The following is a 264,896-nucleotide window of genomic DNA, read 5'->3' on the forward strand; positions in this document are numbered from 1 at the left end:
TGAGGTGAAGAGCTGGGGGACAGCTCGCCCAGGGGGAGTTCAAAAAACAAAGCCCCTTAAAAATAGTATCCAAAGTATGAATGAGAGTGAGAAGGTTAGTGTGTAGTTAGTTAGGGCTGCCCCTGATCTAGTAGACCATTTTTACCTGATGGCAGGTAGGGTGGGGTTGCTCCCAGTTGTTCATAAACCAGAGCATCCAGTGGAACGAGTGAGTGATGGCCTCTTTCCTGCCAGATACAACCCTAATTAAAGTGTGTTCTTACAGTTTAAAGGGAGGGCTGTGGTGTTGCACCAAGAGCCTGGACTTTGAAGCACAAGATTAGGATTTGGTTCCTGCTTCTGCTGTCTTCTTGGTATGAGATTTTGGACAAGTTGGTTTTGTGAATCAATGAGACTATGTGAAAGTGCTTTGTTTAAATGATCAAATGCTATGTTAAGATACCTGGTTTACTTGCATTTTAGTTTTTAACAAATATTGATCATGGGCCAGGAGTTTGGCTAGTGGTAGAGTATTTTCCTAGTATGCACAAAGACTGGGGTTCGATTCCTTGGTACCACATACACAGAAAAAGCCAGAAGTGGTACTGTAGCTCAAATGGTAGAGTACTAGGCCTTGAGAAAGCCCCTAAGGACAGTGTTCAGGCCCTGAGTTCAAGCTCTGAGACTGGCCAAAAAAAAAAAGAAAAGAAAAAAAGAAATATTAATTCTTCCATTAAGTTGCTTAGAATTGTATTGCCAGTAACTTAGTCATCTTCTTCTCCAGGGAAACAGAAGTGTAAATTTTCTCCACTCTCCTCCACAGACTGCCACACTATATCCCTGCCATCCAGACCTCGCCTTCCCCAGGACCCTGACTCTGCTGGGTTTTGACCACTGGAGTTGACTTGGGTTTAGGAAATGTTCTCTTGGTTGGTGGCAAGGGCTTATTTATTTTTTTATCTTATATGTGTCAGTATAATCTCCTTTCCATTCCTTACATGATTAGGATTTTCAAGTATTATTTCTGTGAAGTTTAGGAATTCTTCCTGCCTTTTACACTGCAGAAGAGGCTACCAGTGCCTTTAGAAGGCACCTTTCTCTCTCTGCTTCCTTCTGTTATTGCTTATCATCCCCTTGTCTTATTCAGTCTCCTCTAGTCTCACTTCTCTACTTTGACCTGACAAGTACCCCAAAGTCTTTCTTTTATTTTTATTTTTTATTGTTGGGGATAATATATAGAAGGGTTACAGTTGTATCGTCAGGTGGTAGGTGCATTACATCTCACACATTGATACCCCCTCTCATGTTTTTGTCCCTATTTTCCTCTCCCAACGCCCTGCACCAAAGTCTCTTTAACAGCACTGAAATAACTTGTGAGTTGGAGTCATGCTTTCCCACCTTTTTTTTGTTTTGGTCATTTGGCTTAAACTCTGGCTCTGGCCACTGTCCCTGAGCTCTTCAGCTCAAGGGTATCCCTCTACCACTTGAGCCACAGTGCCACTTCTGGTTTCCTGGTGGTTAATTGAAGATAAGAGTCTCACGGACTTTCATGCCCTGACTGGCTTTGAACTGCAATCCTCAGATCTTAGCCTCCTAAGTAGCTAGGATTGCAGTTGTGAACCACCAGCACCCAGCACCACCAAACTTTCTTTTGTGTTGAAAGACACAAATTATCTTACTTTTGCAATTTCCATTCGTTTCCCAGTCCAGTATGGTTTGTGATCTGACTTCCCTCCCCACTGCTCTAATTTTATAAAATTCCTTAGGGAAGCTTGACACCTGTGGCACACACCTGGAATCCTAGCTACTCAAGAGGCTGACATCTAAATAAGGATTTAAGTTGAAAGCAAGCTATGGTAAAAAGGTCTGTAAGACTCTTACCTCCAATTAACCACAAAAAACTGGAGGTGAAGGTGTGGCCCAAGTGATTGAATGCCAGCCTTGAGCACAAAAGTCGAGTGGCAGTGCCTAGGCTCTGAGTTCAAGCTCCAGATCTGACATCCCCCCAAACAAACAAAAACAGATCCTTAGGAAATTTTCCACTGGCAGATTCCATGTCTTTTCAGCCCTGACCTTCCCTGACTGTTGGGATCACCTTTGGATCAAGGCCTTCTTTCACTTCTATGCTATATAATTCTAGGCATTCTCATTCCATCTTGTACTTTATCTCTCTTGTTCTTTCAACTCCTGCTGCTTATGCTTGGGGGTTAGTCACCCTCTCACTGATTTATCTTCTGCAAATATTTGTGTTAATTATCACCAAGTTTTACTGCTTTTTTCCACCTACATGACCTTTGCCCTGAGCTTGACATTCCTGTTGCTAGTTGGCCTTTAGACCTCCCCGCCTAGTATATGTGCTTCACATTCACATAGAATGCCTCTCTCTCTCTAGCCAGCTTAATTAACCTCAAGGCTACTACCAAACCCCTTGAGCCACAGTGCCACTTCTAGTTTTCTAGTAGTTAATTGGAGATAAGAGTCTCAGGGACTTTAGTGCCTGGGTTGACTTTAAACCGTGACTCTCAGATCTCAGCCCCCTGAGTGGCTAGGATTACAGGCATGAGCAACTGTGCCTGGCCTACTTTTGGCTTTTTGGTGGCTAATTAGTGATGAAAAGTCTCATGGACTTTCCTGAGCAGACTGGCTTTGAGCCATGATTCTAAGATCTGAGGCTCCTGAGTAGCTAGAATTCGAGGTGTAAGCTACTGTACCAAGCTTGCCCAGTTCTTTTTAAAACAATTTTGAGGCAGGTGTTTGCTAGCCTAGAATGGCCTTAAACTTGTGATTCTTCTGCTGCAGCCTCCCAAATGCTGGAATTAGAGCCATTATGCCTGGCTCAAAGTCTAGATCATATTAATTTCAGTATTATCATAGCAGAATACTAGAAATAGTTTTGAAGATTACTTGTGAGATGGGTATATTGGAAATGAAAAATACCTTCATCCTGTACCAAGCTCCAGAGCTCCCATGGTGTGCGTGTGTGTGTATGTGTGTGTACTGCGTCTTGAACCTCTGGCCTTCATGATACTGTTATTAAAAAGATTTTATGTATAGGGACCAGGAGTTTGGCCTAGTGTTTAAGTGCTTGCCTACCATGCACGAAGACCCAGGTTCAATTCCTTGGTACCACATACATGGAAAAAAAAGCCAGAAGTGGTGCTGTGGCCAGGTGGTGGAGCTCTCTAGCCTTGAGGAAAAACCCAAGGACACCCTGAGCTCAAGCCCAGGATTGGCAAAAAAAAAAAAAAAAAATGTGTACAGAGAGGTTATAATGTTACCCATTCCTTTGTACTTGTATCTCAGGATCTTGCTTCACTTTTTGCTAGCTAATTGGAGATGAGAATCTCCCAGGATTTGCCTCTCCAGACTGACTTTAAACAGGAATTCCCAGATCTCAGCTTTCTGAGCAGCTACGATATAGGCATGACATCATGAGGGAGAGCAGCCCATTAGCTGTGTCTGTTTGCTCACTGCTAATGTGTGGTGATGGGTTAACTGTGAGAATTACAGGGATTGTATATCTTAATCTCTGGTACAGTCATTTTATACCTTCTTTTTTTTTTTTTTTTTTGCCAGTCCTGGGGCTTGAACTGGACCTGAGCACTGTTCTTGGGTTTTCTCAAGGCTAACACTTGTCTCTATCACTTGAGCCACAAGGCCACTTCTGGCTTTTTCTGTGTATGTAGTATGGAGGAATCGAACCCAGGGCTTCATGCATGCTAGACAAGCACTCTACCACAAGGCTAAGCTCCTGGCCCATTTTACATTATTAAACGTGGAATTTTGTGGGAGGGGGCGCCAGTTGTGGGGCTTGAACTCAGGACCTGGGCATTGTCCCTAAGCTTTTCTCTTCAAGGCTAGTGCTCTACCACTTTGAGCCACAGCGCCACTTCTGGTTTTTTGGTGGTCCATTGGAGATATGAACCTCATAGACTTTCATACCCAGCCTGGTTTGAACCATAATCCTCAGATCTCAGGCTTTTGCCCACTGCCTATAAATTGGTTCTTTCTTGCCTCAAGCTTTTAAAACTCAACTGGTCACCACCCATTGTTGTTAATCACAAGCCTAATTGTTATATATTCTGCTAAGTGTGTAATTTACTGACAGAATTTTCCTTGTGGTTTTAGAATGACAGTCGAGAACGGCAGGAGCACAGTGACAGGCGGAGACTTGGCAACCCTGAGCCAGTATCTAATGGTCAACCCCAGAGTAACTCACAACAGGTGCTGGAACAAGATGAGGAAGAAGATGAAGAGCTGACGTTGAAATATGGAGCCAAACATGTCATCATGCTCTTTGTCCCTGTGACTCTCTGCATGGTGGTGGTTGTGGCTACTATCAAGTCCGTCAGCTTTTACACCCGGAAAGATGGGCAGCTGTACGTTCCTGTAGTGCTCTTTCTTTTTCTAACTTTGGTAGATTAAATTCTTATCTTTCATTTTGGCTGAACTATTAATTCCTAGAAAATAACTTTTCTTACCTCCTAACATTACTGAATCCTTCCTTGTGTTCTTTTTCCTAGCATTCTATGCTTTTTCATTTGTCACAATTGGAAAATAATGTTTATTTGCATTACTTAGTGTGTGATTTCCTTTCTGATTGTCTTTGGGGTGACACCTATAATCAGCAAAAACAAGTTATTCATTGAGTACAAACTGGTATTCTCTAGAATTAGAAAGCTTTGTGTGGATTTCTTGGTATTATTGTTAGCCCTTGGCTCCCAAGAAAAATGCTCCATTTCACTCGGCCAGAAGGCTGAGGGACCAAAAAATAAAAATAAATATTAAAAAATTGCTCCATTTCAGATGTCATTTAGTTCCATCATTAGGAACTAGAGTTGAGAGGGAGTTTACAAATGAGAAGTTGGAAAATGTTCAAAACACTACCTAGTGTTCTAAAAATTAAGCTATTAGCCTTTTGTTGTTGTTGTTTTGTTGTTCATGGGGCTTGAACTCGGCCGAGATGCTGTCTGTGAGCTCTTTTGCTCAAGACTATTGCTCTGCTATTTGGAGCCACAGTGCCACTTTCAGATTTCTGGTGGTAAAAACTGGAGATAAGAGTCTCACAGACTCCTCAGATCTCCGCTTCCTGAGTAGGTAGGATTACCGCATGAGCCACCAGCACCCAGATGACTTGGTCTGTTTTTTTGTTTTGCCAGTCCTGGGCACTGTCCTTGAACTTTCTCAAGGCTAGCTTTCTACCACTTGAGCCACAGTACCACTTCCAGCTTATTCTATGTATGTGGTGCCCAGGGTTTTGTGCATGCTAGGCAAGCACTCTACTATTAGGCCACACACCCAGCCCTCTATTAGATTTTCTTCTCCAGTTAACCACCAGAAAACTGGAACTACCTCTGTGGCTCAAAGGGGTAGAGCACTAGGGGTAGAGCCTTGAGCCACAGAGCTCAGAGAAAGGGCCCAGGCCCAGAGTTCAAGCCCCACGATGAACAAGGAGGAAAAAAAAAAGTTGTGGGGAACATTACATGAGGTAATCATTTAATTAGAAAGGCTGTAGGGGTTAGGAGTTGGCTTTGTGGTAGAGTGCTTGCCTAGCACTTGCAAAGATTTGTTTCCTCGGTACCACATACATAGAAAATGCCAGATGTGGTGCTGTGGCTCAAGGGTAGAGCTCTAGCCTTTAGAAAACCCAAGTACAGTGCTCAGGCCCTGAGCTCAAACCCAGGACTGGCAAAATTAAAAAAAAAAGCCTCCACTAGATGGAGCCCCTACCACTGCCTGGTTTACATGTAAATTTGTCTCCATAGCTTAGATACTTACTTTTATTCTGAAGCTATTGAAGTGTTCATTAAAGACTACGAATAGTGGTGTTGGAGGGAGTCTGTGGTTTAGGATTCCCATTAACACTTAGCTAGACTTACTTATTTTGTTTTGTAGAATCTACACCCCATTCACAGAAGACACTGAGACGGTGGGCCAGAGAGCCCTGCACTCCATTCTGAATGCCGCCATCATGATCAGTGTCATCGTTGTCATGACCATCCTGCTCGTGGTTCTTTATAAATACAGGTGCTATAAGGTAAGCATGAGACCCAGCTTTGCATTCTGCCTTTTTTCTTTGAGTGGAGGGTCTTGTTCATACCTTACTTGATCTAGTAAAAGAAAAGTCTTATATTTTGACATAAGTTAATTTTTGGTTATCTTCCTCTTCATTTATAGAAGAGTTTTAAAAGGTAATCCTAGCTACTCAGGAGGCTGAGATCTGAGGATCAAGGTTCAAAGCCAGCCCAAGCACTAAAGAAAATGAAACTCTTATCTCCAGTTAATCACTAGAAAACTGGAAATGGGGCTGTGGCTAAGGGATAGGGTGGTAACTTTGAGCTGAAGAGCTCAGGGGGCAGTGCCTAGGCCTAGAGTTCAAGCCCTAGGACTGACCCCCCCCCAAAAAAAAGATGGAAAGTCTTAAATAATAAATATTTTCATGTAATATGATCTAAGTGATCTTAATATTTTATAGTGTACTTAGGACACTAAGAGGGGTATTTACATATTTTATGAATCTCTTCATTTACAAGTAGCACTCTAGGATATAAGTGTCCCCATAAAGCCAATGTCAGATGCTTATGATAAACTCCTTGAAGACTAGCCAGACCTTGCTTTTGAATTGGTCACCATCCATTCACACACCATATCCCCTACCTAGCACTACCAGTCATAAATCTTTAAGGGCATTCTCAAATAATATCAATCATTCATGATAACTTCCCAGATATTAGCATCTAATCTGTTTGCTTCTAGTATTTTTCTGTATGTTTGTGTGTGTGTGTGTGTGTGTGTGTGTGCGCCAGTCCTGGGGCTTGAACTGAGGGCCTGGGCACTGTCCCTGAGTTTATTTTGCTCAGGTTAGCACTCTTACCACTTGAGCCACTACTAGCATTTTTCTATTTATGTGGTACTGAAGATTCAAACCCAGGGATTCATACATGCTAGGCAAGTACTCTACCAGTAAGCCATATTCCCAGCCCTTTTCTACCAGTAGGCCAAACTCCCAGCCCGAACTATGCCAATTTTATAGGTAAATAAAATGTCTTAATTTGCACTTAGCTGGTCATATACCTTTTAGTACTCACAAGTTTTAAAATTTTAAAATTATACTGATTAGTGTTGAACCTTTTTTTGAGGGGAGGGGCTTCATAGGGCTTGTTGTCCCTGAGCTCTTCAGCTCAAGGCTACCACCCTACTCTTGAGCCAAGCCCCACTTCCCGTTTTTCTAAAGGTTAATTGGAAATAAGAGTCTCAAGTCCTTTTATGCCTGGGCTAGCTTTGAACCTTGATCCTCAGATCTCAGCCTCCTGAATAGTTAGGATTACAGGCCTGAACCACCACGCCTGCTTTGTTGAACCTTTGAATGGGTGTCCAGCTAAGAAGCCTTTTTCCTTTCCATAAGGTATGTTTACCTGTCAAGTTTTATTCCTCCCTTTTATTAGACTTACTTAATGGCTTTTGTCTAGATCATAGGCCTCTTTTGTTTCCTTTTTACATTTTATTTGTGAATAGAAGTCTACTTTTTTTTCCCTTATAATTAAAATTTACTTCCAGAGTTCCTAATTTTCTTTTTTTTTAAAATACTTGTATAGCTGGATAGATGGAGTTGTGGACTCAAGGTTACATTACCTAAGATCTTTTTTTATAATCTTAGGAAATTGTTGTTTTTGTATTACTAGCTGTAAAAGAGGAAGTACCATCTATCAGCTACTTCTCAAAGAATTTCTCTGCTTTAATGGTTCTTTCTAGCCTCATACAGGGACATGTAGAGGACATTCTAGTAGCAAACTACCTAAACTGTATCTGCCTTGATTTATAATTTTTTCTAGAATTGGAACTAGAGAAGCACTTTTATCACTCAAACCGCACCACACCTCCCTCACTCTTCCTCTCTCTCCCCCCATATATACACGTGTGTGTGTATGTGTGTGTGTGTGTGTGTTATTAGAATTTGAACTCAAGAGCCTTGTACTTTCTAAGTAGTCTTCCCTGCTGTTGTACCATATATACCCTGGCCCATTTGCCAGTCTTGGGGCTTAAACTCGGGGCCTGGGCACTGTACTTGAGCTTTCTCAAGACTAGTTTTTTACCACTTGCTACAGTATCACTTCCGGGTTTTTCTATGTATGTGGTACTAAGGAATCAAACCCAAGGCTTTGTGCATTCCAAGCACATTCCTGGCCTCTAGCCATTTTTTGTACTTGTTGTTTTCAGACAGGATCTCAATTTTTTTTTGGGGGGGGGCAGTTCTGTGGTTTGAACTTAGGGCCTGGGCACTGTCCTTGTGCTTTTCTCAAAATAAGTGTTCTACCACTTGAGCCACAGCACCACTTCCAGCTTTTTTCTGTGTATGCTGTACCAAGGAATAGAACCCAGGGCCCCATGCATGCTAGGCAAGCACTCTATGCTCCCAGTCCCTTCATCCAGGTTTTGTAGCTGCATTCAGTAGAGAGACAGTGGAATGTGCCTACTCCATCATATCTAGAACCAGTCTTAATATGTTTTGCGTCTATCCCTGTGCACCTTTTAGTTATGGTATGTTTGAGACAGTCTAAAATATATCCAACCAGACTTCCATACCTGTTCATTTAATTGTTCTGTATTTTAATGTTCATGTCTTAACAAGCATAGCCAGTTGTATAGAAAAAGTTGTTGACTTTGACTTGCAATGCAAAGTAAAAGCAGCTTTTGAGCCAGAGATTCAGAAGCTTGCCAGGACCTGCTTGGTAATATAAACCTTGAGGATTTCTCATAGAAGGGTTTGATTGTACACTGTCTACAAGGAGCACAGCAAGCTTAAAACAACAAGGGGAGCCAGGCACCAGAGACTCACTCCTGCAATCCTAGCTACTCAGGAGGCTAAGATCTGAAGATCTCAGTTCAAAGCCAGCCCATGCATGAAAGTCTATGAGACTCTTATCTCCATTAACCACCAGAAAACTGGAAGTGGTGCTGTGGTTCAAGTGGTAGAGTTCAGGGACAGCACCTAGGCCCAGAGTTCAAGCCCCATGACTGACCAGAAAACAAGAAGGGACCAGGAGCGTGGCCTAGTAGTAGAGTACTTACTTGCCAAGGATGCACAAAGCCCTGGGTTTGATTCCTCAGTACCACACACACAGAAAAATCTAGAAGTAGTTCTGTGGCTCAAGTGGCAAAGCACTAGCCTTGAGCAAAAAGTGGTAGAGTGCTTGCTAGCATGCATGAAGACCCCGGTTCAATTCCTTAGTACCACGTACATAGAAAAAAGCCAGAAGTGGTGCTGTGGCTCAAGTGGTAGAGCTTTAGCCTTGAGAAAGCCCAAACGTAGTGCTCAGACTCTGAATTCAAGCCCCAGGGCTAGCAAAAAAAAAAATGTCCAAGGATAGTGTCTAGGCCCTGAGCTCAAGCCCCAGGGATGGCCAAAAAAACAAACCAAAAAAAACCAACAAAACCCCACACAGGTAGAAACTGAAAAGATACTTAATTGTTTCACATCATTTGTTACAAATAAACCTATAACTTATTAAATTCACTTGATTCCTGGCCTAGGTAGTTCAAGGGTAGAGCATTCACTGTGGAGTGCTGAAATAGAGTTTTCTGTTTCACAACTTTAACACAGGGAAGCTAAATTAGGAATTTGCGAGGTAGGAAGAGTCTGTTTATCACCTTATTTCCTAGAAAGGGGAGGGTGTTACTTAATTATCACCAGAAAATGTATTATTAAAGTAATAATATAAAATTCCTTTATTAAAAATAGTGGTATTTTTACATTTAAGTGTCACCTCTATGTTCTCTTAATGTTTTCTGGCCAGGTAAGGTGGCTCACACCGATAATCCTAGGTTCTTAGGAGGCTGAGATCTGAGGATAGAGGTTCAAAGTCAGCCCAGGCACTAAAGTACATGAGACTCTTATCTCCAGTTAATCACTAGAAAATGGGAAGTGGGTCTGAGGCTCTAGGAGTAAGGCGGTAGCCTTGAACTGAAGAGCTAGGGGATAGCACCCAGGCCCAGAGTTCAAGCCCCATGACAGGAAAAAATAAATTGAACTCAAGGCTTCATGCAAGTCAGGCAAGCACTCTACCACTAAGCCACATTTCCAGCCTGTTCTTAGAACTTTGTATTTGTTTATCTTTTCCTTCCTCTATAATATTTAGATCTCAGCCTCTTGAGTAGCTAGGATTATAGGCATTAGCCACCAACACCCAGCACACACCCTTTTTTGTTTTGATAGTCTTGGGGCTTGAACTCAGGGCCCTGTCCCTAAGCTTCTTTTGCCCAAGGCTAGCACACTTACCACTTGAGCCATAGCACCACTTCTGGCGTTTTCTGTTCATGTGGTACTAAGGAATCAAACCCAGGGCTTCATGCATTCTTCATGCATTCCCAGCCCTCTGCCATTCCCCCCCCCCACACACACACACTGTTTTTGAAGAAATTTCTAGTGTTTAAACAGCTATAGGATCTGTGAGTTATATTGAAATGCTTCTTTTTCTAGGTCATCCATGCCTGGCTGATTGTTTCGTCTCTGTTGTTGCTGTTCTTTTTTTCATTTATTTACCTGGGGTAAGTAATAATCACTTTCGTCTTTTTAGACATTAACTCAGCCTCATTACTTTACTAAAAGCTATGTACCTGAGTCACTCTTACGTTATAATTATTTCCATACTTACGTCATACTTGATATAGTAAAAACGAGTTAGTATTCTTGATAGAAATATTCTTTTCTTGTTCCTTGCTGTTAATAAATAGAAGTACAAGAATTTATGACCACAATCAATTTTAAGCCTAATTTTTCATACAAATTAAAATCTGTGAATCAATGCTGAAAAAGGATTTGAAGATTGTATATAAATATGAATTAATTTTTTTTGCTCATCCTGGGCCTTGAACTCAGGGCCTGAGCACTGTCCTTGGCCTTTCTCAAGGCTAGAGCTTGACCACTTGAGCCACAGTACCATATCTGGCTTTTTCTATGTATATGTGGTACCGAGGAATCAAACCCAGTCTTTGTGCATACTAGGCAAGCACTGTACCACTAGGCCAAACTCCTGGCCCATGAATTAATTTTTTAACATTTCTCTTTTTGTTTTGGTCGGTCATGGGCTTGAACTCTGGGCCTGGGCGCTGTCCCTGAGTTCTTCAGCTCAAGGCTAGTGATCTATCAGTTGAGCCATAGCACCACCTCCGATTTTCTAGCAGTTTAATTGGAGATAAGAGTCTCACCGACTTTCATTCCTAGGCTGTCTTTGAACCAAGATCCTCAGATCTCAGTCTCCTGTGTAGCTAGGATTACAGGTATGGGCCATCAGGGCCTGGCTTCTCCCTTTTTTAATTAGTGTTTTCTCTCCCTCCCTCCCCCTCTCTCCCCATCTTTCCCTCCCTCCCTTCCTCCCTCTCTCCCTCTCTCTCCCCTTCCCTCTTTTCCTCCCTCCTTCCCTCCCTCCCCCCTCTCTCCTTCCCTCTCCCTCTTCCTCCCTCTCTCCCTCCCTCCATCCTCCCTCTCCCTCTGAGTGGAAAAGAAAACAAAAATACCAAGTCCAAGAGTTCAAGCTCCAGTACTGGCAGTTAAAAAAAAAAAAAAAAGCTAAACCTTCATCGATTAAAGTAAATGTGTAGGCTGGGGATGCAGCTCCATGGTAGAGCATGTAGTTAAGCATGTGCAAAAGCCCTAGTTCATTCCTCAGGAATGTGCCCCTGCCATGTACATAGATACCTCCTTACATTCCCACACATATACTCTTTCCATCTCTCTTTACCTCTTTCTTACTTTTTGTCTCAATGAATAATCAAATCAATATCATTTTATAAAATTGAAGTTAAGCCTACTTGTTATTCCAAGAATTAATATATCAATCTCTGGCCCCCTTCCTCTTTTTATTTTTATTTTGTTTGTTGTCAGTCCTGGGGCTTAAACTCATTCTGAGCTCTTTTGCTCAAGGCTAGTGCTCTACCAGTTGAGCCAGAGCTCTACTTCCAGCTTTTTGGTGACCAATTAGAGATAAGGAGTCTCATAGGCTGGGCACTAGTGGCTCATGCTTATAATCCTAGCTATTCTGGAGGCTGAGATATGAGAATCTTGATTGGAAGCCAGCCCTGTCAGAAAAGTCTTTGAGACTCTTATCTCCAATAAACTACTCAGAGAAAGTTGGAAGTGATGCTGTGGCTCAAATAAGGACAGGCAAAAAACAAAAAAAAAAAAGTCTTATAAACGTTCCTGCTCAGCACAGCTTTAATCTACAGGTCTCAGTCCTGAGTAACTAGGTTTGCAGATATGAATCACCAGCACCCAGCACTTCCCCCTTGTATTTCCCATAAATAGGATCATGTTTATCAAGCAACATGTTTGGTTGTCTATATGTGTGTGTGTGTGTATAAAATTCTCTAATGGATTACTAAATTGTCTTGTACAAGAATATCACTAATATTCTAGCAGGCAGTGGCTCACACCTATAATCCTAGCTACTCAGGAGGCTGAGATCTGAGGATCATGGTTCAAAGCCAGCCCAGGCACAATAGGACCTGAGACTCTTATCTCCATTTAATCCCTAGAAAATAGGGAATGGGGCTTGGCTCAAGGGTAGGGCTGAAGAGCTCAGGGACTTCGCCCAAGTGGAGTTCAAGCCCCATGCCCCCCCTCTTCCCCCAAAACAGAATATCACTAATATTCTAGCTATAAAATTTTTGGTTTTAGTTTTTTTTCTAACTTTGATATATTTTATACTAGGATTTCCCAAAATATAATGTATTTTAGGTGTAGTGTATAATTTTTTTAAGTTTTTATTTTTTTATTTTTTTTGCCAGTCCTGGGCCTCAGCTCAGGGCCTGAGCACTGTCCTTGGGCTTTCTCAAGGCTAGAGCTCTACCACTTGAGCCACAGCACCACTTCTGGCTTTTTCTGTGTATGTGGTTCCAAGGAACCACAGTACATGCTAGCCCCTTTTTTAAAGTTTTTGTTTTTATTTTTGTAATTCTGGCCTATGATATTAGCTTTTTATCTGCATGAATGATAGTTTCATGTTGAAGCTGCATATGAGGAAAAGAGTGAATTGAAAGAAAAATGTGGTGCTGGGAGTTTGGCCTAGTGATAGAGTGCTTGCCTAGCATGCATGAAAACCTGGGTTCAATTCCTTGGTACCACATACATTAAAAAAAGAAAGAAAAATGTTGGGCAAGTGGTGAAGTCCATGGAGGGCCTGGTATCATGTAAGAAGGTAAAAGCAGCATTGTAATCACTCACACTCATTTTCTCTTCTTTTATTCCTCCTTTTCAGGGAAGTGTTCAAGACCTACAATGTGGCAGTGGACTACATCACAGTTGCGCTTCTGATCTGGAATTTTGGTGTGGTGGGAATGATTTCCATTCACTGGAAAGGTCCGCTTCGACTGCAGCAGGCCTATCTCATCATGATCAGTGCCCTCATGGCCCTGGTGTTCATCAAGTACCTCCCCGAGTGGACTGCGTGGCTCATCTTGGCTGTGATTTCAGTATATGGTAAAACCCAAGACCTCTATCCAGCGTAACTTGCCTCTTCCTCACTTCTCGTCACTTAGGGAAGATCTTCATGTGTATCTGCCCTATAGCCTGAACCCCTTAGGTTGCAGTCTTATAAAATGTCTTATTACTGCTGTGGACTTCTGCCTCAAGACATAGATTCAACACCCCTCTCTTACCTTGCAAGAAGGGTCCTGGGTTTGATCCTAAGCACTACCAAAAAAAAAGTTCTCTGCCATCAATGGTTTGTAAATTTTTGGCTTTCAGGTTCCTCATTTGTGGGATTTTATTTGGTTTTGTTCTTTGATGGTACTAGAGTATGAACTGAGGGCCTTGCACCCACTAGGCATGTGCTCTACTACTAAAACCATGCTTCTAATCCATTTTTGCACTTTTGCCTGAATGGCATGAGATTATAATTCTCCATTCCATGCTTCCTGCGTAGCTTAGGTCACCGGCACACGGCCACAGTAGGCTTATTGTTTAAAATGAAGTCTTAATAACTTTTTTTTTTCTTTTTCTTTTTTGGTACTGGGGATTGAACCCAGGACATTGCGTTTGCTAGGCAAGCGCTTTGCCACTGAACTACATCCCAGCCCTGAAGTCTTAATACCTTTTTGCCCAGGCTGGTCTCCAACCACAAGCCTTCTGATCTCTACCTCCCTAGTAGCTGGAATTACAGGCTTGAGACACTGTATAGTTAGTTTCCTTATTTGTAAATAGGGACCAGAGCAATGGAGTTGTAAAATGCTCAGAGAATTAAGTATGTTGAAAGGCTCCAGTAGAGTTCATGACACAAAATAATACATTCAGTTCTTTGGTCTTTGTGTGCTGATTCTGTGGCTTGAATTCAGGGTCTGGGCACTTGTCCCTGAGCGTTTTTGCTCAAGGTTGGCACTTTCTCATTTAAGCTAAGCTCTACTTCTGGCTTTTTGGTGGTTTACTGGAGATAAGAGTCTCATAAACTTTTCTGTTCAGGCTGGCTTTGAGCCATGGTCCCTAGGTCTCAGCATCCTGAGTAGCTAGGATTTGAGGATTTTTAGACATGAGCCACCAGTGCCTGGCCACAAAATAAGAGGCATGGTTTTGTTTTAATCTGAAATAATGAGATCTTCAACTTGTTTGAAGCTGCCGCATCCTGTAACTATTTTTGTTTTTATGACACACTTCCCCTTATTGAATTTTGAAATGAAAAAATTCAAGTTGTTTTTTTTGTTTTTTTGGTTTTTTTTTTTGTGGTCAGTCATAGGGCTTGAACTCTGGGCCTAGGGACTAGGGCTGTCCCTCAGCTCTTCAGCTCAAGGCTACTGCCCTATCCCTGGGCCTGGGTATTGTCCCTGAGCTCTTAGGCTTTTCAGCTGAAGGCTACCACACTACCCTTTGAGCCACAGCACCACTTCTGGTTTTCAGGCGGTTAATTGGAGATAAGAGTCTCAGAGACTTTAGTGCCCGGGCTGGCTTTGAACTGTGATCCTCAGATTTCAGCCTCTCGAGTATCTAGGATTACAGACGTGAGCCGTTATGTCCTGTGAAAAAAAATTGAAGTTATTTTATTTTGTTTTATTTTTTGTGAGTCAAGGGGCTTGAACTCAGCTCAGACCCTGGGCACTGTCCCTGAGCTCTTCAGTTCAAGGCTACCACCCTACCCTTGAGCTAAGATCCACTTCTCATTTTCTAGAGGTTAATTGGAGATAAGCCTCAGGTCCTGTTGTGCCTGGGCTGGCTTTGAACCTTGATCCTCAGATCTCAGCCCCCTCAGTAGCTAGGATTATAGGTGTGAGCCTCTGTGCGGCTAAAGTTATTTTTAAATCCATTAAAGTGAATAAAAATTAAGAAGGGTTGATATTAGAAATGATATAATACAGTGGAAAGAACATTGGAGAGTATTCAGATTCTATATCAAGCTGTAAATCTGTATATGAAATTTAGCAGGTATGTTAGCAGAAATAAGCAGTAACTACTTTATTTCACAGGATTTTGTATTTTAAAAAATAGCTAATGTTTAAGCTGGAGCCTGTAATCCTAGCTACTCAGGAGGCTGAGATCTGAGGATCATGGTTCAAAGCCATCCCAGGTACTAAAGACCATGAGCCTCTTATCTCCAGTTAACCACTAAAAATTGGGAAGTGGGGCTGTGATACAAGGGGTAGGGCAGTAGCCTTGAGCTGAAGAGCTCAGGAACAGCACCCAGGCCCAGAGTTCAAGTCCCAAGACCGACCAAAAAAGATAGCAAACATTTATAATTTCCTATTTGCAATCACTAGCATTTCAGGTTTAAATAAATTATAGTCACAAAGCAAGTAAAGAGTCTGACCTCTAATCTGGATTTCTTGGTTTTTAATTGGAGATAGGATCTCTCAAACTGTGATTCTCAAATCTCAACCTCCTAAGTAGGATTACAGAGTGAGCACTTGGCTTTTACTTTGTTTTCTGATAAGATCTCATTTTTTGACTGCTAACCTTGGACTACAATCCTACTTCCACCTCCTATGTAGCTGAGATTATAGATGAGTAACACCATAGCCGCCTTCAATTTCCCTTTTTTCATTTAAACAAATATAAGTTGAAATGCTGAGATTAGAGATGTATGTGGTCTTATTACTGCTATTGTTACACTATTGTGACCACTTGTAGTTATGATTTTTTCTACTTATATGTATCTAAATAGGAATATCAGTGTGAGTCTTCATTTACAAATTTAGCTATACCTTTTAAGAGTTTGGAATTATTTTATTTACTTTTTGCCAGTTCTAGGGCTTGCATTTAAGGCCTGGGCACTGTCCTTGGACACTTTTTGCTCAAGGCTAGTACTCTGCCACTTGAGCCATAGCACCAATTTCAGCTTTTTCTGTTTATGTGGTACTAAGGACTCGAACTCAGGGCTTTGTGCATGCTAGGCAACCATTCTACCACTAGGCCACTCTCCCTCCCCATATTTTCTATTTTCATATTTTGAATTTTCAGTACAGTTCCTTCATTGAAGATAATGGTGGTAGAATTAGAAATAATTTATGTATTTTGCTTCTCTGAATCTCTTTAATTTTTTTTTTTTTTTTTTTTTTTTTTGCCCGTCCTGGGCTTGAGCTTAGGGCCTGAGCACTGTCCTTGGACTTTCTCAAGGCTAGAGCTCTACTGCTTGAGCCTCAGCACCATTTCTGGCTTTTATCTATGTATGTGGTACTGAGGAATCGAACCCGGGTCTTCATGCATGCTAGGCAAGCGCTTTAACCACTAGGCCAAACTCCCGGCCCCTCTTTAATTTTTTTTAAGTCAGTCTCTAGCATCTCATGTTCTGAGACCTGAATATTTGTGAAGTACTTTTATTTGACCGGAAAGAAAGAAATACTGATTTTTATTACTCATTTTGTATTGTTCATTTGTTTATTTTACTTCAAGTGCCGTCAAGATGTGCACTTACTTTTCTTGTGGCACAAAGACAGAACCTTGCGCATGTAAGGCAAGGGTTATACCCAGCCCTATGTTGTTTTGAAAAAAAAGGGATGAGCCATGCATGGGTGGCTCACATCTGTAATCCTAGCAGTTCAGGAGGCAGAGAGATCCAAGGATCATTGTTCAAAGCCAGCTCAAACAGAAAATTCTGTGAGTCTTTATCTCTAATTAACTACCAAAAAGCCAGAAGTAGACATGTGATTCAAATGGTAGAGTACTAGCTTTGAGTGGAAAAAGTTAAAGGACAGTGCCCAGACCCTGAGTTTAAGCCCCATTATCAATGAATACATACATACATACATACATACATACATACATACATACATACATACACACACACACACACACGTACACACATACACGCAATAGGTAGAGCTTTTCTGACTGTTCATATTTCAAAAGAAGTTGATGAGCATTTGGGTTTAAGCTTCTGTTACAGCTTTTAGGTAGATTTATTACTTACAGTTTGATGGCCTTTCTATAATATTTTTCATCTCTGCCTCTTTCCTTCAGATTAAGAAGTCATTCTTCCAGCCTACTAAAGATGCACTGTAGGCTTCATAAATAGCAATAACACTACAATTTGCAGAGATCTTCTGTGTGTTTTTTTATATAGCAGTACTCGTTTTGGCTTTGTTTTTTATCTGTCATGGGGCTTGAACTCAGGGTCTGAATTAACATTCTACCACTTTGAGCCACAGCTCCACTTCTAGTTTTTAGGTGATTAATTTGACATAGACTTTCCTGCCTGGACTAGCTTTCAACTGTGATCCTCAGATGTCAAGTTTCCTGAATATCTAGGATTACAGGCATGAGCCACCAGCACCTGGCAATACTGTCTTTTATATATTGTAAATATGTATATGTTTTATTTAGGATGCAAGCTGCTTTTTCTTCTACCACTTCACCTGTTCATTATTTCATATTCATTCATCATTTTTGTGTAAAAGCAAAAATCCTGAATTGCTTTCCTTTAGTTAATCCTTCCATAGGCAACCATTTACCTATTTGGCCAGTATACAGAATTTTATCAGATGTCATTTTTTGTTGTTGTTTGTTTGTTTTCCTCTTTCTAGATTTAGTGGCTGTTTTGTGCCCAAAAGGTCCACTTCGTATGCTGGTTGAAACAGCTCAGGAGAGAAACGAAACACTCTTTCCAGCACTCATTTATTCCTGTAAGTATTTCAGAATAATATTGAATTAGCACATTGTTTTTTCAGAATTAAGTTTTTAGGTTTTTTTTTGTTGTTGTTGTTGTTGTTGTTTTTGCCAGTCCTGGGCTTGAGCTCAGGGCCTGAGCACTATCCTTGGACTTTCTCAAGGCTAGAAACTCTACCACTTGAGCCTCAGCACCATTTCCGGCTTTTTTCTATGCATGTGGTACCAAGGAATTGAACCCGGGTCTTCGTGCATGCTAGGCAAGCACTCTACCACTAGACCAAACTCCCAGCACCTAAGTTTTTAGTTTTTAAAGCCAAAGAGAATCTTGTTGGTTTTGAATATGCATTTATGGTTTGTTATGAATGCTGGATACTGATGGTTCAGGCCTGTAATCCTAGCTACTCAGGAGGCTGAGATCTGAAGGTTGCAGTTCAAAGCCAGCCCAGGAAGCAAAGTCTGAGACTTTTTTTTTTTTTTGCCACTTCTGGGGCTTGAACTTAGGGCTTGGGCTTTCTCCAAGCCAGCACTCTACAACTTGAGCTACAACATATCTGGCTTTTTCTGTGTATGTGATACCAAGGAATCAAACCCAGGGCTTCATGCATGCTAGGCTAGCACTCTATCATTAGGCCACACTCCCGGCCCCTGTGAAACTCTTACCATCAATTAACCACCAGAAAACTGGAAGTGGTAGAGTGGTATCCTTTAGCAAACAAGAGCTCAGGGTCAGGACTCACGCTCTGAGTTCAAGCCCCATGACCTATGGAAAAGAAAAAGAAGAATGCTTAAGGCAGCATTGCAAAGATTGGTGATTTCTGTAGAGAAGTAAAAGCCTACTGTGCACTTGAGTAGTTCCTTCTGTGTTTCTGCTGCTCAACTGGAACTTTGTATTTCACAACAGCTACAATGGTATGGTTGGTGAATATGGCTGAAGGAGACCCAGAAGCCCAAAGAAGGGTGCCCAAAAACTCCAAATACAACACGCAAAGTAGGTAGCTTTTACTTGGGAGGATCTTTCTTTTTCAGGGTCATTGTCAGCTTCTTTCTTTCTTCCCCTGTCCTTCCTTCCTTCCTTGCCAGTCTTGGGGCTTGAACTCAGGAACTGAGTGCTGTCACTGGACTTTCTTAAGGCTAGAGCTCTACTACTTGAGCCATAACACCATTTCCGGCTTTTTCTATGTATGTGGTACTGAGGAATTGAACCTGGCTCTTTGTACATGCTAGGCAAGCACTCTACCACTAGGCCAAACTTGCAGCCTTCATTGTCATCTTATAACTAACCTCTTTTTTTTTTGTCTTAGATGCTTTTGAGAAATCTGAAAGAGATATGATAATCCCCAATAAATACACAGATAAATATTTAAGAATCCCAGAGACTTCAAACCCAACCACACAGAGCACCCTGGGTTAACATTCCTCCATTGGATACATAACAGTTTGTTGAAGCTATGATATAAAAATAAGAAAAATCTAAACTGTGTCTTCAAATATGGAAAGATGAAAACAGTTGAGTGTAGTGTTGAACAGTTGTAATCACAGCACTTAGAAGACTAAGCAGAAGAATTGAGAATTCAAGGCTAACCTGGCAGAAGTAAATTAAGTGTGTGTGTGTACATACACATAGGAGGAACATATAAATTGACATGTTGAATTGAAGCCCTTTAATACAACTCGTTAAAGGTAATTTTTTAAAAAAGCCAGGTGCTAGTGACTATCATCTTAGCTACTCAGTAGGCTGAAATCTGGCTTATCTCCAGTAAACCAGAAAAAAAATCTGAAAATGGAGTTGTGGTTCAAGTGGTTGAGGGCTAGTCTTGAATAAAAAAGCTAAGGAGGAGTATGAGGCGCTGAGTTCAAGCCCAAGTACTAGCACAAAGAAAATAAAAGAGTGAAGCACAGTGGTAGAGCACTTGCCTAGCATTTCTGAGGCTCTGGGTTCTGTCTCTACCCTGGAGAGGAGAGGAAGAATGGTCGGCTTCATTTATGTATTTTGCAAAAAAAATTTTTTTTTTTTTCCCCAGTTCTGGGCTTGAGCTCAGAGCCCGAGCACTGTCCTTGGACTTTCTCAAGGCTGGAGCTCTACCACTTGAGCCACAGTACCACTTCCAGCTTTTTTCTATGTATGTGATACCAAGGAATTGAACCCAGGCCTTCATGCATGCCAGGCAAGCACTCTACCACTAGGCCAAAGTCCTGGCCCTTAATGTATAAAAGTTTCTCAAGGTTTAAACTGTTAATCTTCAGTCAGATTAAGTTACTAAAGCCAGTAAAGATTACCACTCAGCTGCAAAGAATTTACAAACTCAAGTCAGTTGCCAGAAACACAGAAGAAATGTGTTCTTTAGTGGGACAAGTTACCAAAGCTGGACATGGTGACTCATGCCTGTAATCCTAGCTACTCAGGAGGCTGAGATCTGAGGATCACAATTCAAAGCCAACCCAGGCACCAAAAAAGCAAACAAACCCCTTGAGTCTTTTTTTTTTTTTTTTTTTTTTTTGCCAGTCCTGGGCTTGAGCTCAGGGCCTGAGCACTGTCTTTGGACTTTCTCAAGGCTAGAGCTCTACCACTTGAGCTTCAGCACCACTTCCGGCTTTTTTCTATGTATGTGGTACCGAGGAATCGAACCCGGGTCTTCATGCATGCTAGGCAAGCACTTTAACCACTAGGCCAAACTCCCGGCCCCCCCCTTGAGTCTTTTATCTCCAATTAGCCACCAGAAAACGTGAAGTGGTGCTGTGGCTAAAGGGGTGTGGTGGTAGCCTTGAGCTCAGGAACAAGCCCAGGCCCAAAGTTCAAGTCCCACAAAAACTGACCAAAAAAAAGAAAAAAAGATGAAGTCACCCAGAAGGGGAAGGCAATTGTAGGACCAATTAATCCTAAGACTCCCTGCCTCCCAGGTCATGCTGGTGCAGGTACAGGCATCAGGTCTGGAGTAGGTAACATACAGGGCTGAGGCTGATGGTTTCTTCCTTGGAAAATGGAAACAAGAGGAAAAATGTTTCACATTTCAGTAGACTTTGCTCAGCAGTCACTGGCCAGTTCCAGGTGGCAGCCCCTCAGGCATAGCGCTTTCTTTGGGAAGAGAAATGAAGGATACATCATGTTTGACTTGGCTAGAGCAGTGTCATGAGCAAGGGGTGGAAGCCCAAGCAAAGCAGAGATGTGCTGTGAACTTACAGCAGGGCACCTAGGCAGCGGGTATGGGATGGCCCTGCTTTGTGACAAAGGAGCTAGCCACCCTACACACCATGACCTCAGGATATCATTCTCCTCACCTCCCTCCCCCTCTCTCTCTCTCCTCCTCTCCCTCCCTTTCTCCCTCTCTCTTTTCTTCCCCTTTTTTCTCTTTATCTTTTCTTAGTCCTGAGGCTTGAACTCTGGGCCTGGGCACTGTCCTTGGGCTTTCTAAAGGCTAGCATTCTACCACTTTAGCCACAGCACCACACCTCCAGCTTTTTCTGTGTATGTGGTTCAGAAGACTCGAACCCAGGGCTTCGTGCATGCTAGGCAGGCCCTGTACCACTAGGCAATACTCCTAGCCCTTGATTTTCTTAAGATATAAAGAAATTGTTCGAGAGGGCCGGGAGTTTGGCCTAGTGGTGGAGTGCTTGCCTACCATGCACAAAGACCAGGGTTCGATTCCTTGGTACCACATACATAGAAAAAAGCCAGAAATGGTGTTGAGGCTCAAGTGGTAGAGCTCTAGCTTTGAGAAAGTCCCAAGGACAGTGTTCAGGCCCTAGCTCAAGCCTAGGACTGGAAAAAAAAAAAAATTATTCGAGATACTGCAACTATAATATCTCTTTTTGGGGGTGGGGGCAGTCCTGGGGCTTGAACTCAGGGCCTGAGCACTGTCCTTGGGCTTTTCAAGGTTAGAGCTCTAGCACATGAGTTACAGCCCCACTTCTGGCTTTTTCTAAAGAACCCGGGTCTTCATGCATTCCAAGCAAGCACTCTACCACTAGGCCAAACTCCCAGCCTATATTCTTTTTCTCGAAGGCACAGAAAGGGAGGCGCAAGAGGCTAGTTCAGAGAATGATGACGGCGGCTTCAGTGAGGAGTGGGAAGCCCAGAGGGACAGTCATCTAGGGCCCCATCGCTCTACAGCCGAGACACGCGCAGCTGTCCAGGAGCTGTCCAGCAGCATCTTAACCAGTGAAGATCCGGAGGAAAGTATGTACATTTCTCTGTGTTGCAAGGCAGTGGAACCCTTTAGGTGCTTTATCAATTCCATGAGAATAAAACGAATATTGTAATAGATTAATTAGTACAATGCTAAATAATACTATGCAACACTATGGCTTTTTTGGGGGGAGGGGCCGGGGACTTTTAACTCCAGGCCAGGCATTGTCCCTGAGCTCTTCAGCTCAAGGCTACCACCCTGCCCCTTGAGCCACAGTGCCATTTTTGGCTTTTTTCTCTGTATGTGGTACTGAGGAATGGAACCCAGATTTTCAGGCATGTTAGGCAAGCACTCTCCCACTGAGCCACCTTCCCACCCCCTGTTCCTGTTTCTTGAGTTGGGATCTTGCTGTGTGGCCAGTGCTGGTGTTGAGTCTTGGCTCTAGCGCTGGCCCTGCCTGTCTCCTTCGTAGCGTGACTGCAGGCAGAGCCGCCGCACCTGCTCTAGTGAGTTTAGACTCTGGAGGTCCCCGCAAACATTGGCAGACTTTCACATGACTGGTCTTTCCTTCTAGGAGGAGTAAAACTTGGATTAGGAGATTTTATTTTCTACAGTGTTCTGGTTGGCAAAGCCTCAGCAACTGCCAGCGGAGACTGGAACACAACCATAGCCTGTTTTGTAGCCATATTAATTGTAAGTATATACTATCAACAAAAAGGTGTCAGGACATCTGTCTGAATTCTGAGTTCTCTGCATCTTTAAAGTGATTTGCTTTTGACTCCAGGTGGGCCGACAGCTCCAATCACCTGAGAAAGAGATTTTTAAAAAACACATATAACGGGGCTGGGAGTTGGGCCTAGTGGTAGAGTGCTTGCCTAGCATGCACGAAGACCCAGGTTTGATTCCTCGGTACCACATACATAGAAAAAACCAGAATTGGTTCTGAGGCTCAAGTGGTAGAACTCTAGCTCTAGGACAGTGCTCAGGCCCTGAGCTCAAGCCCAAGATTGGCAAAAAAGAAAAAAAACAAACATATAACTAGGCCTTAGGTGAGTGATGGTGCCCTGTGCCACACACTGGTCATGTGGAGCTCTCAAACTGTGCCCTCGGCTGTGAGCTGTCACATTTCATTTGTTTTGTGTAGTGCTTCAGAGTCCTCTAGGAAATTTTGAATTTCTGGTTAGGAACCATTCCTGAAGCCCAGTAGATACCTAGATGCATAGGAAATTTGCAGCCTAGAACTGAGTTTATTATCGTAGAGCCAATATCATAGAGGTTGGAGTTTTTTTTTGTTTTGTTTTGTTTTTGCCAGTCCTGGAGCTTGAACTCAGGGCTTGAGCACTGCCCTTGAACTTTCCTTAAGGCTACCTACCACTTCTGGCTTTTCTATGTATGTGGTACCGAGGACTCAAAGCCGGGTCTTTGTGCATGCTAGACAAACACTCTACCGCTAGGCCACACTCCTGGTCCAAGTTGGGAATTTTGCAGCACACAGAGTTTCTTTGGGCAACAAGCCCATTGAAAGACACTGGCCACGCAGGACCCATGCAGACCCTGCTCACGGTGGTACAGCGTGAGCCCCAGGAATCCACACCCATGACACAAGTAAATAGTTCACAGGCTATTTCATATTGTTCGCTCTAGTTAAGATACGTACTTTTCATGCATATATGTGAGTGAAATTAGATGTGTTTCCGTAAGGGCCTTTGTGTATACATTTATTTGGTATATACATTTATTATAAATAGAGTTCTCATGTACTTTATTTTTCTTTTGAGGTGAGTTTTTTAACTTGGAAAGTATTTATTGGCTATGATCTATATCAATTTTGGGGGGTTGGGGTAAGTGCTGAGGACTTTGACCTGCTCTGCACAGTGTCTACCACTGAGTCAGCTGTTAAATCTGTTAAGATCGCTTTTGTTTCTGAATCTGAAGTAATGGCCAACTTCCAATCTATGTAGCTAGTGTCTCAGTCATTAAGGCACTATCTTTATATACTTTTGTTTATAAGAAAGCAGTATGCAGGCCTGACCATACCAGCTTTTCTTATCACTTCTTTGACGCATTTCTTTGTCCCTACCACACATAGGGATGTTCTCTGCTCCTGGGATTACTTATTTAGTCAGTCATGGGGCTTGAACTCAGGGGCTTTTTGGCTCAAGTCTAGCACTTTTTCACTTGAGCCACAACTCCACTTCCAGTTTTCTGGAAATCTCATGGTCTTTCATGCTCTGGCTGGCTTCAGATCTGAGTAGCTAAAGCCAAATCACTCAGATTTGTTTTTCTACAAACAGCTTCATTTTCTTTCAGATTCTATTCCTGTTCTAGAATTAGAGATTAAAATGTCAGCAGAATGTGTGTGTACAATGAGTTCTGTATTGAAGGAAAATAAACATGCTCTCCTTTTTACCAAGAAGCTAGATTTAAGCCACATATAGTGGTGCATGTCTGTAATCCCAACATGATCCTTGTTTTGTTTTTGTTTTTGTTTTAATCAGTCCTGGACTTGAATTCATGGCCTGAACTTTGTCCTTGGACTTTCTCAAGGCTAGAGCTCTACCACTTGAGCCTCAGCACCACTTCTGGCTTTTTTCTTTGTATGTGGTACTGAGGAATTGAACTCAGGTCTTCGTGCATGGTTGGCAAGCACTCTACCACTAGGCCAAACTCCCAGCCCACCAACAAGATCCTTTTATTTTTCCCTTGAATAAGCTTTCACTACAGCCATATGTAGTAAGACCTGGCTCCAGAAACTACATTTTTTTTTTTTGTCTCCATAGCTTGTTTCTAGATTTAATGGAATGTCAGTGTAACTGCAAAGGATAGCATTCACTTAGCCAGAATTTGTTACTGAGTTGTTTTGCAGGGATTGGTATATGTCTTGTGTGAGCATGTGTCTTTTCCCATCTCTTCTGCAGGGTCTGTGCCTTACATTACTACTCCTCGCCATTTTCAAGAAAGCATTACCAGCTCTTCCCATCTCTATCACCTTTGGGCTCGTTTTCTACTTTGCCACAGATTACCTGGTACAGCCCTTTATGGACCAGTTAGCATTCCATCAATTTTATATCTAGCCTATTTGCAGTTGGAATCCCATGGATGTTTCTGCTTTGACTATAATAAACTCTGGGGAAGACAAAGGTGATTTTTCAGTATACCCATCTTACAAAGTCAAGATTCCCAGCTGGACTTATACATCTTCCTTCCAAGTTTTCCCAGCCACCTGCACAATTGGACATTGGAAGGAGGTGTCACTGGACAACGGTTTTCAACATACTTGATGGTGGTGGACTCTGTCCCTTGGTGCACAACTACCGAATTTGAGGGGCAGAATGGACAGGGAAGCACAATGGGCTTCCCTCAGCAGTGTGACCCTTGTCACCAGGGCTTCTACCAGCCGCACACTCTCAGGACTCCCACTCCTAAGAGGTTAAATGAACAGTTTAAAGCCAACAGGACTCTTCACCTTGATCATCACCTTGGAGATCCAGCGAGGAAATGCATATGCATTGGATTCTGAAGCTCCTCAGGAGATGCAGGGAGCAGGCACCAGCAGCCCAGTGGCAAGGCCGTTCAAGCTTCCACTTCCAGACTTCAGTGCTGCACACTTGACATCTTTCAATAAGACTCCCACCACCCTTCCCCACTCTGAGTTCCATCCGATACATAGGTTGATTCTCAAATACTGAAACTCAGTACCATCTGCGGTAGCTATTTGAACTTATTCGGGGCACTGTATCCTGAAAGTCTTCACCCGAGGTTCCAAATGCAGTAATGTCTAGAAAGAATGGAATTATCACTCAACGACTCCCTATCATCCTTAAGTAAATTCTGGATTTTTCCACCAAATTCCCAATTTGAAGACATTTGTTAAGTTCACTTGCCCCAGATGCCTTCTCCACTCCCGTCTTTCAGCCCCACAGCAGTTGTCTTCAGCATGTTGAGACAGCTCTGTCATGTGGCAGGTGTCACATGACAGGCGGTCCTCATAGTCCAGGGTTGCCCTCTCCTGTGATGCAGTGAACGGCCTCGCTGTCATAACACTTTCCACAAATAAGATGTGTGGCCAAAGACAAAGAAGAGTAAAGTGGCTGCTGAAGTGCTTTCTGTTCTGGTTTTTCTTCCGTTACCACAGCTTAATTGTCTCCAACCATAGGGCAGAATTTGAATTAGGAACTAGGGGTTATAGCTCTTGACACTGCAAAACAAAACAGAAATATAGAGTTTAAATTAATAATCCAATGCTGGTGGTTTGTGTTTATGAACCTGTTTTATCAACACAAATCAAGCATTTGAAGAAAGCCAGTGTTTTTTTATTTTGTTTTGTCTTTATTTCAGTCATGGGCTTGAACTCTGAGCCTGGGTGCTATCTCTGAGCTCTTCAGCTCAAGGCTATTGCTCCACCACTTGAGCCACAGCACTGCTTCCAGTTTTCTGGTGGTTAATTGGAGATAGAAGTCTCACACTTTCATGTCCAGCTGGCTTTGAACCACGATCCTCATATCTCAGCCTCCTGAGTAGCTATACTGGTGCTCAGGCCCTGGGCTCGGTGAGACAACACACACAGATGTTCCAGCAGCCTGGGGTACATGGCACTATGGGGAGCCCTTTGCCCACAGAGCCCCTCAGCCTGCAGATCACTGGGAACAGTGGTGAGGAACTTTCCTCCTGGGTGAAACAGGCCTGACTTCCTCTTTGTGAAAGCCTGCTGATTCTCTCCTGGCCCATCAGATGTAGATGACCCAGTCAGGGATCCTCTAGAGTTCAGAATAATTTGTTGGGGTTTTGTTTTGTAGTGCTTGGGGTGGAAGCTAGGGCCTTGAGCATGCTAGGTAAGCACTGCACCACCCTGCCACACCTTCAGTATGGGCAGCTTTAAGAAGTTATCTTCAGGGGCTGGGAGTCTGGCCTAGTGGTAGAGTGCTTGCCTAGCATGCACAAAGACAGGGGTTCGATTCCTTGGTACCACATACATAGAAAAAAAAGCCAGAAGTGGTGCTGTGGCTCAAGTGGTAGAGCTCTAGCCTTGAGAAAAGAAGTCCCAAGGACAGTGCTCAGGCCCTGAGTTCAAACCCCAGGACTGACACGCACACACAACTTCAGGGGCTGAAGATGCCAATCATGAGGCCCTGGGTTCCATCGCAACACCATCAACAGATGTTCACTTAGGGGGAATGTGCTAGTACTCAGGTGAATATGAGCAGACACTGGCTTGTCTCAGTGGAGAACCGGAAAAAGAAAAGCTGTACAGGGAAGAGTGAGACTTCCGATGGCAGATTCTGTTGTCTTGTTTTCTTTAGCTCTGCTTTTCCCAAGATGCTCTTGTACTGTCACACAGACAGCTGCATGACTGCTATCTTCAGCATGCAGGGCCCTGGGAAAGCCACCTGTACACCAGTGCCCTACCCTGGAGTAGCTTATTTGTGCAAGAGTACAAAACGTGTTAGATCGTCAATGACAAGAGGGTATGTACATATGTCCATCCGATTCTGCCTCTTGTTTGAACCACATTGTGGCCACAAAAGATAGCATGCCGAGAGCATGGGATCTCACACACAGCTCTTCCAGCACGCTTTTCCAGAATTGGGTTAGTCATTCCTACAGGATCAGAATTCTAGTCTTCCACCATGAAAAGCAGGGTGTCCCCAGGGGATGCCATCACACGGGAAAGAGGGACTGTGGCCAGGCAAAAACAGAAATGCAGCTCAGGTCATCAACCAGCTACTTTAAAAAAAAAAAAAAAAAAAGAGGGAAGATAATAGGGAAACAGGACCATGAATGCCTGGGTCATGCCAAGTGTTGCAGCAGTGCCTGCAGGAGACCTGCAAGGTTGACACAGAGGAAGCTCTCCTTCCTGTTTTTCCCTCTGCTGGGCTGTGTGGAAATGTCACAGCTTTGCTTCATAGTGCTTCCTCCATGAGAACTAACGGAAGCTTTCTAAGCCGTCAAAAACAATGTACCGACTTCACCACAGAAACAGCTTTTTTGCTTTTGAACTTTTGGATCTCCATTTCTTGGTGTCTAGATTTTTTTTAACGCACCTTCTTTCATAGTAGATGCTCAAAAAAATCATAGGTTTATTGATCATTCTTTACTTGGCCTCAAATAACTGGGGTGTGTGTGTGTGTGTGTGTGTGTGTGTGTGTGTGTGTGTGTGTGTGTGTGTGTGTGTGTGTGTGTGTGTGTGTGTGTGTGTGTGTGTGTGTGTGTGTGTGTATTGGGGATTGGACCTAGGGTCTGGGTTCTGTTCCTTAGCTTTTTTGCTCAATGATTGCACTGTACCACTTGAGCCACAGCTCCACTTCTGGCTTTTTGGTAATCATTGGAAATAAATCACAAGGCCTTTAAGGTGTTGGGGAAATTTTCCCAGAAGGCAATTTTCTATCAGAAATATATAATTTTTGAAACTAAGCCCTGACAAAATGAGTTGTGGAAGGAGGGGTCCAGGCCTGTGCAAATGTGGCAGGCGGTACTGGGTGAGCATTTCCATAGGTGGTGGAAATAGTCTGTCTACACAATGCACATAGACTACAAATACATCATTGTTTTGTGGCTCAGTCTTTTTTTTTTTTTATAGCCAAGTATTCTATTTATTAACAAAATAAGTCTTACCAAGGGAGAGCTCTATCCACCCAAACAGGCCCGCAGCCCGGCGCTGCTGCTTCTGACCGGGAGGGAGGGAGGGTTTGGGGAGCAGACCCCCGCGAATCTTCAGTCCCAGCCACCGCGGGAGCCACCCAAACCACAGGCAACTTTGGGCCCTGCTGGGTCAGGCCTGGGAGGGGCGAGGAGCCTGCTGCGAGCCGGCGGCTCCCGAGTCCCCACCTGCCCCCGGGGGAGCGGACCCGGCCGCCGGGGGAGGGGCCTCAGCCCCAGCCGGGGAGAGAGGAAGAAAAATAAAGTACTTTGCAAATATAAAGAGTAAAGTTTCGCGCAGCGGGGCCTGGAGGGACCGTGAACCGAGTGAGACGGGCCCGCAGGCTGTGGCTCAGTCTTGAACTAAGGTCCTGCGTACTGTCCCTGAGCTTTAAGCTCAAGGCTAATACTCTACCATTTGACCCCCAGTGCCACTTCCAACTTTTTAATTGGACAAAAGCCTCTCAGGATTCCCTGTCCCTTCTGGCTTCAGATGGTGATCCTCAGATCTCAGCCTCCTGAGTTGTTAGGATTATAGGTTTGAGCCACCAATGTCTGACTCCAATACAGCTTTGTAAACAAACACCTTTCAAGTTTTGTCAGTATGTAATTTAGATAGATTACTGCAGATGTATTTGTCATGAATACAGCTGTGCTAGTTTTCTTCTATGTTGAACTATGATGTGAAACTGCTGTGGTTAGCTGTAAACAGGACCAGGTCCTCTACTCACGTACTAAAAGAGTACCTTCAAAGGGCTCAGTACTAACCCTGTTTATGACAACCACATAGGCATGGGTCCATGTCTGTGTTTTCACCAACAGATAAAAAATCATGAAAAACAATTTGTATCTGTACTGAAATTAATGGAATTTTTTTTGTTTCTGTTGGTTTCACCAACAGGCAGGTGTTTTACCAGTTACATTTTTTACTAGCACAGGATCAGATCACTGTCCCCCCACCTCTGCTTCTCCATCTGTTGCTATTACAGGGGTCTCGCTCTTGTGAAGATGGATGGGATCTTGCTAGTTTGCTTAGGCTGACTTCAAACCACAGTCCTCCCGATCTCTACCTCTCAAGCAGTAGGAATTATAAGCTTGATCCACTATACAGGGCCCCAATTCTTTTTTTTTTTTTCTTTATTTTTGGCCAATCCTAGGGCTTGAACTCAGGGTCCTGGGTGCTATCCCTGAGGTTTTATTTTTTTGCTCAAGGCTAGCACTGTAGTGGTAAAGCCAAGAATTCCATTTCTAGATTCTTTGGTAGTTAATTGGAGATAAGATTGTCACAGACTTTCTTGCCCAGGCTGGCTTTGAACCACAAACCTCAGATCACAGCCTAAGTAGCTAGGATTACAGGTGTGAACCACCTCAATAATAATTCTTTCTTTCTTTCTTTCTTTCTTTCTTTTTTTTTTTTTTTGCCCATCCTGGGGCTTGAACTCAAGGCCTGGTCAATGTCCCTGCACTTCTTTTGCTCAAGGCTAGCCAACTACCACTTGAGCCACAGCAACTCTTCTGGCTTTTTCTGTGTATGTGGTACTGAGGAATTGAACCCAGGGCTTCATGCATGCTAGGCAAGCACTCTACCACTAAGCCACATTCCCAGCCCATGTGACTTTGTTTTCTGACAGCCCGTCTCATCTCACTCTCTCTGAGGACTTCTTTGAGTTGTGTGGGGAAAAGCTTAGGATCTGGATAATTTTGAAATGACAGCATGCCTGAGGACAGCAAGGTAAACTAAAGCACAGAGTAAAGAAAAGAATCCATCAAATGAAAAAATTTCTTATACTCTATGTATCCCAGGCGAGCCTTAGGCTTATAATTCTGTCTCCCAAGTTGTAGGATTAAAGGTGTATGTCATCATGTCTGTCATTAGAAGCATGTGTCTATGTGTGCATGTACTCACGTGTGCCAGTACTGGAATTTGAATTCAGGGCCATGCAGTCCTGCATAGCCTTTTTGCTCAAGGCTTATGCTCTACCGATTGAGCCATACCTCCATCCAATTCCAGTTTTTTGCTGTTTAATTGGAAATGAGTCTTGGGAATTTTCAGCTCGGGCTAGCTTCGAACTGTAATCCTTAGATCTCAGCATTCTGAGGAGCTAGGATTACGGACGTGAGCTACCAGTGCCTGGCTAAAAGTTTAAAAAAAATTTTTTTTAATCAGAATTTTCTCTAGAAACAAAGTTTTGAGCTGAGTTAGAAAGAAAAGAAAAATCTGAACTGGCTAAGAAGACAAAGAATATGGGCTAAAAATAGAATCAAAGAGGAAGAAGTAAATGACAAGCACCCAAGGATAATTGGCCTTAGAGTAAAGATGACGTTTTATCCAGAGAAAATCCAGTTAGCTAACCAAATGTTTCTGTTCCTGTTCTTATACTGTGACCAGGCTTCCTTCCCCGCACTGACAGAAGCCAGGGAGGAGATGACCTCATCTTCCTCAGGGATTTCCAGCCTGCCAGCTTCTAGGCTACAGGATTCATTCTCTTCTGCTCTGGCCCTTCTGTGGCTGCTGGCCCATCTCTGATGAAGCACTGTGGTGGAAAAGCTTGTCTGTAGACTTCGATGGATGAGAGATGCCTAGAAAAGTAGTAAAACACTAGCTACTCAGAAAGCTGATATCTAAGGTTCCTAGTTCAAAACCAGATAATAAAAAAGCTCAGAATACCCATGATTACAATCTGAATAGGCTGTGCTTGCTGCTACATAGCTGTAAGCCCGGAAGTCTGAGGCAGGAGGATGAAGTGCGTTCACAGCCAGACTTGAGTACCTAGGGAGGGGCAAGACAATTGTTTCTTTCTGTGGCTTATAACATTTTATCCTACTAACCAGAATTGTGGCGAATAGCATATCGCATTTCTCAGAACTTCATGTAGCTTTGCAGCATTCCTATCAACATCCTCATAACTACAGGAAGACCTAGAATCACTTATCCTTTGAAAATGTTTCCCACAGAATCCAGTGCATCAAATAAGCCTAATTTCGTTTTCTTTCTTAAGCCCTTGAGAAGTTCTGGGATTCTCATAGAACATTCCCAAGTTAACTCAAGGTTAGAAAGACTCTTCAAGAATTTGGATCTTGAAGACACCTGCCAGAACTGTCAAAGGGTTAAAGCATTTTATTCAAATGGAATCAAGGATAACTACAAAATAATACTCATTTGGGCCAGGAGTGCATCCTAGTGGTAGAGTACTTGCCCAGCACGCACAAAGACCCGGGTTCGATTCCTCAGTATCACATCCATAGAAAAAAGCCAGAATTGGTGCTGAGGCTCAGGTGGTAGCTCTAGCCTTGAGAAAGTCCAAGGACAGTGCTCAAACCCTGAGCTCAATCCCAGGACTGGCCAAAAAAAAAAAAAGCAAGCTCAAGGTCATTGCCCAGGCCCTGAGTTCAAGCCCCAGGACTGGCAATAATAATAATAATAATAATACTTATTTAACCAGAGGGCTATTTAAAAGATTTTGCAAGTATGTGGATGGAAAAACGAAGCTTTTTCTAGGGTCAGTAATTTAAAATGTAATGAAGACAACATGAGCTGAGTACTGATGGCTCATGCCTAGGATCCTAGCAAGTCAGAGGCTGAGATTTGAGGTCCATTTTTTGAAGGTAGTCTGAAAAGAAAAGTCCATGAGACTCTTATCTGCAATACACCAGCAAGAATGCCAGAAGTGGAGCTTTGGTATAACTGGTAGAAAAGCAGCCTTGAGTGAAGAAACTAAGGGACAGTGCCCAGACCCTGGGTTCTAGCTCCAGTCCTGGTACAAAAAGAAAGAGGGAGGGGAAGGAACGAAAGAAAAAAGAAAACAAGTAAGCCGGGTACTGGTCGCTCACACCTGTAATCCTAGCTACTCAGGAAGCTCTTCCATGTGAAGCCAGCCTGGGCAGGAAAGTCCATGAGACTCTTAGCTCCAATTAACCTCCAGAAAACTGGAAGTGGTGCTTTGGCTCAAAGTGGTACAACATTGGCCTTGAGCAAAAATGCTCAGGGACAGTGCCCAGGAAAAAGAAAAAGAATCATGAGAAATTACCTTAATAAACCATGTTCTTATTAGCCATGATAGTTCCCAGAGGTAAAGCAAGACCTGCAGTGTGCTTACTCATCTTTATAGAAAGCCCAGATTGCTGTGGTGGAACCTGACAGATAGATACTTGAATTTAATCAGAAATGGAAGGAGTGATGTGAAGAAGAAGAACAGCAACTTGGGCGGCAGAAATGCAGGACCCTGATATAGTAACACGCATGCGCATGCATCCTGGTTAAATTGAACATTCAGACACAGAAGGGTCAAGAGATCAGAATCACTTTTACTGTAAGACATGACTTCACTAGACCTTCAAGACTGACCTTTCTGCCACGGAACTGTGATGATAGGGTCAGAATTTGACAAGGAGCTGGAGATGGTGATGAATGGCCTGGAGCCTTGTTCAGGGGAAACAGTCAAAGTTGGACTTCTCAGAGATGAATCTGCAAAACTTGAGAAGGAAGATGATACTTTGAGAACTAAAATTACTACTCTCACTGCAGGGGCTAGCATTTTAAACCTGGAATTAAAGAAATTAAATGGGATCTGTAAAGCAGAAAAATTGCTATTACAAAAATGAAAATGCTTGAAAATCGAAAACAGCAGATGTCAGATCTAAAAATCAAAACCTATGAAATTTTCAGTAAGCGCAGCATAATATTCCAAGGAGTGAAGCAGACTCTAGGTTTGAGTGAACTAAAACTGCATTTGAGTCCATATCCCAGTACTCAGTTTGGGGAGAATTTATTGAAAATTTCCAGTCAGGCAGTAGTGGCTCATGCCGATAATCCTAGCAACTCAGGAGGCTGAGATCTGAGTCTTCCAGTTAGCAGCCAGCCCCAGCAGGAAAGTCTGTCAGACTTTTATCTCCAACTAATTACCAAAAAAGCCAAAGTTGGGGCTGGGAGTTTGGCCTAGTGGTTAAAGTGCTTGCCTAGCATGCATGAAGACCCGGGTTCGATTCCTTGGTACCACATACATAGAAAAAAGCTGGAAGTGGTGCTGAGGCTCAAGTGGTAGAGCTCTAACCTTGAGAAAGTCCAAGGACAGTGCTCAGGCCCTGAGCTCAAGCCTAGGACTGGCAAAAAAAAAAAAAAAAAAAAGCCAAAGGAGAGCTATGACTCAAGTGATAGAGCAGTATCTTTGAGCAAAAATAAAGTCAGGAACAGAGCCTAGGCACTGAGTTCAAGCCCCAGGATTGGCACCCAAAAAATTATTTTTCCCTTTCAATGATAGCCTGTTTGATCACATAAATAATTCCTTTGGTAAGATTCATCTTTGAAAGTTATCTTGCTATCAAAATCAAATGAAGTGAGAGGATACTGGTGGTGGGTAGGTATTTGTTGTGTGTAGGTATGTATATTTATATATGTGTATGTGTGTGTTGTACAAATAAAAATAATACATGTTTAAAAAAAAGATTCATCTTTGAAGCGGGGTGTGGTGATTCACATCTGTGATCCTAGCTACTCAGGAGGCTGAGATCTGAGGCTCAAGGTTCAAAGTCAGCCCAGGCACAAAAGGACCTGAGACTCTTATCTCCAGTTAACCTCTAGAAAACAGGAAGTGGGGCTGGGCTCAAGGGTAGTAAGACATAGTAAGACGCTGCCTCAAAGCTTCTACCCCCTAACAAAACAAAGAAAGCAAGATTCATGTTTCATCAACATTCTTTTGATGGGCAACAAGTACTAGGATTTGAGCTCAGAGCTTTGTCCTTGCCACAAGTGTGTTCCACTTGAGTCATACCCACAGCTCCATCTTTCAGAAGGATGGAGCTTTTACAATTTCCTTTCACTCTAAAGCCTTGCTCATACTTTCATACTTCTGTGACTCATTAAGCCTTCAGCTGTGTTATATTTCTTTCTTCTTTAAACAAGCAATTATTCTTCCTTAGGACAAACATTTATTTTCCTTATTTAACTCTTATTGTGGAGACCATATAAAATTCTAGGCAAAGCACTCTACTACTAGGCCAAACTCCTGGCCCAACCATATAAAAATCTTTCACAAATAAAAATTATTTGTTTTCTCTTATTGATATTCCTTAACAAAAAATAAATTCTTGTTATTTTTTTTTTCTGTTTGTGCTTGTCCTGGGGCTTGAATTCAGGGCCTGGCATTGTCCATTAGCTTTTTCACTCAAGACTAGTACTTTACCACTTGAGCCATGAGCCAAAAAGCCAGCTAACAGTGAAGATTTGAGCCAGGAGCATGGCCTGGTGGTAGAGTGCTTGCCTAGCTAGCATGCATGAAGCCCTGGGTTCAATTCCTTGATAGCACATACACAGAAAAAAAAAAAAAAAAAAAAGCTGAAAGTGGTGCTGTGGCTCAAGGAGTAGAGCACTAGCATTGAGAAAGCTTAAGGATAGTGCCTGGGCCCTAAATTCAAGCCTCAGGACTGGCAAAAAAAAAAAAAAAGGTGTGTGTGTGTGTGTGTGTGTGTGTGTGTGTGTGTGTGTAGATTTGAGTTTAAGTCTAGAACACTCACCAAAAAAAGAAAAAAAAAGACCCCTAAAGGACTCTGAATTTTAGTAACAGATACAATCTCTCTTTCTTTGTTAGTTTGCTCACTTAATCCACAAAGATGAGGAAAATACTTTATGAATGGTTTTAAAAGATTATTTGCAGTTTGGGGCTTTTTCTTGTCTGGACAGAGACCCTTCATTATTGTTCTGAGTTCAAGATTCTGACCTGTTCGTTACTTTTGGAAATGCATGTCTGGGCCTTTTCCTCTCAGCCTATCAGTCTTGTAATGAACTGTTCTATTACCTGCTCTGTTGTTAGCTGGCACAACTAAGTTCACCTTTCAAAAGCAACGTTGTCATGGAGACTATAATTTATAAAGCCTTTAATTTGAAAGACTTTTCTTATCTTGACTGGAATGATTGAGAAGCTTTGAAATTGGTAATTGAACAAACACTCATATGGTCTTGTTTTAATTTGTAATAGCATTTTATCTCAATCAATCATCAAGCCCACAGATTCAGACGGGGGGCGGGGAATTAGGTGAGAAGCCTTTACTTGCTCCTTTCTCCTTCTCTTTTTCCTCCTTTGGTCCCAATTCTGAGTTTAAATTATGTTATCCTAAATAATACATGGAGAGGAATTCTCCCAATTGAGGAATTTACTTGAAAATGAACATTGTAACGGAACCACATGCATATTTCCAACTGGGCAAAAAGGTCTTTTTGAGACAGGGTCTTGCTATGTAAAACTCTTTTCTCCCAGTATTCATTCAATCCTACCTAGCTAAAATATATAAGCATCTGAAGAATTAAATCCTAAAATTACTTGAGATTAAAAAATAAATAAAAGGGGACAGAGAGGACGGCCTAGTGGTAGAGTGATTACGTAGCCTGCACAGAACCCTGTGTTCAATTCCTTGATATCACATACACAGAAAAAAAGCCAGAAGTGGTGCTGTGGCTCAAGTGGTAGAGTGCTAGCCTTGAAAAAGCTCAAGTACACCCCCCAGGCCCTGAGTTCAAGCCCCAGGACTGGCATAAATAGATAAAAATAAATAAATAAATGGCCAGGCTGGCCTCAGCTCAAAATGCTCCTGCCTCAGCCTCTCCAAAGTGCTGAAATTAGAGGTATATGCCATCTTGCTTTGCCAAACAAGAATTTCTAAAGATGAAATGAAAAGGGTTATGGAAGGTATTTTGAAACAATTATTCTGGCTTCAAGGATCAGAACAAGGCTGGCACTGGGCCAGGGTTGGACAGGCAGTTGCCAGGCAGTCTCCCTGGAGGAGCATTTTTTTGGATAAGGTTAGGGGGTGGCCTTTTGGCATGGCTGTGTCCTGGTAGAGCCTCTCATGATGGTTACTGTTACCTGCCGTATTTACACAACATCTTTCTTTGTCACCTTCCAGCTTTCCTCTTCGTGTGTGTGTGTGTGTGTGTGTGTGTGTGTGTATGTGTGCTCACACATGCCTGCAGTGAGCAATCCTGGAGCTTGAACTCAGGGCCTAGGCTCTGTCCCTAAGATTTTTGCTTAAGGCTAGAAATTTACCACTTGAGCCACAGCTCCACTTCCAAGTTGGTTTGTTTGTAGGTTATTGGAGATAAGAGTCTTCTAGCCTTTCCTGCCCCAGCGGGCTTCAAAGCAGGATCCTCAGATCTCAACCTTTTGCGTAGCTGGGATTACAGGTGTGAGCCACCAGTGCATGGCCTAAATGCACTTTTGATAAACCCACTTACGAGGCAATGATCTTACCCACACACCCCGCATCTCCCATACCTGGAGTGGCTCGAGGCCAGGCTTGGGGTGACCCAAGTCTGCTTCCCAGACCACTGGAAGTGCTCTCTGGGCTGGGAGGAGGGAGATAGGGTTCCATTACCCCCATCAGGGCCCCCTGAGACTGGAGGCGAGGCTGGCCCCATCTGCCCACTAGGAAGGCAACCGAGCTGCTTCTTACTACCCCTCCCCCTCACTGCAGGCCCATCCCCCGCACCGGTCTCCTTCCTGTCCCGGCTGCTCTGCCCCAGGCGCTACCCGGAGCTGGAAAGAGTCCAAGAAGCAGCTGTGCCTCCATCTCCCTGGCAGTTTCACAGTCCCGCTCCAGCCACCCCCACCTGCCATGTTCTTTTCCCTGGCCTGCACAAGACAGGCTCTCACCACGTGGAAGCTGGTGAAACAACGTGTCTCCTTTACTGTGAAGTCTGACCCCCAGGGTCCTGGCCCTAAGGTGGGAGGGGCCTGTCCCTCTAGGTTGTCTCGTGTAACCAAGTAATGGGCAGAGGCGTCTGCAGGCAGCGGTCCCTGGGACCACTGCAAATGACTGTGAGGTGCCCTGCTATGAGGAAAAACGCATCTGAGAAACGTGTGCCAGCCTCTGCCCTCATTTACAGGGCAAGAAGCCCTGGGTTCAAGCCCCAGTACCAGCACACACACACACACACACACACACACACACACACACACACCAAATGAACAAAACAACAACAACAACAACAACAAAACTGGAGCCAGTAGTTTGGCCTAGTGGTAGCATGCACAAAGACCAGGGTACCACATACATAGAAAAAGCTGGAAGTGGTGCTGTGGCTCAAGTGGTAGAGAGATAGTCTTGAAAAAGCCCAACGACAGTGCTCAGGCCCTGAGTTCAAGCCCCAAGACTGGCAAAACAAAAAACAAAAAACCCAAAACCAAAAAACCACCTCTATACCTGGAATCACAGTTGCTTGGCAGGCTGAGAATTAAAGATTATAATTTGAAGTCAGCCTGGGCAAGGAAAATCCCAGAGCAGAGACTCTTATCTTCAATTAACCAGCAAAAGCCAGAAATGAAGCTGGAGCTCAAGTGGTAGAGACCCAGCCTTGGGGCTAAATGTGTTTCAGGATAAAGAATTTTTCACATTTCAAACGTTACTAGCCTCAAAAGAAAAAAAAAAGTTACTAACCTCATATTACATAACTACCCCTGGCTAGGGATTGAACCAATCTTTTATCCAAACAAACAATAGAATGCACACACATCTGTGCATCCACACATAAACAACTGCCAAAACAGGATTAGTCACAACTCTAATGGCCTACAGCACACTTAGGCTAAGTCTTACTAATAAATAAAGTCTTTCCATTTGCAGAGCAATTGGAATTCCCTAATTGTAAGGAAGGCACTGCAGACTTGCACAACTGGAACACTGACTAGCTGTCATACGAAGGGGACACAGATGGGCGACAGTCACATGCTGGGATGGCATCAGCTGGTGCCATGTGGCCTGTTGCAGGGGTGCAGCTGTCAGGAGGAGGAGGGAGGGGAGACCCCTGTAGTCATTCTGCTCAGGCTGGGGTTTGGATCTCCTCCTCACCGGCTGTTACAGCTCCGGCAGGCTAACCTTCCTGCACTCAATTGCTGGGTTGTTTTTGTTTGTTTAATTTTCTTTGGGTGGTACTGAGGCTACAGGGATTTGAACTCAGGGTTGTGCTTCTTAGCACAAGCTCCGACTTGAGCTCCACCTCCAATCCTGCATAGAAAAATGAGAACGATGAGAACAAGTTAGAATAGTTTGCACAGTATGCTGTTATAAAACAAAAGTGTTAAATGTATTTCTAGAATTTTCTCTGGAAAGAGAAGGCCAGGAATAAGGACTTATCGAGTGTATGACTGGATTATAGAGATAGGCAAGCTGTAAATACAGTAGGTCAGAAGCTAGGCACTGGTGCCTCAAGCCTATAATCCTAATTACTCAGGAGGCTGAGATTGGAGGATCATATTTCAAAGCCAGCCTGGGCAGAAAAGACTGTGAGATTTTTTTTTTTTTTTATGCCAGTCCTGGGCTTGGGCTCAGGGCCTGAGCACTGTCCTTGGATTTTTCTCAAGGCTAGAGCTCTACCACTTGAGCCTTAGCACCACTTCTGGCTTTTTCTAAGTATGTGGTACCGAGGAATCGAACCCGGGTCTTCGTGCATGCTAGGCAAGCACTCTACCACTAGGCCAAACTCCTGGCAAGACTGTGAGATTCTTATCTCCAATGAACTACCAGAAAACTGGAAGTGGATTGTGGCTAGCCTAGAATACAAAACAAGCTCAGGGACAGTGCCCAGACCCTGAGTTCAAGCCCCAGAACAACAACAAAAAAACACAAAATAGCAACAACAAAAACAATTACGTCTGGGGGCCGAGAATTTGGCCTAGTGGTAGAGTGCTTGCCTTGCATGCACGAAGACCCGGGTTCGATTCCTCGGTACCACATACATAGAAAAAAGCCGGAAATGGTGCTGAGGCTCAAGTGGTAGAGCTCTAGCTTTGAGAAAAGTCCAAAGACAGGGCTCAGGCCCTGACCTCAATCCCAGGACTGGCAAAAAAAAAACAAAAAAACAAAAAAAACAATTATGTCTGGTCATCTTATGGTGGCATTAAAATCTAAAATATCTTTCCTGTCATTATTTTCCTTCTTTGTTTAAGCAGTTTTCAACTTATAAAAGAATGATATGCTTGCTGACTGAAGCTTTACATCAAAAGATTTAAATGGCCAGGTGCTGGTGGCTCACGCCTGTAATCCTAGCTACTCAGGAGGCTGAGATCTGAGGAGCACAGTTCCAAACCAGTCCAGGCATGAAATCTCATGAGATTCTGATCTCCAATTCACCACCAGAAAACTGGAAGTGGGCTGTGGCTCAAATGTCCCTGAAGAGCTCAGGGACAGTGCTCACTCCCAGAGTTCAAGCCCCATGACCAACAACCACAGCAACAAAAAGATTGAAATCGTGAAAAATAAAAAATAAAGGCTAGCTGGGAGTGTAGCGCAGTGACAAAGTACTTGCCTAGAATGTTCCAAGCCCAGAATTCAAACTGAAAAAAAAAAAAAAAAGCAGGCTGGGGGAGGCAGGACCCACTGAATTTAGAGAGGCATCACCAGCAGCCATTGTCCTTTCCCTCCTGTGAGCTGGGCTGGGGCTGTGTGGCCGGGGTAGAAGCTTCCCATGCCCTGATTCTGGGATATGTTTCCAGATTGGAAGTCGTCCAATCCACAGGCCCAGGCTGAGCTGGCAGAGATGACAAGACCCAGGGGAAGAGGCTGCAGCTAGGAGGAGGGAAGGATCTAAAGAGTCTTGACTATGGACCACCAAGCCCACAACTGCAGCAGAGGACCAGAGGATGCTCAGCTGGGAACCTAACCCACCCTGCCCTTCCCCTCAACCTCTCTAGATCCAAAGGACCACAGCCCTGGTCCTCACTCAGCCAGGACCCTGGAAGGAGGATGAATGGAAGACCTGCTCTAGTGGAGTGGGAGGGCTCCCTCCTCTTCTCCTCCCCCATTTCTGCTACCCCCCTCCCACAGTTCTGGGTTTTGAACTCAGGTCCTGGATGCTGCGCCTTAGCATTTTTCCTCAAGGCTAGCACTCTACCACTTGAGCCACAGCTCCACTTCTGGCTTTTGTTGGTTAACTGGAGATAAGCGTCTCCGTGACTTTCCTGCCCAAGGTAGCTTTGAAATGCAACCCTCAGCTCTCTGCCTCTTGAGAAGTTGGGATTACAAGTGTGAGCCATTGGCACCTGGCTTCAAATTCATAATCTTTCTGCCTTAGCCTCCTCAGAACTGTGTGGTGCCACCAAGCCCAGCTCTGCCCACTAACTCCTAACCATCATCCCTGGATCTGCAATCTAGGAAGTAAGCAAAAAGTAGCGAATGTGTGCACATGTACTAGTTCTAACTTAGCACACAGTAGAAGCTTTATGGAGACCAATGGTTTCCCTCTTCTGTTCCCTTCTGTTTGAGGCTCTCGTGAAGAGGTTTAGCAGGGTGCAGAGCTGTATCTCACCCAGGTCTGCCCACCTCGCAACGCTGAGCTCCTTCTGCTCCTGCAGGCTGCACAGCCTGGGTATCTCCAGTGAGACACACAGAGCCAGCGCAGGGGAAATCACAATAGCAAGGAGAGATGTCCACGTGTTTCTGAAATCCTGTTTCTAAACCACCCTGGTTTGGGGTATCCATTAATTATCTGCTGGAGATGGTGCTCCCCAACTGTGAGGCAGGCAGAGGGGTCCTTGTATAAGTCAGTGACTGGAGGGGCCTGGCTGGGGTCAGGGCTTTTCCTGACAGCGTCACTTCTGCCTCCCCAGCCTCCAGGGCCTCTTTATAGCTGGGGAGAGGAGGAAGCAGGAGAGCTGGTGTCAGTGGAGATGAAGCTAGGAACACCTGGGGCTGAGCAGGACAGTGAACCTCTGGACCTCAGCTGTCCCCACCCCCAGCCTTTCTAGAAGTATTTTCCTCCCACTTCTCTGGAACCTTTGACCAACTTGATAAACAGCTGATGGGGCCAGCTAGTGGAGGAGTTGGTTTATTTATTTATTTGAATGGAAGAAATGAATTCTCTTTACTAGAGAGGTTTTGGGTAATTCCAGCCTGCTTCCCAAGAATTCACACAGCTCTCCACTGACTCTTCACGGGTTGGTTGGTAGGGAAAGGTCAGTGGGCAGAGGCTGGTGTTGGGATGGGTAATTCGGTGTGAGCCTCTGTGGGCTCAGAACAAGAGCTGCAGAAGCTGGGAGCTAAGTGGGCTGAGCCCAGGTGAGCCCAGGTGAGAAGGGCCTTGTGCCCAGCCAGCAAAGGGTGGCAGGCAGAAGAGGATGGGCATGGGACCAACCTTTGTGACCTTCCCAGGCTCCATCCACTCATGGAAAAGGAGTATCCTGGTTGAGAAAACATGAGACAACCAAGAAAGAAAAGGAAATTGGCCACATTTATTGAGATCTTACCTTGAAGTGTGTGTGTGTGTGTGTGTGTGTGTGTGTGTGTGTGTGTGTGTGTGTGTGTCTTAGTCGTGAACTTAGGGCCTGGGAACTGTTCCTCAGCTCTTTTGGCTCAAGGCTAGCTCTCTACCACTCTGGGCCACAGCTCCATTTCTGATGTTCAAGTTCAAGCCCTACCACTGACAAAACAAAACAAACAAGCAAACAAAACAAAACTCAACCCTCCCCCTCCCCCCGGCGGGCTGGGGCAATGGGATCGAAGAGGTGCCTGGCACATCCCCAAAGCAGGAACGACCCAGAGCCCACGGAGTGGAGGCTGAGCCAAGCCTTGGCCCAGACCCAGGAGGTGGAGGCCCGGTGCGGGCCTCCCCACGGGGCGCAGTCCTTGGCGGGGATTGGAGGTGGGCGTCGGCGGGCAGGGTGGGGGAGAAGGGGCGGGGAGGAGCCCAGCCGGTGCTGGAGGGAAAGTTCTCTCGGCCGCGGCGGGGCTGCGTGCGCTCCTTCTCCTTCCAGACCTCGGGGCTGCAGCGGGGCCGGGGCCAGGGCCGGGCCGGGCCGGTCGGTCACCCAGGGCGCGCGGCGGCGGAGCGCGGGCCCACGGGTAGGAAGGCGCGGAGCCGGCGCCCTGCAGCCTGGGAGGCGCAGGGATTTGCCCCGCCTGGCGCGTGGGGATTGCGGGCTGGGAAAAGTGAGGGCCCGGTGAGTCTCCCACCGAGGCGGGCACAGAGCCGGGTCGCCCGCTCCACACCGGGGAGCGCAGACCGCGGGGACGCCCGCGTCGTCCTGGCTCCCCTTCCGACGTGCGGCACGCGGGGGCCGTGAGCCGGGGAGCGCGGCCGCGCCCCGCACCGCCCACAGCGCATCCCGGGCCTGCGTCGGGAAGGACCTGGCTGCCGGCTCGCGGAGCCGCCCGGGGGCCAGACCCAGGGCTCGCCCGGGGTTGCCTGTCACCATAAGACGCCCCCAAACCAGGGAACATTTGCAACTTCGGGCACCCGGGAGCTGCAGATCCGGGCGATGGCAGCGGCGAGGTGGCTCGGGGGCAGCCGAGAGTGCGGCGCTGCCCTCCCTCCGTCCTGCCTGCAGGGGCCTGGGGGGGCCTCGCAGCCCCTAAAGGCGAGTGTCGCCCGCCACCTGCCGGGGTCCCCAGCTCTAGGTTGAGGCTGTCACCAGAGCCTGGCGATGCAGGGGGGGGGGACCCAGGCAGAGGGCCCAGGCGCCCCAGGAACCTCCGCTTGGACCAGGAAAAGTAATGACTGGAAGAATCAGTATTGGTGCTACATGAATGAGTGCGGGCTTGGTAAATGCACCAGGGTCCATTTTGCTGAAGGTGGCTTTTGTGTGCTCTGTTTGATCCCTGGAAGCTGAAGTCATTTCTGTCCTTTAAAAGAATTTAGAGCCTTGGAATTACAGTCTTAAAATGTTCGGTGTGCAGGGTGGTGCTTGTTTAATGTTTTGTAATGAATCACATGCATTGCTTATGTCCTGCGTATGGTGGCGTGTGTGTGCGTGTATATGCGGACAGCACACTCGTGTACACTGCACGGGCTCGAGCAGATGTGCATACGGCTCCTCATGGAGCTTTCCTAAGCTGGGAAAGGCTGGCTTGAGTTTAATATAGGGCTTTTTTTTTTTAGGGGAGCAGTCCTGGGCCTTGAACTCAGGGCCTGGGCACTCTCCCTGAGCATCTTTTGCTCTAGGTTAGCACTCTACCACGTGAGCCACAGGTGCCACGTTGAGCTTTAATCTGTGGCCCTGAGAAATCAAATCTAGGGCTTCATGCATGCTAGCTAAGCAGTCTATCTCTAAGGCACATTCCCAGCCCTCGGATCCAATTCTTGTTTGTTTTGTGCTGGTACTGGGGCTTGAGCCCAAGGCCTGGGCACTGTCCTTTTTACTCAAGGTGAGCATTCTACCTCTAGAGCCTCAGTTCCACTTCCAGCTTTTGGTGATTTATTGGAGACAAGAGTTTCAAGGGCTTTCTTGCTGGCTTCAAAACACAATCCTGAGGTTGCAGCCTCCTGAGTTGCTAGGATTACAGATGTGAATCCAGCTAGAATGGCATTTTAAAAAGGACTTTCTTGATTGCTTTCAAACAATAAGCCCAAGTACTTTGATTCTGAACTCCCTGTTTTCAGGGAGTTTGTAGCAGTCTTTTTAATCGTCTTCTTTTTTTTTTTTAATTTTCCTCCAGAAACAAGTGGCTCCTGAAATTCTTCCAGGGATGAGCACTTTCTTTTCCCTGCGTGTGAGTTACATAGCTGTAATGTTTTCTGCTGTCTCCCACCACTCTCTGGAATTCTGTGTGGGTCTGTCTCCTGGTCATGGAATCTCTCACTGCTGCTGCCAGAGCACTGGAGCTGGGGGGTGGAGTGGAGGTGTGAGGGTGGGTGGTGTGGTAGGGCCCAGGCCCCACCACCCCTGCTCTAACATGGCCTCTCCATCAGCCGGAGATGCTGCTGCTCCTGTTCTTGCCTCTGCTGCTCACAGAAGCACCGGGGTCAAAGGTGAGTGCAATTCTGCTCAGCCCCAATCCAGAAGGACCCTGGTAGGAGGCGAGGAAGGCCAGGACAAAGATGCTGTGGGAGGCAGACTGGAGTCCATTCCTACTCAAACTCATGGAGGGCAGAGACATTCCCAGGAGAGGAGCAAGGCTGGGCGATGCCATCATTCTTAGAGTTTCCCACCAAACCCTCCTTATGCTGGCTAATGCTGGAGGAAAGGCAGGTGGGGGCAAGGTGCAGGGTGAAATGCCCACATCTGAGATCCATGCTCCCTCCTCAGCCGGGCTGTGTGGGCCTAAATGTTGCTTGCTCATCATTTCCTCTCCCCTGGGTTAGCCACAGGGTTCACCAGCAGAGCCTTCCAACCAGATGGATGGGAAAGTCAGGCGTCTGCTGTCCCGCAGCGGCCTCTAGACCACATGGCTCTTGACTGCTTGAAATGTGACTAACGCAGCTGAGGAAGTTTTAAAGCTGATTTCATTTTAATTTAGTCTAGATGCTAGTGGCTTCCTTACTAGAGCAGAGCATGGCTACAGGAAACCAACTGGTCATCAAATGAAGTGTCATTAAAAGGGGTCCAAGAGTCAAGGTTCCTTGTAAAATGCACCTGGGTGCTCAGGACCTAGGGGGGCTGCCCTTTAGCTCTTTTTGCTCAAGGTCAGCCCTCTATTACTTGAGCCATAGCTTCACTTCCTACTTTTTTGCTGATTAATTTGAGATAAGAGTGTCACCGACTTTCCTGCATGGGTTGTCTTAACAGCGGTCCTCAGCCTTCAGGCTCCTGAGTAGCTCGGTGAAGGTGTGAACTACTGGTGCCAGCATGCAGAGGATATTTTGGAGGAGAGGGTCTGCAACACTGGGCACCTAACATACTAGAGGGCACGGGGGCAGACAGGTCCTGTGTCTGTGTGGCAGGTAGAAGGGAGACAGGGAGAACCTCTGAGGAAGGACCCAGATTATTTACAGCTTTGGGGAGGCCCAAGGTGGTACAGGATGTGTGGAGATGTGAGTGAGGGTAAGAAAAACACTCAGGGTTGAGTGGACGCTGGAAGTCCTCCAAGAGCCCTTAGTCCATCCCCAGCCACAATCTGAGCAGCAGGAGAACTACAGCCATCTTCTTGTCCTTCCACCACTTTCCAGCTCGCATGTCATCTCACCTCTATTAGCCTACGACCATTGCTCCCGAGATGCCACCCTCTGAGGTCTTCCATGTGCCCGTGCCCAGCTGCATGTATGCCAGAAATCCAGGTGGAGGCACGACCGACCTAAAGCTGTCCCATAATGCCCTGTGTCCTGGAGTTAGAAGGTCCTCATGTAGGGAATGAAGACCTAGGACAGGGTTAGGTGCCTTTGCCCTTTAGCACAGCCAAAGTCACCTTCTGCCTCTACTTCTCACAGGGTGAATCTCAGGGGAGCCCCAGCCTGCCTTCCTCCTCCCTTGCCCCTTTCCCTCTCTGGCGGAGTGCATCCATTGCTCCTGTTAGCTGATTCCCCCTTGGGATGCGGAGCATCGTCTTGGGGTCCTTCTGTGACATCTCCTCACAGGGTTTCTTTGAGGGGACGAATGGTGAGAAGTTATTAAAGGTGGTAGCAAGGCCCTCTCCTGGATAACTTCCTCTCACCTGCTCTTTTTCCCACACTTGGTGGGAAGCAGTCTGCCCTGGGACCTCTTAGTGGAGCTGGAGGAGGAATGGGTGGGGTGTGGAGAGCACAGGAGACAGGCAGGGACAGGCCTGGGCCGGGCCAGGCTGCGTACCACACTGCTGCCACAGCAGCTCCTGCCTTAGTAATTACAGGGAACAAAATGTGCTGGCTCTGCTTGTGATCCCATTGTTTCCTATGGAGACGCAGTCTGGAGGCTTCAGGTCACTCAGATGAGCCCAGAGAGGGTTCCTCTATGAGCAGGCAGGTGGCCTGGCATGCATGTGCCCACCTGACAGCTGCCAGGCACAGGGAGCAGAAGGATGTTTGTGAGGGGCTTCACCATAAGCCCGGCCCCTGGACAGGTCTGTGCTCAGGCCATTCTCCCTCTCACCCTGATGGCCGGAGGTGGCGCTGTGGCCAGGGTGCCACTCCTTGCATTCAGAAGGGCATACTGGGAGAGGCAGCATAAGAGGACATTGCATATGAAGACAGCAGTCCATGCGGAGGGAAGGGGGTTCTTGAATTCTTGTCATACACTGATGAGGCTTGGTAGATGGGATGGGGAAGAAGTGAGCAGAATCCCAGTTGAGTTAGCCACCCCAGCATGCTGTACTTTTTTTTTAATTAAAATTTTTAAAATTATTAACATAGGCCAGACATTTGAGGCTTGTGCCTTTAATCCTAACTACTCAGGAGGCTGAGATTTGAGGATGATGGTTCAAAGCCATCTGGGGATGGAAAGCCTATGAGAAATCTCTGGTTAGCCACCAGCAAACTGGAAGTAGTGCTATGGCTTACAGTGGCAGAGTGCTATAACCACATAACTGACCAAAAAAAAGTTGTTATCATAAAGGTGATGTTTAGAGAGGCTACCATTTCATAAATTAGGTATGAGTATCTTTCTTCCTTGCTTGCTTTTTTTTTCTTTCTTTCTTTCTTTTTTTCCCATGAGGCTTGAACTCTGACCCTGAGCACTGTCCTTGAGCTCTTCAGCTCAAGGTTACCACCCTGTCACTTGAGCCATAGCGCCTCTTCCGGTTTTCTGGTGGTGGAGATAAGACTCGCACAGACTTTTGTGCCCCAACTGGCTTTGAACTGCAGTCCTCAGATCTCAGTCTCCTGAGTAGCTAGGATTATAGGTGTGAACCACCGGTGCCCAGCTTATAAGTATATTTCTTTTCGACAATGTCACCTTTTCCTTTGCTCTCTCCCAGTTTTTCCTCCTATCCCCACCCACAAGTTGTGTGGTTCATTTTCAGCCAAGTGTCTAGTGAATATCACTCCAGGATTTGTTAACCCTTTATCCCTCCATTTCTGTACTCTTCTTGTCCCACAAAGATAGATAAACAAACAGAACCAAAAGAAAGGAGGGAAAAAGCCTCTAATTTCCATTTCCTGGTGTTTGTTTTAATAAATATCATATTATATGATGAGAGGCACTGAGGCATTGCGCCTTTGTGTTCTAAGAGTATCCTCTTTCAGTCTCACTGTGTGTGAATGCCTGGATTCTTGTAGGGTTTATCATGTCCATGTGTATTTTAGATCTAGCTTCCATGTATGTGTTGTTTGTCTCTTTGAGCTTGGTTCACCTCACTTAACACGATTTGTCTTAGGTCTATCCATTTCCCCTGCAGATGGCATATCATTGCCTTTTTTTTCTTTTTTTGGCCAGTCCTGGGCTTGGGCTCAGGGCTTGAGCACTGTCCTTGGGCTTTCTCAAGGCTAGAGCTCTACCACTTGAGATACAATACCACTTCTGGCTTTTTCTATGTATGTGATACTGAGGAATCAAACCCAGGTCTTCGTGCATGCTAGACAAGCACTGTACCATTAGGCCAAACTCCCAGTCCCAATCATTGGCTTTTGAAAACAAGATACTGGATCCAATCAGTTCACAAGTCACAAAGAAACTGCATTGATATATTGATTTTTTAGTTTGGGAAGCTTGGGGATTCAGACCCTGCTAGAACTGAAGGAGTTATAGGTGAAAGGTGATACCTTTGGTCTGGCCACCTCTTCCTTTTTTGTGTTTGATTCAGGAAGTTAATGTGGTTTGTGCTGCCTCGGCTCCAGGTAACCTGAGAGCCAACCTCATTCCAGCAGGGCTCCAGAAACCCCTGCAGGGAGAAGAGCTTTCTCCTCCTTCCCACTGCATTAATACCTTTGCTTTCTCTAAAGAATGTTGGTGACTTTTTCTCCTTAAAGATTCTTATATGGATAGAGATTCTCTTCTTGAATACTTGTTTATTAAACATGTCATTTGAAATATGATGTAAAAATCAATGTTAATAAATTCTTTAATTTAAAAAAGATTCTTATATGGAAACACTGTAAAAAGTCCCCTGTTAGAAAATAGTCCTTTTAATTTTTTTTGCCAGTTGTGGGGCATGAACCCAGGGCCTGAGTACTGTCCTTGGACTTTTCTCAAGGCTAGTGCTCTACCACTTGAGCCACAGCACCACTTCCAGCTTTTTTCTGTGTGGTACCGAGGAATTGATTCCAGGTCTTTGTGCATGCTGGGCAAGCACTCTACCCCTAGGACAAACTCCCAGCCTTTTTTTTTTTTTTTTTTGGTGGGTCATGGAGCTTGAACTCTGTCTGGGCGCTGTCCTTGAGCTCTTCAGTTCAAGGATACCGCCATACTTTTGAGCCAAGCCCCACTCCCCATTTTGTTGATTAATTGGAGATAAGAGTCTCAGGTCCTTTTGTGCCTGGGCTGGCTTTGAACCTTGATCCTCAGATCTCAGCCTCCTGAGTAGCTAGGAATACAGGCCTGAGCCACCGGGCCCAGAAGAAAATGGTAAGTTTATAGTCCATTGTCTATTTCCTGTCAACATGGTGAAATGCAGTCTCCTTTAGTTGAGTCTTTCAAACAGGTGCTGTGCCATGTGCTCATTTCTCTCTCTGTGGCTTCCTCTGTCTGCCTTGGTGGTGTGTGTGTGTGTGTGTGTGTGTGTGTGTGTGTGTTTTCTCAGGAATCTTGAAATTATGCCCTAGGCACTGTCCCTATTCTATTTTGCTCAAGGCTAGTGTTCTACCACTTGAGCTACAACTCTACTTCCAGGTTTTTGGTAGTTAATTGGAGATAAGAGTCTCACTGACTTTACTTCCTGGGCTGGCTTTGAACCGTCCACTCTCAGATCTCAGCCTTCTGAGAGTAGCTAGGCTCACAGCTGTGAGCCATGCACCTGGCTAGCTGGCTCATTTTGTAATGAGCGTATTGGTGAGCCTGACTTTGTGGGGATGCCCTAAAGGAACAGTTCTGGAAGAGAGACTCCAGATCTGGTTTGGGGCTCCATTTGAGGACGACTGACTCACTTTGGCTCGCTCCTGTCTCGGACAGGCTTCCCAGGTGAGGCGGCAGAGTGATCACTGGGGCTCCTGGGGCCAATGGAGCCCCTGCAGCAGGACCTGTGGAGGGGGCATCAGATTCCGGGAGCGCCCCTGCCACTCCCACAGGTAGGGAAGACAAACAGGCCAGCTGGCTTCTGGGTCATGCGGGAGCTGGTGTCATGGGCCACCAGGGACAGATTTATTTCGGAAACAAAAGCAGCGCAGTAGAGGAAAAGCAGTTTGCCTGTGTCCCTGGCTGCTGCTGTAGGGCAGGCGTGCATTTGTGAATTAATGAAGAATGTTCAGCCAGCCATTCCTGGGCCCTGTGGTTTTTTTGCCCTCGGCTGCTTGCCAAGTACAGAGTCTCCAGGAGGGGCATTTAACTTGTGCTCTGCACTGTGATAGGCCCTCAGAGGGACAGGCTACAGGCACAGGTTGATGAGGATGGGAGGGAGGGGGGTGAACTCTGCTCAGAGATGCTGAGTGGGGAGGAGGGGGGCAGAGCCTTCTGTTTATTCTCATTGCAGGCTAACCTTACAGGTAGGTGTGCATTGCCTCTTAGCTCAGAATTAGGGGCTTTACTGGACATGTGCTTTAAGAAGCAAAGTTAGAGCTAGCCATGGTGGCTTATGCCTATAATCTTTATTACTCAGGAGCCTGACATCTGAGGAATTCAGGTTTGAAGTCAGCTCAGGCAGCGAAGTCTGTGTGAGATGACTATCTCCAATTTATCACCAAAAAGCTGGAAATGGAGCTGTGGCTCAAGAGTTAGAGTGCCAGGCTTGAGCAAGAAAACCAAAACCCTCCGGAACATTGCCCAGGCCTGAGTTCAAAGCCCCAGGGCTGGACCAGGATGGGGGAGAAGAAATAGGAGAAGGAGGAAGGAGTGGAGGAGGGGGGGAGGAAGAGAAGAGGAGGAGGTGGTGGAGGAGGAGGAGGAGGAGGAAGAAGAGGAGGAAGAGGAGGAGGAGGAGGAAGTGGAGGAGGAGGAGGAGAGTCAGTCTAAACACAGAATTAATTCCACTCACCCCAGGGGGTTGATGTGTGAGTCACCCCACTACTCACCTGGCCTCCAGTTTGGCTCAGCCTTGCCCACCAAGCCGAGAGGGAAGCCGGGGAGAGGTTGGGGTCTTCCCAGTGTTCTCATCCTACAGGAGAGATGGAGGTGCCAGCTGCGTGGGCCCGGCCCGGAGCCATCAAATGTGCCGCACAGAAGTAAAGCCCTCCCAGCCCAGGCCCCCCCACCTTCCCTGAGCCCCTTCCTCACCGCACCCTGCATTGGCCTTGGTGGCTGCCGCTCCAAGAGCCCAAGCCCTCCCCGCCCCAGGGGCGCACACGAGATCCCTGGGGCTCAGGTCCCCTCCTGAGGGGCCCTTGGGCTTGGAGGGGCAGAGGGCCGAGGCGGGGACCCCCGAGCTCCCGGATGGGGAAAGCGGGAATTGGGCAGGACCCTTTCCCAGATGCAAACGTTGGGGATCCATATTCGGGTTCCATCACGCAGAGCTGCCCCCCCGGCACGCGGGACTTTCGGGCCCAGCAATGCGCAGACTTGGACAGCATGGAATTCCAAGGTCGGCGGTACCGATGGCTGCCCTACTACGGGGGTGAGTGCCCACCGGCCGCTGTGCCCACCCGACCCCCTTGTCACCATGTCACATAGGTCTTACAAAGTCACCAGAGCCGCCAGCACATGCCCGTCAATGAACGTGCACACATGCGAGCAGAGGGCCCCCTCACCTTGTTCCCAAAGCCTGCAGGTGACACATAAGGCGCCTTCACCCCCTGCAGCCCCGGCTGTGTTGGGGAGACGACACTGATGGGGCAAAGTGCAGGAGGATATGGTTATGATTTATCCTTTCACACTTGGGAGTTAAACAGGGCATTTATAATATGTAGATATTTAACACAGCAGCCCTTGACAGCACTATAGATCAGCAGCAGAGTGCTTGTAAGTGGGAGGCTTCTGGGTTCCTATCCTGAGCACTACAACATCAACAAAACACACACACACACACACACACACACACACACACACACACACAATCAGCTGGGCACCAGCGGCTCACACCTGTAATCCTAGCTACTCAGGAGGCTAAGATCTGATTGTGGTTCAAAGCCAGCCCAGGCAGAAGAGTCGCCAGTGAGACTGGTACCTCCAGTTAGCCACTCAAAAGCTGGAAATAACAGTGTGGCTCAAGTGGTAGAATGCTAGCCTTGAGCACAAAGAGGCAGACACCTGTCATCCCAGCTACTCCAAAGGTTAAGGCAGGAGGCTCACTTGAGTCCAGGAGTTCAAGGCCCACCTCTTTTTTTGTTGTTATTGGATTTTTTTTTTGTTTGTTTGGTAGTGGGGCTTGAACTCTGAGCCTGGGAGTTGTCCCTGAGCTCTTCAGTTCAAAGCTACAGCCCTACCCCTGGAGCCACAGTGTCACGTCTGCTTTTCTAGTGGTTAATTGGAAATAAGAGTCTCATGGTCTTTAGTGGCTTTGGACCACGATCCTCAGATCTCAGTCTCCTGAGTAGCTAGGATTACAGGCATGAGCCACCATGCCCAGCTAAGGCCAGCCTCTTTTATTTGATCTCTGTTAGCAGATCATCTCGCCTCTTTGCACACTGTCTTCTCTACGTATGTCTATGCATTTGTAATTATCAGGATTACCTGATAATTGCCATCTTTCATAGTTTCTGATAGAAATGTATTCTTCATAAGCTTGGTTTTAACTGCATGGACACCGTGCTTGATGCTTTGATGATTCAGAGTGGCCTTTTCTGAACACTTTGGAACTTTTGTTATAAGTGAGAATAGTTATTTCCTTACTTGGGGATACCTTTGATTCCTCAAAGATGCAGCTGGTACATGGGAAATGTCCCTCCACCCAGATGGGCGCAGGCTTCTGTGCTGGTGGGGGGGAGGTGCTGCTGCCAGAACCTTCCCTGCAAGCCCTGCTGCACTTCCACCTTGCCGGCACTTCTCTGCTGCCAGGCCAGGCCCTGATGGGGAATCACAGCTTTCTTCTCTTGCCCACTCCAGCCCCAAACCAGTGTGAACTGAACTGCATTCCCAAGGGAGAGAACTTCTACTACAGGCACCGGGAGGCGGTGGTGGACGGGACGCCCTGTGAGCCTGGCAAGCGGGACGTCTGTGTGGAAGGCACCTGCCGGGTGAGTCCATGTCTCCCCAACTTTCATCTGGCCAGGGCTTCTGACAGGTGTTTCCCTGTCTAGCACTAGAGGGCCAAGGGGATGGAAGGAGTTTCATGACCTCTCAGGTTCCAAGGGCACCAGGCCTAGCTCCTAGGATGTATTGCAGATGTGCAGATGTCCTGTGACATCTGGCACCTGCCCCCCCCACACCCTTTTTCAGTCATGGGACTTGAACTCAGGGTCTGAATGCTGTCCCTGAGCTTTTTCACTCAAGGCTAGGGTTGTACCACCTAAGCCACAGCACTACTTCTGGCTTTCTGGTGATTAATTGGAGATAAATGTCACATGGACTGTCTTGCCTGGGCTGGCTTTGAACTGTGATCCTCAAATCTCAGCCTCCTGAGTAGCAAGGATTACAGACATGAGCCAACTGTGTCCAGCTTTACAGTGCCCAGCTCAAACATTATTTAAAACAAACACAAAAACAAAACACCTCTGGGTGGTATGTGATAGGAATCCAACAGAAACTGACTTTGGCAGCACCAAAACTTTCTCCATGGGATGCTCCGGTGGCGCTGCTAGAACCTTCTCTTTACCTGCCCAGCCAGTACCATGTTTGGGTTGGTTCTTCCTCTGCTGGGTGCTGGGATGGTCTCGGCTGTGCCAGCCCGACAGCTAGGGTAGAGCCTCATTCCCAGGAGTTCTCTGACCTGTCTTGGCCTGGTGCTTACCTGATCTCTTTTCTTAAGTGTGAGGATAAGCCACTGTTTTTCCCAAAGCCATGCTTGGGGAGCTCCACCTCAACCCTGCAGGGGGGGGGCCTAATGAGGAAGATGGGTGTTTACCAGAAGCCCAAATGTGTGTTGAGTGTGAGTGGACTGTCTGCCACCTTGGATTGCTACTATAAGCACAAGGGTGCTGGGCAGCTCGGCAGACCAGGCTGGACCCCAGGTATGCCTGTGTCTCCCTCTGCTGTCTCTCCTCTGACGCTCACCTCTCCCCTTTCCCTTCCCTGCAGGTTGTCGGCTGTGACCACAAGCTAGACTCGCTCAAGCAGGAGGACAAGTGCCTCCAGTGTGGGGGCGATGGCACCACCTGCTACCCGGTCACAGGCACCTTTGATGCTGATGACCTCAGTAGAGGTGGGGGCACCGGGGGTCTGCAGACAGTCTAGACCAGGGAAGGGGGGCACGGCTGCCTGCCTCCTGCCAATCTGGGTCCTTGGGGACCAAGTTTTCCAGCTCTCATGGCACCCAGTGGGGGCACATTGGCTTGACTCATGCCTGACAGCTCCCCTGTGGCTGTGGGGTGGGGGCACACAGAAGTGGGGCACTCCCCACTAGTCTGGTCTCACACCTGGCCCTCCCCATTTCTCTCCCCCTGGCTTTGGTGAAACTGTTTCCTCGCCCAGCAGCGGGGGTGGGGGGTAGGGGGAGCTTGCTTGCACTTGTGCTGTGTGGCTTCGAGTCTGGGGGCGACTCCTGCCCTTGGTTGATGGAGCCCCTCTGCCGCCCCCCCACCCACTGAATCTCTGCTCCCTATCAGGCTACAACCAGATTTTCATAGTTCCCGCGGGGGCCACGAGCATCCGCATCGAGGAGGCAGCGGCCAGCAGGAATTTCCTGGGTGAGGACAGGGGCTGGGCGCTGGGCTGGGGGGGTGGCGAGCCCCCCGCTGACCGGGTGGGGCCCCCCGCACGCAGCGGTGAAGAGTCTCCGCGGGGATTACTACCTCAACGGGGACTGGACCATCGAGGAGGCGCAGGCCCTGCCCGTGGCCGGTACCGTGCTGCACTACGAGCGGGGGTCCGAAGGGGACCTGGTCCCGGAGCGGCTGCTGGCCCGGGGCCCCACCTCGGAACCACTGATCATCGAGGTGAGCGGGCTGGGGGAGGAGGGATGCCCTGGGCGGGGGGGGGTCCCTCCACACACGGAGGGTCACCCGAGCGGGGACCCTGCCCTGCAGCTCATCAGCCAAGAGCGCAACCCGGGCGTGCACTACGAGTACTTCCTGCCCGACGCTTCCCCGGGCCGCCGCGGGCCCCGCGCCGCCTTCCGCTGGAGCCTCGGCTCCTGGACCGAGTGCAGCGCCGCGTGCGGAGGAGGTGAGGGAGTCCGCGCGGGGCAGCGCCCCCCCCCCCAGGGCATGGTGGGTGGGGGTGCGGGGTCACCCGAGCCCAGGGGAGCCCCCAGGAACCAGGTGCCAGGCGGCTCTCCGCCACCCACACCTAACGCCCTGAGCCCCGCTTCCTCCTGAAAATTGGGGCTATTAGCTGGGTGTCAGCGGCTCGGGAGGCTGAGGTCTAAGGTTGGTGGTTCAAAGACAGCTGGGGCAGAAACGTTCAGGAGACTTTAAAAAAAATTTATGTCCACAGTGGAGCTTGAACATGGAGCCTGGGTGCCGCCCCTGAGCAAATCTTTTTGCTCCAGCCTAGCTCTCTACCACTTTGAGCCACAGCTCCACTTTTGGTTTTCCAGTGGGTCGTTGGGGATAGAGTCTCATCATCTGCCCCGCCCCAACTGGGCTTTGAACCTTGATCCTCAGATCTCAGCCTCCTGAGTTGGCTAGGATTACAGGTATGAGCCTCCAGCGCGCAGCCTCCAGGAGACTCCTTATCTCCAGCTAACTACCAAAAAGCCACAAGAGGAGCCGCGACTCAATTGTAGGGTGTTAGATTTGGAGCACAAAAGCTCAGGGAGAGTGAGCAGGCACGAGCATGTGTACACACACACACACACACACACACAAGTGATGGCACCTCTCTGAGATGGATGCGTCCAGGGTAGAGTCCAGAATGGTGGGGCTGGCCCGGATTGCATTTGGACCATGTTGTCTGATTGGCTGCCCTCTGCCCCCCCCCACACAGGTCACCAGTCCCGCCTTGTGTTCTGTACCATGGACAACGAGGTCTACCCTGACCACATGTGCCAGCCCCAGCCTCAGCCAGCTGACCGCCGCCCCTGCAACCTTCACCGGTGCCCGCAGACCAGGCGGTGAGGCCTTGCCAGTTCCTTCCCCTCCTGGTGGGTGGAAGGGAAAAATGTCTCTATGCTGTTCCAGGCATGGACACCAAAGCTGTCAGGGAGTCCAGCCCTTCTAGAGCTGTGGGTGCCACAGGTGGCAGCTGTCATCAAGGGGGCAATAAGAGGGCTTGAGGTCCAGGCCCATACAGTGCTCAGAATGCCCAGTCTGGTGGCAGGAGGGTTGGGGACAGTATCACAGATGTCTGTCCGAACCAATGAGGGGGTCTGGCCAAAGGGCCTGTTGGCATTAGTGATGCCTTTGTCCATGCATAAAGAGTGTCCTGCGTGCACCAGCCCGGGGTGTGGCACCGTGCTGGGGCCCAGCGTGCATCAGAGGACAGGTGATCTGTAGGCAACGGTTCCAAGAGGCTGTGCTGCTCCCTCTACCTGCCTAGCCTCTTCCTGGTGGGGGTTTGGTTTTGCATGGTGGGGTGGCGCTGCCCTTCCCTTTGGCTCACTCGGCTGCTAGGCAGGGCCACTCCACTCATAAGCAGTACAGGGCTCCTGAAGTGTTGCATCCGAGGTGGAGAGAAAAGGGAGGGACGAGGTAAGAAGGGTTAAAATAGGAGCACTTGACTGCAACAATCGGACCCTATAGACAGCAGCAAATGGTAGGAGGTGCCTAGAAGGGCTGTAGCCTTTGTGCAGAGCTCTTCAGTCTCATCTGTGCAGGCATGGGGTTCAGACGGTGGTAGGCTGGGGTTGGGATCTTCTGTCTGCTCTTTACCTGACTCCCACTCTTTGCCAGGTGGAAGGCAGGGCCCTGGGCTTCTTGCTCAGCCTCCTGCGGGAGCGGCTCCCAGATCCGCTCTGTCTACTGTGTCTCCTCTGATGGGGCTGGCGGCCAGGAGGCTGTGGATGAGGACAACTGCGCAGGCCTGCCCGGAAAGCCCCCTTCCATCCAGGCTTGCAACCTGCAGCGCTGTGCTACCTGGAGAGCTGAGCCCTGGGGAGAGGTGAGGCTTCCGGCAGGAGCCCCCAACCCAGGCTGGGCTGCAAATCTGGAATGGGGCCTGGGTCTGGCCAGTAGCAGACGAAGCTGGAAGGCTGTCTTGGAAATGTGAACAAAGCTAGGACTAGACAAGTTCTGAACCCAGTTCCAGGGTTTTCTCCCCTTCTCTAAGAACCTGGAGCTGAGTGGCGAGGTTTAACCTTGGTCAAGAGAAGCAGCTAAAGGTGGCTTTGGAGGTGAGGGAAGAGCTCATATGTCTGAAGCTGACAGTTGCTCCCAGTACCTACAAAAAAAAGGGCTGTATAAAGTACTCCACACTCTGGTATCAGCCACCATGATTAAGCTGTGTGACTTCCCCAAAGTGGCTCAGCCTCTCTGGGCACAGGAATGAGAGATGGGGGTAGAGTGTTGTCTGCACGTGCCAGGCTGGTGGCCTCTGGCTGTCTCTCCCTCACGATTCCTCTGGGTTGGGATGATTGCCTGCTGACAGCCAGTTCTTGCAGTGCTCTGTCACCTGTGGCTCTGGCGTCCGAAGGAGGAGTGTCACTTGCAGGGGTGCCCAGGGATCGCTGCTCCCGGCCTCCGCATGCTCCCTGGAGAACCGGCCACCCCTCAGTGAGCCTTGCTTGCTGGAGGCCTGTCCCGTCCGTGACCAGACCTGGCACGTGGGCCCCTGGAGTCCAGTGAGTCCCCTCTGCATGTCTGCTGCACGGGTGGATATGGTGTGCCTTCCCGTCCCACGCCCTGTTCTGTGGCGACCCCAGCCTCAGGGCTCTCTTCGCTCACCCTTGGGTCCCAGTGCTCCAAGAGCTGTGGTTCAGGCACACGGAGACGACAGGTCGTCTGTGCCATCGGGCCACCCAGCCACTGTGGGAACCTGCAGCAGCCGAAGCCTGCAGAGGTCGAGTCCTGTAACAGCCGTCCCTGCCCCCATGCTCCAGGTGAGGCCAGGGGCAGGCAAGGGGAAGCTGTGCTCTTCCCACTTCCAGCCAGGGACTTCCTGCCTGGGACATCCCAGTCCCCAGCCTGCTTTCCCCCTCCTGTCTTTGTCATTGCGAACCCAGCTCTCCTCCATCAGAAGTACCCCTCCCTGCATGCTGTCATCTCTGTTTCATCCTTAGGCTAGCTTCATTGTGCTGCTAGGGTTGTACACAGCTTCTCAGGCCTACTAGTTATGAGCTGCTGCTGCTGCTTCCTCCTCCCCACCTCCTCCTCCTCCTCCTCCTCCTCCTCCTCCTCCTCCTCCTCCTCCTCCTCCTCCTCCTCCTCCTCCTCCTTCTTCTTCTTCTTCTTCTTCTTCTTCTTCTTCTTCTTCTTCTTCTTCTTCTTCTTCTTCTTCTGTGGGGGGTGGTCATAGAGCTTGAACTTGGCCTGGGTGTTTGTTGTCCCTGAGCTCTTCAGCTCAAAGCTACCACCCTACCCGTGAGCCTAGCCCTACTTCTTGTTTTCTGTCTGTTTGGTTTTTTTGTGTGTGTGTTTTGTTTTTGTTTTTGTGCTAACCACTTCTCTTTTTCTAGAGGTTAATTGGAGATAAGAGTCTTAGGTCCTTTTGTGCCTAGGCTGGCTTTGAACCTTGATCCTCAGATCTCAGCCTTCTGAGTAGTGGGATTGCAGGCATGAGCCACAGCGCCTGGCTCAGCTATGAGCTTCTTAGTGTGGGACTTGTACTCAAGAGGTTTGTGATCATTAGGCAGGCCCTCCACCACTTGACCCAAGCCCTCCGGCTATTTCACGTTAATTATTGTTTCAGATGAGATCTTACATTTCTGCCTGGGCCAGCCTTGAGCTAAGATTCCCCTACCTGTTCCTCTTGCATAGCTGAGATTAGAGGCATGCACCAGCACACCTGGCTTCTCTATTGGGATAGGGGGACTCTATATTATTATTTTTTTGCCAGTCCTGGGCTTGAGCTCAGGGCCTGAGCACTGTCCTTGGACTTTCTCAAGGCTAGAGTTCTACCACTTGAGCTTCAGCACCACTTCCGGCTTTTTTCTATGTATGTGGTATTGAGGAATCGAACCTAGGTGTTCATGCATGCTAGGCAAGCACTCTACCACTAGGCCAAACTCCCAGCCCCCGTGTTTCTGCTTTTTATATAGTTTGGTCTCACGCTTGCTATGCAGGGGATCTACCACTTGTGCCATGCCCTGAATCCTTTTTGCTTCAGTTATTTTTCAGGTAGGATTTCCCCTCCATTTTTGCCTAAGACCAGCCCTAGACCTGAGGTCTTCCTACAGAGGCCTACCTCGTAGTTAGTACGCACACTGGGTCTCACTATTAATTGAGATGGGGATCTCATTTTTTGCCCAAGTTGGTCGTAAGCCACATTACCCCTCCACTGTGCCTCCTGGGAGCTAGGGTGACAGCTATGAGACGCCATGCTGGCCAGCCTTCTACAGCACACGCTCCATCCCTAAGCCACACACCCAGCCCCGAGTCAGTCCAGTTGGAAGGAAAGTCTGTTATCATTTTTGTTTTATGGATTGGGGTGCTAATTTTATCTCTGCTCTTCCTTTTCTCTGACTCCACCCTCTGCATCTGTCACCCTGGTTCCTGCAGAGGCTCCCAGTGTACAGAACTCACATCCTCGCCCCAGGGATCCCCGGATGCCTTTGGGCCCTCGGGTGGCCCCTTCCTCAGGTAGGAAGCTGGGCCTTGCCTCCTCCGCAGAGCCCTGTCATTGTGCCTTGTGGGTGGAGGGTCTGCATTGGGGGTCCTGGTGGCTGAGGGTCTATGGAGCTGGAGAGCGTGAGCCAGCCCAGTGTGGCCAGGGTGGGCTCATCGTTATGTATTTCCCTTTCTAGACCCTAAAGACCAGCGGTGGGCTGCTCAGGAACAACCCTGGACCCGGAATAACCCCAGGGGAGAGCAGGGGCCCCACATGTCACCTCCGGGCCCAGCCCATTCTCCACATCAGCTGCCCCCAAGGTCCAGCTCTGGGCCTGGAGACTGCAGGCACAGCCCCCACGGGTGCTGCCCCGATGGACGGTCCATGTCACTTGGGCCACAGTGGCAAGGCTGCCCTGGGGCTGGGGCCTCATGCCAACAGAGCAGGTGGGTTGGGCCAGTCTAGCAGGGGAGAGAAGGTAGGTGGGCTGGGTTATGGCGGGCAGTGGGCCAGCATCTCTGGCGGGGAAGGGAATGGACAGGTTTGCAGAGCTGAGGATCAGGACTCCCGAGGTTTAGTCTCTGATGTGTGGTCTTAGGGGCTTGGCTCCGCTTCTCTAAGGTGGCTGTCAAGGACTATTCGCAGGTGTCAGCCCTTGAAGAGCTCACCTGAGACTCGGAAGAGGCGTGAAGAACAGCTCCTGTGCGCAGATCCCAGCTCTCTGGGAGCCCAGGGGCAAGCGGGACAAATGACTCGTTCCCCCAAATCTCTGAACACCCTTCATCCCAGACTTGCAGAAAGGCTGAGTGTTGACCCTTTGCTCCAGGCCTGCCCCGTGGCTCTTCCTAGGCCAGTCTGGACAGGCTGCCCTCAGGATCTTGCCCTAGAGGATTTAGGGCCAACAGCCTGGCAGGGTGGGGGGATGAGTACCAGCATTGTCCCTGACCAGCTGTGTGCTGAGTGACTTCTGATCGCGGCTTCCTTTTCTGAGAACTGGAAACCAGGATGGCCACTGGGTGGGGCTGTGAGAATGAACCGAAAGTCCAGGCGCTGTGACCTTTCTTTCTGCCTCCCAACTCCCATTTAACGCCTGCTCTGTGGAACCCTCTGTTCTGGCCTGTCTCCCATCTTCTGATGTGTTTGGTGAATTCCCCCTTGCTGGTTCAGAGGCTCTGTGACTCAAGTATGTCACAATTGCTGCTGTCATCGCTAGAAGCGACTACAACAGGCAGTGTTGCGCCCTGAGCAGCAATGCCTGTGGTCTCGAGAGCCAGGGGCCCCACCTGCTCAACACCCCAGCCAGGCAGCGCAGAATCCGGGTTGCCATGCTGGACACAGGCACTGGCAGTCAGCAAAAGGGCAGGAGCTGGGGTCGGCAGTGAGGCAAGGTCGCATGCTGTCTGTCTAGGTATGGATGCTGTCCTGATGGGGTGTCTGCGGCTGAGGGGCCCCAGCAAGCTGGCTGTAGCCGGTCTTACAGCAGAGATGACACTGGGAGCCGGTCAGGGACCCAAGCAGGAACTTCCAAGGTAAGGACCTGGCTGACAGTGAGAGAGGAATGCGTTCCAGCCCTGCTCAGTGTCACCTGATCCTTGTAGCTTGGGCTTGGTGGAGGGGGGGGTAGTGTTTGCCCATGGCCTGGGCCACCCTCTGCCAGGCACACAGGGTGCCTTTATCCCACACTATTTTTTTGTGTGTGTGAGTCATGGGACTTGAACTGTGGGCCTGGGTGCTGTCCCTGAGCTCTTCAGCTCAAGGCTACTGCCCTACCCCTTGAGCCACAGCATCACTTCTGGTTTTCTAGTGGTTAATTGGAGTCTCACGGTCTTTAGTGTCCCTGCTGGCTTTGAGCCTTGATCCTCAGGTCTCAGCCTTCTGAGTGGCTAGGATTACAGGCGTGAGCTGCAGCACCCGGCCTTCCACACTCTTTTGCCTCAACTCTCCCCCTTGCCTGGGGCTGTGCACTTTGGACTCACAGCTCTGTCCCTTGCCTCTGCTTGCTGTCTTCTTCCAGGCCCCCAAAGCCCACCAGCCGCAGGCAGAGCAGAGTGAGCCCATGGAGTGCCGGGGTTCCCAGTTTGGCTGTTGCTATGATGACGTGGCCTCTGCGGCAGGCCCGCTTGGAGAAGGCTGTGTGGACCAGCCCAATTACCGTGAGTGGCCTGGTCCCACTGGGTCCCCAGCTACCACTCAGAGCCAGAGGCCCATCTGCTGTCTCCTTGATCCACTTGATACTTGAGTATCTAGATGTCAGGCTGGGGAATGGTGCTAGGTGGTTCTTGGGTCCAAGTTGGAGCTTGAGGTGTTTTGGATGTTATGGGTCAGGGGCAGTTATAAGGAGTCCCAGAAGAAAGAAGGCCTGGCTTGTACCCAGGAGCCAGGCTGTGGGTGAGGCAGAGGCCGCTGAGATGCGAGGGAGGCAGGACCGGAGCTCCCTGAGGCTGGAACACAGAACGAGCATGTGCAAGCTGCCAGGGACCAATCGTGGGGATGTTCAGAGCTGACAGGCTGGTGGTGGGGGCTCTGTGGAGGCACCTGGCTCAGTGGCAGTTGTCTCATCTGACTTCAGACAGATGGGGCCGATGTGCTGGCAGGGAGGGCTGTCAGAACAGGCAGGCTGGAACTGGATGCCCCGGCCAAGGAGGGTGAGGCGTAGTGAAGTAAGCTTTGGCTGGGAGTGGGGTGGGTAGGGGCTCCCAGAGGCCCAGTCCTGGCCTAGGTGCTCAGTTCTGCAGGTGGAGGTGGCTGGACAAATCTGGGCAGTGAGCAGCAGATCCTAGAAGCAGCCCGTGTGCCCCAGGGTGTGCTGGGATGCAGATGTGCTCTGAAGAGTGGAAGATGGGCAGCTGAAGCTCAGGGGCTTGGGGTGCTGCTTTATCACGGGCCACCTGGGTGACATGGCCCACTTCTGCCTCCAGCCTACCCTGTGCGGTGTCTGCTGCCCAGTGCCCACGGCTCCTGCACGGACTGGACTGCCCGTTGGTACTTCGTCCCAGTGGTCGGTCGGTGCAACCGATTCTGGTTTGGCGGTTGTCATGGTAACGCCAATAACTTCGCCTCAGAGCAGGAGTGCATGAGCAGCTGTCCAGCCCAGCATGGGTCCCATCGTCACCAGCCTGGGGCCTCTGGCCAGAGCTCTCCTATGGATGGGGGTGGCATCTATCCCAGAAGCCAGCAGGAGAGCAGCTGGCACCAAAGTGGGGCTACCGTTCCAAAACTTCTCCCATCTTCTGGTGGTTCGTGGCAGGGAGAACGAGAGCCTGGACTGGGGGAAGCACCTCGCGCTCCCCCAGTCTTTGGAGAACAGCCCTGGGGCCAGGAGCTTGGGCCTAGGGCCCCTGGATTGGGCAGAGATGATGTTGGACGGCCAGTGCCACCCTCCTATACCAACTCCAGGTGAGGGCAACCTTCACCAGGTCGGGGACAGTGTGCACAGGCCGGAGCTGAGCCTGGCAGAGCTAAGCCCTGTGCTCCAAGCCCCTCCCTTCCCTAACTTTGGCCCGGCCTGTTGGGCTTGCTGCCCTCCTTAGGGGTGGGCTGGGGTACTTCTACACAGGCCTGTGGAAGTGGGTACCTGGGCTCCCCATAGCTCTGCCTGGTAGTCTTGAGCCTGGCTTCCCTGGGGCAAGCCGCTTGGATTTTTCCTATGTAAAATGGTGATGCTGTACCCATCTCCTAGGTTTGGGGTGGGTTCTGTTCTCCTGTTTATTATTCTTTTATTCCTTCTACCCTTGGGATTGGATCAGATGAATAAGCATTTTGAGAAAAGGAAAAAACAAGGGAAAAAAATCCAGAAATATGTGCCAAGCTTAGTTCCAGAGCTTAGTTCAGCTTCTCTCCCGCAGTGGGTATGGCATGTAGTTCTCCCTGCATCCCCTACCCTGCCCGGGCTTGGTGCTGGGTGAAAATTCTGTGCCTCCAGGCTTCTGGAGCTTGGCCTCCCATGGGACTGCCAGGTCCTACCAGGGCCTGTGACAGGCCACCTGAGGTGGCGGTAGTCTCTGGTCCCAGCCCTCATAGCAGAAGAGAGCCTCACTTCTCACCTCTCCAGGGTCAGCTTGGCAGGCTCAGAGCCCTTGCTGGTGCAGGTATCTCTGGGGCAGCTGGTGCAGCTCTTTTGTCCAGGTGATGCCCTCATGGATCCCCAGGCTGGGTGGCAGAAAGATGGCCGGCCCATCTCCTCTGACAGGTGTGTAATGGAGATAGCCACATGGCTGCGTGTGGGACACTCTCCCCGCCAAGACCCCCGTGGCCTCCCCTGGGTGGGAGCGGGACTGAGGCAAGAGTCCTCAGAGCCTGGGCTCACACCTCCCTTTCCCTCTGCTCAGGCACCAGCTGCAGTCTGATGGCTCACTGGTCATCAGTCCCCTGCGGGCAGAGGATGCTGGCATCTACAGCTGCGGCAGCCTGAGGCCAGGCCATGACCCTCAGAAGATCCAGCTTCGGGTCACAAGTGTAGACCCGCCTCGTCCACCCCTGGGTTCACAGGCCCAGCATGCGAGGACGGGGCACAAGGAACAAGGCAGGGTGTTTCCTCAGTCACTGCCCGGCATACACATACACAATGTGGGGGTGGTCTAGAGTGCTTCTGTGGGTGTCTTCTGGCGGCAGGAGGATGCCCTATTTCTCCACATGTGCTCCGCCCCACGGCTCTGGTTCCTTCTAGTTCCTTCTCTCCACAGCTCACACCTTGCTTCTCCTGCCCTCACTGCAGGAGGTGACATGGCAGTGCCATCTGAATCTGAGCGGAGACACTTTCCCCATCTCAGGGACCCAGCCCAGGGTCACAGACTTCCAGATTCCAGCCTAGGAGTAGATGCCGGGGGCCGGGGAGCCGTCCCCCCGTCACAGCCACGGCCTGCAACCAGGTAGCAGCTCAGCCAGCTCTTCCTGCTCTTAGTCTCTCTTACCCAAGTGCCAGGGTCCTGGGGCCTGGCGGGAGGAGGGGAAGGTATGTGCCATCACCCGACCTTGCTGCATCTGGCAAGAGTCCTTGAGCCACTGGGCTCAAGTAAGAGAACGCAGACATGGGTCTCAGGAATGAGGAGGGAGACATACAGAGATTGCTTCTTGAAGGAGTGGGGCCTGGAGTCTGCCTTTAGGAATAGTTTATAGAGAGGATAAAGGAGAGCCAAGTCAAGGACAGGTGTTCACCTGTCACACTAGATGGGGACAGCACAATAGCTTCGAGACTTTACCCCAGGTAGTTTTAGGGATAGTGTCCCACCCAGACTAAAGGAATGAAGTTCCAAGCTGCAACTGGCTGCACAGGGAGAAGGGGGTTCATGCACAGGTGTCCATGGGAGTGGGGGAAGTGGCAGCAAGGGCCTCTTACCGTTATGGGTGGCTTGTTTTGTAGGCTGCGTCTGGACCGGACTCAGCCAGGGGTGGTGGACGCCAGTCCAGGCCAGCGGATCGTGCTCACCTGTCGAGCCGAAGGCTTCCCGCCTCCAATCATTGAGTGGCAGAGAGATGGACAGCCAGTCTCCTCCCCCAGGTCCATTCAGTCTCCTCCTCTCCCCTCCACCCTGAAGAGGTTTGAGTGGGAGGCCAAGGCTCTGGGGAGATGGAACTGGGAACACGGGACTCCTGGGCCAGCCAACAGTGGAATCTCTGGGCCTTCCAGAATGGGTCAGGGAGACAAAGATAGGAGATTCATAAACTGAGTCTGACATGAGGAGATGGAGTCCGTGGAGTTCTGGCTGAATCCTAAGGCTGACATTTATTGGCCACATCCAGAGTGTGAGGCTTGTTTTCTTGTGTAATCGACAGGAGCCACATGTTGGCTCGTTGGCTCGTGGTATTTCTAGTTTAGTCTTAGGTACAATCATGCTTGGAGCCTACTTAAGTGATTGGAAAGACTAGAAGCCCAGAGTGAAATTATTTTGTATTAGAAAACTTGATTTCTTAGGTTTAAAAGTCAAATGATACCTGGGAATGGTGGCTCATCCCTGTAATCCTAGCTACTCAGGAGGCTGAGATCTGAGGATCTTGGTTCAAAGCCAGCCCAGGCACTAAAGTCCGTGAGACACTTATCTCTAATCACTAGAAAACCAGAAGTGGCGCTGTGGCTCAAGGGATAGGGTGGTAGCCTTAAGCTGAATAGCTCAGGGACAGTGCCCAGGTCCAGAGTTCAAGCCCTATGACCAATTAAAAAAAAAAAAAGCCAAATGTGAGCTGGGTACTGGTAGGTCCTGCCTGCAATTCTAGCTACTCTAGACGCTGCGATCCAGACAATTGCAATTCAATGCCAACCCAGGCAGTAAAGTCCAAGAAACTCCAAAATGACCATCAAAAATCCAGGCTGGAGGTATGGCTCAAGTGATAGGGTACCAGCTGAGCGAGCATGGTGAGCAAATGCTGGATTCTGATGCCAGAAAAAAGCTTTAAAGTGCTTGCAGAAGAAAGGGGTGGGGTCTCAGGCCTCTGGTTATTCCTCCTCCAACAGTGGGTGCTGCTCTGCATCTCATCCCTTCCTACAACCTCTCTGGCCTCAGCCCACCTCCCTCTGACCTGGAGCTGACTGACTGTGTTTGGTCCCTAGACACCAACTGCAGCCTGATGGCTCTCTGGTCATCAGCCACGTGGCAGTGGAAGATGGTGACTTCTATGCCTGCATTGCTTTCAATGGACAGGACAGGGACCAGCGCTGGGTCCAGCTCAGAGTTCTGGGTAAGGCAGCAGTTCTGAGATCAAGTTACACAGTAGGGCAAGATCTGTGTAGTGGCTGACTGTGTGGCCTCCTTGTGCCCAGGGGAGCTGACAATCACAGGGCTGCCTCCTACTGTGACAGCGAGCGAGGGTGACACAGCCAGGCTGCAGTGCGTGGTGGCAGGAGACAATGTGAACATTCGTTGGTCCAGGTACAGTACTTGTCTGGGAAGGCCCCTTCATCACCTCAGGTGTGGGCAGGCTATCCTTCTTTCTGCCATGTACATCACTGTCACCACTGCTTCCTCTGCGGCCTGGGACCAGTGGTGGAGGCTGCAGAAGCTTCATCCTGTACTATGACATTCTAGCTTACTTTTCCATTTTTTTTTCTTTTTGAGATAGGATCTTACTATGTAGCCCAGGCTGGCCTTGAACTCATGTTTCTCCTGCTTAGCTTTCCCAATGCTGGGATTATAGGCAAACCTACACTATGGTTTTACTTTATTTTTGTTTTACAGTGGGTTTTTGGTTTATGAAAACATATCTACATGTCTAACTTTTGAGCCACAGTTCAATCTCTGGCTTTTGGGTAATTAATTGTAGATGTATCTCATAGACCAGTCCAGGCAGGAAACTCTGTGATCCTCAGATCTCAGTCTCCTGAGAGTGAGGATTAGAGGCATGAGCCACCAGTGGCACTAGAGTTCTGTAACCTCAACATTACTGATATTTTGGACCATATACATTTGGTTGTTTTGGTCTAGGTATGTGGGACCTCTACCCACTGAATGCTAGTAATAGTTCCCTCTAGGTCATGAAATAGAAAATGTGTCCAGACACACCCCCATTCTCCTGTACTGACCACAGGGCTATAGAGCATGGGGACTTGTGACCTTTTTATCCCTCCCAGTTGAGATCTTGTTCGTGCTTTATTCCAAAATTTAATTTTTTAATTTTTTGTGGGTCATGGGGCTTGAACTTGGGCCTGCACATTGTCCCTGAGCTCTCCAGTTCAAGGCTACCACCCTACCCCTTGAGCAATAGCCCCACTTCCCATTTTCTAGTGGTTAATTGGAGATAAAAATCTCATGTTCTTTAGTGCCCCAGCTGGTTTTGAACTGCAATCCGCAGATCTCAGCCTCCTGAGTAGCTAGGATTATAGGCATAAGCCGTGGCACTCGGCCACAAAAATCTATTTTTTGCCTCTCATTCTTGGGACCGAAAGGACCTAGGTTAGGTTCTGATAGTCTGATAGTTCTGAGGTCATTTGGGCCTGAGGAGATGATGCTGTGTCCCAGGACCTCTGGATGGGGCACTCCCCCTCCCCCCCCATGCATGGAGGAGGGGAGGCTGCTTAGAGCCAGGGCAGGTGACTGCAGCTGAGCTATAATGACTGAGAAGCAGTAATGATGTTCCCAGGAAGTAACAAAGGTAGCCATGTTGGACAGGATGCAGGGATGGGAACAGCCGTGCACAGTTGGGGAGAGGAGGCAAGGCCCTTGATGTCAGCTGCTCCTGTTGTGATCTTCAGTACTCAATCCCTACCCTCACAGAATGGCTGTCCATTTTATCTCTACCTGGTTATTTCCCTATTTTCATTGTAGCCCCTGTTCCAAGAGACACTGTCCTGCGCAGCCATCCATCATCTAGGTGGACGCAGTGAAGTCTTTACCCTACCTGCAGTTGCTGCTAACCACAAAGTGCTCCCTTCCCTGAGCCCCAGGAAGGGGCAGGGCTTTGGCCTCGCCTTGGGGACTGATAATGTATTTGGGTCTCAAATCTGCCTCCTGGTATCTGATAGGCTCAAAACAGAATACAGCCACCATTCACTTGGCCTCAGCTTGAGTCTCCCAATTGGAGGCCAGCACCATCACCCAGTAACTCCCACTTGATTGCTTCCTCTCCCCCGCCCCCAACATCTGACCTTTACCCATATCCCTTTATTCTATCCCTTGTGCATCAGGCAGCAGCCCCTGCCCTAGATGCACTTCCTGTAAGCCCCCACCCCTTTCAGACCCTGCCTAGCTCAGATCCCTCTACCAGTCCCAGAAGCCATTTCAAACCCCTGGCCAGAGCCCAAGATCGTGCTGACTGGCTCCTGCCTCCGTGGGTACTTCTTGCTGTGGCTGCGACCTTCTGGAGTCCTTGTAGTCCTCGTGTCTGTGGGCCAGCTGTTGTGCTGCCTCTCTCTCAAGAGCAGATCCAGCCCACAGCACCCGTCCCAGTGGCCTGGAGGCAAGGATGCTTAGTGTGTTCTGCGTCCAAATTCTTGGCTAAGGAAAAACCAGAACGGGATTTCTTTGTGGTTGCGATCTATTTACTACAATTCAGATCAGTGTGTATGGTTTGGCCGTGGTTTCTCCTATGTCTTGGCCCTTTCATCTTCTGAGGCAGGAGTCAGGGGAGTGTCTGTTTAAGAATGGTCTTAGATAATTTTCTTCCTTGATATCCCCAGTCTCCTAGTGCCATAAGAACAGTGGTGCCAGGCAGTGTGGCTCACGCCTGTAACCCTAGCTACTCAGGAGGCTGAGATCCAAAGATCTCAGTTCAAAGCCGACCAGGACACTGAAGTCCGTGAAACTCTTACCTCCAATTAACCACCAGAACACTGGAAGTGGAGTGTGGTCCAAGAGGTAGGCAGTAGCCTTGAGTGGAAGGCTCAGGGACAGCGCCCAGGCCCAGAGTTCAAGTCCCATGACCGCAAAAAAAAAAAAAAGAAAAAAAAAGAAAAAAAATCAGTGGCCCTGGAAGGCTCTCTCACTTCCTCCCCTTCTCTCCCCACCAGGAATGGGCTGCCAGTGCAGGCTGATGGCCACCGGGTCCGCCAGTCTCCAGATGGCACACTGATGATCCATAATCTGCAGACCAAGGATGAGGGTGCCTACACATGCAGCGCTTACAGAGGGAGCCAGGCAGCCAGCCGCAGCACGGAGGTCAAGGTGGTGCCACCAGGTAGGGGGGCACGCGCCCCAGGGTACTTGCTCCTTTCCCATGGCTGGCTATGGGTTCTGGAAAAGCTGCACACTTAGCAGTCCAAGGGACTCCAGTTCAAATCTTGGCTCACACTGCCACTAACTTCTGGGGCAAAGGGTTTACTCCCCCTGAACCTCACTTCCCTCCTCCTTACAGTCGAGCTGTCCTGCCTTCCAAGGATGGGGTGCAGATAAAGGAAGCAGTGCCCATGCTGTGCAAGATGGCTGCTAGGCATGATCACGGATGTGTAGCTCTCATGGTGGCTTTCATAATCATGCTCAATGTGCAGACCACTGAAGCCTGTCCCTTCCAACCGGGGTGGAAAAGCAATGGGGATGAAGCTTGTGCGAGGCCCTGGGTTCCATCCCCAGCACCACAAAAAATAAACACAAATAACCCTTTATTCTTAAAAACAAGAGTGAATTATAATGACGTGGCTTTCTGATCTTTTGGGCACACAGCCCAAATCCTAGAAGGTAGGGGATATAATTTTCCTTTCATCAAGGAGACCATCAGAGAGCTTATGCCATATCTCTACCTGTCATATAGAAGATCAGAGACCCAGAGGGCCTAAAACCAAATCTTAAAACTGCTTGGAATCTTTTTTTTTTTTTTTGTACTTGTGCTGGGGCTTAGAGCTTCCGGTTCTCAGAATGTTTGCTGACACTACCACTTGATTCACACTTCCATACATATATGTATATATTTATATATGCATCTACTTATACATATCAACATATATCCATACGTTTTCATATTTTATATACAAAATAGTAATCTGTATATAAACACGACTATATCATATTCATATATATGCATATATACATATATCAGTACTGTGATATTTTAGCCTTATGCTCACTTGCTCTTTTTTTTTTCTTTGTGCTAGCCCTGGGGATTGAACTCAGGGTCTCCTTTGCTTGCTTGGCTTTTCTGATCAAGGCTGGCACTCTATCACGTGTGCCACAGCTTCACTTCCAGCTTTTTGGTGGTCTCATGAACCTTCCTTCTGGGGCTGGTTTTGAACCTTGACCTTCAGATCTGTCTCTGGATAACTAGGACCACAGGAGTGGGCCACTAGCACCAGTCTTTAGTGAGTTATATTTCAGCAAATGAAATATGGGAAAAAACGCTGCCAACTGAATGACAAAGTGTTGAAGCACTATGGGCTATGGTGAAATTTCCCTGAGGGAATGAATGCAGGGTGATAGCCTGGGCCAAGCTGTTTGCACAGACTTGCTCCAACCCTGGAGATGGTGTGGGGCCTGGATGTGCCACTGTCCTTGTCTGGTCTGTTATTTGAGTAAGACAGAAATGAAGTACCACACCAAGTAGGAATTGACATTTTGTGTTTCTGTCCATTCCAACCTGGGTGGAAAAGTGATAGGAATGCAACTGGTGCGTAGTTATAGATGTGTCTACCTGAGAAAAGAAATCTGAGTCAGAAATGTGCTTGATAAGAATGCCTGGCGGAGCCCCTGCTGTCGGGTGGCAGCCACAGTGAAACTGTCGAATGAGACAGACACTCCTGCCTCTGTCAGGCCCCTCTTCTGCCCTCTAGTGGATGAACCTTGCCAAGTTTCAATAGAGGCCTAAAGGGCAGACAACACAGCTCTCAAGGACTCAAGTTTTACTTAGGGCTGATTTCTTCTCAAGACTTGAGGTATACCAGAGTACAATCCAGAGGCTAAGGCAGCTGTCATTTAGGCTCTTCAGGTCTCCTATGCAGGGAGTTAACTTGAAGAGATAGTTAACCATCCAGCCAGTAATTCTGGGTGTCTGGGAAGGGCCATGCACTGGACAGAGGACACAAATAAACCAGAGGACCGCTGCCTGCTGAAGGGAAGCCAGCAAGTGGGTGGCAACTGTACTCACTCCCAATTTATACATCTGGCAGGCGAGTCTGTGCCAAACAGAGCTGCGTCACCCACATCTCTTTCCCCCTGTTCTGCAGCACCAGCGGCCCAGCCTAGGGACCTGGGCAGGGAGTGCATCGACCAGCCGGAGCTGGCCAACTGTGACTTGATCTTGAAGGCCCAGCTCTGTGGCAACGAATATTACTCCAGTTTCTGCTGTGCCAGCTGTTCCGGCCTCCAGCCGCATGCTCAGCCTGTCTGGCAGCAGGGATGAAGGCTAGATCCGGCCTTAATTCTGAATAGTTCTCTAAGAGAAGACAGACTCAGCCCCCCTCCCCAACCCCCAATCTGAAACTGGCAAAGGAAGTCATCTTCTGAGGATACCAGCCCTTTCAAAAACCCTCCCAGCACTGGACTGGGTAGCTTTCCCACAGGCCTTCCAGTGTCTGTGGAGGACATGACCACAGGCTGCTGCTGAGATTTCAAGGGGAGGAATCTGTTTAGAGAGGGATACTCTTTCCTTTACCCCTTCTGTTCTGTTTCTACTACAGGTTGTGCTTTCTTATCTGAAATGCTTGGGACCAGAAGTGTTTCAGATCTTGGAATATTTGTAGACGTTATCAACTGAACATCACTAATTCAAACATGTGAAATGCCCTGAAATCTAAAACACTTGACTACTACGTTAGCACTCAAAAATGTCTAGACTGTGGGGTATACTGGATTTCTGGTTAGGGATGTCATTCTGTACAAGGGATCCATTCTTGCTAGATCCTGAAGCTGGGAAGTCTGTCATGTTTTCAAAGTTCACACCTGCCTTAGAAGGAAATGCCCGTACTGGCGTGTGAGGAAGCATTCTGTGAGAGCTGAGAGTCACAAGGTGTCAAGTGGTGGTCCACTGCTGTAGCCTCTCATCTTTCTAGGCGGTGCTGAAGTCAGCTCAAAGCCTGCTGATGTTATGAAAGCTATCAGCAGAGTGGGATGGTGTGTACGGCTAAGAACAGGGATTAGGCATGGGAAGAGGAAAACGCTCCTTACTCCACAGCCAGCTGCAAGGCTCCGTGTGATGTGTAAAGCTGACTGCCCTGCCCCATGCCGGGACCACCAGGAGCTTCTGTTCCTAAGTAGGAGTCTGTGAGGCAGCGTGCTTGCTGCTCAAGGAAAAGAACAGGTCATCGTTAAAAACAGAACAAGTAGGATGAGGATCCAATGGGGACGGGTGGCGTAATAACAGTAAAAATGGTTTCAGAAGTAGCTTGAGTTGAGGGACGTCAGCCTTCCCTTTTCAGAACTTTTAACACGTGGATGCTGACACAAGCTTAGCGGCAATGAGTTGGCAGGTCCCTTTCCACTTCAACTTTCTACAATACTCTACATCATTGTTCCTCTGCAGTTATTTGTGGACACAGAAAAGACAGGCGTTGCGGGAGCAAAGCTCTTCAAGGTGACTTTTATTACCTACACATGGGCTAAAAAATAGAAAAAGTATGTCATGGGTGGGTATATTTCTCAGTCTCTCTCTCACCCAACAAAGGCAACATCAACAGATGTATTTTCTTTCCACTTGAAAAGAGAAACCTCCTCATTCACCCTGCTGGATTTTGCAATAGAAATAGGGGTGGAAAAGGGCAAATTTCTTGGGCTTCCTCATTTGGTGAAATCAAAATTTGGCTTGATGGCACATGTACTTCAGAAGGTGACAGCTGAGATTAGCCCGCCGCAGAAGCTAGCCCTTCTCAGAGCTAGCCACAGAATAGGGAGCTAAATTTAGAGGTAAGGATCAAATTTATTCTAGACTAGCAATTCTCAAACCTATTTTATATTGGGAGATTAAAACAAAAGTAACAAAAACATCCCATGATCCCCCCTCAATTCTCACTAGTTTTGATTTACTTGGTTTTATGTATAGGCTGGGCACTGTATTTTTGGTTTTGCGTTGTTGTGCTAGGAGACTATGCATGCTAGGCTCATCTTCTATCACCGAGCTATACCCCCAGCCTTGGGTTAGGCTTTTAAAGTGTCCCTAAGTATTTCTAATACATGGCCAAGGTGAAAAAGCACTGTTTTATTTTTGGGCCAGTGCTGACATTCTGCCTTTCCAATCAGCTACTAGGAGACATCTGTATTGTTGCTCCAGCCACACTTCAGCATTAAGAATCTGAATTTTAGAGATCCATTTGGGACCACCAGAGCCTAAATATGAATTTTAAGGATATATTAGTCTAAGGGATTTTCTAGCACTAAATCAGACATTTGCAGCATTAGCAGAGTAAAGAGAGAATAAGGCCAAAAAGAACAAGTGTAACTCACTTGCAAATAAAGAAATGGAAAGAACAGCCCTTCGTGAATAAAAGCTTCTACCACGAACATTTATTTTTGTTAAAGCAGATTATAAATTCTCATCAGTACAAATATATATATTATGTATGTGTATATATATATGTATATATATAACTTACATGTGATTGTAAGGCCAACGTTCAAAAGTAAAAATGAGATGGGATCTCATGTTGTTATCTGAGGTCAAGTGGCTGCAACTGGCAACAGTACACTCCATTCAGGGGAGGGGAGGGTGCATACATGGAAAACAAAACCACATTTCCCATTCCCACAAAACTTGCAGGAACAAAATTTAAAGGACAAAACCCACATTACAAACCAACCCAGTTGGCCTGCATTCCCTTCTGTGGATGTGATTATGTCATTGTCACCTAAGTGTTAAAATAAAGGATTAACATAAGGAAACTGCAACAATATATAGAAAACATATATTCTCTAGAGCATATTTAGATTGATTTCATTAAAATAATGACATTAGAATTTTATCATAGTTTTAAAACCAGGACAATACTGCTTTCATTTTCTTTATTTAAAACTACAATCTAGTGACGGTATTGGTCATAAGTATGATTGTGGTTGCAATGTGCTACTTACAATGAATGACCACAGACAGGCCAGGGTCCTGCCTGCAGCTTTCAGCTTCCTCCTTTTACTTCCATAGGCATCAAGGATAAATCAATCTTATGTACAATTTCTTACAATGAACCTTTTTACTTTTGGCAAGATTACTTACAACTCATACAACTTTTTAATATTGAGAACTATTTAAAATATTCTAAATGCATAAAAATAAAGAGTTTGGCTTTTTTGATATATATATATTTGTAATATCTATTCTGTTGACCCCGCAAACCTAGCCCGGCTGAGCAGTGCTGATACATGCTCCTAAGACTTTGGGCAGTACAGCCTGCTCCTCTTCTCAACCTGAGCACAAGCCATGCTGCTCCTGGTCTCTAAGCCAGGCCAGTACTGGGAGGAGGGAAGTAGGTGAATGGCCTAAAAAAATGAAAGGAGGTCATTTTGCTTCCTGCTGTTTTCTATTCCAGTAAATGTGCTTTGAATACAGATTCCTGTTCAGATACTTCTGCCTCTCTGTTGCCAGAGGTCTGTAAGGGGGTGAGGGAGGCAGGTACAGAGGGCGACATTTCCTTGGCTTCTTTAGTCTAGCTGCAAGTCTTCTCTAGGAATGATTTTCTCCACTTCTTTTCAGATCACCCCTCACTGCAACTCGGTGCAATTACTTGCTCCTCGGGACCGTTAGGGTTAGTGAGAAGTGTGCTGACCGGGAAGACCTAGGCCCCTTTGCTTGTTTGACCTTCATGCCCTGCCCTTGCTTAAGTACAGACAAGATACGTATTTCATAGAGATTGCCTAAAGTTCAATTTCAAATGTCTTCTGTAAGTCCCTGGAGAAAGGGTTGGTAGGGGAGGGGTTAGTGCGCTGCTTGGACTTGCTTTCTAGTGCAGCCCACTGGGCTTCGAAAGGATCAACTGGGCAGTGGCCTGCAGGAACCTCTATGTGCTTGTCCCCTGCAGCCAACCTGCCATCGTCTACACCATTGAAAGCTGCAGAACCGTTGAGGTGCTGAGCAGGAGGCTTGAAGAAGGGGCTGGCGGTGGTACTGCTTGTCTCATACTGAGGGAATGTTTGCTGCCTGGCCAGGCTGGGTGACTGATGGGGGTGAGCAGCCTGAGGATGACCTGCGGTACCAAACACATTGGCTACCATCTGAGAGGGGGTGATGCCTACCACAGGGACATTAGGGGCTGGATAGGGCATCCCATTGGCCACAGGGTAGGACTGGGCAGGGACAAAGGCTGGCTGCAGGGGTGGGACTACCCCCACTGGCACAGGCTGAGAGGTGAGGAATGCACTCCCTTGGAAAGGTGGTACTGGCTGGGAGATGGCGGTGGGTGGAGGTGGCTGAAGAACTGGTTGCAGAGGGGCAGCTGGGACCTGGGGCTGCTGGGCCCGGACACTCTTCGATACTTCTTCCAACCAGCGGTCAGCCTCAGAGGGAGTGCGTCTATGCCCAGCTTGGAAGAGGCCTGGAGAGGCGGCACCAGAAGACTGACCCCACTCGGTCCCTGGAACCAACAAGATGAAGAGAGACAAGAGAAGTCAGTGGTTCCTTTCTTCACCTTATAATATTGGTTATTTGAATGGTTCTACCGTGAAGGACAGGTCCTCTAGCAGGTTACTTTCTGGTTCTGGGGAGAGGGAAGTATTACTAGCCAAGAAAATTTTGTGTCGAATAAAAAGAGACCATGTTCAGACCATGTTCCTATCTTAGAAGGTGGAAGCCTGGTCTTAGAAATCTTTCCTTGTTGTCATGGCTTATCCACAGAACAGAAACTGACTTTTACACTCTCTAAAGGGCTGGCAGGTTCACTTTTGTTTTACAGAACAAAAAGAAAATTATCAGAGATCTGGCCTTAGTGGCTCCCTGTCAGGTTTCTTTGGGGGGTCAGTCACAGAGGTTGAACGACCTGGGTGCTGTCCCTGAGCCTCTTTACGGTCAAGGCTAGCGCTCTACAACTTGAGCCACAGCACCACTTTCAGTTTTTGAGTAGTTAATTGGAGATAAGAGTCTCACAGGGACTTTTCTGCCTGGGCTGGCTTTGAACCACGATACTCACATCTCAGACCTCTGAGTAGCAATGGATTATAGATGTGAGCCACCAGTGTTCGACTATATGTTGCCTTTTTGATAAAAGACTATCAAACTTTAAACCTTTTTTGGCTTTATTGTTAGTAGATGTTTATTACAGAAAAAATGAGTAAATACAGAAAGGCAAAGAAAAAATGAAGTGTTCTTTGTAGTACTTTTGGTATATCTGATCTCACAGAACTCCTCTTCCTACAGGAATGTCTACATATGACTAATCCCAGTGATGGACTTTCTGGGAATGGGGATCAAGAATCTGTTTTATAGAAGCTCTATGCAAGCCCAGCATGGTGGCCTATAATCCTAGTTCCTCAGGAGGCTGAGATCAGAGGATAGAGGTGCAAAGCCGGCCTGGGCACTAAAGACTGTGAGATTCTTATCTCCAATTAACCACTAGAAAAGCAGAAGTGGTACTGTGGCTCAAGGGGTAGGGCGGTAGCCTTGAGCTGAAGAACTCAGGGACAGCATCCAAGCCCAGAGTTCAAGCCCCAAGATCGACAAATAAATAAATAAATAAATAAATAAATAAATAAATGCATGCATGCATGCATGCATGCATGCTCTATGCTTGGCTCTGTTGTAAGAGCTACCAGTCTAATCTCTTCAGCCTACTGTCACCATCCTCTCTTAGTAAGTTCACCTCCAAGAGGGAAAGGATTCTTCTTTAGTTCCCTTTACTAACTGTTTTTTTTTTTTTTTTTTTTTTAAAGAAACAGTGTTGTTTATCTGATCCCAGAATCCTCACCACCATCTGTGGCCACCTTACCCGGATGTGTGGCTGCCATTTCCTTGTTAGCAGCATCAGGGGCATGGGCCCAAGGGTTGGTTTCACGCACAGGCATTGCTACGGGTGCTAGAGCAGTATGAGCTGGCTTAGCAGTAAGCACATGGAAGGCTGAATCAGTGCCATTAGCTACAATGGGAGCAGACAACATCAATGGAGTTAATTCATGCAGGGTGTACAAGCGACCCATGGAACCGGGTCAGTTAGGCCAATGTACAATACTGGTGGAAGAGACAAGAAAGAACAGGTGATGTTGGGATAATCATGCTATCTTGAAATGGATACACAACATATACCTTCTGGTGAAGGAACTAGAAGGAACTGAAAGTCAATGTTTGAGGTAAATGTATGTATGAAGAAAAGAAAAATGAAGCCTATATAGATAATTTAAATTAAGTTGAATAGAGCTGTTCTTATGAGCAGAAAAAAAAAATCACCCCCCTCCACAATTCCCCACCATCAAAACGTTTTTAAAAAGGGCTGGAGGGGTATGGGGCTGGGAGTTTGGCCTAGTGGTAACAGTGCTTGCCTAGCATGCACAAAGACCCAGGTTCAATTCCTCAGCACCCCATATATATAGAAAAAGCCAGAAGTGGTGCTGTGGCTCAAGTGGTAGAGTGCTAGCCTTGAAAAGCCCAAGGACAATGCTCAGGCCCTGAGCTCAAGCCACAGGACTGGCAAAAAAAAAAAAGGGCTGGAGGGCTGGTGTGTGGCCTAGTAAGTAGCATATTGCCTAGCATGCATAAAGCTCTGGTACCTGCTTGGTACCACATACACAGAAAAAGCCCAAAGTGGTGCTAGCCCAAAGTGACAGCTAGCCTTGAGAAAGCCCAAGGACAGTGGCCAGGCCCTGAGTTTAAGCCTCAGGACTGGTGAAATAAAGAAATAATAATTAAAAAAAAATCCTCCTAATTATTCCAGCTATAATTCAGCCCTGGGTTTAAGTAGATACAGTATTTCATTCTATACTTTTCCAAAAGTACAAAGTATACTAACAATAATAATGAGTTAATTACTGGGGACTATATCCATAATGGTAAGTTTTACATGTATCATTTCATTTGATTTCCTCATAGGTCCCAGAGGGCTAGCTAGAGGGAGAAGTTTACAGACGTTCTGCAGATGCCTGGGAGAGTAACAAGTACCATATACACTAAGTTCTTACCTATCCACACATACTTATGATAAAGTTTAATTCATAAATCAGGCACACCGAGATCATAATTGATTAATCATAATAATCATAATTATTAATAATAACTGAAATAGTGTTTATTTTTGGTATCTTCTATTTACTGTTCTGGGATGACAGTTGATAGTGAATGTAGGGGGAGCACAATATGTGAAATTAAATGGTACGTGTTTTCATTTACTGAATAAATTTATAATGTACTACAGAATTAAATTCATGTATTGCTTTTTGAAGATTTTTCCCTTTTGTGATGTTTGTGCTACATGCTTCATCTCCTTTCTTACAATCTGCTAGCACTTGCTCCTTTTGCTGCTGATACTCCAGCATCAGTTTCTACTTTTCACCCTAGCTCTCCATCTCTGTCATATTTAGAATGGTGCAGACAAGAACCTTCCCCTACCTACAATACAGGCATTAGCTTTAGGACTCATCAGCCATCTTTATGGGATTGGTGCTATTTCATATGGTTTGTAGACTGGGAGTCCCTTCTGGCACAGAAAATACGATATTTTATCAATTGTGCCCATTCAATGCCTTGAAAGCAGGCAGTCAATGGTATATAGCAGTTCTGAAGTCGATATTCACAAAGATCTGAATTTAAATCCTCCTTGTAGGATGTAGGCAGTTCACCTACCTAAGGCTTTTTGAGCCTTGTTTTCCTCATCCGTAATGCCTACATCAAAGGATTGTAAGGATAAAATAGGAAACTGAGTGAGTACTTAATCACAATGTGGCAGGCACTCAAGTGTTTGAAACACTGTTCTTATTATTTCTAATATTATGTTTGTTGCTTGGGATGAAAGCTATTTGATAACCCTAAAAAAAAGCACATGATAATAAACATTTATTAAGAGAAAAAGACTCACTTCTAGAATTAAAGTATATATAGCAGTGTCTTCCAAGAAGGGAAGAAACATTTATTCTGAGAATTCTCTCAAAATAAATGGTGAAAAGGCAATTATAGAAAGTTAAAATTGAAGGTTATATAATTAATATACATAATTGAAGGTTATACTATTAATCTCTGAAAAAAAACTCACAACAACTTAAATAGTAGCTTTTCAATGCCATAAAGGGAAATGTTAAGACACATATTATAGAGGATGGAATGAACTACTGTCAAATGATGAGTCTCTGATAGGGAGAGGGTAGGGAGTCCAGGCTTCAACTTTGGCACTGTTGACACTTAAGATAATTTTTAGTTTTGGTGCTGTTTCCTCTGTACTGAAGGATGCTTGGTAGTGTCTCTGGGTATCTACCCAAATGCTAGTATAAACATCTCTTCTTCAACTTACAGAAACAATGAATGGCAAATTTTTCTCAACAGGAAAAATTACCTTTGGCGAGAACTACTGTGTCTTGTACCAGAACAAGTCCTAATGATAGTTAATTCTGGGAAAATGGCTGTGCCTTCAGACACTTAACAGTCAAGTGGCCAACAGAACAGTGGATCAGGGTTATAGAAACTTCTAATAGTCTTTACCTTCCATTTCCTGAGTATTATGCTAGAATAAACCTTTGCTGAAACAAAACAGAACACAAAACAAAAAGAAAAGGAGACAAGAGAAACTCCATGCAGAGCAGTGAGTGCAGACATTTTTAGGAAGCAGGAAGGAGATAAAGCCCAGAGATGTGAGAGGAGAGAAGGCAGCGAGTCTAAGATCTCCTAACGATGTCTAGCTAGCTGGTAAAGCTCAGTATGCCAAGTATAGTTAGTGAAAAAACAGACTGGTTTTAAAGAGAGCGGGTGAGCACATCAGAAACACCCACCTTGGAGGGCAGGAGACTGCGGGGCCACCACGGGCCCTGGTTTGGTCATTGGGGCAGAGGAGAAGGGGTCCTCAGAGGGCGTGCTGAAGGCACTGGTGATCTGAGAGCACAGGGAGCTGATGCTTTCGGCCTCTCCTTCCACCTCTGGCACTGCAAGGCAAACAGAAAATGGTTTCTACTCAGGAAAATGGTATAATCTGGAAATTTTGGCCATGGCAATGTCACCATTTTCACTTTCTCCAAAGTTTCTAGGACCAAGTCATAAACTGTTATTTAAATTAAAAAAAAATATATAGGCCAGGTGCCGGTGGCAATATAATCCTAGCCACTCAGGAGGCTGAGATCTGAGGACTGCAGTTCAAAAGCCAGCTTGGGCACAAAAGTCCATGAAACTCTTATCTCCAATTAACCACCAGAAAACCAGAAGTAGCACTGTGGCTCAAGTGGAAGAGCACTAGCCTTGAGCTGAAGAGCTCAGGGACAGCACCCAGGCCCAGAGGACCAAAAGGAAGGAAGGAAGGAAAAAAGGAAGGAGGGGAGAGAGGAAGGGAGGGAGGGAAGGAGGTTGGAGAGAGAAAGGGAACTGACATGTAGGATTCTTAATACTAGTTTTGAGAACCCAGGCACAGTGGTACATGCCTGCAATCTCAGCTACTCAAGAAGCTAAAGCAGGAGGAGGATTACTTGAGTCCAAGAGTTTAAGCCTACTATAGGTAACAGTGAGACTGTATCTTTAAAAAAAGGAACGTGGTAGGTGGGGCACGGTGACTCACACCTATAATCCTAGCTACACCAGAGGCTGAGATCTTAGGACCAAGCTTCAAAGTCAGCACCAGCACAAAAGGACCTGAGACTCTTATGCCAATTAACCTCTAGAAAATGGGAAGTGGGGCTTGTCTCTAGGGTAGGGTGGTATCCTAGAGCTGATGAACTCAGGGACAGCACCCCAGGCTGAGTTAAAGCCCCATGATCCACAAAAAAACAAAACAAAACAAAAAAGGAAAGTGGTATCTCACACCAATAATTTTGGTTACTCAAGAGGCAAAGGCAATCGTGGTTTGAGGCCTGCCCAGGCAAAAACAAACACCCCCTTTTCTCCCCCCCCAAAAAACCCAAATAGCAAGACCTAACAGCTTGCCAAGGCTCCAAAAACAAGCTGGGTATGGTGTTTCATGCCTGTAATCTCAGCTACACAGGAAGTATAGGTAGGAGGATTGTGGTCTGAGGCTACAAAAAGGATAAAATGATACCTGAACAATAAATGAAACAAAAAGAGTTGGAGCACAGTTCGAGTGGTAGAACACCTATTTATCGTGCAAAGGCAAGGAGTGAGTTAAAAAGAAAATATGAGCCAGGCGCTAGTGGCTCACATCTGAAATTCTAACTACTCAGCAGGCTGACTTGGCTCAAAGCCATCTTGAGAGACTCATCTTCAATTAATCTTCAAAAAGGTAGAAGGAGAACTGTGGCTCAAGGTGTAAAGTGCCAGTCTTAAGTGAAAAAGCAAAGGGACTGTAGTCAGGACCTGAATTCAAGCCCCTGTGCTGGTATGGAAAAAAAATGATCTTGGAACCAGGCGCCAGTGGCTCATACCTGTAATCCTAAAATACTCAAGGGGCTGAGATGTGAGGCCTGCCCAGATAGGAAAAGTCCCTGAGACTGTTACTCTTCAATTAATCATTAACAAGTCAGAAGTGGTAGTACACTAGCTTTGAGAGAGAAAGCAGAGACAGGGCCCTAAGCCCTGAGTTCAAGTCACAGGACTGGTACCCTCTCCACCCCCCAAAACAATAACAACAAGAACAACCCTGACTTTGGTATACTTTTGTATCACTGAGGAAGCTAAGTATGTGTGCAGAATCTTTGCTCCCTGTGAAAAAAGAACAGTTTCCCTGGCTCTGCTCCAGAGAGAAATTAAAACAAGATACTTAAAACATCAGGAACTTCAGTTTTAAAAGGCACTGGAAGCTGAAAAGACCTTCAGTGATCACCTAGTTTAAGTATTCTTTAAGTCTACCTTCATCTGTCAAAAGAACAACTATTTTCATACCACTGCAAGTGAGTGCCTACTAAGGTGAAGCTTCCTCATGTTCTTTTACAGCAATAGCTTGACATATTTCAGAGGGAAGTAAAACACGGCCCAGAAGCACTGACAAGATCTAATACTGGGTCATATGATGAGGATACAGCTTAAGAGCTGGCTCTGTTGAACCGAAGCCACACAAGGGATTGTGTGGCAATTTTGAAACTTAATGAATAAATGTAAGGAAGCTCATTGTTTCTGATGAATAACATATCTGAGATTTAAACAAGAGAGTGGTTTAGAGTTTCTTCCCTATGAGGCCAGTCAGCTACAAGGACAATGAACACTTATTCATTTCTTCTGGTACATCTGCTGGTGGTGTTAGTTAACTGTGCAAATTTCTAAAGCCTTTTTAATTAATCCTCTCCTGGGTCCCAAGTAGCAGAATACGAACGGAAACTTGAGGGCTTTGATGTTTAGAAACAGGCTGACTGAGAGGTAATGTGCTTACCTCAGGACAAACCACAAACGGTGGCTTAGGCTAGGAATTCCATCATTTACTTGTTGAAAAGAAATTAATGACTCACCTCTATGGACCTTAGTTTTATCCCATGGGAAGTAACAGAAGCTACAATCATCACCCAGCCTCAGAGAGGAGCAGCTACCTGGGTAGGGTTTGTGTTGCAACTGGAAGTGATGGCAATGCTTCAGGGCAAGAGCTCTTGCTGAGCCAGGTGCACACTGTTACCTGCATTTTTAATTGGGAAATCAGTCTTCCGCTGCATAGTGGAAGGCAACTCGTTGATGCGTAAGGATAGTTGGCGTTTAAAGGGTGACATCTTCTGGCTAAGAGCAGGAAATCCTCGGAAAGAGCCTTGGCGAGCAAGCTGTTCAATTGGTGCATGCCGGCGCGGGATGGCATGAGGATTGTTCATCTCCAGAGAGGCAGTGGCATCCAGAGTGGGAGAAGTGGGAGAGGACGGAGATGGAGCAGCGTTGCCAGATGCCACTGATGAACCAACAACCATTTTATCTGTTTCAGCTCGAAAAAAATGGAGAGAGAGAGAGAACCTTAGCCATCCACAAATATTCTGAGTTTATAAGCTGAGGAACTAAAGTTCTCATTTTTAAAACTTCATTCCCTTCTCAGACTGGAAGTAGGATTTGCATCCTCTATTCCAACTAAGTTGTCATGTGAGGGACTTTATAGTCCATGGGTTTCAATGTTTGTTTGGTTATTTGAGGAGTGAAGATAACTTTGGGAATAAAAAGTCAGAAATGTCTAAAAGCGTCTAAGTTTGAATCTTGAAATAATGGACAACAAGCATTTGTAGCATATCTGAATTAAAGAATGAAGAAGGAAAAAGTTAAAATTTTATTAAGCTTAAATATGAAAGACTTTTGCCAATGAGTAGCAGTGAGCTGTATTCTGATTGTGGTGAATCTCTACTTCCAACCCTCATAATCCATATAAGATCTTAGGACTTAGTTGGTCTTTTGCTGTGTATCACAATGTTATTTGGTGGTATTAAAGAACATTCTGTTGGGGCTGGTGTGGAACCCAGTGGCAGAGTACTTGCCTGCCAAGTGTGAGTCCATGGTTCAATCTCCAGTGTCACAGAAAATGAAATAAATGAAATTCAGTACAGCATACTAAACAAGAGCAATACAGACAGAGTTTTCAAGTAAAGACAGCATGATATGGACTGCAGACATGGATTAAACAGAGTGTCTGCCTAGGGTCCTTGAGTTTAAACTCTAATACAGCTCCCCACACCCTCTCCCCCCAAAAAAAACCTAAATTTTTTTTTCATTTTGTTTTTATTTGAGAAAGAATAGCTGGAACTATAGACACATACTCTTACACTTGACCTATTGTTTTTAATTAATTAATTAATTAATTAATTAATTAATTTGTGGGTCATGGGGCTTGAACTTGGCCTGGGCACTGTCCTTGAGCTCTTCAGCTCAAGGCTACTGCCCTACCCTTGAGCCACAGCCCCACTTCCTGTTTTCCTGAGGTTAATTGGAGATAAGAGTCAGGTTCTTTTGTGCCGGTGTTGGCTTTGAACCTTGATCCTCAGATCTCAGCCTCCTGAGTAGCTAGGATTACAGACTGAGCCACCGTGCCCAGTCCATTTTTATTTTCATTTACTTTTTTAGTTCAGAACTCAGGGCTTCATGCTTGACACACAGGCATTCTACCATTTGAGTCAGAATTCTAGTTCTTAGTATGCTTTTTATATTTTGGTATCCTGGCACAAATATTTATAAGAAATGTATGTATAGTGTGTGCTATAGTCTCAGCACTTGGGAAGCTGAGGCAGACTGAGCAATATATAGTGAGACCACATGAATTCCCATCACTATCAAAAATTTCAAATCAATACACGTGTGAGTTCTTTTTTTCAGCACAGGAAGCTAAAATTAGTGCTGTTTGGGTATTAGATAAGTGATGGCTCATTTAGAAATAAACCAGTAACAGTACTATATAATGTTATACCAATTAATGTTTGTAAATTTCTTGTGGTTTAACCCTATACATAAACATTTCCTCCTACCATCTTGGTTTACCAACTCAACTTTATAGACTATTAATGTTTGTATGGACATTGTTACAATGATGCTGTGCGTACCTAAATTTTTTTTTTAATATTACAAAACCATGTACTAAAATGAACAGGTCTATGAGGGGTTGACTTTTGTGATGAAGCATTAAAGATTATAGCGATAATTACTCAACATAGTTTCTCTGTTAGATCTCTGTTATTATCTCCTTTGCAATTGTAAATCCTGGAGCTTGTGCTTTTCCTTCAAAATGTTAGGTCTTTGATAGCATCTGGTTTTCATAGAGACTAGATACATCAGAATTAAAAATCTGATCCATTGAATGGATACAAAAAGTGAGATATATATACAATGGAATTCTACATAGCCAACAGACAAGATAAAATAATGGCATTCACTGGGAAGTAGATGAAATTAGAGCAAATCATGTTGAGTGAGATAAGTCAAGACCAAAGGAACAAAAGGGGCATGATATCCTTAATATATGGATAGTAGATCCAAACAGTCCAACAGTGATGACTCAATATTTGGGTACCCAAGGTTATGGACATGGTCTTGGAGATATAAACATAAAAACAGACATAATATACTCTATAGACATAATGTTTTATTATATAGGTTAATATGTATTTATGACATACAAACCCTCAGCTTAATTTTAATTATGTTCTAAAATCTATGTGCCAATGATTGTATATAGAGATTCCCTTCTTGAATACTTGTTAGACATGACATTTGAAATATGATGTAAAAATCAATGTTATAAACTCTTTTTTTTTTTTTTTTTGCCAGTCCTGGGCTTGGGCTCAGGGCCTGAGCACTGTCCCTGGATTTTCTCAAGGCTAGGGCTCTAACACTTGAGCCACAGCACCGCTTCTGGCTTTTTGCTACGTATGTGGTACCAAGGAATCGAACCCAGGTCTTCATGCATGCTAGGCAAGCACTCTACCACTAGGCCAAACTCCCGGCCCCTATAAACTCTTTTAAAAAAAAATCTGATCCAGGATGGGGTGGGAACAAGGGCCACCTCTGCACTTTCTTTAACTTATTCTTACTTGTCCCACAGGAACTTAGTATAATAGAAAGAGTACATGGTTTTTAAGCTATTAAATTAGCCACTCTTAAGGAAGGAATTATTGTAGTATTTTCAGCTTTATTAACAAGGTCTTCATCTACTGCTCAGGGTTTTCCTTTGGGGAAGGGTGTGTGTTGGGGACAGAATCCAGAGTTGTACCTGCTAGGCAAGTGCTCTACCAATCCTGGAGTGTTTTTCTTAATTTGACAAAACTTGTCCCTGCTAGATTTAAACTATTAACATGCTGGGAAAAACTACATTAAATAAACTCACACTGTAGAACAGATTGTACCTTTCTTAGCATCTTGCATTTGTTTCATGACCTCCTCCCTTTCTGCTTGTTCAGTAGCAGTTGTGACACGGAATGATCCTTCTCGTGTAAAAGTGGTCCGACTGGCATCAAAAGTAGCAGTCACTCCACATTCCTTCTCCCGCTTCTGTTTGCGCTCTAAACAGGCTGCAAAGGCACAGCCAACTGCATGGCTCAGTCTTTCACCCTAAAGACAGAAGGTTTTTAAAACTTAAAAAATGTATCTGCTTTAATGTAAGACAAAATGTTGTAAAGTCCACTTTAAAAGTAAGTTTTACATATTAGCATACCAAATTATTTATATCACAGGTCTCAGATAAAGTGATCTTCAAAAACCTGCTTTTGTGAAGACCACTGAGAACTCATTGCCAATGTTCCTTGTGTCACCTGAGCTCCGGTTACACACTGCTCAAGTTTCTAAGCTTTATAGGCAAATCCAGCTGCCCTTTAAAAGGGGAATTGTGGGAGTATTTTCTAGGCATTTTGGGCTTGCAAACATTGTCAACATGTCTAGGAAGAAAAGGTGTGAATTCAAAACTTCTAATAAATGCAATTCTTGATTTTAAAAGGGAATCAAACAAAGCTTAGCTTCAAGTCTTTTTTCTGAGTGTCTCATTCTCTCACCACCTTCTCTATTTTTGGCTCTCAGTACTTTTAGAATTTCTCTTCTGCTGCCCTCATTTTCTTCTAGTTCTCTCTCTTCCAAATTTATTTCCCAACTACACACAGGCAAAAGTGAAAGCAGATATATATATATATATATACACACATATATATATATATATTTTAAATATAAATTTACTTTAAGCTGGGCATGGTGGCTCATAATCCTAGCTACTCAGGAGGTAGAGATCTGAGGGTCAAGGTTCAAAGTCAGCCCAGGCACAAAAAGACCTGAGACTCTAATCTCCAATTAATCACTAGAAAAGGCTTAGCTCAAGGGTAGGGCGGTAGCCTTGAGCCGAAGAGCTGGGGGACAGTGCCCAGCCGAAGTTCAACCCATATGATGCACAAAAAAATGACCTCATTGTTATCACAAAGGTGATGGACAGAGAGAATCCAGTTACATAAGTTAGGTAACGAGTATATTTCCTTTTGTATAGTGTCATCCCTTCCCTTCTGAAAGCATATTTAACTATACTCTCTACTGAGAAAGTAAACAGATTTTAAAAAAAAGTGCTTTGTGTGGGGGAAGAGAATGGAGATAATATAAGTATTTTTATAAAGCAATACATACATTGATTATCCCAAGAGTCAACTCAACCATTCAGTTAATTATTTTTATCAGAGTTATCTGCATTATAAACTATACCCTTTATTGTATAATAAAAATATTAAGAGATGCTATCATAACTCTGGCATCATTCATTGTGGGAAGAGATATTTGGGAACAGGGAAGCTTTTGTGGTATTCTTAAAATCAAACCACATGGACAGTGTTTCTATGTAGAGCTGTTGAATAAGTTATTTCACTGGGGTTCATGTGCCAGTATCAGACATCAGAAGGACAGAAACTGTGCAACATTCTCTGTTTCTAAGATAGATTTTACATGATATTTTTACCATTGGCTAATTCTTTTTAACTAATAATTCCTTGCAGGTACAAATGAACACAGTTACAGATTTAAGTATTTCAGTCCTTACCCAATAAGCATATACAGTTCTTTTGTACTCCACAACTACACAAAAATGATACTGATAATAGCTGTTGCCCAGTACTGTAAATAATCATTTAGTAAAACTATGAGCAACTATGAGAACTAGCTATTTATGCTGTCTGTGAGAAACAGCAACATAATAGTAATAGTTAATTTTTTTCCTTTTTTTTTTTTTGTCAGTTGTGGGACTTAAACTGAGGGCCTAGGTGTTGTCCCTTAGCTCTTTTTGCTCTAGATTAGTGCTCTACCACTTCCAGTCACAGCTCTAAGCCTAGTTTTCTGGTAATTAGAGATAAGAATCTCATAGATAAGCCAAGCAGGTGGCTCACCTGTAATCCTAGCTACTCAAGAGGCTGAGATATGAGGACCATGGTTCAAAGCCAGCCCAGGAACTAAAGACCATGAGCTCTGTGGCCGTGACCTTGAGCTGAAGAGCTCAGGGACAGTGCCCAGGCCCAGAGTCCAAGCCCCATGACCAACAAAAAAAGAGAAGAATCTCATGGACTTTCCTGCATAGGCTGGCTTGAATTGTGGTTTTTGAATCTCAGATTCCTGAGTAACTAGGATTATAGGCATGAACCACCATTTCCAGGAAACAGTTAAAATTCATTGACTTTTACTATGGTTCAAGAGTACAGAAATTATTATTATTTTTTGCCAGTCCTGGGCTTAAGCTCAGGGCCTGAGCACTGTCCTTGGACTTTCTCAAGGCTAGAGCTCTACCACTTGAGCCTCAGCACCCCTCCGGCTTTTTTGTATGTATGTGGTACCGAGGAATCAAACCCGGGCCTTTGTGCATGCTAGGCAAGCACTCTACCACTAGGCCAAACTCCCGGTCCCAAGTACAGAAATTATTGAAGAGCAACTTGGGCTGGTAAGAAATGCAAATTCTCAAGCCTCAACCCAGGGCTACAGAATAAAAAGTCCCAAGAGACCAGTCTAACCTAGATGATTCTGATACAGTCAAACTGGCCTGAGAGATTCAAATGGCCATTGGACTATGATCTGACAATCAAATGTTTAAAAAAAATTATTTGGTATTGTAGACTATGAGTCCAGTGATAGCAAAATCTCAGGGTCTAAGAGAGAAGAATGAAGGAGTAGTTAATTATTTTGATAATTATTTCCAACACACCTCAGCTTTGACAATAGTTTGGAAGCAACTGTTCTTGGCCAGAATCTATATTAAATGATTTTATAGTCTTTACAATGCCTTTACAGAAGTAGATATGAAGACTTAGAGAATGTTAAATAACCTGCCCTCTATGGCACAGCTAGTAGGAAATACACCAGAACTAAACCCAAGGTCTGCCCCAGAGACCCACACTTTTGACATCTGTTTATACCATTGTCACAAAAAAGCTTTAAGAATCTTTTGGTCAGTTTTAGAGCATAAGCGCGACCATATCATTTTAATTAAATGGTTGTTTAGCAAATGCCTTACTCTTCTTGAATTTGAAAAAATTCAGGAAATTATATATATAATGTAATAAAAAGAGCAAAAATGGACATGCTGAATTGAAACTCCTTTGTAAAACTACTTAAAGACACTTTGAAATTACATAAACGAAAACACAGTAAGATTATTGTCATCTAAGAGACTTGTCTTTCATGTTAGAATTCTGGATAATTTACATGAAGGATAAAAATTTTTTTTTTTGGAGAGGGTCTTGCAGGCTGGCCTTGAATTCACTGACAGAGTAATAGTAGGAGTGTGGACATCTTGAATAAAAGGAACAAGATATTTAGAAAAGGTAGTCCCATCATACACTGACTTAAACGGTTGTAGAAACTGACAGGTTGAAGCCATCTGGAAGCTCAGGCTTGGCCACTAGTGATAGAATACCCACAAAATTGGACTCACCGTGTCCTTGACAGCCATGAAGCAGTGACAGATCCAGCGCCGTGTGGTGCCATCCCGACATATGTAAGAGAAGGCTCTATCAAAGTTCCTATCTGGAGCACAGAAAGAGACTTTCTCTATTGTCTGGTCAACTATGAGGTCCTAGAAAATAGGAAGGATAAAGGAAGAGAGGACTTAGGAGATTGCTTCATTTTCATGGAATAAATACAGCGCCACTTCCAGTTTTCTAGTGGTTAATTGGAGATAAAAGTCTCATGGACTTTAGACTGGCTTTCAACTGGTCTCCTCAGATCTCAGATTACAGGCATGAGCCACCATGCCCGGCTTCTCCTTCTTTCCTTCCTTCCTTCCTTCCTTCCTTCCTTCCTTCCTTCCTTCCTTCCTTCCTTCCTTGTTTCCTTCCTTCTTCTTCCTCCTCCTCCTCCTTTTCTTCTTCTTCTTCTTCTTGGATTTCTTTCTCTCAAATGCAAATGCTCCTTAGGACTGAAGATACTATTTTGAATCTAAGTAAATGTTAACCAAAGAACCACTCAATTGTGCTTTAAAATTCATTTTAATAGTATTTTTAGTTAAGTAGCAGGCTACTTAATCCACATTACTTTCTAAAAGCAATGTTTTCTTAAGGGACAAAGAGACTGTCATTTTAAAAATGGTTACAATCTGCTGGGCAATGGTGGCTCACACCTATCTTAAGCCCAGCTACTCAGGGGCTGAGATCTGAGGACCATAGGTGAAAGCCAGCCAAAGCAGTACACTATTCTTGAGCAAAAAAGCTCATAGACAGCACCTAGTCCCTGAGTTCAAGCTGTGGGATCAGTGTTGTATAGAGGAGTTACTTTTCCTATACCAGGTAATCTGTACCTTTTTCTTTTTTTTTTGGATAACGTCATCTTTTCCTTCGCTTTCCCCCAGTTTCTCTCCCCCATCCCTGAAGATAATTCTATTTTTCACAGAGTAAATGAGTAACTAAATTGGTTTCCTGGATGTTAAAACAGACTCAGAAAGGACTGTACTTTGGACAAAGTGGAAAGATAAAGTAACTCCCACAACTTAATGGCACTATATGTGATCATTAAGATGAAAAAAATCTTATTAGCAGTCACATTTCAGTTTATAATGCTCTTACCTTAGTCTTTTCATCTACAACTCTTAGTCCATCTGCAGATACCCACAGGACTGCCTTCACTGCTTTCTTTCCGGTCTTGTAAAGAAAACCAAAAAAGAAAGGGGGTGGGGAGAAAAGATACACACAAAATATTAAAAAATTATATTCCACAGAAAAAAAACTGATTTCTGCCTTCCCAAAGTCACAAGTATAGATGACGTCCAAGTTCAGGAGGGATGCCCAAGGCCAGATACTCAAACCAAACTGCAGAAACGTTCAGGAACTAACAAGCCAAAGCCATTGTTTTAGAAACACAATGCCAAATAATAAGATAAAATAAGTTAGGGAGAAGGGTCAGACTTATCAAAACCAAGGTATCACATGCCTTAAAAGGTAAAGAATTTGTAACTAGTTTCTTCACCCATTTAAAAAAATCAACTAAGAAAACCAAGAGTCAGATAAATGTTAAACATATGAGTTACGACCCAAGTAGCTTCTGCCAGTCTATTTTCTTTTTGTGTTTTGGTCAGACATGGGACTTGAACTCTGGGCCTGGGTGTTGTTCCTGAGCTCTTCAGCTCAAGGCTACTACCTTATCCCTTGAGCCACAGTGAACCAATTCTGCTTTTCTAGTGGTTAATTGGAGGTAAAAATCTCAGGTTCTTTTGTGCCTGGCCTGGCTTTGAACCTTGATCCTCAGATCTCAGACTCCTGAGTAGCTAGGATTACAGGCGTGAGCCCCTGCACCCAGCCACTGCCAGTCTATTTAGAATGAGAAGTAACAGGCATGTTTAAATGGAGATGCTGACCATCCCACTATCCTCTGGTCCCAATGTTCATAGCAGGAACTGTGGGAACCCGAAAAATTTTCTTTTTTTTGGTCAGTCCTGGGGCTTGAACTCTGAGCCTGGGCATTGTCCTCGAGCTTTTCAGCTCAAGGCTACCATGCTATCCCTTGAACCACTGCACCACTCCTGTCACCTGAAATTTTTATGTCAAATTGAGCAAAAATTTTTCATTACTCTATTAGCAATCCTTCAGACCCATTACTTCTCTCAAGAGACACAGACTTGATTTAGTTTTTACTTTGAAATTTAGTTCACGCAAATATGTTAGAGACACAGATTTAAAAACTACTGAGAGGAGAGGGAGTGGGAGAAAAAGGAGGGGGTAACACTTTTCAAAAAGAAATGTACTTATGTAACTGTAACCCCTCTGTACACTGCAATAAAATTGTAAAAAAAAAAAACTACTGAGAAAATAACTTGTGACATGAATTTTCCTTGTACTTGCTGGGAACATGTGTATGAGGGTGGGGTTCACAAGAATCATATGAGAACAGTTGATCATTGATTTCTCATGTGACAGAATGCAACAGCTACTTAACAATATCCTTAACTGCCCCAAGAACACAAGAAAAATAAAACAAAAGCAAACGAACGTGGAGACAGAAGAACAGAGTAAAACATGGTACAGGACTGAGCTTCTAAAAGGAGAAGGGGCACTAACCAAAGGCTCTACCATTCCCCTTCCTGTATGTCCAAGTCAGAAAGTCCCAGACATGAGAAGCATGTTATCAGTGAAATAAACTGGTGTGATACATACCTGGCACATAGCTCAGTCAGTATCACATATTTGAAGAGTATAATGATTTGTTAGCCAGTAGAAATAGTACAAGAGCTCATACTCCACACTCAGAAAACAAAAGAATAAATAATACAGGAATAACAGCTAGAGTAGAGCTAAAACAAGGTACAGCAATGCTAGAAAGAAGATGCAGTTCAATCTATCCATAGGACGGAGAAAGGCTATACCAAGAAAGCAGAACTGGGTCTGGAAATCTTTTCTTGATGCTCTAGGGAGTTAGGGAGGTGAGGAAGTAACAGGTAGGTAATGAACATCCCAGTAGTAGAAGACCTGAAGGCAAACAAGATACAAGTGAAGGGTTTTGCCAATATTTCAGTACAACTTGAAAGTATGCTGGGTAAGTTGGAGGTGGAGGGGAGGAACAGTAGAAAAGGCTTTATTATGGAGAACCTTGTATGATCACTAAGGGATTGGATTTTAATTCTGCGTACTTAGAAACTACAGAGGAATATACACAACATGAATAGATTTTCATTTTAAAAACATCACTTTGAAAGCAGTGTACCTGGATTAAAAAAAGTCTGACAAGAAGCAATTTAACTATATGATTCCAGGTGTGAGAAAATGGAGGCAGAGCTTTTCTGAAAGATACAGATGTGGAAGCAAGGTTTTAAACAGTAAGTATAAAGAAGCAGCTAAGGGCCAGGAGTTTGGCCTAGTGGTAGAATGCTTGCCTAGCATGCACAAAGACGGGTTCGATTCCTTGGTACCACATACATAGGAAAAAAAACAAAAGCCAGAAGTGGTGCTGAGGCTCAAGTGGTAGAGCTCTAGCCTTAGGAAAGTCCAAGGACAGTCAGTGCTCAGGCCCTGAGTTCAAGGCCCAAGACTGCACATAGCAAAGATTAAATCAGAAAACTTGTATTGAAAGTAAGAAACGTATAGGTGGTGTATAGGTAAGAGAAATGCACAAGTAATCTTTTGTTGTTTTTTTAAAATCTGGCTATGTAGCATAAACTACCACTGAACTCTATGTAGCTCAGGCAGGCCTTCAATTTGTGATCCTTTTTATTTAGCTTTCTACATGTTGGGACTCCAGGTGTACCACCTATCCAATGCACAGGTGACAGCAACATGAAAAATACTGGTGAATGAACACAAAATGGTTATAAAAGTAATACAGAAAAGATAACTTAAGCTCAGCATATTGTAAGATTATTTCTCCTAAATTTAAAAGGTGCCTACAGTAAAAGGCAACTGAAATAAATCATTTTTTAAAATGAACTGAAAAATGGTGATAACATCCTTGATGTCCACCTTGGGAGGCTAAAAAATTGGAGTAACACATTTTTAAACTGTTTAAATCAGGGACTGGCCAGCTATCTCTGAAGGGTCCGAGAGCAAATATTTTGGGCTTTGTAGGCTACTATTCAACTCTGTCACCGTAGCATAAAACCAGTCACAGACAACATGTAAACAAACATACATGGCTTTGTTCCAATTAACTCTTGTTTTTAAAAATGAACAGTGGTCCATAGTCTGAAGGCTTCTAATATAAGTCATTATGATCTCTAGAAAATATATTAAAATATTAGACCTATTTGAAATTTCATCCCTAAATTTGCCTCTCCTTTTTTTGACACATGTATTTATATCCTATTATTTTAAACTGTGACTCATATCTTAAGTGCTGTCCAAATCTAAAATTCTATGATTCTTAAGATCCCTAATGAGTTAAGAACATGCAATTAATCAATATAAATAGAAATGACATTTAGAGGCAAGATAGTCTGCTGGGCATATAAAAGCTAAAAACAGAAAGGTTAAGCAGATGTTCTAATGTAAGCCAAAACAAAGAAATACTTTCAAGATTCAGGGAAGCATAATTTGGCAGAGCCATGAAAATTTCAGAAGTAACAGCATCCAACAGACCCATTTGGGCAGAAAGCACAGAACAAGTCACTCTTTCTGAGCAACAATCATGTGAATTTCTACTGTGCAAAATTCTTTCAGCTACAAACCAAAGAGGTCTTCAAGGGCACTCAATGTGTAAAGAATCGCTGGTCAGTCTGTCATACCTACACACAGAAATAACCCAGTCATTACAAAGTAATAACAATGTATTAGCCAGACAACTTTAATGCAGTGTGCCTTGTCATAAATAAACATGAAACTTTTATTTCACAGGTAGTTTGGCCTTGGTTTTTGTTCTAAATTTGAGGGAAATGACCTTGAAGTTTATAGTTTATTTAAATTTCTGGATTGAATGAAGTGAAAGGGCAGAACCACTAACTTTCTTCAGATTTGAGCAACATTTATAGCTAATGGTTGCTTTGTTAAATAATGTGTTTTAGTCAAGGACATTGAAGTATACCATTTCCTGCACTTTCCTGAATAAGAGCAGCACGTAAAGGTGTATGGGAAAATAATATGGATGACAGTATATCATGAGACACATAGCAAAGAAGAGATACTTGGAGACAATTTTCTAGGTTGCTAATTCACTTTAATTAGGGCATGAGAGAAATCAAGGATTATTCATACTAGGTTTATAACATATGTATATGTGTGTGTACAATAGCTGAAATTAAAAAATTATAAGCAACTCAAATGCAGCTTCATATTCCTCCTCACAATGAATGACCTCCCCCCACCTTGGTCATCTATGTCTGAAAGTTGAAGGTGAATGTGTTTTCTTCTCTACATCCTTGGTTGAATGAATGGAGTGTGTTTGTGTTCTGAGCTATCCCAATTGCTCTTGCAGTTTTGTTTCTTCGGTCTGAAATCCTTTTCTCCTCTAACTTAATTTAACTGGAACTTTGGTAGTTTTAACTCTCAATCTTAAGTGTCATCTTCTCTAGAAGCTTTTGCTATAATCTTTTATACTGTTCTTCCTGTCTGTTCCAGTAGTACCTACTATTACTGTGCAATTTGGTTATCACTCTCTTAATTCTGTCTGATTCCTTGCATTACGAGGTGAACTTAAGAGCAATATATTTGCTATTCATTTCATTTACTCATTCACTAAACCCAAGCAATGTGAACAAGTAGTTATAGGGTCACATATTATTTTAGGTACTGAAACTTCAACAGTAAACAAAACAGGCAAAGGTTCTTGGCTTCAGAGAGCTTACATTTTAGTAAGAAACAGATATACACACAAGTAAGATGTATGAAAGAATGATAAAAGAAATGGTAATAAAAGAAAAATAAAGGTAGGAAGATAGGGTATAAAGATGGAAAGTGTGATATTCAGATTTTAAGAGTTGTCAATTAGTGACCATGAGAAGGGACTTTTGAACAAAAACAGATGAGGACGTGGGCCATGTATGCACCTGGATGCTATGTGTTCCAGACTAGAAGTTACAAAGGAGCATAACTGGTGTGTTTAAAGAACTAGGAAGGAGCCTGATGTAGTTGGAACAGAGAGAATAAGAAGGAAAGTTGGAACAGAGAGAATAAGAAGGAAAGCAGGACAAGATAAAAGGAAAAGCAGAGAGGGAATTTGGTTAAGAAGGTACTGGAAACACTCAGAAAGTGGAACAACATAATCAGAACTCTTGCTTTAAGTTCCCCTTACAGGCTGATATCTTGAGATAGCAGGGAACAGAATTGGAAGTAGGGTAAGTCAGGTACCATTTGAATAATTACGGTGAGAAGAGATGCTGTCTGAGACCAGGAGAGTAATGGTAGAGTTTGTTAGACTTGATTAGGTTCTTAAAGATTGGAACAGATAGGAACTGGATGCTGGACATAAGAGAAAAAAGGGAGTCAAAGTCATATAGGACTTTTGACTAGAAATAGAATGAACAGAGTTGCTGTACACTGATGGGGAAGACCACAGAAGGAAAGAATCAGAAATCTGGCTCGATTCACCGGTGGCCACAGCGCACAGAGCAGTCTCTTCTCGTCCACGCACTTCGCTTCGCTCCTGCAAGCATGTCTGACAAACCCGATATGGCTGAGATCGAGAAATTCGATAAGTTGAAATTGAAGAAGACAGAAACGCAAGAGAAAAATCCTCTGCCTTCAAAAGAAACTACTGAACTGGAGAAGCAAGCAGGCGAATCCTAATGAGGTGTGCACCGCCAATATGCACTGTACATTCCACAAGCATTGCCTTCGTATTATACTTCTTTTAGCTGTTTAACTTTGTAAGATGCAAAGAGATTGGATCAAGTTTAAATGACTGTGCTGCCCCTTTCATATCAAAGAATTGAGAACTACTGACAACAACGGAGGCCGAGCCTGTCTCTCCCATCTGTCTGGCTGGCGGGGAAGGAAAAGAACTTGAATGTTGATGAAGGAAGAAAGCTGGGTGGGAGGAAGGAGAAATGTAGAGTAATATCCAAGCTGGTCCAAGATATCCTGCAGGCTGTAAAATGCAGTTTAATCAGAGTGCCATTTTTTTTGTTCAAATGATTTTAATTATTGGAAAGCACAATTTTTTTAATAAACAAATAAAGTTTTAAAACCTGAAAAAAAAAAAAAAGAAATCTGGCTCATGACCAGTGGCGAAGCATGAGATACCTATTAGGTATCAAAGTGAACATGATTAATGAGATATTAATTATATCTGTCAATTACCGATGACAGCTTATTTTGTACATTTGCTTACACTTAGTCATTTCACAATATTCACAAGATAGGTATTAGTCAAAGCTTGTAAGTGGCCCAGGATTAAATAAATTTGTGCCTTTGATTCTTATATTTCTTCTATAATGGAAATACATTTGTATATATGCAAACCTCATCAGCAAAACTATCAGCAGATGGTATTTTAAGTCAGGACTCTGGATGATATCACCAAAAGGAAGTTGCATGAAGTGAAGAATGAGTAGACTGAGACCTAGGCTAAAGCGGAAAGCCAGGAAAGTATGATTCCTGAACTAAGCAGTGTTTCAAAGGGGAACAAGAGATAGGCTATGTCAAATGCAGATGATAGTCTGAATGGACAAGAAGCTTATTAAAATATGATATAAAAAACAAGAATAGTTTTAGTAGAGGGATGGAGGTAAAAGTGGTGGAGTGACTGAACAAGATCAATAAATGATGGGATGGCAGAATTAAAGGCAACAAGAAGAAATTATTTTAAGGATGGTTTACTTTTATGATGGTTGTCTAGTGAAAGAAAACTGACCACGGAGAGACGAGATCACACTGTTGGAATAAGAACTGGAATAACAACCTGATGAATGCAGGACGTGGTAGTCCATGCCTATAATCCTAGCAGAAGAGGCAGGAGTATCACAGCTTTAAGGCCAGTCTGGGCAACATGGCTAGACCCTCTTCTCAATCCTACCTTCCCAAGAAACAAGAACAAAAACAAAAACAGAAACAGAAACGCCACTTACTAAAAAAGTGGCAGGTGTGGCTCAAGTAGCAGAGCATCAGCTGAAGGAAAGCTGAGTGACAGTTTAAGGCCCTAACTTTAAGCCTGGTTACTAGTGGGGGAGGGGAGGAAGGGGTGAGAATCTAAATGGAAAGGAAAGCTGGCTTAAGCTAGGTCATCACTTGAACAGGAGAGTAAGAGATGCAGGTAGGTAAACAGATATGGTGGTTGGCGGCCTACTGAAAGTTTTTCTCAGGCTGAGAATTTGGCCTAGTGGTAGAGTGCTTGCCTAGCATGCATGGAGATCCAGGTGTGATTCCTCAGTACCACATACATAGGAAAAAAAAAAAAAAAGCCAGAAGTGTTGCTGTGGCTCAACTGGTAGAGCTCTAGCCTGAGAAAGCCCAAGGACAGTGTTCAGGAGTTGAGTTCAAGACCCAGGACTGGCCAAAAAAAAAGGAAGTTTTTCTCTATTTTATTCTGGAGGTAACTAGGTTGAGTTCAGGGTCTATTGCTTGCCAGTCAGCTTCTCCACCACTTGAACCATACTCTCAATCCAATTTTGTTTTGTTGTATTGAATCTGAAGTTTCACGTATGCTGGGCAAGTAGGTGTTCTCCCACAGAGCTACATTTGTCAGTCTGATTGGTTTATTTCCTCAATGAAGTAGGGAAGTAGGCAGAAAAAGAGAATAGAATAAGCAACTGAAGGAAATGGAGGAGGCAAGGCAGAACGGGCTAAGAAAATACACTGTCCTGTTTATCTTTATAGAAGGATAGCAATCCCTAGCATGTTTTAGATACAAACTGTGCCTTGAGGCTTAAAGATCAGTGGGTTGACATGAATACCATGAAAAAATGTTAACTCTTGCAGGGTGTGGTGGCTCATGTCTGTAATTCTAGCTACTGAGAAGGGCTGAGGATCAAGGTTCAAAGTCAGCCCAGGCACTAAAGTCCATGAGACTCTTATCTCCAATTAACCACCAGAAAACCGGAAGTGGCACTGTGGCTCAAGGGGTAGGCACAGTTACTGCTCAGCTCAAGCCACTGCTGCAACATAGAAAGCAGGCTGTCTTTTCAGATCTTTGAATTCTTTTTTTTTTTTTTTTTGCCAGTCCTGGGCTTGAGCTCAGGGCCTGAGCACTGTCCTTGGACTTTCTCAAGGCTAGAGCTCTACCACTTGAGCCTCAGCACCACTTCCAGCTTTTTTTTCTATGTATGTGCTGCCAAGGAATCGAACCCGGGTCTTCATGCATGCTAGGCAAGCACTTTAACCACTAGGCCAAACTCCCGGCCCCAGATCTTTGAATTCTTAAGGTAGATATCCTAATTTTCATGCTAAAGTCCCCAATGTTTAAAACTGTTACAACTGATTCAAATATACAGACTGTGTGTAGGCCACACAATTTATGGTTGTGGACATATTCAGGCTCTTGAGCTGTCTAGTGTCCTCTGCATTAAATATTTTTCTATTTATTATAATTAGCATGTGCTTGAGGAAAGCAGAGATCATCTATATATATGAATACATATGTATACACATATATACTTTTTGGTAGTAAATTGAAGATAAGAATGTCATAAACTTTTCTGCTCAGGCTGGCTTTGAACTGTGATCCTCAGATCTTGCCTCCTGAGTAGTTGAGATAACAGGCATGAGCCACTGGTGTCTGGCTAATTATATATATATATATATATATATATATATATATATATATATTTTTTTTTTTTTCTTTTGCCAGTCCTGGGATTGAGCTCAGGGCCTGAGCACTGTCTTTGGGCTTTTCTCAAGGCCAGAGCTCTACCACTTGAGCCCCAGCACCACTTCTGGTTTTTTCCTATGTATGTGGTACCGAGGAATTGAACCCGGGTCTTCATGCATGCTAGGCAAGCACTCTACCACTAGGCCAAACTCCAGGCCCCTGGCTAATAATATTTTTGAATGAGAAAATATCAACATGCAGTAGATAGGGTAAGGAATTTTGTACTGAGTTTCAGAAAACTTGGTTTCTGTGCAGGTACTGATATTCAGTACTACTTGATATTCTGGTCATTCATTTGTAAAATGTAGCGTCATAAAATAGGAATATAGATCATTTAGCTCTGGGGTTTCTCAAGTGCATTCCTATTAAAAAATCCTTTTCAAATGTTAAATGCCATGTAACTACTGGTAGTAAAGTATTTGGTTAGTATGGCCAACTACACTATTGACCTTGAGTTTATAATAATCTCTTAAAAATTAAATGTATCATTGGGTTTCCTAAGCAATGAATAGTTTTCCTGTAGCTAGTTTGGAAAAAGTGATTTCAGGTCCTCATTTTCTTCTCCCTGCCCCCCCCCACCAGGTTATTTGGCTTGAACTCATGGATTGGGAATTGTCCCTGAACTTTGGTGTTCAAGGCTCTACTACCTTAGCCACAGCTAAGCCACCACTTGTGGTTTTCTGGTGGTTAATTGGAGATAACAGTCTTGTGGCTTTTCCTGACTGGGCTGGCTTCGAACTACGATCTTCAGATCTCAGCTTCCTGAGTAGCTACCATTCTAGGTGTGAACTACCAGTGCCTGGCTTTCCTTTTTTGGGGGGTCAGTTGTGGGGTTTGAACTCTGGGCCTGAATACTGTTCCTGAGCTTTTCAACTAAAGGCTATTGCTTTATCACTTGAGCCACAGCACCACTTCCAGTTTTCTGGTGGTTACGTGGAAATAAGAGTCTCACAGACTTTCCTGTCTAGGCTGGCTCTGAACCATGATCCTCAAATCTCAGCCTCCTGAGTAGCGAGGATTACAGGTATGAGCCACCAGCATCCGGCCCCCTTTTCTCTTAAGATGTTTATAATAAAATTTTGTACCATACCAGCTTTATTTATTCTATACTGTAAAAATTTCAGGAGCCACTGTTTCCATGAGTAGGTGATGTGGGAAATTAGGGAAAGAAGAGATGGTTCTTCTGGTGATGACTCATAAATTTAGAGTCAGAGCTCCCACTTATTTCTTTGCAGAAGTATCTGGTGGAAATGCTTCTTGATTACTGTTGTTCTTTATCCTGGACCATTCAATCACTCCAACTGTTTCCAGCAGGGAAAATTTTCCTGGGGAAAATGGAATGATGGCAACTGGAAAGACTGAACCTTGCTACTCAGGAAGCTGAGATCTGAGGATCATAGTTTGAAGCTAGCTGGGGAAGAAAAGGCTGTGAGATTCTTTATCTCCAATAAATGACTCCTGAGTTCAAAACCCAGAACAGGGGAGAGGGGAAAAGGAGAGAGGGAGGAGAAAGAAAGAAGGACAGGATTATTATAGTCAAATTCTTAGTCTTATACTCAGTTGTCCATGGTAATATTTTTCGGTCTCAATCTGGCTACCTCAGAGCACAACTAAACAATTATCAAGACTTAGACACAAAAATATTAAGAAATACCTTATTTTCATACCACCATCACAAGAACTAGACAGATAATGACAGATATTTAGTACACTATTAATGAAGACAAATTTTCTTAAGATTGGTACCCAGGTCAAAAATTTTGGCAGGATCAACAAAGGTAAGTTTATATACTTCTACTTATTCCCCTGAGACTTAACTTTGATTGAAGCATTGAATCTAAAATATAGAATATCTTAAATTTCCTTTGAATATTTCTTCCTATTTTTTGACAGTTGTGGATACTAACTAAAATCTATTGCTAAAATAAATTATAGTAAAATGACAGAGTTTTCCAAGATAAAGTAAATTTTAATATTAAGTGCCGAAGAGATCATTTTTAAAAGTTTGTTTCACTTATTAGATTGTCCTAGAAATTTATCAAGTTTAAGTTCAAAATACAAATAGGCAATAGCACAGATAGTAACTATCTAATCCATTAATTTCTACACAGAGTCAAATTATTTTGTTTTACAGTCAAACTTGTACTTAAAATATATATGTGTATATATATATGTATGTATATATATATATATATATATATATATATCAGTGCTATACCAGGGATGTAACTCCTTATAAAGCAAACATGGTTGTGGCATCAAACTTACTTTTCCAAAGAAGCCTTTGAAGAACTTCCTTTCCTGGAGGAACAGGGGACAAGTCGAATGCTATTACTGTATGGACTAAATGTCCCATAGTCTCATACCAATAAGCATATACAGAAATAGGGGAGAGGGCAAAGTGGGAGTGAGAGTTTTAAAGCATTATCCATACCAAGAGTAACAGGGAAAGTGGAAAGGTGCATGAAAATGCAGGGAAACACACTACATGGCCTGAGAATCTGTGGAAAGAGAAGAAACCAAAGCCTGTATTCATGCAGAGCTATTGTTTAATTTAGTGATCTCTAGATACTAATTTCAAACAAAGATTATCCAAAGTTGGCAGCAGAAAAGGCTGGAATATCCCGGTTTGGTCTGACTTTGCATTTTAAATTCACATTGGTGATTATTAAAGAGAAGACTGGTTCCATATGCACTCTTCAGTTTAGAAAGCATGGCCGCTGGGCATGGAGACGTAAGCTTTTAGTCTTAGCTAATTGGGAGGCTCATACAGAAGGACCACTTCAGCCCCAGAGTTCAGCACCAGCCATGACCATGCAGAGATGGTTTGGTTTCTATCTTTTTTTTTTTTTTTTTTTGCCAGTCCTGGGCTTGAGCTCAGGACCTGAGCACTGTCCTTGGACTTTCTCAAGGCTGGAGCTCTACCACTTGAACCTCAGCACCACTTCTGGCTCTTTTCTATGTATGTGGTACCGAGGAATCAAACCCGGGTGCTAAACAAGCACTCTAGCACTAGGCCAAACTCCTAGCCCAAGATTGGTTTCTTCACAAATAACAAAGTTGGACATGGTGGCTCAAGCATGTAATCCTAGCCAAAAAGTTTAAGACTCCATTCTCAACCAGTGGCTGGGTACAATGGTGTGCATTAGTCCTCTCCAGCAACACAGGGAAACACAATTAGTAAGATTGTGACCCACATTCGCTCAGGCATAAAACAAAATCATATCTTGGGAAGAATAAATATGCCAAAAAAGGACTAGAGGTGTGACTGAAGTGGTAAAAGTGCCTGAGTTAAATATAATAATAACAATAATAATAATAACAATAATAATAATAATAATAATAATAATAATAATAAAACAAAGCCAGGCACGGTGGCTCATGCCTATAATCTTAGCTACTTAGGAAGATGAAATTTGAGGATTGTGGTTCGAAGCCAGCTTGGGCATTAAAGAATGAGAGATTCTTAACTCCAATTAACCACTAGAAAACTGAAAGTGGCACTGTGGCTCCAGGGGTAGGGCAGTAGCCTTAAGCTGAAGAGCTCAGAGACAGTATCCAGGCCCAGAATCAAAGCCCCACAACCACCAAAAGTAATAATAAAAATAAAATAAAATAAATGACCCATATACCATCACACAGTCACACAGACACTGCAACAAGATTGGGTATGTAGTTCAGTGGTATAATGCTTCCTTAACCAATGCAAGGACCTCGGTTTTATCTTCAGAACTACTCAAACTAAATAAAAAAACTGCAACAAGTAAAATAAAATTACGAGTATACATCAAATGTCTTTATCCATACATTTTCTTACTCAGCTAACTATGAGAGGCTCCCATTCTACAGAAGAATAGCTTCATCAATGCTTTTCCATTATTTATGCATTAAAATCTAGATATGTCTCTATAACAGATACATACTATTGCAGATACATTGTTTATAAGGAATGCAGGGTTAATGTTTTCCTTGAAGCTTAGCAAATATATCTGAGAACCAAATCACATCTGTAGGATACAAGCAAAATTTAAGGAACAAAGTTTCATTTTCTTTGAAAATGACATTGTTTTAAAATAAATATATATATGTATTGATTTATTTTTCCTGGTCATGGGTCTGAGCACTGCAACTCAAAGCTAGTGCTCTACCACTTAAGCCACAGCACCACTTCTGGTTTTCTAATTGTTAGAGATAAGAGTCTCATCTACTTTCATACCTGGTGTGGCTTTGGGTCTCAACTCCGAAGGATTACAGGTGTAAGCCACTGGAGCCTGGCACGCATTGATATTTTAAAGTATACAATTCTAAACGCACATGGTAAGGCTCCACCATCAATTTTTTTTTTTTTTGCCAGTCCTGGGCTTGAGCTCAGGGCCTGAGCACTGTCCTTGGACTTTCTCAAGGCTAGAGCTCTACCACTTCCGGCTTTTTTCTATGTATGTGGTACCGAGGAACCGAACCCGGGTCTTCATGCATGCTAGGCAAGCACTTTAACCACTAGGCCAAACTCCCGGCCCCCCTCCACCATCAATTTTAAGTGCTGGATACAAAAACTTGTCACAAACTAAACTCTAACAAATACTTGAAAAACAGTTTTTTTAACTCACTCAACCTAGCTTAATTATATTTTCTAGATGAGGCTGAACTATACTTTTTTTATTTTTAACCAGTCCTGGAGCTTGAACTCAAGGCCTGGTCACTGTCCTTGGACACTTTTTGCTCAGGGCTAGTGCTCTGCCACTCGAGCCATAGCATCACTTCTGGCTTTTTCTGAGTATGTGGTCCTGAGGAATCGAACCCAGGGCTTCATGTGTGCTAGGCAAACATTCTACCACTATGCTGGTACACTCCTGGCCCTGAACTGATACTTTTGAGCCTTACCTATTCATGATCATCACTTTTGATTGTTGGAAAAATATTTTTTTAAAAAGACAACTCTCCTGGAATTTGACTCTTTCAGACAATTTATGAAGTTATTCAATGCTGAGGTTTTTTGGTGTTTTGTTTTGTTTTGTTTTTGCCAGTCCTGGGGCTCGAACTCAGGGCCTGGGCACTGTCCTTAGACACTTTTTGCTCAAGGCTAGTGCTCTGCCACTTGAGCTACAGGGCCACTTCCAGTTTTCTCTGAGTATGTGGTATCAAGGAATTGAACCCAGGGCTTCATGCATGCTAGGTGAGTACTTTACCACTAGGCTATGCTCCCAGCTCTCAAATACTTAGTGTTTAAAGTTATAAATAGCATCACTATTTCCACAAAATATTTTATATTGGAGGAAGAAAGATAATAAAATAACCAGGGTAGTTATCAAAGCAAGCATAAAATTATTTCTGCTGCCAAGTTTGGTGGGCCTAGTTTTGTTAGATTATGAGTAAATATTAGCTTTCATGGATGCAGCCCAAGTTAAAAAATTCACCACTCATGGAGTATAGAAAGGGATTAAAGATTTGTTAATATTTAGTGTAGCTCTTCGAAATGCTCTTGTTAAACATGGAGTTTTCCCTCTTCTAAAAGGCCTCAGATGTTAATGATAAAAGTTGATGTGCAAAATGCATAAAATGACAGTTATTGGAGACTATTAATGTTCTTTTAAAAAATAATTAAGTAATGATTCTTTTACCTGCTAAAACAAGAACATATATTAAAACAAATATATCAAATAATGAATAAAACCATCATATTAGGAACTAGTAGTATAATGAAACTAATCTAAAATCAAGTCAGAAAGAGAAGATACTTAAGAGACAATGGAAAGAAATGGCCTTAAAAATGAAAGGTATTTTGGATCAGAGTAAAACAAGATACCTAAAGGCCTCTTATAATATTTACAAAATTTACTGATGACAGTGATCTTCACCCTGCAACATATAGACAAAAATGGGCAATAGCCATTTTTTGTCATTTACCCTCTATAATCTAATCCTATGATGGTTAATTACTGAAACTATTTCAAAAACTAAATGAGTTGAAAATAGTTGTAAAATAACCTATGTATAGAAAGTGTAAGAATTAAAGTCTATGGTTTTGAGGAGCATATTTTTAAAACTGTCTTCTTCAGTGACTATTTGTTTTTCTTAAAAATGAGAATATCAACTCAGCATGTGACTTCCAAATGAAGTCAGTGATTCTAAATTGTAATAGATTAGATAAGGGATTTACATACATACAACTTAGACTTGCAAACCATCTTCTGAGTTACAAAATTCTTTGTATTTAAAATTTTGACATTCAAACTGATTCCAAAGATTTTTTTTCTCTAGTCATCAGTAGGCTTGTATACCCTACATTTTGTTCCATTTCTTTGAAATTCTTAACAAGAAGCTTTAAGATCATTTTAAAAACAAACAAAAAACTTTTAAAGACATAACTTTTGGCACAATAAGTACCTAGTACAGCAAGTTGCAGATTCCTAGTGAATGTTCACTGGAAATGGAAAAAACAGAAGGTATCTTGATATTTCTACATAATAAGAACATGAAAGAAAAAAACTCATGAATACATGTGGACCTGAATGATGTGAGACCAATATCCTAAAGATTTTCAACTCTCTAAAAGATCTTAGTATGGTACTATAGGGGATTAATAGAAGGGGAAGCTTCTTTGAGCATAATAAACAGAAATTTTACCAAAGTTAATTAAAAATTCCATTTGATTTTTAAATATATTTTCTAATACAGAAATGCACATAATTGTTTCAAGTCATGGAGAAACTCTGACAATTTTAAAGTAACTTCTTGATGAAAATTTCAAGTGGTCAATTTTCATTTATTTACAGTGGTATTGAGGTTTGAACTCAGAGTTCACCTGCTACCAAGTTCAATAGTTTAAGTATGTCCAGAAAAGCAATCGCCAATATATGTAGAACTTTCTTTATGTCATAAAATACCATTCAGAAATAAGGATTGTTATAGAGATATGCAAAATGTTTCTTAAACTTTAAAATACTCAATGTAAGATATAATTATGATACTTACAAAATTCAATTTGATCACATATTAAGAATTGGAGTTCTTGAATATTCATTTCAGAAAAAATTTTTTAGTAATTACTATATGCCACACACTGTTCCAGATATAATTTTTCAAATGGCAATTTAGTTCCTCTTTCTGGCAAACATAAAAACGTACTGCATTTTATCTGAATAGTTCTGTATCTCAAATAACTATGCTTTTTATTTTTTTGCCAGTCGTGGGCTTGAGCTCAGGGCCTGAGCACTGTCCTTGGATTTTCTCAAGGGTAGAGCTCTACCACTTGAGCCTCAGCCCCATTTCTGCTTTTTTCTATGTATGTGGTACCGAGGAATCGAACCCGGGTCTTCGTGCATGCTAGGCAAGCACTCTACCACTAGGCCAAACTCCCAGCATAACTATGCTTATAATTAGCAAGCTTATTGGCTTTAAAAAACAAAAAAATTGGCTGGGTACCAGTGGCTCACACCAATGCTAGCTACTCAGGAGGCTGAGATCTGAGGATCGTGGTTCAAAGCCAGCCTAGGCACCAAAGTCCTTGAGACTGTAACCTTCAATTAACTACCAGAAAACTGGAAGTAGCTCTGTGCCTCAGGAACAGTGCCCAGGTCCAGAGTACAAGACCCACGACTAATCAAAAAAAACAAAAAACAAAATACAATTGATAAAGTACTGGTGGCTTGCACTGGTAATCCTAGATAGGAGGTGAAGGTTGCAAGAACTACAGTTTGAGTCCATCCTGGACAAAGGAGTTTACAGACTCTATCTAAGTCAAAAAAGCTGGTAACCAGGTGTGTGTCTGGCATCTCAGCTATGGTACAAAGTATAAATAGAATTGTGGTCTAGGCAGGTCAGGATGAAAATGAGACCATCTAAACTTAAGCAAAGGTCATGGCTCAGCATAGAACATTTGCCTCACAAGCTTGAAGCTTTGTATCTGTCCAAACTTTTGTACCATCATTGCCTCCAAAATTAATTTTAAAACTAGATGGTTAAATATTGGTTATTTTTGGAATTGTAAGAGATCTTGCTTTATTCGTTAGTTTTCAAATTCATTTGTATTTTACACAACAAATATATTACCTATACAATAAAGAACTATTTCAAATTTTTAAAAAGTTAAAACAAAGACTAGACAGTGGTAGAGGACTTGCTTGGCATGCATGAAGCCCTGGATTTCATCCCTAGTACTAAAGATTAAAACCTAAAAATTAAAAAAAAACATAAACAAGTATGATTGACTGCTCATTAAACAATTGGATACAGGACTGGGAATGTGGCTTAGTAGTAGAGTGCTTGCCTAACATGCATGAAGCCCTAAGTTTGTTTCTTCAGTACCACATAAACAGAAAAAGCTGGACGTGGTGCTATCAGTCAAGTGTTAGAGTGCTAACCTTGAGCAAAAAAGGCTCAGGGACAGTGCCCAAGCCCCGAGTTCAAGCGCCAGGACTGGCAAAACAAACAAACAACTGGATACAATTTCTCAGTATCTTCTGGACAAACTTAAATCATCTTTAGCTATTCCTTAAGAGAATGAATGTGATACCAGAACTGGAATTAAAAGATTTCCTAAAGGTTCCATTACACTGTGATCTAAGTTATATATTTATAAAATTTAATAACTATAGGTTATTTCAGGTCTACTGAGTCTGTTTACTATTTTTTTCTGTTTGCAGTTACTACTAATATAGTGTTGTAAAATATATTTTTGTGCTTTTATATTTTTCATTTTCTTTTTACATCAAAAATTTTATTAACACTGACTTTTTACATTATATTTCAAATGTCAAGTTTAACAAACAAGTATTCAAGAATGGAATCTCTATATGCAATCACTGGCACATAAATTTAAGAACAAAATTAAAATTAAACTGAGACTATGTCATAGATACATCTTAATCTATATACCAATACGTCTATAGAATATATATCCCATCGTAGATTTATGTCTATATAGTTATATTTATATCTCCAAGTTCATGACAATGACCGTGAATACCTGAGTATTAAGTCATCGCTCTTGTACTGTCTGGATCTAATATGCACATATCAAAGAGACCATGAACCTTTTGTTCCTTTGGTATTGGCTTCTCTCATTCAACATGATTTGCTCTAATTCCATCCACTTCCCAGGGAATGCCATTATCTTGTCTGTTGGCTCTGTAGAATTCCATTGTGTGTGTGTGTGTGTGTGTGTGTCCACATATATATCTCACATTTTTTGTATCCATTCATCTACAGTAGGGCATCTGGGTTGTTTCTATCTCTTGGCTATTGTGAATAGTGCAGAGATGAACATGGCTGAGCAGATGTCCTTATCATATCCTGGGTTATGAAGCTCAGAGTAGATGCCTAGGAGTGGTATGGCAGGATTGTAGGGAAGGTCTATTTTCAGTTTTGTTTTTTTTTTTTTGCCAGTCCTGGGCTTGAGCTCAGGGCCTGAGCACTGTCCTTGGGCTTTCCTCAAGGCTAGTATTCTACCCTGAGCCACCACACCATTTCTGGCTTTTTCTATGTATGTGGTACTGAGGAATGGAACCCGGATCTTTGTGCATGCTAGGCAGGCACTCTACCACTAGGCCAAACTCCCAGCCCCTATTTTCAGTTTTTTAAGAAACCTACAAACTGCCTTCCAGAGTGGCTAAACTAGTTTACTTTCCCATCAGTAGTGCAAGTAGGGTTTCTCTTTCTCTATAACTCCTTGTCTGAGTTTGTCATCTAAGTTCAGAATATTGGCCATTCTAATTGGGGTAAGGTGGTATCTTTGGGTTGTTTTTATTTGCATTTCCTTTATGACCATGGATGATGAGCATTTTCTCATGTTTTTCTGCCATTTTAATCTCTTCTTTTGGTAAGTCTCTCTTTAGTTCCCTTGCTCATTTAGTGATTGGTTTGTTGGGTTTGGGGGGGATTAATTTCTTGAGTTCCCTGTAGATACTGGATATGTACCTGATGTATTATTGGTAAACATCTTTTCCTAGTTGGATGGCTGTCTTTCTACTTTACTAGCTGTATTTTTCTCTGTGCAGAAACTTTTTATTTTTAGGGAGTCCCATTTGTTAAGTCTCTCTCTAATCAGTTGTGACCCTGGGACACTGTTCAGAAAGTTTTTGCCTATGCCTATGAGTTCCAGTGTCTCTCCTACTCTATCATGTAACAGTTTCAAGGTTTCGGGTCCGATATTGAGGTCTTTGATCCATTTTGAGTTAATGCTTGTGCATGGCAATAGGCTGAGATCAATTTTTAGTTTTCTGCATGTGGCTACCCAGTTTTGCCAGCACCAATAATTGAACTGGCTGTGTTTGTGGCTCCTCTGTCAAATGTAAGTTGACTATAAGTATGTGGTTTTATTTCTGGATCTTCTATTCTGTTCCATTGATCTTCTGGTCTATTTTTGTGCCAATACCATGCCATTTTTGTTATTATGGTAGAGTCTGAAGTCTAGTATTATAATACCACCTGCATTGCTTTTTGCCTTGAATTGTTTCAGCTATTTTAGGTTTTCTGTTGTTCCATATGAACTTTTGGATTAGACCTTCTATTTCAGTAAAGAATGTCTTTGGGATTTTGATGGGAATTGCATTGTATTTATACATCAATTTCGGCAGTATGGCCATTTTCACTATATCAGTTCTTCCTATCCATGAGCATGCGATGTCTTTCCATTTCCTGGCATCCTCTTTAATTTCTTTTGTTAGGCTTTTATAGTTTTCATTAAATAATTCCTTATATTTTTGGTTAATTCCTAAATATTTCATTCTTTTGGAGGCTATTGCAAATGGGATCATTTTCTTGATTTCATCTTCTGTTTGTGTATTGTTGGCGTACAAAAGGCTACTGACTTTTGCAGGTTGATTTTGAATCCTGCCTCTTTGCTAAAGTGGTTTATTAGTTTTAGGAGTTTGGGAGTGGAGTTTATTGGGTCGTTTAGGTATAGGATCATGTCATCTGCGAACAGGGGTAGTTTAATTTCTTCTTTCCCTATGTGGATCCCTTTGATGCCCTTCTCTTGCCTTATTGCTCTGGCTAAGTGTCCCAGAACTATATTGAAGATAAGTGGAGAAAGTGGGCATCCCTGTCTAGTTCCTGAGTTTAAGGTAAATGGCTCTAGTCTTTCTCTATTTTGTATGATACTGGCTGTAGGTTTGTCATATATGGCTTTAATTATTTTAAGGAATATACCTCCTATTCCTATTTTTTTTAGTGCTTTCAACATGAATGGATGCTGTATTTTGTCAAATGCCTTCTTGGTGTCCAGAGAAATTTTACAATTCTTAATCTTAGCTTTATTGACATAATATATTAATTAATTTGCGAATGTTAAACCAGCCTTGCATCTGTGGGATGAAGCCTACTTGATCACAGTGTATAATTTTTTTAAATTTGTTTCTGGATTCTGTTGGCCAGTATTTTATTGAGGTGCTTTGTGTCTGTGTTCATTAGAGAGGTAGGTCTGTAGTTCTCTTTTTTTATTGGGTCTTTCCCTGGTTTGGGGATGAGTGTGACATCAGCTTCATAAAAATGAGTTTGGTATGGCTTCTTCTGCTTCTATTTCTTGGAAGAGTTTCAAGAATATAGGTATTAAGTAGGGAAAATAGTTATATTATTTTCAAATGTTCTTAACTAAAACTGGTTATCTTTTAGGGGAACCAAAATTATTTTTCAAGAGAACAAACTGAACCTCTATTTTTCTTTGAAATTCATTTTGGTAAAAAATGGAAAGTTAAATTATCTGCATTTAATTGGGGAATATGTTCAAATAACATATCAAGTCTTTAAAATTATAGTTTTCATGTTCCTAAGTCCATGGATACATGTCCTCTTAACATTAATGAATTGAGAGGACAGAAAAACTGGGAAGGGCTTCAATTATTTAAGAATTTAAATGATCCAAATCAGAAATAAAACTATATGTAAGTATATACGAAGGTAAGTGTACTGGTGTCTATATTTGGGTGGTGATTATTCAGTTACTGTTCTTCTTTCTTTTCTATAACAGGTTTAGGCATTTACTCTAAAATATAACCTCTCTGCAATGTTTTTAAATTTCATGTATTATACATTGAGGAATTATAGTTAAAAGGTAATTTAACTATATCAACAAGCAGGAAAGCTATAGTTACTTGGCAAATTGAAAAACAAACAAAAAGCACTCATTAGTAGTCAAACTTGTAGCAGCAGCCCGCTATACCAGCAAACACAAAGCAACACTAACAGTGCTGCTTTGGTAAGGGCATGCAGAAGTAATGCTGAAGCTTTCACGGCAAAGTGGAGAAAAGCTACACACTGGAGAGAAGGAAGCTTGTCAAGAGCTATTTAAGAGTCTATGGGAACATTCCACAGACCTACTTGAAAATATGAAGTCACTTTAACCTGAACCTTTGTGAACTGTGAACCATTCTCTTCTTTTACTAAATATACAGGTATGTACCTGGGATGTGTTCTAAGATATAACAGGCCAAAAAAACATTTATTCCAGAGAAGGGCTCTCCATTTCAAGTGTGCTGGCTTATAGAAACAGACTGTTTAAGAGGAGTATAGAGAGAAAATTAAGAACTTGTGTCAAGATGAAAATGAGAACTCATTAAGAACCATTCCATTCCCTGCAGTAAATCTTATTAGGATTAACACAATTATCTCTATTTTCTACTTTTTCCTGGAAAGCTATTTCTTATATTTAAAATCAACAATTCAAACTAAAAATAACAGTTATCACAATTACGTAAAGATGTTAACTGTAACAATTTTATCCTGGTTTTAGAATAATATTCTATCAAATTGTACTACATGATTATATGGATTATGGTAAATCAAGACAATATTTTGGATACTGTATGGCCTAAATTAAAGAAGCTGGAATGTGTAAAAGTTGTCTTTGGATAGACAATGTAAAGTGTTCATATCCTTTTTGTGGTACTGTGGTTTGAACTCAAGACCTTGAGCTTGCTAGGCAGGCACTCAACACTTGAGCCATGCTTCCAACCCTTTTTGCACTGATTAGTTTTGAGACAGGGTGTTGCTCTGTGCCTGGGCTAGTTTACATTTCGATACTATAGATGATTCTCACTTTAACCTGATGGCAGGCACATGCCACCAATATTATTTTTTTCTGTTTTGATGTGGTCTCAGTACCTTTTGTTCAGGTTGGCCCTGAAATAGGATCTCTTGATCTCAGTCTCCCAAGCAAGTAGAATTACAAATGTGAGTCAGTCTCCGTGTCTGCCTGATTAGACTGTATCGTGTGTGTGTGTGTGTGTGTGTGTGTGTGTGTGTGTGTGTGTGTGTGTGTGATCACGGGGCTTAAACTCTGGGCCTGGGCATTGTCTTTGAGCTCTTCAGCTCAAGGCTAGAGCGCTACCACTTGGGCCACAGAGCTACTCTCGGTTTTCTGGTGGTTAATTCAATATAAGACTCTCATGGACCTTCATGACTGGGCTAGCTTTCAACTTCCATCCTCAGCTGAGTAGCTAGGATTACAGCCTCCTGAGCCGCTGGCACCTGGCATAGCCTGTATCTCTTGCCTCAAGAAAAACATTTCCTCACTAAATAGTGGGTAATGAAATTTACTGCCTACAACCTTGTAAGAAAATATAGACAGCCTACAAATAAATACTGGCAACCATCAAATACATACAGCTTTCAGTCTTTTTACAGCATCTTCACAGATATGCATTCCTCTTGACTCATCAACTTCCACATGGCCAAGGTACTGTAGAAAAAGAGAAAAAGGTTATTGTTCTACTATATTTATTGAGTAGTGACTATACAGTATTCTTGCATTGCTGACACTCACAGCCAATACAGAAAAATTAAAATAATATTATTTTACTTATCCTCAGTATCTTCACATGAATGAGATTTAGAACAATTATTTCAAAAAGTTATCAAAAGGAAGTGTGCATGGTGGCCACTAACTATAATCTAAATCAACTGAATCTAAACCATAAAAGCTTAGGCTGGCTTTGAACGAAGATCCTCAGATCTCAGTCTCTCTGTTTTTTGCCAGTCATGGGGCTTGAACTCAGGGTCTGGGCACTGTCCTTGAGCTTTCTCACAGCTAGTATTCTACTACTTGAGCCATAATACCACTTCTGGCTTTTTCTGTGTATGTGGTACTGAGGAACCAAATCCAGGCTTCGTGCATTCTAGGCAAGCACTCTACCACTAGGTCACACTCCAGCCCACCAGTATAATTTTCAGAACCACTTTTTCTCCTGCTTTGATCTTTCCCAATCTTTTGTTCCAGTCCCCACTCATAATATGTCCATTTTCTACATAGCATCACTGTTGTACTGGTTCATCCTCCTTGTTTCTTTTCTTTTCTCTTTCTTTCTTCCTTCCTTCCTTTCTTTCTTTCTCTTTTTTGCCAGTCATGGGTCTTGAACTTAGGGCCTGATCACTGTCCTTGAACTTTCCTTAAGGCTAGAGCTCTACCACTTGAGCCTCAGCACCACTTCTGGCTTTTTTCTATGTATGTGGTACCAAGGAATCGAACCTAGGCCTTCGTGCATGGTAGGTAAGCACTCGACCACCAGGCCAAACTCCAGGCCATCCTTGTTCTTTTATGTGTCCTCCCGTGCCCTCCCAAATACAAAGAAATAAACAATACAAAAGGAAAAGAGGTTTGAACTCAGGGCCTGAATACTGTCCTTATACTTTTTTAAGGCTACAGCTCTACCACTTGAGCCACAGCACCACTTCCGGCTTTTTTTCTATGTATGTGGTACCAACTCATAGCTACATTATCTGTTTTAGAAATATGAAGATAGAAATCATCCTTGTAGTTCACTACTCTATGAGAAAAACATGCTCATTGAAATACACATTACTTAAAAGGTCCCTTTTCTTCTCTGAGACACTACCTCACTAAAGAACTGCAGCTGACTTATGCTTTAATGGCTAAAATATTTGACACTGGGACTTCTTTTGTTTGTATGCCTTTCCAAAACTCCCTGAGTAAGAGACTTTTTATTCACAAAAATGTACTTTAGAAAAACTACTATGTGGAATTTCATTCTTGATGAATTAAATCACTTTTCTCTCTCGTGAAAAAAATATTTAAGAAATAGATTCCCTGCCCCCCCTTTGGTAATGTGATCCATGAGAAGAAATGTGGCGATTTGAAGTAAGATTGTAATTGTAGCTACTAGCAGGAATGAAAAGTAACATAATATTCATGTAATTTATAAGGAATTATACAGCATTTCATTATATATATGCAGTCTATGCTACATTTAGCACAAATATTGTATGCATACATGTAGAATACAATATCAAAATTCATTTTTTTCTCTTTAATCAAATGAGTAATTAAATTAAAATTTGCTAGTTTTTAAATATTTGGAGAATTCCATTTGAACAAATCATATGACAAACAGACGTATTAAATATAATCGTGTAAGTATAATCAAACAAGTTGAATGATGAAAAGAGTAGAATGAAAATTTTTACTTTTAAAAATAGTAGGTGCCAAAAAAGTGATTTAGATAAGCTCACTGACAGAGACTGGAATAGACTCTGGTCTTCTCCTCTATAGATCTATCTTCTTTCACATCCCTCACATTAGTTCTCTATTAAAGTACATATGTAACTCTCTTGACTCACTACTGGCTTACAGTTTACTACTCTTACGTATATTAACTTAATGTTATTCTTCTTTTTAAAAAGTAGTCATGGGACTGGGAGTTTGGCCTAGTGGTTGAGTGCTTGCCTAGCATGCATGAAGACCCAGGTTCAATTCCTTGGTACTGCATACATAGAAAAAGCCAGAAATGATGCTGTGGCTCAAGTAGTAGAGCGCTAATCTTGAGAAAGCCCAAGGACAGTGCTCAGGCCCTGAGTTCAAGCCCCAGGACTGGCAAAAAAAAAAAAAAGTAGTCAGATATGGAGAGTCATCCATTTTGGTAAGGTTGTTTATGGCTGAAGTGAAAGTCACATTTTCCTCATAGCTTAGTATTTCCCTCACCTTTCCTAATTAAAGTATACACTACTAATTAAACAGGAGATATGTGTTGTGGAAATTATAGCTGACAAATGAAGAAAGGACAGCTTCCAAATGGATGTTTAGAGTATCAACATTTTGCAAATCTTAATTAACTAATTAACTCAGGCAACCATCATCCATGGCTGCTGCTACCTCCAAAGGATAATCAGTCATTGTACACCTTCTGGTAATAGTCTATATTGGGCTGGAAAGGGGAAGGAAACCTAAGTAAATCTGATAAAGCCTCTGAAATTACCAATTCAAAAGTTGTATAGGATGCAGAGGGGCTGCTTAAAAGGAATTTTTTGGTTTTTTGCTTTGTTTTGATTTTGTTTTAGTATTTTTAGTGAGGAGAGAGAGAGGTTAAAGTTTCAGAATTATAAAAGAAATGGGGGGTTGGGAGTTTGGCCTAGTGGTAGAGTGCTTTCCTAGCATGCACGAAGACCTGGGTTCGATTCCTCAGAACCACATACATAGAAAAAAGCCAGAAGGTACAGTGGGCTCAAGTGGTAGAGCTCTAGCCTTGAGAAAGCCCAATGACTGTGCTCAGGCCTTGAGTTTAAGCCCAAGACTGGCAGAAAAATAAAAAAATTAAAAAAAAATAAAAGAAATAACGGTGTTTAAAAAAAAAAAAAGAAATGGGCTCAATTGGATACTTCATGCTCTCAAATGGAAAACCTGAAAAGTATGCCCTAAAGATACAAATAAGTTAGAAGAGACAAGAGCTTTTGCTCAATTTACAATCCAGACTTACTTAGTAATAAAAAACAGACAGGGGCTGGGAGTTTGGCCTAGTGGTAGAGTGCTTGCCTAGCATGCATGAAGACCCGGGTTTGATTCCTTGGTACCACATACTTACAAAAAGCCAGAAGTGGTGCTGAGGCTCAAGTGATAGAGTTCTAGCCTTGAGAAAAATCCAAGGACAGTCCTCAGGCCCTGAGCTTAAGCCCAGGACTTGCAAAAAACAAAACAAAACAAAAAAACAGACAAAGTTACTATAAAAAAGACAACTTTGGGACTCAGAGTGTGGCCTAGTGAGTGGTAGGGTGCTTGCCAGGCATGCATGAAGCCCTGGGTTCGATTCCTCAGTACCACATATACAGAAAAGGCCAGATTGAGCTGTGGCTTAAGTGGTAGAGCAATATCCTTGAGAAAGCTCAAGGACAGTTCAAGCCCCAGGACTGGCAATACATACATACATACATACATACATACATACATACATACATACATACAACTTCCCAGGCTAATCTCTCAAAAATTATGTGTATGAAATTTCTAAGCAAAATATTAATAAATAGAACTTAGTAATATACATATCAAATTGAACTTAATTGTTCTGGCCATTAATCAAGCTCAGACTTTAGGACTGTTAATGCTAGTTGACTGTTTAAGTCAGGCTTACCACTTCAAATAACTATATAAAAAGTAGGGCTGGGAGTTTGGCCTAGTGGTTAAAGTGCTTGCCTAGCATGCATGAAGACCCGGGTTTGATTCCTCAGTACCACATATGTAGAAAAAAGCTGGAAGTGGTGCTAAAGCTCAAGTGGTAGAGCTCTAGCCTTGAGAAAGTCCAAGGACAGTGCTCAGACCCTGAGCTCAAGCCCACGACTGGCAAAAAAAAAAAAAAAATAGTAAGAGTTACAAAAAAAGGACTAATAAAAATTAGCTGGATGATAGTGACACACACCTATAATCCTAACCACTCAATTTACTTCAAACTGTTTGAAGCCAGCCTGGGCAGAAAAATCTGTGAAACTATTAGCTCCAATTAGTCACCAAAACACCAGAAGTGAAGCTGTGGCTCAAGTGGTAGAGTGCCTAGCAAACAAAGCTCAAGGATAGCAACCAGGTCCTGAGTTCAAGCCTCAGGACCAATACCAAAATTTAAAAATATTTATTCATAAAGCACAGAAGACATCTTGCTTAATTTGAGAAACTATGATGGGACTGAGAATTAGGCAAAACAAGAACACCTGTTAGCAAGAATTTTAAGTTAGCCAGATGCTGGTGGCTCACACCTATAATTGTGGTGCAAAGCCAGCATGGGCAAAAAGGTCAGTGAGACTCTTATTTCCAACTAGCCACCAGAAAAGCAGAAGTGGTGTTATGGCTCAAAGGTAGGACACTAGTCTTGACCAAGAGAGCACAAGGACAGTGTCTGGGTCCTGAGTTCAAGTTCTATGACTGACCCCCCCCCCAAAAAAAATTATACCAGTAATGGGGCAAGAAAAAGAAATTTAAAATATAAAAACTGGAATGGAAGAAATACAGCTATGTTACTTACAGATTATATGTTAATAAAGAATCTAAAACAATATTCAAATGAATTTATAGAATCAATAACCGAGTTTTCAACATACAAAAGTCAATTAGACTTCTGTAACAATAAGAAAGTAAAAAATTAATGTAATTTATAATGGCATTAAAACTGAAGACTTATTATCACCCCCCCATTTAAAAGTTTAGTGTTCTACTGACAATCTCCCCCCAAATAATATGCTGCTTTAATCATATACTGATACTTTAATAAATCTAAAACTCATTCTCTAATACTAATATAATCCAACCCACGGCTTCATGCATACCAGGCAAGCACTCTACCACTAGACTACACTTCTGGCCCTTATATGTACTTTTGCAACACTCTTATAACAAATCTTTGTGTTTTCATTCTTGAACATCTATAACTGACTGAGCAAGGGTGATTTAATTAATTTACTTTATTGTTATTATAAAAGGTGATCTACAGAGGAATTACAATTACAAGAGTCAGATAAAGAATACACTTCCTTTTGTGCAGTGTCTTCTGTTCCCTCAGTCTCTCCCAGTCCCTCCCTTCTGTCTCCACCTATGAGTAGAACAGCTCACTTTAACCAGTATCCAGTAAGTTCCACTGCTGTACTTTTTCACCTTTTTTTTTCAAGTTCTGTAACCTCCTCCCAACCCTTGTGAAGATATACTTGAATACAACATACATAAGGAAAAGAAGACAGAATCATCAAAAAATAAAAATATAAAAAATTAAGAGAGAAAAAGAGATTTCTTGTTTCCCTATCTTAGAGTTTATTTCCCTCTCTATATAACTTTATGTTAATATGAAAAGGCATGTAGGCATTGCATCTTTGTGTTTCTCAATTAATAGTATCCTCTTTTCTCATGCTGTAGATGAGTACTAGAATCCTGTACAATTTATCATATTCTACTGTATTTTAGATCTAATTTCTGCATATCAAAGAAACATGTGCTGTTTGTGGCCCAGACCGTGGCTTACTTCATTTAACATGATTTGTTCTAGTTTCATTCATCTCCCTGCAAATGACATTATTTTTTTCTAATAGCTATGTAAAATTGCATTGTGTACAGGTACCACATTTTGGATCCACTTATTATTGTGGGGCATCTGGGCTGTTCCCATATCTTGGCGATTGTGAATAGTGCAGCAATGAACATGGCTGTGCAGGCATCTTTATCATATCCTAGTTCATGATGTTCAGGATAGTGCCTAGGAGTAGTATGGCTGGGTTGTAGGGAAAGTCTATGTTTAGTTTTTTGAGGAATCTCCAGACTACTATGATTTGCATTTCCTTTATGGTCATGGATGATGAGCATTTCCTCATGTGTTCCTTTGCCATTATTGTCTGTTTTCTGAGAAGTCTCTCCTTTGCTCCCTTGCCCATTTAGTAACTGGTTTATTAGGTTTGGGAGGAGTTGGTTTCTTGAGCTCCTTGTGTATAGTGGTTATTAGGCCTTTGTCTGAAATATTACCGGTCAAGATCTTTCCCACTTTGTTGGCTGTCTTTCTAGTTTAGTAACGATGTCCTTAATTAGGAGAAACTATTTTAAAGTAGTCCCACTTGCCAAATCTCTCCCCTATTTGTTGTGCCTCTGGGTGTCTACCTATATCTAGAAGTCCTAATGTTTTTCCTACTCTTTCTTTCAGGAGTTTAAAAGTTTCTGGTCTGACATGAAAGTCTTATATCCACTTTGACTTGATAAGACTTGGTGAAAAACAGGAATCCACTGTTACTTTTCTGCATATGGTTGTCCAGTTTTCCTAACACTAGTCATTGAAGAGGATATTTTTTTCCCCCACTGAATGTTTTTGACTCCCTTATTAAGTATCAGATAACTGTAAGGTATTCATGGGTCATCTAATCTGTTCCATTAATCTTCAGGTCTTTTTTTTTTTTTTTGGCCAGTCCTAGACCTTGAACTCAGGGTTTGAGCACTGAGCTTGGGCTTTCTCAAGACTAGAGCTCCACCACTTGAAGCACAACAACACTTTTGGCTTTTTCTATGCATGTGATACTGAGGAACTGAACCTGGGCATTCATGCGTGCCAGGCAAGCACTCTACCACTAGGCCAAACTCCTGGCCCTTTAGGCCTACTTTTGTACCAGTATCAAGCCACTTTTGTTATTATAATTTTGTAGTAGAGTTTGGGGTCTGGTATTGGGATACAACTTGCATTGCTTTTTTTTGTCTAGAATTGCTTTGGCTAGTCTAGGTTTTTTGTTACTCCATAGAATTTTTTGATTATTTTGTCTACCTTGGTAAGAATGTCATTGCAACTTTGATGGGGATTGAACTTTGATTGCATTGAATTTCTATGTCATTTTTGGGAGCACACATATAGACACAGTAGTTTCTGTACAAATGCAACTGTTGTATTAATAGAGATTATACTTCATTTTGTAACTATTTACATGTACATATAAGTTCATTAAAACCTTATTTCTTCTTTATGTATGGTGAACTAAGCGTAAGTATGCATCTATGTATACATTTAATAGAACAGTATAATGAGTGTTAGGTTTGTAGTAAGGAAAAATAAAGTGTTTATAAAGTATTTAAAGTACTGTTGGTCTGGCATGTTCTACTTCTCTGATCTTATGTTCACTTGAAGCCATGACTCTAATACACTGGCTTTCTTGGTATGCTTTTACATACCAGGCATTCTTTTGCAGAAAAGCCTTTACACTTGTTGCTCACTCTGTCTGTACTCTGCTTCTTCAGATACCTGAAATATTTATTTTCTCTATTCCTTTGGGATTTTGTGTAGTGATGGCTTTTTATTAGTGAGGGCTTACCTATCTATGCTATTTAAAATAGTACCCTAATACATTCCCCTTCTACCTAATTTCTTTGCTTTCTATCTTTCTTGTTTTCTCTTTTGGTAGATCGTGGGGCTTTTCTGTGGTTAACTGGAGATTACAGTCTTTTGGACTTTAGTGCCTGGGCTGGCTTTGAACTGTGATCCTCAGATCTTAGCCTCCTGAGTCTAGGATTTCAGGCATGAATCACTGAGCTGAGCTCAACTTTTTTTTTTTTTTTTGGTCAGTTCTGGGGCTTGAACTCTGGGCCTAGGTGCTGGCCCTGAGCTCTTCAGCTCAAAGCTACACCCCTTGAGCCACAGCACCATTTCTGGTTTTCTAGTGATTGGGAGCCACTGTATCTAGCTGTAATTTCTCTCCTTCCTTACTTCCTTTTTTTTTTTCTTTCTTTCTTTTCTTTCACCAGTCCTGGGGCTTGAACTCAGGGCCTGAACACTGTCCTTGGGCTTTTTCCTCAAGGATAGAACTCTGCCACTTGAGCCACAGCACCATTTCCGGCTTTTTCTATGTATATGGGACCAAAGAATTGAACCCGGGTCTCTGTGCATGCTAGGAAAGCACTCTACCACTATGCCAAATTCCTGGCTCCCCAGCTCTAATTTCTTTTTGACACATCATATACTTTGTATATTTATTTCTTCACTAAGACATTTATTTATTCACTAAAACAGGGATTGTGTCTGTATTGTTTGTTATATCCTCAATGCCTAGAACATTGCCTGGCAGACTCAGTAAATATCTGCCAAATATGTCAGTGAACAGCTGTTCTCACAGAGAAGAAAATGGAACACATTCTTCAGATTTATATAATTAAACAATTATACAAACTTCATTTTAATAAAGTTTTTATAATAAACTCCAGACATAGGAGATTTGATAGCTATAGAACAAAATATTAATGTTTTTGACCTATATAATGCTAAAAGAAAAACACGAATGAAATAAGTTTGACTATATCATATAACCTAAATAGGACAAAAATGTATAGTTACAGGAAAGCAACAACAGAACTAATATAACCTAATTTCCAAAGTCTGAGTAAGCTGGGTACTGGTGGCTCACGTTTGTAATCCTAGCTACTCAAGAGGCAGAGATCTGTTTAAAGCCAGCCCAGGCAAAAGAGATCAAATGACTATGAGACTCATCTCTAAATAACCACCCAAAACTGGAAGTGGTGTTGTAGCTCAAATGGTAGAGCACTAGCTTTGAGCTGAAGAGCTCAAAGACAATAATACCAGGCTCAGAGTTCAAGTTGCATGACAGACCAAAAAAAAAAGAATAGAACTCTATCTGGCTGGAAATGTGGCTTAAGGTAGAGTCCTTGCCTAGCATGCATGAAGCCCTGGGTTCAATTCCTCAGAAAAAAATGGAAATGGGGCTGTGGACCAAGTGGTAGAGTTAGTCTTGAGCCAAAGAAGCTCAGGGACAATTTCCAGGCCCTGAGTTCAAGCTCTAGGACTGGCAAAATAAATAAATCTCAATCTAAAGCTACTTAGGTGCAACCTTTACTTCTTTTTTTTTTTTTTTGGTGGGTCATGGGGCTTGAACTCAACCTGGGTGCTATCCCTGAGCTCTTCAGTTCAAGGCTACAGACGTACCCTTGAGCCAAGCCCCACTTCCTATTTTCTAGAGGTTAATTGGAGATGAGAGTCTCAGGTCCTTTTGTGCCCAGGCTGGCTTTGAACCTTGATCCTCAGATCTCAGCCTCCTGAGTAGCTAGGATTACAGGTGTGAGCAACCACCGGTTTTATGCTTTTTAAAATAGTAGCAGTATTCAGTATTTATTACATGCAATGGTTACCCTATGAAGTTAGAGAAAGCTCCCTTTTACTTAATTCTATTTTGTTCTAAACATTTTAAAAGATTTGTATTTAAGAAAAGAGATTCCTAATCCCTTTGTCCTAACACTTAGTAAACATATCCTATTGGGGAAAAAATTTTTTAGGTTAATTGCAGCTAAGCATCTCATAGATTTTTTTCTGTCCAAGCTGGCTTTAAACTATGATCCTTACATCTCAGCCACCTAATAAGATCACAGGTGTGAGCCACACCAGCAAAATAAATAGTTAACTTTTTCCTTGTGTGTGTGTATGATTTTGATTCTTGATAATTCTGAATCTTTATATTACTTCAGGATTGATGTCATCTGTATTGATTCTCAAATATATTGTATAATTTCTTACTTAAATATCAAAAGAAAAAAATTGGGCCAGGAGCATGGCCTAGTACTTGCCTAATGTGTACAAAGACCCAGGTTCAATTCCTTGGTACCACATACATAGAAAAAGCGGGAAGTGGTGCTGTGGCTCAAGTGGCAGAGCTCTAGCCTTGAGAAAGCCCAAGGATTGCTCAGGCCCTGAGTTCAAGGCCTAGGATTGGCAAAAGAAAGAAAGAGAAAGAAAGAGAGAGGGAAGGAGGGAGGGAGGGAATCACTAATTGCCATATATATATATATATATATATATATCCATACATATAATCTATCTATCTATCTATCTATCTATCTATCTATCTATCTATCTATACACACATTTTTTTTTTGGTAGGTATTGGGGCTTTAAGTCTGGGCCTGAGCGCTGTCACTGAACCCCTTCAGCTAAAGGCTAGCACTCTACCACTTGAGCCACAGTACCACTTCTGGTTTTGTCTGGTTAACTGGAGATAAGAGTCTCATGGACTTCTTATTGCCTGGGCTGGCTTTGAATTGCGGTCCTCAGATCTCAGCCCACTGAGTAGCTTTGCAATATATTTTCAATCATTTAATTCTATCAAGGAAGCAGAATATGAAGCTCTTCATATTTTGGAGGACTCTCTTCAGTTATCCTAATTAATAGAAGTAACCATTTTTACCTTAACTGGGAAGCTACATTTTCCCGTGCGAACCCCTTCTTCATCTGTCTGCCACTGATGTGGACGACTGGCTTCTGGAACATAAACATCTTTCTTTCTTCTAAAACTTTGCCGTAGTTTGTTCATTTTAATTTTTATACTCTGCAAATACAGAAAAAGAAATACTGCTAAAGTTATCTTTTTATATATTTGAACTTTGATATAGTAAAAACATAAAAACTAATGTCTCAAATGAGAAGTATACCTTCTGAAAATGGAAGCCATAATATGTTACATACAGATTTAACAATTTCTGAAACCATTCTAAATACTTTATGTAATAATAGGAAAAAAAATTCTGAAACATTGTAATTTGGGGATCTTTTTGCTTACCATTAGAAAATACTGTGAAAAATAAGGACTGTCTTTATGTAAAAATGATATTTTATGCCAGGCACTCGTAGCTCAGGTTCAGGTTCAGGCTCACATCTATAATCTATCTACTTAGCCTGAGATCTGAGAACTGCAGCTTGAAGCCAACCTGGGTAGGAAAGTACCGAGACTCTTATCTCCAATTAATCACAGAAAAAGCTTGGAAGTGGTGCTGACTCTAGCACCACTTGAACAAAAAGAAGCTCAGGGGCAGCATCTAACTCTAGAGTTCAAGCTCTGGAGAGAAAGGACTGGGAGAAAAATTTTTAAAAAGATGTTTTATGAAGAAAAATTAAACATACTCAAGGAAGAAAAAGTTCTACTAGTACTAAAGTAATCTAAAGCAGTTATATTTCCTGTAAGCAGTATGACAGAATGTAGTTTTATACTAATTATAATAACTTAATGAGGAAATGGAGTTGAGAATCAAGTGGTAGAACTCTAGCCTTGAGCAATAAGGCTCAGAGGACAACGCATGGGCTCTGAGTTCAAGCCTTAGGACCAACCAACAATAACTAACAACAGCGATAATAACTTAAAGAAACTATAGCAAAGTTTTAAGTTTCATAGTTATCTCTTTTTAAAAAAACAGCTATGTATTTTGTTACTGTAAGCACTGTTAAAAATATACCCAACCTGGGTGACACTGGTGGGTTATGTCTATAATCCTAGCTATGATCTGAGGATCCTGGTTTGAAGCCAGCTCAGACAGGAAAGTTCATGAAACTCTTATCTCCAACTAATCAGAAAAAAAGCTGAACTGGAGCCATGGTGCACGTGGTAGAGCATCAGACAGGAGTGTAAAAGCCAAGCAAAGTCAAGGTTATAAGTTCAAGCCTCAGTACTAGCATACAAAAGACATCACAAAACTACAGAGAAATAAGACCTAACTGATAAGAGTCAATGAAACATTCAAGAAGCAATGAATATGGCTGGGAGTTTGGCCTAGTGGTTGAATGCTTGCCTAGCATGCACAAAGACCTGGGTTCGATTCCTTGGTACCACATACATAGAAAAAAGCCGGAAGTGGTGCTGAGGCTCAAGTGGTAGAGCTCTAGCCTTGAAAAAGTCCAAGGACAGTGCTCAGGCCCTGAGCTCAAGCCTAGGGCTGGCAAAACAAAAAAACTGTGAATTCCTGGGTCGGGAGTTTGACCTAGTGGTAGAGTGCTTGCCTAGCATGCACAAAGACCCGGGTTCAATTCCTCAATACCATGTACATAGAAAAGCCAGAAGTGGTGCTGTGGCTCAAGTGGTAGAGCTCTAGCCTTGAGGAAGGCCCAAGGACAGTGCTCAGGCCCTGAGTTCCAGCTTCAGGAGTGGCAAAAAAAATGTTACTTCCCACATAACATCAATGAAAGACTTGAGAAAGTCTGAATGATAAGAAAAAAATCATTGTTAAAAATGATTAGTACCGTAGCAGAACTATAACTAAATTAAGTAATTTACATAGACAAGCCAATCTTACCTACAACTTGGGCAAAAATATAGACAGATGAATCTAAGAATTATTGAATTTTCTAAAAATGAATTTAAGCATCATTAATTTCTAAACTACCTACATGAAGAGTATACCTTAACCTAAAAGGTTCCCAAAATAATTCCATAACATTCCCTGCAAATATAATCCTGCTACATTCTCAAACCACATTTTAAAAATATACATGAGGGTAGAGAATGTGGCTCAGTAATGGAGCACTTGCTTAGCATGTGTTAAGAGCTAAGCTCAAATCTCAGCATCACAAAGAACATAAATTCACAAACACAAGAAAATGAAAAGCACCTCTGTTCTTGCTTTAAACTGGCAGTCTCAGAAAAAAGCTTTGACAGTTCCTTTCTTCATTTTTCCTCTTAGCAAAGACAACTATGAATTTGGTCAAATCAGATCCCTGAAAATTATCCCTTCATTCACTTTCTCTGATCTATTAAACTACTGGTTTTAAGTCTTTATTAAGTTTCCTGAACTCATTCCTAGTATTTTTTTTTTTTTTTGGAAAGGTCTTAGCTTTGTCCAGGTTGGCTTTGAAGTCTCACTCTTTCCTCATACAGGTTCCTTAGTAGTGTGGATTAATAGGCATGTGCTACCTTGATCAACTCCTAGTAACACAACATGAACACATTTTTGTTTAAATTATTGCAAAGTCTATTACTTGGTGTTTTTACTTCCAATAGAGCTTCATTCCAATCTGTTTTCCTAACTACTGCCAGACAGCTCCTAGAACATAGATCTGATCACACAACTACTCTACAATCCTCAATGGCTGATGTCAGTGCCTAACACTGTACTCAGGAGTCTGAGATCTGAGGATCATGGTTCAAAGCCAGCTTGGGCAAGAAATTAACCACAAATTACCTAAAAAAAAAAAAAAATCTCAAATTAAGCACAAAAAGCCAGAAGTGGAGCTGTGGCTCAAGTAGCCTTGAGCACAAAGTCTCAAGAACAGAGCCCAAATCCAGAATTCAAGACCCAGAACAGGCAAAAAAAACAAAAACAAAAACAAAAACAAATCCTCAATTGCTTTACATCACCTTGAAAATAAAGGCAAAGCAGCTCACCAGAGCAAACACAGTCCTTTTCTTCTGCCTTCTCTCATCAGTCTCCATTTACATGCTGAACTCCAGCTACACTAAGCTACTACTTGCAGTCCTCCAACAAAGCATGCCTTCTTTCAGTGCCTTTGTATAAGCTTCTCCATCTGCCCTTCAGAAAGACCTTTCTCTGTTTGCCTTGAGTCAGCTCAAGTGTTAACTTCTTGAGAGAAGCTAGCATCTTGTCTGTGACAGGGGATCTTCCTTAACTGGCTGTGGTTAGGTCCTTTCACATGACTCCCATTAACTTTTTACTGATCTCTATTACTGCTCTCATCAATTACTAGAACAAAGACAAATTCTCTAATTTAAAAAATACCCTATAGTTCATATAGATAAGCTACAAGTGATACTCATTGTGTGGGAAAAAATATAGCAAAATTAAAAAGGTCAAGAATTAATGGCATGAAAAGTATAATGTGTAACAATGGAATCAGGTGTCGTATCTTGTGCCTGTAATCCCTGCATGCAGGAGGATAAATCAGTATGATCATAAATTGGAAGCTTGTCTCAAAAAAAGAAACAAAATTCTAGAAATTGCTGAACCTCATTCAATGTGGTATATATTAGTGAGTTTTATATTTCAAATTTGGACTAGTCGGTTAAAATAAACACTTTATTAAGAGGCATTGCTCATTAACTCTGTAATGACACAAGATTATATACATACATATATATATATGTATAAATAAAACCTTTTTTTTAGTCGGTTATGGGGCTTGAAGTCAGGAACTGGGCACTGTCCTTAGACTTTCTCAAGGCTAGAGCTCTACCACTTGAGCCACAGCACCACTTGCAGCTTTTCTATGTATGTGGTACCAAGGAATTGAACCCAGGTCTTTGTGCATGCTAGGCAAGCACTCTACCACCAGGCCAAACTCACACACACACACACACACACACACACACACACACACACACACACACACACAACATTATGTGTGTTATATATATATTTACCATGGTTCTTTACATTAGGATAGATTACTTGGAAAATGGTAAAAAGTCTAATCTTTTAGAAGTATGACTGACAGGTTACAGGTGTGGCTCAAATGGTAGAACATCAATCAAGCAAGCAGAAGACCCTGAGTTCAAATCCCAGTACCACTAACAAAGAAAGTACAGCTTAAGTATTCTGGGAGCTAAACATACATTCGAAACAAAACACTGGTCTAATAGAATTTCTCCTAATTTATATGTGAAAAATCATCCACCTGAGAATAAAAGGCATGTCAAAACTGGTAGAAGGCTGGGCTGGGTGGTTCATGCCTGTAATCCTAGCTACTCAGGAGGCTGAGATCTGAGGATCAAGGTTCAAAGCCAGCCCAGGCACAAAAGAAACTGAGACTCTTATCTCCAATTAACCTATAGAAAATGGGAAGGGGGCTTGACTCAAGGATAGGGCTGTAGTCTTGAGCTGAAGAGCTCAGGGACAGCACCCTGGCTGAGTTCAAGCCCTACAACCCCCCCTCCCCCTGCCAAAAAAAAAAAAATAAAACACAAAACCTAGTAGAAGTTACATGAGATAAGTTTCCCCTCAAAAGGATCACACTGCTGGACATTCAGTCCTCTGCTGGTGATGTTACTGAGAGATGATTGAATGTAACTTCATCAGTGAACTAGTCTATTGATGAGTTCATAATTGAATGGTTTATTAAGACACAGTCTTAAGGTAGAGGAAGTAGAATATCGAGAGTGTCCTTGAACTATTTCTTCTCTTGACTCTCCCCCTGTGAGGTGAGCAGCTTTGATCTGCCATGCCTTCCCAGTAATAATGTTCTGTATCACCACAGGTCAAGCAATGGGGCTAAGTGACTGTAGACTAAAACTTTTTTTTTTTTTTTGCCAGTCCTGGACTTCAGCTCAGGGTCTGAGCACTGTCCTTGGATTTTCTCAAGGCTAGAGCTCTACCACTTGAGCCTCAGCACCATTTTCGGCTTTTTTTCTATGTATGTGGTACCGAGGAATCGAACCCGGGTCTTCGTGCATGCTAACTAAGCAAGCACTTTAACCACTAGGCCAAACTCCCGGCCCCGACTAAAACTTTTGAAACCAAAGCTCAAATAAATTCTTCTTTTCCTAAGTTGATTATCTCAAATATTTTGTTGTAGCAACAAAATGCCAATGAACATAGTACTCTCCTCTTAAGGAATTTCTTTAAAAAAAAAAAAAGCCAGAAAGCAACTTGAATACTGGTTTAAATACAATCTTAATAAAAAATATGTTGGGTGCTAGTGGCTCACGCCCATAATCCTAGCTACTCAGAAGGTTGAGATTTGATCAAAGCCAGCTCAGGCAGGAAAGTCTGTAAGACCAATTGACCACTAGAAAACCAGAAGTAGCACTGTGGCTCAACATGCTTGCCTTGAGCAAAAGAACTCAGGACAGGACCCAAGCCCAAGTTCAAGTCCCATGACTGACATAAAAAGAAAAAACAGGTAGGCAAAACACACACATTTATAGAAGTGCAGAAACAATAAGCACAAAATGTTATTAGAAGTTAGAAAAAAGCAAATCAAAGTACCAGATATTATTCTATACTTATTAATCAAACTATAACATATAGAACAAAAAGTATTCTCATACATTCCAAGAAAAGCAAATTGGGACAATTCTTTTTGGAAATTAATTCAGCACCATCTACGAAATTTTAAGATATTTATACCCTTATAAATATTAATTTCATTTGCAGATACATACCCTATAGAAACTCTTTTTTTTTTTTTTTGCCAGTCCTGGGCTGGAGCTCAGGGCCTGAGCACTGTCCTTGGACTTTCTCAAGGCTAGAGCTCTACCACTTCCGGCTTTTTTCTATGTATGTGGTACTGAGGAACCGAACCCGGGTCTTCATGCATGCTAGGCAAGCACTTTAACCACTAGGCCAACCTCCCGGCCCCCTATAGAAACTCTTACACACATGCATAAGGAGTACACAATAATGCCTGTGTAGCATTATTTGTCTGTAAGAGTAAAATAACAACCAACTACAGAACTGAAATAGCCCTTGAAAGAAAAGGAAAATGCGGAATATTTACACATTAATTTACCACGTGTCACTGAAAATGAATGATCCAAAGCTATAGCCATCAACATGTGTGAAGTTCACAAATATTATGGTGGGGGCAGAACAATACAGAAATATATTATAGCATGGTTCTTTTCATGAACAATAATTACTGAAACTCAAAGAATATTGCCCGTGTAACAGGAATTCTTCTAAGCCCTTTGTGTACAACAATTCAAGTAATCCTCACAAGAGTTCTACCAGGTAGATTCTATTTTTAACCTTTATTTCACAGATGGGTGCAAAGAGAGGTGACAGTAAGTAACTTGCCAAAATCAGAGTAGAAGTAGCAAAATCTCCTGTTAAATCTGTGTTCCTAGACCTTGCATTACACTGTGCTTCACCTCAAAAATATACAACATGAAACAATATAATGTTTGAGGATAGATAATAGATCAATAAGACAGTAATACAGATACATATGTTTGTCTTTTTCTATAAATCAACTACTCATACTTTTACTAAGATGAGAAGTATGGCACTATGTCTTTTGTGGAATGGAGAATAAAGCACATAAACACATGAATACATGCAGTTATGAAACATTTAATGAAAAGAAGAAAAACAGTTATAAAGTTTAAGTCCTGTTTTTACTACAATGAAATTTACTTAATACAAAGTTAAAATCATCCAAAAGCTTCTGAAAGGCACTCAGAATAACAAGGACTTTTCTTCTTGTAGTGTTTCCCCCATAAAGCCTGATTGCTCTTTCTTAAACTCTATAGTCATAACTACACCCATGGAACTGGGAGGTTTGCCTAGTGGTAGAGTGCTCTCCTAGAATGTATGAAGCCCTGGGTTCAGTTCCTCAATACCATCCATATACACAGAAAACACCAGAAGTAGTGCTGTGGCTCAAGAGGTAGAGTGCTAGCCTTGAGAAAGCACAAAGACAATGGGCAGGCCCTGAGTTCAAGCCCAGGACTGGCAACAAAACAAAACACTATATCCCTAATTAGGGAGAGTAGGCTGGCCTGCTCTGGGTTCCTCTATGTTATATAGAACAGATTAGGGCTGTGCTTAACTCTGACTCATTCCATTTTATAATTGTAAAGTAACAGTTTTGACCTAAGTTACTCCATTTTGAGTATAAGTGCCAAAACATAATGACTTTACATCTCCCCCCTTTTTTTTAAAGGTCTAAGACTGGGACCTGAACTCAGTACCTGTGGTACTTGCACATAGGCTAGTGCTAATCCATGCCTCTAACCCCTGACTTTACATCTCATTTATACAAAAAACAACATGCTAATATACCATGAGACACAAACTAGTACTTTATTGTGCCAATGAGTAATTAACTATGCAAATAAATCATATCTGGATTTGAACACATAATCTTATTAAATACACCAAATGTAATCCCCTCTCACCTGGATCATATAAAAGGAGGGACACGAAACAGTGGTGTGGTAACACACACTGACCAGCTGGTGAAAGCATCATAGATGAGACACTGAATCCTGAATCTGTCCTAGACTTTAGCTCAGCACAATACCTTTGACCCCATCTACTCAGACCAGTAAGCTTGAAACTTCAGTCCTTGGAATCAGCAGGGCCTATACTAGCTTGGGTGAATTTAACCATCAGCAGTGACTCTCTTTGCGTCTGTATCAACTCTAGGCTTTAGTTTTGAGCAAGATTTCTTTGAACACTGAAAACTTTAACTCTTTCTCAGCTATATACATCAATGTGAAGTATCATATGTGAGCTCTGAGAGCTAATAACAACTGGAAGAACCTGCTTGCCAGAAGGTTTAGCCATCAAGCAAAATCAGTAATAATTGGTAAATTAATGTTAATGAAATTGATATATCTTCTGAATATACTATTAGCCAATAAATTCTGACAGTGTGGAAAGCCACAAATGGAAATTTCAACTTTATCATCTAAATTAAATTAAGCATACAACATGTGCTTTGAGGAAGGGAAGATTACTACAACTTTATTTTGCTTTGGGGGAAGCATATTTCCACAAAATGAAGGACAAGAGAAACATCTAGTTTATACAACAATTTTAAAACATCTGACAATACATGGAACTGACAAGAGCTTCTCTGTATCAACTGATCTATATAATAAAAAGTGGAAATTCAAAAAAAAAATTTTTTTGGCCAGTCCTGGGGCTTGAATTCAGAGCCTGAGCACTGTCCTTGGGCTTTCTCTAGGCTAGAGCTCTGCCACTTCAGCCACAGCACCACCGTCTCAAAAACAAAACAAAATAACTCTGAACCCTACAATACATATACATATAGATATATATGTACACACACACACACACACACACACACACACAAGGTTGGCTTTATTAGGATCATATTACTTCAAGAACTGGACCTTTGCTTGCAGTACAAAATAACTTTGTTCTTATATACCAAAAACTAATGTAGCAAAGAACATTTTGATGAGAAAGGGCAGAATTACTGAGATTTCTAGCCTACTTTCTACAGTGACTTTCTTTCTCTAAGCATCTGTCAAGTGTGGGATGAGAAAAAGGTGCTAGAATCTGGAGAGGCAGACTAAAATAAAAATATATTTTGTTCTAAGAATGAGATGTGGGAGAATGGAGGAGGGTGGAAGAAAAGAGGAGGGAAGGAGGAAACAGGAAAAGTAGAGAGGGGGAAGAGAGGAGAAAGGGAAGGGAGTATAGCCTCTACAAAATTTATAAAAATAGTAAGTTATTAAAAAAAAAAAAAAAAACAGCTCTGTTGCCAGAACTGGTAATTCATGCCTGTAACCCTAGCTATTCAGGAGGCTAAGATCCGATGATCAAGGTTCAAAGCCAGACCAGGCAGAAAAATCTCCATGAGACTCTTATCTCCAGGAAGCCAGTCAAAAACCAGAAGTGGGAGGGCTGGGAGTTTGGCCTGGTGGTAGAGTGCTTGACTAGCATGCACTCAGTACCAACTACATAGAAAAAAGCTGGAAATGGTGCTACAGTGGTAGAGCTCTATCCTGGAGAAAGCCCAAGGACAGCGCTCAGGCCCTGAGTTCAGGCACCAGGACTGGCAAAAAACAAAAACAAAAACAAAAACAAAAAAAACCCCATAAAAAACAGAAGTGGTACTGTGGCTCAAAGTAGTAGAGCGAAAGAGTTCAGGGACTGTACCCAGGCACCCAGTTCAAGTCAGACGACTGGCAAAAAAAAAAAAAAAAAAAAAAATCCCTAAAATCCTATCGTGTAGATAACAGCATTATCACCATTTTACACATAGGAAAACTAAGGTACAAAAAAATAAGTAACTTTCCCAATGTCACACAACAAGTGGAGAGGTTTAGAGATTCATGCCCAAGTTGTCTGTCCCCAAAGCCCAAACTCTTCACTATTACGTTATTCTGCTTTTCACAATATTTACAACATGAAAGTAATTATTGTTATAAAGGGCCCCAAATAGAACAAGAATTAAGTAATAGTTAAACAATAGTAATACCAATATAACTTATCATAGATTGATACTTCACAGCTATTTCAAAGTGTCATGGCCATAATTAATAATTTTGAAGTTGGACAGACCTGGCTCTCAATCTTGGCTGTGCCCTTTACAAGCTGTATGACTTTGAACAAGTTTCGAAACTTCACCAAGGCTCAGTTTCCTCATCTGTAAAATGAGAATAATAAATATCTCATAAAATGGTTGTTAGTAACATAATTATTGCTACATTACACTGATACAGTAACTCCAAACAAAACATAGGAATACAAAATGAAAAGAGACTAAGTTTTTGTCCAGAAAACAACTTTATTATGAGATCACTTCAAGTCACTGAGCAATTGAAAGATTCACATATTAATAAAGAATCACCACTTTCTCTATTACATAACATATACTTCACTTGCCAAAAGTCAAATACTTAAAAGTCAAATCACTGTAAAGTATCCCTCTCTCTATCCCTATCTATAGATCTAGATGTCCAGACTCCCAATGGGGAGCACTGAACTCAGCCTGATGACATACCAGACAAACACTCTATTGCTGAATGATATGCCCATATCTAATCACTGAGTCTTTGAAAAAAACACATATACAAACACAGAAAAAGAAACAAATGGATAAAGATTCTGCAATTTACTGAAAGCAACTCTCTCACAAATCCTGTTCAGCACACATCCTATTTAAGATTAGCAGTGGTCAAATAACCTAAAAAGAGAAGTGTTATGTCAAGAATTATCGTATTTTGGTACTAGTAAAAGGAATTTGCATTAAGAAGAAAAGCTGAAAAAAAGTACAAAAGAAAGTGGACCCAGTTTATGTACTGTTTTTTGGTTTGGATTTTTTTTTTTTTTTTTTTGGTTGCCAGTCCTGGGGCTTGAATTCAGGGCCTGAGCACTTACTTTCTTTGGTTTCTCAAGGCTGGAGCTATACCACTTGAGCCACAGAACCATTTCCAACTTTTTTTTCTATGTATATGGTACTGAGGAATTGAACCCGGGTCTTCATGCATGCTAGGCAAGTACTTTACCACTAGGCCATACTCTCAGCACCCCCCAGCTTATGTACTATAACGTCTCTATATATTATCTTTACAATGACAATAAAAAATATTTACAAAAATTGGAGCCAGTGTGGCATAAAGCCCTGGGTTTGATTCCTCAGTACCATATAAACAGAAAAAAGCCAGAATGGTGCCATGGTTCAAGTGGTAGGACTGCAAAAAAAAAAAAAGAAAAGAAAAAGGGGTGGGGGGACAAATTGCTACATGCCTTAAAAGAAAGTTGAGCCTGGTATGTGGGGCACAACTGTAATCCCAGCACTCGGGAAACAGACAGGAAGTATTATGAGTTGGTTGCTATCCTGTGTTACAGCGAAAGTTCCTATCTCAAACAAAACAATACAAAGCAAAAAAAAACGAAAAAGAAAAAGAAAAAAGAAAAAAAGGTAGAAAAGGAAGAAAGATTTCTTGGAGGATGTTATCATTTTAACAATCCTAACTTCTTTTGTCTATAATGAAATGAACATTACCTATTTATTATGGAGACAGAAAGAATAAAATGAAAATGTACTAAATAAATTTAGCAGAAAATTTCAATAGTGGTATGGTCAATTTCCATGTGCCTTCAAATACCACCTTAGAATTTTATACCAAGAAACTTGAGAGATTAAGATTTTTTTTGCCGCTGTATGGTTGGTGAAGATCTTCTCCCACTCCGTTGGCTTCCTAATTAATTTACTAGCTATGTCCTTTGCCATACAAAAGCTCTGCAGGTTAATGCAGTCCCACTTATCCAGCCTTTCTCTGATTTGTTGTGATTCTTGGTCCTTATTAAGAAAGTTTCAACCTGTGCCAAGGAGGCCTAGTGTATCTCCTATTCCTTCTTGTAAAGTTTTCAGTGTGTCAGCTTTTACCTCCAGGTCTTTGATCCATTTGGAGTTAATTCTAGTGCAAGGTAACAAAGAAGGATCCAACTTTAGTTTTCTGCAGGTGCTTACCTAGTTCTGCCAGAACAGCTTGTTGAAGAGGCTATCTTTCTTCCACTCTATTTTTTTGGCTCCCTTGATGGCCATAGGTCTGTGGTTTAATATCTGGGTCCTCAGTTCTATTTCATTGTTCTTCAGGCCTGTTCTTGTGCCAGTACCAAGCTGTTTTGATAATTATAGCTCTGTAATAGAATCTAAAGTTTGGTATTGAAATTCCTCCTGCGCTGTTCTTTCTGCTAAGTGTTTTTGCTATACGGGGTCTTTTATTATTCCATATGAAATTTTGGATTGCCTCTTCTATTTCTTTAAAGAATGACATTGGGATATTGATGGGTATTGCACTGAATTTGTAGATAGCCCTTGGCAAGATTGTCATTTTCACGATGTTGATTCTTCCAATCCAGGAGCATGGGAGGTTTTTCCATTTCCTTAGTTCTGCTTTAATTTCCTTTTTCAGGGTTTTAAAGTTTTCATCAAAAAGGTCCTTTACATTTTTAGTTAAGCTAATTCCTAGGTACTTTATTTTCTTTGAGGCTATTTCGAAAGGAATTACTTTCCTGATTGTTGCCTCGTTTCTCTCACAGTTGGCGCAGAGGAAGGCAGTTATTTTTGAGGGTTAATTTTATAGCCTGCTACCCTTCCAAAGTTTTCAATCAGCTCAAGGAGCTTGGGAGTAGAGTCTATAGGATTCTTTAAATACAGAACCATGTCGTCTGCAAAGAGGGATAGTTTTACTTCCTCTTTCCCTACTTGGATCTCCTTTATGCTTGCTTCTTGTCTTATTGCACTGGCTAGGAATTCTAATACTATGTTAAAGAGGAGTGGAGAGAGTGGGCATCCTTGTCTCGTTCCTGATTTTAGAGGGAATGGCTTTAGCTTTTCGCCATTAAGTATAATACACTAGCTGTGGGTTTGTCATACACAGCCTTTATTATATTATATTGTTGTAAGTCATCAACAGTACTGTTTAATAAAGAAGGACACATCCGTTCTCCATTATTATAGAGTAGCTTCAGGCAAGAAAAACAACAACAATGATTATAAACCAAATAAACAAAAAAAGCAATTCTTGTTTTCAGCAGCCAAAACAGCCGACAAAAAGGAAATGCAGAGATAAGTTTGACACTCTCCATTATGCTTTCCTCCTGAGACCACTAGCTGTAGACAGAGCTTCTGGCAATTGCATAGGGCTGCACAGACAGAAATTGGGAATTCATAGCTATCAAGACAGGTAGAATTTGATGGGTTAAAATTCCAGAAACACAAAAAATAATCACACAAAGGCCTCATATCTAAAATATATCAACTGCTCAAAAAATTGAATCACTCCAAAACTAATCTCCAAAGTAACAACCATCCCATTAAAAAATGGGCCAAAGACTTAAAGAGAGTCTTCTCTGAAGAAGAAACAAAAATGGCCTATAGACACATGAAGAAATGCTCAACATCTCTGGTCATAAAAGAAATGTAAATCAAAACAACGCTAAGAATCCACCTCACTCCAGTTAGAATGGCCAGGATCAGGAAAACGAATAATAACAGATGCTGGAAGGGATGTGGCCAGGAGGGATCACTACTACACTGTTGGTGGGAGTGCAAACTCGGTCAACCACTATGGAAAGCAGTATGGCAGTGCCTCAAAAGGCTAACCATAGAGCTCCCCGATGACCCAGCAATTCCACTACTTGGCATTTACCCATCCGTCCAGAAACTAGGGCATACTAAATCCACTAGCACAACAATGTTCATTGCAGCATTATTCACCATAGCAAAGATATGGAACCAACCTAGATGTCCCTCAGTTGATGAGGGACAACAAGATGTGGTATTTGTACACAATGGAATTCTATGCTGCTGTCAGAAAAAACTACATCGACCCATTTGTTAGGAAATGGAAAGACTTAGAAAAAATCATATTAAGTGAAGTAAGCCAGACTCAAAGGAACTTAGGCTCAATGGTTTCCCTCATTTGTCATAATCAGTAGAAACCTTGGGCTCTACTAGCAGAGATTTGCAATAGAGCAAAACCTTGATACATAAGGCCATATAGTATGAAGCTAATTGAAAGGACCTCCAGGATATTGAAACAAAAGCCATATAATGAATGACTGTTGTCCTTAATGTACTATGTTATCTCTCATGTCTTTTGCTGTCCCTTGGTTATATCATATTGTTACAGTATCTCACTTTGTTATCTGATATATTGGATATATTTGTATTTGGTTATTTGAAATTGGATAGGGAAGGGGGGAAAACCAAGATTGGGAGGTGGGGGGAAGGGTAATGGGGACCAAGATATGTGAAAGGGTATCAATGTATGTGAAGTAATGCACCTTCTATCTGGTAAATATCATGTAACCCTTTTATTAATTACAATAAAAATATTAAAAAAAGATTTTTTTTAAAAAGCTTAGATTATAAAATTGCTGTGATATTATAAGAAAATAAATAAAGAGTAATCACAACAAAGTAAATCTCTAGACATTCTATACTGCTTTTTTCCTCAGGTTATTTAATAAATCCTAACCTGTATGGGGGCAAGAGGCAAAGAATTTAGTAAACTGCCTATTTGGAAGCAAAAAAAGTTTAGAACTTTTTGGTTGTCTCATGGTACATTAAATTAAGAGATCAAGGTCTGCAAAGGAGAAGTATTGGCAAAATGCCCACCATTCTGTTGGATATCTCTAAAAGGACAACACTCTTTTAAGAAAGTGGAAACTGGATTTAAATCAGCCCTTGAGAGGCCTAAAACAAAGCTTCAAGTCATTTCAAGCCTGTAAAGGATCAAGGTCATCTGTTTCTACTTTTAACTAGCAACAGAAGAAAATTCAATTTTTTCATCTATCATTCTATCATTTCTTGGATACAAGGCCTGGCATCCACTTAAAAATATTACCAGGAAAGCTGGGAGGAAGAACCAAATGACTAAAAGCCAAGAGAAAAAAAATAGAAGAAACGGACTAAAGGAGGATCTAGATACAGTAATTATCAAGAAGATATTTTAAAATAACAATGATTAATGTGTTCAATTAAATAGGTGACAAGAAGAGAATTTTGCCAGAGAACTGGACTCTATTAAAACTAACAACTAAAGAAAAAAAGAATTACATTGGAATTCTAAAACTAAAAATTACCTATCCTATAATTACCAATATAACAGATGTCTCTAACAGTACATTGGACAATACTAGGAAATAGGTCAGTAGGAAACATTCAGATAAAACAGAGGAACAAAAGAGATAAAAAGGGGCCAGGAGCATGGCCTAGTGGTAGCATGCTTGCCTAGCATGCACTAAGCCCTGGGTTCAATTCCCCGGAACCATATATACAGAAAAAGCCAGAAATGGCCCTGTGGCTCAAGTGGCAGTATACTAGCCTTGGGCAAAAAGTGTTCAAGGATAGTGCCCAGGCCCTGAGTTCAAGCCCCAGAACTTTCTGTTTTTCTAGTGATTAACTGGAGATAAGAGTTTCTTAGACTTCAGTGCCCTGGCTGGCTTTGAACTGTGATCCTCAGATCTCAGCCTCCTGAGTAGCTAGGATTACAGGCATGAGCCATGGCGCCCAGATAACCTGGGTAAAATTTAACAATCATGATTTTTTAAAAATTGACAATAATAAACACAAAGCAAAGAAGACAAAAGGGGAATAATAGTTGGGATGGAAGAGCTATAAGGTCCAGAAAATAACCGTGGACTGTATTTTAAGTGTAACAGAATGAAGTAGCCTTTAGAACAATCCTATTCAACAGAACTTTCCGCAACAATGAACATGTAAATTTGTGTTGTTCAATATGAGAGCCATCAGCTAGTGAATACTTGAAATGTGGCTGGTTTGACTGAGGTATTAGCATTTAATTTTATGCAGTTTTAATTAATGTAAACCAGCATATAGCTAGTGGCTATATGGAACTGCTAGTGGAACTGCTGTAAACCTTAGATGCTAGTGATGTTGAGAGTAATGAAAATTGTGAATTATCAGTGAGTCTGATAAAGTTAAAGCCTAAAGTATTTTAATCATTCTTGTTTTAATTATCTATAAATTCTGAAGTACAATATACTGATGACATAGTAAAATAAAAAGTTTTTTTTTAAGTAACTACCCTGTAATAAGTGTTTGTAAAATGCTGCCTGACAACCTTAACTAGTGGGCTTTTCTAATTTAGAAATATAACGCAAGGCCTAGAATTTATGGGGATTTTTTCTTTAGTTTATAATGCTTTAAGAACGGCTGTACTTTAGAGGTTTCCTCTTGCAACTTTTCATCAAATGGATTGCAGGTAATAAATATTCATTTGTTGTATTACTTAATTCCTTGCCAGTGGTTCAGTATCCATTCTCATCTTCTTTTCTACTCCTACCCCATTTACCACCAGAAGTTGATCCAATGCTGCTACAATTCCAGATTTTTTTTTTCACTCATCAGCATTAAGTAGGTCAGTTTTCTGCTCTAGTGGGTGTTCTGGCAATAGACTCTCTTACTGGAATATACCAGGCTACTGCCTGGTAAGCACATACCACAAAGAAAAAAGATTTTGAATAACTTTCTTAAGCTGCCTGATCTCCAAGAGAAAATCCTTCAGACTTAACTGAATACTACCAGCAAATTCTGGCAGAAAAACAACACAATAGAAAAAAAGATTCTGATTCAAATTTTGCTCTGAGTAGTGAGGTATAAAGACATTTAAAGACTTCAGTAACTAATACAAAGATTTTGCTGAGAATGTATAAGTACTCAGTCTAATTCTAGTCAGTGAGACTGTAAGAAGTTAAAGGAAAGATAAAATAATCTACATATGGTATTATGCTAAGGATCCTAATAGGCAAAATTTTACCACTAAAACTAAAATTTAGGAAAACCTCTTATAAAACATAACTTCCTTGTGATAAAATACTTTATTTATATTTACTTATTGTGATGGTAGTAGGGCTCTAGTTCAGGCCCTTGTTCTCTCCCTTAGCTTTTTTCATTCAAGGCTGGTGCTATACAACTTGAGTCACAGCTCCACTTCTGGCTTTTTGCTGGTTAATTGGAGATAAGAGGCTCATAGACTTCTTGCCTGGGTGGATCTTGAACCACCACTATTCTCAGATATTAGCCTCTTGATATGTAGTTCATAAAAAATAATTTATGAGCTACTCAGGAGGCTGAGATCTTTTGTGCCCAGGCACAAAAGGACCTGAGATTCTTATTCCCAGTTAACCTCTAGAAAATAGGAAGTGGGGCTTGGTTCAAGGGTAGGGAGGTAGTCTTGAGCTGAAGAGCTCAGGGACAGTACCCAGGACCAGGGGTAGGGTGGTAGCCTTGAGCTGCAGAGCCCAGGGACAGCACCCAGGCCAAGTTCAAGCCCACCAAAAAAAATGACAGTACTCATATTACTATAAAACATATTGACATCTACTATACTATTTTGCATACTATTTTGTTATAAGAAAATCTGTATAAATTTTCAGATATACTACAAATTCCAGAAAAAGCTAGAAGTTTCCTCACATTTATCTTTACTTAAGAATGAAAATAAGGGCCGAAAGTTTGGCCTAGCAGTAGAGTGCTTGCCTAGCATGCATGAAGACCCAGGTTCAATTCCTCCGTACCACATACATAGAAAAAAGCCAGAAGTGGTGCTGAGGCTCAAGTGGTAGAGCTCTAGCCTTAAGGAAAGTCCAAGGACAGTGATCAGGCCCTGAGTTCGAGCCCCAGGACTGGCAAAAAAAAAAATTACCCCCCCAACACACGAATGAAAATAGGGCCAAGTGTGGTGACCCATGCCTGTCATCCTAGCTACTCAGGAGGCTGAGATCTGGGGATGGAGGTTCAAAGTACCTGAGACTATTATCTCCACTTAACCCCAGATAACTGAAGTGGCGCTGTGGCTCAAGGGGTAGGGTGATAGCCTTAAGCTGAAGAGCTCAAGTCCCACGACCGACCAAAAAAAAAAAAAAAAGATAAGGGCATGGTAGGGCACACCTATAACCACAGCATTAGGAAGCTGAAGCAAAAGAATAATAAGTTCAAGACCAGTCTGAGCTATATACTGAGATCTTGCCTTCTTTAAAGGAAGAAAGGAAAAAGGGAGGGAAGGAATAAGGAAGCTAATATTGCACTGCTACATTTTTCATTTCCTTAAAATAGTTTATTCCCAGCCAAGCAATGACTCTGTTCTCCACTGTTGGAACCAAAAAGTAAGGAAAAAAAAACTCATACAAAAAAAAAACTGAAAAGAGTAAAAATATCTTACATCTGAATGCCAAAACACAGAATAACTATGCACAGGGAAAAGTTGCCATTGTCTTTACCAACTACGAAGTTCCAGTTCCTTTTGTATTGTTTTTGAATTTGAGTAGACTTATTCTTTGACAAAATGTCAATGAGTTAGCTGAAAATAGTAAGAAACTTAGATTGAAAGAGATAATTTTCAAGAAGAAAACCACCAAGAGATATGTTTTTTCAATTTACATTTTAAATACAATATAACAATCTAGCTATTTTGCCTCATGCCTTTTATCTATGATTAGTTCAATCCTAATTTATTCCTCTGAATTTAGCTTTAATCTGAAAATTTAGTTTTAATCGGGACACCTTTGTGTCTTGATCATTCTGGAACTAACAATAGCCCATTAGGAGAATAGGTTTAAATTTACACACAGGGAGGATGGAGGCTCCAAAATCAACTCTATTCCTCCTACCAACAATCAACTTAAAAGGGCCCTCTGTCATAGAAGTGAGAAAAAAAAAAAAGCTTTCTTAAAGACAACAATCTACTAGATTAAAATTTCTATTCTCTATTCTCCAATAGTTCTACTTGTTCACTGTTCTTCAAGCTCTCCATTCTTATTCTATCACTTTTTCTTTTAATACTAGTATTCTCCTACCTATCTCTCAGAATACATCCTTCTTCTAATTCTTAAAATTCTTTTAAAATCCTCCTTAATCTTCTTAATTAGCTTGTTTCAGAAGGAAGTGGAATTCAAAGGCATTTTTGTTGTACCTTAGCTGCAAAGGAGGTAAGAGTCTAGAGTCTAAAAATAATTATCAAGTGGACGACTTCCTTGAGCAACAACTTAAGCCCCCAAATATTAACATACTTCAAAAGACATACCCTGAAACATTAAGACTCCTGTCTTCCCAATTTTTTCACATTGTTCATTTTCTTAGGTATGATCATACTATATTGGTTACATAGAAATCCAATTTGGGTTTATGATATAAATTTTATTCATTTATTTATTTACTTATTTGCCAGTCCTGGGCTTTAGCTTAGAGTCTGAGCACTGTCCTGAGGCTTTCTCAAGGCTGGAGCCCTCCCATTTGAGCCACAACACGACTTTCGGCTTTTTTTTTCTGTGTGTATGGTACAGAGGAATGGAACCTGGGTCCTCATGCAAGCTAGGCAAGCACTCATCACTAGGCCAAACTCCAAGCCCCTAAATTTTATTTTTATTTTTATTTTTTGTTGTTAAGTCATGGAGCTAGAACTCTGGGCCTGGGCACTGTCCCTGAGTTCTTCCGTTCAAGGCTACCACTCGATCCCTTGAGCCACAGCACCACTTACGAAATAAATTTTATTAAAGTATGATTTTTTTTCCTTCGATGATGCATGTTATAGTATGTAGGGGTGAATTAGAATATCTTTATTATTTTTAAGTAGTCTATATAAAAGAGTACACATTCATATTGGAATATATAACCAATATGGGAAAATATAAAAATTATCAAAATTATAAATATGTAATATATAAAAAATTATCAGTGAGGAATATACAGATGTTCAATGTAGAGTTATATCAAGTATTCCTATATATTTGAAGGATTTCATATCGAAAAATAGTGTTAATTTCCTGGTTTGCTATATAAAATGCAACCATTGTGCAGAGCCAGGTAAAGGGCACAAAAGACTTTCTTTGTCCTCTTGTTACAACTTCCTATATATCTACAATCGTTTCAAAATAAAAAGTTAAAGCAAAAATTTTGAAAAGAATTTTAGTTTAGTAAGCTAGAGTAAATGCACAATCTCTTTATCTTCCACTTAACGAGTATAGAAACTAAACTATAAATCTGGGTCGGAATGCATGAACAGCTATTTGAAGACTCTGAAAAGCAAACATCACAGATGGAGTGAAGAATTGCAGTTATCAGGGTATCAGCTGTGAGCTTACCATTTTTCCCCTGTAACACCCTCCAGCCTGAACATGCATTTCAAAACCAATAAGTGAATACTATGGTGCAGGCAGAAAAAAAAACAGGAGAAACCTTCCAGTTGACAAAAAATAGAACTCCTAAAAGCTCAGAGAAAAATTAGTTGGATACTTTTTTTGCAAGGGGAGGGGAATTTTTTCTTTAACTTTTCTTTCTCTTAACATTCTCTCAACCCATTCCACAAAGCAGGAGCAACAAGAGCTTGGAGATATCCTCCAGGAGCAAAAATTCTGAGGGAGAGCCTTCCTCTCTAAGGAATGAAATCCTTCCTGCCTCCAAGGTGACAGAATTTTCTGCTGCCGCCTGAAGTAGGCAGAACATACAGTCCTTCTGGCTCAGCAGCCAGGAGACACCGCTTGCAGCCCTGCAGGCCACCCCTGCTTAGTGCTGTAGCTCAGAATTAGGCAATGCTTGTCAGTAGCTACACTGCCAGCAATGCTAAACCTGCACTGATGAGCCTCCTTGAGTTCTTGTCTCAGGAATTTGATGATGTCTGCAAACTAGTATGAAGAACTCTATTCAAAAGAGAAGTGTCTAGTTCAAAGGCCAGTGCTGAGCAGCTACTGTCAGTCTATTGTGTGTTGTCAGTTGTCCAACCTCCTCTTCAAATGGCTATCAGCCTCTGTGCATCTCTGTCCTGGTGGCTTTGAGTCTAGGGGTTTATACACTGGGCTGTGCTCTGAATGGTTGCTGCTATTTTAATTAGGTTGGGGTTTTTTTGGGGGGGGATAACTCTTTATTGATGGGATCCCTTCTGAAAATCTTCTCCCTAGGGGCTAAGTAAGGTTATTAGAACTAGAGGGGGTAGGGAGAGGCATACTCTGAAACAATGTCTCTCTTGCATCAAGACTCATTCTGCTAGGTAAAGAAGCTGTCCAGGGTCCTTGGGTGCTAACTAATTTACTCTTTCAAAAGTAAGCAGTCCAAATCCAATTGTTTTGTTTTTTTCTTCTCTTACTATAGAAAACTGACTACATAAAGTTGTTGTGAAACTACTGGACTCAACTTGTACAAATTAGCACACTGAAACCTAAGGTAATAGATCTCCACCCACATTCCAAACTGACTACTGAATAGAACACATACAAAATACTTTTTTTAAAAAATCACAATTTTGCCAGACACTGGTGGCTTATGCCTGCAATCTTAGCTACTCAGGAGGCTGAGATCCAAGGACTGTAGTTCAAAGCCAGCATGGGCACTAAAGTCCTTGAGACTCTTGTCTCCAATTAACCAGCAGAAAACTGGGAATGGTTCTGTGGCTCAAGTGGCAGAGCACTAGCCTTGAGCTGAAAAACTCAGGAACAGTGCCCACACCTACATACAGTTCAAGCGCCATAACCAACCAAACATAAAAGAAACCCAAATTTATTATCTGAAATGATAAAGTCAGTATCCCCACATTTGCAATTCTTTTTCTTTTCAGTACCAGTCCTGGGGCTTGAACTATCAGGGCCTGAGCACTGTCCCTGAGCTTTAGTGCTCAAGGCTAGTACTCTACTCTACTCAGCCACAGTTACACTTTCAGTGTTTAGGTTAACTGGAAATAAGAGTCTAATGGACCTTCCTTCTTGGGGCTGGCTTTGAACCTTTTTTTTCTCAGATCTCAGCCTCCAGAGTAGCTAGGATTGAAAGCATGAGTCACTGGCCTAGGCCTCCTCCCCTTTTCTTCCCCCCTCTCCCAATACAGGAGTTGGAACCCAAGCCACTCCTCAGCTCTATGTTTCAATTACTATTGTTTTTGGACTTTGTCTAGTTTAATTCTGAGAACAGTACTGAATCAGAGTTTTAGGCCCCAGACCCAAATTCCAGGGCTTCTAGAAGTCAGATCCAGCTTCTAGCCCTATCTGTCAAATAGATAATGGTGAGACAGAAAAAGGAGATGTGGTAGGAGGTCCTGGGAAGAGGTGCCCATCTTTAGCTATCTTTGGAGTACCATAGGAACTTTAGGTTTATAGATAAAGAACTAGAGATAGAGGAAGCAAGGTTTACATAATGATTAAACAGTCCTGGTTGAAGTATGGCCTGATTGATCATTATGTAGGCTTTCTAGAGACTTCAATATCACTGCCATCACTTTATGTGAACAATTTCAATCAGGATTAACAAGTTAGTGTTGTCTGGCAAGTCCAGAGAAGGAATTCTGCTGTTCCTTTCCTTTGGGGCAGTTTGCATTATTCCTACTTATAAAGATAGTATCAATAAATCCTAGCCTTTCTGGATTCCAACGTTATTGTAAAGTGCCTGCAGAGAAATGACTTAGAACAAAGACAGATATAACATTCAAACAGATGTTGAACTTTTCTCTGGCTTTTAGTTAATACATAGGACCAAGTAAGAAGCCAGTGCTTTTCAACAAAAGCAGTTTAAGTATTTACTACAGTATTCACTATTTATGAGAGTGTGTCAGCTAGGCGGTGCCTAGCCTGGGCACTAAAGTCCTTGAGACTCATCTCCAATTAACCACCAGAAAATTGGAAGTGGCATTATAGCTCAAGTGGTATAACACTAGCGTTGAGCATGAAGAGGCTCAGGGACAATTCCCAGGTCCTGAATTTAATCCTCAGAACCAGGCAAAAAAAAAAAAAAAGAAAAAAAGAAGACATATTATTTCTTCAGGCACAAGCTTCTTAGCACAAAGATAAAGTAGTCAACAGATCTAGAAAGGCGTTATTACTAGCAATTAACATTCCCTATCCTGCCAATGCTTAAAACAAAAGGCAAGCCTCACTGGGAGCAGTGGCTTATGATAGGTTCAAAGCCAGCCCAGACATTAAAGACTCTTATCTCCAATTAAGCACTAGAAAAGTGGAAGTGATGCTGTGGCTCAAGGGATAAGGTGGTAGCCTTGAACTGAAGAGCTCAGGGACAGCGCCAGGCCCAGAGTTCAAGCCCCATGACCAAAAAAAAAAAAAAGCAAGCCTCATTAAATGTTTAAAGTTTTATATATATATATATTTGCATTCATATGCATATATTTGTTATTTAAGATACAGTATTTTATACAGTCATTCTCAATCTTGATCTACAGTAAAACATGGCATGTTGTTTTTAATTTATTTTTTTTTACTTTGTTATTTTAAAGGTGTTGTACGAGGGATTGCAAATACATGTGTCAGGAAATGAATACATTTCCTTCCATTGCACCTATTTTTAAATGCAAAAAAAAAAGTAAAATAACAATATCTTAGGGTTAGGAGTATAACTTCATGGTAAAGTACAAGAAAAAAAGAGTTTAAACCCCAACAACACAATAAAAAGCAAAACAAAATCCCAGCTTTCTCAGTTTCTATATATTTTGAGCAAAAAATCAGTCAGTTCTAATCATTTGTAGGGTAGGCACACTTCTAAGATTACTTCCACTGTCACAATCACTTGTTCAGTTACTTTCCATGAGTACTAAAGAAATAGTGCTGAGTCAAGTGAGTTGAATTAAGACACACTGATGGAAATCACTTAGTAATGGAAAAGCATCTGGATAGCTAGAAATGAGATGGTCTTCCAGATTTTTGTTCGTTAACTAGAGATATGTGTAAATATGTGAGAAAGAAGAATTTAGAAAATTATGACATGAATCCAATAAGAATATGATTTTGAAAATAAAATTCCAGTTTTAGTCAGGGTTCTCTTGAGGAACAAAACCAATTAGAAGTATTTAGTTAGTTTTAGCTGTAGTTTTTTTTTATATATGAAGATGACAGCAAAGTCATCTTTTTTATTTTTTTGCCAGTTGTGGGGCTTGAACTCAGGGCCGGAGTATTGTCCTTGGACTTTTCTCAAGGCTAGTGCTCGACCACTTGAGCCACAGCATCACTTCCAGCTTTTTTCTATGTGATAACTAAGGAATCAAACCTAGGCCTTCATGCATGCTAGGTAAGCACTCTACCACTAGGCCAAAATTCCGGCCCTCTATAGTTACTTTTTAAAAAGAATTTATTAGACTATTAAATTGGTTTATACTGTTAGAGCTGGATAATCCAGCAATAGCCACCTGCACATCAGTCCAGGAATCTGGGAGCCTCTAAATAAAGGAGATCAATCAATGATGTATTCCTAGTCCAAGGCTGAAGACCTCAAAACTCTCTGGAGAATCATTGGTCTGGATTCAAACTGAAAGCTGAAGAAGCTAGAGTCTAATGTCCTTGATCAATAAATATCAACAACAATAAACACTTTTGCTCAGGAAAAATGGAACGTGCACTCACTTACTGGCTAGCTTCCTCCTTTTTGGCTAGCACCAAAAAGAAAAGGTAATACAAACCATGCCAAATTATACTTTCCAAACATGACTATAACAGTAGATTCCAACTCCGTGCTCATCTTACAATATGATATTGATAATTTTTCCTTCAAATGAGGCTAAACTCAGGACCTCCAGCTTTCCCATTTCCCCTGCATTGGATGGACCTTTATAATAACTTCAATCAACAGAATAAAGTAACACTCTGTGACTTCTAAAACTAAGGCAAATATGTTGTGCACTTTTGCCTCCTTCTCCTTGGATGTTCTCTCTTGAAATCCAGCCACTATACTGTGAGAAAAGCAAGCAACCACCAAAAGAGATATAGTGTATGTATTCTGGCCAACAGCCCAAGCTGATGTCTCAGCCAACAACCAGCATTAGCCACAGACACAGGAGTGAGCAAGCCTTCAAATGATTCCATTTTGAGCCTCTGAGTCACTCCCACCATTCCAGCTATCCTACCTCATGCCACATGTTAACAGAGACAAGCATCCCAACCATTGTTAACATTCTGACAGTTAAAAAGTTCAATTTTTAAAGGCAGTGAACTATTTTTCATCTAACCAAGAAAGAAGAACTTTATTAGTTCAGAATCTACTTTTCTCATTTTCTACTATCTCTTTCACTTACCTGTCCTAAGTGAGGTGTCTGAGGATTGCTGCCCCACCAATATTCCAATCTATCGATGTGTATCAAGGTCTTGGGGTTACAACAGCAGTTGTACTGGCAATCTTCCCTGGAAGTTATTGTTGCAGCCTCAAATCTGAAATTTTTAAGGAAAGGAAGTCCTAAATACAGATACCTTTTTTTCAATTTCAGTCATTTATGGCTCTGCCTCTAGATGGAGACTGAAAGGGTCTTCCAAGGTACTCAGAAGTAAGTACACAGGTTTCACTAAAAAGGCAGTGATATAAATTCAAGTTCCAGCTCTACTTTTTAATTATTTATTGTCAGTCCTGGGGCTTGAACTCAAGACCTAGGCACTGTCCTTGAGCAATCTCAAGGCTAGTGCTCTAACACTTGAGCCACAGCGTCACTTCCAGCTTTTTCTGTATATGTGACATTGAACTCAGGTCTTTGTGTATGGAAGGCAAGCACTCTACCACTACACCAAACTCCCCGACCTACTTTTTTTTGAGACAGGATCATGCTATGTAGATAGGCTAGCCTTGAACTTTCGAGTCTCTTGCCTCAGTTTTCCAAGTGTTGGGCTTACAGACACATACCACCATACCCATCACAACTCTACTTTCTTTTTTGGCACCACTAAAATTTGAACTCAGTGCCTTACACTGACTCAATCTGCTTGCTTGGCTGGTACTCTTCCACTTCAGCCAAATCTCTAGCCATGGTTTTCGTTGGTTATAGAGATAAAGTGAACTATTTTACCTATGCTGGCCTCAAACCATGAACCTTAGATCTCAGCTCCCAAGTAGCTATTATTGCAGGCATGAACCACAAGTGCCCAGCTTTGTTTTTCAAGAACTACAGAATCTTTGTTAAGTCACAAATTTTGTGTCTAACTCTCTGTGTCACAAATTCTTATATGATGAAAATTTGACAGGGTAGTATCAAACTTTTGAGGTGAGAGTTTGGCTCCAGACTTTGTTATCATTCTTCCATAAGAGCCTTTCATACACCCCTAGGCTCAGTTTCATCATCTCTAGAAAGAAAAGTTATAATGGTCCTTGAAATCCAATCCCTGAAGTGATACCAGACATGACAAAATGATGCATGTAAAGTTACTTTCCAGGTTGGCTTTGAACTATAATTCTGAAATCTTAGCCTCCTGAGTACCTAGAATTATAGGCATAAGCAACAGGCACCCAGCTTCTTGCTCTTATCTTTAATTTTAATTTTTATGCAGCACTAGACTTTGCATGTATTAGGCAGGCAATCTACAGCTTGAGCCACACCCCAGCCTTCTTTTTTCTTTTTTGCTAGTCGTGGGCTTGAGCTCAAGGTCTGAGCACAGTCCTTGGATTTTTCTCAAGGCTAGAGCTCTACCATTTGAGCCACAATGCCACTTCCAGCATTTTCTATGTATTTGATACTAAGGAATCGAACCCAGATCTTCGTGCATGCTAGGCAATCACTAGGCCAAACTCCCAGCCCTATTTACTTTTAATTCTACATATTACTACCTTGATTTTTTTTGCTAGTTCTGGACTTGAACTCAGGGCCTGGGCACTGTTCTTAGGCTTTCTAAGGCTAGTGCTCTACCACCTAAGCCAAAGCACCACTGCTGGCCTTTTTTTGTTTATGCAGTACGGAGGAATCAAACTCAGGGATTCGTGCATGCTAGGCAAGCACTCTACCACTAGGCCATACTCCCGGCCTCTACTACCTTGGTTTTCAGACTATATATGACAGTGGTTAAGGGCCTAAGATGCACAAACCACATATGGTCTTAAAAGGAAAAAACAGTTAAAAAAAAAAACCTGAGAGGCATTAAACTTGCTTTTCATAGCTATCTACTTTCAGAAAATGATTATTTTTAAGAGCAGAATAACAGCTGGATTTCATTTCCAATAGATGTTCTAACAAAACAATTTTAGATGTAATTTACAAAATATATTTTTAGCTAGCATGTTTCAGTTCATTTCTTCATTTCCCTGATTCTTAAACAGACTGTATTATTTTTGATATTTTACTTTCAATTCTAACACGGTGTTTTTCTAAGTAAATACCAATAAAACATGGAGAAATAAAACAGGTATAACAAAAGCTTTTCAGATAAGAAAAAAAAAAAAAACCACATAACTAGTAAAAACACTAGTGAAACACTTACCAAATAAATACTGAATCAGAAAATATAAAGTAATGTTGAGTTCTAAGATTATATTTAACATTTGTCCAGGACTATATTTCAAAAATCTTTGTCTCTACAACAATACAATAAATGAAGCCTCCTTACTGTCATATAACTATTTTTAAAGAAATCAATATTCAAATTACACTAGTCAACACATCAATAATTAGTGAATGCCAAGCATAGAGGTGCATACCCAGTTTTAGTACTTGGATAGTTGAATAAGAAAGACCAAAGCCAAACTGGCCTAATATATTAACTGAGTACTAGGGACAGACAGACAAAGTGCTTCAAGCCTTCTCATTTCAAATCCAGTGTTGTTTCCATTATGTTGTTCACTAGGCTGGTTCACAAAAGCACAGCATGGCAATACAGATAAAAGTAAAGTGTACAGGCTGGGAGTATGGCTTAGTGGCATGCATGAGGCCCTGGATTCAATTCTTCATTACCACATAAACAATAAATAAATAAAATTAAAAGAGAAAAATTATTTTTAAAAAGTTCACAATTTTTAAAACTTTAGAATCTTTACAATGAAAGCATTACTGGCAAAAGATCAATATAAAGCATCCTGATCTATTTTTTTGTTTGCTTGTTTGTTTTGCTGGCTCTGGGGCTTGAACTCGGTGTAGGCACTATCCCTAGCTTCTTTGTGCACAACTAGTGCTCTACCACTTGAGACACAGTACCACTTCCAGCTGTTCCGGAGTAGTTTACTAGAGATAAAGAGTCTCAGGGACTTTTTTGCCTGGGCAAAACCATGATCCTCAGATCTCATCTTCCTGAGTAACTAGAATTACAGGTATAAGCCACTAACGCCCAGTTGGGTTTTTTTGTTGTTGTTGTTTGTTTGTTTGTTTTTGGCAGTACTAGGGTTTGAACTCAGGCTTCAAGCCTGCTCTACCATGTGTTCCATTCTGGTAGCTTTTTCAAATTGGTTATTTTCAAAATAGAGTCTTGCTAAATTTATTCCTAGTCTGCAACCCCATTTCTGCTTCTGCCTGTCTCTGGGATGAGAGATAGGCTCATGTCATATGCCCAGTCCTTGGTTGAGATAGGAGTCCTGAAGAATTATTTTGCATAGACTGGCCTTGAACCATTATTAGCTAGGATTTGAGGCCTAAAACTGTTTTTGTTTAGTTTTGTTTTGTTTTTTGCTTGGTTGTGGGGCTTAAACTGTGGGCCTGGGCGTTTGTCCCTGAGCTCTTCAGCTCAAGGTTAGAGCTCTACCACTTGAGCCATAGCACCATTTCCAGTTTTTTGGTGGCCAACTGGAGGTAAGAGTCTCACAGACTTTTGTGCCCGGGCTGGCTTTGAACTACAATCCTTAGATCTCAACCTGCTGAGTAGCTAGGATTACAGGAATGAGCCACTAGCTCTCTGCTGCTGTTTGTTTTTTGAGATAGTCTCACCAGGCAAGCCAGACTGACCTTAATCACAATCTCCTCTTGAGTGCTCGAATTACAGGGTGCACCATTATAATGAGATTTTGATCACCTTGACATATTGTACTACATATATCAATTATTTTTCAAAAGGAAAATCTTTTAAAAGTGAACACTGGCTGGGTGCCAGTAGCTCACGCCTATAACAATTTTAGCATTCCAGAGTCAGACAGGAGGACATCAAATTAGAGGTCATTCACCCAATACATAGCAGGATCTTGTATCAAAAAATCAAAACGGGGCTGGGCACTGGTTGCTTATGCCTATAATCCTACCTACTTTGGAGGTTGAGATGTGAGGATCATGGTTCAAAGTCAATCTGAGCAAGAGGCTCTATGGGATTTTTTTTTTTTTTTTGCCATAACTGGAGCTTGAATTCAGGGCCTGGGCACTGTCTTTGAGCTTTCTCAAGGCTAGCACTCTACTCTTGAGGCACAGCACCACTTCAGCTTTTTCTGTGTATGTAGTACCAAGGAACTGAACCCAGGGCTTCCTGCCTGCTTGCTAGCATTCTGCCATTAATCTATGCTACTGGCTCTATGGGATTCTTATCTCCAATTAACTACCAAAGAACCAGAAATGGAGCTACAGCTCAAGTGTGGTAGAAAGCTAGCTTTGAGGAAGTGGCACTATGGCCCAAGTGGTAGAATGATAGCCTTAAGCTGAAGAGCTCAGAGGCAGCACAGAAGAAAAAAGAAAGAAGAAAGGAAGAAGAAAGAAGAAGAAGGTGGTGCAGAAGAGGGAGCAGAAGGCACAAGAAGAAGGCACAGAAGAGGAGGAGGGAAAGGAGGGGAAGGAAGGGGAAGAAGAGGGGGAGAAGAGGGAGGGGGAAGAAGAGGGGAAAGGGGAGGGGGGGAAGGGAAAGAGAAAGCTAGCCTTTAGTAAAAAAGCTTAGGGATCACTCCTGGGTCCTAAGTTCAAGCCCCAGGATCAGTTTGTGCACAGATTTTGCACACATATACACATACCAAAAAAACAAAACAACCCTATCTGGGGTTATGACCTTTAAGAAACAACTCTGAGGTATGCTCCAGAACACAGGTACAACTTTCAAACCAAGAAAGAAAACCAAGCCATAGCATCCTTTCCTTTTTTTTTTTTTTTAAGCATCCTCACTTCTTCATCCTCTTCCTCTTCCTCTTCTTTATCCTCATCCTCTTATTTTTAAGAAGTTAGTTGTAAAACTAGGGTCCAGAGGTAAATGAAAAATTGTGATACACAGAATGGACCAAGAAGACAGTGAAAATTAGCTGAGTCTCAAGAACACAAAACAACTAGAGGGTACCAGTGGTTCATGCCTATAATCCTAGCTACTCAGAAAGCTGAGATCTGAAGATTGTAGTTCAAAGCCAGCCTTGGGCAGAAAAGTCAGTGAAACTCTTATTTCTAATTTATCACAAAAGAAGCCAGAAGTGAGGATGTGACTCAAGTATTACAGCACTACCCTTGAGCAAAAAAAAAAGCTTCAGGGCCAAAGTCCAGGTCAAAGTGAAGTCTTAGGACCAGCTCACAACACACACATTCACACATACACACACACACACACACACACACACACACACAGAGAGAATACAACTATAGCTATTGTTATAACCTAAAGACATTCAACTCTCCATTTCCTGAAGGTATATACATAGATCCTAGTACTCCATCACAACTCAGCATTTACTAGACAAGCCCTTATCACTTAAGGTAACAAGAACCTAACCATGTCCTCTATCTTACCTAGAAAAAGCAATCAAATTACAACAACCAGCTACAAAAATAAGCACCTAAATTTCACATAATTAAGCAATAATATCTTCACAAATAAATTTGCTGACTATGCCTATTCAAAGACATAAGCAATATGGGATTTTCAATTTTAGCCCTCTATTATCAACTAGACACAGGACTTTCCTACCACTAAGAAAGGAGTGGTTTCCAGTTTTAGAATAAACAATTGAAAGATCCTGAAGAGGAATTAAAAATAATCTCAAGGGCCGGGAGTTTGGCCTAGTGGTAGAGTGCTTGCCTAGCATGCACGAAGATCCAGGTTCGATTCCTTCGTACCACATACTTAGAAAAAGCCAGAAGTGGTGCTGAGGCTCAAGTGGTAGAGTTCTAGCCTTGAGAAAAATTCAAGGACAGTCCTCAGGCCCTGAGCTCAAGCCCAAGACTGGCAAAAAAATAAAAAAAAAAAAATAATAATCTCGATTTTTTTTTTTTTGCCAGTCCTGGGGCTTGAACTCAGAGCCTGAACACTGTCCTTGTGCTTTCTCAAGGTTAGAGCTCTACCACTTGAGCCACAGCACCACTTTTTCTATGTATGTGGTACCAAGGAATAGAACCTGCATCTTTGCGCATACTACGCAAGCACTCTGTAGGCCAGGCTCTGGACCCTCACTTGGTTTTCTGAGGGTTAATTGGATCTCTTCCAGACTTTCCTGCCTGGAATATGACTCTCACACCCAGAGTTCAAGCCACAACTTACCAAAAAAAACTCCAAAGAATTTTATTAATAATAATGATGCCCATCCAACATTTCCTCCTCTCCTTTTCAGGACCTGTGAAATGTCCCTGAGCTCTTCAGCTCAAGGCTAGTGCTCTACCACTTGGACCACAGAGCCTCTTCCAGTTTTCTGGTGGTTAACTTAAGAGTCTCAGGGACTTTCATGCCCCGGCTGTCTTTGAGCTGTGATCCTCAAATCTCAGCATTCTGAGTAGCTGGATTACAGGCATGAGCAGCAGTGCCTGCAGATAGGCTTCCTCCTATGTTTAAGTCACATAACCTAAAATCAAACAAAAATATTTTGGTGTTTCTTAGAAACTCCCCAAACACTGTCCAGTATTTTATAATTTGAAATGTAACATATACATACATTAAAATTCCCACTACTGAGTCTGAAAAACACATAGTCATGTAACCACCATAATAATCAAGATATAATATTAATACAGAAGATATAAAATTCCATTATGCTCTTTGTGGTCAAATGCTCCCCTAATTCCTGAAAGCCACTAGTTTTCTGTCCCTATAGTTTTGATAACATCAAAAACATAATCATGTGGCCTTTTCAGTTTGGATTTTTTTCATTTAGCATAACTCACTTAATATTCATCCAGGTTGTGGCACACAGTACCAAATAGTTTTCCATTATATAAATACACCAAAGTTTCACAATTTATCAGTTGAAATGCATTTGATTAACTTTAGCAGTTATCACACTAAATATGTAAGATTGGTGTGATTAGAAGTTTTCATTTTACTAGAGCAAATACCTAGAAGTTGAACTATTAGTTGGAATATTATGGCAAATGTGTATTTAATTGCATAAAAGAATCTGTCAGTCAAGTTACACTCATAAACTGACATGTTGAATGGTAACCCCTTTGTACAACTACTTAAAGGTACTAAAAAATATAATTTTAAAAAAGAACAGGCCAAGTCCAGTGCGGTGGCTCATGCCTGTAATCTCAGGAGGCTGAGATCTGAGGGTAGAGGTTCAAAATGAGCCCAGACACCAAAGTCCGTGAGACTCCAATTAGCCACCAGAAAACCAGAAGTAGCTCTGTGGCTCAAGAGCTAAAGAGCAAGCCCAGAGTTCAAGTCCCTTGATCAAAAAAAAACCAAAAGAACATGTCAAATTTTTCCAAAGAGGGCATACTAACAACGAATATGTTTTAGTGTTGGAGCATAGTCTAGTGGTAGAGTCCTCCCCTCACATGCATGAAGCCCTTGGTTTGATTTCCTTGATACCATATACACAGAAAAAGCCAATAGTGGCACTGTGGCTCAAGTGGCAAGAGCACTAGCCTTGAGCAAAATGTGTCCAAAGACAATGCCCAGGCCCTAAGTTCAAGCCCTAGGACTGCTTCCCCCCCCCAAAAAAATACATTTTAAAGTAGTTTCAAGGAAAAAACAAGAGCTTGGACCATATTCACAAATTTCCCAGAAAGATCATCACAGGAAATTATTTTCTTGGGTCCTATTTAAAGAAAGTAGAAACCAAGATAGGAAGCTGATTGATAAATACTTGTATTTATCACATAGACAAAGAATATTTATTCTGGTGCCAGGGATTGTATTTAGCTTGTAGCTGGAGTGCTCTATCACTTGAACTATATCCTCAGGCCTACAATGATAAGATTTTTTAACAGACTTTAGAATATATCACATTTGAAATAACATGCAAAGCTCTGAAGGGTCACTGTGTAGGGAGTATGAACAGATGTAGTTTTAAAGTGTCTATTTAGGATGTCAGCTTCCAAGTGTTTTAAGAATATACAAATTAGATATTCTATTCAAAGACGATACACATGAGAAAGAAGGAAGCAGTAAGAAACAGAGAAAAGATAGATCATATATACATATATTTACATTAAAAACAGGCCCTTCCAACTTACTTGTTCAACTGGGTCCTCCTTATCTTTATCTAACTTAGATATCACTCTTCTCACTCAATTTTTCCCATGTATGTATTGCTCCTTCATTCTTCCTAGCAAAACAGAAGCTAACCTTCCCATTGCCTGCAACGAAGATCTGGAGTAAAACACATATTCAGACACACCGGGTATTGTCATAAATTCACAATCGACAACTTCAGTCACAGTAATAGTGTTCTATAAGCTCCCTGCCGTGATCATTTTTCTTCTTAATCATCTAACACCCTTTTAACTTAAGACATTTTCACTAAGAAAATGGGGATGTAGCAGTGGTAGAAAGGGCTTGCCCCTGCATTTGATCCCTAGGATGCCTCCCCTCCCCACACACATACACACTATATAACTATTACTTTTCTTCACAACACATGCTAATCTCCAGCCTCACTTCAGTTTTTTTAAAAATTCAGATTCTTACCAGGCACAAATAGCTCACACCTGTAATCCTATCTACTAATGAAGTAGAAATCTGGGGGATCAAGGTCCAAAGCCAGAAAAATCTGAGTCTTATCTCTAATTAACCAGCAAAAGGCCAGCTAAAAGCATGAATGAAGCAGTGGAGGGCAGTCTGTGGGGAAAAAAAAAAAAAGCTAATGAGAGCTTACAGCCCTGAGTTCAAGCCCCAGTACCCATCCCCTCCCCTACCCCAGCTCCCAAAATTCTAATTTTTTTTTCCCATTGTAGTTTTCCCACAGGTAGAAAATATACTAAACTATGGTTGCTCATTCTAATCTTTGTGTCAATTTAAATGTCAGCCCTTGCTTGGGAGTGTAGCCTTGTGGTAGAGTGCTTGCCTAGCATGCACAAAGCCCTGGGTATCACATATATAGAAAAGGCTGGAAATAGGGTTAGAGATTTAGCTCAGTGGGAGAGCACTTGCTAGGCCCTGAGTTTGGTCCTCAGCTCTGGGGGGGGAAAAAAAGAAAAAAAAAAAAAGCCAGAAGTGGTGCTGTGGCTCAAATGGTAGAACACTAGTCTTGAGAAAGCTCCAAGACTGGCACTAAAATCTGTGAGACTATCTCCAATTAACCACCAGAAAACTGGAAGTGGCATTGTGGTTCAAGGGGTAGTGCAGTAGCCTTGAGCTGAAGGCTCAGGGACAGCGCCCAGACCCAGAGTTCAAGCCCCATGACAGACCAAAAAAAGAAAGAAAAGAAAAGGGAGGCAGGAGTTTGGCCTAGTGGTAAGAGTGCTTGCCTAGCATTCACGAAGATCCTGTTCGATTCCTTGGCACCACATACATAGAAAAAGCCCCAGGACTGGCAAAAAAAAAAAAGGGGGGGGGGGAGGAGGAAATAAAAAAAAAAAAAAGAAAATGTCAACCCTAGGTGTGGACTTTATCATGATCACAACTGATTTTCCTGGCATATATATCATGACATATAATTCATTATTTTTGTGGCTTATTCTTTATTTTTTAATCCTCTTGATTCACAGTTTTAGTAACTGTGAATTAGTACTGCAATGAATTTATTTGTAATTTGACAATTAATATTCCTGACACTGGAGCATTTGTAGTCACATGGGTTATTTGTGGATAAAGTGTGTGTTGTCTCAAGTATACACGATCAGTTGAGGAATACTCTGAGATCCAGCTATTCTGCTATAAACAAGTACTGTCTTCATGGTCTAAGTACAGGTTCTGTATTTTTTTTTTTTTTTTTTGCCAGTCCTGGGTTTGAGCTCTGGGCTTGAGCACTGTCCTTGAACTTTCTCAAGGCTAGAGCTCTACCACTTGAGCCTCAGCACCACTTCCGGCTTTTTGCTATGTATGTGGGGTACCGAGGAATCGAACCTGGGTCTTCATGCATGCTAGGAAAGCACTCTACCATTAGGCAAAACTGCTAGCCCCAGGTTCTGTATTTTTTAACCTTCCATTGGTGGTTTCACCATCTTAAATAGCTCCCATACAGTGCCTGTGTTGGGCTTAATATTCCTAAGCATGTAAAGGTTCTTATGTCTCCATGAGACTATGGAGAAAATAAATGTATTCAATAAGTTTTGTAAGTTATAGTGATGTGGGGTTTAATTACAATAAATATTAAGTGAGATGTCTCTTTAAAACACACACACACATACACACACACATACAAAACAGGATTATGCATCACTCTTGTGGCTTATTCTTAACTGGCAATTTTCCTACATACTTATTTGTCACCTTCTTATTCTATATCTCCGCCTAGTACATTATAAACTTCATGAACATAAAGATTAAACAGGAGAAAAGGAACAGGAAAAGTAATAAAGAGAGGAGATTAAGAAGATTAATGCAGGTGGAGTACAGAGGTCACCACTACAGTTTGGGGAGGTTAGAAAACAGAAAAGAAAGCATTCAAGAACCATATAGAACTCAACTATGCCCATTAGAAAATTAAAACTATTGAAGTACATTGTAGCTCATGTCCTTTTGAAGCCTAAATTACAAATTATGGCTCTCAAACGAATAGTTTTTAAATAAATTATGTTAATTTAAAAGAATGTTTCAGACTGGTATGGTTGTGCAGTTCTACAATCTGGGCACTTCAGTGGCTAAGGCAGGAGTATAGCACGTTGAAACTGGCTTGGAACCACATTTCATTGATTTCATGTGGATTTATCATGACTTTGAAGTCATGAGCTCTATACCCAATACCAGAGAAAGAAAAAAACTGTTTATTACATTTGTCACTGTAACTTTTAGAACAATTAAAATATTTCAATGTTTAAAAATTGTGAAAGATTCATTTCAACATCATCATTTTATAATGGAAACAAGAGGCAGAAAAGACATTTACTCAAAGTATGCATACACAGTTTGGAAGTATAGGAATTCAATTCTTTTTTTTTCTGGTCAGTTGTGAGACTTGAACTCTGGGCCTGGGCATTGTCCCTGAGCTCTTCAGCTCAGGGCTACCACCCTATGTCTTGAGATACCGCCCTATGTCTTGAGACACAGCGCCTCTCCTGGTTTTCTGGTGGTTAATTGGAAATAAGAGTTTCATGGACTTGAGGGCCTGGGCTGACTTTGAACCGGATCTCAGCCTCCTGAATCAGTAGGATTACAAGTGTGAGCCACTGTGCCCAGCTAGGAACTCAACTATTAAGATTTACTTTTGGGCCAGGAGTTTGGCCTAGTAGTAGAGTGCTTGCCTAGCATGCATGAAGATCTGGGCTCAATTCCTCAGTATCACATACACAGAAAAAGCCAGAAATGGTGCTGTGGCTCAAGTGGTAGAGTTCTAGCCTTGAGAAAGCCTAATGACAAAGCTCAGGCCCTGAGTTCAAGTCCCAGGATTGGCAAAAAAAAAAAAAAGATTTATTCATGAATTTACCTCCATACTTTCAATACATAAGCAAACATTCCCATCACCACAAGTTCTTTATATTACCCAAGACAGCAATAATAATAACAAAAGAGATGTCAGGGAGAGGAAATTGACACATCACAAAAAGTGTGGTGAAGGAAATAGCCAACATATATACCTTTATTTCTTTATTTCCTCATATCTTTTTTTTTTTTTTTTGCCAGTCCTGGGGCTTGAACTCAGAGCCTGAGCACTGTCCTTGGGCTTTCTCAAGACTAGCACTCTACCACTTGAGCCGCAGCACCACTTCCGGCTTTTTTATGTATGTGGTACTGAGGAATCGAACCTGGGTCCTTGTGCATGCTAGGCAACCACTCTACCACTAGGTCAGGCTCCCAGCCCTCCTTATATCCTCTTTCAAGGAAACTGGCCAAAAAACGCTAGTATGACCCTGGAAAATTAATCTCTAAATCCAAACTAATGACAATGACTATTGCCATCATTTCAATATGCAAATTGGGGGGGGGATATCAGGGCTAGGACTGTGGCCTACTGGTAAAGTGCTTGCCTAGCATACATGAAGACCTGTATTCAATTCCTCGGTACCACATACATAGAAAAAGCCAAAAGTGGCACTGTATCACAGAGCGCTAGCCTTGAGAAAGCCCAAGGACAGTGCTCAGGCCCTCAGTTCAAGCCCCAGGATTGAAAAAAAAAAATTAATAACCACCACTTTGTATCATAAGTATTTATAAATATCTATGAATATCAAGTAATTAGCACTGCATTATAATCAATTAAATCAATTATTAGGTCAAACACTTTTTATCAACTTTATATCTCAGTTTCTAGAGGATGTTAATTTTAAACACATTTAGAGAAATACTAAAGAATATATGAAGGAAAATAAGTGCTCTAGCCTCAATTGATATGATATCTTTTCTAGAAAAACACTCAATATCAACTCACTGGACAGCCCACTAGCTGTTAGTTTCACATAAAACTTTCATTCACCCTTACAATGTATGACCAGAGTATTAAGTAGTGGAAGGAAAGAGACTGGTACACAGACGATTTGCAAACGCAGAATTAACTTAAACATGAGCCATGGCTACCACACAATGATATTCTCTAAAAAGAAGGCAAAATAAACTGCACTAATTCTAATCACATCAAACACTGCAAGTTAAAAGTGTGTGATTTGTGGCCAGATTACCACTATTTGAATTCCTGCTTCCACCATTTGCTCTATGATTTGGGGAAACTGTCCTTCATTTCTTGAGTTTCTGAACTAAAAGATTAGGATAACAAATAGTATCTCACAGGAGTTAGTGTGAGTATTAAATGAAGGCAGTGGATATAAAAAGTGAGAACAAGTCCTAGAATGCCCCATTCACTGCTGCTAGTACTACCATTATTATAATCACCTCATGCTTTGCTGGACTATCAGTTCTCACATGTGGTTCAAATACAAAATAAGTTTTTGAGTCAGGATGTGAAAATCTAAAGTTCCTGAAAAAAAATGAATCACAATACAAAATTCAGAAAGTAGCTCTTTAAAACAGCCTGAAATCTTTGTCATTTAACTTATCAAAGGTCCCACTAATGTTATCAGTGGCAAGCGGTTTCAACTATCAATGTGATATTTTAAATAAACTCTTGAAAACTCTTACACTAGGAATAAGTGCTTTTAATTTTTTTTAACTAGAACTCTGATCTTGCAACTCAAATGAGTAAGTAATAAAATAGACTATACTGGCTATGGTGGTACACATGTACTTGAAAGGCTGAAGCAGAAGAAACTGTAGTTGAATAGCAACCTGGGCTATGTCTCAGGAAGTCACTTTTTTTTTCCTCTCAGAAATTGTCAGGGACAAGCCAGGCACAGTGGCTCATGCCTATAATCCAAGCTACTCAGAAGGCTGGGATCTGAGGATCAAGGTTCAAAGCCAGCCAGAGCACAAAAGAACTTGGGACTCTTTTATCTCCAATTAACCCCTAGAAAACAGGAATTGGGGCTTGGCTCAGGCATAGGGCAATAGTAGCCTTGAGCTGAAGAGCTCAGGGCCAGCACCCAGGCTGAGATCAAGCACTATGGCCCACAAAAAAAAAAAAAAAAGAGAGAGAAAGAAATTTTCAGGGACAGCGACTAGGCCCTGGGTTCAAGCCCTGAGATGGACAAGAGAGAGATGGAGAGACAGAGACAGAAAGCATGAGGAGGGAGGAAGAAAAAGAAGAAGAAAAGGGAGAGGAGGGAAGGGAGAGAGAGGGAACCAGAAAAGAAGCAGGGAAAAGAATGGATGGAAGGAAGAGGAAGAGGAGGAGGAGGGGCAGGAGGAGCAGCAGCAGCAACAACAACTAGGTATAGTGACAAACCACTGTAATCCCCATACTTGGGAGGCCAAGGCAGAAAAAGTAGACTTCATACTGAGTGCAAAGGCTGAGCCACATACAAGACTTTGTCTCAACACCACCCCCAAAAGGAATGATTAATAAAGAGAAAAAGAGGAAAGAGGCAGGATAATAGCATTTTGTCATTCATTCATTCATTTATTTGCCGGTCCTGGAGCTTGAACTCAGGGCCTAAGCACTGTCTCTGAGCTTCTTTTGCTCGAGAGTAGCACTCTACCACATGAGTCACAGCACCACTTCTGGCATTTTCTTTTTATGTGGTACTGAGGAATTGAATCCAGTGCTTTCTGCATGCTAGGCAGCACTCTACCACTAAACTACATTCCCAGCCCATATGTTACTTGTTTAAAAATCTGAGTGTGATTTCTATTAAATGGCATTGAAGCTTCAATAAAACTACTGACATAAGGTTGCCAAAAGGGCAGAGAAATGGCACCTGAGATCATTTATTCTCAAGGATAAGGCAATATAAGAATTAAATAAAGGCAGGGAGGGAAATGGGGACAAAAACATGAGAAGGGGTATCGATGTGTGAGAAGTAAATAACCTACTATCTGGCCAATGTAACTGTAACCCCTCTGTACATTACAAAAAAAAAAAAATTTAGAATTAAATAAAGGCCGGGCACCAGTGGTGCTGCAATCCTAGCTACTCAAAAAGCAGAGATCTGAGCATTATATTTCAAAGCCGGGCCCAGGCAAGAAACTCAATGAGACACTGACTTCTAATTAACCACCAGAAAACAGGAAGTGGTAAACTGCTAGCCTTGAGTGCAAAAGCTCAAGGGCAGCAACCAGGCCCCTCAATTGGGAAGTTTAAACAAGAGGAGCCAGTCACCAATGAATGGCTCACGCCTGTAATCCTAGCTACTCAGAAGACTGAGATCTGAAGATCATCGTTCAAAGCCAGCCCCAGTACAAACTCCAATTAACCAACAGAAAACTGAAACTGGACTCAAAACAGTGCTAGCCTTGAGGTAAAGAGCTCAAGGACAGTACCCAGGTCCAGAGTTGAAGTCCCACAACTGACAAAAAACAAAACAAAACAAAACAAAACAGATGAATTATACTACTACCTTCATATTTAAATTACTGGATTCATTTATAATGTATTCTTGTAACATGAAATTGCTTCCCTCAGCACTGTAACTCTAATTGCTACACTAAACCAAAGAGCCCACAAATTGCTACTTGAAAAAATTAGTAATAAAACAAAATTTTATTAAACTTTTGTAGCATGCCAAGAAACAACAACAAAAAAATGTTTTTAACAGACTATTGTGCTATAACTATCAGATATCCATATGCCAAAAAATAAGCGGAGAAGATGGCTTCTACTATCATACACAAATTTTTCTTAAAATAGGTCATAGACCTGAATGTAAGAGCTAAAACTATAAAACTCTTTTTTTTTTGGCCAGTCCTGGGCTTGAGCTCAGGTCCTGAGCACTGTCCTTGGACTTTCTCAAGGGTAGAGCTCTACCACTTGAGTCTCAGCACCATTTCCAGCTTTTTTCTATATATGTGGTACCGAGGAATCGAACCCGGGTCTTCGTGCATGCTAGGCAAGCACTCTACCACTAGGCCAAACTCCCGGCCCAAAACTTTAAAACTCTTAGAAGAGAATATAGGTATAAGTATTAATGAACCTGGATTAGGCAATAACATCTTAGATATTACCCCCATAACAAGAGCTGATACACACAAAAAAGTCTTTTGGTCTGGGGAAGTAGCTCAGTGTTAAAGCAGTTCGCTAGCATGCACATTTAAGCCTTAGCTGAAGACTGAGAAGACATCCCTTATATGGGAGAAAATATTTACAAACTATAATGTCAGGTAAGGAACTCAACATATACAATAAGGACAACTCAATTTTGTTCATTGACAAAGATCTGAATATACATGTCTTGGTGGGATTGGGAAAGATGAAAAGAACAATGGAAAGATGACACTGATCAAGAGTGTCAAAGTGATCAAGGATAAAGAGTCTCAGAGACTTTTCTTACCTAGGCTGGCTTTGAATTGCGATCCTCAGACTTCAGCCTACTATGCATGAACCCAGGGCTTCATGCATGTTAGGCAAGCAATCTACCACTAAGCCATATTCCCAGCCCCTTGCTGTTTTGTTTTGGGTTTTTTTGTTGTTTTTTGTTTTCCGGTCCTGGGGCTTGAACTCAGGGCCTTGGACACTGTTTTTTGTTTTTCTTTTTGCTCAAGGCTAGCGCTCTGCCACTTGAGCCACAGCACTATTTTCGGCTTTTTAACTGTGTATGTGGTCCCAAGGAATCGAACCTGGGGCTTCCTGCATGCTAGATGAGCACTCTACCACTAAGCTATACTATACTCCACCCCATATTTAGTTTTTTAAGGTACTGGGATTTGAGCCAGGCACCAGTAGCTCCTCCCTGTAATCATGGTTAGAAGCCAACCCAGGCAGGAGAGTCCATGATAGTCTTATCTACAATGAACGAACAGAAAACTAGAAGTGGCACTGTGGTTCAAAGTGGAAGAGCGGGCTGGGAATGTGACTTAGTGGTAGAGAGCTTGCCTAGAACGCATGAAGCCCTGGATTTAATTCCTTAGTACTCAGGTCCTGAGTTTAAGCCCCATCACTGACAAAAATAAAATACCAGGGTTTGAACTCAGGGTCTTGTGATGGGTAAGCAAGTATTCTGCCACATGAACCGTATTTTCCAAATAGATTCTAGTATTTTTTTTGTCCTGTTTTTCTTGGACTTCGATTTTCCTACCTTTGCCTCTATTAGCTAGGTAAGTCAGATAACAGGAATGTACTATCACAGCTAACTTGTTTCTTGAGATAGGGTGTTGATAACTTGTTATTGCCTGTGCTCACTTTCAAACTTCAAACTGTGATTCTCAAGTGACCACTTTTCCAACAGCTGGGGTTATAGGTATGAGCTGCCAGGCCCAGTTCACATATCTATTCCTTTTTTATTTTTGACAGCTTTACTCATGTGAGATTGGCATACAATGAAACCGCAAGTGTTAAAGTGTTCAATTTGATGAGGATTTTTTGGATGCCTATACCACATTTAAGGCAAACATCACTGAACATTAGTTACTAATGTAGCAATTCCTTTGCAAGAACTAGGGGAGAGGGCCTCCTCCCAAGCCCATACTCCCTTAAGTGGGAAGTGGTTTTGGGGGTCTAGTCCCAAAAGTGGCAGAAACAGAATTTTGAGCCACCTTCTAAATTCATATGGTAGGGGTTTGACATACCTCAATGATAGAACATTTGCCTAGGATGCTCAAGGCCTAAGTGAGGTGCTCAGCACCATGTGAATAAACACAATAAGTCAATAAATGCACAGGTCCTGCTCAGCCTTCATCCTTTAAGACTAGCACTTCATAGTCTAGTTATTTGCATTCTGATAGGATTTCTTAAGTTGAAAACAAAGAAAAACAAAGGAAAAGTTATAGCAAGCAGCAGAAGCTACAGATAACTAAGAATAACTAAGAATAAGTCCCTGGGAAAATGTTGCAAAAGGGTTCATCCTCCTTTGCATATGCGACTCCAGGAAAACTGCCAAACCTCTCATTCCTCTTAGATATACTGCCCAAAGATCCTCGAGACTCCTCCTTAAGCACATGTTAGTATTCCAATTCTTTTTTAATTTCATAGCACTTTCTGCCTCAAGATTTCTAAGCACATATTCTATATGCTCCAAAATCATATCTTAGTTCTGAATGTATATAACCTAAAGTGTTATACAGTAATTCTACTTCTAATAATAAAACTTACAATATCATATTACTAAATTTTCTTCAAAGCTAAGAGACATCTTTTTTTCTTTCTTTTTCTTCTTCTTCCTTCCCTCCTCCCCCCTCCCATTATGGGACTTGAACTCAGGTCTTAGGAGGCTGTTCCTGAGCTCTTCTGCTCAAGGATAGCACTCTACCACTTTGGGCCAGAGTGCCACTTCTGGTTTTTAGAGTGGTTAATTGTAGATAAGAGTCTCTCTAGGACTTTTCTGCCCAGGCTAGCTTTGAATTTTTCTGCCCACGGTAGCTTTGAACAGTGATCCTCAGATCTCAACCTTCTGAACAACTAGGATTACAAGCATGAGCCATTGGCGCCTGTATTAAGAGACTGGACGTAATATTAAAAAAAATGAAGTTTTTCAAATACTCTATATTACATTATATATATATATATATATATATATATATTGTTTTTGTTGGTTATGGGGCTTAAACTCTGGAGCCTGGATACTGTCCAGCTCAAGGCTACTGCCCTACCCCTTAAGCCACAGCACCACTTTCAATTTTCAGGTCGTTAATTGGAGATAAGAGTTTTATGGATTTTCATACCTGAACTGGCTTTGAACAATGATCCTCAGATCTCAGCCTCCTGAGTAGATAGGGTTATAGGCATGAGCCACAGCGCCAGGCTTAAAATACTTATTTTTAAAAGTGGTAAGTTAAGAATGGATTGTGTGTGCCAGTACTGAGGCTTGAACTTAGAAACTGAAAACTGTTTAGCTTTTTCTCTTAAGGCTGATGCTCTATTACTTGAGTGACTCCTCCACTTCCAGCTGGTTAGCTGGAGGTAAGAGTCTTCCTGTCCGGGCTGACTTTGAACTGTGATCCTCAGATTTCAGTTTCCTGAATAGATATGAATAAAGTGGATTAAATTATAGATGAATAAAAAGTTAACTGAAGAAAGTCCATTTGTTAAAAGTAAGTAATCAAATTGTTTAATGTTTATAAATATGAAGAATGAACTCTTACATTTTCCTCTCAAACTCAATTAAGATTTTAGTCTTCTGTTTGCTATAGAACTGAATGATCTATGTAAGTGTACAATGACTTACAGAATAACTATTCTAGTGAAAAGGATATTCTACACAACTCAAGGAAAAAAAAAACCTTTCATCCTTGGAATCTTTGTCATAAAAATTAGGAAATTTTATGAAAAGATTGCTTTTACTTTTGAAATCAAGTGTCAATGGCTACATGTTTTATAGTCTTCCATTTACATTTTTTGGCATAAAATATTAAAGAAAAAAATAACTGAAATAGAATTAGAAAAGAAAAACAATCAGCAGAACTAAAGCAGTAGTTTCTTCACAATTCCATAAAACATTAATGAAAGGTTACATAATCCCCTAGATTAAAGATTTTAAAGAGAACTACAATGACATCTTTCCATTTTGAGTACTGCTCTCTGCTCTTATATCCCCCCTTACTAAAAATAATTCTACATAGATTCGACCTGGCTTTCAGATGAACTATATAGTTTTCAATGAAGAAAAAGCAAATCTATGGTAGCACAAAACATGTATAAATATTAACATAGTTTCTCAAGTACAATTCACAACATATACCACATGCAATTTACTTTCGGGGGAGAAAAATTATCAAGACAAGAGCTCTTGCTTAATTTTTTTCTTTGTAGCAGGGTGCAGTGGCTTACGCCTGTAATCCTAGCTACTCAGGAGGCTGAGATCTGAGGACCACAATTCAAAGGCAACCTGGGCATTAAAGTCCATGAGACTCTTATCTCCTATTAACCACCAGAAAACTGGAAGTGGCACTGTGGCTCAAGGGGAGGGTACCAGCCTTGAGCTGAAGAGTTCAAGGACAGCGCCCAGGCTCAGAGTTCAAATCCCATGACCAAAAAAAAAGTGGGGGGCCAGGAGCATGGCCTAGTGGTAGAGTGCTTGCCTAACATGCACGAAGACCTGGGTTCGATTCCTTGGCACCACATGCACAGAAAAAGCCAGAAGTGGTGCTGTAGCTCAAGTGTTAGAATGCTACCCTGAGGAATGCCCAAGGTCAGTGCTCAAGCCCTGAGTCCAAGATTCCCCCCCAAAAAAAAATTTCTTTGTACATAAGCCTCTATTTTATCCAGGACATTTTGCTATCAAGTATTATCACTATTTCTTTTCTCTACAAAAACTTAAATTTCTACTGTATTTGTCAGTTTCTTAAAAGTGACTGCATATGTTCTGCATAATGTCTTGGCTTCCACTAAACCAAAAAAAAAAAAATTAAAGGTTTCTTTCTTTTATCTTTTTTTTCTTTTGTTTTCTGCCAGTCCTGGGGCTTGAACTCAGGGCCTGAACACTGTCCTTCGGCTTTCTCAAGGTTAGAGCTCTACCACTTGAACCACTGCACCACTTCTGGCTTTTTCTATGTATGTGGTACCAAGGAATTGAACCCAGGTCTTCGCACATGCTAGGCAAGCACTCTACCACTAAGCCAAACTCCTGGCCCCAAAATTAAAATTTTGTAATACTTTTTCTCTAAAAACAAAATATCCTTTGATTTTGCTTTTGAAAAACAAATTTAACTCTTTTGAGGCAGGGTCTTGTTGTACAGTCCAGGTTGGTCTGATAGTGATTCTTTTACCTTCTTGTTCCTAGCTAAACATTTCTTATTTCGTTATTTGCTTTTTTTTTCTGTACATGAAATGTTCTCAGACTAGTTCATTTCAGTGTTAATTGTTTACTGTCAATATGTATGGTTAGACTTAAGTTGTTGTTGTTGTTGTTGTTTTTAACAATGCTTCACAGTACAGAGAGAGGGAGAGAGAATCAAAAGAAAGAAAGGGTGAACAGGAGGGCACAAGTGAAACAAAAGTGGACCACATCCGAGACACCACTCAATTTCTTGAGCCTCAAATCCCCTTAAGTCCCCATGCCAACGATTCTCAATATCCAAAAAAGTTCCACGGGATCAGGGACACAATGCAGTGTGATAAGACCAACACAGAAGAAATCAAATCAGAGACATAAGATATTTAATGGAATATATTATTACTACCTGAGGAAGAATTATCACAAAAAGAAGATAAATAAGTAGCCCTAGATACTGAAAGGTTGTTTTTACTATGCTGCATGGCTCAAAAAGGCTTTTCAAAGTTCTGTAACTCTAAGAAATGCACTTTATGTTGTGATCTAGTACATACATGTATAAGAAGTTTTCCAAGCAATACTTTCCCTTACCAAGTATAATGCTATGTTCTTCATCATTGTTTTCCAATGTGGTAACCTGCCAACTTGACTCAATACACTACCAAATAATTATGAGCCATACTTTTAAAAACAGGACTCAAAAAAGAATATCCTTAGCTGAATAAAGTGGCCTAGCACTCTTGTGATCTCAGCAGTTGAAAAGCTGAGATAGATGAATAGTGTCCAATGCCAGCCTGTACTATAGGGTAAGAATCTGTTTTAACCAAAGACAAAAAAGATACCCTTTCATAAGATTATTATTGTTGTTATTATGCAAGTTGTCTCTACTAATCTCTCTTCCGAGAGAGATATTTTAAGGTTACTAATTTACTATGTTTGCATTAAAGCAAATGTTTCTTATAGTCCAACACAAGCATCAATTGAGATAAATACAAATTCTTGGGCTCCAACTTCTATAGAGTGAATCAGAAACCCCAAATGGAGCCAACCAATCTTTAGCCTTCGAAGCCCTCCAGGGGAGACTGATATAAGCTAATGTTTGAAAATAAATGCATCAAGGAGCTCAGATCTTTATCCTTTAACAATCCAGTACACGGTGCTATGTGCCAGTCACTATTCCAAAAGCTCTACCTAACTTAAAAACAAAACACAACAAAACAAAACTGAAAAATACTTTTAAGTAAAAACTATTGGTTTTCCTAATATACTACAGATGAGCAAAATCTAGGTTGGCCAAGCTACTCAGCCGTACTAAACTTCAAGCTTACTTTGAATATAGCAGGACAAGCCTAGCCTGGGTCGTGAATATATCCTCTTTTTGATCCAGTCCTCAGTTCAATTCCTTTAGTTCAACTACTCCTCCCCCTTTTTCCTCTCAAATTCCCTTCCTCTCAATGTCCTTATTCTCTCGTATTGAAGTCACCCTAAAACACATTTTCTAAAGCCTTGGAATACAAATCGCTAAACTTTAGGGGCTTTCTCTTTTTTGGGGGGGGTGTGGGGGGGGATCTTTTCTCTGATCCTAGATGGCACCTCCGTATTCATTGTGAAGCTAAAGTCTCTTCTTTTTTTTTTTTGGAGAACTTACAACACAGTATTGTTAATTTCTTATAGCTGCTGTCCTGGCCAGCTTCCACCTGACCACTGCAACTGCCAAATAGGCAACTTTCTCCTCTCTACAACTCCCTTCCTACAAGGAAATTACTCCTCCCTTCCCACCTCCGCCCACCTCCATCCTTCTTTGCTCCAAGGAACTTCCACGTCCCCGTGGAACTCTTACCCGAGTCTCACACCCCGACTACCCAGGGGAAGAGGGACTTCCTTCCTGGTGGCCGCGGGGGGGGGGGGGGCTCTTCAGATCCAGTTTTAGGTCTCTGGTACCAGACTCACTGGAGTGAGGGGTGGGGCCTCAGGACGCTGGAGTGGCTCCCCCAAACCCATCCGCCCCACCACAAAAGGCCATCGGCTCCCCACGCCCGCGGGAGCTCTACTTCCGCGGGCCTCCGTGTTCTACAGCAGGGTCCGGACCCCGTTCGGTGCCTTTCCCCAAGACTCCACACGCACTTGGCGCCAGGCCGCTCCCTGTCACCCCCGGACCCCGGCTGCCCACGGTCCCCTCACTTTGCCGGGCCCCCGGCAGGGGCCACTCCCAGTTCCCTCAGGTCCCCGGAGCGCCGGCCGCTCCCAGTCCCTCCGGGGTTCCCAGCCCCCCGCCACCGCCGCCGGCTCCCGAGCCGCCCCGGGGTATTCCCGAGTCACCCCGCCCTCGAACCGCTCCCTCCGGGTCACCCCCAGCCCTAACAACCCCGGCCGCCGCCGTCTCTCCAGGAAGCGACCGCTCTCCACACCTGCCGCGCTACTGCCCGGGACCCGAGCAGCCGGAGCGTCCTCGGAGAGCTCCCGGCCTGACCCGCGGGGTCCCGGGCCGGCCGCCCTCCCCAGTGTGACCTCGGCCACCCGGAGCCCGGTCTTTCTCCCACCAACCCAGTCAGCGCGAACTCGCCGCCGCATCCGCCGCCGCCCCGGCCCCGGCCCGGGCCCGGGCGTCCAGGCCCGCCTCTTTCAGTCTCTGCCTCCTAAACGCGGAGCTAGAGCGTCCGCCCAGCTACGGCCTTCAGACGGCGGGCCCAGGTTCCCGGAACTCACCTGCCGCGGTCCCCGGACCAACTCCAGTGCCTCTTCCTCTACCTCGGCCGCCAGTAGCCACCAAGCGCCACCACCTCCCCCATGACAACAGGCCCACCCCGCATCACATTTCCGACCTGTCCATTGGACAACGGGGCGGCGGCTCTCTACTCTGATTGGTTCAAATTACCTGCCCGTCATCGTGTCTTTACCGCCCCCTTTTCCTGGACCGGGTATTAACCCCCGTCGAGATCTGGACCGTCCTAGTCCAAGCTTTAGTTGTCATTGGTTGATGGTTGGACAGTTCGGAGTTATGATAGGCTACTAAAAGTGTCTATTAAGTTAACAGGCAGGAGACGTGACGGCCACGGTTGGTTCAAGCTCGGGCACAGTTTGGTTGCGCAGTAGAAAGCTCGTGTCCGAGGTTACCGGGGAAGGGTTAACTCTTTGTTGTGTAGTTCGAGCGAGTGAGCCAGCGTCGCCTCGTACCAGGTGAAACTTATCCACTGCCAACATACTCCTGGAGGTAACGCTTCAGTACACCATCAGCACCAGAAATTGTCTTTAGGAAGTGTCTCTCAGCCTTGGGGAGAAAGATCCCGTATAGATGAAAATGTCCTTTTCTTTTCTTGGGGTCCCCATGCGCCCCATCTCCTTGAAGTTCTTTCCCGTCTCCATGCTGAAACGCAAAGCGCGACGGTTTATTTAGCAGCATTCAGTTCAGTTCCATTGCAATTATAAACGTCAGCAATAAACTGAAGGGTCGGGTTGACTATTCTCTAGCCTCCAGGTCCCCTCCTGCCTTGTCTTTGGCAAGTTTTAAATAAATGAGGATTACTTTTCCACCTACCTCTCACTTCCCACCCTTGCTTGACTTTTATGTTCAGCAAGTCTTAAATAGCCTTACTAGCTGTGCGTCAAATACGTTAAAAAGCTTTTCTTTTTTTTTTTCTTCTAACCCTCTCTCCAGCAGTCTAAATTAGGGCCATTGAGTGAATTGCAAGGCTTTTTTTTTTTCCTCTTCCTTCACTTGGCACAATGATTATGAGAATAAATGATTGTGTTTTTTTTTTTATCCTTTGGGTACAAATCACAGTAGGCATTTTTGACAAATCCGGTGTTTCTATAAAAAAAAAAAATGTGCTCCTAGAAATACATTCGTCATTAGCTTTTTGACTTTTCTTTGCCACCCACTTTTCTTGCTCCTAAATAAGAAAAAATGCTGGCCTGATTACTCTTTCAGTTTCTGAATCAAATTTAAATATACCTTCTTCACAACTTTACCTGCAATTATGCAAAGTCATGGGACAGTTGAGACAGGGTTGGAACAAGTCAAGCAGGCCTGACCCTCATAAGCACTATTTTATGATTGGGACCATGAATCTGAACTTTGGAAATTTTGCACTTTGCTTGTATTGTCTTTGGGATATCTCTTTGTCCTATATCTTTTCTATTCACTAGCCTTCTGCTCTTTGTGGAGCAAGCTACAAGGAATCTAAAACTGTTGGTTACTCAGAAGAAGTAGAAGAAAAAGGAAGCAGCTGTCTGCTTTCTAGCCTATATTTTTAGTCAAGTTTAAACAAACTGCACACTTCTATTATCAAACTAAATGGAACTTACTCCTCCAGTAACTATACATAACAATGAAGTGTCTTCTTAGTTATTTTCCCCAACTTTCCTCCCTGTTCTCTCATCCTCACCTTTCAATTTGGAAATAGCCTCACATTCAATTCACAAAAAAAAAAAAAAAAAAAAAAAAATCCTATAAAAGGAAAGAGGAAAAGCCAAAATAACTAAAGAGATGTCTGAAGAAAAGATCAGATATTGACCATGATAAGATAGAAGTTGAGACATCAGGCCTCAGCTAACATCTTAAAACAAATAACAAAGTATGCACATATGATGACACCTCAATAAAAGGGCACCATCAGGGCCTCCTTTTACACAACCTTTTCCTATATCACTAATAGCTTTCTTCTCTTTAGCCTTGGCAATGTGCCACACTACCAATTTTAGAGCAAGTTAGAAGACAATTAATGTCCTGACACATATGAAATAATAACGTCATAGGAGGGCATTATTATGATACTTTGAGTAATAATGGTTCTTGCACAGCCACAGTGAGTAGGTGCCATAGAGAACATAGAATTAGACCAGTCTTACTAAGACGACTTGCCATCTAAGTTTAGGAACTCAACAAAATGACTCTCACCAAAAAAAAGGTGGAAAATTACCCTATAATCATTATTTCAGACATTAAAAGACTTTCAGAAATGCATTTGTTCATGTATTCATATACATTTCCCATTCTTTGTGAATATTACTTAAGAAAGAAATGGTAAAGTGTGGGCCGGGAGTTTGGCCTAGTGATAGAGTGCTTGCCTTGCATGCATGAAGACCTGGGTTCGATTCCTCGGTACCACATAAATAGAAAAAGCCAGAAGTGGTGCGGTGGCTCAAGTGGTAGAACTCTAGCCTAGAGAAAGTTCAAGGACAGTGCTCAGGCCCTGAGCTCAAGCCCAAGACTGGCAGAAAAAAAAAGAAATGGTAAAGTGTATATAACACAGTAAAAAGAAGGGAAACCCTTAAAACAGGAACATTTTCAAGAAGTTGCTTTGAACTAACAGAAGGCTATTGTGTTATCAAAGACTGCAGCACTAGAGAGGTTATTACTTAAACCCTGTATTTTGATTTTACATGCACATGGTAACTCTATAACGTAATTACTCCATGTAGCTTCTCTTTTTTTTTTGGGTTATGTATTCTTTGCCCCTCTGAGAGCCTGCTCTCAGAACACTGGAGTCTGGGAGTCGGCAGCTTTGTTTGTGTGGCTGTCTAAGGAGGTGATGCAGATGGTATCTGTTCAAAGCCACTTGCTCAAGCCCAGGATGACAGGTATATTAAGGGCAAAAACAGCTTCTACAAATCACAGTTAAGTGGAAAATAGAAGATTATGCTGGGTTTGGTGGTACATGCCTATAATCCAAGCACCTGGAAGATTGAGGCAAAAATACAATGAGTTCAAGTATAGCTTGGAGTAATAATGATTCCAGGAAGGAATGGAAGAAAGGAAGGAAGGAAGGAAGGAAGGGAAGGAAGGAGAGAAAAAGGAAATTTCTCCTGCTCTTTTTTCATAGTCACTTTTCTTTTTTCTTTGTATCAATACTGGGGCATGAAGGCAGGGTCTGGGCACTGTCTCTTAGCTTGTTTACTCAAGGCTGATCCTCTGTCTATCACTTGAACCACAGCTCCACTGTAGCTTTTCGGTAGTTAATTAGAGATAGGAGTCTCATGCAACTTTCTGCCTAGACTGGCTTTGAACCTTGATCCTCAGATCTCAGCCTCAGATTACATGTATGTGCCACTGGCACCCAGGCATAGTCACTTTTCAAGGGAGCAGACTCCAAGGGTCCTTTCATGCATGTCTTTTCAAATCCAGACACATATAATCACACCAGGGGAAAGTTCTCTTTCTTGGTTTTGGAATCCCTTCCCACCCCACCCCCAATTTTATATACATAATTCCACCTGGATTTAAAGAAACAAGCAACTGGTGATGAAAAAGCACTCTGAAAACAGACAAGGGCCAGAGATGCATGTCACTAGCAGTTGGAGACAGGCCAAGATATTTGATAAGCAGTGAATTCCTGAGTTAGAGGGATCCAGAGGGTGGAGGCTGACAAAGATGAAGAGATTAGAGAGAAATGAAAAGAAGGGGAGGAAGAAAGGAGCGAGAAAGAGAGAGGGAGGGAAGAAGGGAGGAGAGATCAGGGAAGAGAAAGAAGGAAGGAATAAAAGGAAGGGAGAGAGGGAGAAAAGGAGGGAAGAAAGGAAAGAAGGAGAAAGGGAAATAACAAAGGAGGGAGGGAGGGAGGGAAATGGAGCCATCTGATATCTGGCCGGGGAGAAAAAGGTAAAGAAAGAACAGAGTCCAGAAGATCCAGCAGAGGGCTGAGCCAGCTCAGAGTCCTATCCCTGCCCCTGCCCTTGCCCTGCCCCTCTCTGATGGTGGACTTTATACCAGGTTGCATAATTGCACCAGTAAAGCGCCGTCTCTGCCACCGGGTAAAAGGGAAGAGTATCAAGGTTCCAGGCAATAGGAATGTTGTCTCATTGTCCTTTCTCTGTTCAAAGCTTGCTGCTCCTGCAGCAAGGCAAAGCTGACAAGGAAGGACAAGGTTCATGCCTCCAACCAGGAGTGTATCTTCATACAGGTGACCACTGGCTTAAGCTCAGGCAGGCAACATTGCTACCGTCCCAGTCTGGGAAATTTCCAATATTGGGAAGTGATACCTTGCTTTCCAAGCTGAAACAAGGCACTGTGGTTTCAAAGTTCAAGGTTCTATTTCATGGGTAGGAAGATGAGGGAAAAAGATCAACAGAAGGGGCTGTTCTCTCAGGCAGAACTATTTGGTTTCTGATTCCAGAGCTTGTGTGATTTTTTAATTGGATAGGGAATGGGGGAAAACAAGATGAGGGGTCGGGGTGGGGGAGGGAAATTGGGACCAAGACATGTGAAAGGGTATCAATGAATGGGAATTAATGCACAATCTATCTGGCAAATATCATGTAATCCTTCTATTAATTGCAATAAAAATATATGAAAAAATTACGATGTCATACCTCATGACTAAATATATTCATTTTTATTACTTTACTGTTATGAGTACTCACAACATGGATAGTTTATTAGTTCTGAGCTCAGCCATTGTACTTGGAAAGGAATCCCTAGTTACTATCACCAGATCTATGGGTGGACCAGCTATTCTTCTATCAGGCTGTGCAAAATACTTAGCATCATTTAAACTTTTGTCCACCCCTGTCTCACATGCCCACAAAGAGTTTCCTGGAAACCTGGCTACTCTCCAAGGATTTCTCAGAATAGAATGTCTCCCAGAACTCCAATGTTCCATTCACTTGGAACAACATAAAAAAAAAGGCAGACTTGAACTCAGACTCTTGAACCTAATATGTATATCCAGGACTTAAAAGGATGGATATAGCAGCAGGAAGATCTTCATCAGCAATCTACTTTAGGACTCTACTTGTAAGACTCATTTGAAGTCTAAATGGTAGAATTAGAGATGTAGTTCAGTGGTAGAATGCATAGCATTTATAAAGCCCTGGGTTTTGATCCTCAGCACTTCAAAAATTACAACAACAACATCAATAATAATGATAATAAATCAAGTTATAAATTAATAGACAATTATACACTATAAGTGAGACAATGTATTCAATTCAGAGCCAGTGTATACCACATAACAATATGTAACTAACATAATTATTATCACCACTAATGTTATTATTGAGTTTATATAATGGTTGGTTTTCTCTCCTAGCTATTAGAAGGAAACCTTTTATGAGGCATAAATGATATGACACGCATAATTCTGAACTTGGCACATAGTCTCAGTAACCATTTGTTATTAGTAACATGATTAACATGTGAGACCTGGTTACCTCTCCACACCATTCCTAATAACTAGCAACGCTGGTAACTTTTCACAATTGGTCTTATTTCTCTATACATTTATGTTTCTTTTTCGGGGGTGTAAAAACTCTATAGTTGTCACAAACACAGTTTCAGATTTGGAGTTCATAAAATATGACCAACAAAGCCATGACCCAGTCTAATTTCCTGCTTGCCCAATACCAAGAAACTTACAAGACAGGCTAATTGTGGCAGAATCGCCACTTTGCAAAAAAGTGCAGGCCTGATCCCGTCCCGGTTCCAATGGTAGGGAAATATGTGCAGATGAATGACCAGGGACTTGACTGTGTGATCAACCTGGGCATGGATGGCTCACATCTATAATTGTAGCTATCAGAAAACTAAGATCTGAGGATCATGGATAGAAGCCAGAGCAGGCCAGAAATTCTGGACTTTTATCTCCAATTAACCTCCCAAAAGCCAAAAGTAGAGTTCTTGGTAAAACATCAGCCTTGAACACAAAAGCTAAGGAACAATACCCAGGCTCTGAGTTCAAAACATACACACACACACACACACACACACACACACACACACACACACACACACGCAGCAAGACTACACATGTTGGAAGTAGTAAGAATCATGAAACTGAATAATCAATAACAATTTTGTAGAAACTTATTTCCCCTCAAGTCAGGAGAAGGAGTCTAGTTTGTGACATGATTGCTGAGAGAAGAGGTTAGAGTGACCAAGCAGGATGGTTGAAGCTGGCTTCCTTCTAAGGGAGGAAGATATGAAGGGCTGGCCTTTAGCCAGGAAAAAGCAGGAACTATAATTAAGAAAACCCCATTATTTTGGCTTTGAGTCATTTCTCAAGACTCACCCGTGATTACTATATGAGAAAGATTGGGGGAGGGAAGGAAGTCTCCTGAAGTATAAACTATTTTGGCAAAATAGTGTAGAAAGACAAAGACCTTTATATCTCATTTTACTATCTTTTCAGGCCAGGGGAATCTACTCAAATTCTACCCTCCCGTTCCAAATGCTTACCATCTCTCATCCTTTCTCTCATTCCTTCTCTTTCCCTGTCCATATTTGCACACTTTTTTTTTGTCTTCTGTGTTCTATGCAGCAGAAAACTATCCTCACAAAGAAGTGTATTAGGAAAAGCCATCAGTTTGGTGGCTTTAACTCAGGGCCTCACTTGCTTCCTTGCTTTATTGTTCACATCTGGTACTCTACCTCTTAAGCCACACCTCTAGTCCAGTTTTAAGCTAGTTATTTTGAAGATGGAAACTTGCAGATTTTTCTGCCTAGGCTTGCTTTTGAACTACCATCCTCTGTGTCTCCACCTTCTGTGTAGCTAGGATTACAGACATACATCTCCAGTACCTGGCTGCTTTAGAAATCTTTAGGTTGTAATGGTTTCCAAAGCCATCTTGTCTAGCACAATCTACTCTTACTACACCTAAGACCTTGAAAAATAGTCACAGATGATGACTTACACCTTTGCTTCTGAATCAAGTCACTTATGCTGTGATATAAGGAAACCTGCTTTTTGTTATTTTTTGGCACACAACTTTGTTGGTTGGTTGGTTTTTGTCCAAGCTGGCCTTGAACTTCAGATCCTTTTAACTTTACTTCCCAGGTAGCTGGAATTTCAAGCAGATACGGAATGACCATCTTCTACTGATTTTTTGAGGTGCCCTAACTCTGTTCTCTTCTCCTGACACATTCCCAGACATTACCACATCTGTGCATGGGAAGATTCAAAGCAGAAGTTTCTAGAAAGGCAAAGGGGAGGCTGGGAATGTGGCTTAGTGGTAGAGTGCTTGTCTAGCATGCATGAAGCCCTGGGTATGATTCCTCAGAATAAACATAAACAGAAAAAAATCCAGAAGTGGTGCTGTGGCTCAAATAGTAGAGTGTTAGTGAGCCTTAAAGCAAAAGAAGCCCAGATACAGTACCCAGGCACTGAGCTCAAACCTCAGGTCTGAGGGTAGGGAGGAGGGGAGGTAAAGGGAAGGTATGTACTAATATCAAGTTCCTCTTCCAGTGTCGTGTCTTCTCTCCTTCCCATTCTGTTTCCTCTGTGTACATGACAGCCGGAGCTGGGCACCTTGTGGCTCACGCCTGTAATCCTAGCTATTCAGGAGGCTGAGATCTGAGGATTGAGGTTCAAAGCCAACCCAGACAGAAAAGTCCATGAAAACTCTTATCTCCAATTACAGACCAAAAGATTCGCTCAAGTGGTAGAACTCTTAGCAAAAAAGCTAAGGGATAGCACCCAGTCCCTGAGTTCAAGCCCCAGTAATACTGCACATGCATGAAGACACACACACACACACGTGCACACACACACACACACACACACACACACACACACACACACACACACAGAAGACTTAAAAATTTCAATTCTTCTTAGTAACCTCTGTCTGCCCCTAGGTAGGCTGGCCTAGTTTAGAAGGGAAAGAAGAGGTCTGACTACACAATAGGGATGGTGTATTTATTTACTTAGCCTTTTCCTGAACTGTAGTCAGTGCTGTGGCCATTTCATTTCACCCTCAGGAAGCGTATTTAGTAGTAGGCTTTCTTTCTTTTCCTGTTAGTTTCCTGCAAAAGGACATCAGTGTCCTGGTTAGTCCAGCAGCTGATAAGAAGGATGTTTGTCACTCAAAGGGAGACAAACTTATTTCCCATCACGCACTGTCCCAAGGATGTGAAGAATTGGGCCTGGTTATAGAAATAACAGAAGAAACTGATTTTCTGAAACTGGTGCTATCTTCCTTTCCTGAAATAAATCTCTCGGGTGGGATAGAATAATTATATCTTCCACTTCAGTAGAATTTCACACTTTCTAAAAGTAGTAACCATGTTGTAAAAAAGCAGATTTGGAGGCACTGCAATTGGCAAAGCCTGGTGGTTACATTGAAGGGTTAACATGAGAGGCAGCTTGGGGTTTGTTTCCTGGAACTCTTACAAAAATGCATAGGTTTACTGGAAGTTGCATTTCACTTGCTAGCTCCCGAACTCACTCTGCTGATCATCTTCAAAGTTAACTTTTTGCAGTGGAGCCTCCTGACATCTCCTGTGCCAGACACTAACGGGGCGTATCCTTCTAATACACAGCACATATCCTACTTCCTAGGATGTGCATATCCTGTGGGTAGACATATTCAGTGCCTCTCCATCCTGCAGTGCGTCAGCACCGAGACAGCAAGGATCATACACATCCTTCCTGCTCAGGGCTGCCTAGCACAGGACCTGCCCACCAGGATATCACTAAATAGTGAATGAATCAAGAATCAGCTCACAAAAGCCAGGCGTGGTGGCTCATGCCTGTAATCCTAGCTACTCAGGTGGCTGAGATCTGAGGATCACCATTCAAAGCCAGCATGGGCATAAAAGACCAGGAGACTCTTATTTCCAGTAAACCACTAGAAAACAGAAGTGGTGCTGTGGCTCCAGGGATAGAGTGGTATCCTTGAGCTGAAGAGTTCAGGGACAATGCCCAGGCTCTGGGGTAGTACAGTAGCCTTGAGCTGAAGAGCTCAGGAACTGAGCCCAGGCCCAGAGTCCAAGCCCCACAACTGACAAAAAAAAATCATCTCACAGAGCAATCTGACCATAGCCATTTATTTTGGGGTGGTGCTTTAAGAGTAATATATATATGTCTCTGTCTTTCTCTTTTTTTCTATCTATCTATCTATCTATCTATCTATCTATCTATCTATCTATGTGTGTGTCTATATCCAGACATGCAAATTATCAGATCATGATCACTAGTAGTTATAGTAATTAGTAGGTAAAAGCATAGTAGTGGAAGACTGGGACTGTGGCTCAAGTGGTAGAGGAGTTGCCTAATAAGTGAGAGGTCCTTAGTTCAATCCCAAGCATAGCTAACCCAAACCAAACCAAACAAATTAAAAAAAAACACAAAGATGGAATAGGACTAAATAAAGCCCTCTGCTAGTATGTATGTATGAGGCCATCCCTGTACTGTAATTTTTTTTTTTGCCAGTCCTGGGCTTGAGCTCAGGGCCTGAGCACTGTCCTTGGACTTTTCAAGGCTAGAGCTCTACCACTTGAGCCTCAGCACCACTTCTGGCTTTTTTTCTATGTATGTGGTATCAAGGAATCGAACCTGGGTCTTCGTGCATGCTAGACAAGCACTCTACCACTAGGCCAAACTCCTCGCACTCATTGCCTATTTTTGTTGGACTCCTGTAGACAGGGCTATTCTTTTAGGAAATTCTGAACAGCAATGCCTGCTGGCTGCTCTCCCATTGCTGATGCTGGAAACAAGGAGAGATCAGTTTCCCTTGACTCCAGCAAAACCTTTCTGGTCTAAAATGAAACAAGTCCTCTGACATTTCCCATCAGGCTCTGAGACAGAGTTCCTCACCAAGGGTCTGTGTTAAATCACTGCTTCTCCAAAGAAAACAAGTCTAAAGGCAACTCCCTTGGAGTGGCTAGGGTAAAAAAACAGACTCATCCTTCTAATCTACCCCTCCACCCTTGGAAGCAAAGGTTCATGGCCCTGGCTTGCTCCCTGGTTACAAGAAGGCAACCCAGCAGAAAAAAATCTCTTCTACACCATTGCTTCCTCTTTCTCTCACAAGCTCATGGTCTTTCCTTTGCTATGGGGAAGTGAAGATGGTGAGAAAGAAGAAGAAGAAACTAGACAATATCATGGTGGACTGAGAACAGGCAGCCTGGACGGAGAGAGATGAATTGAGATGAAAGATAACAAGACATGAAGAATCCCTGGAGATTCTTCAACAGTTTTCACACTTTGGACAGCTAAGGCACAGCCCAGCTGCCAGGACACTGAGGAACCCAGAAATACAGTCAGTGGGAGGTGATGACAGCACAGAAACAAGCTGATCTGATATGCAGGTCTCTATAATGAGCTATGCCCTGTGGGAATACCACAAACTGCTTCAAATTGGGTGTTCCATGTGACCCTTAAATTAGGAGACACACACTATTTCCAGCTCAGACTCCAATTTATAGGGAGGACTACAAGCAAAAGATGAATGTCAGAGATGTGGCTTAATCAGCTGCCTAAAGGATAGGCGCATGTTTTCGAGATGCTTTGAAATCTTTAGATGAAAGGAATGCCAGGAAAAGCTATCATTACTTTGGGTACTGATCATAGAGGAGTCAGAGCATCTCTGACCTGTTCTAGTGCTGGAGTTTGAGGCCATAGTATTTTCATTTTGGAAACTTGTTTTCTAATATCAGTTGGGAACGGAATAACTAGTGAAACCTCTAAAGAGTGCAACTAGAAATCTCATCCCTGGAACCCAGGAATGTCTCCAATGAGTTTTCTGTGCAAAGTGATTCTGGCCATGGCTAACCTGCCTAGAGGATGATGTGCAGGCTATGTAACACTTCTGTCTTTCTTGCTTTGACATGTGCATTTACTTGGGGCTAGGTGTTGGTGGCTCATACCTGTAATCCTAGCTACTCAGGAGGCTAAGATCTGAAGATCCTGATTTGAGCCCTGCTGAGGCAGGAAAGTTTATGAGACTCTAATTAACTACCGACACGTTGGAATTGGACAGAAAAGATTTGTGCAAATATATGACTAAAGAACCAAAATGAACGAGGCTTCTTGGTGGTTGCTTTTTTGGTTTTGTTTTGTTTTAATTTGTATTTGTATTATCACTGAGTCTTGAACTCAAGGCCTCATGCTCTTATATAGCTTTTTTCCAAACAAATCGGGCACTCTGTCACTTGAGCCCACCTCCACTTCTGACATTTTGCTGATTTATTAGGGATGAGTCTCTCAGATGTGCCTGCTCAATCTGGCTCTGTCAGAACTGAGATCCTGAGATCTCAGCCTCTTGAATAATTAAGATTGTGGGCACAAGCCACAAGCACCTGGCAGAATGGTTCTTTATGTGGTGTATGTGTGTGTGTGTGTGTGTGTGTGTGTGTGTGTGTGTGTGCATGTGTGGTGCACATGTGCGCGCACACCCTGATACTTGAACTCAGGGCCTAGGTGCTGGACCTATGCCTTTTTTCTCAAGTGTAGTGCTATACCACTTGAGCCACAGCTCCACTTCTGGCTTTTTGGTGATTCATTAGAAATAAGAATCTCACAGACTTTCCTTCCCTGATTGGCTCTGAACTTCAATCCTCAGATTTCAGCCTACTGAGTAGCTAGGATTTAGGTGTGAGTCATTGGTTCCCAGCAAAGTATAAAGTATTCTTCCCTCCCTCATTTCCTTCCTTCCCTCCTTCCTTCCTTCCTTCCTTCCTTCCTTCCTTCCTTCCTTCCTTCCTTCCTTCCTCTTCCCTCCCTTTCTCCCTCCCTCCCTTCTTCCTTGCTTGCTTGCTTGCTTCCTTGCTTTTTTTTCTGTGTGTACCAGTCCTGGGGCCTGGTTGCTGTTCCTGAGAGGTTTTTTGTTGTTGTTGTTGTTGATTTGTTTCTCCTCTCTCAAGGTTAGCACTCTGCCACTTGAGCTACAGCTCTACTTCCTGATTCTTGAACTAGTCATTTTTCAACCCTTATCCTATGTGTGAATCCCAGGTTCCTTTCTTAGTTCCAGGATTCCAATTTAGCAGGTTAGAGAAGGAACCAAGGATCTGCATTACGTTTTGTCAAAGTTCTTCAAGTAACTCAAAGTTAACATTTCCTCCAAGGGTATTCAAATACTTTTTCTCCAACATCAAAGATTGACTCTGGTAATCCTTGTATCTTAATAGTCAAAATAACTCGATTGGTGAATAAAAATATAGAGACAGATACAGCTGGTATCCTTGTGATCTGGGAACAAATTCTAAAGTAGCCATTAGATTCTGAATCAAGCTTTGTAGTAGCTTCAGCTCTTTGGATCATTTAAAATACTCTCCAATATCTGTGAGTCTTTTCCCCCACTGGGATAAATTATCTGGGGAGTATAGAGCAAGATCCTGCTTTTTGGAAGGAAACATTCATATTTGTTTGCTAGGATAAGTTTGCGGGCTTATTTATGTCTTCCCCTTATGGCTTATGTACAATGTTTAACACCATCCTTGGCATTCATTCATTCAGTAAATATGTTCGGATTACAAGTTAGATACATGTTCTAGGCTGATTTCCAGTTGCCAAGAATACAAATAAGTAGCTCACCTCTTAGCTATCTAATAGGCATTCAAAAGCTACTGTAGAGGGTGGGGACAATGGTACAGCCATCTCAAGAAATTAAGTGATCCATTTGCACCATTTTAGGAACACAGCATTGAAGTTCTTCTCAAAGCAGGCCAAGAATAACTAGAAAAGAGGGTGGCCACCTTTTCTTCCCAAAGGCACCCATAAGTAAAGGATAAAAACAAACTTCTAGGGTATGAGAACTATTTGTATTCGATTTCCTCGTCTTAAACGATTTCCGCAGCAGTCATCTAGTGTCAATCATCTTAGGAACAGATAGGATTTTTCTGCTATTTCAAAGTACCTGACACAGAGGTAAGTATTCCATGCTTCTCAGTAACTAAATGAAATCGAGTGCCAGTTCTGCCACCTCCTGTGGATCCTTGTACAAAATCCTTCTCTCTTTTAAATATAGGGTCTTATTGTATGGCCCAGTCATCCTCTTGCCTCAGCCTCCTCACTGCTGGGGTCATCATCACAGAATTTTTGACCCTCACCTACCTCATCACTGAGACAACAGCTACCTTGTCCATTTGTGATATGAATAGAAACCATGTTTTATTTTCTTAATGGTGCTTTGGTTGTTGTTATTTTTGTTTTTGGTGTACAGGGGTTTGAACTAAGGACCTTATGCTTGCTGCATGCTCCTAGTTGAACTCACATTGGCAGCGCAGAGAACCAAAAGCTTCCAGGAATCAACTTGTATGGCCAAACTGACACCTAGTGGTGCACTTTTAGAACATATACCAAGAGGAAAAGTATAGTCAATTATGGTTTGAAAATTAAATTGGGGAATCACTAATAATTAACAGTGCATTTGTTTTATATGAGTGACAGTATTAATCCCCACTACTAATCTCCAACCCTGGATGCATATTAGAATGACTTGCAAAGCGTTTAAAACATAACCCTGAATTCTGATTTAACTTACAAGAAGTGTGTGCTCAAAGCTGGGCATGGTGGCTCATGCTTGTAATCCTAGCTACTCAGGAGGCTGAGATCTGAGGATCGCGGTTCAAAGCCAGCCCAGGCACTAAAAAGTCCATCAGACTCTTATCTTCAATTAATTACCAGGAAACCAGAAGTAGTGCTGTGGCTCAAGGGGTAGGGTGGTAGCCTTGAGCTGAAGAGCCTAGGGACAACACCCAGGCCAAGGGGTAGAGCGGTAGCCTTAAGCTGAAGAGCTCAGGGACAGTGCCCAGGCCCAGTGTTCAAATTCCATAGCTGACAAAAAAAAGTGTGTGCCCAAGCTTTGACATTAATTTTTTTGTTTTGTTTTGTGGATTGGGGGGCTGGAACATAGAGCCTGGAAAATGTCCCTGAGCTCTTAAAAAAAAAAAGATGAACACAGATTAAACCAACCGTTGGTTATTGAGGACTAAAGAGCTAACTATATATACTGCTACTATACATGTACCTTTTTGGCCAAAGGCAATTGAGATGACAGGCAAAGAGAAATGCAAAGGTCCAAATCTTAACATCTAGGACTTTGTCCAAAGTTGGTCTCTCCCAAAGGTCCTAAGGGGACTGGTGATCTTGAAAGGCCAGAGAAGCACAAGTCCATTCTGAAACTGTCCTGTAGAAACTGCCTCTCAGTGCAGGCATGGAAAATGAATGGGTTCTGGGGTGATGTATGGCCAGTAAGCAATAATGAGGATAAGACAAGGGGATCCCAAGTTTGAGACTAAACTGAGCTCCCCTTTTGGGAAAAAAAATATATGAGAGAAAAAGAAAAAGGAAACGAATGAGAATGAGAATGGAACTTCTCTGGGTTAGGGAAGAAGGCTGCAGAACTTCCTAGAGATGAATGGGAATCAGGGCCATGCCTGCCAGTGCCTGGCTCAATTAGTTGCTAGGATGATTTCCTTGAATTTTATGGGGAAGGTTTTTATTTTATTGGTGTTTTTTTCTAATTGATATGAGAGCAGGTTGAGGATGCTAAGGTTCAGTCAAGCAAGCAACATTCTAGGAATTCATCATTTGGAAAGCCTACATGAGGAACAACAAACCGTCTGCCTGAGGGCTGAACTTGGCCCAGAGATGTTTTTGGCACAAGGTTAGTTTACAGTGTTTTACCTATTTTCCAATCAGTCACCCATGTTTAACACTGGGGAGATTTCACATCTTAAAGAAATCTGTATTTTTGACCTTAGATACACTATAGAGGACATCCATAGTTGTGATCATTGCTGTATTTCCCCCAAAGTCTAGAATAGTACCTAGGACATAGTAGCAATTGAATTAAAAAAATTTTTTAGAGACAAGGTTTCATTATGTTACCCAGACTGAAACTTGTAATCCTGCTGCAGCCTCCCAAATAATTGGGGTTATAAACAGGCACGAACACCTTTGTTTTTAGTCGATACCTTAAAAACCAATTTTATAAACTAGGAATTATTTTTAATAGTGATCAAAAGAAATCTCAGAGAATTATTTGCATTAAGTTTCACAGCCAAGACATTTTCCAGTAGCAGAAGGTTTGGGCTCAGATATCTCTGATTTCTAAAGCAGTGTCCATCTGATGGGTCTTTCAGGTCCATTAAAGGCTTTCAATGTAGACTTACAGACTCTCCCACACATATCCTGTTCTCTTTTGTTTTGGCTAGTCCTAGGGTTTGAACTCAGGGCCTGAGCACTGTCCTTGGGCTTTCCTCAAGGCTAGCACTCTACCACTTGAGCCACAGCACTACTTCTCTTTTTCCTATGTATGTGGTACTGAGGAATCGAATATCGGTCTTCATGCATGCTAGGCAAGCACTCTACCACTATGCCAAACTCCTAGCCCTCCTTTTCTCTTTTTATGCTGGGGATAGAACCCAATGCCTCACATATACTAAGTAAGTGCTCTACCACTGAGCTGTAGTCGTCCCTTCAACAGAGAAGTTAAGATATAATCATCACACACATCATTTGCCTACTTACAGTATTATAACAGTGTTTTTCAGTTTAACCACAGAGTTTTGTGACCTCACCACAGTCTAATTTTAGAGCCTATTCAATTCCATGGGGTTGAATTAGCAGACAATTCTCATTCCCTTCCCCACCTACTTCTTTCAGGACTAAGCAACCATTAATCTACTTTCTGTCTTTATGGATTTGCCTATTCTGGACATTCATATAAATGGAATTTTCTATGTACTGTTTTGTGTCTGGTGGTTATTACTTAGTATTCTCTTTTCAAAGCTGATCCATGTTGTAGCATGGAGATAATTACTTTTGTGTATTTGGTTAGTAGGAATAGATGATCAAAATCACAATGGTATGGGCCTAGGAGTTTGGCCTAGTGGTAAAGTGCTTTCCTAGCCTGCATGAAGATCTGGGTTTGATTCCTCAGTACCACATACATAGAAAAACCTGGAAGTGGTGCTATGGCTCAAGTGGTAGAGCCTTGAGGAAAGCCCAAGAACAGTGTTCAGGCCCTGAGTTCAAGGCCCAAGACTTGGAAAAAAATCATAATGATGAGATGGGGTGCCAGCTCCTCTGTTGTGAAGACACAAATGAATGGGAAATAGGAGAAGAGAAAGAAATTGTGAATCTCTGTCATGACCATTCCTTCTGTCAGCCTTTTCTCCCATTGTCTCTTTACCTGAAAAGGTCTTCCCTTTTCCCCTGTATCTAAATCTTATGCAGTCTCAAATCCAATGAAAATGCCTTGTCTTGACTTGAGCACTCTGCTCCCTTGAAATCCTTCAGCACATCTGCTGTGTGCCACACAATTCCCACTAGATTAAGCATATTGTTTTGAAAGGTTCTTGTATGTGTGCATTATAAGATCTCTTGTAAACTCCTCAAGGACAAGGGCCATTTCTTCTGCTCTGTTATGTCATCCACAGTGCCAGTGGCCTAAGAGACCCTCTGTACCCTTTGCTGGCTCACTAACTGGAGAATTCAGTTCTACTTTCTAGTTCTTGCCAGTAATGCAAAGAGCACACAATAAAGTCCTTTCAGTATTAAATGACAAATTCAAAGATAGAGGGGCTGAGAAAGTACAAGCACAGAATTACTCATTGTCTCAAATGCCTCATGGGAGCCAGATCCCAGAATCCTCAGGTTAGATGTGGGAATAATTTTTGATATTCTGTATGCAATGGTGCTTCTCAGATCAGTATTTCACCTAGATTGAATGTGTATAGTAATAAAAGCATGGATTACATGAGTCAGGAAAAAGGAAGAATATCTGTTATACAATGAATATATATTCTCCCAGTCATGTTTTGTGGCTGCTAGTTCATGGGGGAAAGTAATAAATTTTACATTTTATTGAAAACAGAGCCACCAGAAAAGAAAATACATTTGAGAAAAGAGAGGGGAAACATATATTGATGAATGCTTTAATTATTCTTAGATGGTAAATATCAATGGGTATTTTAGGAAAGGAAGTTGTATTCACACTTCTTTGAATTCTGGGTCTCTCCTTTTCCTAGGCAATTTTGTTTTCTTTTCCATGGCTACTAAGTGCTCTTATAGAATCCTGTTTCATGATATACATAGTTTGAAGTTGTTTCACAATGTCCAGATCTTATGAGAAGTGGTAATCAAGGCTGGAAGCAGATAAGCCCTTTCCTCAGGATCTAAATATATAGGGTTTATTTTGTAATGGGGTGCTGTGACTTGTCTTTCACATAGCCTTATAGACTGAAGTTAAAGAACTTCCTCTTGAGTAAGACTAGACTGGTGTTTTTTGTTTTTTTTTTCCTAGACAAACAGGATTCTAATTTGGGTTCACAAGGAGAATCTGTACAGCTTGCAAATGATACTGAGTCTTGACATTTCTCCTGTACAACAATTTGTAGCTCTGGCCTAAGGCTCTGGCTGTATTTAGCATATGATCTTTGAAAAGTATGGGAAAATATACACGTAATGTGATGTCAGGCTTCTTTAAACCTCTATGTAAATGGCACACATTAAAAAATCAAGCAGACTGTTAAATAATTTTTCTTTATAAATATAGCAACAAGAAGATTGTAACAAACCAACCGAAGAGACTGAATGTGACCTGGTCCACCATTGCCTGCTTTTTTGGGGGCAAGAGAAGCATTCAGTCTATCAATGAGCATCTTTCCTTCCACAGGGAGAAGATTTGAGGCTGGAAAAACATCTTCAGAGTATTAACCCAGCTAGAACTTCTTCTCATCAGGAGCCCCAAAGGGTCCTATAGCAACCCTTTTTTCCCGGGTGGTTCGTAGATCTAATGATGATGGACTTCTTCGCATATTTAGGGCTATGACTGGACTTCGTAGCCAGGGATTTGGTGCTGGGGGCAAAACAGGCTGCAGAGAAATAGTAATATGTGAACAAGTTATGGCAAACATAGAGTTTCATGTGAGAAGGTAGACCCAGAGTGAAAATCTCTTGAGCCATGGTTTGTTAGAATAACTGTGAGTTACTTAAGTTAGTATGAATATAGAATGTATGAGTCCTATACCAACCCACCCTGACCCTAGATAGCATATATGTTTAAAGCCAGTCTAGAAAGAAAAGTCCTCTTATTTAAATATACATGTATAAAACAGTATATATTTTAGCCAGGCACTGGTGGCTCATGTCTATGGTCCTAGCTCCTTAGGAGGCTGAGATCTGAAGAAATCACTCAAAGCCAGCCCAGGGAGGAAAGGTTGTGAGACTGTTATCTCCAATTAACCATCAGAAAAACCAGAAGTGGTGCTGTGGCTTACTTGGTAGAGTGCTATCCTTGAGACAATGCCCAGGCCCAGAGTTCAAGTCCCATAACCAACAAAAAAATTTATATATACATATGTATCTCTATTTATAAATATATAGATTTCATAAATATGAGCTCACATATGATTTCATAAACACATGAGATAATATATAATCTCATATGTGTGATATATATGTGATATATATGAGTGTACATACATGTAATAATCATATACAAATTATAATTTTGTAGGGCTGGGAGTTTGGCCTAGTGATAAGAGTGCTTGCCTAACATGCATGAAGACCTGGGCTCGATTCCTTGGTACCATATACATAGGCAAAAGCTAGAAGTGGTGCTATGACTCAAATGGAGGAGCTATAACCTTGAGAAAGCCCAAGGACAGTACTCAGGCCCTGAGTTCAAGGTATAGGACTGGTAAAAAAAAAATACAATTTGTAATTATTTCAAAACTGGAACTTATATATGTAAGTAAGTAATTACTTTTTTTTCCAGTCCTGGGCTTGGGCTCAGGGCCTGAGCACTGTCCCTAGATTTTCTCAGGCTAGGGCTCTACCACTTGAGCCACAGCACCACTTCTGGCTTTTTTCTATGTATGTGGTCCGAGGAATCGAACCCAGGTCTTCAAGCATGCTAGGCAAGCACTCTACCACTAGGCCAAACTCCCGGCCCAACAATTACTTTTAAAAGATGCCAAAGGGGGGCGTGGGGGGGGAGGGAAATGGGTACCAAGACATGTGAAAGGGTATCAATGTACGTGAATTAATGCACCTTCTATCTGGCAAATATCATGTAACCCTTTTACTAATTACAATAAAAAATGCAAAAAAAAAAAAAAAGATGCCAAGGGCCAGGAGTTTGGCATAGTGGTAGAGTGCTTGCCTAGCATGCACAAAGGCCCGGGTTCGATTCCTTGATACCACATACATAGAAAAAAGCCAGAAGTGGTGCTGAGGCTCAAATGGTAGAGCTCTAGCCATGAGAAAGTCCAAGGGCCCTGAGCTCAAGCCCAGAACTAGCAAAAAAAAAAAGGTTCCAAGAAAAGATATGCTAAATATATTATAAATTAAAAATTCAATTTACAGAATAACACGTTGTTCATTTCTTTTTGTTTTAATAAAAGCTCTTCAGCTCAAGGCTATCTCCCTACCCTTGAGCCAAGACCCACTTCCCATTTACTAGAGATTAATTGGAGATAAGAATCTCAGGTCCGGGCTGGGAGTTTGGCCTAGTGGTTAAAGTGCTTGCCTAGTGTGCACGAAGACCCGGGTTCGATTCCTTGGTACCACATACATACAAAAAAGCCGGAAGTGGTGCTGAGGCTCAAGTGGTAGAGCTCTAGACTTGAGAAAGTCCAAGAACAGTGCTCAGGTCCTGAGCTCAAGCCCAGGACTGGCCAAAAAATAAAAAAGAATCTCAGGTCCTTTTGTGCTGGGCTGGTTTTAAACCTTGATCCTCAGAGCTCAGCTCCTGAGTAGCTAGGATTACAGGCATGAGCCAGAGTTTTACTTCATTGCCCAGGCTGGTGCACACTTTGTGAGCTTAGGGAATCTTCCTGTGTCAGTCTCCAGTAAGTGGGACTGCAAATATATACCATTTATTCAATATTTTCCTAGGAGAAGAATTAATGTGCAAAAGATATTAAAAGTTTAATGGTTTGAGTGATTTATTCACTGTAACATATTATAATATAAAGTTTCCTGAGGGTTGAAAATGTGTCTTAATGGTAGAGTGCTTGCCTAGCATGCATGAAGCTCTGGGTTCCATTCCTCAGTACCACATACATAGAAAAGTTCAAAGTGGCACTGTGGCTCAAGTGGTAGAGTGCTATCCTTGAGCAAAAGAAGCTCAGGGACAATGTGCATGCTCTGAGTTCAAGCCCCAAGACTGGCAAGAAAAGAGACTCCTTAGTATATGTGGATGTACAAATAATCATATATATACACACTAAAACACATATGTGAACAATAAATAGGATTCAAATGTAATTTTTATTTTATCTTCATTTTCCTCATCCAACAACATTTTAAGGACATTATTCCAAACCATTAAATTATATCTATATGAAAATGGTTATTTTTTTTTAAGCTGGAAGTGGAGCTGAGGCTCAAGTGGAAGAATGCTAGTTGAGCAAAAATAGCTCGGGAAAATGCCAAGGCCCTGAGTTCAAGCCCCAGGACTAGCACACACACACATGCACACACACACACACACACACACACACACAGTTATTAATAGCTCCTTTTGTGTAAGAACTTAGTAATGTTTCAGGAAAAATGATGAAATTAAAGATAGTCAGATTCCAAAAGGCAACTCCTACTTTCAGGGGAAACCAGAAGACGGAACTATCAACAAGATTCTGTAACTGAGGAAATCCTAAGATGCTGAAAAAAGAAGAGGATGAGGTCACAGGAAAGACTGGGAGAAGGAGATATAGCACATGGAAATGACAAATAGCTCTCTTAGTAGCTGAGCACAGCCAGTTTTGCAGACAGAGAAGCCTAGTGCATTCCTCTTTTTAGGATGTGTCCTTTGTCAACTAAAAACCATTCTTTTTGAAAGGCAATTCTATCCCCAGTAACAAATACGATATATTCTCGATATCAGTATGCCTGTATCCTAGCAGTAGGGAGTCTGAGACAGGAAAATCATCAGTTTGAGGACAGCCTGGATTACACAGCTAGATTCTGTCTCAAAAACAACAAAAGCAACAACAGAAAACAATGCAACAATAGGTCACAAAGAAAGTAGCTATGTTCTCCGGGCCAGGAGTGTGGCCTTGTGGTAGAATGCTTGCCTAGCATGCATGACATCCCTGGTTTGATTCCTTGGCATCACACACACAGAGAAAAGCCAGAAGTGGTGCTGTGGTAGAGCGCTAGCCTTGAGAAAAGTCCAAGGACAGTGCCCAGGCCCTGAGTTCAAGCCCCAGGACTGGCAAAGAGAAAAAAAAAAAAGATAGTAACCATGTTCTCAAAAGCTTAGGCAGACCACATTGTCTGTTAAATGAGAGGCTAAATTTTAAGTAGCTTATTTAATAATCAGGAAAGTAAAGACTGAAGATTCTCTAGAGAAGCTGTAGCTGATGAAATAAAACCTCAGATGGTGGGAAAGAAAGACACCAAAAAATGCATGTGCAGAAGTTTCTAAGCTTTTATGAGAGAGAAGGTAATGACTGCAGATGTCTAATGAAGAAAGGAAGTTAGGGGCAAGAACTCTTAAGAGTTTCAATCACAGAAGTTTTCTGCAGAGTAACTGGAATTTGTGTAGAATCTCGAACTTTCCCTGGTGACATTCTATGAAAAGGTCATATGGCACTTTATAGTGAAGGCTGCTGGGGCATAATTCCGTTCACATAAACGAAGACTGAAGGAAGAACATGGCAATATGTAGACTAGAAATGGCCAGTTGTTTCTCTCCTAGAAGTGACTAGAAACTTAACTTTTAAGTTGCTTCCTGAATATGAAGTCTTCATAATCTGTCAGGGATTCTGCCTCTGAGTGTGACCCATGTATGAAATTCAACGTTTACTAACAGAGGGGAGGGGCCTGGTAGACGGATGTGGGTGTGGCCAACCCGGTGCCGGTTGGAGGCCACGCCCCCTTCCCAGAAGGCACCGCAGCGGGAACTCCGCTGAGGTCCTTTCCGGTCAGTTTCCCGCGGGGCTCGTACTTCGGTACCAGCATGGATGGGCTCCAGCCTAGTGTGGCTCAGTTGAGACGCGGGCGGGTCAAGCGCCGTCGCCAGCCGCAGCCACACAGCGGGTCGGTCTTGGCCTTGCCCTTGAGGCCAAGGAAGGTCCGAAGGCAGCTGAGGAGAAATGGCGCGTCCCGCGTGGCTGCATTGAGGGCTCCGGCGCCGCCGAGCGAGGATTCTGAAGACACTAGAGTGGAGTCGACGGCCGACGGGGAGGGAGCCGCGCTCCACGGCGGGCCGGCCGCTGCAGCCGTGTGGAACGCGGGCCGGCGGGAGCCGCGTGGCCCCCGGGGGTCGGCGGAGCTGCCGGAGTCCTCGGCCGCCGCGCGCCCGGGGCTGACTTTGACCGACCCCACCGCCCTCCGAGGCGCTGCTCAGCCCTTGGCGGTCAGTGTTCCGCCCGCGACGCTGGCGGGACCGCAGGCGGCGGAGGCCGCTGGGGAGCTTCCCCGGGACTCCCCGCTGCAGCGCATCTTGGCGGAGCTGAACCGCATCCCCAGCAGCCGGCGGCGGGCGGCGCGCCTCTTTGAGTGGCTCATCGCGCCGGTGCCTCCCGACCATTTCTACCGGCGCCTTTGGGAGCGGGAGGCAGTGCTAGTGCGGCGGCAGGATCACGCCTACTACCAGGGCCTCTTTTCTACCGCGGACCTAGACTCCATACTGCGCCAGGAGGAGGTGCAGTTCGGCCAGCACCTGGACGCCGCGCGTTACGTCCGTGGCCGACGCGAGACCCTAAACCCACCGGGCCGCGCGCTGCCCGCCGCCGCGTGGTCCCTGTACCAGGCCGGCTGCTCTTTGCGCCTTCTCTGTCCGCAGGCTTTCTCTACCACCGTGTGGCAGTTTTTGGCGGTACTCCAGGAACAGTTTGGAAGCATGGCAGGCTCCAATGTTTACCTCACGCCCCCCAACTCACAGGGCTTTGCCCCTCACTACGATGACATCGAGGCTTTTGTACTGCAGTTGGAAGGTAGGAAACTCTGGCGTGTCTACCGACCTCGTGTTCCAACTGAGGAACTGGCCTTGACATCAAGCCCCAACTTCAGCCAGGAAGACCTTGGCGAGCCGGTACTTCAGACTGTGCTGGAACCTGGAGATTTGCTCTATTTTCCTCGCGGCTTCATTCATCAAGCAGAATGCCAGGATGGAGTTCACTCCCTGCACCTCACCTTGTCCACATACCAGCGCAATACCTGGGGTGACTTCCTGGAAGCAGTGCTGCCTCTGGCAATTCAGGCTGCAATGGAAGAAAACTTGGAATTTCGGAGGGGTCTACCTCGAGACTTCATGGATTACATGGGGGCCCAGCATTCTGATTCCAAAGATCCTCGAAGAACTGCTTTCATGGAAAAGGTACGGGTCTTGGTTGCCCGCCTGGGACATTTCGCTCCCGTCGACGCTGTAGCCGACCAGCGAGCCAAAGACTTCATCCACGATTCTCTGCCACCGGTGTTGACTGATAGGGAGAGGGCACTTAGTGTTTATGGGCTCCCAATTCGCTGGGAGGCTGGAGAACCTGTAAATGTGGGGGCCCAGTTGACAACAGAAACAGAAGTCCATATGCTGCAGGATGGCATAGCTCGGATGGTGGGCGAGGGAGGTCATTTGTTCCTCTACTACACAGTGGAAAACTCCCGTGTTTATCATCTAGAGGAACCTAAGTGCTTGGAAATATACCCCCAACAAGCTGATGCCATGGAACTGTTGCTTCGCTCCTACCCAGAATTTGTAAGAGTAGGAGATCTGCCCTGTGACAGTGTAGAAGACCAACTTTCCTTAGCAACCATATTGTATGATAAAGGATTACTGATCACCAAGATGCCTCTAACTCTAAACTGATTTCCTGTTGATGACTTAAAGATTGCAGAACTGATTCCCTAGAGCCACTGTCACTTTTTAAACTCCTTACCTTGATAATTACCAGTACAGTCATACTTACCTTAATGACTGCTTCAGTGTCACACATCTCAGATGGTCTTCTAGAAAGAACCATTTCATCTAGGTTTAAAAAAAAAAAGAAAGCAGAAATTGGAGGAGGAAAAAAAACTTTTTTTTTTTTTTTTTTGGACAAGTAACCTTGATCCCTGATCATTTCAAAACACCAGCTTCTTTCCCCCTCAAGCTTCAGGGTAATTTCAGGGTACTGTGTAACACTGACTGGGTCTTAGTGCTTGACACATTACAAGTTTTTTGCAAGTTGCATTTTTTGTTTCAGTTTTTTCAGCAGTTTTTTTTTTTTTTTTGTGGGAGGGTGGGGTTGGGATAAATATGCTGTTTGTTATTATGTATGAATTTTAGAAGTTATTAAAGTGAAAAAATCTTTCCTTTTCTAAACCTAGGTTGTTATGTTGGTTGGTTTGAAAAAATACAGGAGAAGGAGGGACATAAGAAAAATCCATAAGGAATTGAGATGAAAGGCAATTTGGAAGGGTTCCAACATATAAATGAAGCATGTTAAGCCAGGAGCTGGTAGCTCACGCCTGTCATCCTCGCTACTTGGGAGGCTGAGATCTAAGAATTGCAGTTCAAAACCAGGCCAGGCAGGTTTATCTCCAGTTAGCTACCAAAAAAAACAACTGGAAATGTAACTATGGGCTCAAGTGATAGAGTGCTAACCTTCAGCAAAGAGTCAGGAGAAGTGCCCAGTCCCCGAGTTCAAGCCCCAGGACTGGCACCAAAACAACACAGAAGTATGTTCACTTACTAAAGAATAAGGCCTGGGACACAGTGGTAAATAATTTCTTAGCATGCTTTAGGCCTTACCGTTCCTTGGTACCCTTTCCCCTCCCCCACAACATTAAAGAGGAGTAACTCATTGGTGCCATTTATTTAGCTTTGGGGATAATTTACTCACTTCAGTTCTGCCATTTGAATCCCAAACAGGACAGTACTTGCAGAAAAGTTATTTCCCACTAGCAGGATCCATTTTAATAAGTTCTATTGTTTCTGCTCAATTCTTTTTTTTTTTTTTTTGCCAGTCCTGGGCCTTGAACTCGGCCCCTGAGCACTGTCCTTGGGCTTTCTCAAGGCTAGAGCTCTACCACAGCATTATTTCTGGCTTTTTCTGTGTATGTGGTAATGAGGAATCAAACCTGGACCTTTGTGCATGCTAGGCAAGCACTCTACCACTAGCTCAAACTCCCAGCCCTCTTTCTGCTCAATTCTTAATCAAATCAGTAGCTGATGCTGCTTGGATAAGTGCAGCATATCACCCAGTTATGCTGTCATTAGCCTTAATAACCAAACTGTAGCAAGCTGGCCATGAGGAAAGGCTGGTGTTCAGGTTACTTTCCACATTTTTGTTTTTTTTTCCTGGCAGTTGGAAGAAACTCCCCCAGTTCTGACAAATGAATATTATCAGAGGTTGATGGAAAAGAGCTGGTGTACTAGCAAGAACACTGAACTTGGAACCTGAAGACTTGGGTTTGGGGTGGTGGTTGGTAGGCAACTGGCTGAGTGACCTGAGGCTGCTGCTATGCTTGGGCACACAGAGTTTGTAAGTATATTTTGGTATATTTGGCTTGATTTCTGCACCCTCAGGTGCAGAAATTCAGGTCATGTTCTGAGATGTTAGATGTTTTTATAACATGAAGCATAGATGTACTTAAAGATGGTACATTTTCCTCCAATCCCACTTTCCAGAGATAATCACTCTAAAAAACTAATTGTAAAAGATACCTTTGGGAGTTGCTTAAAGATACACAGTAATTCTTTCTGTTTTGTTTTTACAAAAACATAGGTCCTTTTTTAACCTAAGGTTTTGGGTTTTGTTTTTTTTCAGTACTAAGGCTTGAAGTCAGTTTTATACTCAGTAAGGCAGCTTTTCTACCACTTGAGCTACACTTCCAGCCTTGGAGCTAACTTTTAAATCTTACCAAATGGAGATACCTTAGACAAAATCACAAATGAATTTAAAAACATGGTGTGTGGAGGGGGAACAAAGTCTGAGGAGGAAAAAAATGGTGATCAAGAAAAAGAAGTAGTTGTTCCTGACTTATCCTTCAAGGCTCCCCACTTAGTCCCAAAACACCTAGAACTCTGAAAAAGTGCCTTATTAAAGGAGTCAACAACCTGGGCAGCCTACCCTGAAAAGTATCTTGGAGAAAAGTAGGAAAGTCAAGTGCTTTTTGTCCCTCTTTGGGCTGTGAGTAAATACGTTTTGCTTCTTCCTTCACTCTTTGTACAACCATTTCCATTTTGAATATTTTCTGGCTCAACAAGTCCTTCTGGTTTAGCGTTTGAATCTAGATTAGACAAGAATGAGTTAAAACGACTGTAGTAGGCAATAAAATAGTAATAAACTACTTACATAATGCTTAATAAAAATTATGCCTTAGGCAAATAGGGCTCAGATTAAGAAGGAGAAGGAAAATTTAGAACATTTTTGTATGTAATGCAAAAGAGAAAAACCAAGTTAGATCTCAGGCAGAGATAAACATTTCTTTTGGATATTCCTTGCTTGTCCCTCAATAATCTGTTACTATGACTCACTTTATATTGCTGTGAAAAAGCTTGTATATTTATTAAGTTTTGAATTCTACCCACAAGTCTGGCCTTGGCTGGATAGTCCCCTTCCCCTTGTAAGGCATGGTGAAGAAAAAAATGAGATGGAAAGGAAACTTTAAAAACAATAACCGTGGCACGCCACCAGTCATCACACATGTAATCTTAGCTACTCAGGAGATTGAGATCTAAGGATCACAGTTCAAAGCCAGCCCAGGCACGAAAGTCCTGAGACTCTTACATCCAAATAACCACCAGAAGTGACACTCTGGCTCAATTGGTAGAGTAGTAGCCTTGATCTGAAGAGCTCAAGGACAACAGCCAGGCCCAGAGTTCATGACAAAAAACAACAACAAAAGAAAACTCCAGTAACCGCTGATTTTGAGGGCTCCCTCTTTATGGGATTATTAGAATTTTACCTTTTCATTAGATTTTCTAACTCAATTTTGCACAAGTGTTTTGCATCTTCATATGAAATAATACATGTTTAAAGTTGTGGAATATTTCTGTGATGAGGAAGAGTATATGTATATGCTTAGAGGAAAAAGGGTCTTTAATGCTCCTGAATATTCTCTAGAGAAATATAGTTTATACTTACCCTCTTCCTGATTTCTGTAATCAATTCTTGGTGACCTTCTTTATCTATGTTGAGTGTTTTCATTGCCTGATAAACTTCCCTGAAAGATAAGAAGGGGGTCTTAGGTTGTTCTATCCTGTCCTGAGGAGGGCCCAGAGTATGGCCTAGTGGTAGAGTGCTTGCCTAGCACACATGAAGTCCTGGGTTTGATTCCTCAGGGCCACATAGACAGAAAAAGCCAGAAGTGGTGTTGTGGCTCAAGTGGTAGAATGCTAGCCTTGAGAAAGCATAAGGACAGTGTCCTGGTCCTGAGCTTAAGCACCAGGGTTGACATAAAACAAAGCAAAACATGGGGGGAATAAAGGTAGATAGGAGATGGGGGTGGGGCAGGGAATATAGGACTTAGAATTTGGCAAGAGTCCAAAATTCCAATCCTAACTTCAGTTTTGCTGAGCCCTCAAGGTATAGTTATTTCACAGTTCGCAGAAATACCACACAGTTTTAGAAATAACTTATTTGAAGCTATCAAATACTTTTTATAATGGATAATAAATGTCTTCTCATTTTACTGTCACCACAGCACTGTAATTATAAACTGTAATATAACAGATTGTGAATGGCTGGTCTCTTGGCTGAAATCATTTGGTCTAACTCTGCCAAGGCAACTACAGGCAGGACTCACAATTCAGTAAATTGAGGAGCCTTTAACAGCATACATTTATATGAAGCAAATCATAAAAATAACTTTTCAGGACTGGGAATGTGGCTTAGTGGTACAGTGCTTGCCTAGCATGCGTGAAGCCTTGGGTTTGATTCCTCAATACTACATAAACAGAAAAAGCTGGAAGTTGGAAGTGGCACGGTGGCTCACATGGTAAAGTGCTAGCTCTGAGCAAAGGAAGCTCAGGGACAGTATTCAGCCCTGAGTTCAAGCCTGAGGTTGGGGCAAAGAAAGAAAACAAAACAAAGCTTTTCTTTTTTTGGTGCCAATATTGGGGTTTATCAGGATCTGGTGTTGTCCCTTAGCCTTTTCTGCTCAAAGCTGGTGTTCTACCACTTGAATCACATTTCTACTGACTGTTTTTGCTGGTTAATTGGAAGTAAGAGTATCTCCAATTAGTCTGCTTGGGCTGGCTTCAAACTGAGATACTCAGCTCTCAGCCTTCTAAATAGCTAGTACTACAGGTATGAGCCCATCAATAACATTGTTTGTGTTGTTGTTGTTGGTTGTGGGGCTTGAACTCAGGGCCTGGGTACTGTTTGTGAGCACTGTTCGTGCTCAAGGCTAGTATTTTCCTGTCCAGGCTGGCTTTAAACCACAATCCTCAGATCTCAGCCTCCTGAGTAGCTAAGATTATAGGCGTGAGCCACTGGGTGCCTGGCTATTAGGGTATTTTTTTGGGGGGGTGGGGGAGGTCAGTCTTGGGGCTTGAACTCTGGACTTGGGTGCTGTCCCTAAGCACTTCAGTTCAAGGCTACCTACCACTCTACCCCTTGAGCCACAGCACCACTTCTTGTTTTTTGGTGGTTAATTGGAAATTCACTGACTTTTGTGTCCAGGCTGCCTTTGAATCATGATCCTCAGATCTCAGCCTCCTGAGTAGCTAGGATTCCAGGTGTAAGCCACCAGCGCCCAGCAATAATAAAGATTTTGAGGGACAAGCATCTCCAGAAAAAGGATTCCCTGCCCCTTAGACTATAACTTGCATCTGACACTTAACTAAAATGGGCTTAGAGTTTTAACTGCTGCTCCAGGCTCACTATTGCATGACAGAAGTGGAATTCAAACCCCAGTACTTCTTTTGGGGGGCGGGGAGGGAGTTACTAGTCCTGGAGATTGAACTCAGGACCTGAGCATTATCTCTGATTTTTGTGCGTGTGTGTGGACCATGGGGCTTGAACTCGGGGACTGGGTACTGTCCCTGGACTCTTTAGCTCAAGTCTACACCTTGATCCACAGCCCCACTTCCCCTTTTCTAGTGATTAATTGGAGATAAGAGTCTCCTTGTCTGTAGCGCCTAGGCTGGCTTTGCACTATGATCCTTAGATCTCAGCCTCTTGAGTAGCTAGGATTACAGGTGTGAGCCCAGCTTTCCCTGTCCTTTTGCTCAAAGGTAGCACTCTACCATTGGAGGCACAGTTCCACTTCTGACTTTTTGGTAGTTTACTGGAGATAAGAGTCTCATGAACTTTACTGCCCAGGTCGGCTTTAAACCATGATCCTCATATCTCAGCCTCCTGAATAGCTAGGATTATAGTCATGAGCCACTGGCACCTGGTCCAAATCGCTGTACATTTTTAGACCGAAAACCTGTGTTGCTAGGCACAAGTGGTTTACATCTGTAACCTTAGCTACTTAAGAGACTGAGATTATGGTTTCAGGCCAGCCAAGGCAGAAAAGCCTGAGAGACTCTTATCTCGAGATTAGCCAGCAAATTTAACTACTAGAGGCATGGTTCAAGTGGTAGAGTGCCAGCTGTCAACTTGAGAAGAAGAATGAGAAGCTCTGAGTTAAAGATACGGTACCAGTATAAAATTACTAAAACCAATGATCACAGTAGTCACTTAGTAAATGTTAGTCAAACAAGCCAGTGTGATGGTGTGCATCTGTAACCTTGGATAGGATATAAGTAGTAGGGTGTTGGTCCAACGGTGGCCTGGGCAAAAAGCATAAGACCCTAATTTAAAAGAACTAAAGCAAGAAAGAGTGAGCTGGGGGCATTGCTCAAGTAGTAGAGCACATGCCTAGTAAATACAAGAAAACTACCTGTAAGGAAGACAACACATGAACCACAGTAGAATTGTAGCACTTACTTGAGAACAGCCTCATGGTTCTCCAGGAGCAAAACGTGTAGGAAGGTGTCCCTTACTTGGTCTCCCTGAAGTTTTAGGGCTTGGATGCTACGACACGCTTCCAGTCGTACACCTGGTGCATCTTCATAGTGGATAGCCCAGAGCAGGAGATCTGTCAGCTCGGGACTCACTTGTCCAATCTGTCCCAAAGCTGCACAGAGGAGAGGGCAACCTGGTCACTGAAACATGACTTGGTTATATCCTAGCATCCAGAAAGAAGAGTGTTATGAACAGTATCTTCCCTTTTGAATGACAATAGCTTCCCATTTTAGGGTTTATTTTTTAGAATTATAAATATAAATTTGATCCCCAACACCATCATCAAAATAAAAAAGCTTGTGCGGATGGCCTACTTCTGTATTAAGTTACTCTGGAGACTTAGATCCAAAGGATCATGGTTTGAGGCCAGCCTGAAGAGAAAAGTCTAACAGACCCTAGCTTTAAAATAACCAGCAAAAGGTGGGACTGGAATCATGGCTTGAATGAGCAAGCCAGCCAGGAAGTATGAAGTCCTGAGTTCAAGCCCTAGTGCCAGCAAAAACACAAGAGAAAAAAAGGTTTAAGGGTGGGTTGAATGGGATACTCTCTCCAAAAGAGTCTTAAAAGAGAGATGGTTCCTACCATCTCCTACCCAGAATGTGAATAAGAACTAATTTGCCTATTTCGGGATGAGATATGGGACTGATAACTTGAAAGACTACCGCAGTCAAGTCAGGGTGATGGGGCGAGGAGGCAGGGTATTTCACAGGATTGCATAGGTGCAATCCTGCTAGGAATCTGTCAACGATCATGTCAGAAAGTAAATCAATGCCAAAGGTCCTAGAAAGAAACTAGGAAAATCTAAGAGTAGGGTTTTAGTGGTGTTGAATCTAGGCTGACTTTTGCTTTAGTTGAAACCTCTAGAGAAAGCAAGATGAGTTACTACTAAGGCAGGGACCGCCTTACTCAGTAGAGTAACATGATCCTCAACTAAAAATTAAAAAGAAGAAAACCTTTCCTATCTCAAGGAAAATCTTTCTTATCCCCTAGAGATTTTCCTCACTAGAAAATTTCTGGGAATCATTTCTACTAGCATAAGATATATATATATATATTAAAGTTGGGCCATAACTTCTGAAATACCTCGAATGGCAAAAGCTTTGATTTTCCAGTATGGATCTTTATGCATCAGTTTCAGGAGGCATTCCAACACCTAAGATGGACAAAAGGCAATATTAAGTGGAAGGAAAGAGAACAAGAATGGACCAGAAACAGGGACCTCCCACTTGTTAGATAACGTAACAAAAATAAAATGTTTGTCAATTCTAGTGATAAATAGACTGGAGGCAGTACATGTTATTAGCTGCATTTTCTGCTCTCCATACATTTTCCTCAGGTTATAGATCTATGGATATACATATGACTTTTTTTGGGGGGGTAGGGAGGTAGGGAGGTACAGGGGATTGAACTCAGGACCTCTTGTTTGCTAGATAATCGTTCTACTACAGATCCATGCCTCCAGCCCAGTACAGAGTATGTGTGTGCGTGTAGGAGGGTTTGTGCTGAGATCATGTCCAGTCTTGCTCATGCTAAGCATGCTGAGTCTATACTGTCTCCTGAACCTACTACTGCTGAGCTACACGTTAAGTCTCAAACTTCTTTTGAATACTTAATCAGGCTTTCCCCTATTAACTAGGGAATTATAACTCCACTCTCCAAAGTTGATTCTAAAACTTCTCAGCTCCTGATCGGTAATGAGAAGGTAGTTAACTGATATGAAAACAGTATTTAGAGGTAGTCTCTAGCTTAAGGTTTAGAATAGCTGGGAGTGAAATGGTCTTTACTGATTGATACGTTCTAGATCACCTGCGGGCTCTGATCTCCCACTCTGTATCCCCAAAGAATAATGAATGCACTGTGCACAGAAAGGAAAGGCAGTGCCCTCTTCAGGTCAGTCAGGGAACATGTCTTCTTCACTTACCAATTTGTTCTGGATCTTCAGGGCACCTGCTGCCAAACAGGCTGCCTGCCGAACTGCTATGAAGTCATCAGAGAAACAATGTAGAAAGCCTGGGAGAAGTTTAGCAGTCATAAGCTTGAGTCCGCCTATCAGGGAAAGCGCCTCTACACGCTCCTGGGAATTTCCTTGACCAAGCTTAACCCTGTAAGGTACAAATGGCTTTTAATTTTCCTTTTCAGACTTCCTGTGGCTAACACATTCTCTTTCCCCCAGGATACAACTTACAGTGTTATAAGTTCTCTGTTATTTAGCTCTCCCCTTTCTTCAGCCTAAATTTCACTGAGTAAAGATCTCAGCTATCTATTTAAGTATCTACTACCTAGCTTATGCTAAGTAGTCATCTTTGTTAAGTGACTGAATAAAGGAAAAGGATCAACTTTTATTCCTTGTGAGTGACATCTCCTCTCCAAAGCTCTTGTGTGAATTTTTTTTTTTTTGGTCAGGGGTTGTGGGACTTGAACTCTTGGCCGAGGCTTCAGCTCAAGGCTACCACCCTACCCCTTGAGCCACAGCACCACTTCCTGTTTTCTGGTGGTTAATTGGCTATAAGAGTCTCACAGACTTTTGTGCCCAGGCTGGCTTTGAACCACCATCCTCAGATCTCAGCCTCTGGAGTAGCTAGGATTATAAACGTGAGCCTCGGGTGCCTGGCTACTTGTATGGTTCTTTTTGTGGATTGAACTCAGGTCCTGAGTGCTGCCCCTGAATTCTTTTGCTCAAGGCTAGCATTCTACCACTGGAGCCACAGGTCCACTTCTTAATTGGAGATAATTGTCTCATGAGCTTTCCTGCCTAGGCTGGCTTCAAACTACAATCCTTAGTTCTCAGCCTCCCGAGTAGCTGAAGTTTACAGGCATGAGCCACTGCACCTGGCAAGAGTTTTTTAAACTTTTTTTTTTCGGTACTGGGGATCAAATCCAGGACATTGCACACTTGTTATGTAATCACTTTGACACTGAGCTCTATCCCAGCCCTTGGTTTTGAGTTTTTTCAGGGGGTGCAGTTAGTACTGGCATTTGAATTTTAGGTTTCACCTTGGTTCAGCTACTAGGTCCATTCCTTCATTCTGGCCTTTTGCTGGGTATATTTTTTGGAGATGGAGTCTTGTAGACTTTCGTGCTCCAGTTGGCTTCAAACCTTGATCCTTTAAGATCTGAGCCCCCTTCATAGCTAAGAGTATAGGTGTGAGCCACCAATGCCCAGCTGATTTGACTGGGCATTTGTGCATCTTACCTGTGTTCATTAGACATGAGTCCTTTTCTTTTTCTTTTTTTTGCTAGTCCTGGGGCTTGAACTCAGAGCCTGGGCACTGTGCCTAAGATTTTTTTTTTTTTTGCTTAAGGGTAGAACTCTACCACTCGAGCCCCAGCACCAGCTTTCTGGCAGTTTAGTACAGATGAGAGTCTCACATACTTCAAACCATGATCCTTAGCTCTCAGCCTCATGAGCACTTAGAATTAATTACGGTATGAGCCTTCAAAGTCCCCACTAACATTTTTCCCCCCACTAAATGTTTCTTAGAAGAGTTTCTCCTGGCCATACCTGATTGTGTCATGCACCTCTTTCCCAAGGCTCATTTGTCCTAGTGCTTGAGCAGCTGCTTGTCTCACTTCCTTACTCCAGTCGTTCCACATCAGCTGGATCAACTTATGTTTCATATCCTATAAACAGGTATAATAATTAGTTACTATTCGTCAAATGTTAATTTTATAATTGCCTTTAACTCCTCCCATCCCCCCCAAACCATCCAATAGAGCAAATGTTATTAATGTTTTGCCCAAGGTTAACCTGGTGAGATCTGGAACCAGGACTCGAGTCCTGGCTCTTTTTCCCAATCTCATCATTTAAATTGCTGTATGGTATCAGAACCAACATAATTTATGGGAGAAAGAAAATTTGAAAGTGATATTTAATGGGGTTGGGACCAGTTTGATTTTCCTGACTAGTTTCATATCCTAGACAAACCAGGACAATTGATTATCATCTCAGTGTGCTTATATATGAAAAGTTTACTAAGCTTACAGTTGATTAATGTATAGATGTGTATAAGCTATTCTCTGCCTGAAACATCTCCCTTCTGGTATCAGATGTTTACTCTTTAAGAATTATCTATAATGCATCTCCTTAGTGAAGTCTTTTTTGCTTCCAATAAGTATAGAAAACCATAATACCTTAGAGCTGCTTCTGTTATACCTATTGTTTTAACATTTACCAAGGTAATATTAATTATCTTTCCACAACCAGTGCCAGCATAATGCTTAGTAATGTAGGTTGTGATCTGTTTTTCTTTTTTTTTTAATTAAAAAAATTTGGTGCTGGGAGTGGGGCTTGAACTTAGGGAATGGGTTCTGTCCCTTAGCTGTTTCTGCTAAAGGCTCGTAGAGAGAGGAGTTTCATGTACTTTCCCGTCTGGGCTGGCTTTGAACTGTGATCCTCAGATATCAGCCTCTTGAGTTGCTAGAATTACAGGTGTGAAACTGGCTCCAGAAACCGTTTATTGAATGAGTGAAATAATTCAAGACATATTGTCTAGATATGTCTTTCATGAAGTCCTCATGATCTTTGCCTCATTCATGGCTAGTTCTTCATGTCAATTTACTTTGAACTGATAAATCCTGAATGATTAGGTGCCAAAGAGGTGAATATGTCAGTGGTCAGATGTTAAAATGATATTGTTAAAATGCAGATCCTGATTAGATTGGCCTAAAGTGACACTCTGCAAGTCTAAAAAGTTCCCAGGTAATGTTTGTGTTGCTGGTCCAAGATTTTAGGTACAGGATATTATATAGTATTTAAAATAAAATTAACTCACTCTCTTCTCCATGGGGTATTGAATGACCAGATTATGTATTTTCCTATATGAAAATATGAGGGTTAAAGAGGCTAAGGTGCTGTACTTCTAGCACCAATGATGGTGTTACGGCCATTCCAGATACAACCAGAGTGTCTGTTTAAGGGGAAAAAAATACAGTAGCACAAAGAAAGAAAGGAAAGATTCCATTTGGACTTGAAAGTAATAGCAGAAAGGAGATTAGAGTTTTCCTTGCCTGGAATTCCTTCTTCAACTGTAGCTAGCCACCCTCCACAGAATTTTAATTGATAAGTTTAGTTCACACTCATCTCTCTCTCTCTGAAGAGTTTCAAGAGAATACCTTCATTTAATGCTTGCTCTTTTCACCATTTGTGTTTGTGAGTATTGTTGCAGTATCAGCTGTTTGAAAGCAGGAACTATATTTTACACATATTTATTGAACATCCAGAGAGCCATTTTGTTGGGTTGTTGATTCTTTTATGTAAGTGCTTCTCAAACTGATGATGGACTGACTAATTTTAGGGCTGAAATAGGGTAGGAATATATCACTGACTGAAGCTTTATAAAGTAATTGCTATTGAAGCACTGCCAAATAGCTTCAAAAAATGATTAATCTTGCTTTTAGTTTTTATTATGGTTCCCTTACGGATTATCACCACACTGAAATGGCAGTGGCTTAAATCCCAGAACATGTGACATCTAAAGGTAATTCTTTTCTCTCTCTCTCTCTCTCTTTTTTTTTTGCCATCCCTGGGGCTTGAACCCAGGTCCTGGGCACTGTCCTTGAGCTTTCTCAGGGCTAGTGCTTTACCACTTGAGCCATACCACAACTCCAGGGTTTTTCTGTGTATGTACTACAAAGGACTTGAACCCAGGGTTTCATTCATGCTATACAAGCACCCTGCCACTAGGCCACACTCCTGGCCCCTTGAAGATAATTCTGGATTATGAGTAAGAGGTAACATAGTGAGATAGCAATCTGTCTGTTGAGAATGAGATATTAAATAGCAGCACAAAGCACAAGCTAGCCCAGTTCTGCTTAGCAAAGAAAGAAACTTACTAAGCAAATATTGCCACTGATGCGGGCAAAAGCTCTGCAGGCAAGGATTCGGTCCTTCCATTGACTGCTATTCAGCTCCACCGCAAGCATAGTATGTATCAGGGTCTGAGGAAACAGATTTATATGGATAGTCACTCACTTTTAGAGATACTACTATATTAAAGAAGTTCTACCCTAACAGTTTATCTAACAGACTGTCCCAAGGTAATAAGGTAACTATCCCTATTGAAGGTCTGGGTTTCTAAGAGTTGAGGCATACATTCAGCTAACCTGACTGACTCTAGAAACAACAGATTTAATAATCTGAACAAGAAATGAGGGCTTCCTTTCTCTTACTGATTGTAACTTTTTTTTTTGGGTCAATCATGGCACTTGAACTCTGAGCTTGGGCGTTGTCCCTGAGTTCTTTAGCTCAAGACTACCGCCCTACCCATTAAACCACATTGCCACTTTCAGTTTTCTGGTGATTAATTGGAGAAAGAGTCTCACAGACTTTTCAGTGTCCGGGCTGGGCACTTTGAACCTCGATCTTCAGATTTCAGCCTCCTGAGTAGCTAGGATTACAGGCCTGAGCCACTGTGCCCAGCATTGATTGTAACTATTTTTGCCTACAAAATGTCTTGTATATGTCTTAATCTTGGTGAGTCTCACATTTTTACTGAAAATTAAACATAATTATAGGTATATGGGTTCCTTCTTCCCCTTGTCCTTCCCTCCCTCCCTTTGTAACATTTTCACTCAGCTTTTTGCACTCACAGCTGGTGCTCTTATCACTTGAGCCATGCCTACACTTCTACCTTTTTACTGGCTAACTGGAGATTAGTGTTTAGGTTTTTGTCTTCCTTGGGTGGCTGATTGTCAAAGCTGAGCCTTTTGAGTATCTTGGGCTACAGGCATGAGTTGTTGGTGCTTGGTTCTTATGTGGTTTTCAATGGTAAATATCTCTCAAGAAACAAATTCTAGGTGTCACAACTCATGCATGCTACACTATACTACTAGGCTAAACTCTTAGCCCTGTAACAACTCAAACTGTTTTAAAAAAATTACAGCCAGGCACAGGTAGCTCATACCTATAATCTTAGCTACTCACGAGGCTGAGATCTGATGAGCACGGTTAGAAGCCAGCTTGAGCAGGAAAGTCTGTGTGAATTTTTTTTTTTTGTTGGTTGTGGGGCTTGAACTCTAGGCTGGAGAGTTATCCCTAAGCTCTTCAGCTCACGGTTGGTGCTCTACTCCTTGAGCCACAGCACCACTTTCCTGTGAGACTTTTATCTCCAATCAACCACTCCAAAACCCAGAAGTGGCACTGTCACTTGAGTGGAAGAGTGCTAGCCTTGAGCAAAAAAGAGCTCAGGGACAGCACCCAAGCCTAGAGTTTGAGCCCCAGAATGACCAGAACAACAACAACAACAAAAATCCCCAGTTATTTGAAACTCTTTTTACTTTTCCCAGCCATCTGGTGTCATGTCTCCCTATATACATTATATCCAGGTTTACCCACACTTGCTACACTTTCACTTGTGCTTGACATTGTATGACCTAACCACCTGCATTACTGTTTTTTTTTTTTAGTGTAAAAACCCAATTCATTCTCTAATAGTAGTTTTCTCCTGCCACCCTATAATGGACACATACCGTTTTACTACTGAGATGACTTAGTAGAATGCAAGACTGGTTTTCGGTTTCCTCATTCCTCTTGTTAAACAGCTCTTGAAGGATCCTCTTGATCACTGGGTAAGTAGCAACACCTTCCAGAGCCAAGCACTGAGCTGCAGCCCAGCTATCTGTACTATTGCCTGCCACCGTGGGATGAGGGGGGGAAAAAAGAGCCTAGAATAATCATTTGTTTTCCCCCAGAGAAAACATCCTTGAGATTGGTACCCAAGGTTGCTCTCTACTTGATACCCCACTTTCCTATGACTCACTCAATCCAGAAATCCAATATACTTAAGACACATACACATCATTTTTTTTTCTTGGCAATTTAAACACAGGGCCTTTTGCTCGCTAGGTGAATGTTCTACTGCCGACCCATGCCTCCAGTCCTTACACCATGTTTAAATAGATCATATCAAGGTTTTAACTATAAACTGAAAATCTGAATCGAAAAAATTAAACCCTAAAAGCTATCGTTAGATAACTGGGTTGTTTTTTTTTTTAGGCACTTATCACTTAGCTAAATGGAATCCCCCTGGGGATAGTGAAGGCTAGAATGGGAGGCTTCCCTAACATAAGGGATATATAGATAAATATTTTTCTCTTTTTTTCCCTTTTTTTGCCAGTCTCGATCTTGAGCTCAGGGCCTGAGCACTATCCTTGGACTTTCTCAAGTTTAGATCTCTACCACTCAAGCCATAGCACCTCTGCCACCTTTTTTCCCCTGTATGTGGTACCAAGGAATTGAACCCCGGTCTTGCATGCAAAGCAAGCACTCTACCACTAGGCCACACTTATTTTTTTTTATTTTTTAATTTGTTGCACTGGGGATCAAATCTAGGGCCCTATACATACTAGGTTACCTCTCCGTCACTGAACTGTATTCCTAGTCCTATAATTTCCTTTTTCTCTCTCTTTTTTGTGGGTCATGGGGCTTGAACTTGGCCTACACACTGTCCCTGAGCTCTTCAGCTCAAGGCTACTGCCCTACCCTTGAGCCAAGCCCCATTTCCCCGTTGTCTAGAGATTAACTGGAGATAAGAGTCTCAGGTCCTTTTGTGCCTGGGCTGGTTTTGAACCTTGATCCTCAGATCTCAGCCTCCTGAGTGGGTAAGATTATAGGAGTGAGCCACCACGCCCAGCCCTAGCCCTATAATTTTTGAGAAATATGTAATGATTGCAATACATGAATTGTAATGGGATTCTGTGATATTTTAATACGTGCCTTTTGCTGTGCACTGATTAAATCTAGCTTCCCTTTAACCATCCTCAGCTTTACAACCTCTAGTAATCTAGTAATCACTATTTACATTTCTGCTAATCTTTTTTTTTTCCTTCAGTCCTGAGGTTTGATCTCTGGGCTTAGGTGCTGCCCTGAGCCTCTTGGTGTTCAAGGCTAGTGGTCTACCATTTGAGCCACAGGCTACTTCCGGTTTTTTCTGCCTGAGCTGGCTTTGAACCTTGATCCTCACATCCCAGCCTCCTGAGTAGCTAGAATTACAGGTGTGAGCCACGGGCACCCAGCATTTTTTTTTAACATGTCCATCTACAAGAGACCATAAAATTCTTGTCTTTGGTTTGATTTATTTCACTTATTGTGGTATCCTAAGTTGAGTCCATTTTAGAGCATAATTTCTATAGGATGAAGTGCATCTATGAAAAGTTTAGTCCACCTATGAAAAACTGTAAAAAGTAACCAAGAAAAATTATTATTATTATTATTATTATTATTATTATTTGCCAGTCCTGAGGCTTGAATTCAGGGCCTGAGCATTGTTCTTGGGCTTTCTCAAGGCTAGAGCTTTACCACTTTAGCCATAGCACCATTTCCAGCTTTTTTTTTCTTTCCATGTGTATGGTAGCGAGGAATCAAACCTGCATACTAGAGTGCATACTAGGCAAGCACTCTACCATTAGGCTAAATTCCCAGCTCCAGGAAAACTTATTTTTGAATGTTCTAACATAAACCAAACTTTATAGACATGCTCATGGGGAGGGAAAAACGGGAAAATGGATGATGTTATCCTCTTGTTTTCCATTCCCAGGTCAGAAGTAAGAGGGCATTGCTCACCCTTCACAAGGACAGTCTGCATGATGTCCTGGGCACGTGGATTATGAGACTGTATTGCATACTGACATAATGCTGCTGCCATCCGCACATTGGTATTCTTGTCAGAAAGAGCAGCTTCTAGGGCAGGCAGTAGAGCATCTGGCAAGTCCTTGATAACTGGGATTTTCACCATCTCTGGGATTAAAAGAGAGCCAGGTAAGAAACAGATCTTTGCTTTTCTCCTTTAAATGTATACCACTTTCTTCCCAAGGCCTCCAGCTCTTGCAGGTGCTTATAATGCTTAATAAAATCACAGTCGAGCTTTGCTTCCTTCTCTTCAGGGGATTAGAGTTTGTATCTAAGCTGGTATTCCAGTTTTGATCTTTATCCTCTGGCTTCTGGTACTGAAGTCTAAGATGTATGTTTCTTGGTAAGTTAGGGTGACCTTCATCAGTTTAAAACCAGCCTTTCCTAACCCCCTTATTTATCCCACCTTGCAGGTAAATAGGTTTGTTGTTGTTGTTTTGTTTTTTTAAATTTTTGTGCCTGTACTGGAGCTTGAACTCAGAGCCTTGTACACTCACTTAGCTTTTTTCCCCCTCAAAGTTGGTATTCTACCAGCTGAGTCACACTTCCACTTCTGGTTTTTTACTGATTAATTGGGGATATGAGTCTTAAGGATTCTTCTGCATAAGTTGGCTTTGAACTGTGATTTTCAGATCTCAGCTCCTGAATAGCTAAGATTATAGGTATGATCCACCAGCACTTGGCCCTATTAAGTTTTATACTGCTAATAATAATTGTAGTTCACTCAATCCTTTGCCACTTTTTTTTTCCAGTCCTGGGGCTTGAACTCAGGGCCTGAGCAAGGTCCTTGGGCTTTCTCAAGGCTACCACTCTACCACATGAGCCACCGCACCACTTAAGGCTTTTTCTATGTAGTGGAACCAAGGAATCGAGCATGCTAGGCAAACACTCTACCACTAGGCCAAACTCTCCACCCCTATTTTACCACTTTTATATTGTTGCATTCAATCCTGATTGAATTAGGGAAGGTATGTATCATTCCAGAGTGTACCAGGGAAGTCGAACTATAATATACATTCACAAAACTAAGACAGGCTATACATAGGACAGAAATACAATTTGTTAATAGGGTAGCAGTGTCAATGCATTCTTTGGCCAGAGTTCTTCAGGTTATGTAGCACTCCACAGTGTTCTGGGGCCAGTTCTGGGGTATGGAGTTTGCTCTGGGTGAACTTAGGTTTCATAGGCATTAGAATCTCTGGCATCTCTATAGATAGAATTCTGATCCACAAATGACATGCCTGTAATGGATTACAGCATTTACCTTACATCTTACCCTTTCCAGAAGAGCAACTGGGCATTTACCTGAAGCCCAAATTGTAAAGTAGAAGGGGAAAGGGTTACCTCTTTTTTTTCTGATCTTCATTTTCTCAATGAAGAAGCTCAGAGAGGTTAGCCAACTTCCAAAGAAGTTAGGCTTATGACTCAACATTTTAGGGTTTCTTTTTTCTTTTCTTAACTAATACTGTAGGCTGATATGCCATGTGTTAAGCTGAAATTTTAGTTCCATCTCTATTGTTAATAAGTTATGGATATTTTCAGGCCAATCTCTAAGCCTTGGTTTCCACGTTTATGAAAGTGGTCTCGGCTAAGTTTCCATGCTCCTATCAGCATAGACGTTTGGCGGCTTTATGAAGGAAACTGCAGATGTTCGCAAGCTACTTTCACCTGAGTCACTTTGGTGGATGGTAATCCGGGGCCGTTCCAAAGCAGCCGTGGCGCATGTAATGAGGGTTTGGATACGAACATCATCATACAGGTTTTGCAAGCCCCTTTTTAAGCTCTCCACTGTCTCGTGGTGCCACTCAATAACTGTATCACAATGAAGATGGTAAGAAGAGAACCTAGTTAGGTTTAGAAGTATGCTAAAGCAGGTCACAAAAAGCTCTCTTTCTCAAAGACAATTCAAGTAAAATATTAGCTCAGAATAAAGAACTCAGAGAGGCTCTCCTTAGGAAAGTTAATTCCTTGATTAGCTAATTACCTCTCAGATAATTGCCCCTAGGTTCCATCCTGTTTTGTGTTGGAGGTTTTGATCTTTTTTTTTTTTTTTCCTTAAATAACTATGGGTATTGTTGTTACTTTGCCAGTCCTGGGACTTAAACTCAGGGCCTGGGCACTTTCCCTGAACTTTTTTGCTCCAGGCTAATGCTCTACCTCTTGAGCCACAGCTCCATGTCCAGCTTTTGGGGGTTTGTTTGGAGATAAGTGTCTCATTGACTCTGAGCTCAGGAGTTGAAGACCAGCTAGGGCAACACAATGATAATCTCATTTATACTGGATTACTGTTTGGGTTAAGTGTGTTAACTAGAAAATGGCTGGCAAGAAAAAAAATTCTATAGCAATCCATTTTCTTAAGTTGATGGCCAAATGTTAAACTGTTATTTTTCATATCATTTCTAATCTTGTCACAATCCATTTAGCAAAGTTTGATTCGATTTCAGTGAAAATTTTCTTCCAGAATAAGTTTGGGGTTAAATAACTTTACTACAATTAGTATATATGGTACAGAATTTCATGCAAATAAAGTGTGCCAGCAGTGTGATAATATAAACATATACAAACAACAAAAACAAAACGAAACAAAAACAAGGACAAATGCACAGACTTGCTGCTACTTAGATCACAGCAGCTTGTAGGGCCCAGTTGCTTTTACTGATTTAAAAACAAAATGGAAAAAAATAAAAATAGAAAAAGTTATGCCTGAAATGAAAAAAAAAAAAGAAGAAAATGTCTGGCAAGACAATCAGAGGGCACAGTTCAAGTGGTAATAAAACTTACCAAGAACGCTTGAGGCCCTGGGTTCAACAAATAAATAAACAAGCAAATATGTTTGTATAAGCTTATTTTGAGAACTAAAAGATAACAGTTTAACTAAAGCTGGCACTGGTGGCTCACACCTATAAGCGTAGCTATTCAGGAAGGTGAGATCTGAGAACTGAGGTTCAAAGACAGCCCAGGCAGTCAGTAAAAACTGAGTGACTCTTATCTCAAATTAATCACCAGAAAACTGGAAGGTGGCACCGTGGCTCAAGTGGTAGAGCACTAACCTTGAACTGAAGAGCTCAGGGACAGCACCTAGGCCCACAGTTCAAGCCCCATGACCAACAACAACAACAACAACAACAAAAATGTTTGATTTGTGCTGATAAAAAGCCCCACAACCAACAAAGGGGAAAAAAAAGTTGAATTAATACTGTTTTTTTTTTCTTTTTACTTTTTTTTCTTTTTCTTTCTTTCTTTTTTTTTTTGGCCAGTCCTGGGGCTGGAACTCAAACCTGGGCACTGTCTTTGGGTTTTCTTAAAGCTCAAGCTCTACCATTTGAACCATAGCACCACTTCTGGCTTTTTCTGTGTATGTGGTACTGAGGAATCAAACTCAGGGCTTCAGGCATGCAAGGCAAGCACTTTGCCAGTAGGCCTCACACCTGGTCCCTCAACTAATACTGTTGCCTTTTGACAGGGATGGATCCCAAAGCTTGTGATCTCTCATCCTGCTGCGGATCTCTCATCCTGGCACAACAAAGTAATTGTTGTACTTACTAGATTTTCTGTCCTCAAGGCTAGTGCTCTACCACCTGAACCACAGAACCACTTCCAGCTTTTTTTCTGTGTATATGGTACTGAGGGATTGAACCTGGGTCTTCATGAATGTTAGGCAAGCACTCTACTGCTAGGCCATTCTCCTGGCCCCCTTACTTATCTTTGAAGGAAGAATAGCTATATAGCAACCTTCATTTCACAAGTGAAGTCCCTTAATACCAGTCACCTATATTTTACATTTCAAAAGAGAGGGATGGATTTTCAAAGGCTGGGAATCACTAGTCCAAGGTGAGCTCCATCTCCTCAGAAATACACACCAGTTATCTCGGGCCCCGCTTTGACTCACTAAAAGCCCAGGCATTCTTCCACTCCCGTAGCATCCTTCGTAGGACCACCAGCTCCCAAGTCACTTCCTCCTTCAGCGGAGTCACTTGCTTCTTCGTTCTCCTGGTCTTTGTGGACGACATGTCTTCTACATCTAACTGTATCATCTGGTCCTTGACTGGGGTAGGCAAAGCAGTCCAGCGCTGGGCTCCTCTTGTAGGTCTAAAAGCTGTGCAATAGGACAGCAGAAGGCCTCACTTGACTGTGTCAGGCCCTGCCACGACAGTAGTCTCATCTAGCACCTCCTTCCAATTCCTAACAACACCCAGGCAAAAAACCAAATTATTTGCTTTGATCTAGAAGTGAACAAGTAGAATAAATTCTCAGGAACACAGATAGCTTGCCAAGATGGAGGCAGAGGTGTGTGGGAATGCTTTGTCTACGCATTGTCACTGGAGACCCTGACAAAGGAATGTGTATATTGGGGAAACTGTCCATAGCTGCCCTTCCTGGTACTTCCTCTCCCCCAGTGGCCATTGCCTGTTCCCACAGCACGAATGACCATTGTTTGGGCTGGTCACTACTACTGTTGGTGTCTATGCACCAAAGGAATACTCTGAACAGAGATGGTAAGAAGAAGAGAACAGGGCTGGGAGTTTGGCCTAGTGGTTCAAGTGCTTGCCTAGCATGCACAAAGACCCGGGTTCGATTCCTCGGTACCACATACATAGAAAAAAGCCGGAAGTGCTGCTGAGGCTCAAGTGGTAGAGCTCTAGCCTTGAGAAAGTCCAAGGACAGAGCTCAGGCCCTGAGCTCATGCCACAGGAATGGCAAAAAAAAAAAGAAGAAGAAGTGGGAAATGGAGAGAGAGTGGGATGGGTACATTTTGTTACATAACTTCCTTCCTACCACCATCTCTGTCTAAAGGAAGAAACTGAAACTTAAAGGAAGAAAACACTCTAAAGAGTAGAGCCAACTTGATGTACTTCATCTTGAGGCATCTTGTTGCAATGATTGACACTAAAGCACCTGATTATACCTAAATTATATCTGTCCAACTAAAAATATGATCCATCAAAGCTCTTCCTACTGAACAATACACTGTATAATTTTAGGTGGTGATTTTTTTTTCATTGCTGGCAGTGCCTCAGCCTAAAAACTAGGGACTCAGCCCACAAACTAAAGAAATAGCCATCACGACCCAGGCCCTCCCCTGCCCCAACATTATCAGCTCCTTGCTTACGTGCTTCAGGAACAGGCTGGGAAGTCCACGTTTCTGGACTTTCAGGGAAAATTTTAGATAGCTGCTTGTTGTACTTATGGGCATTTTCTAGGAGAATCTGGTCCTTCTTCCCATCAATCTGGTGGACGATCTTGACTCCATCTGTGAGCAAAGGAACAACTCCTGGTGACATTACAAACCCATCATCCATCCACTCCCTCCACAGGAGAGAGAAGAGAAAACTGTTTGCTACCCACCAGCACTTTTCTTCAGTCTGTGCTGGTTTCCAGGGGCTATACTGTGAATACCTGGGCTCATCTCCATCCATGACTGTCCCTGGCCATCCTTACCTCCCCGTTCCGTGCTCACCTCTGCCCCCTACAGGCCCCAGTGTTATTACCAAAGTAAATCTCCTGCTCAAAAAGGTTGTCTGTTGAGTAAGCAAACTCTCCAGCTTTCGGATTCACTTGTCGAAAGTAGCTGTCCTCTGAGGGCTCTGTGGGTCTTTTCATTTGCTTGAGATCTTTGGTTGTCATATTGTTGGCAGGAATGGCTTCACTTATGTCTTCTTGTGGAGAGTAACCTGGCAGTCTTGGCATGGATGGGGAGAGGGGAAAGGAAAGAGAAGAGGAAAGTATTCCTCTTTCCATTTGGTCCACAGCTCTCCAAAGCCCACTTAAGCTCAGCTCCTACACATGAGCATCTGAAAAACACCTGTGTCGAATTATTATTCTTGTTCCCAAGGTGACATCTGAATGTGGAGCTGTCAGAGTGATCTGTCTTTAGCTACCCTCAGCCCTAACTGGGCAATGTGGCAGGAGAACTATGCTTCCAGCATAGTATTTTTTTTTTTTTAAGAAACATTATCTTCCTTAGAGGTTGCATAGACTTGGAGAAAGGAATCTTCCTAAATTACCTTGCCCTACCTAGAATGTGTATGCTGATTAAATGTCTGCCCACTCAGTGAACTCATATGTTGCTAGCACTTTACAGATTGCCTGAAGTAGCAAGAATACAATTTGTATTTGTCCAATAAATTAGCAAATAAATAGAGTTCCACTCCCTTTATTTCCCTTGAGAAATCAGGGATTTTTCTTTTTTTAATGATAGGCCCAGAAGAAAGAAATTCAATACAAGGAAGAAATCTGAGAAGTATGGAATCACCTTCTCTCAGACTGCATAGTTCCCAGTTCCGCAGCTGGTTGAGTTTGGAGTAGTGACATTCTGCCTCCTTATTCAAAGTGTGGCAGGGTCTAAACCTGCCATGCCGCATATGTCTTCCTGTCTCTCAGCCTGGATGCATTTCTGAGGGTGTCTTGGCTGGTAGCTAGGTTAGCAGTCTGACTTCTGGGGAACCCTGAGAACCAAACCTATCTCTCTCTCTCTCTCTCTCTCTCTCTCCCTCCCTCCCTCCCTCTCTGTCTCTGTCTCTGTCTGTCTCTGTCTGTCTCTGTCTCTCTCTCTCTCTCTCTCTCTCTCTTCCTTCCTTCCTCTCCTCCCTCCCTCTCCCACTCTCCCTCTCCCTCCCTCCCTCCCTCCTTCCTTCTCCCTCTCATTCTTGCTCTCTCGCTCTTTCTTTCTTTCTCTTTCTTTCATTCTTTCTTTCCTTCTTTCTTTGTGCTGGTCCTGGGGCTTGAACTCAGGGCCTGGGCATTATCCTTGGGCTTCCTCAGGGCTAGCACCCTACCATACCATGCTACAATGCACAGGGTAGACCTCATAACAAAATATTCAACCCATTAGTACAGACTGTGATGCCTCTCCCTCTCCCTTTCTTCCTTTCCTCCTTTCCTTTTTTTTTTTCTTTTTTGGTACTGGGGATGGAACCCAGGATGTTGCACTTGCTAGGCAAACACTTTGCCACTGAGATACATCCTAGCCCCTTTTCTTCCTTTTCTAAGACAGAGTCCCCATTATATAGTCCAGGGTAGCCTTGAACTCACTTCGTAGCCCTAGATTTCCTCAAACTCATGACCCCTCCTTCCTGTGCCTCTCAAGTGCTAGGATTACAAATGTGCATTAGCAACCCTTATTTTGAGATCTCAAGTGAGCAGGTTGCTAGTGGAAAACATGTGCTTGAAGAGAAAGGGTACAAGGGAATGCAATATAAACTGGGGTGTAGCTCTGCTGGTAGCGTCCTTGCTAATCTGTGTGAAACTCTTTCTGGGTTCAATCCCCAGTAAATCAACAAACATGTCAGATAAGAATTTGAAGATGGGAAGCCAAGAGGTTCTGGCCCAGCCTTGGCCAGCCTACCTGTAGTAAACAGGAAGGAGCAGATCCAGTTTCTCTGTGTCCTTGGGGTTCGGGGTGATAGAGTCCTGCTCAAGTTCTGCAGTCTCCTCAGCTTCCAGCTGTTGCAGGAGCTCCAGGTCGCTGGCGGAGGAGAGTTCATCCCGGATGTGGCTCCAGTCGTACTGCTGGCGCAAGAAGCCTTGCCACTTGCTGGGCGTTATGCCGGGTCTGGGAGGAAACTTGCTCTGGATCCATCGTGCAGTGCGCTTGTTTAGCTTTTCCAGCACAAAGGCCTCCCAGGCTCTGGCCTCCCTCTCTCGGGGCGGGAGCCACGTTTCCCTTTTTTCCAGGTTAACATCTGGAGAGTGTGGCATCTCCAGCAGATCTGAATCCTGGCGGGGGCGACCGATGCGAAGGCGAGGGACTTCCTTGCGCGCACTTGCCGGCTTTGATGGCGGGGGTTTCTTTTTAGCACTGGCAGAGCCCTCTGTCTTCCCAGACTGGGACGTGTCCACTGCTGAGGCACTCTCGGGACCCAGGACCTTGCTCTGGGCAGATTTCTCGGGTAGGGGCGACCTGAGCCGGTGAGGCTGGATAATGCCTTCGGTGTTATAGATGTGGCTAAAGCTGTACTGGCTGTAAGGCATGCTGGGCAGGCCCCGCTGCCACCCCACTTCCAGAGAGAAGGTCAGGTTGGCGGCAGCTCTTTTCATATACTGGTTCTTGAGGTGTGCACAGTACTTTGGGCTGAAGTTGAACACAGGAGGCACGCAGGAGAAAGAGGCACAGGCCTTGTCCTTGAGCCTGGGGTAGTAGAAAGTTATGCCCCATCCCAACCGAGGCGGGAATGCTGGAGGGCCATGAGGGGAGAACAAAGTCTTTTTCTTTTTGGTTCTCATGTTTCCCAGCAAATGCTGTTTTCCACACCGCTAGTCTAGAGTCTAGGTAGCCATGTCCAGGCCCCTGTAATGTGGCAGAGAGAAACCAGAGAGAGTTCTTTACAAACTACAAAGAATTATGTAAATATGCTGTTACTGGTTTATTTATTTATTTATTTTTGGTGGGTCACGGAGCTTGAACTCTGGGCCTGGGAGCTGTCCCTGAGCTCAAGGCTACCCCCCTACCCTTGAGCCACAGCCCCACTTACTGGAGATAAGAGTCTCAAGTTCTTTAGTGCCCGGGCTGGCTTTGAACTGTGATCCTCAGATCTCAGCCTCCTGAGTAGCTAGGATTACAGGTGTGAACCACCACGCCCAGCGCTCTTACTAAGTTAAAGGACAGACTTTCTCAGGCGTCAAGTTAGTATTGAGCCTAGGACCTTCAAAGATGCATAGAAAGGAAGAAAGGGTATTAGAGCTACATTAGATACATTAGGGTCTGGAAGCTCCGTCGTATTCAAAGTCACAAGCTATCTGGACCAGCATTGTGAGGCAGGGCCATCATTTCTAGTAGATATTCCCCCCAGAACCCCTGTAGAACCCGACACAATGGCAGGTCCCCTCCTTTAGTGTAAATCAATCCTAGTCCAACTGCAGTCCCAGTAAGTGGCAATCATGAACACTGTCTCTGCATTCTAAAACTTGGGGTGAAGTGTAAGAGTTGGGTTGTAGAGCATGCTACCAGTTAAAACCTGATGAAGTGGCCAGGAGTTTGGCCTAGTGGTAGCGTGCTTGCCTAGCATGCATGAAGACCTGGGTACAATTCCTCGGTACCACATACATAGAAAAGGCCAGAAATGGTGCTGTGGCTCAAGTGGTAGAGCTTTAGCCTTGAGAAAGTCCAGACAGTGCTCAGACCCTGAGTTCAAGCCCCAGGCAGGACTGGCAAAAAAAAATCAAATAAAACCTGATGAAAGCTGGAGGCGTGTCTCAGTGGTAGAGCACCTGACTAGCAAGAATAAGCTCAAACACCAACACCACCAGAAAACAAAAAAGAAATCACTTGTCAAACAAGAGCAGTGATGCAAGTGATTCCCAGAGCTGAGCAAGCACAAGTCCCCGAGTTCAAATCCTGGTTTCTGGAAAACAAAATACAAAAACCTGATGAATTTTGAAGATTTCCGCCAAATGTAACAACAGAGACTGGGAAAGCTGATTCATACTCTCCTTTGGTATTATTGTGACTGCAGCACCCCAACCAGAATTGAGTTAATAGTTCAGAATTTCCTAATTTACTTCTAATCTATTTATTTTCTCCATCCCTTAATCTCATCCCGGTCTGCTGTATTCACTTTACAAATGATTGAGATTGTTTGAATAATATGTTCTGATGTTAAGACAGGAAAAAAATAGTTTTGGAAGAAAAGACTAAAAAGCAATAAGCCTTATCAGCTGTCCTCACAATCATTTGAAGTTGACAGTGTTTAAGAGAGGGTGCTCAGTCTCTGGATTAGTATTTGTAGGTATGGCTAAGGAGCCTCCTTCATTCTTAAAATGCAGATTTCTATCGAATATCCCTAAAATGTCGCTTCAGTAGGCTATAAATGAGGCCTAGAAATAAAAAAAAAAAGCGAACCCTTAAACCTCTCAAGAAAGCTGTGCACAGCAGGCCATTGGCTCACATTTGTAATCCTAGCTATTCAGGAGGCTGAGATCTGAGGATCAAGGTTCAAAGCCAGCCTAGGCACTAAAGAACAAAACTCTTATCTCCAATTAATCAGCAGAAAAGGGGAATTAGGGCGGTAGCCTTGAGCTGAAGAGCTCAGGAACAGCACCTAGTCCCAGAGTTCAAGCCCGATGACCCACAAGAAAGAAAATAAAGAAAGAAAGAAGGAAAGAAGCCGGGAGTTTGGCCTAGTGGTTAAAGTGCTTGCCTAGCATGCATGAAGACCCAGGTTCGATTCCTTGGTACCACATACATAGAAAAAAGCCGGAAGTGGTGCTGAGGCTCAAGTGGTAGAGCTCTAGCCTTGAGAAAGTCCAAGGACATTGCTCAGGCCCTGAGCTCAAGCCCAGGACTGGCAAAAAAAAAAAAAAAAAAGAAAGAAAGAAGGAAAGAGAAAGAAAGAAAGAAAGAGAGAGCAAGAGTGACAAAGCGAGTGAGAGAGAGAGAGAAACAAAGAAGGAAAGAAAAGCAAACAAGCAAGCAAGCTAGGCACTGATGGCTCAGGCCTATAATCCTAGATACTCATGAGGGAGGCTGAGATCTGAGAATGGTAGTTCAAAGCCAGCCTAGAAAAGAAAATCCAGGAGACTCTCATCTCCAATTAACCACCAGAAAACTGGAAGTCAGGCTGTGGCTCAAAGTGGTAGAGCACTAGCCTTGAGCAAAAGATCTCAGAGACAGAATCATTCAGGGTAATGTCAGTCTGTGTTGCCCTGGTCACTCATATTTGGTCCAGAATAAAGCATTTAAAAAATTCTTTTCCTTGCTGTGCACGGTGGCTCATGCCTGTAATCCTAGCTACTCAGGAGACTGAGATCTGAGTACTGGGCTTCAGAGCCAGCCCAGGCACTAAAGTCTGACAGACTCTTATCTTCAATTAAACATCAGGAAACCGGAAGTGGTGCTGTGGTTCAAGGGGTAGGGCAGTAGCCTTGAGCTGAAGAGCTCAGGGACAATGCCCAGGCCCAGAGTTCAAGTTTCACAACCAGCAACAACAACAAAAATGTCTTTAAGCCAGATGCTGGTGGCTCATGCCTGTAATCCTACTCAGGAGGCTGAGATCTGAGCATCACAGTTCAAAGCCTAGGCAGGAAAGTCTGGGAGAGGCTCCAGTTAACCCTCAGAAAACCAAAAGTGGAGCTGTGGCTCAAAGTGGTAGAGCACTGGCCTTGAGTGAAAAAACTCAGAGACAGAGCCCAGACCCAAGAACAAACAAACAAAAGTCGTAGGTCCTTGAGCAAAAAGAGCTCAGGGACAGCTCCTAGGCCCTGAGTTCAAGTCCTGCAAGGAAGGAAGGAAGGAAAGAAGGAAGGAAGGAAGGTTCCTTTAAAACAGTTATTTTTACATTTAAGGTAATCAGGATCTCAAAGCTTGGTTAATGGGAAGCTTCTGTTTTTTTTTGGGTTTTTTTTGGTTTTTTTTTGCCAGTCTTGGGCTTGAGCTCAGGGCCTGAGCACTGTCCTTGGACTTTCTCAAGGCTAGAGCTCTACCACTTGAGCCTCAGCACCACTTCCGGCTTTTTTCTATGTATGTGGTACTGAGGAATCGAACCCGGGTCTTCATGCATGCTAGGCAAGCACTTTAACCATTAGGCCAAACTCTCGGCCCAATGGGAAGCTTCTTAAAGTGATTTGTTTGCCCCCCCCCCATTTCTCTGCATTTATACAACTGTACAGCTGTCTCCAGGAATTAAAATGAAAATACTGCCATAAGATGACCTATTCCTCTCAATATATCACCTCTATAATAACAGTAACATAAAAAAGATCTGTTCTAATATTTTCATCTTATAGATATGCAAAACTGGGACCCAGAGAGAAGAAATTTGACCATGGTCACAGTCCTGGGTGGTATCTAAATATTCACCCTTTTAATACCTAATCCAAGTCTTCAGTTACCAGAGTCTGACTATAATGGTTCTGGTAAGGCTAACGAATTCCTGTCATGCCTTGGTAATGGTATAGCATTTTGAAATTACCTTAAAAATGGCCTTTCATGACACAATCCTTAAGGAAGTTTAAGTCAAATGTAACCTGGTTTCTCAGGTTCCAAAACTGTTTATATTGATTACCAAGCAACCAACTCTTCAGAATTCCATGAGTCTACCCACAGATACTCGGGGTTCAATTGAGGGCATCATCACCTATTTATCAAAATTCTTTCTTTATACACTGAGTTTTGGGAAATATTTACTGATTGGTGGCCTAATGGATCTTTTATAGCCATTCTTTGAAAAGGTAACCTTTAGTTCTAGACAGTTCAATTTAATATTTTCCTGTGCTGGCGAGAAAAAAAAAGAGAGAGAGAGAGAGAATAAATGAATAGGTAGCTCTGGCATTTTTCAGATTTCTGAGTAGATAGAATAAATGGTTAAAAAAAAAAAGCCAGGAGCCAGTGGCTCACATCTATAAATCCTAGCTACTCAGGAGGCTGAGTTCTGAGGATCAAGGTTCAAATCCAGCCCAGGCAGAAAAGTCAGTGAGACTCTTATCTCCAATTAACCACCAGAAAACGAAGTGGCACTGTGACCCAAAATGGTAGTTTATTAGCCTTGAGCTGAAGAGCTTATGAACAGCACCCAGGCTACGAGTTCAAGCCCACCAACTGATCCTACCCCTAAAGAACAACAACAACAAAAAGAATAAATTGTAAATAAATGTCTTAGGACCTTTTCCATTCTTCTTCTTCTTTTTTTTTTTTGCCAGTCCTGGGCTTGAGCTCAGGGCCTGAGCACTGTCCTTGGACTTTCTCAAGGCTAGAACTCTACCACTTGAGCCTCAGCACCACTTCTGGCTTTTTCTATATATGTGGTACCAAGGAATTGAACCTGGGTCTTCATGCATACTAGGCAAGCCCTTTACCACTAGGCCAACTCCCAGCCCTCCATTCTTCTTTTATCTTCTCCTTGCTATCTAATCTGTTCCCACAAAGACAGTTCCACCCCTAAGTCCTAGCTGATCAATTAGCCAATAACACTATTTTTACATGGGGACACTTTAAATCTTGTTTTTCAAAGAGCATAAATTTAGAGAAACACTGCTATGGCTGAGTGTAATGGTGCATGTTTGTGGTCCCATCTGCTCAGGAGCAGAGATAGAAGGATCACAATTTGATGCCTGTCTAGGCAAATCCTATCTAAAAACAAACTTAAAAAAAAAAATAAATAGTTGCTGAGAGTTTGGCCTAGTGGTAGATTGCTTGCCTAGCATGCACGAAGACCCGGGTTCGATTCCTCGGTACCACATACATAAAAAAAAAAAAAGCCGGTAGAAAGTGTACCAATGTATGTGAATCCATGCACCTCCTATTTGGCAAATATAATGTAACCCTTCTATTAATTACAATAAAAAATACATGAAAAAAAAGCCGGAAATGGTACTGAGGCTCAAGTGGTTGAGCTCTAACCTTGAGAAAAAGAACCCAAGGACAGTACTCAGGCCCTGAGTCCAAGCCCAGGACTGGCAAAAAACAACAAAAAAAATCTGGCAAATATCATGTAAACCCTTCTATTAATTACAATAAAAATATATAAAAAAAACAAAACAAAAAAATAAAATTAAAGGCTGGGAGTTTGATCTAGTGGTAGAGTGCTTGCCTAGCATACACAAAGACCTAGGTCCAATTCTTCGGTACCACATACATAAAAAAAAGTGGGAAGTGGTGCTGAGGCTCAAGTGGTAGAGCTCTGGTTTTGAGAAAGTCCAAGAACAGTGCTCAGGCCCTGAGCTCAAGCCCAGGACTGGCAAAAAAAAAAAAAAGAATAATAATTAATTAATGAATGAAATTAAAAACAGAAGAGAAGGACTGGGGGCATGCTCAAATGAGGTCCTAAGTTCATCCCCCAGTACCAAAAAGAAAAGAAAAAATAATCTTTCCAACAAGAAATATTTTAGGTCCAATGCTCTGTCTTATTGACCAAAGTCATGCTGCTCAGGTAGTTTTCAGGATAGGATGGTATTCTTGACTAACATAAGCACTGACTTTAGTGCCTGGCCCAAGCTATAATTAGACCCTTGGACTCCCTCAAAATGGTGAGAAGATATAGCCAAGATGGATGAAGAGATGATGTGAAAGATTGAAAGATTAAATAGGAAGTTCCTGTTGAAGGTAGGCATGGTGATGGATGCCTGGATGCCTGTTGTGAAGCTGGCAGTCTTGAAAGCTTGAGGCAGAAGGATGTCAAGAAACTGGAATAGTGCATGTCGTGTGCTGGGGGATGAGAGGATTGAGGTGTTTGTGACTTCAAAGTTTCTCTTTGAAATGACAAAACAACTTCTAGAGCTGGACTTGTTGGCTAATGCCTGTAATCCCAGCTACTTCAGAGGCTGAGATGAAACTGAGGTTTGAAGCGAGCCTGGGCAGAAAAGTTCCTGAGACTCTTGTCTCCATTTAGTCAACCAGCAAAAAGCTGAAAGTGGCTCAGGTGGTAGATGCCAGCCTTGAGTGAAAAAAACTGAGAGCATGAAGTCCTAAGTTCAAATATCAGGGAGAAAACAAAACAAAACAAAAACTTGAGATGAATGGTATCAGAAGGGGATCTGTGGCTAAGAGCACTAGCTTTGAGCACAAAAGCTCAGTGATAGTGCCAGGCTCTGAGTTCAAGCTCCATTACCAACCAAAAAAGAAAGGAAAGAGATGAATAGTGGTGATGGATATACAGAAATGTGACTGTATTTAATGTCCATTACACCTAAACATGATAATACATTAACAGCCCTGTTTTAAAGGATATACTACATTCTGATATAAAGAGTTCTGAGGGCTGGGAATGTGGCTTAGTGGTAGAGTGCTTGCCTACATGCATGAAGCCCTGGGTTTGATTCCTTAGGACCATATAAGGAGAAAAAGCTGGAAGTGGTGCATGGCTCAAGTGGGAGAGTGCTCACTTTGAGCAAAAGAAGCTCAGGTATGGTGCCCAGGTCCTGAGTTCAAGCCCCAGGACTAGCAAAAAAAAAAAAAAAAAAAAAAGGAAGGGACAAAAATAAGAATTGCCACTTCTAAGGCCTAGGTTAAGTTTATTTCTAATTCACTTTTTAACTTTTCTTTATTAAAACCATATGAACAAACCAGGCCTAGTGGTTCCATGTCTTTCATCCCAGCGCCTGGGTGGTGATGATCACCTTATCTGAGGAACAATGTATAAACAGAAGGGCTAAGTAATATACCAAACCTTTGCCCTGAGTTCAGTCCCTAGTACAGTCAATTGATTAATCAAATAATCCCAAACCATGACTGGAGAGGTAGCTCAGTGACTAGCTTGTGCAAGGGCCTAGGTTTAATCCTCAACAGGATAAAAAAAGAAAAAGATGATACTCTTCCTTGTAGCCAAAATGTCACACATTCATGAATATTTACAAGTTATTCTAGACATGGAATTGTGAGTTGAAGAGTATTAGGAGCTGCTGAAGCTGCCGACAGGGTCCTGCAGTGGCTGATGGTGGTCGGAGCCAGCTCTGAACATTGCTCACCTTCTCTCTTCCTCATTCAATGTTGGATGGTGTGCTTTGAACCAACAAAGTAGACACTGATTGCTCTAAAAAGAACATACCGATTTATGCAGGCACTAGTATTTAAGTACATTTTTCAAATCCTCTTGTTAACATAAGACATTTTGTGAAAAGCAATTAAGTCACTGATTTAGAGCATAGGTTAGAAAATCAGTCTACAATCTTAGTACCCCCATTTTCTTAACTTAATTTTATCATAAGGTTCATGTAAGGGTTAAGAGAGTGATTATTTTTTCTTTTTTTTTTTGATCAGAGGTGAGCATAATTTATACAGTTCCAGATATTTTCTAATAACAAAGCTCTGAAACTGTGGATATGAAGTTATCCTTATTAGCCTTCATGGGACCTAAAGCTTAAGTCAGATTAAAAAAAAAAATTCGACCTCTGTTTGGAACCAATAACTTAGGAAAAAGTGGGAAAAATTGAGATGATCAGGATGAGTAAGGGATAATGCTTGCCTAGAGGAACAACATAATGTGTGTATATATATATATACACACATATATATTAAAAAAACGAATACTTGCTATGTCATCTGGCTAATCTTGCACCTGTGTGGAACACAGCTGGGGTTACAACAGTTACCAATATATTTCTATGTGGGACCGATGTAGAATATAACTTGTTCACATTTAGAAAGAAAAGGCTTAAGAATTGGAAAGATCAGGCTGTTCTCCATCAGCCCAAAGGTAGGGAGTAGCCGCTGTGCTATTAAACTGACTCCTAGCTCTGGTCCAAACAAAAAAAAAAAAAATAGAAAGGAATGTGGATTGCTCCACAGAGTGAGGAAGCTGCATCCCAGCCCTGCATTCTTTTAGCCAAGAGGCAAATGAAGGTTTAGCTGGGGGCCAGGCTCCCGGCTCACACTCGGCCCCCCCGCTCCGGATCCGGGGGGCCCTGAGAGGCAGGGCGAGGAAGGGTGACTCCCACACGCCCTGACTTCTCCGTGATTACCGTCGCGTCCGCTGATTGGTGGAACTCTGTCCTTCCCAGCTTACTGGGCTGAACTCGATGACGCTGCCCGGGTGAGACTGCCAGCAGGGGCCGCCGCCTCTGGACCTGTCTCCACCAAGTGTCAGCTCCCAGTGCTAAAACCAAACGCAAAATGGTTGCCAACCTTCTAGCTTTCCTGAGAGCGAGCGGGTTTGGCCAGTGGGGCCGGAGGGGTTGGGAGAGGGTGTCAGGGCCTGCACAGCTCCGGATGGGGACTCAGAACACTCGGACCCCTATCCGGACAGCAGCCACGGTGGTGGTGGAGCCCGCGGGCCGCGTGTGCTGGGACGAGCCGGTGCGCATCGCCGTGCGCGGCCTGGCCCCCGAGCAGCCCGTGGCGCTGCGCGCGTCCCTGCGCGACGAGAAGGGCGCGCTCTTCCGGGCCCACGCGCGCTACCGCGCCGACGCCCGCGGCCAGCTGGACCTGCAGCGCGCGCCCGCGCTGGGCGGCAGCTTCTCGGGGCTCGAGCCCATGGGGCTCCTCTGGGCCCTGCAGCCCGACAAGCCGTTCTGGCGCTTGGTCAAGCGCGACGTGCAGACGCCCTTCGCGCTGGAGCTGGAGGTGCTGGACGGCCACGAGCCCGCGGGGCCCGACGGCGGGCGGGTGCTGGCGCGGGCGGTGCACGAGCGGCACTTCATGGCGGCCGGGGTGCGGCGGGTGCCGGTGCGCGAGGGCCGGGTGCGGGCCACCCTCTTCCTGCCGCCAGGTGAGTCCCCTGCCGGCCTCTTTGCTCACAAGTCACTGCCCTGGGTCCTGTGCTTTCACCAAAGCACAGAGGGAACTTGCAGCTGCACTCTCGGGTGCGAAGGAGACCAGGATGGGATGGAGGAATGCAACGACTGGCAGCTAGACCTGGAGGTCAGGACAGTTCAGCTTTCCTAAGGTCTTTGAGAAGTCTGCTTCTCAGTTTCTTTAACAACTTTGCTCCCATGCACACCCGTTAGGTGGAGGTTGATGTGAAGTAGCGGTTACAGGAGGAGGAAGGCCTTTTCCTATCAACTGGACATGGGCTGAGATTCTTAAATAAACACTCACCGCCAATGACTCCTTTGTAATCAAGGAAATAAGAAATACAACTACTGAGTCCATTCATTGCAAGACCTCAGGAGTGGCAGCCAGTTACAAGTCTGTCCTGCCAATTGTTGATAAGAACTGGAGGAAAAGTGATCCTCCAAAGAGTAGAAGTAGAAAGTTTTCCATTACATGCATGATACATTATTCTTCCTTGTCACAACCCGTGTGGACCTACAGATAAATCTAAATGTCCACCACGACAGAACTGATGAGTGGCTGGAGGCAGAGTTCTAGCAGTCAAACTGAGTCTGGAGGCAGAGTTCTAGCAGTCAAACTGAGTGGACCGCAGCTGGGAGAATCACCACAGAGGAGTGTCACCCAGTCATCCCCAGCAGCATCTCCACTGTTACTGCACTGAGATAAGGATCACAACATCAGCCAAATAAGAAGGGTGATATTGTCAAGAAAACCAAGAGAGGTGCACAGAACCTAGGATGGTACTAGGGGAGAAAGGAGCCCAGCTGCAGAGTGAGGCCTGTCAGGTACTTGCTGAGTTCCTGGGAATATTAAAAGACACACTTTCCTCAATGTGGAAAAATCCCATGCCTAGAATCATCCAGGAGGAATGTAGCCTTTGGAATCTGTGTGCACGCACTTTTCAGACAGCAAGTGAGAGTCTTGGCTATGTTTCTGGCATCAGGCATGTATAGTAGGCAAGTACTCTCCTCAGTGAGCTAGCTGTATCCATGGCCTGTGAAGTGAAGTGTTTATATCAAAAAGCAGTCCATGATCTTGGTAAAAATCTGAGGGACTTTGAGGGGATGTGGAATTAGTCTTAGCCACTCTAGTCTTTAAACTATTTTTTTTGAGGGGGTGTTGGTAGTAGGGCTTGAGCTGTGGGTCTGGGTGCTATCCCTGGGTGCTCTTCAGCTCCACGCTACCACTCTACCACTTGAGCCACAGTGCCACTAACAGGCTTCTGGTGGTTAATTGGAGATAAGAGTCTTACAAATTTTAGTGCCCAGGGTGGCTTTGAACTGCGATCCTCAGATCTCAGCCTCCTGAGTAACTAGGATTACATGTGTGAGCCACCGGCGCCTTCCTCTTTCAGTGTTTTTGACCAGGGAAACTCTGTTCATCCTCCTGTAGTCAACAAATGGCTTTTGATACCACTGCAAAGAGTTTCAGGAATTGTTTACTATTGTTTTGTCTTGTTTCTTCCCAAGAACCTGGGCCCTATCCGGGGATTGTGGACATGTTTGGAGTTGGAGGAGGCCTCCTGGAGTACCGAGCAAGTCTGTTGGCTGGGAAGGGTTTTGCTGTGATGGCGCTGGCTTATTACAACTACGACGACCTCCCCAAGGGCATGGATGCCATGCACATGGAGTACTTTGAAGAAGCTCTGAACTTCCTGCGCAGTCACCCTGAGGTTAGATCTTCTCTGGGTTTTCTGGGATAGGTAACAGGTTTCCTCTTCATTCATGCTCTGCCCCTGCCTGCCATTTCCTTCCTTACTTCTGTGTGTGTGTGTGTGTGTGTGTGTGTGCGTGTGCGTGTGCGTGTCTGTGTCTGTGTGTTTATTGGCTCCTACTGGTACTTGAACACTTAAAGCCTTATGGTCTTTATTATCTTTTCCTCTTGGCTGACCCACAAGTTGACCCATACCTTTACTTTTTTTTTTTTTTGGCCAGTCCTGGGCTAGAGCTCAGGGCCTGAGCACTGTCCTTGCACTTTCTCAAGGCCAGAGCTCTACCAGTTGAGCTTCAGCACCGCTTCTGGCTTTTTTTCTATGTGTGTGGTACCAAGGAATCGACCCTGGTGTTTGTGCATGCTAGGCAAGCACTTTACCACTAGGCCAAACTCCAGGCTCCCATACCTTTACTTTTGACTTTTGGCTTAACTGAACATAAGAAGGTCTTCTTTCAGTTTTGTTAATTGTGGGGCTTGAACTGAAGGCCTGAGTGCTGTTCCTGAGCTCTTTTGCTCAAGGCTAGCATTCTACCATTTTGAACCACTGTGGTGGTTAATTAGAGTTAAGAATCTCACAGACTTTACTACCTAGTCTGGCTTTCAACTGTGATCTTCCACTCTCACCCCTTTGAATAGCTAGGATTACAGGCATGAGCCACCAGCACCTGGCCAAACATGAGACCTCTGAGGAACCATCTGCCTGGACTGGCTCCAACGTGTGATTCTCAGATCTGAGCCTCCTAAGTAGCTATGTGATTTTTGTCAATTTCTGTGTCCAACACTTTACTACCTCCTTTCTGCTTTGAAGACCTAGGGCGATTCAAATGTCTTTATTGATACTTGAGCCCAAGAGTCATTTATTTACTACATGAACCACTAGGATGTAAGGACAGGAGTCATTCTTGTGGTAAACTCAAAAAATCAACCACACTACTGTTGATAGCATTGAGTGAGTTATTAAGAAAAAAAAAGAAACAAATCTAGGTAACTGTTCTCACAGGTTTGTTATGAACGGGAATAGGAAATCTCAGCAGTGGCCAGGTGCTGGTGGCTCATACCTATGATCCTAGCTACACAGAAGGCTGATATCTAAACGTCCCCATGGAGGCCAGCTGAGACAGAAAAAGCCATGAGACTTTTATCTCCAATTAACCACAAGAAAACCAACAATGGCACTGTAGCTCAAAGTAGTAGAGCTCTAGCACTGAGTGAAAAAGCTCAGGGACAGCATCAGGGCCTGAGTTCAAGCCCCACAAAACAACAACAAAACATCAGGACAGTTATTATTTTGTCTGAAGTCACAAATTGTCAGTAATAGAGCAGAAAGTACATGAAAGGAAAGAAGCAGTAGGGAAAGCTTAATAAAGGTAGAGAGAGCTGGAGGAAAATCAAGAGGCAATCCTAGAGAATGGAGTTATGGTTCCCCAAACACAACTCGATGGTGGCCTTTCAGACAGTCAGGAGGGACACCTAAGAACTTGACTTGGTGTGGAAATGGGTGGACTAGGCAGTGGAAAATTGAGACTCCCCCATGCATTCGCTTCAGTTTCCAGGATATAGTGGAAAGCTGAGGGGGGTGTGAGGGCTGAAGTAGCTGAGGAGACAGAAGATGTAGATGACTCCAGAGAAGGGGAAAGCAAAACACCAGTGACGTGTGACACTGTGAAGGCTCACTGGGTGGAAATCAGTGCTCAGCTCCTCATTCCCCAAGCCCAGCAGTGGCCTGGAGGATGTGAACAGGGAGGTTCCATGAGAGGTGGCCTTCTCCAGGCCAGTAGGAGAAAGCACAAGAGGTAATAAAGAGGTAATGAGAATGTTTGCAAGGTGCACTTACACTGAGGAAGCATGAAATCCAAGCAAGAAGAGGTGGGAAATGAGAACAGGAGAGATAATGGCAATGAAGCAGAGAAGAACACCTCAGGATGTCATTGAAATCACCAAGAATGTGATGGAGAAATTGTGGAGAGGAAGGCAAGGGGGAAGGACGTGTAACCTAGAGAACCGGGAGAGCCCAGAGGCAGGCCCACGACGTGTAACCTAGAGAACCGGGAGAGCCCAGAGGCAGGCCCACGTCCACCTGAGCCAGCCTGGGCATCGCTCCCTCCACTGTACAGTTTGAGACTCATTCCCCTTCTGTTTTGCATTTCTTTCTCAGGTAAAGGGTCCCGGCATTGGGCTCCTTGGGCATTCCAAAGGAGGTGAACTCGGCCTTGCTGTCACCTCTTTCCTGAAGGGTGTCACGGCTGCTGTCATCATCAATGGCTCTGTGGCTGCCGTGGGGGGAACCATATACTATAAGGATGAATCTGTGCCCTCTGTGAGTTTGCTCAGAGACAAAGTCAAGATCACCAAAGATGGCATCATGGATGTGGTAGAAGGCCTGCAAAGCCCTTTGGTAGAAGAGAAGAGCTTCATTCCTGTGGAAAGGGCTGACACCTCCTTCCTGTTCCTTGTAGGTCAGGATGACCACAACTGGAAGAGCGAGTTCTATGCGAATGAGGCCTCTAAGCGCCTGCAGGCCCATGGGAAGGAAAAGCCTCAGATCATCCTTTACCCTGAGGCAGGGCACTATATTGAGCCCCCTTACTTTCCCTTGTGCAGGGCTGGCATGCACCTCTTGGTTGGTGCCAATATCTTGTTTGGAGGGGAACCCAGGGCTCATGCTGTGGCCCAGGTGGATGCATGGAAGCAACTCCAGACTTTCTTCCACAAACACTTCAGTGGCAAGAATTAGGAAGCCCTCCAATAAACACCACTCATCCTCTGCAGCTTTAGGATAAAAGATAAAAATGTATTCTAAAAATATCCTGAAAATTAGTTCATTTCAAAGTTTTATTATGTCTTTTTTTTTTTTTTTTTTTTTTTTTTTTTGCCAATCCTGGGCTTGGGCTCAGAATCTGAGCACTGTCCTTGGGTTTTCTCAAAGCTATCACTCTACCACTTGAGCCATATCATCACTTCTGACTTTTTTCTATGTATATGGTACTGAAGAATTGAATCCAGTTCTTTGTGCATGCTAGGCAAGTACTCTACCACTAGGCCAAACTCCTGGCCCCTTATTATGTCTCTTTAAGTTTCTTTTTTTTTTTTTTTGTGCATCATGGGTCTTGAAATTGGCCTGGTCCATGTCCTTGAGCTCTTCAGCTCAATTCTACCACCTTACCCCTGGGCCTGGGTGTTGTCCCAGAGCTCTGCAGCTCAAGGCTACCACCCTAGCCTTGACCCAAGCCCCACTTCCCTTTTTTTTTTTTTTTGAGGTTAATTGGAGATAAGAGTCTCAGGTTCTTTTGTGCCTGGGCTGGCTTTGAACTTTGATGCTTAGATCTCATACTCCTGAGTAGCTAGAATTACGGAAATGGACACTGTGGGGCTGTTTTGTTTATTTTGCTATCCTGTGGCTTGAACTTAGCCTGGGTGCTGTTTTTGAGCTTTTTCTTGTTGTTGTTGTTTTTTATAAAGCTGTCAGTCTACCACTTGGGCCACAGATTCATTTCTGGCTCTTTAGTTTTGGGTTTTTTGTTTGCTTATTTGTTTGTTTTTAGTACTTTATTGTAAATTTAAATCTCATTGATTTTCCTTCCCAGACTTGCTCAAACTGCAATCCTCAGAACTTAGTCTATTAAAGAGGTAGGATGTCAACCAATAATGCCCAGCTATTAGAAGCCTTTTAAGGTGCTTTTTTCCTCTTTAAATAATGTAAGTGCCTACCACCTATGAGGCTGAGACAGAAGGATCATATGTTCAAAGCCAACTTGTAGTTTGTGTGAGACCTTGTCTCATACAATGACAAACAAACAGAAAGTGCCTTTCCAAAAAACTGTATCCAGAATCGATGTGTATTTACAGTCTGGAACATTACACACCAAGCTATTATGTCCTCTAATGTTTGCAATAGTTTTACCACTGTCTCCATCCTGCCTCCTAGTAGTTTTGGTGGATAATTTTGGTCTGTATCTTTTCAGATGTTATGCCTTAAGGTATGAGTGTAACAATAAAAGAGAACTTTTTTCTTTTGTGTCATTTAATGGCAATCTTGATTTCATAAAATTATCAAGTAGTGGGGGAAAGATCACCTTTTACCTGGACAATCCCTGTACCACAGCAGCATGGATGACCGCCAAATAATTTCCTTCTAGGAAGGAGCCAACCAGCAGGGGAAGAAAACAGTCCTTCCAGGACATCGCTTCTGTGCCAAGCATTAAGCCCACAACTCTGCTATGTGCAAGTAAAGGAATGAGTGCAAGCAAAGGCCTTCATAACATCTGAAGGCTCAAGTAATCCGCCAGGGTACGTGCCTAGTATCACAGCTATAAGAGAGGATTTCTTCTTATCTTTCACTCATCTCTACATTCATAAATGAAGGCTTTATAACAAACATAGTTTAACAACAGAAGAATCATGGACTTTCCTCTCCCTCTCCCTTTCCTTCTCCCGCTTTCTCTCCCTCTCTCTCGGTGTGTGTGTGTGTGTGTGTCCAGAGGCTTGAACTCTGTGCCTAAACACTGTCTTGAGCTTTTATGCTCAAGGCACAGCTTCACTTCCAGCTTGTTGGTGGTTAATTGGAAATAAGACTCATGAACTTCCTGTCTGTGGCTCTGAACTATAATCCTCAGATTTTAGGCTCCTGAATAGCTAGGACTATAGGCATGAATTACCAGTGTCCAGCTTACCTACTTGTTCTTTACCATTTGAGCATGTGACTTTCTTCTAAGGTCAAACAAATGTCATTTAGGTATTCAAAGATATTACCACTTCCTTGTCAAGTTCAAGAAGTAGAATGAATAGTAGATTTTGCTCTCTAAAGGTGAATGTGGTTAAATATGGCAAGAGACAAAGCAGAGATGGCAACAGGTTTCAAATTTTCTCCATTCCAAGTTCATTTTTTCCCCTCCCAAATGTTAGCCTGTATACTATCAGTGACCCAAGAACCACCGCCAGATGCAGAAGCAGAAACACTGACTTATTCTAGCAGCTGAAATTGTCTTCCTTCCCAGAGTCCTTTATAAGCCACAATTTATCCTCCCATGCCAGTATAGTGATAAACAGGTCAGTGACTTATCTCATTCTCTCAACTACCAAATTACCCTTTTAACCTCTCATTTGTTTTTGTATGTATGTATTTATTTTCCAGTCCTGGTGCTTGAACTCAGGGCCTGGGCACTGTCCTTGAACACTTTTTTGCTCAAGACTAGAGCTCTGACACTTGAGCCATAGTACGTGCCACTTTTGGCTTTTTCTGTATATGTGGTACTGAGGAATCGAATCCAGGCAGAGCTTCATGCATGGTAGGCAAGCATTCTACCACTAGGCCACATTCCCAGCCCTCTACCTCCCTTTTAGAATCTCACTTTCCACCTTTTTCCAGTTGGGAATTATTTATCTATATTTATCTAATCAATCTGATCCATTTTTTTCTATAAGCTCTAATACTATCACTTTCACAGTGCTCTTCTGAAATATTCCCTGAATTATACAAATTGACCTAGGCCAGAAGTACCACTCTTAAAGCAATCCAGTAAACTGTGCTAAGTTCAATTAGGTGAGAATGGGTTGGGGGGCATGATCTTTTTCAGATCCTATAATAGAAGATTCCAGATGTTGGGATCTGGGACCATGTTACTCTGGGAACAATGCTGCTTAGTTGAAATCTGTTACTGACTTGTAGTCCCATGAAAAGGCAAGAATGAGATTTCACAGCTTCAGTGTTAAGATCCCACAGCATTAGTCATCAAGGATGGACCTGATGGACCAATCAGACCTGACGAGGTCTGACTGTAGAGACAATACTGTAGAAACGTGGCTATTTTGAACCTGAATTCCAATGGTCAGAGAGGCCAAGCCATGACCATGTTTTCTTGGCTTTCTAAATGTCACACTTGCCTCATAGTTTGGCAGGTGATGATGTTATTTTGTTTTTCCTCTTCACGTGGTAACAGAAGAAAGAGTGTAGCTTGATAAGAGACCACCTTTCCCAGTCACCTACAATATAGCAGGTACCCACGTTTCATGCTACTGGTACATCACCACCATCTTTCCAGGAGGATAGATGTGACCAAACACTGCCATCTGAATTTTAGATTTCTGAGTGCAAATTGCAGACTAACCAGATGGAAAATTCAATGAGGAGTGTGCAAATGCAACTGAGGAGGGAAATGGGACTTAAATTCGGATGTGTTTGTTACTATAAGCTGTGAAACCTGTAATAGTCTAGGGAGTGTCTTATTTCAGCAAGCAGGGCATGGTAAATGCCAGTGGATTTGTTTCAACTGAACTGATAGTTTACAAAGTATCCTGGAATTCAGAAACTGGTGGATCCTGTGTATAAATCTTAGCTCCTTGAGAAGCTCCAAACAAGAAGTTATAGATCCAAGTTAGCCTAAGAGGAAAATAAAATATTTATGAGACCCCTTCTAAACCTATAGCTGGACACAGTACCTTGTGTGTGTTGTCAAAAGCTATGTGGGAGGCTGAGAACAAGAGGTTCCAGTTCCATGCCAACCCAGGCTGAAAAGTCAATGAAACACTGCCTCACGGGAAGGAAGCTGGACACAGCAATTCTTACCTGCAATCCCAGCAATTATAGGAAGTGTTAAAGTAGGCAGAATGAGATGTATAATCCCAGGTGGGAAGTGAGACCCTATGGTAAAAATAACAATCAGTGAAAAACAAGTTCGAGGTATGGTGCAAGGAAGAGCAAGCAAAAGGGAAGGCATTAACTTCAACTCCCCAGAAAAATATACTTTAGCTAGGTACAGTGGTACACACCCAGAGTCCCAAGCTGCTTGAGTCAGGATAGTTACTTGAGTCCAGGAGTTCAAGACCAGTCTTGGAAGCTTTAGTGAGACTTTGTCTCAAAGGTATTTTCCCTGGGTTAGGAATGGGGCTTAGGTGGTAGAATGGGGGTAGAATACCTGCTTAGTGACCATATGGTCCTGAGTTCAGATCTTAGCACTTTACTTCCACCCCCAAAAATTGTTTTACTATTAGGAGAATTAAAAAAAAAACACTGCACACTATTTGCAAAGCACATGTACAGTCTCACAGACTTTCCAGCCTGAGCTGGCTTCAAACTGTGATCCTCAAGAGGCTGTGATCCATAGCCTCCTAAATAGCTAAGAGTACAGGCACGAGCCACCAGCACCCAGCTCTCATGAGACTCTTATCTCCAATTAACCACCATAAAACTGGAAGTGGCTCTGTGTCACAAAGTGGTAGAGCACCCGCCTTGAGTAAAAGAGCTCAGGAAGACCAGGCGTGTGGCCTAGTGGTAAAGTGCTTGCCTAACATGCACAAAGCCCTAGGTTCCATTCCTCGGTACCATATAGAAAAAGCCTGAGTGCTGTGGCTCAAGTAATGAAACACTAGCATTGAAAAAGCCCAAGGACAGTGCCCAGGCCCTGAGTTCAAGGTCCAGGACTGATAAAAAAAAGAAAAAAAAAAAGCTCAGGAAGAGCACCCAAGCCCTGAGTTTGACAACAACAATGAAAAGAACTCGTACCCAAAATAGTAACAAATTCTTAAACAATAAGGAAGCAACCTAAGGAGCAAAACGTGGCAGTATAGATATATCACCCGTGAAGACTATAGATGACAAATAAATACATGAGAAAATGTTGACAGTCATGTGTCATCATGGATTTCCAAATTAAAACTAGACAATCATCAGACACCTATTGGAATAGCTGAAATCCCAAACACTGACATCACCAAATATTAGTGATTGCTTGCCAGCCTCGGCAGGAAAGTCTATAAGACTCTTATTTCCAATAAGCTACCAAAAGGAAAGATGGAGATAGAATTTCGCTCAAGTTGGCAGTGTGCTATCCTTGAACAAAAGAAGCTCAGGGATAGTGCTCAGGATTTGAGCTCAAACCCTAAGACCAGTACACAAAAACTGGCATTCCTTTTTTTCTCAATTTACATTCTACTTTTCCTAAGAGTTAGAACTACTCAGCACAGATGGTGTCAGTAGTGAACAGAGATGGTTGTGGTGTATTTGGTAAGTCAATGTGCCCTTTCTGTTTAGACAACAGTTGCATGGCCCAGCCATTTGATCTTGCTTTCTCGTGATTTCATGAAGTTGCAGAAGTCACCAGTGTGGCACCTGACAGAGTTCATCTCTTCAACTCTTACTATGAGTTGAAAGTAGAGTAAAGGTTATGGCAAGCATCCAACTAGGTGACTACATTCAGTGTTCCGGGAAGTAAGCCAACAGAAGACTCAGGAGAATAAGCTCTTTTTGTACCCAGCTAGCCAGCCAAGTAGGTGTTATGAAAACCCTACCTTCCATTTAACCTAATAACCCTGAGTGTAGAGAGTCCTTCTGGAAATATTAAAGAGAAACCTATCAACTGCTGCACTATCTGATTCCTCTGGAGACACTTATGACACTCAAAGCCAGAAGCTTTGAGGCAGAAAAAAAAGTAGTCATGGGTTTCAAGGGATGTTAGACACAATTTCACAGCTAATGCAAATTCCCTGAAGATTCTGCTCCTGTTTGATGATATGGAGAAGGAGGATCTGACATGGACAGGTTTTTATTAACTCTACAATTGGACACAGAGGACTAAGTATTTTCTCTAGTGGTTTCATTATTCTCAGATAGGACCTTAATATTCTTTTTCTGCAATGTCTATGTTGACCTGACTTTATACTCACACAAATCTTGCAGCAATGGTAGCGTTCCTTCTAGGTGTCAAGCTTCCCCCAATGTTAACAGCATTCATACCATAGGACACATATTATAACCAGGACACTGATTTCAGCAAGAGCAAGATGGGAGAAGAGAGGCACTTAGCACTGGTCTGATCATTCACAAGACTGAACAAAAGCAGCAGGTGAAGGTAAGTGACTGGGCAAAGCAGAGAGCCCAAGAAGGTGAAATGCAGGGACAACAGAGCAAGAGAAACAGTATTCTACAACCTGCCTCTAGGTACCATAGAACACAGCCTAAATAAATAAGAGCTCTAGGGGCTGGGAGTTTGGCCTAGTGGTAGAGCGCTTGCCTAGCATGCATGAAGACTTGGACCACATACAGAAAAAAAAAAAAAAAAAAAAAAGCTGTGGCTCAAATGGTAGAGCTCTAGCCTTGAGAAAACTCAAGGACAGTGCTCAGGCCCTAAGCTCAAGCCCAGGACTGGCAAAAAAAAAAAAAAGCTTTGGGACCCATCTCCCTGTGGATGAGCTCACCACAGGAACTGTCTTGAGAAGGGTCCTAGTGTCTGAGTTTGTACTGCTATGGAGGTCAGAGCCTACAGCATATTCTTGTATGTGGATCTATGAACTCTCTGTGCTGTCTATGCGGTGACTGCCTCAGGAGGTAGTCTTGCCTCTTAGCTTGGGAATGACAGAAGATAATCGGTCATAGTTTTATGCTGAGGAGAGTTCTGGCTGATATACTGAGTTGAATAGAGGACGTTGCCCTCTGGAACTGGCAGAGCAGGGGACCTGCCCACTGAAAAGCCGCATCACCTGTTCCTTGTGGCTTCTCAAGGGGCCAGTAATAAAATGCCAGGATCAAGGGCAGATTGTAAGGTTCTGCAACACTTCTCCCAGCCCAGACCTTGTTGATTCAATTGACCCCTGCCCTCAAAGGCATCCAGGGACTGACCACGGCTATAATCCTACTAAGGTCCAGTCTAAACAGTTCTGGGGAGAATATGTGCCTAGTGTGGCCTCATTTTACACAAACTCTTCTGGTGTAGAATCTGGCTGAGAGGAATTTCAGCTAGATGCAATGGGACTCACTTCTACCCCATTGCTGATATCTGGCAGGAACCCTAACTGAAAGAATAAGGTGAAAAACTCCAATCCTAACTCCCTGCCTCTAGGGTACACAGGCTAAGAAGACACTGAAATGAACTTTGATGAGCAAGCCATCATAGCTAAACACTCACCTAACTTAAGCTTTTGAGTACTTTGGCTAGGAAGATCTAATAGTATAGGAGGCAGAACTACAGAGGTGATACAAGTCAGTCTTTGAACTGCACATGGGTCATGGGTTGTTGACCTCCAGGAAAGTTTTGTTCCAGAGAATACTTGCCCCTGGTTATCCTTGATTGTACCCTTTAGATAATTTATATTGATTACCCCTGATTGTTCCCCATAGATAGCTTGCTTTGTTTCTGTAAAACATGCTTTGCTAGTCCCCATACCATATGACATGTGCCTTGTTGATGTTTGCCTTTATTAGCTTTATACTAACTGTATTCAGCGCTGCAACTTTTTTGGGGACAGGAATCTATTTGCAGTGCACTTTCTAATAAAGACTCCTGACTCAACCTCTCAAAATGTGGCTTCTCTGTATCTCTATAGTTCTCAGAAAGTTTCCATCATCTATTAAGATGCCAAGATGTCAGGGAGGACAAGATGACATTTCTTAGACCCAGTATCCATGTTTTACCTAAACTCAGATCTCCCCAGTGAAGGTGCTTTGAATGGTGGGGCCCAGGCCACATTCTCAGCTGCTTTTTCCTCATGTGTCACTGAGCCGTTTCTGTGGGTCTCATAGGAACCTGGGCACAGGGAAAGGGGAGGAAGAGCAGATATGCACCATTTTTGAATTCTGCCTGTAGCTTTTCATTTCCATGCTGGGCACTGCAGTGGCTTAGTTGAATTCTTTATGATCTTGAGTTTCCTAGATTAGGAAACTTTCCCAGACTGCTACACATTAAACAACAGGTATTTCAACTACCCAGAAGCAATTGCTCCCTTAAGTGGAATGGTGGAAAGGTCACTGAAGCCTAAAGATACTTTTTATTTCAGTTGGTATTTATAAAGCTTCTACTCATTGAACGTTACTTAACCTTGGATAGTGTCCAGATAGGCTGAGCTGTACAGTTGAGGTCTACCAGAGAAAGGCCATGGGAGAGATACTGCAGAATGAAAAGAGAATGAGATAATTTTACTTAATTATCTATTTATTTATATATTTAGTCAGCCATGGAGCTTGGATTCAGGACCTGGGTGGTGTCTCTGAGCTCCTTTGCTCAATGCCAGCACTCTACTACTTTGAGCCACCTCTTGTATTCTCCTGGTTAATTGGAAATAAGAGTATCACAGACATTTCTGCTTGGGCTGGCTTTGAACTGCCATCTTCAGATCTCAGCCTTCTGAGTTGCTAAGACTATAGGGAGAAGCCACCAGCACTTGGCAAAATGATTGTATTTAGTGTTCTCCCCCTAGGAAGTTAAGAGCTCCTACAGGCTTAGCATTGCTGCCCTCAGTTCTGCAACAAACTTCACAGGGTCTTTTATTTCTCATATTTCTATGCCTTTGCAAATGCTTCCTTTGTGAAATGCCCCTCCAGTTGTCTGGTTTTCATGAGTCTCTTGCTATCCCTTAGGACTCATTAAAAACAAAACAACAACAAAAAAACACTGAACCTGACACTGGGAGCAATTAGATTTGTGAGTTAAAGAATTCTTTTCTTTGCAGGAGCAGGAGCCTGGGCCCTGGGTTTTTACGGAGTCTGCCTTCAGTAACTGTAACAAGCTGTCCAGATAAAGAGAATGTATCCAGAGACTTACATATTTCGCTAAAAGATCATCCAGCAAAGCCACACTTGTAGCTAGGGGGGTTGACTGGCTAGCTCTGCAAGCAGAGCTAGGTACCATGAACTTCGGAAAAGGCTTAAGTGATAAACGGGGATCCCAACCATCTTTCTTAGTGATCACATGAATTTCAATCACTCGGGATGCCTCCGAAAATCCAATGGCTGGGGCTTTCAGCCTTTGTTGTAGCCTTTCAGCCTTTGTTGTTGCATCTGTCTTTGTGCTTGATTTTCAGTACGCAAAAAAAAACGTGCATTCTGGGACGAACATTTGCCGGGGGAACAAGTTCTCAACTTTTCAATCAGAAAACTTTTGCTCAACAAACAGGGCTCTCAAAGCAGCTGGGAGAGCGCCCGATCCTCAGCCAATGGGAGGAGAGCCAGTGCTGCAGGCTGAGAGACAGGGGCGGGGACAGGCCACGCTTGTCTCTGCACAGCCTGTCCTTTCTGCACCAGTCGAGATGGCGGCGGCGCCCACGGTGGTGGTGGAGCCCGCGGGCCGCGTGTGCTGGGACGAGCCGGTGCGCATCGCCGTGCGCGGCCTGGCCCCCGAGCAGCCCGTGGCGCTGCGCGCGTCCCTGCGCGACGAGAAGGGCGCGCTCTTCCGGGCCCACGCGCGCTACCGCGCCGACGCCCGAGGCCAGCTGGACCTGCAGCGCGCGCCCGCGCTGGGCGGCAGCTTCTCGGGGCTCGAGCCCATGGGGCTCCTCTGGGCCCTGCAGCCCGACAAGCCGTTCTGGCGCTTGGTCAAGCGCGACGTGCAGACGCCCTTCGCGCTGGAGCTGGAGGTGCTGGACGGCCACGAGCCCGCGGGGCCCGACGGCGGGCGGGTGCTGGCGCGGGCGGTGCACGAGCGGCACTTCATGGCGGCCGGGGTGCGGCGGGTGCCGGTGCGCGAGGGCCGGGTGCGGGCCACCCTCTTCCTGCCGCCAGGTGAGTCCCCTGCCGGCCTCTTTGCTCACAAGTCACTGCCCTGGGTCCTGTGCTTTCACCAAAGCACAGAGGGAACTTGCAGCTGCACTCTCGGGTGCGAAGGAGACCAGGATGGGATGGAGGAATGCAACGACTGGCAGCTAGACCTGGAGGATGGGACAGTTCAGCTTTCCTAAGGTCTTTGAGAAGTCTGCTTCTCAGTTTAACAACTTTGCTCCCATGCACACCCGTTAGGTGTAGGTTGATGTGAAGTAGCGGTTACAGGAGGAGGAAGGCCTTTTCCTATCAACTGGACATGGGCTGAGATTCTTAAATAAACACTCACCGCCAATGACTCCTTTGAAATCAAGGAAATGAGAAATACAACTACTGAGTCCATTCATTACAAGGCCTCAAGAGTGGCAGCCAGTTACAAGTCTTCCCTGTCACTTGTTGATAAAAGCCTAGAGAAATGATCTTCTACGCAGCTACGAATGGAAGTGTTCAGCTCTTGCGGGAAAGTTTTCAATTAGATGGACAATATCATTCTATCTGATCATGATGCATGCGGACCAGGTGGCAATAGAACTGATCAGTGAGCGGACGCAGAGTTCCAGCAGTCACACTGAATCACTGCAGAGCAGTCTCACCCAGTCACCTCCCCAGACAGCACCTCCACTGTTACTTCACTGAAATAACGATCACATCAGCCAGATGAGAAGAGTGATATTGTCAAGAAAACCAAGAGGGGGCTGGGAGTTTGGCTTAGTGGTATAGTGCTTGCCTAGCATGCAGGAAGACCCAGGTTGGATTCCTTGGTACCACATACATAGAAAAAGGCAGAAGTGGTGCGGTGGCTCAGAGTAGAATTCTAGCCTTGAGGAAAGCCCAAGGGCAGTGCTCAGGCCCTGAGCTGAAGCCCAGTATTGGCAAAAAGAAAACCAAGAGAAGCACCCAGAACCTAGGATGGTACTAGGGGAGAAAGGAGCCCAGCTGCAGAGTGAGGCCTGTCAGGTACTTGCTGAGTTCCTGGGAATATTAAAAGACACACTTTCCTCAATGTGGAAAAATCCCATGCCTAGAATCATCCAGGAGGAATGTAGCCTTTGGAATCTGTGTGCACGCACTTTTCAGACAGCAAGTGAGAGTCTTGGCTATGTTTCTGGCATCAGGCATGTATAGTAGGCAAGTACTCTCCTCAGTGAGCTAGCTGTATCCATGGCCTGTGAAGTGTTTATATCAAAAAGCAATCCATCATCTCTGTAACAATCTGCAGGGCTTTGAAGTTCTGACTGTACAGGGGATGTGGATTTAGCCTTAGCCACTCCAGTCTTTTGATGTTTTGTTTTCAGGGTGGGGACTTTGTAGTAGGGCTTGAGCTGTGGGTCTGGGTGCTATCCCTGGGTGCTCTTCAGCTCCACGCTACCACTCTACCACTTGAGCCACAGTGCCACTACCAGACTTCTGGTGGTTAATTGGAGATAAGAGTCTTACAAACTTTAGTGCCCAGGGTGGCTTTGAACTGCGATCCTCAGATCTCAGCCTCCTGAGTAGCTATGTGTGAGCCACCGGCGCCTTCCTCTTTCAGTGTTTTTGATCAGGGAAACTCTGTTTATCCTCCTGAAGTCAACAAATGGCTTTTGATACCACTGCAAAGAGTTTCAGGAATTGTTTACTATTGTTTTGTCTTGTTTCTTCCCAAGAACCTGGGCCCTATCCGGGGATTGTGGACATGTTTGGAGTTGGAGGAGGCCTCTTGGAGTACCGAGCAAGTCTGCTGGCTGGGAAGGGTTTTGCTGTGATGGCGCTGGCTTATTACAACTACGACGACCTCCCCAAGGGCATGGATGCCATGCACATGGAGTACTTTGAAGAAGCTCTGAACTTCCTGCGCAGTCACCCTGAGGTTAGATCTTCTCTGGGTTTTCTGGGATAGGTAACAGGTTTCCTCTTCATTCATGCTCTGCCCCTGCCTGCCGTTTCCTTCCTTACTTCTTAGTGTGTGTGTGTGTGTGTGTGTGTGTGTGTGTGTGTGTGTGTGTGTCTGTGTCTGTGTCTGTGTCTGTGTCTGTGTGTTGGCTCCTACTGTGGCTTGAACAATTAAGGCCTTATGGTCTCTATTATCTTTTCTTCTTGACTGGCCTTCTACAACTTGAGCCATATCTTTACTTTTGACTTAATTGAAGATAAGAGGGGTTTGTTTGTGTTTTTGTGAATGGTGTAGCTTGAACTCAAGGCCTGGGTACTGTCCAGAACTATTTTGCCCAAGGCATCTCTGCAACTTTGAGCCTTAGCACTACTTCTGGTTTTCTGGTAGTTAATTACAGGTAAGAGTCTCATAGACTTTCTTAACCAGGCAGGCTTTGAACTACAATCCTCAGACCTTAGCCTCCTATATAGCTAGGATTACAGGCATAAGCTACCAGCACCCAGCCAAACATGAGAGTTATGAGGAACCATCTGCCGGGCCTGGCTCCAAGTGCAGTTCTCAGATCTCAGCCTTCTAAGTAGCTAGATGTATAGGCGTGAGGCACAAGAACCTAATTGATTTTTGTCAATTTCCATTTCCATTACTTTAACACCTCTTTTTTTCATTTGAAAACCTAGAGATTAAAATGTCTTTAATTACCAGAACTGTGATATATGAGTTTTAGAGTCACGTATGTATGTATGTATGTATGTATGTATGTATGTATGTATGTATGTATATACAGTCATGGAACACTGGAAAACAAGGATAGGCATCATTGTTGTGTCAAACTCTAAAAACCAGCATTGAATGGGATATAGAGGTAAAGAAACAAATCTAGATAACCTTTCCCATAGATTTTGTTATGAACAGGAATAGATTATCAGGGTCACAGTTATTGTGACTGAGATCACAAATTGTCACTAATAGAGCAGAAAGTACATGAAAGGAAAGAAGCAGTAGGGAAAGCTTAATAAAGGTAGAGAGGAGCTGGAGGAAAATCAAGAGGCAATCCTAGAGAATGGAGTTATGGTTCCCCAAACACAAGTCGATGGTGGCCTTTCAGACAGTCAGGAGGGACACCCAAGAACTTGACTTGGTGTGGAAATGGGTGGACTAGGCAGTGGAAAATTGAGACTCCCCCATGCATTCGCTTCAGTTTCCAGGATATAGTGGAAAGCTGAGGGGGGTGTGAGGGCTGAAGTAGCTGAGGAGACAGAAGATGTAGATGACTCCAGAGAAGGGGAAAGCAAAACACCAGTGACGTGTGACACTGTGAAGGCTCACTGGGTGGAAATCAGTGCTCAGCTCCTCATTCCCCAAGCCCAGCAGTGGCCTGGAGGATGTGAACAGGGAGGTTCCATGAGAGGTGGCCTTCTCCAGGCCAGTAGGAGAAAGCACAAGAGGTAATAAAGAGGTAATGAGAATGTTTGCAAGGTGCACTTACACTGAGGAAGCATGAAATCCAAGCAAGAAGAGGTGGGAAATGAGAACAGGAGAGATAATGGCAATGAAGCAGAGAAGAACACCTCAGGATGTCATTGAAGTCACCAAGAATGTGATGGAGAAATTGTGGAGAGGAAGGCAAGGGGGAAGGACGTGTAACCTAGAGAACCGGGAGAGCCCAGAGGCAGGCCCACGTCCACCTGAGCCAGCCTGGGCATCGCTCCCTCCACTGTACAGTTTGAGACTCATTCCCCTTCTGTTTTGCATTTCTTTCTCAGGTAAAGGGTCCCGGAATTGGGCTCCTTGGGCATTCCAAAGGAGGTGAACTCGGCCTTGCTGTCACCTCTTTCCTGAAGGGTGTCACGGCTGCTGTCATCATCAATGGCTCTGTGGCTGCCGTGGGGGGAACCATATACTATAAGGATGAATCTGTGCCCTCTGTGAGTTTGCTCAGAGACAAAGTCAAGATCACCAAAGATGGCATCATGGATGTGGTAGAAGGCCTGCAAAGCCCTTTGGTAGAAGAGAAGAGCTTCATTCCTGTGGAAAGGGCTGACACCTCCTTCCTGTTCCTTGTAGGTCAGGATGACCACAACTGGAAGAGCGAGTTCTATGCAAATGAGGCCTCTAAGCGCCTGCAGGCCCATGGGAAGGAGAAGCCTCAGATCATCCTTTACCCTGAGGCAGGGCACTATATTGAGCCCCCTTACTTCCCCTTGTGCAGGGCTGGCATGCACCTCTTGGTTGGTGCTAATATCTTGTTTGGAGGGGAACCCAGGGCTCATGCTGTGGCCCAGGTGGATGCATGGAAACAACTCCAGACTTTCTTCCACAAACACCTGGGTGGCCAGAATTAAGAGGATTCTCCAGAAACAGTAGCTCTTTTGTTGTTGGTCTAGATTGTAAGATTCAACAATGTAGGAGTTTCAGTGTAGATTAGCTCATCCTTATCTATTAGAGGATTATTCCTTTTTTGCCCCCAAAATGGGGGTGGGTTACTATTTGAAACACTTTATAAAATCATTTTCATTAATAATTTGGGAACCAAAGCGTAAGTACTTTTTTGGAGAGGGTACAATAGTGGGAGAAAAAAATGAAGGAATGGGTAACAATGTTCCATAAGAAATATCCTCATTACCTTACTATATAACTAGAATCCCTGTGTCCATCACCTTTACAGCAAAAGAAAGTGAAATAAAAAAGCAAGTACTTTTTGAAAATGACATTTATAAATGTCCTTGATAAAGATAATGTATCTCTTGGAGGTCGGGGGAGGGTCATGGGAAGCAATATCAGTGTTCAAGAAGTAATATACCCATTATCTATGAATGTTAACTGTAACCCGTCTATACATCACCCCAATAATAAAATACAATTAAAAAAAAAAGAAGATGATGTGATGCTTGGGTTTCCACTATCCATAGACATGAGCATGCTCAGAAAAGTAGTAATGGCTTTCTTGGTGTTCCCTGGTGATTATGCTTTCTCAGTTCCTTGGGAAGCACATAGCAAGATATTAGATTATGCTCTCTCCAAGTCATTTCTTCCACTGTTTATCATGTTGGAGTACTAAGCACCTCACAGTTTTTAGATCAGGGATAGAAACTGAAAACACAATTAATTGTGAAAGCACAATTCAAAGCCAGGTGTGGTGGCTCATACTTGGAATCCTAGCTATTCCGAAGACTGAGATGTGAGGATGGAAGTTCAAAGCCAGCTCGCGCACTAAAGTCTGTGAGACTCTTATCTCCAATTAAGCACCAGAAAGACAGAAGTGGGGCTGTGGCTCAAGGGATAGGGCAGTATCCTTGAGCTCTTCAGAGCTCAGGGACAACTCGCAGGCCCAGCTTTATGGTGGTAGGCTTGAGCTGAAGAGCTCAGGACAGCGCCCAGGCCCAGAGTTCAAGCCCCACAAAAACCAAAACCAAAACCATAAAACCATACAATTACAAAGATGTAGATGAACATGTTCTCTAAAACACTGTCCTTGAAAGCAAAGAGGGGCCTGGGAGTTTGGCCTAGTGGTAGAATGCTTGCCTAGCATGTACTAAGACCCTGGTTTGATTCCTTGGTATCACACACATAGAACAAAGCCGGAAGTAGTGCTGTGACTCTAGTGGTAGAGCTCTAGCCTTGAGAAAACTCAAGAACAGTGATTGGCCCTGAGCTCCAGCCCTGGACTGGCAAAAAAAGAAAAAGAAAAAGAACAAAAGCAAGCAAAGAGGGAAATTTCATTTTTTGTGATTGAGTCACAAAGCAAAGCTTAAATACAGTTTGAGGTGATGAGGGGCAGTTGGGAAAGCAGTCAGCTGCCTAACCGGATCAGTGTACTTCAATGGGTGAAGTGGCGCCTGTGTAAGCGTTAGCTTTGTGGATGGGCTTGGGGTCTGGGGTTTTACTCATTACGATGGAGTTACTAAGTGACATTAAACAGAGGCCCTCAGTTTTGAGGTTTATGAGGATGGGAAGGCCTAGGCCAATGTGTTTGGCCCTCTATGTCTCTCCTACTTAACTCGATAGAGATACTGGCTCCCTGTGGAGAGCATAGGCCCATGCTGCTGTTCATTGACTTATGCATGATCTAGGCCATCTAGGAGTCTTGGGCATTTCTTTGGCTCACCTCTCTCTACATGGCAGCCTATACTAATAGTAATGTGGTACGCTCGATAGAATTCTGAAGCAAATGAAGAAGATGAATTATTTTGAAAGCCAGTGTGTCTTTTTATAAAAACACAACAGCGGTTTCACCCAGCAGTCTAGTCATGTTCTTGATTATCTAACAAAATTACAAAAGTGATCGATACAGCACCTAAAGGTTGAATTTCTCAAAGTTCCAAATATTAACTGGAAATGAGACAAAGGTCTTAGTAAATAACTCAACTAAATTAATTTATGAAGTTCAAGGTACTGGGGAATAACGTGACAGAGGGCTTAACAGGATAATGATGAAGCTCTGCCCAGTCACGGCTGTCCGTGCCTTACATCTAAACCAGGATCCCTAACTGTGGGGAGCACCCCTGTAAGGACTAAAGGAAGGGTCTCTTGAGGAAAGCGGCGTGAGAACCCATCACTCAGTACAATGGTAGATCCTTCTGAGGAACTGCGTGTCTCAGTCCCAAAGCTTTGGACAAGAAAAACAGTCAAGAATTTCAGGAGGAGCCAGGCACCATGCCCATGATCCCAGCTACTCAGGAGGCTGAGATCTGAGGATCAGTCTAGGCACTAAAGTCCATGAGACTCTTGTTTCCTTAGTGACAGTGTTCCAAAAGGCCAGGCTCGGGCCCTCTTCTGGGCTGTTTTCCCCTCATGTGTCACTCACTGAACTATGTGAACTGTGGGCATTGGAGATCAGACGTTTGCCTGTACAATTTCTGAATTCTGCCTGTACCTTTCCGTTTCTGCCTGTATCATATCTTTTTTCTTTTCTTTTTCTTTCCAGTCCTGGGGCTTGAACTCAGGGCCTAGGCACTGTCCTTGAACACTTTTTGCTAGCACTCTGCCATTTGAACCACAGTGCCACTTTCTGCTTTTTCTACGTATGTGGTTCTAGGTAATCGAACCCAGAGTTTCATGTTTGCTAGGAGAGCATGCTACCACTAAAGCCACACTCCCAGCCCATGTCTGTACCATTTCTAAAGTCTACCTGTACCATTCAATTTCTATGCTGGGAGCCTGCATTGATCCAGGTGAGTTCTTTGGCCAGCTAAACTTCCCAGCTTGGGGACTAGCCTGTTACCCCTTAAACAACAGGTACTTGAAATACCCAGAAGCAGTTGCTTCATTTGCTGGAATGGGGAGAAAGGTCACAGAAATTGGGAACTTTGCAGAAATCTGGGACCTAAGGCCCTAGTTTGCTTTTTCCCCCTTCAGTTTGTAAATGTTTATTTAGCTTTTGTTTACCCACATACCCTTCCTTTTCCATCTTGATCAGGGTCCAAGTAGGCAAAACTATACGGTTGAGTTCAGCCAAAGAGAGGCACAAGGAAGGTAAGAGGAAAGTCAGGTTGGGCTAGTCGTGTTATGTCGTCATGTTATGCTTCAAGGATGATTATTCTGCACCAAATATTGTTGTGTCTTTTTTATTTCAAGCCTTCTCTTATTTACAAACTTCTCAAGTTATACTGCTTCTTTTTGGAATTCTTAGTTCTACGACCAAAACAGACATTTCCAGTTACAAGATCTGACACTTGAGGTACAAAATTCTCTCTCTGGGTCGACGCCACAGGCAGATTTGGCAGTGTATTTCTACTTAATATTCTAAACAAACCTTTCACGGGGTAGCTTGTTAAAAACCATTCAAGCTTGGAGTTGAAGGCGTGGCTCGTTACTAGAGCACCAGCCAATGAGGGAAAGGAAGGTATGGAGGGGGGTGGGGGAAGAGCATAAAAGAAAAGGTATCCAAGCAATTAGAAGCAGCCAGATTGTACTGTACTGTACTGGAGGTCGTCTGACCACAAAAGCAACAGAAACCACTCTGATTTCCATTCAAGGCCTCTGGGCAAGGCTTAGCAAGAGATGATGGGATAACTAGGTAGCAAGGACACAGTTAAGAGCCTAACCTGATTTCCCCTCTCCAAACTATCTTTTCCAGTTTTTCAGCTTAGGCCGTCTTTGTACATCTGTTTCAACCCAGTTTTCTCCATCTCCAGTTCATTGAATACAAACTCCACGAATCCAAGGAGCCAGTCAATAAACAGAAGGCTTCAGTCCTAAATTTGGCCCCAAAAGCCATTATATGTCTATGCCTGGTAAAAGCACACCGCACACATCCAGGGAAGGAAAAGTTTAATCTCAGGAAAAGACTGCCAGACTGCTTCTATGCGGGCAGAGAGCAGCGACTGCCCTTATGCAAAGGAGGGTAATTATAGACAGGGCCCCCGCAAGAATGTGGGGTGGAAAACTGCATTGTAAAAGGTAATTAGGGTTTGTGGTGAGGGCAGGTTAGGGTGGCCTGAGTTTCAGGAAGCCAGGCGGAACTTGAGCAGGCATCACTGCAGGCTGACTTCACTAGAGCCAACATCTGCGAAAGGATCCCCGCAGGCCGCTGTGCTGGGATGAGCAGAGCCGGTGCCATGCGAAACAATGACCAACCCCACCCCCTTACATTCCCTTGTGCGGGGCATCCCTGCATGGCTTGTGGGTGGTTTCCTCTGGGGAGGAGAACCCAGGGCCATCGCCCAGTTGGATGCACGGAAGCAGCTCCAGACATTCTTCCACAGACATTTGGGTGGTACTGAGGACACAAGTCCAGCAAAACTGTAATTTTTAGTTGAAAATAAGTTTAGATAAAAATAAGTTTCGAGATTAAAAATAATAATTGCAGGTGTTTTCAGTTTGGAACGTTTATAGAAAATTTAATAGGTAGAAAAAAATCTCCCTCTTAAGCTGGGTGGGGTGGCTCACACCTGTAATCCTAGCTACTCAGGAGGCTAAGATCTGAGGATCAAGATTCAAAGCCAGCCTGGGTACAAAAGGACCTGAGACTCGTCTCCAATTTACCCAGAAAATGGGAAGTGGGGCTTGGCTCAAGGGTAGGGCAGTAGCCTTGAGCTGAAGAGCTCAGGGACAACACCCAGGCTGAGTTCAAGCCCCATGATCCACAAAAAAAAAAGCCTCTTACTGTAGTGTAATATGCAACTGACAAGTGTTTAGCTCTGAAAGGAAAAGCAGTACCTGCTTCATAATTAGAGTGCAAAAATCACTTGCTGAATGATTAACAAATGAATGATCACCTAATGTGTAGTTAAGCATACGTAGTCAACTCTTCATATCCATGGGTTCTATCTATCTATAGTCCCAAACAACCACAGATTGATAACATTACCAAGAAATTGTACCCGTTCTGGACATGTGTGGCCTGTTCCTCAATAGGATATGACAGCTATATCATAACATTGCATTGTAGTAGGCATTAGAAATAATCTGGAAGTTTAAAGTTTATGGGAGAGCTGAGTGCTGGTGCCTCACACCTGTTGTTCTAGCTTCTCAGGAGGCTGAGATCTGAGGATCTTGGTTTGAAGCCAGCTGGGGTAAGGCAAACAAGTCCATGAGACATTTATCTACAACTAGCTACCTAAAAAATTGCAAATTGAGCTGTGGCTCAAAGTGGTAGGGTAGTAGCCTTGAGTGGACAACCTGATTGAAAGTGCCCAGGCCCTGAGCTGAAGCCCTACAACTACAAAAGTATATGGGGGTGGGGGAGGGGGGAAGGGAAATGGGGACCACGACATGTGAAAGGGTATCAATGTGTGGGAATTAAGGCACCATTTATCTGGCAAATACCATGTAACCCTTCTATTAATTACAATAAAAAATATATTAAAAAAAATTCCCCCCCCAAAAAAAGTATGTGGGAGAATGTACAGAGATTATACTGTTTTATATGAGAAACTTAAGCATTTGCACACTTTGGTGTGCAAAAAACACATCTAGGGATAGGAATGTGCCATGCATGAAGCCCTGGGTTCAATTCCTCAGTATCACATAAACAGAAAAAGCTGGAAGTCATGCTGTGACTCATGGCAGAACACTAGCTGTGAGAATAGAGAGGCTCAGAGACAGAACCCAGGCTCTAAGTTCAAGCCCCAGGACCAGCAATAAATAAATAAATAAATACATCTGTAGTAGAAAAACTGTAATCATGTTTGAATTTCCCCTTTGAGAATGGAAGTTACTGCTATCAACTGATTAAACATGCTTAAAATGTTAAAGCAAATACATTTTGAGTTCCTTAATACTCTCCCTTAATACTGTCCCCATGTTCTTCTAGCCAACAGATTTTGCTAAGTTCCTGCCTATAACTATGGATCCTCAAACTATGATAGAACAAGCTGGCTGCCAGTGGCTCATGCCTCTAATCCTAGCTAGTCAGGTGGCTGAGATCCTAGCTAGTCAGGTGGTAAGGATCAAGGTTGGAAGCTAAGCCCAGGGAAGGAAAGTCCAGGAAACTCTTATCTCTGAAAGCCTCAGCCCAGAAGACCATGTGGACACCAAGTCACGATATAGCAAAGGAGTTTACTTGACAGTAAACAGGGGCTGACAGGCTAGCTCTCTTGGGAGGGTAGTTGCCCGACTTTGTACAAGGCGGTAGTTATGTAGAGCCTGGGAAGCTAATGGTGGGAAATTTCAAGTGAGTCATGCAATACGTGAAGTATGTGAAAGCTGGGAATTCCATTGTGGTAGGGCTTAATATTTATGGCCAGGGCTGCAGACTAGAGATAACATATGGCTCGGGAAGTCAAATGGGAGAACAGCCTAGTCATAGTTAAGCCTAGCCAGATTAACTGGTTTGGGGGAGGGGCTGAGGAACTGAGATAGAAGACATCCTGTCAGAATGGAGGAGAGCATGCTAACCATCTCTAACAAGCTACAAAGAAAAAGCCGAAAGTAGTGTATGGCTCAAGTGGTCAAGCGCTAGCCTCGAGCAAAAGAAGCTCAGGGACAATGTCCAGGCCCTGACTTCAAACCCTAGGACCAGCAAAACCACACATACAAAACCCCCAATAGAACAATAGGTATATTAAACACATGATTTTACAATGGTACACATGAAAACAAATAAGAACAATATTTGTTTTACTTGTAGAAATAGCTTTTTTTGTTGGTGGTGGTCATGGGGCTTAAACTCTGGGCCTGGGTTCTGTCCTTAAGCTCTTCAGCTCAAGGTTACTGCCCTACCCCAGGAGCCACAGCCCTATTTCCCATTTTCTAGTGGTTAATTAGAGATAAGAGTCTCTCAGATTTCAGTGCCCAGGCTGGCTTTGGACCATGATCCTTAGATCTCAGCCTCCTGAGTAGCTAGGATTACAGGTGTGAGCCACCGCGCTCTGCCCAGTTCTAGAAATAGCCTCACAATAAACTTAATAAACCTTTCTTAAGGTTTATTTAAAATACAAATACATTTATTTAAATTTATTTAAAATACAAATACATTTATTTAAAATACAAATACATTTATTTAAAATACATTATTTATTTAAAATACAAATACATTTATTTAAAATACATTTATTTAAAATACAAATACATTTATTTAAATTTATTTAAAATACAAATACATTAATTTATCATTGTTGTGGTCTGTTTTTTCAGTGTTTGTTTGTCTGGCTTGAACTCTGGGCCTGGGCTCTGTCCCTGAGCTTCTCTATTCAAGGTTAGTGCTCTACCACTTAAGCCACAGCACCACTTCTGGCTTTTTCTGAGTTGTTTATTAGAGATAAGAGTCTCACAGAGTTTCTTGCCTAGGCTGGCATGGAACTGCAATTCTCAGATCTCAGCCTCCTGAACAGCTAGGATTACAAGTGTGAGTCACCAGTGCCCAGATTCAAGGGTTCTTTTTTTAAAATGTTGATTCCTGGCTGTTGAGATTTACAGATGAACTGTCCTCCCAGAAGGCCAATGGGCTGGTACTGACCCCTGCTGGTAGCACTGTGGAAAGGTGATTGGGCTGTGGGGATGCTGATCTCATCAGTGACAAGTAGTTTGGTTTTGGAGGAGATAATTGGAGGACAATAGCCTGAAATTCCCTATCCTGCCCCTTCCTGTGTTAATAGCCCATCTACTCTTCCATTTCTCTTTTCTTCAAAGAATCAGTGTGTCACAGAAGGCATGAAGGAGAGGGGCATGGGGGATAAGAATCAGAGAACAGTGGAGATTTGGAGGCGTACATGAGAAAGTGTTGCAGACCATATGAAAAGATTCAGAAGGGCTGGGAGCATGGCCTCCCATGCATAAAACCGTGGGTTGTATTCCTCGGTACTTTATACACAGAAAAGGCCAGAAGGGGCACTGTGGCTTAAGTGGCCAGGCGCTAGCCTTGAGCCAAAAGGGTCCAAGGACAGTGCCCAGGCCTGAGTTAAAACCCTAGGACTGGCAAAAATAAATAAATTAATTAAAAAGATTCAGAAATGATTTCTCCTTTAAATTCTTTTGAGTGAGAGGGGACCAACAAATAAACAAACAATTAGATCCAAGCCCCAATAAGGAGTCCAGAAAGAGCCAAGAACGTGTTACAAGAGGGAAAGATCAGAAAATAATTTAGAAGTTCAAAACCCCCCATTTCAAGTTCAAGAGGCCCCCATCTCAACTAAAATTATAGACAGACAGGTATGCAGGCAGATAGGTAGATTAACAGAGATGGAGACAGATATGGAGATAGATAAAGATGGAGGTGGGTAGGTAGGTAGGTAGGTAGGTAGAGTTATAGGTAGAAAAAGGTATGGTGGCATGCACCTGTCCTCTCACCTTTGCAAGAAGCTTAAATAGGAAGGTTGTAGTCAGGTCTGGCTGCCTAGGCAAAAAATGGAGATCCTATTTAAAAAATAGTGTAAGCCAAAAGGGCTAAGCTTAGGTGTTTATCTACTTACTAATGTAGCTGCAAATAAGACATTATATTAGTTTAAAAAGAAACTTAGCTAGGTACTGCTGATTGATGCTTATAATTCTAGCTACTTAGGAGGCAAAGATCAGAGGATCAAGGTTTGAAGCCAGCCCAGGAGAAGAAATCTGAGAATCTCTTATTTGAATTAACCAACAAAAAGCTGGGATTGTGGCTTCATGGTAGAGCACTTGCCTTAGCATGCATGAAGCCCTGGGCTCGAGTCCTCAGTACCACAGAAACAGAAAAAGCTGCAAGTGGTGCTGTGGCTCCACTGTGGTAAAGGAAGCCCAGGGACAGTGCGCAGTCCCTGAATTCAAGTCCCATGACAATGCACACACACACACACACACACACACACACAGAAGTGGAAGTGCTATCCTTTAGCGAAAAAGTTAAGACGCTGAGTTCAACACCCCCCCCCCACACACACATGTACACACACACATCAGAAAAGTTTACATGCTATGATTTGAATATGGATAATGCTTCTCACAGGTTTCTATGTTAAAGGCTTGGTCCCTTGGCGGAGGCTGTTGGCATGTAATGTCCTTCAAAATGCACTGGAGACTTACTTCCCAGTGCCACTGCACTGAAATTTAGGACTCTTAATTTGAGAGATTAAGTCAGGAGAACAGAACCTTGTGGAATGGATTGATTCCCTTGCAGATGGAGTCCAGTAGTCACCTCTGGAATGGGTTGCTCCTAAAACGATCAGCCAGGTCTCACCTCTGTGGTAGGATTTTTTTGGAGGGAGGAGGAGGGGTGGATGTGTTGTGGATTGAACCCAGAACCTGGCCTATGGAAGTGCACACACACACACACAAACACACACACACTACCACTGAGATATACCTCCACCGTGGCCCCAGCCCTTTCTTATGTGTTTCTATTCTCCTTAGGATAACGTACAAGAACACATCCTTGCTAAAGATGGACTCTTCAACTTGGGCTTCAGAATGCTAAGAAATAAATTTGTGTTCTTTATAAATTACCTGACCTGGGGGGAGGGAAATGGGGACAAAGACATTGAAGTAATTCACCTCCTATCTGGTGAATATAATGTAACCCTTCTATTAAATACAATAAAATATATGAAAAAATAAAATAAAATAAATGACCTGACCTCAGGCATTCTGTCATGGCAGTCACAAAAGAGCAAGAGTCTAAGACAAACTTACACTTCACTGAACTTCACTGAAGTCGTTTATTGTTTTTGTTTTTGCCAGTTCCAGGCTTGAACTCAGGGCCTGGGTGCTGCCCATGAGTCAATTTGTGCCAAAGGCTAGTGCTCTACTACTTGGGGGTAAGAGCCTCACAGATTTTCTGGTCTGGGCTGGCTTGGAACTGCCATCCTCAGATCTCAGCCTCCTAAGTAACTAAGATTTCAGGCATGAGCCTCTGGTGCCTGGCCATTTAATTTCTCTTTTCCTTAGTTTCTCCTTTCTTTCCCTCCCTCCTTCCCTCCCTCAATCCATGGAGGAGTTGGACTAGGCCTTGCCCTCGCTGGCATCTGGCCTCCTCACTAATAGATCACTTAATGGTTTTTGCTCCAACACGTGGAGGATGGTGAGAGGCCAGGAGCCTCTTCCCACAGGGGCTCAGCTTCCCCCCAGGGCCTGGGCCCCCGCGCCGCCCCGACCCACCCTGCCAGTTCCCTGCCCGGACCTGCGGATCGGAAACTGCCCGACCCCTCCCGGGTCGGCTGGGCCACCCCGCGCTCCCAGTCCCGGGCTGGGCCCCACGTGGTGCGCTCGCCACGACCTGGGCAGGGCTGGGCTTCCTGGGCTTCGAGTCCGGCATGGCGGCGCCCAGGGTGGTGGTGGAGCCCGCGGGCCGCGTGTGCTGGGACGAGCCGGTGCGCATCGCCGTGCGCGGCCTGGCCCCCGAGCAGCCCGTGGCGCTGCGCGCGTCCCTGCGCGACGAGAAGGGCGCGCTCTTCCGGGCCCACGCGCGCTACCGCGCCGACGCCCGCGGCCAGCTGGACCTGCAGCGCGCGCCCGCGCTGGGCGGCAGCTTCTCGGGGCTCGAGCCCATGGGGCTCCTCTGGGCCCTGCAGCCCGACAAGCCGTTCTGGCGCTTGGTCAAGCGCGACGTGCAGACGCCCTTCGCGCTGGAGCTGGAGGTGCTGGACGGCCACGAGCCCGCGGGGCCCGACGGCGGGCGGGTGCTGGCGCGGGCGGTGCACGAGCGGCACTTCATGGCGGCCGGGGTGCGGCGAGTGCCGGTGCGCGAGGGCCGGGTGCGGGCCACCCTCTTCCTGCCGCCAGGTGAGCTGGGACTTTGGAAATTATGAGCTCACCACTGCTGGTCGCCCGTGGTGCCCCGGCCGGGTTCGGCTCCTGTGCCCCGGGGTTGGCAGCATCGGCGTGGACAGCAGCTGGCTGCGCACCCGTGTGAAGGGTTTGGCTGTTGGGCTCCCCGTATAGGACCTTCTACTTATATCATCTCATTTAATACCGTTGAGGTCACTTCGCTATTTATTATTCACTGTTCTGCAGTCCCTCCTCCTCCCCCCAGCAGCAGCAGCACGAGTGGTTGGGAAATGATGACTGCCAAGGAGACAGTGTGTCCTTTTCTGGTGATCTGGGCACCCGGGGTCTCTGCTTCGCTTCTTCACCCATTTCTGTCACCCTCCAGGCTGTGCTGCCTTCCTCACCAAAAGTCAACTCTGCTGTTTCATTTTTCTTTCCTCTTACACAGACATCTAGACTGTCAATGTACAAGCACACACCCAGAGGTGATGGGGTGTGGTGGAGAGATGGGGAGAGAGACAGGCTGTGGGACTGAGGCAATAGAACATGCAGCTTTCTTTCGAGTTCTTCTACATCCAGTCCTCCATTGCCCATCACACTTCCTTCTAGGATGCCTTCCTTAACAAAAGCATTTACCACTCTCCCTTGCAATAACGATTGATTCTTCAAACCTGGCAGAGAACTTCTAGAGTTATCTACAGGGTTAAATCATCAATGAGAAGTTTCTCTGCATTTTGGACTTTTTTTTTTAACCTCTAAGTAGTGACCTGGGGATCTTGCTCTCTTACCATTGATTTGTAGGAACTGGCTAAATAATTTAGAAAAGGAGCCAAGCACAGGTGGCTCTTGCTTATAATCCTAGCTACTCAAGAGGATGAAATCTGCCAATCACAATTCAAAGCCATTTCAGGCAGGAAAGTCCGTGAGACGCTTAATTAAATCACAGAAAAAGCCAGAAGTGGCACTGTGGCTCAAGTGGTAGAGTGCTAATCCTGAGCAAAAAAAAAGCTCAGGGACAGTGCCCTGGCCCAGAGGTCAAGCCTGAAGACTGGCAAGATAAAATAAAATAAAAATAAAGTAAAAGTGGGTTCTTGAAGTTGCATAATGCTTCCATTGTACTATTCCTTTTTTTTTTTTTCTTCTAGGTCAAGGACCTTTCCCAGGAATCATCGACATCTTTGGTGTTGGAGGAGGCCTGTTGGAATATCGAGCTAGCCTTCTGGCTGGCCATGGCTTTGCCACATTGGCTGTAGCCTTTTCAAACTTTGAAGATCTTCCCAAGAATTATAACTGCATATTGGTGGACTACTTTGAAGAAGCCATGTGCTACTTGCTCCAGCACCCCCAGGTGTGCCTCCTGCATTTTATTTTATTACCCTAGGAATCTCTCCAGAATCTCTCTATAGTGGTATCACTTGTACCAGAAGCACTATAGCTGCTTTCTTCCTTCTCCCCATATATTTCTTTTGGAGATTTCTTTGTTTTCAGGGATCTAATATTTTCCCCTATCAGATGGATACATTGTGTAGAATTAGTTGTAAACTCAGTGCCAAATTTCATTTAGTAACATTGGGATTTCTCTTGTAATAAAAATTGAGCTTCTCATCATCTTTACATGCTTGCTTTTACAAAATGCATTTGAATATTTTAAATATATTTTAATATATATTATAATGTAGGTTTCATTGGTCAAATAATGAGCACATTTCTTTTTGGACAGCATCATCCCTTCCTTGGCTCTCTCTCAGTTTTTTCATCCTGTCCCAACCAACTAGTTATTCATTTTCAACATAGTGTCTAGTGAGTAACACTGCTGAATTTTTTTCTTTTTGCCAGTCCTTGGGCTTAAATGCAGGGCCTGGGCACTGTCCTTGAGCTTTCTCAAGGCTAGCACTCTGCCCTTGAGCAGCAGTGCCACTTTTGGCTTTTTCTGTTGTTTGTGGTACCAAAGATTGAACCCAGGGCTTTGTGCATGCTAAGTAAGTACTCTACCACTAAGCCACACTCCTGGCCCTGCATTTGTCTTTAATCTTTCATTTTCAGGCATCAGACTATGTTTTCACATTTTGATCAGAATGTTCCTTTTTAGCTTCTAAGGCTAAGAACCTCTGAAGTGGACTCTGGCATTTTGCTTTGTTTTCTTGAAGTCAGTCATTTGCTAATATATTTGGATGGGGTTGATGAATGTTTCACATCTTGGAATAGAACTTGATTCCACTCAGTTGAATAGCATCAAGTCACATAAAGACATAGATCAATTTCACTTTGAATGGGGCTCTGAACTTGCTGTGGCTCTGTCTTCTCTACTACATGATCCTTTTGGAACATTTATAACCAATTTGTAAATTTGGCAAGTGTGATTTGTTTGCTCTGTGTTTAGGCAAATATTTAATACTTGGGAAAACTCCCTTTAGCTACTGTGAACAGATTGGCACTAGAAGCATCTCTGGTTGCATTGTTTGAACAGCACTTTTATATACAGTACATTCTTGACTCTTTTTTCTTTTCTTCCAGGTAAAGGGCCCTGGAATTGGGCTTCTGGGCATTTCTCTGGGAGCTGATATTTGTCTCTCAATGGCCTCGTTCTTGCCGAACATCTCAGCCACAGTTTCCATCAATGGCTCTGGGTGCAGTGGGAACATACCCATACAATACAAGCAGACTAAGATCCCACCGTTGGGCTATGACCTGAGGAGAAGCAAGATGACTTTCTCAGGCATTCTGGACATTCTGGATATACGGAATGATCTTATAGGAGGGCATAAGAACCCCAGTATGATTCCACTAGAGAAAGCGCAGGGGTCCATCCTCTTCCTTGTCGGCCAGGATGATCATAACTGGAGGAGTGAGTTGTATGCCCAAACAGCTTCTGAACGGCTGCAGGCTCATGGAAAGGAAAGACCCCAGATCATCTCCTATCCTGGAACTGGGCATTACATTGAGCCTCCTTACTTCCCCATGTGCCCAGCTTCCCTGCATGCGTTAGTAAACAAAGCTGTAATGTGGGGAGGGGAAAGCAGGGCCCATTCGAAGGCCCAGATCGATGCCTGGGAACAAATTCTATCCTTCTTTCGCAAGCACTTGGGTGGTACCCAGGAGAGGACTTCTAGACTGTAATACATGTAGTCTGTTGACATGGAAGATTCAAGATCAAATGGTAGTGTTTGTTAACTTTATGTGAATCATGTCTTCCCATACACAGTATTAAATTCATTCTTTGAAATTCATGGTATATTTTAGATCACTTTATTGAATCCGTTTTATTTGCCCATACTGTATTTTACTAACGTATCAAATGCTTATTGCAGAAAATTCAGAACCAGGGGCCAGGAGTTTGGCCTAGTGGTAGAGTGCTTGCCTAGCATGCACAAAGACCTGGGTTCAATTCCTTGGTACCATACACTTAGAAAAAGCTGGAAGTGGTGCTGAGGCTCAAGTGGTAGAACTCTAGCCTTGAGAAAAATCCAAGGATAGTGCTCAGGCCCTGAGCTTAAGCCCAGGACTGGCAAAATAAATAAATAAATAAATAAATAAATAAATAAATAAATAAATAAATAAATAAATAAATAAATTCAGAACCATACAACACAAGAAAATAGAAAAGCATGCTCACTATTAAACCTTATATTTCCTTCTAGGTTTTAGGGGTTCTTTTTAATGCTTTGACTTGTAGGTGAATTGTGTGTGCTCACACAAAATAGTAGAGCTTGAATTCAGGGTCTGGATGTTGTTTTTTAACTTTTTCCATTCAAAGATGACACTCTGCCACTTGAACCACATTTCTGCTTCTCCATCTCCAGCTTTTTGGTGGGTAATTGACATAAGATTCTTATGGACTTTTTTGCTAGAGCTGGCTTTAAATTGTGATCTTCAGATCTCAGCCTCTTGAGTAGCTAGGATTATAGATCTGAGTCCCTGATGCCCAGATTGTAGACTAATTTTAAAAATAAGTGGCTAGATGTAGTGGTACATGCTTGTCATCTTAGCTATTTAGGAGGGAGAGGTTGGGAGGATCACAGTTCAAGACCAGTCTGGGCAACAAGCATGAAACCCTGTCTGAAAAATAACTCAAGCAGGAGGCACGGTTCACCGAGATGAGTGTTTGCTTAGCAAACACAAGAGTGACTATTTTCACCTGTGAAAACAAAGTTGGGAAACTGAGAAACTGTGAGAGCATGATCATCTAACATTCCAGTGACTGTAGCAAGATAAATTTGTAGTGGGCAACAGCAACAGAGTTGTTGCAAAAGATAGGCAGCTGACTTCTTCATTTCGGACATCAGAAGAATCCTTTGCAAGAAGGACTGGGGAGCATCTGTCTCTAGAATGGTTAAAGGTAAGCCCTGCTCCAAGCCTGCATGTGATCTGTTTTCTTTCTCATTTTATGAGTCTAAGACCAGACTTTGGAACATCATATTATGACAGTATTAATGTCGGGGCACTGTATAGGTATGTTTGAATTGGATAACTAAAAGTTACCCAATATTGCTGTCATTGACTTCAAGCCTCATATTCAAGATACAATATAGCCAAAAATAGGATAAATTCAAAGTGTGCCAGAAAACTAGAATCCCCGTGATGTGTGAGGACCCAGCCTTTGAACCATACGTGAGGTTTGACTACCTCATGTTTTTGAAGTTTCATTCATTATATCCCATAGTAAAAATTTACATTCTATATCTCATATCTTTGTATGCTTATAATAGAAACATACTTCAGGTTCAAGAACATTCAAAACTTGGTATAAACTACATAAACTGGGATTAGAAAACTGAACTGATTTCCATAGGCTTAGAATCTATATGGCCTAAAAGAAATGATCAAATTTACTAATATGAATAAAATCAATAACTCTTCCTAGTAACACAGTAGAGTATTCCACATGTCACAATTATATTTAAAAGAAGCAGAAATGTAACCACTGATTGACCTGCTGCCTCCCTCACATACCCATCGACAAATCCTGATGGCATTACAGCCTTTCCCAAAGTACCCTCTTCTCCACTGCGATATGCCAATCGGCACTCATCAACTCCTATTTAGTCCTGCAGTTTAGTATTTCTTCAAATCATTTCTACTCTGAAGCCAGATCTGATCATGAGTATTTCATTCATTAAAATCTCACTGATCCAGGGCCGGGAATTTGGCCTAGTGGTAGGGTGCCTGCCTAGCATGCACGAAGACCCAGGTTCAATTCCTCAGTACCATATAACATAGAAAAGGCCAGAAGTGGTGCTGTGCCTCAAGTGAGCTCTTGCCTTGAGAAAGTCCAAGGGTAGTGCTCAGGCCCTGAGTTTAAGCCTCAAGACTGGCAAAAAAAAAAAAATCTCACTGATCTGTCTCTTTCTTCTCTTATACTTTAAATACATTAAATTTCTTGCTTTTACATATAATGTTCTTTCTTCTATAAACTTGTGACCAAGTAGACAACCTCTACTTCCAGTCAATGTCTCCTCCTTTCCTCCCTCCCTCCTCCCTCCCTCCCTCCTTCCTTCCTTCTTTCCTTTATTCTCACTACAACTTTATTGACAAAGCAGTCACCTGGCCAGATTTTACGTGTGAGCTGTATTTTGCTAAGTCACATGGTATATCAATCAGTTTTCTCTGTCTATAACAAATGCATACAACAATCAACTTATGAAGACAAAAAGACTATTTTATCTCCCAGTTTGGGAGGCTCCGGTGAATACACAACGGCCCCGCTGATCGGTGTCATGGTACAACAACGTCATGGCAGGAGCACCTGGCAGCGCAAAGTTGTTCACCTTATGGCTGGGAAGTGATAGAAGCCACTGGTCCCCAGCACCTCCCCAATCACCTGAAAACCTCCCTCTAAAATTTCCACCACCTCTCAATAAAGACAAGCTGAAGATCACGCTTCTGACACGATAGCCATTGCGGGACATTTAAGATAAATTCAGTATGATATGTTGTTTTAACTCAAGACTTCCCACTTGAGTCAGACCCTAGCCCTTTTTGCTTTAGCTTGTTTTTCAGGTAGGGTCTCCTACTTTTGCTCAGGCTGGCCTCAGGTTATGATCCTCCTACCTCCGTCTTTTGAATAACTTGATTACAGGCATCGCCATCACACTTAGCTTGCTTTGTTGAGGCGGAGTCTCATGAACATTTTGCTGAGCTGGTCCCAAACCATGTCCTTCTACCATGTTTCTACCACCTCGCAGCAGCACCACTCCCCAAGCCTTTTCCAAGGTAACCAAGCTTTTTACACGAGTCTCTGAAAAACAATTAAAATCCAAACTATAGCAGTGGCAAATAAGCATATGATAAAATACTTAACAACATGCCATTGAGGTTTTAAAAAATGAAACGACAACAAGAAGCAAAACGCATGCGTCAAATAGAAAAACATTGACAATACCAAATGTGGATGATCATATAAAGCAATAGGAATTTCCATTCATTGCTGGTAGGTTGGCAAAAGGGACAACCATGTTAGAAAGCAGTTGTGGCTACTATGATCAAGCAATCATTCACTTTGGTATTTATTCACATGGATTGAAAAGTTCTGTCTTCAAATGCCATAAACTAATGTTTATAAGATCTTTATTCATACCTGCCAAAGTATGGAAGCAACCAAGATGTCCTTGATAGACAAATGGCACATCCACACAATGGAAAGGTGCTAAAAAGCAAAAAAAGGAAATAAGCTATCACAGAAGCACAAAGAATCACCTTAAGGCCTATTTTTAGCCTGAGAAAGTCAGTCTGAAAAGTTGATGTACTATATGATGAGAGCTGTATAAGATCTTTTTTTTCTTTTTTGTCAGTCCTGTGGCTTGAACTCAGGGTCTGGGCGCTGTTTCTGAGCTCTGTCATTCAAGGCTAATGTTCTACCACTTTGAGCCACTGTTCTACTTCCAGTTTTCTGCTCTACTTCCAGTTTTCTCATGTTTAATTGGAGATAAGAGTCTTAAAGACTTTCTTTCCTGGGCTGGCTTTGAACCGCGATCCTCAGATCTCAGACTCCTGAGTAGGGTAGGATTATAGACATGAGCCACCGGCACCCACCTTATGTAACACCTTAAAAGGGCAAAGCTACAAAGACACTGAAAGATCAGTGCTTGCAAGGGATATTGGGAGGGAAGAAGAGATGGGAATAGATGGAGTGCTCAGACTCTTGTGCTCAAGCCCAAGGACAAGTACACACGTGCACACACATACACACACACTCATCACATTTATGTAAGATGTCAATGACAGAAGAAACTACATAAAGAATGTTAATGAGCATGATGTATGAGAATTTTCCCTACTTTCTGTTTAATGTTATCTATCATATATCAATCAATCAATCAACTATCACCTATCCATCATTTATCTGTTAATTCTCTGTGTACCATCTCAGGATGGAAAAGCAAAAGCAAAGGACTACAAATAATTTATTCCCCCAAATTTCTAAAAGTATTCCTTGCCTGATTAGACAAACAAACCAGAGTACCAAACACAATCAAACAACAAAGATAATTTCCTTTTTCTATTCAATATTGCTTAGAGTTTTGTTATTTTGGTCAGTTTAGCCCAGACTGTAAACATCTAAGAGTGAACCCATGATTTCATCTGAGGCTAAAAACAAGACGGAAACAAAAAAAGGCAAAAGAGACTTTTAAGAAACAGACTACTAAGGAAACTTTGAACCAAAAATATAGCCACATAGGGAAAAGATTATGGAACAAGATAAGTGAAGACTTCAAGTTTGGCCATATGAACAGAGATGACTTTCATTTGTGCCATCCTATTAAAAATATAATTCACATTCACCTTTTAAAATAAATTGGTGAATTAAAAATTGAATTAAAATCTAATTATGTATTGATTTATGTATTTATTTAGGTTAGTGCTAGTCCAGGGGGCTTGAACTCAGTGTGTAGGTGCTGTCCCTGAGCTTTTGTTCAAGGCTAGTGCTCTACCATTGGAGCCACAGTTCCAATTCCTGCTCTTTTGTTAGTTCATTGGAGGTAAGAGTTGCGCAGACTTCCCTTCCTAAACTGGCTTCAAACTGTAATCCACAGATCTCATCTTCCCAGGTAGTTAGGATTATAGACATGAGCCACCAGCAACAGGCTATTTTTGTATTTTTTTGTCTTGACTAATATTCTAAAATGAAAGCTGTAAGATCTTGCATATGCGTTTATGTATATTATATATGTATGAATATATATTTGAACTCCATGGTAAAAAAAAAATCTCCTGAGGAATTCTGTTCAACTTGGCTTCCAGATAAATGAACACATAGGTTGTTAACTATTAACAATCATTAATAATATTATAGTAAGTAATAAAGTAATAAATATCCTAAAAAAACTTTTTTTGTATGGGTCTTGGGGCTTGAACTCTGGGACTGGGCACTGTCCCTGAGCTCTTTAGCTCAAGGCTACTGCCCTACCCCTGGGCCTGGGTGTTGTCCCTGAGCTCTTCTGCTCAAGGCTACCTCCCTGCTCCTTGAGCCACAACCACTTTCCATTTTCTAGTGGTTAATTGGAGGTTAGAGTCTCAGGGACTTTAGTGACTTTAGTGCCTGGGCTGGCTTTGAACCTTGATCCTCAGATCTCAGGCTCCTGAGTAGCTAGGATTACAGGCATGAGCCACTGTACCCAGCTCCTAAAAAGACTTTTGAGTCACATAACTTAAATCTTTGCTGAATAAACTGATTTTAAGTTTGCTGGTAGAACAAAAATGAAAATGTCTTTGTAATCATTAATCCCCAGGCTTAAAACTTCTGGAGTTCTATTCCAGTTCTGTCCACTTGCAGGCTACCATCTGCCAAATAAAGAGATTTGGTGAAGGGTAGAGAAAGATTTGTCACATGGAGCAAGCAGCCACAGAATGATAACACTTGAGTTCCTTATCTGTCTTCTCTGAG

At 43.0% G+C, this 264,896-nt stretch overlaps 9 protein-coding genes across 19 annotated transcripts in view; 7 read left to right on the forward strand and 2 right to left on the reverse strand.

Moving 5' to 3' along the window:
* Psen1 (presenilin 1) overlaps positions 1–26,291 on the forward strand; it is a 40,009-nt gene extending 13,718 nt beyond the window's left edge. For all 3 annotated transcript variants that reach the window (XM_090344419.1, XM_090344421.1, XM_090344420.1), the window contains exons 3-11: positions 4,108–4,358; positions 5,875–6,016; positions 10,457–10,524; positions 13,233–13,453; positions 17,980–18,078; positions 18,966–19,052; positions 22,065–22,238; positions 22,763–22,881; positions 25,107–26,291. In XM_090344419.1, coding sequence (XP_090200545.1) covers positions 4,108–4,358; positions 5,875–6,016; positions 10,457–10,524; positions 13,233–13,453; positions 17,980–18,078; positions 18,966–19,052; positions 22,065–22,238; positions 22,763–22,881; positions 25,107–25,262 — 1,317 coding nt within the window. In that variant the 3' untranslated portion in view covers positions 25,263–26,291. The remainder of the gene's footprint in view (positions 1–4,107; positions 4,359–5,874; positions 6,017–10,456; positions 10,525–13,232; positions 13,454–17,979; positions 18,079–18,965; positions 19,053–22,064; positions 22,239–22,762; positions 22,882–25,106) is intronic.
* A 16,299-nt stretch (positions 26,292–42,590) lies between these two features.
* Papln (papilin, proteoglycan like sulfated glycoprotein) lies at positions 42,591–71,900 on the forward strand. The gene is made up of 28 exons (XM_090344423.1): positions 42,591–42,648; positions 44,242–44,295; positions 44,495–44,554; positions 49,539–49,654; positions 50,683–50,743; positions 51,030–51,132; positions 52,560–52,690; positions 53,691–53,814; positions 54,218–54,298; positions 54,375–54,547; positions 54,638–54,776; positions 55,539–55,665; positions 56,444–56,651; positions 57,151–57,330; positions 57,447–57,588; positions 59,207–59,287; positions 59,452–59,701; positions 60,664–60,784; positions 61,270–61,408; positions 62,174–62,651; positions 63,307–63,444; positions 63,584–63,777; positions 63,970–64,123; positions 64,615–64,752; positions 65,800–65,927; positions 66,010–66,118; positions 68,692–68,858; positions 70,834–71,900. The coding sequence occupies exons 2-28, from the start codon at positions 44,272–44,274 to the stop codon at positions 71,007–71,009; spliced, it is 3,942 nt and encodes a 1,313-aa protein (XP_090200549.1). The 5' UTR covers positions 42,591–42,648; positions 44,242–44,271; the 3' UTR covers positions 71,010–71,900.
* Positions 71,901–73,090: 1,190 nt separating this feature from the next.
* Numb (NUMB endocytic adaptor protein) lies at positions 73,091–170,149 on the reverse strand. Of its 7 annotated transcripts, none has more exons than XM_090344426.1 (13): positions 170,064–170,149; positions 147,231–147,363; positions 132,262–132,346; positions 122,688–122,828; positions 112,372–112,446; positions 101,040–101,072; positions 90,113–90,187; positions 88,987–89,127; positions 85,448–85,652; positions 82,261–82,545; positions 79,490–79,639; positions 76,510–76,656; positions 73,091–75,162 (listed from the first exon to the last, which is right to left on the reverse strand). In XM_090344426.1, the coding sequence occupies exons 4-13, from the start codon at positions 122,811–122,813 to the stop codon at positions 74,447–74,449; spliced, it is 1,953 nt and encodes a 650-aa protein (XP_090200552.1). In that variant the 5' UTR covers positions 122,814–122,828; positions 132,262–132,346; positions 147,231–147,363; positions 170,064–170,149; the 3' UTR covers positions 73,091–74,446. The 7 variants fall into 7 exon arrangements, with proteins under 7 accessions (XP_090200552.1, XP_090200550.1, XP_090200551.1 ...); XM_090344424.1 differs by having other exon boundaries at positions 82,261–82,554; XM_090344425.1 differs by lacking the exon at positions 147,231–147,363 and having other exon boundaries at positions 82,261–82,554.
* On the forward strand, positions 95,555–96,152 carry LOC150054660 (thymosin beta-4-like). Its single transcript, XM_090344431.1, has one exon. It carries the CDS (start codon positions 95,618–95,620, stop codon positions 95,750–95,752), a length of 135 nt encoding a protein of 44 aa, XP_090200557.1. The 5' UTR covers positions 95,555–95,617; the 3' UTR covers positions 95,753–96,152.
* A 17,396-nt stretch (positions 170,150–187,545) lies between the features above and the next one.
* Positions 187,546–262,118, reverse strand: Heatr4 (HEAT repeat containing 4). 3 transcript variants are annotated; one of them, XM_090344438.1, is made up of 17 exons: positions 262,064–262,118; positions 216,939–217,880; positions 215,083–215,273; positions 214,704–214,844; positions 213,483–213,689; positions 211,262–211,405; positions 209,528–209,701; positions 207,436–207,596; positions 205,801–205,905; positions 203,471–203,589; positions 201,890–202,070; positions 201,052–201,121; positions 199,891–200,080; positions 197,098–197,176; positions 196,081–196,240; positions 193,936–193,994; positions 187,546–187,893 (listed from the first exon to the last, which is right to left on the reverse strand). In XM_090344438.1, the coding sequence occupies exons 2-17, from the start codon at positions 217,814–217,816 to the stop codon at positions 187,741–187,743; spliced, it is 3,012 nt and encodes a 1,003-aa protein (XP_090200564.1). In that variant the 5' UTR covers positions 217,817–217,880; positions 262,064–262,118; the 3' UTR covers positions 187,546–187,740. The 3 variants fall into 3 exon arrangements, with proteins under 3 accessions (XP_090200564.1, XP_090200563.1, XP_090200562.1); XM_090344437.1 differs by lacking the exon at positions 262,064–262,118 and adding an exon at positions 225,983–226,076; XM_090344436.1 differs by lacking the exon at positions 262,064–262,118 and adding an exon at positions 221,500–221,570.
* On the forward strand, positions 191,969–194,502 carry Riox1 (ribosomal oxygenase 1). Its single transcript, XM_090344439.1, has one exon. It carries the CDS (start codon positions 191,988–191,990, stop codon positions 193,833–193,835), a length of 1,848 nt encoding a protein of 615 aa, XP_090200565.1. The 5' UTR covers positions 191,969–191,987; the 3' UTR covers positions 193,836–194,502.
* LOC150054663 (acyl-coenzyme A thioesterase 1-like) lies at positions 226,058–232,526 on the forward strand. The gene is made up of 3 exons (XM_090344440.1): positions 226,058–226,728; positions 228,263–228,465; positions 230,662–232,526. Exons 1-3 carry the CDS (start codon positions 226,134–226,136, stop codon positions 231,238–231,240), a joined length of 1,377 nt encoding a protein of 458 aa, XP_090200566.1. The 5' UTR covers positions 226,058–226,133; the 3' UTR covers positions 231,241–232,526.
* Positions 240,519–245,774, forward strand: LOC150054664 (acyl-coenzyme A thioesterase 2, mitochondrial-like). Its single transcript, XM_090344432.1, has 3 exons — positions 240,519–240,990; positions 242,673–242,875; positions 244,663–245,774. Exons 1-3 carry the CDS (start codon positions 240,519–240,521, stop codon positions 245,239–245,241), a joined length of 1,254 nt encoding a protein of 417 aa, XP_090200558.1. The 3' UTR covers positions 245,242–245,774.
* On the forward strand, positions 255,457–259,242 carry LOC150054665 (peroxisomal succinyl-coenzyme A thioesterase-like). Its single transcript, XM_090344433.1, has 3 exons — positions 255,457–256,030; positions 257,161–257,363; positions 258,530–259,242. The coding sequence occupies exons 1-3, from the start codon at positions 255,562–255,564 to the stop codon at positions 259,130–259,132; spliced, it is 1,275 nt and encodes a 424-aa protein (XP_090200559.1). The 5' UTR covers positions 255,457–255,561; the 3' UTR covers positions 259,133–259,242.
* Positions 262,119–264,896: the final 2,778 nt, after the last annotated feature.

The sequence above is a fragment of the Megascapheus bottae genome, chromosome 14, assembly GCF_031878675.1.
Source record: "Megascapheus bottae isolate mThoBot1 chromosome 14, mThoBot2.hap1, whole genome shotgun sequence".
Lineage (NCBI taxonomy): Eukaryota > Metazoa > Chordata > Mammalia > Rodentia > Geomyidae > Megascapheus > Megascapheus bottae.

Excerpts from the sequence above, each read along its gene's own strand:
- LOC150054663 (XM_090344440.1), top strand. The coding sequence starts at position 226,134 with ATGGTTGCCAACCTTCTAGCTTTCCTGAGAGCGAGCGGGTTTGGCCAG. Across the intron at positions 226,729-228,262 it reads CACCCTCTTCCTGCCGCCAG|AACCTGGGCCCTATCCGGGG; the intron begins GTGAGTCCCCTG and ends TTTCTTCCCAAG. Across the intron at positions 228,466-230,661 it reads TCCTGCGCAGTCACCCTGAG|GTAAAGGGTCCCGGCATTGG; the intron begins GTTAGATCTTCT and ends TTTCTTTCTCAG.
- Heatr4 (XM_090344438.1), bottom strand. The coding sequence starts at position 217,816 with ATGAGAACCAAAAAGAAAAAGACTTTGTTCTCCCCTCATGGCCCTCCA. Across the intron at positions 211,406-213,482 it reads GAAGAATGCCTGGGCTTTTA|TTATTGAGTGGCACCACGAG; the intron begins GTGAGTCAAAGC and ends ATTGTGATACAG. Across the intron at positions 200,081-201,051 it reads CAAAGCTTTTGCCATTCGAG|CTTTGGGACAGATTGGACAA; the intron begins GTATTTCAGAAG and ends TCCTCTGTGCAG.
- Numb (XM_090344425.1), bottom strand. The coding sequence starts at position 122,813 with ATGAACAAACTACGGCAAAGTTTTAGAAGAAAGAAAGATGTTTATGTT. Across the intron at positions 101,073-112,371 it reads CTGTAAAAAGACTGAAAGCT|GAAAGGAAGTTCTTCAAAGG; the intron begins GTATGTATTTGA and ends CTGTTCCTCCAG. Across the intron at positions 75,163-76,509 it reads AATGGCAGCCACACATCCGG|GGACCGAGTGGGGTCAGTCT; the intron begins GTAAGGTGGCCA and ends TGTTGGTTCCAG.
- LOC150054660 (XM_090344431.1), top strand. The coding sequence starts at position 95,618 with ATGTCTGACAAACCCGATATGGCTGAGATCGAGAAATTCGATAAGTTG.
- LOC150054665 (XM_090344433.1), top strand. The coding sequence starts at position 255,562 with ATGGCGGCGCCCAGGGTGGTGGTGGAGCCCGCGGGCCGCGTGTGCTGG. Across the intron at positions 256,031-257,160 it reads CACCCTCTTCCTGCCGCCAG|GTCAAGGACCTTTCCCAGGA; the intron begins GTGAGCTGGGAC and ends TTTTTCTTCTAG. Across the intron at positions 257,364-258,529 it reads ACTTGCTCCAGCACCCCCAG|GTAAAGGGCCCTGGAATTGG; the intron begins GTGTGCCTCCTG and ends CTTTTCTTCCAG.
- Riox1 (XM_090344439.1), top strand. The coding sequence starts at position 191,988 with ATGGATGGGCTCCAGCCTAGTGTGGCTCAGTTGAGACGCGGGCGGGTC.
- LOC150054664 (XM_090344432.1), top strand. The coding sequence starts at position 240,519 with ATGGCGGCGGCGCCCACGGTGGTGGTGGAGCCCGCGGGCCGCGTGTGC. Across the intron at positions 240,991-242,672 it reads CACCCTCTTCCTGCCGCCAG|AACCTGGGCCCTATCCGGGG; the intron begins GTGAGTCCCCTG and ends TTTCTTCCCAAG. Across the intron at positions 242,876-244,662 it reads TCCTGCGCAGTCACCCTGAG|GTAAAGGGTCCCGGAATTGG; the intron begins GTTAGATCTTCT and ends TTTCTTTCTCAG.
- Papln (XM_090344423.1), top strand. The coding sequence starts at position 44,272 with ATGAGCACTTTCTTTTCCCTGCGT. Across the intron at positions 54,777-55,538 it reads CAGCGCCGCGTGCGGAGGAG|GTCACCAGTCCCGCCTTGTG; the intron begins GTGAGGGAGTCC and ends CCCCCCACACAG. Across the intron at positions 68,859-70,833 it reads GGTCAAGGTGGTGCCACCAG|CACCAGCGGCCCAGCCTAGG; the intron begins GTAGGGGGGCAC and ends CCTGTTCTGCAG.